The 280,050-nt window shown below is 36.7% G+C and overlaps 3 protein-coding genes across 4 annotated transcripts; 1 reads left to right on the forward strand and 2 right to left on the reverse strand.

Moving 5' to 3' along the window:
* Positions 1-11,690: 11,690 nt before the first annotated feature.
* Positions 11,691-22,110, reverse strand: LOC149801131 (transmembrane protein 135-like). Its single transcript, XM_089954274.1, has 4 exons — positions 21,819-22,110; positions 17,926-18,049; positions 13,640-14,118; positions 11,691-13,233 (listed from the first exon to the last, which is right to left on the reverse strand). Exons 1-4 carry the CDS (start codon positions 22,004-22,006, stop codon positions 12,774-12,776), a joined length of 1,251 nt encoding a protein of 416 aa, XP_089810400.1. The 5' UTR covers positions 22,007-22,110; the 3' UTR covers positions 11,691-12,773.
* Positions 22,111-36,302: 14,192 nt separating this feature from the next.
* LOC149801132 (nuclear pore complex protein Nup205-like) lies at positions 36,303-174,121 on the reverse strand. Of its 2 annotated transcripts, none has more exons than XM_089955156.1 (41): positions 174,085-174,121; positions 169,735-169,877; positions 161,737-161,908; positions 157,456-157,674; positions 152,961-153,046; positions 141,381-141,606; positions 139,671-139,835; positions 137,569-137,681; positions 135,849-135,911; positions 134,635-134,751; positions 133,792-133,914; positions 133,188-133,326; positions 123,873-124,069; positions 118,682-118,864; positions 115,825-115,872; positions 114,141-114,350; positions 112,906-113,088; positions 111,516-111,573; positions 110,897-111,086; positions 109,063-109,183; positions 104,341-104,440; positions 98,384-98,542; positions 97,495-97,740; positions 96,740-96,883; positions 92,563-92,664; positions 91,422-91,669; positions 80,528-80,719; positions 77,574-77,847; positions 72,109-72,207; positions 71,035-71,192; positions 70,143-70,334; positions 67,913-68,028; positions 59,001-59,151; positions 57,529-57,661; positions 54,739-54,993; positions 50,717-50,797; positions 49,897-50,063; positions 46,004-46,115; positions 43,416-43,550; positions 38,844-39,019; positions 36,303-38,460 (listed from the first exon to the last, which is right to left on the reverse strand). In XM_089955156.1, exons 1-41 carry the CDS (start codon positions 174,116-174,118, stop codon positions 38,371-38,373), a joined length of 6,120 nt encoding a protein of 2,039 aa, XP_089811282.1. In that variant the 5' UTR covers positions 174,119-174,121; the 3' UTR covers positions 36,303-38,370. The 2 variants fall into 2 exon arrangements, with proteins under 2 accessions (XP_089811282.1, XP_089811283.1); XM_089955157.1 differs by having other exon boundaries at positions 134,635-134,745; positions 135,843-135,911.
* A 35,575-nt stretch (positions 174,122-209,696) lies between these two features.
* Positions 209,697-232,328, forward strand: LOC149801133 (uncharacterized). Its single transcript, XM_089955159.1, has 4 exons — positions 209,697-210,015; positions 222,107-222,251; positions 222,743-222,852; positions 231,656-232,328. Exons 1-3 carry the CDS (start codon positions 209,952-209,954, stop codon positions 222,840-222,842), a joined length of 309 nt encoding a protein of 102 aa, XP_089811285.1. The 5' UTR covers positions 209,697-209,951; the 3' UTR covers positions 222,843-222,852; positions 231,656-232,328.
* The last annotated feature ends 47,722 nt before the right edge of the window (positions 232,329-280,050 follow it).

Raw genomic sequence — 280,050 nt, forward strand, 5'->3', positions numbered from 1 at the left:
AACGACGGTGATGCCTGCAAATGTCAGTAAAGTAATAAATAACGCCGTGGAAGAAAAACTAGAGTCGTTGGCGGCTCAGTCATCCACCAACGCGCCCATGAACACAATAGCGGGAGAGTGGTCTTAAACAGAATTCAAAGAAAATCGCAATTGAAAACATCAACATGATAAATAATAAAATGTTTGCGCGAACCGCTGATCCCGCGTTTGATATGGATGCCCCAGTGCGCAGGGATGATTCTGTCCGTGATTATCAATTTTATTCTTATTATGCAGCGCAACCTGACCTACGATCGCGAATTGAACTTCAAGTCCAAGATACCAGTAGATACTTTCTGCCATGTGAAGCGTTTATCGAAATTGAGGGAGAACTCGTGACAAATGCTGCCGATAATGCACCATACGCAGATGACGATCGTGTTCGAGTTGGTTTCGTCAACAACGGTATCATGGCGTTATTTGAGAGCGCCAGATATCTTATTGACGGGCGAGAAATTGAATCAATAGAACGCGAGGTTGATGTTGCAACGACGATAATTGGGTTAGCGAGATACTCGGACGATTACACGAGATCGGCGGGCCCATCTATGATGTTTGCGAAGGACACCACCGATAATGCTGACCATTTTCAGTACGTTAACGTGCTAATAAAAGAAAATACCACAGTTGACCAGGTTGAAGCAACCAATCCAGATCGCAGAGCAAAACCAGGCGCTGATTTCACTGTTATAAAAAGTCTTAACGATAATTACAATATGGGATTCGCAGCACGAATGTCGATGCTAAAAAGACCACACCGGCAGTTTTCATGCGTGATTCCACTCCATCACATATTTGGATTCTTCAGAAATGTCAGAAAAGTTATCTATGGGGCTAAGCATACAATCGCGCTCACGCGAAGGGGCGATGATAACAATGCAATATGGCATGCTGCTGGCGTCGCTGCCGGTAAAGTCGTTTTAACTAAAATGGTATTGTGGATGCCGGTGCTGACTCCATCAGTTACCACGGAAGCACGATTGTTATCATTTATGGAACAGGGAGGGAAATCGTTGTTGAGTTGGCTAGAGGTAACAACTGATGCTAAAGAGGATAACGTCGCCGATACGTTTACATGGCACTTGGCATCAAAACAAGGCGTTTCAGCCCCGCGTCATATATTTATAGCACTACAGAATAGGGGACGATTGGGTAATCAAGAACACAGCCATATGATATTTGATCAATTAGGAGTCAGGGATGTTTCGCTGAGAATAAACGGACAACAGGAACCATCCGAGGATATACAGCTTAATTACGGCGACAACCATATCGCACGTGTGTACCATCGATTGCTGTCATATATGGGTCGTGATCAAAACGTCGACACTGGTTTGCAAATATCACAACTTGATTTTAAAAAGCTGTATCCGATTTATTATTTTTCGTTGGAACATCTTGATTTAACGAGACAATCCGTCGTTGATATACACTTCCGAGCTCGTATAGCCCCGGGTGGTGTTAATTACAGAGCGGTTGCTGTCATTCTCAGCGATAAATCAATGCTGTTGGAAGGTGTTGGTGGACGAATGAGAATCATTGATGCACCAGTGGAAAACATGTAATTGAAAGCACAAACGCGTTTACAATAAATGTCGTATAGTGTCGTCAGTGTAGAGTTGACTGATGGTCAAGTCAAGAAATTACGATCAAAGTCGGCTAAACAATGCGGGACCACAATAACGCTGAAGCCGTCACAGATGGCAGGTGGTAATCATAAGATATCGTTGACGGCGCGTCAAATAAAACATTTCAATAATGCGATGAAGAATAAAAAGGGTGTTCAAATAGATTTCTCGGCCGCAGCGATCAAGGACATGGAAAAGACCGGTGGGATATTTCCGTTGTTAGCCGCGATTCCGGCATTGATTGCCGCGGCGGCCCCAGCAGTGGTTAAGGCGGCTGCGTTAGGAGCCGTTGGTACCGCGGCGGGGATGGCATTGAAGAAGGCAACCGGGAAAGGCTATAAAAAAAAAACGATCCGTGGCCGGAAAGGGTCTAAGACTACCGGGAACCCCGTATTCATGGTACTCGGGAAAGGGTCTAAGACTACCGGGAACCGTTTATTGACTCAGGAGTCTATGACTCCCATGTCTAATTTTGATTTAATAGACGCCGCAGACGCGCTAGCGATAAAAAACTTCAGAGGTGTTTTTATGAGGGATCAATTACCGGCGGCACCAAGGAATATTGAAACCGGCATAATTAACCTCGATGGGTCCTCCGGAGCGGGAACTCATTGGGTTGCATACGCGATTGATCCGCGTGCGATCGTCTATTTTGATTCATACGGGTTAGCCCCGCCGAACGAGTTTATGCGGTATATCCGGACGTGTTCAGCCCGGGTTTTTTATTCCACGCTGCCAACACAGCAGTTAAGCGACCCGCCGATATGCGGCCGTGAAGTATTGAACGTACTCGCGGCGATTTCATCATCGCGAAAACCACCTCATGTGGTTGTAAACGAATACACTAGTGGGGTCGTAGAGGCCCGGCGGGTTAATTAGAAACGCTGTTTTTTTTTACAATAACGATGATTGATATTTGGGGACGACCTATTTCGGCGCTGAAAGGATCCACGGAAACGCCCGCCACCGATGACATAAAAAAACTAATCGAGGATGAAATCGCTGATACGTTGAATTTAACAAGTGTTGACCCAGGTGAAATAGTTGTATTTCAAGACCGCCAGGGTAAATTGAAATCCAGTAATGTGTCGCTGGATGACGTTTTAACACGACGGCGTGATGCCGCCGAGGACACTATCGCGCTGTATACCAGCGACGGACGACTCAAGCCGGGTGAACATCTGTCGACGATAACATTAGTCAAAGACGGTTTTATAAGGTTGAATAGATCGGTGACCGAACTTGACGCGCAGGTGAAAAAATCTCTCACCGAGGTGAAAAAATCTGTCACCGATATACAACTCACTACCGCTAGTTTTTTCGGGACCCCGACGGTAACCGAACCGAATCTTGCAACAATAAAAAATACTATTTCGGAGTTTACAACGCTGTCGGGCCAATTTTACACGTTACGAAAAAATGTTAACAGGATCGATGACAACTTTGATAAATTCTTTGGTAAAAAAAATACCAAGCTGGATGAAATCACAACAACTATAAATGATATCACTGCGTATGGACAGGAAATAAAAACAATCAAAACTGATGTTGCAGCGAACAAAGGGAGTGTAGACGTGCATGAACGGGAAATAGAAATAATCGGCGCTAATGTTGCAACGATCATAAATAATGTAGACTCGCATACAGGGGAAATAGGAACGATCAAAACTGATATTGTAGCGAACAAAAGGAATATAGACGCGCATACACAGGACACAATGACAATCAGAGCTGATATTGAAGCGAACAAAAAGGGTGTAGACGTGTATAGAGGGGAAATAGGAACGATCAAAACTGATGTTGCAACGAGCAAAAGAAATATAGACGTGTATGGACAGGAAATAAAAACAATCAAAACTGATGTTGCATCGAACAAAAGGAATATAGACGCGCATACAGGGGAAATAGAAACAATCGAACTTGATGTTGCAGCGAACAAAAGAAATATAGACGCGCTTACAGGGGAAATAGAAACGATCAAAACTGATATTGTAGCGAATAAAAAAAGTATAGACGTGCATGAACAGAGAATAGGAACGATCAAAACTGATATTGTGACGAACAAGAATAATATAGACGCGCATGAATGGAGAACAGAAACAGTCAAAACTGATGTTGCAGCGAACAAAAAAGATGTGGACGCGCATACACGGGAAATAGATACACTCATTACTAAGGTTGCAGCGAACAAAAAAGATGTGGACGCGCATACACGGGAAATAGATACACTCATTACTAAGGTTGCAGCGAACAAAAAAGATGTGGACGCGCATACACGGGAAATAGATACACTCATTACTAAGGTTGCAGCGAACAAAAAAAATGTGGACGCGCATATACAGGAAATAGATATACTCATTACTAGGGTTGCAGCGAACAAGAATAATATAGACGCGAATTTGCGGAGAATAGAAATAATCGGAACTGATGTTGAAGCGATTAAAGACGGACTACCGAGAGTAGCAGAGCAATTCGAAAAAATAAAAATCCCTCATGAGAACATCATCAACACAGTATACACAATTCGGCATGGATCATTCGATTGGACTCCTACACAGAATACAGTAAATACTACCGCAACTGTTAAGGGCATTTATCGATTGACACTGGTTTCAATGATGCAGTTTAATATATTATCGTCGAGTTCATCCGGGTTTAACAATACAATATCAACAATTATAGACAAGAACGCAACTGAACAGTTTACAATTTATGCCGTTGATGGAAATTTAGCCCGGGAAAACATCACATGGTATGTGGAATTTGTAGCGAATCTAAGTAATTAAAAACACTAGCTCTTTTAGAATAAAATGACCACCAGGGTAATTGAATCAGAGGTATCACCGACGTCACATCAATATCGATTCGATACCGCAAAAGAATTCTCCGCGAATTTGAAAACGCTTTCCGAACAATACCGCGCAAAAATAAAAAAATACCGCAGAAAAATAACCACCATCGACGCGGTCGTGTACTCGGTGTCGGGTATAGTAGCTGGCGCCGGTGTTATTTTATCCATGGCGACCACGATAGCCCCGATCGCTGTTCCAATCGCTATCTCCGCGATGACAACAATTGCTGAAGTCGCCAACGCAATCACTAAAAAGATATCATCGTATTTTCAGAAAAAACTCGACGAGTATACAGTAAAACATCAAATAGTATCCGACGCGTACTCGAAATTATCCGGGTTGATCTCGTTATCGATTGATAATTTGTTCATATCCGATGTTGAATTCTCCACGATGGTCCAGTTGTATAGCTCCGCGATGTCAAAAATCGAGGATTTTCAACTGGAAGCCGGAACCACCTGGTTGTTGAAATTAGACACTAAAAACAACGAATAATAATAATGTCGCTGAACCCCGAAGGGTCTCAATTACTTCAGCGGATCGCGGAGAATACCACTCCGGTACAAACAAATATGATATCGATAACGTCAACGAAACCCGAATTCAGTGTGAACTTCCCATCGCCGGTTCCAGTAAAGGAAATAGCACTGGCAAAATTGCGAATATATCACAGTTGGCCTAATATTCGAGCGGACGCATTTAATGGACAACAACCTAATAACTCGCTGGTTTTTGCACGGACAAATAAACCCGATGGGACCCCAGACTGGGAGGAGGTTACAATACCAACTGGGTCATACCAAATAGAACAAATCAATAAGGAATTTCAACGCAGGATAAAATCGATCACAGGAAAAGAATCAAAAATCGCTATTACGGTTCATGAACCGACGTTATCGTCGACGATTGAAATAAGCACACCGGGGTATATGGTTGATATTTATAACAGTTCAATAAGAACCATACTAGGATGGCCTAAGAATCCACCCGCGGACGCCCCCCCATCAACTATCCTCAGATACGATAACGGAGATGGTGGTAGGCATATTGCTCCATACAACGTAAATATTGCATCGGTGATAGCAATCAATCTGGTGTGTGATGTTATCGAAGGGAGTTACCAGGTGGATACCAAGCAATCAAATCAAGCTCAACAGGGATATATCCTTTATTCATTTTCACCAACAGCCCCTCCGGGATTTTTGATCATTGAGAGTCCGATTAATCCGGTCTATATGCGATGCCATAATCGGCTTTTAACGAGAATTAATTTCAGACTTACCGATCAGTCAAATAACCTAATTGATCTGCAAGAGGAGGAGTTAGTGATCACTCTGTTTGTAAGATCATAGCAGCAGGGGGGGGCGATGACATCGACGCGGTCGTCGATGTGTTTACCGGACGCTGACGACGCTGGGGATCGGCGCGCAGAAGGTATTAATTAAACCAAATGACGTCCGGACAATTGTCGATTTGGCCTCTCGACGATGACAACGACGACGACGTCGTTTTTTTTTTACCAGGCGCTGACGACACCGGATCCGCTGAGTGCAGAAAGTATTAATTAAGCCAAATGACGTTTGGACAAAATGTCGGATTCGCCCCCCCCTGCTGCTGTTTTACCATCCACTGCATTAACGCTGATATTATTTAGGTAAATCATGAAAGCACTAACTGGACAGCTTTCACATCTGGATATTTTGAGACGAGTTCGCATTCGGCAAACTTGGTCTTTAGCCTTCATAAAACCAAGTAACATCTTTAATTCTAAGTCCTGACCATCTTATGTGATTAATCAATTTTCTTAAAATAGTGGACGATTTCTCTATTGAACACACTTATGCAAGATAATAATAATAATAATAATAATAATAATAATAATAATAATAATAATAATGAGGACTTTGTATAGCGCATAATCTTTAGAAGCTCTAAGCGCTTTACAACATTAGACAAAACCTGTAAGTTAAAGAAACATATATAATGATATGATTACAAAAATAAACACCATGCAATTTAAAAACATAAAAACATGCTGAGAATATTTAAGGTAGGAAACATTATTAGGTCTTTAAGTTTGTTCTTGCAGTCGAAATAAGTGAGTTTTGAGAGCACTCTTGAAAGGGATCACTGCCTTTGTGTCTAAGTTCAGTGGGCAATTCATTCCATGTTTCTGGGCCCTGGTATGCAAAAGAACGCTGTCCATGTGACTTTATTTTCATAGTGGGAATAATGAGTATACGATTGTCAGAAGAGGAGCGTAAGTATCTTGCTGGTGTGTACATATGGGTGAGGTCGGATAGGTATGTTGAACTAGAGTCTGTCAGTGAAACGTAGCACAGAGAACAAATTTTGTGTTTGATTCTGGATCGAATGGATAGCCAGGTTAGGGTACAGAGCAGCAGGGAGGTGTGCTCTGATCGTGGTACTCCAAAGTATGATCCGAGCAGCTGTGTTTTGAACTTTTTGAAATTTTTGGAGTATATATTGAGATGAACCAGACAGAACTGAGTTACAATAGTCCAGTCTTGAAAGTACTAATGAACACACAAGCGTTTTAGTGGCATCAGCTGAAAGATATTTACGAATGGAGCTGATGCGTCTCAGCTCAAGATATGCAGCCTTGCAAATGTTCGTGACATGTTGGTGCAATGTGAGAGTACTGTCAAGAGTAACATCTAGGTTTCATACTGACTGTGTGAATTTAATGCTGGTGTTGCTGATATTTATTGTTTGAGATAAAGGATGTGAATGAGAAAGTCTTTATGCTGTAATCAGAATGGCCTCAGTTTTATCATCATTCATCTGCAGCTTGTTACATGTCATCCATGATTTCACATCAGAAATGCACCTCTCTACACCTTGGATGGTAGCATCAACTTCAGTTGGGTGGCTAGATTTGTACATTTGGGTGTCATCAGCGTACAATTGGTGAGACACTGGATGATGATCCATGACACTTGAGAGCGGCTGAGTGTACAGAATGAAGAGAACAGGTCCAAGAACAGACCCCTGTGGAACACCACAACATAGATCAACTGGGATGGAGTGTATTCCATTTGCAGACACAATTTGTGTCCTGTTGACCAAGTAGGACTTTTACCACAGTAAGGCTGTATCATGAATGTCAAATACATGCTGGAGACGGTGAAGTACTATATCATGGTATATTGTGTCAAATGCTGCAGACAAATCAAGGAGGGTGAGGACTGTAATCTTTCCGCTATAGTCAGGTCCACGTTTTTATTATATTGTTGAATATCAGATATGCGCCATTTTGAATTAGGATCAAGTAAACATCATAAGAAGGCTTTTGGTGAAAACCACATGTCAATCTGATTTTCCGTTCAGAGGATATAGCGATAAAAATAATTTCATGCTGGCCGTTGCGGTGGCCATTTTGGTGTCCTAGCGCATTTCCGTTTACGACCACTCAACCATGGGATGAATGTGTGTGTCAAGTTTCATGGCAATCTGCTGAGTACTTTAGGAGGTGTAGCGATAACTTGTGCTAACGGACGGACAACGGACAACAGAACATCCCATAAGCTCTAATGCTCTATGGCTTCAAGAGCTAACAATGGCAGATATATTTATCAAGTCGTGTCACATGACCAAATCAACCGAAACTTTAAAAAGAGTGAATGAGCGAATAGTGCCTCTGACTGGCTGCTTGATCAAATAAAACTGCTGCATGCAGCCATGAAATCTGACATACTGACAGGAGGTAGGGTTGTGTTATTCCACGTGGATTTAAAAGTTGTCAAACATAAGATTTGATCCGGAAATAAGCCAATGTTATTACTAATATGTACACTGGTTAAACCAACATGGGATGTAAACAATGCCTTGGAAAAGATATATATATATATATATATATATATATATATATATATATATATATATATATATATATATATATATATATATATACACACACACACACACCAAAAAAAAAAATATCCACTGGAGATATAAGGTGGCGCTCTACAGTTTAGTATTTTCCATAAAGTTAGAATTTCGAAGAAGAAAAAAAAATAGAATTTCCCCGGGTTTCCTCAGTGGTTATACTGTCTATTTAAAAAGACCTTCTGTATCTTAGGTATTGTTCCAACAACCTTTAATTCCCTTTATTTTGGTATATGATTGATGGGTGTAATATGGGTTATAGAGAAAACAGAAGGCATTACTTCAGATATGCACCTTTAAGAAAAAAACGCTAGATCCACTTGGTCATTTTCACTTCCTGAACTTCAGATGTAATATGTATTTTAAAAAACAGAGCCGATAACTATTTTTTACGTTTTATATATTTGGTAATTCATCCATTGCACTTTCAGAAGCTGGCATTGTCTTGTTGGGCAAAATTCCTTTTCCCTGTTTTAATACCTGCTATGGATAGTGTATTTTAGACTAATTCAGGCTGATTTTGTTTTAGCACAAGGAGCAGTCATTTTAGTTAGTAGTGTGCTTAGATCATGTACAATGTCCATAAATACAATATCCAAGAAATGTCAGCCACATTACATCAAAGTAGCATAGAGGTATGCCGACATTCTCTCCGCTGTGCATGTATTAAAAGCAAAGAACTTCACCTTACATACGTCACTCTCTCAAAAGTACATAATAACTGGTAAGCGCCTCCTAAACCAATAGCTTAAGTAGGTACTGACGCCATTCAAACATTTCACCATGTGAGGAGTCAAATAGCAAAATTGGCGTATGGAAGAGTACAAACGGAAAAATGGAATACCTATGGCGTTCACAGCGGAAACTGAATATTATTTTCAACGCAACCAACACTTTCCACATACTCTGTGCAAATGATCGTGCGATCGAATAATAAACATCGCTAACGTGATCATTTTTTTTCTAAGTACAGAGGTCTTGCAAACAAAGAATGCAACTTGAATTTGAAATATCCAGAAATTACATTATAATACATTTGTACATCGGGGAGTTGGCCAAAATCCGGATAAAGAGATAATGACCAAACCGAACAATGACGAAAGATATATTTCATTCAACAATGATGTCATTGTCAATACATTCACAAAAGAAGGAGAAGAAATAACAGTTATAAGGACGATTACGTCTGTGGATATCTTTAGATCCACGAGGCAATTGTTGGAACAATTAGTCAAGAAACTGGCAGATGAACATGTAACACAGATGTTTTTGAACGCTATACGCTACGTATCTGTGAAAAAAAAAAAACATTTACCCACGTGTGTATATATATATATATATATATATATATATATATATATATATATATATATATATATATATATATAAATTGATCTCGCACATTATTCTAGTGTTCTTATTTTAGTTTATAATGCACGTTTTATTTAAAACTGTCAACAAATTACTATGTGTTCCTGTTAATAGTGGAATACAAGGAAGATTTAGCATGATACCGCATCGATATGTAGAGACTAATAATAAATAATTGGGGGGGGGGTGCGAGTGGCCGAGTGGTCTAAAGCGCTCACCGTTACGGATCACTGCCATCTCATCTCTGTCTACATGGGTTCGAGTCTCGGATTCGGCCAATGTGGGTATGTGAGAAAGCTTGCCAGTAGCTTCTTATGGGCCGGTAGTTCTTTCCAGGGTTTTCCCAGGTTCTTCCACCACCATGTATACTGGCCGACATGCATAGCCTATCTTGTTCTGAAAAATGGAGTTAAACCCTACAACAACAACAAAAACAAATACGTGCAGATATAGAAAAATTGTACATGATGGCGAATATAACAAGTCTAAACCAAAATCTTTTATCATATACCTAGATCCTAACAAGCTCGTTGAATAGGCAATGTGTTAATACATGCCCGTAAAAGATGCGCATCTAATGAACAAATTGGATAGGTAGAAGAAACGCTGTAACATTAGAAAAGACGATGAAACTGGATATATTTTAGAGGTTTATTAAGAAGTGCCAGCATGATTGTTTCGATGTGGTCACATGAAAAATTTCTAAATCACCACCATCATATATAAAGGTACAAGAACACCCAGAAAGTTTTAAATCAATTGGTCTCGGATGGTACTTTTTGCACTTATATATAGATTTTACTGTAAATTCATTCAATATATATATATATATATATATATATATATATATATATATATATATATATATATATATATATATATATATATATATATATATATATATATATATATGTTTGTCTTTGTATTCTAAGGGCTGTACCCTTTTTTGCCTCGATCTTTTTTGTATGCCTTTTAGGTGATAACTAAACTTAATCGGCATTGAAGCCTGGATTGCTCTCGCGTGTCGTTAAACCCTAACCATACATACATACATGCATGCATGCATGCATACATACATACATACATACATACATACATAAAGGCATACATACATACATACATAAAGGCATACATGCAGACATACTCTACGAACTGCGTAAACTATTTAAAGCATTACAACCGTGAATAACAAATAACTGAGAATTTCTAGCACACCTGATGGTAAATTTATTTTAATAAGAATTAAATAAAGTAAGTAGCAGCTGTGCTACGAAACAGTAAATGTTTTGTTTAAATTGAAATAAAAATTAAAAATATAATTGACGTGCCGGAGGCCTCTCCTGCTGTAAGACTCTATTATGTGGTAAAGGGTGACTAATGCATACAACCCTTTTTTGCCATTGGATGTGCCCTGTGATGATATTCCACCTTAGAAGGTCTTTGACATCTTCTTAAGATATAATTAACAAATATCTTTGTATAATAAGGATTTTAACCCTTTTATGTTTAACTTCGCCTTTTCTTCTATAAAACTAACTTAGTCGGGACTGTATTGCCATGATTGTGTTGATGTGCTGTTAACCTCTTAGAGTATATATATATATATATATATATATATATATATATATATATATATATATATATATATATATATATATATATATATATATATATATAAGCATTCTATATATTGGCTGAATGATTATTAGACAGATACTCAGCTTCACTTCTGGACACCAGGAAATTGATTTTCCCATTTAAAAAAAACATGCTCAGTTTTAGTATGTTCCTTTGCTCCTTGTCTGGTTCACAAAGTAACTTAACTATTGCTAGAGTGTAGGGGAAAAAACGTGACGATGGAAACAGAAACACGAACTGAAACACAAACAAGTTCTAAATGTTTCTAATGAATATGTATATTTTCAAAATCTAGGTTCTGACAAAAATTTAGAGATAAATGTCGGATCTTTGCTCCTTGTAAAGATGTGTTACTATATTTAGCCTGCCCTGGGTAAAGGCAAAACCATAACATAAAACAATCAAAATATTAAAGTAACGTTTCCATGACTGATATGACTGTGTTCTGTAAATATTACTGCGTCCTTTCCATTCTTTTTGAAATAATGCAATGCTATTTTCCATAACAATATTTCCGCGCCACATGTTGGCTACCACGTGGTAACACACTATAAATAATAGCTAGAACGTTAACTGTTTGCCGAATACTATTCATTTCTGTCCTCCCCCCACAACCACCACAAAAAGAAAAATTTTTCTCAGTTATCTTTTCCTATTCTTTAATATCTAAGTCTCGTTTTAAAGATCGCACCATGCAAACACAAGAACACAGAGTTGTACTTGGAGCTGTATCATAGTACCAATAACATCACGCTAATTCTGAAATTATGGCTATTCTATAACTATTCATAGTGAAATTATTAACAATCGAAATTTCGTGCAAGCGATGTTTCGTAAAGAATGCCGTGAGAAAGCCAAACTTGGCAAACCTACACGACTGATTTGAGAACTACAATACAACCTATTTATGAATCCCAATTTCCAAGAATCTCTCCGGTTTTAAAAATCGCACATCCAATGAACTTCGTCAAAATATTTATCATATCATCCCGAATTACATAATAAACACACCAATTTGATCCTGAATATCTTTATACAAGTCAAAAGACAGACGCAAATGCTTTGTACAGTTGAGCTCAGATATCCGACAGACAACTCTTGAAAGCGTAACATTAACAATACTGTTATGACATTTCGAAAACGTAACGCGCAACCCACTTTCTTCTGGTTGATTTCACACAAGCAGTAAAGGTCAAGAAATAAAAACAATTGAAACTTCACATATAAAGTGTTATCTTCTATGCTCTTCTCATATGCTCGTTTCACTGATTTCACATCGCCTGCGTTCAACAGTACTCTCGCGTTTTCCAACAAAGTGTTATCTTCTATGCACTTCTCACATGCTCGTTTCACTGATTTCACGTCGCCTGCGTTCAACTGTACTCTCGCGTTTTCCAACAAAGTACCGTAGAATACCATGCAATAACACACTGAGGGATTCCGGTTCTCTCTCGTAAGCATGCATAACAGAGACCATGGACAAAGCGTACAGTACAACCGAACTGTACGGTATGTGTCTCACCAGCCCAGCCTCCTTAGTCCAGAGGTACAGAGCGTATAGTGAATGAGGGATGAGGAATAGCGCCAATTCTTTACGTCTGCTGGCACGTTCAAATAAGACACCGAGGCCAGCAGTAAACCCAGCTATGGCAGGAATGTATCCAGGCAGTGGTGGCGGCCGATGTTGTACATTACGGAGAAGACAGATTATGTATTTCGCCAGCATCACCATAGTTGCAAGGAAAGTGGTGGACATAACGATGTTTTGTATCAAAGATTTCAAGACCTTCATTGGCCTGGAATAAAAAGTAAATTATGTAACCGCAGTTAGTGTAGATCAAGTTATTACACCACTGGATAAAGTTATCACATCATTAGCTAAACACTACGAGTTGCAATGGAAAGCTGGTGTTATATGTTTCTCATCCCATCTTTTTATATTACTTTAGTTAATGCAATATATATATATATATATATATATATATATATATATATATATATATATATATATATATATATATATATATATATATATATATGTATGTATGTATGCGTGCGTGTGTGTGTGTGTGTGTGTGTGTGTGTGTGAGACAATGTGTAAAACATGGACGTAATTTATCGAATGAAACGTCTAAAGAAGATTCTCTTATAATTTGGGTTGTGAACTTGCGAGAGAGAGAGAGAGAGAGAGAGAGAGATTACTTTTGCCAGACGAGTTTCTGTCGGAACACTAAGACTGGTGTGACATGAATTGGAAGGTAGAGCTTAGCAAATGCAGGAAAACTCCGTAAAAAGTCTTTCATGGCGTGCATAGTGCAAGTGTCCTTGTGTAAGCCGACCTCATTGCACGTGACGAAGTGATCGTTTGTTGCCCTGAATAAGTTATGTAGTTTCTTGTCCGTGTAGTCCCTGGACCACTTTAAAACTGATCTATAGTAGCCCTCAAATAGATACTGAGGTTTTAGAGCATTGCAGTAGACCAAGAGCGAACAACAAGTGCAGAAGAATAAAGTGTCCGTGTGTGGAATAAAGGGTATCATCTCCCTCTTGACCATAGTAGAAAGGAGTGCCCCAATTGCCCGTGCGATGGCAAAGAGACAGACGACTCTTCGTCGTGTGGGTTCCTCAACAACTATAGACAATCCCGCCAGACCACCTGCGATCCCGCTGTTCCAGTCATCCTGTCGGTAGAAACATTCTTAAGAGCAGGTTTTGCTTTAATTTATTTGCACAAATGCTATATATGATGTAATAAGTATATATTAGAAGGCATGTGTGTCAGTCCCACTGTAAAGTCGTATTTGGAACTGAAGACTAACAGGTGTGCAGGTAAGCTACCCAATACCAAATAAAAGGTCCTGCAATCGGGCTAATCAGATCTTTTTTTTTTTAAATCGACATCAACACGGCCGCTGACCACTCCTGAGCATTTTGCAAAGCTATTTCGATAAAACTTTGATGGAGGTTTTCAGGTTGTGCAGACAAGGGATCACTAATACAAAACTCGAGAGTGAGTTGTCCAAGTTCATGCTACACGAGAAAGAAGCACGCGAATTCAAAGTTATCATTTACTTCGTGGATATCCCAAGCAAAACATTAACAGATTAAACGTCCCTCTTCTATCTGTAAATCCTGGTACGTGAAAAGAAAGATTTGCGGTTTCGCCAGACAAATCTGCTTCGTCGACACTAGCGATCGCTCTTCTCCATAATCTTAAAAGTCCATCTCACTGTTTTATCGACATAGCATTGTACTGTGCATCAGAGGTTAGCGACATAGCATGGTACTGTGCAGGAGAGGTTAGTTTCATCAACATAACATTGTACTGTGCATCAGAGGTTGGCGACACAGAATTGTAATGTGCAGGAGAGGTTGGTTTTATAGATAAAGCATTGTACAGTGCATCAGAGGTTGGCGACATAGAATAGCACTGTGAAGGAGAGGTTGGTTTTATAGATAAAGCATTGTACTGTGCATCAGAGGTTGGCGACATAGCATTGTACTGTGCAGGAGAGGTTGGTTTTATCGATAAAGCATTGTACAGTGCATCAGAGAGAGAGAGAGACAGACAGACAGACAGACAGACAGACAGACAAACAGAGAGTGAGTGGTGGCCACTTTGCCGTGATTTGCAGACAGCACTACGTCTACAACACGTTCCATTTGTACATTCGGAACTGAAACTTCATAAATTTGGGTTGAATTAACTGGAGGATTGTAGCAGAATTAATTTAAATTGATTCTTTAATATTCTTTTATATGGTAGAAACAAATATACATCTAAATATGCTTTAAAAACTAATTTCCAAAAACCCAAACCCAAATGCATGTTAAGTTAAGTATATGAGTCATATTAACAATCACAAAATCGGCTTAAATTCTATAGTTTATCTTTCAATAACTCATTCAATGTTTTTTCGTTCTCCACTGTAGCAAACATTAAAGCCTTGTGATATTATTCAGGAAATGCAAGATAAATACCTATGTTGGTTGCATAGGAAATATTTTTGTTAAAATTATACATTCGTAACTCTGATCTTCACCATGGAATCCCAATAACACCGCCGTCATTGTATCGTCGATACTTCGTGTTATCTGATGGACAAAATTCCAGTTTAAGCTAGAGTCCTGGAAGGGACTGTTACTCTACTGGTTGTTGTAAGACCATTTCTTTTTTAAATGCTAAGTATTGAAACCATCTCTGATATTCTTTAGAAGATCCAACATACAAAATTTGCTAAGAAAACTATACGCGTTTACGTTACATTACTTTCGCGGAAATACAGTTAAATACATATAATTCATAACCTTTGACCTTAAAATCACCGTCAGATTGTTATGAAATTGTTTATTGGAATAAAACTAATAACAAATTCTCATCAAAATTCATTTGAACAAGTCAGCTATGCACCATTTTCATTAAGAACTAGTTAAATATTGCAAAAAGTGTTTCAATGAAAACCCGATATCAATGCCACCATCCGTGGAAGAGAAGTATTAACAACAAGATTTTCGAAATGACTATGGTGCCATGTTGGAGATCAAATGGGCACCATTTCCGTATACACTACTTACCTATTGCTGTAGTGTTTAGTAAGAATCCAATTTCGACACGACCGCCCTTTCGAGAAAGTAGCCATATAAATATTTTCATGTTGGCTATCAAGACAATCATTTTGGAGGTTGTTAGCATCATTTTAATATGAAACGAACGTTGTAAGAAGAAAGTATAATTAAATAAATGCAAGTTTCGGAAAGGCCATCTGTTCTGGAGAAGTAGCTTTTGGGAGGTCATATTGATATAATTTCCATTTAGGACCACCTAAATGTGTGACTACTATTGTAGTGAAAACCACGTCATTATTACCACTCTGTACAGACGACTAGTAATAACAATATTTTCAAGACCGTCCTCATGACCATCATGTTGAAGGTCGGACTGGCTAGCTACAAGAAGATTCTCAAGTTATCCACCATGCCCGCCATATTGTATGTCAGAGCTTCATCATTGTCATTATACTAATCAGTCTTTTGGTGTCTTATACAGCTATATCCATTCCTAATGGAGAAGTATCTATGAAAAGATATGACTGCAATGTTGGAGTCCTGATCAGCACAATTTTCATGTAGTGCCAAGTACACGTCGTAAGTCTTTTAGTGAAAATCCCATGCAAACAAGACCATCCATTGTGGAGGAGTTGGAAGATTTTCAAGGTGTTCGCTGATGGAACCATACTGGTTGTCTGAAAGGCATCATTTTAATTTGGAATCCATCTTGAAATAATGAGAAAACTTTCATTCAAAACGTCTATGCCAATGCAACAATCAGTTCAGAAAGAGTAGTGATAGCAATATTTTCAATATGGCCGCTATCAGAGCTACAGTGGATATCTCTGGGTATATTCGACGGGTACCGATTTCAAAACGACATTAAAAAAAGTTGTGGAGTAATGAAAACATGATTTTCGAAACGGCCATATTGGGTGTCAGATCGGCATTACTTCAATTTAGGACAAACAAGACATCAAAAATCTTTCAGTATGATTTTTTTTTTATATATAATTTGATATAATTGCCTCAAAATGTAATCACGGTGTTTGTATATGTACATAAACACGCATAATGAATTGCACTTATCGAGTAGTTTTAGCTTCATTGAGCAAACACGATTTTCGACCACAGTAAGTCAGGGTCCAAAATGTTTTAAAAAAGTGAAACAATGAATTTACAAATGATTGTAGTAGCCTGAAAATCTAATCAGGACATCTATATGAAAATAGGAATTTGCCTACCAAATTTTACTCTGCTGCCTCGAGTGATGTTTGCCTAATCATGCAAACAAGGTTTTTGTCCAATTAGTCTGTCCAAAAAGTTAGCAAATGTGCGAAACAATTAAAAAATATATATAATGGTCTAAAACTCTAGCCAGATTATCTACATATTTAAAATAGCCCACCGAATTTCACTTGTCTATTTCAATTGTTTTTGTTTTGTTTTGCTTTTTGTCTTAATCGTGATAACAAGGATTTCGTCAAAATATTCCAGGTGTGAAAAGAAAAACAAAAAGAATTAAAAAAATAAAAGAAAAATTGCTCTAATGTTCAAATCTAATCATGTCATCTACTTATGAATGGGTCTAATCTAATCAGGTCATCTACTTATGAATGGGTCAGATTTCATGGTTATGGACGGACAGCAGTAAAACAATATATCCCCTTCAGCTATTGCTGTGATGACATATAACTGCAGATTGTAATTTGACACCACATAAAAATGTATGTGTGAACAGGTCCGGCGCCAGACCCGGACAGACTATCAGGCGCCCTAGGCAAGGTTAGATTCTGGCGCCCCTCCCCCGAAAATATCAATTTCAAAATTTATAAACAATTAAAAAAAAAAAATGCGCCCCCCCACCCCAAATCAGCGCCCTAGGCGGTTCCTAGTTTGCCTGTATGGTAGCGCCGGCCCTGTGTGTGTAAAGGAAGTACCTTTCTGCCCCTGTAGCGCTGTACGAGGTCAAGAGCTAACTCGTACAGACTGGGATATAATCCTAAAAATGCGGCAAACCTGGCACAGTCTTTCGACATAATATCCCGCGGAATGTTCGGAAGTCTGAAATTATAACAACAAAAGGGGATGCATAACAACCGTAGTGAACTACATGTATATGTAAATCGTAGCTGAATTCATTTCACACACCTTCCCCACTTTAACACAGCACTTGTTCATCAATTAAAGGTAACTTGAGGCCTTATTTCAAATATAAATTGATGATATTTCCGTTTCCTACGTGAATATCGGATGTATTTCATTGTATGGTACAAAAACGCGATAATTACGAGTAGTGAATGCACGAGTTAAAATATATATTTTAAAAAATTTTTTTTGTGGGGGGTACCACAGGATGAATATATCCGATATTTATGAAAGAAAAGAAACTATTTTTCATTATGGTTATATACCAGACTTGCTCCAGAATTGAAAATTAGAAGATTAAAGAAGCTCTTCATCACAACATCTCATCCGATAAAGTGACTTAACAGAAACTTTTCCACATCGGCCATGTCACAAAATATGTTTAACATGGTGAAAATACAGGAAAGAAAAAAGCATGAAAAATATCTAACCAATAATTTTTAGATTTCACTATCGAGTATGAAATATATCATCTACTATTATGTTCTACAAAAATACTGAAGCCCTTTATCAGAATGAACGGGTCTCGGTCTCTCTCACACACACGATTACTTGCATACACAGAAAATACTGAAGCCCTTTACCAGAATGAACGGGTAATAAATTTGATCTCGGTCCCTCTCACATACACGATTACTTGCATACACAGAAAATACTGAAGCCCTTTACCAAAATGAACGGGTAATAAATTTGATCTCGGTCTCTCTCACACACACGATTACTTGCATACAAAGTCAATTATTTTAATTGAAATATTCACTACACTAATTCCGAAACACACTGCCCACCCCCCTCTTTCGAAGTATGTGTTGTTTGTAGCATTGAACCGTACGAGACATACATGCTTACACAATTAAAAAAGATTTTACATTACAAAGCTTTTGAGTCAATGGTGCGTTGTCTGACTTATTTGACCAAATAAACACCATTAATCTCCTGCAGCGCTGTATGGGAACTAGCTAACTGACATATCTTCGTTAAGGTGGGGTGGGGTGGCGGAGGCAGAAGTGGGAACAAAGCTACGTTATATTGATGGGATAGTTTTATTTTCTAATAACCTTTCAGTAAGCCAAAAATATGCTTGCAAATAGTGATTACTTTTCATATGTAGAAATTTTTTTAATTACAACGAATATATATATATATATATATATATATATATATATATATATATATATATATATGCCCCTTGCAAGAAGTGGATCATTAAATATATAAAGCTGTATAAATTATTCATCACTCATGATGATGATTAATTTTTGCAAGAATTAAAAATGGTTTTGTTAGGGAGATTTAAGAGGCAGGTCTTTCTCGTGGAATTTTTTTTTTTTTATTGGGCGCTTATGTTTTGTGGAATTGTAAGGTTTCTAAAATATTTGTGTAGGCAAAACAATACATTTGCATGTAAAACGATGGTCATAATAAGTAAATTCAAACACATCATATGGGTGCAGAAGACCAATGTTTAATTTAGAACTTGAACTGTGCTTAACAATGCATGTCGGGGAAACACACGAAATAAAATACACAGGCCCTACGTATCTTTAAAAAATATGCACACCATACCATTTAAATAGGATATGCAAATAAGAGAATCAACTTTTTTTAACCTATTTCAACGTGTACGAGGATAATTGGTTTTTCTTCTGTCTTTTATTTCTTCCTTTGATCCCAAAATCTTTATTTTCAGGAAAATAACCTTCAAGTAATTAGAGCCAAAGTTATTACTAAAATTTCTTGTCATTGACATCTGAGCTTTCTGAAGTAATATTTTCAACAATATTACAGTCATTCGGCAAAGAGAATATCTAAATACTTTGCTTGTTCTGTCATCAAACTAAGTAGATCAAGAATTAACATAATGTTAACTTTGAACACTCATTTTTTTCTCCAACGTCGTTAACGACCACTGGATACATTTGTTGGACCAAATAGTTTACTTATCTCTCCTTTCATGGAAAATCAGATTATTTATGGAGTCAGAGGCTTTGATACCAAGACAATTCGTTCGGTGACATGCACGCTTGGCTCGTTGACCTTGAATCAAGGTCACAGTCAAAGTATATAATCGTTAAAGTTTTTATTCAAGTTGTTTCATTCTTTATATTTCCTCCATCTCACGATGGATTTTTTGTGAATTCTTGGCATACATCATTATAACGCTAAGGCAATTAATTCTGTGAAACGCAGTCTCGCCCTTTTGATCCCGCGGTCATAGACAATTTGCATTTAGTTTTGGTTCGAGTTTTTTCGTATGCTCATATTCGCTAAATCCCTGACGGATCTTATTTGAACATTGGATGAATCATTACCAATCAAGCAAAAAGTAATTCTGCCAAAATGTTCGTTCAGCCTTTTTGACAGAGGGGTTAAGGTAACACCTTTTATAGTAACTATTTAATCGTGGGCATCACATGCAGGCTCTGGCCTTTTCGAAAACGACAAGTATGGCTTTACCCTATAGCTTTTTCTATATCGTACGTTAGCGAGTATGTATTCCTATAGTGCATCCTGTATCACTGTACGAGAATGACGGCTAATCGACGGACGCTTTTACTATTTGTGTGTGTATGTGTGTGTGCAGAGCTATGATTTTTCTTGATGGAGCAATTTCTGATGAAGATCTTGAAAGTGGCCGGACGAAGATTACGTTAGTAATGCGTACAAATATTAAAATACATGAATTATGATTATGAGGGAGAAAAACAAACTTCAAAGGATCGTCCTAAAGTTTCGATATTTACGTTTAATAATGAATGTGTAAACATAGTGGAAATATAACATGAACACTGTTGAACTTAAATGAAACGTGCAATGTTTGTACATTATAGTGATTATAGAAATGGTCAAGCAATGGTTGTACATTATGGTGATTATTCAAAGGGTCAAGCAATGGTTGTACATTATGGTGATTATATAAAGGGTCAAGCAATGGTTGTACATTATAGTGATTACACAAAGGGTCAAGCAATGGTTGTACATTATAGTGATTATACAAAGGATCAAGCAATGGTTTACATTATAGTAATTATTCAAAGGGTCAAGCAATGGTTGTACATTATAGTGATTATACAAAGGGTCAAGCAATGGTTTACATTATAGTGATTATACAAAAGGTCAGGCAATGTTTATTTCATATGATAGTCAATCTTTTTTGCTAAGTTGCTAGGGTTCTTCTGCGTGCAAGCTAATCAGTATATAAACAAGTGACGTAATTTCGAGTGTCTTCCTGATATGTTTGATAAACTTACTACATTGCCAAATCAAGTTTTACCTATCCTATATCAAACTTTATGAGAAATACTAAGCGTACCTTTTTAAATTACGCAGCAGCAAAATGTTTAGAAAATATAAGCAGATAAAAAACATTAGCAAAATCTTAACAAAACTGTTTACGCTGTCAGAATAGTGACGACCACGGGCTCAACCAAAGTACATTAGGGGCAAGCATTTATTTTTAATGGGTTCGGGATGGGGAGCTAATTTTCTTTATGACGAGAAATTTGTTGGTAATTTTCCTGCAAGCTACCTAATTTGTTTTTAGACTAATGGATAAATTAATTTTTCATCACATATGAGAAAGAAATATTTTTAAGCTATTTGTGGGCTGGAAATTCTTCAAAGAAAAGATCCCTTAGCCCACCAACCACCAATGAAAGTTAAACTATCGGTCACCTAAACTTACTTCTCTCGGAAAGGGTTTCGCATGAGCGCTGACACAAGCTTGAATCCGACGAACAGTCCAACTCCGCTGCCAAACCCTTTGAGAAACCGTCGGAGAAACATCTTGGCTGACTCAGAGAGCTTAAAATCCTCCTTGAATCCATAAGAATTCTCATGGTCCTTGTCATGCTTGTAGTGCTGGGTAGACATAGTTTACACCTACAACCTCACATGATCCTGCCGTTATCGACCGGATGTAACGGGTCACAAGTCTACATTGCCATATCTGTACACCTACTTGCGAGTTACCTGTCCATGGTGTTAATCCCCTCTAAAGATAATACATTTTCGTACAGTGATACAGGATGCACGGATCGAAAGATTGTACTGTGTACAATCTATATAAAATGTATAAGTGACAAGCTATTTTTGTACGCTATTTTGTATTAGGTACATATGGATGTGCTCAATGAGAGAGAGAGAGAGAGAGAGAGAGAGAGAGAGAGAGAGAGAGTTTTCATCTCTCGAATTAACTGTTTACTAGAAGGAAGCTAAATGAAAGCTGTAATTGATTGCTTATGCAATCGCGTCTAGACAACGTGGTCGCTCTGCATATTTCCGGCTCAGGGTTTTAACGCGCGCAGGGGTACGTGGTCGCCCACGTGAGGCGGTTTCCTCCGTTTTCCGATTTCCGGCCCTTGAACGCCATCTAATAATCACGTTGACAGCCAAGTTTGGTAACTGTGGATGACGGAAAAACTGAAGTTATTGTGCAGAAACTATTTTTCTTCTTCCAGTCACATTGATATTCACCTTTCACCCGTTCACCCAGACATCATCTGAGTTCTTCTCTACCCCAAGTGCAAGCCGCCTAAAACGTTTGAACAATTTGAGTTACTGTGCGGAATGAAATTACTAACAGAGACGGAAGGACGCACATCATAACACTAAACGTTCCGCCTTGTTGCGTGCGTGTAACAAACAACAGTCCCAACGGAACTGATGCTCTACTGGGCGAACGAATTTCCAGGAATTCAAGATAAGGCCATTTCTTCCTTTTAACTGACGAGTGTTAAAACTAACTCTTATAATCTTCAGCGATAACAGGATTTTCAAATTAGCTGATGTGTTCGACATATTGGATATCAGATTGGCATTATTTTCATTTAGGGCAAAGTAGACACCATTAGAAGTATTTTGGTCTATAATCCATGCCATACTGATCATGGGGGAATAGTGACAACAAGACTTTCACAATAGCTATCACTGCAGCCATACTAGGTGTATGATTGGCACCACTTTTATTTAAGACCAACTATTAATTGTTGTTGTGGGGTTTAACGCCATTTTTCAACACAAGATAGGCTATGTATGGCGGCCAGTGTTAATGGTGGAGGAAGAACCCGGGAAAACCCCGGAAAGAACCACCGACCCTCGAGAAGCTACTGGCAAGCTTTCTCACATATCCACATTGGCCGAATCCGAGACTTGAACCTACGCAGACAAAGGTGAGATGGCAGTGATCCGTAACGGAAAGCGCTTTAGACCACTCGGGCACTCGGGGCCCCTGACCAACTATTAAAATAGGAAGTCCACTCCTGAAAACCCCTATGTTGATATCGCCATCCTTTAGGGGGTCGAGATAACAATAGGTTTATGATAGCCACAATTGTCACGGAATTTTATAAATCCTTTTATTTATTAAATACAAGTACTCGGGTTTCGTTTTTTTATGTAAAACGATACCCGAGGGTGATTTATGTACATTGTACAATATTTCGAAATAGTGAGTTCGGTTCATCCTATGCCGCACGTGCGAAGTGCTTTCAATTGGAAAAACCGACTGCTTCCAGCGCACAATGAATGACGACTTCGTCTGTGTATATATGACTCACCGTAAGATTAAATCTTCACATTACGTAACGTCTTATCAGTGAGCGGTCTACTCATTGTTGATTATGGAATACAACACAAAAGGACTACACCACAAACAGGCAATTTGCCAGAAAAAATGAACCACCAAAAGGAACGAATACGAATTCTGATTTAAGACAAAGGACCTAATACTAATACCAATACCTTACTTAATCATGAAATGGAACGAATACTGACTTCCAATTCAAGACATTACTTGCACTAGAATTTATGAAAAATTTACAATAACGGACTACTAAATCATATGATTACGAAATGGATTACAAAATGGTTCGATTAATAAATCGCTACAATTTATGGACTACAAATGGACATGTTTGATTACGGAGTACAAAACAAATGGACTACACCACAAACAGGCAGTTTGCCAGAATTCTTACTATTTCTCTACTAATCACAAACATGCAAACACCAAAGAATCATACACACTATTAGTTACATTATTTATTTATTTGTACTAAAGAATTGCTCTTAAAACTGCCCGAATTACATTAGACTTGTCTCGAAATTACTCCTAAAATATATATGTTGCTTCACCAGATTTACTATTAATTGCCATAACTCGAATTTCCTGAACTAATACCTACATACGGTGTACAAAACCTATTCCAAATTACTCTGTCAAAATTATATTTGAATACACACGCACTGCATATACTATGGGGGCAGCAAAACACATAAAATCAAATTTCGGCACTAGGGGGTCCTCTATATGATGGAGTCTGAGAGGGACTACACCAATAAATGTAAAAGTTGCATTACCTGGAATGAATAAGGACATTGATTTAGACAATGGATAAAAGGGGAAATACATATATAAAACGGAATACAACAAGAGAAAATCCCCCGGTTTTCGCCGAGACGGATAGCCCCTATTTCAATCAAGTAGGAGGAAAGCTGTCGAGGTGGAATGAAGAAGGGTGGAATTTTATTATATATTACAATATTGAAACGGAAACGGAAAAAGGACAACGGCAAAAATTTAATATTCTTAATGAAATACATATAAAGGTGTTTGAGTGAATACATTTTACTATATGAGTAAAATACTACATTTGTTTTACTATTTGAGGAAAACACATCAACCTTTTCGTTGTGAAATCACTGTGAATCATTCATCCCATGTCCTTGAACTGTGTAATGTAATTTTTTTGTATTTTCATTATTAAAGTCCGTGCGTTATATTTTGATCATATACACGAACATATCAATCATAATTAATTGCTCATTCAAGTCGTTCGTTATTAAACATTGTATCTGTATCACCATCAAAAGTGTTCTATTGTAAATCCGAAATCCCACCCGGTTATCTTGTTACAACGATAGTGGCCCTGTTGAGGGTTAGTCATTTTCAGCGAGGGCCAAGTAGACACCATAAGAACTCTTCTGTGAAAATCCCATGTTAAAATGACTTTTATTTAAAAGAAGTATCGAAAACAAGATTTTCAAGGTGGCCACATACTGGAGTTCTGATCAGAAAAACTGTAATTTACGATCAAAAAAACATTATAACAAGTCTATTAATGAAAACCCGACGATAATATGACCATTTCTTCACAGAAGTAGTGATAATAAGGTTTTAAAACTGTCCATTGTGGAAGCCATATTAGACCCCAGAACAGCAGCACTTTCATTTAGAACCTAAGTAGACACGATAAGAAGTCTTTTGGTGAGAATCCCGTGTCAATATGACAATCCGTTAAGTAGAAGTAGCGATAACAAGATTTTCTAGACGGCGGCTGAGGCGGCTATACTGGACGTCAGATAGGAATCGTTTTCATTTTGGACCACGCAGACATCTTAAAAAGTGTTTCAGTGAAAACCTCATGTTGATACGACCATCCGTTCAGAAGCAGTAACGATAACAAGGTTTTCAAGATCGCTACTGTGCGGCGGCCATATTGTTCCTCAGATTGGCACCATGTTTTTTTAAAGACCAAATGGACATTATAAGAACTATTTTGGTGAAAACACGTCAATGTAAGTGTGATTTGGATTTTTAACGTAGCTTTAACAATTTTTCAGTCATATCGCTACGATGTATGCAGTGTGGCAGTTTATAGTTTTGTCTAGCACTGGAGCATCATGCCGCACACATGTAGTATCATTTACCACCCAGTCATATTATCCTCACATCAGGTCGACCAGTCCAAACACTAACCTCTTAATGCTGAGCGCCAAGCGAGGCAGCTGTTAGTACCATTTTCAAAAGTCTTTGGTATGACTGGGCCGGAGATCGAACCCGCGACCCCCTGCATCCGCTTTAACCACTAGGCCATAGGAGCGGTCAACGCCAATGTAGCTTTCTATTCAGGAGGAGTTTCAATACGATTTTAATGACGGCTACAGTAGCGGCCATATTGGATGTTAGATTGGCACCATTTATATTTAAGACCAACTAGACATCATAAGAAGTTTATTTCAGTGCAAATTCCTTCTTATGATTATTGCTATAGGAGTAGCTATAACAAGATTTTCAAGATGACAGCTGTGGATACCATATTGGAATCCAGATCAGAGCTATTATTATTCAGGACTAACTAGCCACAATAAGAAGTCTTTAAGGAAAACTCCAGGACGATATCACCATCCATTCAGGAGTAGCGATAACAAGATTTTCACCATGGTTTCTGTGGCTGCCATATTGGGTTTCAGAGCGGCACCATTTTCATTTAGGATCAATTATATTATATAAGAAGTCTTTTAGTGCCCCCACCCCCATGTATATATGGCCATCCTTTCTGGAAGAGTAGCAATAACAAAATTTTCAAGATGGTCTCTGTGACGGACATGTTGGATGTTCGAGCGGCACCATTTTTATCTAGGACAAACCAGAACATGGGATGAATGTGTGTTAAGTGTCACGGCAATCCTCCAATTAGCTAAGGAAAAGTAGCGATAACAAACCTGTGCTAACGGACGGACTAAAGTCAGACGATAGACAACAGATAATCCCATAAGCTCTTCTGGTTTACGAAGTGCAGAGCTAACAAAAACAACTTAACTACGGATTTTTCGTTAAGTGTTTAACATTCCCATAAAAGTATATACGCATGACAAGTGCTAAAACTAAACGGATACGGCACAAGATTTTATGTCGAGTCCGATTTTCCCTTTTTGACGCTGGTATAAGTGAGCGTATGACTGATAAAAATATTACCTTGGTAGTATTTACATTGCAAACTGTTGAACTTAGTTTAGCGTTGTCAGCTCTTCTGCATTATTGCAACCAAACTAGCCATGTAAATACATTTAAATACTGTAACAGGTACGATCAGGAAAGTTCTGTATTGTGTATGATCATTGCAATGACAAAAGCATGGCTGGCATCAGAAAAATATCTCAATTTATAGGGAGCAACGAAAATTTAGTTTTGTTTGTTTACCGTTTTAGAAAACGGCGACCGACAAAGTTTTTTTTAGTGCTGATGCAATTAGAGTAAGGTCTGATTTATTGTAGTGTTAGAACCTGCATCATTCTAGCTGCGTGTCCGGCAAGCTAACAACTGAGCCACCAAAGTTAGAGTTAGATAAAACTTTATTGAAACTGGAAAACAAACTCCCAAAGGAGTCGAAAATGTATACAAAACAAGTGTTGACCTTTTAGACACAATCATAATCCTTACAGTCGGTCTAGTCCTCCTGCAGGCATAAAGGAGAAAGATCAAACAATTTAAATGACTCTATTCTCCAAGCCTCGTTTTATCATTATCCACGTAACACGAATCGCCAGTCGGATCGGATCCTACGTTGCAGGATTACAAAGGCTCAATTTTGGACAGGGGTTATTACTGCATAAATGTGTCAGAAACCATTAAATGTTCCGCACATTTACTGGACTAAAATATTTCAATTCTAAAACATTCCTATTTAACAGCCTATGAAATGATGTGCGAACATTTGCTCAGTTTTTGATTTACTGAGCTTAATTCATCGTTGCCGTAACAGTGCCCTATTTGTTTTGCCATCCACTGCGTTAACTCTGATATTATTTAGGTCAATCATGAAAGCCCTAACTGGACAGCTTTCACATCTGGATATTTTGAGACGAGTTCGCATTCGGTAAACTTGGTCTTTAGCCTTCATAAAACCAAGTAACATCTTTAATTCTAAGTCCTGACCATCTTATGTGATTAAGCAATTTTCTTAAAATAGTGGACGATTTCTCTACTGAACACACTTATGCAATATAGTCAGGTCCACATTTTTTATTATATTGTTGGACATTAGATATGCGCCATTTTCAATTAGGATTAAGTAAACATCATAAGAAGGCTTTTGGTGAAAACCACTTGTCAATCTGACTTTCCGTTTAGAGGATATAACGATAAAAAAAAATTCATGCTGGCCGTTGCGGTGGCCATTTTGGTGTCCTAGCGCATTTCCGTTTACGACCACTCGACCATGGGATGAATGTGCGTGTCAAGTTTCATAGCAATCTTCGAGTACTTTAGGAGGTGTAGCGATAACTTGTGCTAACAGACGGACGACGGACAACAGAACATCCCATAAGCTATAATGCTCTATGGCTTCTAGAGATTACAATGGCAGATAATTTATCAAGTCGTGTCACAGGACCAAATCAACCGAAACTTTAAAAAGAGTGAATGAGCGAAAAGTGCATCTGACTGGCTGCTTGATCGAATAAAACTGCTGCATGCAGCCATGAAATCTGACATACTGACAGGAGGTAGGGTTGTGTTATTCCACGTGGATTTAAAAGTTGTCAAACATAAGATTTGATCCGGAAATAGGCTGTACATATTGTTACACAAAGGGGTCTCTCTACCGAGAGGATCAAAGAACCTGCGCGAGTCTGGTTTGAAGTCCGTTGTTTTCCCTTTTTTTCCAAGAACCTCAAGACATAGGTCCAATAATGCATTTGCATTGCTTCTCCTTCTTTCAAATTTGCATTATACACCAGTAAGCCTTTGATAGAAAAACATTAGCACTTCCGATTCCATCTCCGGTTCAATCTAAACAGTTTTGAACCGCATTTCACACTTAATCTACATGTGCACTTCCACCACACTACTTTCGCAATCACCATAATAGGCATCTATAAATAAAGAAACGAATCCTTCCCTATTATCCAATGACAAAAACCAATCCCTGTCATGAATATTTCACACCAAAAAGCACAACCAAACAACATCCTCTAAATTAAAATAGGATCTACTTGGCTCCATCACAACTGTTAACATTTGATCCTACTCTGATCCTATCTCAAGCTACTAAACACGTAAACCATTTTACGAAACCAATCCATTCTGTCGTAAAAGTCTTGTGAATACTGTACACTATGGCGTCTGTTTCTAGAAACTGGCTAATTACTCGGGCTGAAAAATATCTTCCCAACACCGACATCACGTATTCAAACAACCAATCACTAAATTCAAACAAAGCTATAAACGGCGATGTAAATACAAATGTCACAAACCCTAAATTTATTACAACATTGTCGCCAAAAGGCCCCTTCAGCCGACGGTAAATCACGAGCCGCGAGAAATACCGATGTCTATAATGTACACTGATGTTTCAGACAGTTATGTGTGCATGTATTTTATGATGACTTTTATGAGATCATACCACAAACCGTCCATCAGTACTAGAACAGGTTTTGGGGTCGATTTATTGGACTACGAGATACAAACCTGAAATTGAATGCAAAAATTAAATATCTTGGATAACTGCCAACCACAAATACAACGACAACCATGATAATGGTAACTGCCTAGCACGAATACAACGTCAACCATGACAATGATAACTACCTACCACAAATAAAACGACAACAATGACAATGATAAGTGCCTAGCACAAATACAACGACAACCATGACAATGATAACTGCCTAGCACAAATACAACGACAACCATGACAATGATAACTACCTGTCACAGACAACGACAACCATGACAATGATTACTTCCTGCCACAAATACAACGACAACCATGCCAATGATAACTGCCTACCACAAATACAACCATGCCAATGCTAACTGCCTACCACAAATACAACGAAAACAATGACAATGATAAGTGCCTACCACAAATACAACGACAACCATGACAATGATAACTGCCTACTACAAATACAACGACAACCCCGACAATGATAAGTGCCTACCATAAATATAACGACAACCATAACAGTGATAAGTGCCTACCACAAATACAACGACAACCATGACAATGATATGTGCCTACCACAAATATAACGACAACATGACAATGGTAACTGCCTACAACAAATATAACGACAACCATGACAATGATAACTGCCTACCACAAATATAACGAAAACAATGACAATGATAAGTGCCTACCACAAATACAACGACAACTATGAGAATGATAACTGCCTACTACAAATACAACGACAACCCTGACAATGATAAGTGCCTATCACAAATATAACGACAACCATGACAATGGTAACAGCCTACCACAAATATAACGACAACATGACAATGGTAACTGCCTACAACAAATATAACGACAACCATGACAATGATAACTGCCTACCACAAATATAACGACAACCATGACAATGATAAGTGCCTACAACAAATGTAACGACATCCATGACAATGTTAAGTGCCTACCACAAATGTAACGACAACCATGACAATGATAACTGCCTACCACAAATGTAACGACAACCATGACAATAAGTGCCTACCATAAATACAATGACAACCATGACAATGATAACTGCCTACCACAAATACGACAACCATGACAATGATAACTGCCTATCACAAATACAACAACCATGACAATGATAACTGCCTACGACAAATACGACAACCATGACAATGATAACTGCCTACGACAAATACAACGACAACCATGACAGTAACTGACTACCACAAATATAACGACAACCATGACAATGATAACTGCTTACCACAAATACAATGACAACCATGACAATAACTGCCTACCACAAATACGACAGCCATGACAATGATAAGTGCCTACCACAAATACAACGACAACCATGACAATGATAACTGCCTACTACAAATACGACAACCATGACAATGATAACTGCCTACTACAAATACGACAACCATGACAATGATAACTGCCTACTACAAATACGACAACCATGACAATGATAACTGCCTACTACAAATACGACAACCATGACAATGATAAGTGCGAAATCCTGAATACAAACTCTTCAGCATATTCAGATAAACAAACTGAAAGCTAAAAATGCCTATTTTCTCCTCGTCACCTATTTAATGTTCTTAATCTTATATGTTGTCTCATTCAATAATGCATAGTTACTACCCTTGTGACAGCCAACTGGTTTCACATTTATGCTTCTTAAAAATCTTGTATTTTAGATTCTTGTTTCATACAAGGAATCAGACTAGTATTTAAGTTTGAAGATCATTATATATTGTAGATGGATGTTTTTAATTGCATGACAGCCAAAGACATAACATACACATCTTGTCTCATACATTCAGGCTGAACAATTTCAGACTTCAAAACTTCCTAGTCAATGGGTTCCTATGGTTTCAAATGATGCCCAACTAAGATCCATCCATTTCTCCTGACCTCAATTTCACCAATAAATGCTTTGTAATGAATATTAATTATATTAGGAATCTAGCAGTGACTGGACAAAAATCTGAATCAGATTTCAGTTAAATCAATCTCATCATTTAAATTAATCAATAAAATACCTTACATGTAAGTTTTGACTTGAATATAAAACATGTTGGTGTGAAACTGAAACCTGAACCTTAAACTACTATGACATTTTTTCAAGATGTAACAAATATCCAAAATGTTGATCACTGTGACTTATTTATTTTCTACTGTTACCATATTTAGGTTGCAGCCAACTGAGCTACTTAATATTTGGTTTATGCAAGAGTATTTTACTAGTGAATTCAAATTACACGAGAAGGCATGGTGTCATTGTTCTTTCACTGAAGACAATGTTTGGTTGGGTTTAGATGTACATGTATTAATTCCTCTGTTGACCTCTGCAATTGTGAGACCCCCCCCCCAACAAAAAAAAAAAAAAAAACTGCACCATGCCTTTACTCCTCTTTAAATACTGAAAACAGGGATACATTCTCATAAACTCAATTCATCCAAAGCATACTGTACACATAATCCTCCAAATACTACTCCTTATCTTTGAAAATCTCAGTTGAAATGGATACAACACCAGTGCTCAAAACACTGCATAACCCAATGCCCCTGCAATTTCAGATAAGGTCCCTCCCACATTTGAAATTGCCTGTTGGCTTGCTACCCCCACCCCTCAAACACAAAACTATTGTAGATCTTCCTTGCTGAACTAATAAGCCTGACAAAACTTTCAGCAATGAAACACAAGTTGCTCTAAATTTACAGGAAGATACTGGTAACGTGATTAATATTTAGCCCTGCAGGGGCATCTGTTTGCAAGTCCCTCAATCATAAGAATATCACATACACTTATATATATATAAAGCCTTAACTCTACACACAAAGCAAAGCACATTACCTGTGAAGAGAACAATTCCTGCATGAAAGAAACCAACCTAGTTGCTTAGTAACTTATCAAGACACTCATGGCGCCTGTTTTACAACAACAGTGATCAATTTTTTAAAATCCATTGCTTGCTGGCCATCAATTCCAATGATATATGGCACTGGTAAGAGCTTATTTCTTGTAAATATTTTATATTATCCATTTTGAAGCATGAAGCTGCAATTAATCTTATTAATGGTCTCACAATCCAGTACTTTGTGAATGTTTTACCCATCCAGACTAGATGCTTGCCTGAAAACTTAGCTTTTATTAGTTGATTGCTTAATTTAGAACCAATTCTCTCTGCAAAAATAGGATGATCCTGGAATATCTTTGGAAGAGTTAAATTGACAACTGGCCTGAGAGATCAAATTGCATGTTGGAGAAAATAATTATCTATCGTATGTAAAAGATAGCTGGTATCACACTGCTAGTTTTGATTTCCTTTCGAAATGGTTTCAATAGTAATGTACGTTTTATCCGGCTTGCTTTGGAACAAGCTTCTGTTAACACTGCAGTTGGATAGCCTCATCTTTCACATAACTGGATGAGATTGGAGGCATGTTTCTCAAAATCCAACTGTTCAGTACAGATTTGTCTAATTCCTTAGTAGTTGAGCATATCGAGTTTCCCAATGATATGGATGGAATGATTCATAACATATATAACTATGCTTACCTGTAGGTTTACAGTATACATTGAATATTATTTTGTGAATAACTGTAGTATCAAGGAATATGATTTTATTTTATTTCCATTGTAAATGTAATAGTTTTATGGAAGCTGTTACAGTATTTGTTGAATTTAATTCCAACTCAGAACCAGTCCATATAAAAAAAAACATCTATAATCCTAAGAAAAATGAAAGGCTTTGGTATTGAATTTAGCATTTTCCTTTCTAAATCACCCATACAAATATTGGCACAAGATGAGGCTATTTTGGTTCCCATGGCAGTTCAGCCAGTTTTCAGATAATGGGAGTCATTGAAGGTAAAATTATTACAGTGAAATACGAGTTTTAGTAAAGCTAAAATACCCTTAGAGACACAATACTTTCGTTTTTTTATAGCTAGAGTTCTGGCTATTAAAGTTAAACCTTCATGGTTAAATAAGTTTGTGAAAGAGAAGAGATGTCCACTTTGGCTAAAAAGAAAACATCCAGTAAATTGTGGATAGCTTGAATTATTTATAAAATCTGTAATGTAATTTATGTCGGTATAATTCTGACAGGCAGTTTAATGTGTTCATCTATTAGACTACAGATTTTTTCAGTAGGTGAGTTATTTCCACTAATATTTCATCTTCCAGGAACTCTTCCCAGATTAAGGCTTTTATGTATTTTTGGAAGCAGACAGCATCTAGTAATGTGGATTTTTTCATTGATAAGGTTAAGAAAATCCTCATCATCTAATTCCCCATTGTCATGAATTTGTTGTACAGGTTTCTTTTTACCATATTGTGGTGTGTTTCAGTAAGGTCTTTCCTTACTTTTACTATAATTTTTATCATTTAATTGTCTTAAGGCTTTTTTGATGTAATCATCAGCTTCATGATTACAAAATGAAGTCATTATTGGCTTTTTGAATAACTATTTTTATTCTTGCATATTTCTCTGTGGGCCTGGTTTTCATTGCTGTGATATTCATGTGATATCTCCTTTTCTATTTAAAGTTTAGCATTGATAATTTTACCAATTTACAGAAAGCTTCCATATATTCATTGTTGTTAGGTGGTATCCATGTACTTTTTTATCTTAACTGATTAACAATTTCATCTTGCTTTGAACTGATAAACAATTTCATCTTGCTTTTTATCTGAACTGATAAACAAATTCATCTTGCTTTTTTGTATGAACTGATAAACAATTTCATCTTGCTTTTTTATCAGAACTGATTAACAATTTCATCTTGCTCATTTGTCTGAACTGATAAACAATTTCATCTTGCATTTTTATCTGAACTGATTAACAATTTCATCTTGCTTTCTTGTCTGAACTGATTAACAATTTCATCTTGCATTTTTATCTGAACTGATTAACAATTTCATCTTGCTCTTTTGTCAGAACTGAAAAACAATTTCATCTTGCTTTTTTGTCTGAACTGATAAACAATTTTATCTTGCTTTCTTGTCAGAACTGATAAACAATTTCATCTTGCTCTTTTGTCTGAACTGATAAACAATTTCATCTTGCTTTTTTGTCTGAAATGATAAACAATTTCTTCTTGCTTTATTGTCTGAACTGATAAACAATTTTATCTTGCTTTCTTGTCAGAACTGATAAACAATTTCATCTTGCTCTTTTGTCTGAACTGATAAACAATTTCAACTTGCTTTTTTGTCTGAAATGATAAACAATTTCTTCTTGCTTTATTGTCTGAACTGATAAAAAAAATTCACTTTGGAAGAGTTAGTCTCATCATCTGTTTTCGGTGTGTTTTGAAAAAAAGTGTTTCAACATAATTTGTCAAATTAGCTGATCAAATGAATCAACCAGATCTATTCCCCCTGATGAGTTATGAAGATAATGAAACTAGTCATGAACTGACTAGACCACCCCAGCAGATGGGAGGGAATGCCTCCACATCCTGACAGGCATTATCTTCCATATTAATATGTTTAAAGCTACTTGCCCTAGGCCTGTGTCTGAAAACAAAATGGTCTTTGAGAACAATATGAGTGTTGATGCTAAACACTTATAATCAATGCATAAAAACTGCCAGAGTACAGCCTTATTTACAAGTTAGCGCTACACATCTTTAGACAGTCACCTTGATCCATAGTCATTTACCACCAGATATATTTCAAATATGATATTTACAAAACTTTGGTGAAATACAACAAACAAGAGTCAGTGGCAGAGTGGTCATAAGCATTCTCTGTTACAGATCACTGCCATCTCACCTCTGTTTGTGCTTGTTCGAGTCTCGGATTCAGCCAATGTGGGTATGTGAGAAAGCTTGCCAGTAGCTTCTCGTGGGTCAGTGGTTGTTTCTGGGGTTTTCCCGGGTTCTTCCTCCACCATTAATACTGGCCGCCATGTATAGCTTATTGTGTGCTGAAAAATGGCATTAAACATGGCAACAGCAACAGTGAACAAGAGTCTCTCAAAGGGACTTGTGCTCTACTGCCATTTTTGTCCTGAAACTGTACACAAGACAATTTTTTTAAACTGCTGAGTGTTTAAGCCATCTCCAATATTCTTTAGCAATAAGATTTTAAAATCAGTCACTGTAGCAGTAAATTAAACACCATTTTCATTTAGGTAAAAAATGACACCATCAAAAGACTGCTGCTGAAAACCCCATGCAAATATGTCCATTCAAGCAGAAGAATTAGTGGCATGATTTTCATGATGATGGCCATATTAGCTGTAAGCAGGGTATCATTTAGGACCAACTAGATATCATAAGAAGTCAACCAACTAGATATCGTAAGAAGTCTACCAACTAGATATCGTAAGAAGTCTACCAACTAGATATCATAAGTCTACCGACTAGATATCATAAAAAGTCTTCAACTGGAAACCCTATGTCAAAATGACCATAAATTCTGCAAGAGTGGCAATAACAAGATGGTCATTATGTACGTCACATCATTTTCATTCCAATTCAGTACCAGTCAGACAGCGTATGAAGTGTTCTGGTGTTTTACAATGCTGATATGACTTTCCATTTAGGAGGAGTAGCAATAAGAAAATTTTCAAGATGGCTGCAATATTTGAGGTAAAACTGGCACCATTATTATTTGGGACCAACCAGACTTCATAATAAGCCATCTGGTCAAAACCCAATGTCAATATGACTTTCTATCTAAGAGTAGTAGCAATGCAATTTTCAAGATACCTGCATTAGTAGACATCATATATCACATCAGCACACTTTTCAGGGTTCGTACAGAATTCTGAATGATAAATTCAAAGACTTTTTCCAAACTTTCAAAGACTACAAACACAGATTTCCAAGATCTCTTTTCACTAACATTTTCTTTACAAGTTATGTTATATGAGAAAACAATCAATGCAAACTACTACAATATTGTTTAATGATGAAATTCAAACTATAATTAATCAAAGGAGTCTAACAACCTTGGACAATTTTATTTGTGATTATGGAAAGAAATTAAGATGTTTGGGTTTATTTCAAATTTCAAAGACCTCAGGGTAATCTGCTTGATTTTCCCAAAATTTCAAGGCCTTGAAAATTCTACCTGATTTCTACCAAACTGTCAAAGACCATAAGAACCCTGATTTTTATTTAAAACAACTAGATACAATAAAATGTTTTCTAGTGAAAACCTCATCATGATTGGACTTTCTGACCTGGATTAATAGCAACAGCACGATTTTCAATATGGTTTCTGTTATGGCCATACTGGATGTCAGATCATTACCATTTAAATTTAGGACCAACTAGACATCATAAGAAATCTTTCAGTGAAACTCCAATGTTGATATAGACATCCCCCATGTTGATATGTATGCCAAATCAACACCATTTTAATTTAGGACCAACCAGACATCATAAGATATCTTTCAGTGAAACTCCAATGTTGATATAACCATCCCCCATGTTGTTATGGATGTCAGATCAGTATCATTTTAATTTAAAACCAACTAGACATCGTAAGAAATCTTTCAGTGAAACCCCAATGTTGATATAACCATCCCCCATGTTGATTTGGTTGCTAGATCAGCACCATTTTAATTTAGGACCAACTAGACATCATAAGAAGTCTTTCAGTGAAACCCCCATACTGATATGGCCATCCATTCAGGTGAAGCAGTGGTGAAATGATTTTTAACATGGCCTCTATGATGGCCATACTGGATGTCTGGGTGGCACCATTTTTATTTAGAACCAACCAGACATTATAAGTCTTATGGGGTAAACCCTATGCTGATACGAAAATCTGTTCAGAAAGAATTGTGATAACAAGATCTTCAAAATGTTTGTCATAGCAGGACATTATAACAAGTCCTGCAGTGAAAACCTCATGTTGATATGATCATCCATTCAGGATGAGAGGCAGCATGAAGTTTGCCTTGCTGGTCATAATGGATATCAGACCAGCACCAATTTCATTTAGGATCATGTTGGATCTCTGAGCAGCACCTCCCATTTTCATTTAAGACCAAATATACCTTGTGTTTGAAGTTTCATGGCATTACTCCAAGTAGTTTAGGGGGAGTAGCGATAACAAACTTGTGCTAAAGGTCAGATGGACATCAGACAACAGATGGACATCAGACAACAGGTATGTTTGGGATGACAGGCAATCCCATAAACTCTTTTGGTTAAAGACATGTACAGCTAAAAATAGCCTAAATGTGGATGTACATGTGAAACTGACTGGAAAATCTGTTGACTTTCTACTTAACCAGAATTATTATTTGAATAAAAATATACTAAATTTCACAAAAAAATTCTTTTCATTTAAAATTTTAGGCAAGTAAAACAGCAGCTAAATTACCCACAACAATTACACAATAATGATTCAGTTAGAGTAATAGAATCTCATAAATTGGCATACAAATGAAATATACTGTGAATAATTATCTGGAAATAGTCGTCGATAGAGCACCAATTTAATATTAGCTCTTCAATATAGTATGAATTATTTTTCACTTTGAAGAGTCTGGTTTAATATTTGTGTTACATACAATTCAATCAATCATACATGGCCACAATCTAGCTGTTGAATGGAACTATGATGGTCTCTGAATTGTTTTATATCATTCACTATTAAACATGTACACGTGTTTAAATTCAAAATTAAAAAATGGCATAAAAAGGTCAAAGTAAACAATCACATAAATATCAGAAGCAACTGTAATGTATTTACTTCTCATCTTTAACAAGAATTTGAAATCTGACACTGAATCATGCAAATAGTCTTAATTTTGGGAAAACACCTTTTTTACTTTTCAGACTCCATTCCTGTGCAGCTCATATGTTGTTTGCAGTAAACAGATAAAGTCTGTAGCTAGATATTACATTTGTGGGGTTGCCAAAATATATCTCTCCCTTTTCATGTATGTAATGTTCCAAGAACACATGCAAATTAAGCCATCCTAACAGACTAATGCCGGAACATCAACTGCCAGTATGCAATCTCAAAAGGCCCCTGATCCTCCTGTTGACTGCTTCCACAAACCCATAGTGTGTTCGGCCCTTGCAGAAATTCTTAAAGAAAACAAAGTCAATGTTTTAGGATATAATCAAGAAGCTCCTCAAGTTGCTTGGACAAAACACTGCAATAATCTTTTTATAAACAGATAATTTTGACTAAATATATGCAGACACCTGTCCAGATACAAAAATGATGAACGTGGTCTTGTTATTTAGTAATGATAACCATCATACCAAATGAGAATTCTGACATTTTCTACATTTACATGTGATGGCAGACACAAAACATAATTTTTTGCATATAATCCAAATTTAATGTTGACACAGAATGCCAAAAATATAATTTGACTAACACTTAATTCCTAAATTTTATTGTCGAAAAAGTAACCCAAGTAAAGATACATCCTAGGTTAATAATTAAAACTGTGTCTCAATACCTGATTGATTTCCTGTATTTTCTTAAAGAGAGATTCATTAAGGACAGACACAGCAGTCTGTTTTAGTGTTTCTATCTCCTGCTGACTGACTCCCTTTCTCTGATCCTCCAGCTCAAATGTCTCATTGGCGGCTTCCTGGTCTGCCAGCCTGGAGGACTCATTCAGGCCCATCACATCTACAGAAAGGAAGATATGCAACCAATGAAATTATTTCTTGACCCACTTAATATGCAAAATATGGCATTAAGATTAACCAATCTATGGTTCAATGACATTCTAAACAGAAAAGGTGATATCGAAAGAACCTACACCCATGGTACAGTATGGTTTGATCCAATGAAATCCATGCCCTAAATCCAATTAAATTCATGCCCCTAAATCCAATGAAATCCATGCCCTAAATCCAATGAAATACATGTCCTAAATCCAAAGAAATTCATGCTGCCAAATCCAATGAAATACATGCCCTAAATCCAATGAAATACATATCCTAAATCCAATTAAATCCATGCCCTAAATTCAATGAAAACCATGCCCTAAATCCAATGAAATCCATGCCACTAAATCTAATGAAATCTATGCTCCTAAATCCAATGACATCCATGCCCCTAAATCCTATGAAATCTATGCCCCTAAATCAAATGAAATTGATGCCCTAAATCCAATGAAATACATGCCCTAAATCCAATGGAATACATCTCCTAAATCCAATGAAATCTATGCCCCTAAATCCAATGAAATCCAAGCCCTAAATTCATTGAAATTCGTGCCCTAAATCCAATGAAATCTACATAGTTCCCATGCTTTTCTAGATATAAATTTCCAGGTCTTTTCCAGGATGAAATTAATTTTTTTCAAGGTTAACATATGACCATTAGTGAATGGAAATAAAGCACATTTAGGATTAAAAAACATGTATTTTCCAAATCTGAAGATGTTTCTCTTTCAAGATTCTCCAAAACATATATGTCAGAAAAGATGATCACGTACAAAATCACAAAATGAGTCACATGAAACAAATTTGACTATATTCCCATAAAATGGCATTTCAATGTACAGAATACAAATTCTAACTTTGCTGACCTGCATTATGTTGCTACATGGAGACAACATAATGAGCATAAACTATTTTGTTTCCTTTCAAACCTTTAATTCCAAAGAATTCTAGAGCAATATGTGTGCATGTTATACAAACTAAACATTTCCTATCACAGTATGAAAAACCCCAATAAATGCAAAGTTTTTGAATCTTATCTTGTTTCAAAAAAAGTTTAACCCTGAGATATGTGTGCCAAAAAATCTCAAACAAGATTTTTCAACCAACTTAAACTCCTTAAGATGATTTTAGCTAAAATTCCATCATTTAAAGATATTTACAAAAAAGAACTGATTTAAATTTTGACAAAAAAGACCTTCAAAATTATATATTGTTGTATAAACAATGACTGAATTTTCTGTAAAATCAACTTGTCTTCTTGTAGCTCAATAAACCCGTTCCCAATCCTGTATTGATACATGGGCTTTTATCGTTTCTTAATATATAATAAAAGGGACAACAATTTCCCATTTCTCCTGCGTTCCATTTAAGATCTGAAACCAATGCTTCAAGCTACATGTCACTGTGTAATAGTTTTGCACCAAAGTTCAGCTCAAAGATTCGCAATTTTTCTAATCCGGGTTTCCGCCAAATATTCCAACCACATTTTTCACATTTGGACATTTAGGATGGAGTGTGATGGGTTCAGAGCAATTACATTAAAAAAATTTGGAATCTGCCGCCACTGTAAGATAGCTTACCAGCGGGCCTAGCAAATTTAAACTAGGTTATGTTGACTTATACCTGCATGAAATCGACTGAAAAATTATTTATTTTCTTAAAAATGGCAAGTATTATAATCATTATGTCTTTAATCCGCTGACACACTAGACAAAACTCAGCATAGATGAAATCTTACCTGGTACTCGCCATTTGTGTTAATAGTCACATGATTCACAAATCTCAAACAACGAGATGGGAAGTCCAATAGTCACGTGATATCAACAACAAACTCCTTTTTAATGTTGTTGTACAAAATTTCAATTATATTAAAAGAAAGTCTGATACCTTTTGTAAAAACCAGAAAGAACATATAATTCTCAAGATATTTATTTCGAGAACAACTACAAGAAACTTGGCCAGTCTGATTCATCAAGCAGAGTAGTCTGGTTCCCTGCTTCCTATGCTCCCTACGTGAGAGAGCACATGTCAACATGGTAGTCATGTGATACAACAAAACTCCTAAGCTGGTCTCGGAATAAATACAAGAGAATTTTGTGCTCTTTCGTTTTTGTATTTTTATTACAACCAATATAAGACTTTTATTTTAAAACAATTCTACAATATTTGAAAATGACGGTTGTGAGATTTTGTGTGCTCGTGCAACATGCTATCGAAATCTTTACAGTCTTAATATACCTCCCCATTTGTTTGTACCCACCAACTGATTTAAAAACCGGTAATCTTTAATGTGGTAAAAAGTGCACAGACCTTAGTCGATTCATTCATTGATTTATAGTTTCTAACCTGACTGTGAATAGAGTGCCCTAACACCGTCATCATCTGCACATTTCATGCTTAACGTAAGTTTTCAATATAATAGACAGACATGCTCGAGATCCATTTCCAGTTCCTGGACAAGTCCATTTTCAGCAAAGGGGTGCTTACATGACTACAGATGTACATGCATATGTCAGCTGCTTCCGATATTGACAATGTCTAAGCAAGCAAAGGAAAATAATGACAACAAATTTGCCTTTCACGTGGATTTAATAAGCGGTTTAATTTCTATGTTCATGTGTGCAAAGGGATATAATTCCAAACTCTCAATCCAATGAAATCCTTGCCCTAAATCCAATTAAATCTATGCCCTAAATCCAATGAAACCCATGCCCCTAAATCTAATGAAATCCATGCCCTAAATCCAATGAAATCCATGCCCTAAATCCAATGAAATCCATGCCCTAAATCCAATGAAATTCATGCCTTAAATCTAATGAAATTCATGCCCTAAATCCAATGAAATCCATGCTCTAAATCCAATGAAATCCATGCCCTAAATCCAATGAAATTCATGAACTAAATCCAATGAAATCCTTGCCCTAAATCCAATGAAATCCATGCCCTAAATCCAATGAAACCCATGCCCCTAAATCTAATGAAATCCATGCCCTAAATCCAATGAAATCCTTGCCCTAAATCCAATGAAATTCATGCCCTAAATCCAATGAAATACATGCCTTAAATCCAATGAAATTCATGCCCTAAATCCAATGAAATCCATGCTCTAAATCCAATGAAATCCATGCCCCTAAATCCAATGAAATCCATGCCTTAAATCCAATGAAATACATGTCTTAAATCCAATGAAATCCATGCCGTAAATCCAATAAAATCCATGCCCTAAATCCAATGAAATACATGTCCTAAATCCAATGAAATCCATGCCCTAAATCCAATGAAATCCATGCACCTAAATTCAATGAAATCCATACACCTAAATCCAATGAAATCCTTGCCCTAAATCCAATGAAATCCATGCCCTAAATCCAATGAAATCCATGCCTTAAATTCAATCAAATAAAGGAACTGTAGTGATTCTGTGGTTTGCATGCTAAACCTGTGACTAAAATGGTGCAAGATTGAATCCAACCATTAAATCAGCCTGGTTTTGATACCATGGTGTATCCATGGGCAAGACATTTTACTCCAATTGCCTCAGCACTAATATAACCTGTGTGTTGCTCTGCCATAAAACTGCATACCAACTCAAACCAAACGAAGGCCATTTAAATGTGAAATTCAAACAACTTTGATAGTTTCCAATTGCTTATTCCAACAGTTTTCACATAGTGTGTAATTTCAAACATTAATTTAGACTCTATTCCCACACCCAATAAGCTCCAACCATCAAGGACAATGGTTCTTGGATCTTCTATAACTCCTTATATTTTGTTTCTTCATAAAAATATTTGCAATGTAACTTTAACTGAAATTGTTAAACATGAGACATTTTGATCCCTTACAGAAAGTCCTGTGGATAGAGCCAAGAGTACTATTCCTACCACAATACGGTTTCCATATGGACAAGTGAACAATCAAATTAACAATTTTCAATTTAGTTATCAGAAGACACTTAAATTGTTTTTAGACAAGGTAAATGACATACAGATGGACAGATGGAGAACATTACAATATACCTGATGCTTTTTAAAGGGAACGGGTGATAAATAAACCATCTAGCACATCTATGAATTTAGCTTCATGCATCATCATTAAACAGTCCCATATAAGACTGTATAATATCATGAGTTTGTTTTTAGAAAAAGCGGTGTAACAAACACAATAAACACTAAGTGTTGCTCTATGTTACAAGATGTTGGTGGCAAAGCGACGTATAGTCTTGGTGTAATATCTGAAAATGAGTTGAATTATTGGGAGTTGGACCCACTGTGAATCTTATACACCTTCTAATTCTTACACAGTGATGGCACATTATGGATTTAGCTGAGACTGCCAACGATATAAAACCTAACCTTGAAGCCTGCGCATCTGCTGCTGTCGTTTTATGTACCCCTGGTACACCGAGGGCTGTTTCTCCAGTGGCACACAGTGGATCAGGTAGTACTCAAGGTGTCGCCACAGCAAAAACAAACAGTTTTCTAGAATATCTTGCCTGGGTCAAGGAGAATTACAACCAAAACTGTCACCATATTAACTATCAAGAAGAAATATCTAGTTTTCACCCATGATGTGGGGTAGGATAAAAATGACCCTTCATTTGTTAACAAGTGAATCCAAACAAGTCTGATTTTTGGATTGGCTACTTTATCAATTCAGAGGGGTGATAATTGCACTTTTAACTGATTCTGGGTTTAATATTTCTGCCTCCTGACTCCATTTTGGACAAGTATCAATCTCATCATAATTTCTACTAAGCTTAATCAATCTGTTTGATACTTTGTCCAAGCACATTATGACAGGAAGATGAACTGATTATCGGAAAACACATGGATATTTTGTCTACTCTAATACACTGAGTCACAAAATTTCCTCTTTTTGCTAAATCTTTTTTTTGCAAAATACATTAAAAATCTGCATTACCTGACATCAATGTAAAGTTTAGTCTAACAGGCGATATCATAGTTCCTGGAATAAGGGAATTAACCCAAGATGATTAAAGTCATCATGAGGATGGGTTCATGTGTATAGTTGCCGACATTACCAAAGGTGATTTTCTTTCTGATCTTCGCAACAAATTTTGTGACCACCTTTTAACTGAGTATTTCAGGCCAGACAGAAATTTAAGGAATTGTGGAATCCTGGATAAATGTAGACATGTTACTAAAATTCGTTACTTTTTCTACAACTGTGGTCATTGTATGATGCTGGGTAAGACTTTATTCCATTTCATATCGCTATGACAATCATCTCTCCCACCATGAGACATTTTTAAAATCAACACATGATGTACAATACTGTCCATATAGCACATTATGCGATGGCAGATCTGAGTCTCTGCAGTTGGACCCAATTTATAAGTACATACAGTACAAGGATACCTTTAAGTAAGTACATACAGTACAAGGATACCTTTAAGTGAGTACATATGGTACAAGGGCTGTGTAGTTTGCAGTTGGACTCAATTTATAAGTTAGTACATATGGTACAAGGATACCTTTAAGTGAGTACATATGGTACAAGGGCTGTGTAGTTTGCAGTTGGACTCAATTTATAAGTTAGTACATATGGTACAAGGATACCTTTAAGTGAGTACATATGGTACAAGGATGCCTTTAGGTGAGTACATATGGTACAAGGGCTGTGCAGTTTGCAGTTGGACTCAATTTATAAGTAAGTACTTATGGTACAAGGATACCTTTAAGAGTGTACATATGGTATAAGGTTACCTTTAAGAGAGTACATATGGTACAAGGATACCTTTAAGTAAGTACATATGGTACAAGGATGCCTTTAAACAAGTACATATGGTACAAGGATACCTTTAAGTGAGTACATATGGTACAAGGATACCTTTAAACAAGTCCTGCTGAATGTTGTATGCTATTTCATACTATTAATTCCAAGAAAACCTTCAGAATGGTCATATAGTAAATGAGTTCTGTTTTTCTTAATCTGTCCAATTTACCAACAAATAAGTAAAAACTATAAGAACGCTTTAAATTGGTAAAGTGAAATTCTTGTGTAATTTGGCCAAATGCATACTGTATGTGCTCTCTTACAAGTCAAATACAACTGCAAAGTGCACAGACACAGACCAGTTTGCTGGGAATAATAACAGTAACAAACAACATAGACCCTGATCTGCCAGACCATTATGTGATGTCAGATCAAGGTCTATGTTATTTGCAGCTGGAATGGACTTATGAGTACAAAGAGTGTATTAAGTGATTAGTATCAGATAAACATTATTGAATGGGATAATCCATCATTCATGGGATAATCCATCATTCATGTACATATCATATCGGGTCAGATCCAGAGATGTATGAGTACTCTGAAGCACTTGCCTCCGCAGATTACTGGCATCTCATCTCTGTCTGCATGAGTCTCGGCCTGGCCAAAGTGGGCATGTGAGAAAGCTTGCCAGTAATTTCCTGTGGGTTCTTCCTCTACCCAATATACTGGCTGCCATTTATATAGCCTATCATGTTGCTGTTGCTGTTGGGTTTAACGCCATATTTCAGCACACGATAGGCTATGCATGGCGGCCAGTATTAATGGTGGAGGAAGAACCCGGGAAAACCCCGGGAAGAACCACCGACCCACGAGAAGCTACTGGCAAGCTTTCTCACATATCCATATTGGCTGAATCCTAGACTCGAACCCATGCAGACAGAGGTGAGATGGCAGTGATCCGTAACGGAAAGAGCTTTAGACCACTCGGCCACTCGGGGCCCCTATAGACTATCATATACACTGTAGTATATATGTTTAATGAAATGTTATTCTGTATACATAGCATAACTTTATATATGTAAAAAATAGCCTTGTATATAATAATTAATTGCACCTGTATAACAATACAGCATGTCATATTTATTTTAATAAAGATTTGCTTTGGTTAGAGGAAAATTAAACAGAAACACTTTATCAAGGATACATGACAAAAATTGGAGCTGCCTGAAGTTGTAATGAATAATCTGTGTCAGCCGTTTCTTGGCCAGCAGCTGTCGATGTTGTGATGACATCTCTACTGTTGCCACACCAGAAAACTGAAAGGAAAGCAACGTCATCAATACTGATTCAAAGAAAGTTGGATATTGCTGTTTTGGTGTACACATCTTATATACCTATACAACTTTTAGGTATCCAAATAATTCAAAAGAAACATAATCCCATGCAAAACTGTCAGGGGAGAAGTCCCATTTATCAATATTCATTCCATAATTACACACACATTATAAGATACTGTGAATTTCATTAGTTTTTGTGGAATGCTTGTTTTCATAAAACTTGTGACTTCTACAAAATATAAACATGAAGACCCAACAAACAATGATCATCCTGAGAAAACATAATGATCTGTCCCAAAAATGAATCAATTTACCCCCCAAAATATTATTTTCCAACAACCATTAAAACTGATAAGTACATGATAAATGAATTCATATTACAACTCTCCCTTGAAAACTTGTGCACAACAGGGTCCAAAAACACAGACCAAGTCATAAGCAAGGGCATTAGTGACAAAGGCACAACAGGGTCCAAAAACAGAGACCAAGTCATAAGCAAGGGCACTGGTGACTGAGGCATATCTGACAAAGTAGGAAAGTGATGGTTACTGCTAACGTGGAAGTGGGGAGGGGGAGAACAGATTACTGTATATACTCATGTATAAGCCAAATAATTTAGGAAAAAAATAAAGCCCTGGAAGAATGTGGGTGGGTGTTTAAAACATCACTCCATGAGGTTTCAACATGCATTTTCTGTACAAGTGAAAACTGTGTTTATTACAACACTGCTTTTTTGCATGTGAATGTGGAGACGTTCTTGTGTTACTGTAGATTCAGAACAAAACAAGATTCTTTATTTAAAAAGAGAGTTAAAGTCATTTACAGAAAGCATCTTTTTTGGTTAAATTATGTTTCTCTGATAATACTCACATAATCATAATATATTAGGATAACTTATTGCTATTGCTATTCCAAATCCAGCCCGCTTAGACAGACGAAAAACATCTTTCTATGCATTATATATACAAAGGGTAGCAACTCTTACAGGTTAACTCCCCTTTCTACCTGCAAGGTGGTACTGTTATACCTGGATATGCCCGTTTTTACTTGAAACCTTAAATAGAAGCATTGTATCTGAGGGCTGTACATTTAAGCACACATGGTACCCAAGGAAGGCAGTTTTTAAAAAATATATGGCAGGGTACTTTGATTTCACAGAGTTCATAAGAAAATGATAAAGAAAATTCTGAATTGCACTGAAAGTGAGGACATATCATTGAAATTGTCTTCCCTGGGTCCCAGGTATGTTTTGCTGTTACAGCCCTGATGTGATCTGGCAAGTATGAAGATACATAATTTACAAACAAAAATTTGCTTTCTATGTCAAGTGTATAAGGAGAACAGGTAAGAGGAGGAAATGCTAAGCACCCTACTTCTACCTGTCTCACCAAGTAGAAGCATGATTGCTCTACTAAAAGGATGAACTTGTCCTAAAGTTAGTTTATCACAAAAAGACAGTTTGTTCTGACATGTGCATGGAAAATCCCTGTGGATTTCCATACCTGATTACTGTTTCACCTTTACAAGTTCCCAGGCAAATCCAGCACAAGTAGTGAATTCATGTCTGGGTCTGAGGATGAGCTTTCATGAATGGGGAGTGGTCAATGTCTCTACAGCTACCACTAACCAACAAGATTCAGTTCTCTCCTTAGCGAGGCCATTTCATGCACATTAAAACAAGAAAATGCAGACTGAGCTTTTACAGTTGATGTGGATATTGTCCATGTATTGATGGTAACATCTGAGGGTAAAGGGCCCTTGCAGCTTTGCTTCTCTTGATAGAACGATTAAGAAGAGGGAATTATTGTAGTTTGTCTAGTGACATTGTGCTGTTCTTAGCAAGGAGACAGTTCGTGTTATTAGACTAAACCATGATAAAGGAACTGCATACAGTGTGACTCTAAGTTTGTGTTATTAGACTGAACTGCATAGTTTAAATCTAAGAGCACCATATGTAGCTCACTCACTCGGCATGTTGAAGTTAGAATTATCATGAACTGTAATTCATTTATAATAGCTGCTTCAGTGATGGGGGAAGATGATGGCTCAGACTTGTAGAGATTCCACTGGGGAATAATGTAAGTGAAAGTGATCTGGATTTGTGGCCGAAATTCCAATGGGGAATAATGTGAGTGTAAGTGGTCAAAATTGTATCGCAAGTTGGAGATTACTTCATTGGAGCCTAATGCATCTCTTCCATGTCATCTGAATGTGTCTAAAATCACAGAACAGTATCCTTTGAGAAAGAAAAAGAAATTTGCCATCAGGGAATGGGTGCTGAGAGGGGTCTGACATCACTGATGTGACACCACTCATTGACAAAGTGGAGGATCTTCAGCAGTTTATTTTAATTAGTTTACTCTGGGCCTGTGATGGACAGTGGCATATGGATTCTTTAGAAGGCTGTTTATACCTAGCTTTTGGTGATGAAAGCCATTCTCAATGTCTATCACACATGGGTAGAAACTGTCCACAGAAACTGATCATGATAATGTCCGACAATTCAATAGGGGAATACTTTCATGGGTACTCACAAAATCAGGTAATATACAAGTCTGACACATTCCGAGCTGTAACAGTGTCCAGCCAGGACTCATCATCAATGGAGAACAGCTGCTTCATAAAGTGTTCTCCACTGAAAAAGCATGGGCCATACCTGCTTCTTTAATTATCTGGATGGTAATGTGGGCATACACTCTTCTTCTTTCAGTTTTGATTATGATGATACTTAATAAATCAGGGGCAAAAAACTGCAATCAGATTATTCTTACAGCTATATGTTCCTTTGATGTTAGGTTTTGTTACTAAGAGGTATCTGCTGAGAAGCACAGTACTGCTCTGCTCAAGTCAGCATGACATCCTGTCAGCAGACAGTAAAATGGTATGTCAGCCTTCATGGCTTCCCTCTCGTAGATTATAAAATGTATTTAAGAGGGTACCAGACTGGGAAGAAAATAAAACATGATGAGGTCACTTCCTTTGTAAACAATGAGCAGTTCATTTGATAAATACAAATTAGCATATGAATGAATAAGTTGTTAAAAAAGGCGTAAAGTGTCATAAGATATTCTCAGTTCAGGAAAAAGCAGTCAAAGCAATATGACTAAAAGAAAAAAGGGAGAGTTCTTTGATCACTAGTGAGAAATTTTAATGTCAGAAAGATTTAAATAAACATTGCCATTATACATTCAACTGCAGTGAGTGGAAAGATGGACTCTACAGATATGTAGGGACAGTTACAGCTAGATTTATGTGCCCAGACTTTTACTGACAAGTTCTTTTTGCACCACAAATGATGATTACTTGTTTGCTTATCAGTACTCAACAAGTGCTTCACGATATTTAATAAGTGTAAAATTTACCGGATTCTTCCATGTAAGCCATTTGCATAACAAGGGTATTAAATAATAGCCATTACTACTATGTACGGTTCGAGTCTAAGATTCAGCCAATGTGGGCATGTGAGAAAGCCTGCCAGTAGCTTCTCGTGGGTCGGTGGTTCTTTCCGGGGTTTTCCGGGTTCTTCCTCCACCATTAATACTGGCCGCCATGTATAGCCTATCGTGCTGAAAAATGGCGTTAAACCCCACAACAACAACAACAACAACAACAACTACTATGTACAGATTCAGATGAAAACAAAATCCCCAAATGCCGATTGCTTTCTGTTTGTGCCTTAACTTTCTGTTAAGTAAATGCCTAATGCATAATTTACATGTATTGTATATGACCATAATCTGGTAATGTTGATAATAACTACCTGTTTTAAATCTTCACTACTTAGCTCTGCTAAACCCTCCAGCTTCCTGAGGTGCTGCTTATGACTATCAAAGACCGAGATGAAAGAGTTGGAACACTGTTTTATTTGGTAGACAATAACACCCAGGTTTGGTGATTGGGCTGGGCTGAGTGAGGACAAGGAGAACTCTGAAGGAAAGAAAAAATGGACAAAATAACAACAGTTCTAAAGAACCCTAACAAAATATCTCACTCAACGTGGCTCTTTGCAGTAATTTAATCATTTTTTAAACACATGCAAGTATTCTGCAGAACATAAAATCTTGCCTGCATGTGATATGTACATCAAGCATATAACTTTCCAAATTTCAACAGCACATCCGGACACAATGTTCCAATAATGTTAATAACACTATCATCAATGCTGTGAGAAAAGTGCTAATTTTATTTTGCTATCTGCTGAGACAGGTCAAGACAAATTAAGCTAAAGATAATCAAACTTACTTGTTGAGTTGTATGTGTAGAACATGGTAAAGTCAGACACATAGAACATGGTAAAGTCAGACACACAGAACATGGTAAAGTCAGACACATAGAACATGGTAAAGTTTGACACATAGAACATGGTAAAGTCAGACACACAGAACATGGTAAAGTCAGACACATAGAACATGGTAAAGTTTGACACATAGAACATGGTAAAGTCAGTCACATAGAATATGAAAGGCAAACATGCCAAGTATGCATGTGAAATGATATGCTATTAAAATTGATTTTACTTTTCCATTGTTACTTTCAAATGAGATCAAAATGCTTTGAATACACAAAATCATTCTACTCACCATCACTTCCTCTGAGATCTCTGGACATGGCCTCCTCAAGGCTTGGCCCAAACAGAATCTGACAATACTGAGCACTTGGACCTGTGAAGAAGGAGAAACAACTTCACATCAATTGTAATGATAAGCCATCACTTTCTCACTTGCTGTAAATCACTATGATATTTATGTTGTCCACAGATGAATGTGTATTGTTTATTATCTTCTATCAAGATCAAGAAGGTATGCTTCTATAATGTAAATAGTTCTGGCCTTTCATAGCCTGCAGTAAATGTTCTGATGCATAGTCAATGAATATGATACATGCATTCTGTCCAGGTAAGAGTACTGCCCAAAAATGTGTTATAAATATCAAAAACAGTGAGCAGATATACTGGGTCACTATTATTCTGTACAACAGAGAAGATTTATGGTAAGGGTATTCTTGAAAGGGAGTACTCCTCATTATCAATTTATTTTTCTAGGTTGGCCAAGAATGGATGCTTCAATCTTCAACTATTGCTGTGTTTAACAAGTGTGTTAAATTGCTGCCCCCCCCCCCCAATCATAACAAATTTCAATGCTGACTAGTGCATAAATGAGAAACCAGTCTGTCTTGCCAGTTTGATTTTTAGCTATTCAGAGAAAATTTAATATATGTCAAACACAACATCATATTGCTTTATTTTGACTATATTATTTAATGTACTGGAAAAGCATAATCCATAGACATGCACACATAAGGACATAATTTGTTGAAAAAAGTGCAACGATTATGCCAAAAAAGCATGTATGGCATGTATATTGCAGTGATACATCAGAGAGTAAACTTACTAATTCTAACAAAATGCAAACAATTTGGCCTCTACTATTTCTTTTTGGTTGATTTTTATTTTTTTGATCCCAATGTAATGTTCCATGATGCTGTGACTACCATATCCTAGTTTTATTGGTACAATCAATACATGGTTGAGGAAATGATATTTAAAAATGCCATCTTGACGAATTAAGGCTGCAAACATACTGGGTTTTAATCTAGCTATGAAGCCAGACTTTGTTGGTATCTGCTCTCAACTGATACATATAATGTAACCTTAAACTGATACACATAGTGTAACTTTAAACCAATACACATAGTGTAACCTTAAACGGATACACATAGTGTAACTTTAAACCAATACACATAGTGTAACTTTAAACCAATACACATAGTGTAACCTTAAACGGATACACATATTTTAACCTTAAACTGATACACATAGTGTAACCTTAAATGGATACACATAGTGTAACTTTAAACCAATACACATAGTGTAACTTTAAACCAATACACATAGTGTAACTTTAAACCAATACACATAGTGTAACCTTAAACGGATACACATATTTTAACCTTAAACTGATACACATAGTGTAACCTTAAATGGATACACATAGTGTAACTTTAAACCAATACACATAGTGTAACTTTAAACTGATACACATAGTGTAACTTTAAACCAATACACATAGTGTAACTTTAAACCAATACACATAGTGTAACTTTAAACCAATACACATAGTGTAACCTTAAACGGATACACATAGTGTAACTTTAAACCAATACACATAGTGTAACTTTAAACCAATACACATAGTGTAACCTTAAACGGATACACATATTTTAACCTTAAACTGATACACATAGTGTAACCTTAAATAGATACACATAGTGTAACTTTAAACCAATACACATAGTGTAACTTTAAACCAATACACATAGTGTAACTTTAAACCAATACACATAGTGTAACCTTAAACGGATACACATATTTTAACCTTAAACTGATACACATAGTGTAACCTTAAATGGATACACATAGTGTAACTTTAAACCAATACACATAGTGTAACTTTAAACTGATACACATAGTGTAACTTTAAACCAATACACATAGTGTAACTTTAAACCAATACATATAGTGTAACTTTAAACCAATACACATAGTGTAACCTTAAACGGATACACATAGTGTAACTTTAAACCAATACACATAGTGTAACTTTAAACCAATACACATAGTGTAACTTTAAACTGATACACATAGTGTAACTTTAAACCAATACACATAGTGTAACTTTAAACCAATACATATAGTGTAACTTTAAACCAATACACATAGTGTAACCTTAAACGGATACACATAGTGTAACTTTAAACCAATACACAGTGTAACTTTAAACCAATACACATAGTGTAACCTTAAACGGATACACATATTTTAACCTTAAACTGATACACATAGTGTAACCTTAAATGGATACACATAGTGTAACTTTAAACCAATACACATAGTGTAACTTTAAACTGATACACATAGAGTAACCATAAACTGATACACATAGTGTAACCATAAACTGATAAAGTGCTACAAAGAGTAACTTTAAACTGATACACATAGTGTAACTTTAAACTGATACACATAGTGTAACCTTAAACTGATACACATAGTGTAACTTTAAACTGATACACATGGTGTAACCTTAAACTGATACACATAGTGTAACCATAAACTGATACACATAGTGTAACCATAAACTGATACACATAGTGTAACCATAAACTGATACACATAGTGTAACCTTAAACTGATACACATAGTGTAACCATAAACTGATACACAGTGTAACTTTAAACTGATACACATAGTGTAACCATAAACGGATACACATAGTGTAACCTTAAACTGATACACATAGTGTAACCATAAACTGATACACACAGTGTAACCTTAAACTGATACACATAGTGTAACCATAAACTGATACACATAGTGTAACTTTAAACTGATACACATGGTGTAACCATAAACTGATACACATAGTGTAACCATAAACTGATACACATAGTGTAACCATAAACTGATACACATAGTGTAACCTTAAACTGATACACATAGTGTAACCATAAACTGATACACATAGTTTAACTTTAAACTGATACACATAGTTTAACCATAAACTGATACATATAGTGTAACCATAAACTGATACACATAGTGTAACTTAAAACTGATACACATAGTGTAACTTTAAACTGATACACATGCGTAGTTTTAAACTGATACACACGGTGTAACCTTAAAAGGAAAGCAACTCCAACTCCAACTTTACCGATACACAAATGGTGGTACACACAGGATGTCAATTTACTTACCTACTTTAGTTTACTTCTTCAGATCCAATGTCCAAAAATACTTAAAAAACTGACCAGGCATAAAATAAAGGATGGTGAAGCTTACTGACCAGGCAAAAAGTAAAGGATGGTGAAGCTTACTGACCAGGCATAAAATAAAGGATGGTGAAGCTTACTGACCAGGCATAAAATAAAGGATGGTGAAGCTTACTGACCAGGCATAAAATAAAGGATGGTCAAGCTTACTGACCAGGCATAAAATAAAGGATGGTGAAGCTTACTGACCAGGCCTAAAATAAAGGATGGAGAAGCTTACTGACCAGGCCTAAAATAAAGGATGGTGAAGCTTACTGACCAGGTCTAAAATAAAGGATGGAGAAGCTTACTGACCAGGCCTAAAATAAAGGATGGTGAAGTGTACTGACCAGGCCTAAAATAAAGGATGATGAAGCTTACTGACCAGGCCTAAAATAAAGGATGGTGAAGTGTACTGACCAGGCATAAAATAAAGGATGGTGAAGCTTACTGTTCTGGCCTAAAATAAAGGATGGTGAAGCTTACTGACCAGGCATAAAATAAAGGATGGTAAAGCATACTGACCAGGCATAAAATAAAGGATGGTGAAGCTTACTGACCAGGCCTAAAATAAAGGTTGGAGAAGCTTACTGACCAGGCCTAAAATAAAGGTTGGAGAAGCTTACTGACCAGGCATAAAATAAAGGATGGCAAAGCTTACTGACCAGGCATTAAATAAAGGATGGTGAAGCATACTGACCAGGCATTAAATAAAGGATGGCGAAGCATACTGACCAGGCATAAAATAAAGTATGGCGAAGTTTACTGACCAGGCACAAAATTTGAAAATAGTTACCTGAATTGGAGACAATAGCTCTACAATATGTTGTAACATTGGTGGCCACCTCTAGGAAGGCTAGAGTTATCTCCTCCTTAAGGTTCTTCTTTTCTCTGGTTTCCTTGCCCTCAAGAGTCTTCAGTTGCTTGTTCAACCTCTCAGACAGGCAATACTTTGGAAGGAGTGCAATCATTTGCCGCTGAATTCGTGCCCTGTGACCTCGAAACTCAATAGCTGCAGTATCAACTTCACTGAATTCGGATGTCTCATCACCTATTTGTTCACAACATAAAATTTTTAGCTTTCCTTTGTTCCATTGCTAGGGGAATCTAATTTCTTTCTTATTTGAGGAATCCAGAATAAATGTTATACAGTGAGGCATGTATATAAAGGGCAGTTCAATGACCTAAATTGTTTTCCTGGATGGACATGTATTCTGTATAACAAGCTAAAAATGTAAAGGAAATGAAGAAAAGAAGTTTTTCATTATTGACTTGTAAGAGATGTTCTATACATACTGGTGTCTGCTATGGCAGGTTTCATGATAAACTATTTGCCATGTTAATGCATCTAACGCTGACTTTGTTATTAAATACCTGAAATATAATGTTATTAAATACCTGAAATATAATGATACAATTTAGAGCATCTACAGTTTTACACAAACACTAGCATTGATGAAAAATTTGAATATTCTTAAAATAAGAATAAAATGTACATATGCAGATTAAATTAAATTACCAAGAAATCGAATTGTAGATATTAAGCTATAAGTCTGCAAGTAACAAGAAGAGTTTGTGATGTACATTATACTTTTAAACCACATTACCGACTTAGCTATGATCAAACATTACATGAGCAGAGTTGGTATTCTGATGGTACACCTTGCAGATTACTAGTGTTAAAGGACCTTACAGTAACTATTAGCCATAAATGTGATGTGTGGAGCTCAATTTCAATGACACAATAAACAGACAGCTGCATGAGAATAGATCTGACGTACCTGTCCAGAAAAACTAGATCCTAATTTGGGAAATGAATGCTCATATTGATGACATAAGACTGATGACATAACTGATGATGCAACTGATGACATAACTGATGACATAACCGATGATGTAACTAATGACATAACTGATGATGTAACTAATGTCATAACTGATGATGTAACTAATGACATAACTGATGATGTAACTAATGACATAACTGATGATGTAACTAATGACATAACTGATGATGTAACTAATGACTAACTGATGATGTAACTAATGATGTAACTAAGGACATAACTGATGATGTAACTAATGACATAATTGATGATGTAACTGATGATGTAACTAATAACATAACTGATGATGTAACTGATGACATAACTGATGATGTAACCGATTGATGTAACTGATAATACAGAGGTGAAATTTTAAGCACTCCAATTTCATACAAGACAATATCACAATCATATTTGTGTCAAATTTGTACAGAAATGAAAGCCATTTATGGCAATATTTTGTGTCATATTTGTACAGACCTGAAAGCCCTTTATAGCTTTGTTTTGTGTCAAATTTGTACAGAACTCAAAGCACTTTTATGGCATCATATTTTGTATCAAATTTGAACAGTATTGAATGCTCTTTATGGCAATATATTTTTGCCAAATTTGTACTGACCAGAAAGTTCTTTATAGCATTATGTTTTGTGTCAAATTTGTACAGGAACTGAATGACTTCTATGGCATTATGTTTTTGTCAATTTCTGTATAGGCCTGAAATCCCTTCATGGCATTATGTTTTATGTCAAATTTGCACCAACCTGAAATCCCTTTATGGCATTATGTTGTGTCAAATTTGGTAAATTTCTTTTTAGTAGTTTTGGGGAAGAAGCCATTTAAAGGTTTTTCTAATTTTAGTAATGGCATTTGTACTTTAATGTGGATAACATCAGTTATAAAACTTCAGAACCCCATTCTTGAGAAAAAGTTGTTTGAAGGACTTTCTATATTTAGTAACAGCAGTCATATTTGATGGTGGGTTACCATCATTTGTATAAAACTGAAATGCTCTCATTACGCCAGGATGCTTTCTGTCAATTTTATAAACTGTAATGAACAGTTTTTGCAAAGATGTTTAAACATATATAGTTTTTTTAGTAACAGTGGCCATATTGGATAGTGGTTTGGCATAATTTGTAAAAAATCTTAAAGTCCTTCATGTCAGGATGTTGTGTACCAAGTTTGACTAAGTTGATCAAGTGGGTATTTTTAGAAGTTAAAAGAATCAATTGTTGATGGACAGACAACTGACAAGAGATGATGTATGATGGACAAAGGGCCACACCATTACAGCCAGCTGAACTAAAAACCCTAGCAAAACCTGAAGACAAAACCTTAGTGATGATGCTGCTACTGCCAATGTCTCACTATCTAATGGCAAAACAAACTTAAATAGGTCCAGTACAAGCTAATGCTACATTCTACAAACTAAACAACTTTTATAACCAAGGGAGCCTGTACAAATATAAATAAGAAAGACGAGTTATATATACAAAGGAGGGTCCAAACAAATAAACAAATATCATATATGCTCATTTATAAGTTGAGTCCAACTGCAAACAACAAAGATCCTCATCTGCCATAGCAAAATGCACTGGCCTGCAGATCAGGGTCTATGTTGTTTGCTCTACAGAGTAGGCCTAACTGCACAGACCTAGGACTGCCAGTGCATTATGCGATGGCAGAGCTGAGTCTGTGCAGTTTGCAGCTGAACTCATCTCATAAGCAATTATATGACTAGCAGTATATTGAATGGGAACCTTGACTGTTGGCCCTGGCAAGAACACCTGTGGTCAGGGCAAGTTCTTTCAATGTCTGTAAGTTCAGTGAGGGCTGTCTATCCCTTAGTATTGAATGAAAAACATCTCCATGGGCTACCACAAATTGCATCACCTGAAATATGGACAGATAAAACTCTTACCACAGAAAGTTGCTATGATTATAAATATACATTTAATACGTAATGCTAACATAAAATAATGTCAAACTGTGATATAGCAATATGGCAACATCATAGATCAATGCAAAGTTTTTACAACTATTTGATTCACTGACTGTCAAACTTGTGTTTATCAGTCATGAAATTCATGCATTATTATGGTACTGTTGCCGATTGTTATCATCTATCTCTTATCATTTCTTATCTAATGATTACTCAACATCTCAACACACTGGAATATAAGGCTATTGCCATAAGGTGCTTGTTGTTTCATGACAAAATTAAAATCGTTAAGCATATTTAAGCAGGCCAGGGCCTGCATGTCAAGCCCAAGTTCAAAGAATTAGCCCAAGGTCAAAGAACTGATGTAAAACATGAACTTGACCCAAAAATCAAAATGTTGAGCAAGCATCTCACAGATAAAATTGCCTTAGCTTCACAACTATTCATAAAAAACATTAAAATATGCAAATAAAGTAACTTTGAGTAAAACCTTAACAGAAGCTTCTATGACTGCAGCTTTTACCACAAAGATCAAAGGGGTGATTGAGTGTGTTGCAGAATGAATTGTCTTAGCTTTATAATGATTCATTCCAAATAGGATGAAAATTTATCATGGGATTAAAGAAATATAGGGCAAATGAAAATACTTTAAAATCTTACTGCCAAGTTTCTCTGACTGACCCTGATCCAAGGTCACAGGGGTGAGCATGCATATTTCAGAATGAATTCATTCAAGCTGGAAGAAAATCCATCAAAAGTTTTAGAAGTATAAACAAATGAAAACACTTCAACCAAAACCTTAACAAGAGACTCAGGCTATGTGACCTTGATTCAAAGGTCAAAGCAGCAAGTGCGCATGTCACAGAATGAAATATCCATCCTTCATGTTGACTCTTCCCAAATATAAAGCGATCCACCATGGGGTTTAGTACGCATAAATAAATGAAAAAACTGTAACCAAAACCTTAACATATTTTCTGACTGTGATGCTTACATCAAGGTAAAAACAGTGAGCAACCATATTGCAAAATGAATTCTAAGCTTCAAAATGGTTCATACCAAAAATGATAAGAATCTATCAAAGGGTTAAGAAAATACATGCAAATGAAAAACTTGAATCAAAACCTTAAATGCTGATGACGACGACAATGTTGTCAGGAAAGTGACTGCTATGTCTTGCTTCCATTAACAAAGGCTCAACAAAAGTTATGTTGTTAATGAATAAATGTACAGTACATACATGCAAAGACAGATTGTCCTATATGGTGGTAGTAGTAAATTGGTACAGACCTTCATCCCTGCTTCAATGTTTTCAATCCCCAGTGAGGTGAGTATGGCCAGACAGAGTTTGAGTGTAGCAAAGAGAAGGCGCCTGTAGCGGGACATGATGTCAGGAAGAAACTCCTCCCCCTCCTCCTCCTCCTCACCAGCTGATGGTAATCTGGGAAATACAAATCTAGCTATCTATAAAATCTGTGGCTGTCAGAATTTAAATTACATAACAATTAAATAATATCATAATGTCATAAAAACACACAGAGTGACAAATCACAGAGTAACATCATACTTCACAATACAGAGCAATGAAAATACTCATCAGTATTAGTGACCATTAAAACGTTTCCATTTTGATGGTGAACGTTTTCCTTATATCTACTAGAAAATGTAGACTTTCTTTTTCTTACATATTTGAAGGTGGAAAATGTAGATTTGCATGAATTTTTCACATTCTGTCTTTGCCAACTTTGTTAAAGGTGTGGAGTACACTGTGTTACTAGATCATTAATAAAATGTTCCAATTTTTTTAAACTTCTGGACTGTAATGTTTTCAACTCTTCAGTGTGCAAATGTTTTAAAGATTTGAACCTCTTTGAGTTTATCTGTTATGGTTTACATGCTTTGCTATTTCTATTCAAACAAATTCTGTGGCCTTGAGAAGCTGGTCTAGTTTGGTAACAAATGCTTCACCCAATTTTAGTGGTCACTTGATTTTAGTTTGTAATCATCTCACATCCATGCCTGATTTTTCCAATATTTCCAAAGATGGGTACAAGTTTAATATTTTTCTTTTGGAATTTTGATCAGTTTTAATGGTGCTTTTAAGAAATAGTTGTCAATATCATGCCAAGGAAATTAGCTACATGCCTTTCCCAGATATACACCTACGTAGCCAACTGGGGCTGTCCTGTAAAGTATCGAACCTGTGACTCTTGTATTAGGAGTCTATTGTTCTACTAACAAAACTACCACAAATCCCCTTTTCTATAGTTACATCTGATCGAGATTTGTGCCATTTGTTATTAAGCTTATAAGGTATTTTGAAAGTAAGTGGCTCTGAAAATTAAATAAAAATAGAAACTGGTAAGTTCAGACAATGTCAATCTGCATGAACAAAGATACATGTGGAAAGTTTGAAATCTACTTGTGATTTGGAGTTTTTTTTTCTTCTGGTACCTAATTATACTTTCAATGTACAGTCATACATTTTGCAGATCCTTGCTACTTATTAAAAGTTCATAATAAGAGTAAGACAAGAAGAAAATTAAATATGGAAGGCAGATATATCTAAGGGCAGATATATTTTCTAACAGGGAAAAAAAAGTAGTTCTTGAAGTGCTATAACAGTGGTGATACCACTTGATTGGAAGAAGCAGCTCATAGCAAATACCATTATTTATTTAATGAACAATAGTATTTGATTACATCTATGGCTCGCATATACTTAAGGTATCTTCTAACACACTGCCTTCACTCTCATCTGGAAAGACGATATAATGTTATTATCTCAGTGCATCGCTCCATCAGTCCATGACAAAAATTGACATTGCATGTCTTCCAATGCCATTTGGAGGATTTTAATGAAAATGATAATTAGATGTGTGTGTGAGATTTGGATTTTTAACATAGCTTATCAACATTTCAGTCCTTCATCTACATTGTCTGCAGTGTGATAGCTTAAGTGATGTTAGCACGGGGGTATCAAGCGGCCGACAAGCAGCATCACATCCCACCCAGTCATATCAGTCCTAACACTAACCTCTTAATGCTGAGCACCAGATGAGGCAGCTGTTAGTATTATTTTTATAAGTCTTTGGTATGACTTGGCTGGGGAACAAACCTGGATGCTCTAACCACTTAGGCCACCAGAGTGGTTGGTTGGTGCAGAAACACAATAATTTTTCCTGAAGCACAAATTTGCTGAGATGCCTTGAGGAAAAAAGGTTGTTATTTTGAGAACTTAGCTTGACATCGTGTATCCTACTCTGCTAGGATGATCTCTTTTAAAAACTCTGAAGACTAGGTTGTTGTTGGATGTGCAATACAGGTCTACTTTTTTCTTCGGGTCATTTTTGTAAATTTCCTTGAATTGTTAAAAATGAGTATTCTGGGAATCTAATTTGTCATTATTGTTGGATTTTATTGAAACTCTGGAAGCTAGATTGGTATAGCTATGAATTATGGCATTATTATCTTCCTCTGGTCCACTACTGCAGAAATTTCATAAATGTTTCAAAATGGTGTACACCGCAAATCACTTTTTTCCAAACATCACCTGGAGGATTTCAATGGACTTTGGAGGCTGATGTAGATGTGCCATAAGGTTATGCTTTACTTCCTCGATTCATTTTTTTGGGAAAATTTCATGAAAAATTGTCCAAAAAATGGGGGGGGGGGGCAGTTTATCATCTCTTCTCTTCCTACTCTGGTTGGAGAATTTTTCTGAAACTTGCAGAGTCTGTTAAGGCAAAAGCTTGAACTGGGTAAAGTTAACATCTAGGATATGGTAGCAAACTGGCATGGACAAGAAAGGTAATCTGTAAGAGTTACTTCTCTTCAGCAAAGTCATCCAAGATCATGATGACATGAGCTCATATGATAAATCAAATAAGATTGGATCAAAAGTATAGCCTCAAGAATGCTTACAGTTTCAGTCAACGAAATGCAAGATCACATCATTAATATGCATGTAATATTGCACATAATAAAACTCATTTCTGATCTTGACAATAAAAGCTAATCAGGTCAAATTGTGATAAAAAATATATATGGCCTCTAGAGTGTTTACAAGCTCATCCAATTATATCCAAGATCACCTCATTAATACGCTTGGATATCACTCATAAATGAACTCATCTGAGGTCATTAATATGCTTGGATATCACTCATAAATGAACTCATCTGAGGTCATTAATATGCTTGGATATCACTCATAAATGAACTCATCTGAGGTCATTAATATGCTTGGATATCACTCATAAATGAATTCATCTAAGGTCATTAATATGACTGGATATCACTCATAAATGAACTCATCTGAGGTCATTAATATGACTGGATATCACTCATAAATGAACTCATCTGAGGTCATTAATATGACTGGATATCACTCATAAATGAACTCATCTGAGGTCATTAATATGACTGGATATCACTCATAAATGAACTCATCTGAGGTCATTAATATGCTTGGATATCACTCATAAATGAATTCATCTGAGGTCATTAATATGACTGGATATCACTCATAAATGAATTCATCTGAGGTCATTAATATGACTGGATATCACTCATAAATGAATTCATCTGAGGTCATTAATATGCTTGGATATCACTCATAAATGAATTCATCTGAGGTCATTAATATGACTGGATATCACTCATAAATGAACTCATCTGAGGTCATTAATATGCTTGGATATCACTCATAAATGAACTCATCTGAGGTCATTAATATGCTTGGATATCACTCATAAATGAATTCATCTGAGGTCATTAATATGACTGGATATCACTCATAAATGAATTCATCTGAGGTCATTAATATGCTTGGATATCACTCATAAATGAATTCATCTGAGGTCATTAATATGACTGGATATCACTCATAAATGAACTCATCTGAGGTCATTAATATGCTTGGATATCACTCATAAATGAACTCATCTGAGGTCATTAATATGCTTGGATATCACTCATAAATGAATTCATCTGAGGTCATTAATATGACTGGATATCACTCATAAATGAATTCATCTGAGGTCATTAATATGACTGGATATCACTCATAAATGAACTCATCTGAGGTCATTAATATGACTGGATATCACTCATAAATGAATTCATCTGAGGTCATTAATATGCTTGGATATCACTCATAAATGAATTCATCTGAGGTCATTAATATGACTGGATATCACTCATAAATGAATTCATCTGAGGTCATTAATATGCTTGGATATCACTCATAAATGAACTCATCTGAGGTCATTAATATGCTTGGATATCACTCATAAATGAACTCATCTGAGGTCATTAATATGCTTGGATATCACTCATAAATGAACTCATCTGAGGTCATTAATATGCTTGGATATCACTCATAAATGAATTCATCTGAGGTCATTAATATGCTTGGATATCACTCATAAATGAATTCATCTGAGGTCATTAATATGACTGGATATCACTCATAAATGAATTCATCTGAGGTCATTAATATGACTGGATATCACTCATAAATGAATTCATCTGAGGTCATTAATATGACTGGATATCACTCATAAATGAATTCATCTGAGGTCTTGGTGATAAAAGTTGAAAAACTAAATCTTATCAAACTCTGATCAGGATCAAATTATTTAGATCTTCAAACAATGACCATAATATTTACCATGTTTCATGGCAACCGATAAACAAGATGCCAAAGTGGGCCTGATATCATTCACCTGGCTATTATGAATGCAAGCAAATTCATACACAAGTAAAATTGTGCAGTTCAAGAAAAGTTTGGAGTTCTTACCCTCCACTTTGTATGCTAGGCCAAACAAATATGTGTTTCTGGTGTTGTACTAAAAAAACTTAGAATGCTGGTTAGAAAAAAAGTTTTTAACTAATTCCCCTCTCCCCCATTTATTGCCAGAGAACCATCATTGTAAGGCTGCAATGATACATCATGATAAGCCTCTACCGTGATATTTTCATGTTAACAATTTTAGCATATCAAAATATTTTGCTTATATTTTATGGAGTATGAAACAGAATACCACAATTTTTAAAAGGTTTAAAATGGAAGCGATGGCAACAACTGTTGAAAATGTAAATTACAAAATTCAATTTACTGTTGTATAAAGTAAAATCAGCAAGTATTGGTTTGTTAAATTATTTTCTGGTCAAAAAATATGTTTCTTTTACAGTTTTTTTGGGCAGTAAGGTTACTGGTATGCATCAGGAATGAAAAACATAAAATATTTTGAGTACAAATAATGGTTTACATACTTGAGATGTTAATTTTTATTTTGTTATATTTTCATTTATATTCTTTTTCAGCTATAAATTACTGATTATTCAATTTAATTTAATCCTTAAGATTTATTATTTTGCAAAACTTATATACAACTTGTTTTGAAATTCATGATTCCTGTATTGTAAAATAACATTTTAAAAATGTTTTAAATGTTTTTGAAGGGCAAGAATTCCCTTCACAACTCAGAAGCGAAGAAGCTATGATTCTCAATAAGTATGATCATAAGTTACTTCCCATGCAAAATGCTATTTAGGTCCCAAGTAGAAACAATGTCAATCAGATGCAAGATTACCTTATTAACATTCATACATATTCTTCACTGGTGAAATCCATCCAAAATCTTGACAAGATAAGCTTATATTCCAAAATCAGATAAGAAATAAGGCTACTTAATGGTTATCAAGCTTAGCCAATCACATGTAAGATCAACTAATTAGTATGCACAGATTCCAAACTTGTCTGAGATCTTAAAGATACAGCATATATTACAAGTTTGAACGAAATCAAGCTGGATACATGGACACGTCATTAGTAGTGGATCTCACTCGGTACTAAACTCATCTGAGATTCTGAGACATAATCAATATTCTAGGTCTGATTGCAATCAGGACTGAAACATGGACTCTATAACAGCTACAAACAATAGCTGACAGATGGAGGCACAATGAACAATGCATGATGGACAGATGAGCCATACCAGAATGATGGGCTGATGGGCCATACCAGAATGATGGACTGAAGGAACATACCAGAATGATGGACAGGTGGGCCATACCAGAGGCCAGGTGAGCTTAAAACCGGGATTAGTTCTGCTCGTGAGAATGTATCTGCACAGATAGAACTGTGTATTCCTTGATATCCTTGATACCCCTACAGGTGGGAGGTATATATAGAGTCAGGATGGAGCCATACTGCAGTTGGAGTCAGCTGTATCAAAAGTAACAGACTTAGGTCAAATGTAGAAAGTGTCAAACCAATAACTGACAGAACACCTTTTTTCAAAGACTTGTAATGCCCTTTAAGTTGAAACACTGTTCCTATCACATATTTAATATCAAGTGTGACAAGTTTTCCTCCTCAGTCCTGTTTTCTTTCCAAAATTTGGCAAATCATTCCCATCAAATTTGGATCTAATAGAATATCTTGTATGTAGTAGAGACTGATGTTGTTGTTCTTGTTGTGGGGTTTAATGCCATTTTTCAGTACAAGATAGGCTGTACATGGCAGCCAGTATTAATGGTGGAGAAAGAACCGGGGAAAACCCTGGAAAAAACCACCATCCCAAGAGAAGCTACTGGCAAGCTTTCTCACATACCCACATTGGCCGAACCCGAGACTTGAACCCACACAGAGGTGAGATGGCAGTGATCCATAACGGAGAGCGCTTTAGACCACTCAGCCAATCGGGGCCCCAGTAGAGACTGTAGCATGAGTTAATTAGTAAGCAAATCAAATAGTACATTAATCAATTAGTACACTAATTAATTAAAAAGAGCAATGTAATTATTAAATGTCTGCTCACGTTTTTATCTCAAACATCGATGCATATCTAAAGTATATTAAGACTATCTGTTCATTTTTCTGTGATCACAATGCATATTTTGTATACTAATTTATTCCAACTTTTACTATTATGAAGCTTTTGCTTTTTTACTTTCTTCAGTTCCTTTTTTACTTATAATAATTACAATCAATCTATTGAATAAAGATGATCAATCTTTGAAAGGTGAATTGATTTTGTTACATAATAAACAGTACGTAGGAAGACAGTACTATTATCGTGATTCTGAAACTATTATTATGCTGTAAAAAAAGGAAGTGGCGTGAGCATTAGAAATAAAATTTTTACCTCAAGTATTTATCCTCACAACAAATTTCCATTCAAAATTGTGGCTTTAATCAAATTCTTAGAAAACAATGGATATATTAGCTAAATAATTGCAACACAGACTGATTCCAGTACAGTGACATAATTAAGATAACAGATGTTTAAATATCACTTTGCAAACAAAGCCTATCTTGGGGAATACAAATGCTGATTTTGGCACAGAAGTAATGCAAATATTTTCAATAAAAAAAATCATAAATCAATTCATTTTTTTGGCTTCCATCGCCACTGTGTACATGGTTCCCACTGTTTGGAAATGGTTTCTAATTTCAGCAATTGTTAGAAACATCCTTGATGTAGTAAGCAAGTTTAAATTTTTTATGTCAGTCTAAAACCAATTGTTCTTCATGTGGATGAGTGCACCAGAAAATGTGATAAAAATCTGGTATGAAACAATTGAACATAAATAAACTTGTATCAAAGTTAAGCTATCTAATTATGGAAGAAGAACTGCTTCATAACACTTCTTAGAAGGAAAGAAGAAAAAAAAAACAGGGAGCTTTGGGGATTCAAACTTGGTGCGACACTTAAGCACAATAATGCTGTACTATTTGAGCTACTGAAGCCTGCATTGTTCAATCTGTATATGATGCAGACGACACAGTTCTTCCATATAACTGCAGATGATCCTTTGTTGTTTGCCAAGTTAATGCTTTAGTTTTAAAGAATTAATATTGTTACTATATGATGAAAGACCCAGCTGACAAAATGTAATGAAAACATATGCTGGTTGTAACTGTTATTTCCATTTTGAAATTGACAGATTCATTTAAAGATTACATGTACAGAATTACAATGCAATAGTGAGTGAATTAAACGTAGCAAATGGTATCATGATGGAAAAGTGTGTGTGTGTGATTTTGATTTTTAATGTAGCTTTAACGATTTTTCAGTCATACTGTTACAATGTCTGCAGTGTGGCAGTTTACAGCGACGTCTAGCACTGGAGCATCATGCTGCAGACATGTAGTATGATGGCCCACCCAGTCACATTGTCCTGACACAAGGCCGACCAGTCCTAACACTAACCTCTTAATGCTGAGCGCCAAGCGAGGCAGCTGTTAGTACCATTTTTGTAAGTCTTTGGTATGACTTGGCCGGGGATTGAACCCAAGACCTCCCGCATCCGAGGCGGACGCTCTAACCACTAGGCCACCAGTGATGGAAATGAAGAAAATAACCTGTTATGTATGTATAAAACAAATAGTATATATGTACTTATCCTATTATTTACAGCATGCTTTTGCAAAAAATTGGCAAGTAAAAATACAATTCCATTTAATGTTTGCTCCATGTAGTCTTTGTTTACATATAGTTCCAAAAGCCCCTTCAGTGCCTCTTCGATAAATCTTGTTCCCAAGGCAATTTAGAAAGAATGAAGAAAGAGAGAAATGAAAGGATAACATTGTTTTTAAAATATCTGAATCATTATTGTTCCTGGAATTTTTTTAACATAATAATGAAGGAAATAATATAGCGCACTCAAGAAATGCAGGTCTAATTGCTCACGTGTAGTGATACGCAGGCAGCTACCATGCAACATGGAAAACAACGACAATGATACATAGACAGTAAAATTCAAGAATGATTTAATTTTTATTTACTAGCGCACACATGATCACATAAGTTAAAATGAGAACCCAAATGCTTTTATAAAAATTAATCAATCAGTGCAAATACCTTGTCTGAGCAAGCCTACACTTAGATCTTATTTCTAGTTGCTCAAATGTAGCATTTTCTCTTTAATTTCCCATACCACACCATGCTCAAAGGTCATGTTTAGGCATGAAAAATAATTTTATATGCGTATTTAATGCAGAATAGGGTGATTTATACATCAAAAAATACAATGAGACACAAAGTTGTGATATTTACAAGCATTTTTTGTCCCCATAAAAACGGGGGGGGGGGGGGGCAGAAAATGGCCCTTATTTAATATAGTCTTTTACAGGGACAATGGAAATGGCTGTTGAGACCTGGCGCCTGCTAGATGATGTGTATAAAAATTACCTTTCCACCTCTGGTCTCATATCAAAGAATGTACATGAGGCCAGTCTGTTCATGATGCCACAATGGAGCAGTGAGTAAGCTCCAACTGCTGATTCTGCAACTCGTGTAAGCAGGCTCTGCAAGGAGACAGCAGAAATAAATGCAAATAAAGTCTCTAAAACATGGCATAAACCAAACACAAACAATCAATAGACAAGTCACATTTATTGTAAGGTTTGAATTTGTGTCGTCGTAGCTACTGTGTATTGTATACTGTCCTCTAATAGGCTTGATTCTCTTATCCATCTTAGAACAAAAACCTGCTTCTGTTATATGTTCATTTACCAACAGGAAACTATAAGGCATTGCAAGACATATCTATGTATCTACATCAAAACCTCTGAACTTTAGGCTTTCATCCAGATTACCATTTCTGTGGACAAGGAAATTGTTTAAATAAACATCATTTTTAATACAATGGCCATTTTTAGGAGGGTGAGTCTATATGATGAATTCTAATGTTGTACAAACTAAGACGCTTTCTCATTAACTATGAAAATTGATACTTTAAATTCATTTATTTCATGGGCATCAATCTTTGTAGTTTTGTGAACAATAACATTAAGCCAGTATTTAAATTCTGAGGCAGGAACTCTCCACATGTGCTAAATATGAAAAACCCTGATTAATTCTGACTTGAAATAAATTTAAACCAAGAATCTTGAGAATATCTGCAAATCAAACTTTTATTGAAATGCTTTTTGTTTTAATATTAAGCATACCCAAGGCAACAAATCTTTACAATTTACTGACTGGAAATACAGAAGTTTAATTTAGCATACCAAGGACATTTACTCACTGCCAATAACAAGCTGCGTTGAATTTAGCATATCCAGGACACTGTCTCAGTGAAAAAATACAAACTGTTAAACCAGGGTTGTTCCAGTAAAACATACCTGGGGCTCTGGGAAGGCACTTTTAATGTGGGGTACTCACCAATAGAATTTTCTTATCATTTTAATGTGAACTCTTGTGAAATCAAAAGTACCCAGACATATATTGTTAAAAATCAGCTTTCCCTGGTTACCATATATGTTTAATATGGAACAGCCCTCAGCATATCCTGGAGTGTGACTCATTGGCAACACACAAGCTGTGTTAATTCAGCATATCCTGGTCACTGACTCATTGGCAACACACAAGTTGTGTTAATTCAGCATATAATGGACACTGACTCACTGGCAACACACAAGTTGTGCTAAATTCAACATAACAAGGACAAACAATATATCACAATTTACTCATGGACAAAATTCAAGTTGTTAAATTCAGCATATCCAGGACATACCGATTTACAATTTAGTTGTTGGCAGTACACAAATGTTACATTCTTATCTAGGTCATTTATTTACTGGCAATACACAAGTTGTGTTAAACTCAACTTATTCAGGAGAAAGACACACTGGCAAGACACAAACTGTGCTAAACTCAACATATCCAGGACAATGACTCACTGGCATCCTACAGCTGGGTTAAATTCAGCATATCCATCATGTAAAAGTTTTGCAATTTAGTCACTGATAATAAAAAAAAAGTTGTGTCAGCATAGTGAGATTTATTCACTGGCAATACACAAGTTATGTTCAATTCATCATATCCAGGACAATTACTCACTGGCAATTCATAAATTGTGTTGAATTCAGTAAATTACAATAATAACGCATTGGCAATACACAACTTGTTCAATTCAGCATATCCAGGACAATTACTCACTGGCAATGCACAAGTTGTGTTCAATTCATCATATCCAGGACAATTACTCACTGGCAATTCATAAATTGTGTTGAATTCAGCAAATTACAATAATAATGCATTGGCAATATACAACTTGTGTTCAATTCAGCATATCCAGGACAATTACTCACTGGCAATACACAAGTTGTGTTTAATTCAGCATAGCCAGGACAATTACTCACTGGCAATTCATAAATTGTGTTGAATTCAGCAAATTACAATAATAATGCATTGGCAATACACAACTTGTGTTCAATTCAGCATATCCAGGATATTTACTCACTGGCAACACACTAAATGTGTTAAATTTAACATATCCAGGTAGCTTTCTGGCATAAAGGGCTTTTCAGAGTTTTGTAGTAACAAAGTATTTTCTTCAAATTTAAGTACTCAATCAGTATGTTAAATGTGTATCCTTATAAAATGTTATGAATTTAATTAGATAACAAGATTTTACCATCTTGGATTCAAATAAATAGAGTGACTTCAGAATGCTGAGCTTGGATCCCAATAGGTCCACAAGGCTTGGGTCATCAGAAGTGATGCCGTCAATGAGGTGTTGGAGGTAGCCTTTTGATGAAAGGAATGACTGCCACTGCTGGAACTTATCCATGGTAAGGATGGTGTCCAATACTGATAGTGCAAGCATCTGACAAGACAAAAAAGATTAATGATGGAAATCTACTTTTGGCAGACTTGTTTATTACTACAGGTTTGGAGGGGCTGGTTTCATATCTTGTAGAAACAAAATTCTACTGCATCAATATTCAGTAATTTACAAGGCTGATTTGTGAAAGGACAAAACCAAATTTTTAAATAAGGTAAAGAAAACGAAAAAGAAAAACACGATAGTAGTAATGCATAATATCTGAACTTTGAGAAGAAAAATGAACATCGTTGAGAATGGAAGCTTAATTTTGTTGCACTATAATAAATCATTGCTCAAATACAGACTGGACAAAAAGAAGTTTTAAAAATATCTAAAGTTTCTCCTTATTAACATAGCTGTTGTACCCTCCAAATTTTATTTTATTATTACTATCATGAACGATACCCCAAGTGGCCGAGCGGTCTAAAGCACTCACCGTTACACATCACTGCCATCTCACCTCTGCGTGGGTTCGAGTCTCGGGTTTGGAAAATGTGGGTATGTGAGAAAGCTTGCCAGTACCTTCTTGTGGGTCGGTGGTTCTTTCGGGGTTTTCCCTGGTTCTTCCTCCACCACTAATACTGGCTGCCATGTATAGCCTAATTTGTGCTGAAAAATGGCGTTAAACCCTATAACAACAACATCAACTATCATGAACATTTTTAAAAGAGAATTTTTTTAATGAAAAAGTGTGACATACTCTTCCAACATCTAGACCATCACATGCATCACGACACACAAGGTCCATGATTTTGTCTCCATAAGAAAGTATCGTGGTAATATTCTCTCTCTTCAGCTGGTCATATTCCATGTCTGCTGCAGCCAGTAATCTACTCTCAATACTTTTTGATGCAGCATCTGGAAAAAAGACAAACGGAATGTTGAATCAATAGGGTGAAGAAGAGTTTTGGTGGAATTCTTACCAAGTATGCATCCACTTACATCGCTTCCTCATTTTAGTGTGCTCAGATAAAACAGTGATGAAATTATGTAAATGAAAGTGTCATATAGTAAGAATGGGAGTATGTGCATGAAAATTTGAAACTGACATCAAATTCATAAATTTTAATAAGTACCTATTTTGAAAGATATTCTTTAACATATTTTCTTTTTAAAAAAAGCAATATCCAACAAAATATTGATCAATTAAAATGTTCTGAAAAACCTATAGGTGGAAACAATTCAAGAAAAAAAAATGCCAATTCAATTCCCTTAATCATTACCCAACACCTGAGCCTCCTCCACTATCTGACACCATTACTTATGCTTTAATTAATGTTTATAGATCAGTCACTCATGAGTTATTGAGAAAGAGCTGCATTTGCAAAAAGTCTGCCATTTCTCCGCCCTCTTTCAATGAAATTTTTCTTCCAGACGAGAAGTACAATCTTCAACTCATGGGATATCAATGGAGCCCAAATATGGCACTACAGCCTTAACGCATATTATTCAACATGGATAGAGAATATCAGCCAGAAAATTTTATTTTCCACAAAATGGAGAAGGAGAAGAAAAAAACCTACTTATCAAAAACTGGTATAAAATGTTTAAAATTTTCTCTTCCTCAAGAAGGCATCGGTTAAGTGGGTCACAATACTTCTCCTTTAAAAATGTCAATGATACGTGCATTAATGAACAAAAGCAATTCAATTAAACATAAAGCACTGGATAAAGATGTATATATATTACCACTATTAATAATATGTTCATTTATTTGGAGGAACATTCAGTGGTAATAATGACACATTTTCCCATCATATATGCATATACTAACCTCCAGATAGCCCAGAAGGAGCTTTCGGCCTCTGTGCAATCTGTAGATAGTACAGCAAGGCTCCATACAACTTGACTCGTACTCGCTGCTGCCTGCCACCTGGTAAAAACAACATACAGAGGGACATTAGCTGTTACACTTGAAACAAATGTTCATTCCAATAGCCGTCACAAAACAAGCTGAGTGCTAAAATGTAACCATGCTAATCTGCTGCAACAGCTAGCAATAATTTACAATAATCATTCATCAAAAGTGACATCCATGGTGGTTCTGAATGGTGTAGTGGCTTCTAATGGCCCATTTCAGTTCACATTCAAAATCAACATGTGCAAATAGTTTTAATACAGCTTCTACCTGAGGTAGCAACAGTAATCAAACCAAAAACAATGAAAATAAATCAAAATTTATTTCTATTACGAAAAGATGGTCATATTTACTTTCCCTGAAGACAGGATTGATGGTGATTTGGTTTAAAATACCAATAACAAGGAAACATTAAATTTGTTTTATTGTAGTTTTTGTATCACAAAATTAGCAAATGGTCCACAAATTGATGTAGATCATTTATGAAGCTGACAATGACCTATTTATCAATATATAACACAATGTTCATGAAGATCAGGGTCAGCAATGACCATGTGAATTTGGTTTGGTGCTTTATGGCACAGTAATTGGAGTGTAGTGCCTTGCCCAAGGACACACCATGGTAGCTCGTCCAGAATGGTCTGTTGGTGGGATTTGAATCTGCACCCTTTAGATCTAGAGTCCATCTTGCTAACCTATAAGCCAACACAGCTCCAATGTCCATGTGAAATAATTAAGAAAATCAACAAAACAAATTCTGATCACTAGCAGATCTTGGTACTGGCTGTTCAGCTGAAATAATTGGGTTTGGTTTTGGTTTGGTGTTTTATGGCACAGCAATGCAAGTATCTATCAGAGGAAAGTATATAACACACAGTAGCTGTGATGATAAAATCTGAGACTTTATTATAAATGTAACTGTTGCCTATCAAATGTTTATTTTTCAGTTAAAGCCATATTGTGAAGACTTTATATGGAGTTATGTCTATTGTGCCCTTTTAGAGACTGCTTACACAAGTTGCAGAATCAGCTGATGGAGTTTAGACACTGCTCTACTGTGGTATCATGAAAGAGTGGCAACATGTAAGTTTTTTTTATATGAGACCAGAGGTTTTTATCAAAATCTACCTAAATGGTCACCTTTATCTGGCAGTCACCTAGTCTCAAAATCAAATCCATTGCCCCTGTAAAAACAATAAACCCTGGTCATCAGCAGACCTGGGTCTATGCAGTTCACAGCTGACACAATAAGAATATGCACCATAAACTCTTATCACTGCCAGATCTGGGTCTATGCAGTTCACAGCTGACACAATAAGAATATGCACCATAAACTCTTATCACTGCCAGATCTGGGTCTATGCAGTTCACAGCTGACACAATAAGAATATGCACCATAAACTCTTATCACTGCCAGATCTGGGTCTATGCAGTTCACAGCTGACACACTAAGAATATGTACCATAAATTCTTATCACTGCCAGATCTGGGTCTATGCAGTTCACAGCTGACACAATAAGAATATGCACCATAAACTCTTATCACTGCCAGATCTGGGTCTATGCAGTTCACAGCTGACACAATAAGAATATGCACCATAAACTCTTATCACTGCCAGATCTGGGTCTATGCAGTTCACAGCTGACACAATAAGAATATGCACCATAAACTCTTATCACTGCCAGATCTGGGTCTATGCAGTTCAACTGAAATAATTACTAGAACTCTTGAACACTATCAACCTGTTCACCAGCAGATCTAACTCAATGATGCTACACAGAAAAATTAGTTTTGGCCTTCATTTGGTGTTTTATGGTGCAGGTTATTTATTGCAACAACAATTTATGTAATGTGCCTGGACCATGGACATACCATGGTACCCTTTTTGTTCCAAGTGCTGTCTATTTATATCACCAAGCCCATAGAATGAAGCTGATAAAATTAGGAGAATAAATAGCATAAACACAGATCACTGGCTGATCCAAGTCTATGCTGTTCAAATCTGAAATAAGTAGAAGAATGAACAGAATATACCTGATAATTGGAACAACTGTGTCTATGCTGTCCACACCTGGTTATACACTGTACAGGAGTTAATAGCTAATAAACACCAAATTTTGCATGTAGTCACTACCATTCAAGCTGGTAGTATAGGATTCACTACTTCCAATTTTGAAGAACAAGCAAATAATTAATAAGGTGCAAGTAGTACTGTAGTATCATTTATTTTCGTTGGGCTCAATTTTTGTGGGTACTTAAATTCGTGGTTTTGCCTGTCAAAGTTTGCATATTAGTAAGTATTTAATTTCATGGTTTAACCTCTACAAATACCCAAAATAAAGAATACAAAAGTATAAAACTATGCAGATGCAAATGGCAGTCACTTTAATGTTTAAAACAATACTATCACCTGTATGAGCACAAATCAAAGACCTGGCAATTTACTTACCTCACATATCGATTTAAGGCAGTGAATAAAATTACTGCTATCAGATACCTTATTGAACGTGTGCATTGAAACAATATAAAATGATTTATAATCTTTGTTGCAAAAGGTTAAAATAAAAAAAGAAAACAGACACATGCAAAAGATAATATTTAATTACCAGATTACAGTATTGACTTTGATTTATCAAATACTAGTAGCTGTGTTAACCTCTAGGAATGAAACACTGTAAGAAAACGGGGGGGGGGGGGGGGGAATCATCATCCTACGTGGCTCATTTTTCATTGGGGATTTAACTGTGGTTTGGGGCAACAACGAAAACCATGAAAATTGATGATAGTACAGCATCTTGATTGCAATCTTAATATTCTGCCATGGAACAAATGACAAATATAACCTGCAAATCCAATAATCAACACTACATAATAAGGTACACAGGAACCAAAATTTGTTTAGACCAACAGTTGTCTGACAACTACTCTTACTTTGCTAATTATTAATGCAATTTGTATTTCTAGTATACACAATGACATATCTTTTACTTCTTTTGCAAATATAATTAAGAAGCAATTATTTGGAAATGGGTATTTCTTTCAACAGATACCTACCTGTTTTCAATTTTGCAATTTTTCATAATCTCTGCATCCTTGGAGATTATATAAATAAGTAAATATCTAAATATGTATTTTCAAGTGTTAATTTTGATTCTAAAAAGACAAACATCAGTATTTTCCATCAAAAGTACTCTTTTTACCCATTACAACAGCATGCAAGCATCCAGCAGTACAAATGCGTTGTCAGACTGCACTGCTGTAGTTTACACACTACATAAGGAGACAAGGGGGATTCATGTTAAAATAGTACCGAGTTGTAGTTACTGAAACTGACGTGCATGTGGACATACATCATGTACAGGTCTGAAGTGGCACATGCACAACTGTGCGCACGCCACTATAATTAAACTCAACAACAACAAAAATGTACAGTTCTTACATCCTTATCACTTGGATACCTATAGTGATACCGTATGTACTCGCTTATAAGAGGTAAACTGCAAACAAAGATCCTAATCTGCCATAGCAGAACGCACCTGCAGCTCAGTGTCTATATTGTTCGTTCTACTGATAACTCCTAACAAACTGTACAGACCTAGATCTGCCAGCATATTACACAATGGCAGATCTGGGTCTGTCCAGCATTCAGTTGGATTCATCTTTGAATCAAGTATATATGGTACAAAAGATACAATACAAGACATGACCCAAGTTATAAACATGTACACAAATGTGTCACAGAACTGTATATATCTATCGTTATTTTATTATCTGGATCAAATACATGTACTCAGGTTTCGTTTTTGTGTACAGAGTTAACCAAGGGTCGTTTATGTATATTATTTAGAAATGGTTTGTTTGGTTCATCCCATGCTGCACGAGCAAAGAGCTTACGATGGGAAAACTGATATACCATGAGCGCACAGGCAGTGTATGACTAAATGGCCTGTGTATAAATTATTTCATCATAGAGTAAAACATCACATTATGAGAAGTCTTGTCAGTGAGCAGTCCACTTTATGATGCACAATCTCGAGCTGTAGAGGTATGTGAGTTAAATATTTTCGTATTTGTATTATTGGATATAATTGTTTTACTGTCATATTCATCTTGTATTTTATGTAATTCAGACTTGTGTTGTATAACGCAATGTTATAATCCGTTTGCTAGTTTACCTGTATGTAACTTAACAGAATGATTGTTTTCGCAATAATGTTGTATTTATTAAGGAAGAGAAGGTGCTACGCTAAGTAATATACGATTCTTGTCAGATACAGGTTCACTTCTGAACCTGATTATCAACTTGCGCAGTAGTCCCGATAATATAATTTGTATAAAATAATCAACTCAAGTTTACAGTACATTAATCATTACGTGCTGTTATACATGCTACAGATGTCACATCTGTAGCACACAGATTCGGATATTATATTTACAGCTGACTGATTGGTGATTGATTGATGGCTGGTGAACTGGTGAATGCTGAGCGTAGTGCTGAAGGAGTGAAGGCAGAATGGATAGTTATGCTGTTATCTCAGTATGTGAACCGTACTGTAGGTGTTGTTTAGCCGTGGTGCTAATTCGGGTTGTGTTATACCCAGTGTGCTGCTGCCGGGGGTAATGTTGGCCCAAGAAGATAATGGTCATCATGGTGAAGAACCAAGGCTTCTGGACCAATGGGTCTGCAGAGAACAAGAGATTTTATGGATCTTCAGGTAAACCAGAAGGGGCAGATCATTTATGTTGGCTCCTCAACATTCGACAGAGTGCTGGGGCTGAGAAGACCTTTCAGATTTATTTCGCAAGATATATGTTCCGACGTTTCATATCATATTTCACTATTGGAGTGAAAACTCATCAAATTTCACTACTGGAGTGAAAACTCATCATATAGTGAAAGATATCATACATCACTATTTGAGTGAACTATACTATCTGTGTGGAAAATGTCAATGCTTATGCAAATCATTTTTTCCATTGTTTGTGTGGAATCACTTTGAATCATTAATCATTGCATCTCTTTACTATTTAAGGTTTTTTCTTGCATATCAGTTCCCATTTCATTTAAATCATAATATATTATCAGGTTCATGCATATTTTGTTAAATATCTAATATCTGGATTTTGTTGCCTCACAAATCAAACATAGTCTTTTCATTAAATCATTCATAAATAAACACTGTAATTTTGTCACCATCAAAAGTGTTCTTTGTTATAATCCAGCTCCAACCCAGTTATCTTGTTACATAATGAATTGAAAATATCTGAATGTTTACTGAAAGATAAGAAAAAGATTAAAAAATGAAGATATAAAAGCATGTTATGGAGACATATGAATCAATCCGACAAAATCAATTACAGAACATTATTAGAAAACTTACTCGACCGCAAAAGATGTTCTATTAGTCCTTTAAGAGTTATCTGGAGAGAGGTTGCAAACAGTGTCCTCGAATCTGAACCCTGACCCCAACTGACTCCACTTAGACCAGTTCCCTGACTCCTGTCCAGCTGACTGGTATACTGTGATGACCTGGCCTCACGCCCATTATTCTCAAGGTCCTCAGAGAAAAAACACTGCCGCAAGTTTGCAAGAAGTGTCAATAAGACACCTGATGCTGGTGCTGTTAGTTCAGACAAAGCATTTTCATCTGATATCTACATGAAAGAACAAAGAATTTTATATCAAACATTTTCTTCCTCATGTTATTCTTCTAACCATGTGAAGAGTTTTTTCTTGTCCTTGGAATTAAGGGCATGTCAATGAATAATAATTTGAGTTAATGTAAGATTCCATATGATTGCCCAATCCCATTAAATACATTAAAACATTTCATAAGGTCTATGTTGCATGACATTTGGAAGCAAAAGCAGCAAAAAGAGATTTCCAACTTTTATCTATCGTGAAAAAAAAGAAATTTGCTTCCATAGTAATACTGAAATATTGACAAAAATACTGCTTTAAAAATGATACATAACAAACTTTAAACTTGGAACCCATGCTCACTGTGTGTGTGTGTGTGTGTGTCTGTCTATCTATGTGTATGTGTGCGTGTTGCCCTAATGTAGAATACAGGTGTAGAACACTCCATTTTTGTGTGTGTGTGTGTGTGTGTGTGTGTGTGTGTGATTTAGATTTTTAATGTAGCTTTAACAATTTTTCAGCCATATCACTACGATGTCTGCAGAGTGACAGTTTATTGTGATGTCTAGCACTGGGGCATCATGCCGCAGACATGTAGCATGATGTCCCATCCAGTCACATTATCCTGACACCAGGCCGACCAGTCCTCTTATTGCTGAGCGCAAAGTGTGGCAGCTGTCAGTACCATTTTTGTAAGTCTTGGTATAACTCAGCTGGGGTTCGAACCCGTGACCATCCGCATCTGAGGTGGACACTAACCACCAGGCCACCAGAGCGGTAATTTTTGTTGTTGTTGTAACATTACATCAAAATATGACATTATGTTAAGAAATGTTACAGTAATTAAATTGATATTATACAATTAAATAAAAATTATTATTCCAGATTTCGTGGTTTTGATACGATTATATCATTTCATATTAATCCCGATTTGATGGTTTTGATACCATTATATCATTTCACTTTATTCCTTCTTGCCTTCTTCTATTAGGAGCACATTTTAAAAAAAAAATTAATAACCTTGTATGAGAAAAAAAATATTAAAAAAATGTTTCAGTTTCAAATCTGATGCAAAAAGGAATTTGGATGGATCCATAAAATGACAAAAACTACTAAACAAAATAAAAAAACTTCTCCACTCTTCATGGTAATGAATACTAAAGTCAGGCTTTCCATTACACTAAGTTTCAAATATAAAACAGTTAATATTCTGTGTTTGCTTTCGGACACCATTTTTTTCTTCCTAAAATAATTTTTAGACATTGAAAAGAATATTATTTAATATGTACTTTTATTTCCAGACGCAACTTTTGTTCTCCAATGATAAGACAACACAGAAAGACTACAATAGCTCTCCTCTAATTAGCAGATATAAACTATTTTGTTGAACACCTCCATTGCAGACACTGTTAAAAGCTGTTTCTAGTTGTATATCCATAAATTAGTTCCAGTCGATAATCATTTAAAAAAATAACCCAGCATAACACATATCCTTATTTTTGAGATTTTATATATCGTTATGTATTTGCAATTAGTACTCTATAAAACGTGGTACTGGAAACCACATGCTGGGATCAGATAACTGTTTTTATTAGTAACTAACTTTCTAATCTCCTACCCAATTCTAAATTACACCACTGCTTTAACTATTTCAAATATTACAAAAAGGATGGGTCCATTGATACATGATTTCTCTTTCTTTTAAATTTAATGAAAAACTCCAACATTAATAATGATATTTATGCAAATGTTTATGGATGGTACAATAATGGCAGAATAGAACATTAAAACATGGTGGATTTTTCTGCAACACATGTTAAGTTGTGTTTTCTATAATGTTTGCTTTTTGTAGTGAGCTGAAATAAATTAGACAAAACTAATGTAAAAGTCACACAGGTCACATTGACATTCAACATGACTATTTCAGTAATGGACTTCTTCTTCAGAATTTGAGTCTACATACCTTCAAATGGCAATCATTCACTTTATTTGAATCCTCATACATCAGGTTACTTTGAAAGGTCATTATTTTACTCATCTGATGGATTACATATGGCAAAATCAATGCTAAAGAATGTGGGCATATTTTTTTTAATCAACCGAAAGGTGTGATCCAGTATAATCTGAATTGAATAGTATGCGCTGTGATGTCACAATGAAAATTATGCCTGTTGATAAACAAATTAGTATTACCCATAGTGAGACAGTTAGACTCAAAACGTTCTTTTCTTGACCCAGGACAAGAATCTAAGGCTAATAGCAATCAATAATTTCCATCTAGAAGTTTCTTAAAGACATAAAGGAGCAGAGCATTCAGTAATCAGGACTGAATAGACTCTGGTTAAAAAAACTGTTATTGAATTTTAAAACAACTATTTATATTTAATTTAAATAAATGTGCATACATGAACTGTATGACTTTTACTATAGACTAAAACTAGGTAATATGTTGGGTTTTTTTTTCTCCATTTACTGATGTCCATGTAAAGTGTGCGACTTAAGGATTAACTTGATATTGTATGTCTGGATTTAGATGCCTGGGACTGGATTTTTTCATTCGTTTTCAGACAAGGAATAAAATATTTATACAACTAAATCATAACTAATTTTTGCCATCCAAAACCAAACAAAAAATTTATCATACAAATATATTATTCCAAAAAATAAGTGAAGTGACCATTTCACATTATTTACCTTCAACAACAAATCCTGCAGTAATTCAAACAGCAGACTCTGCCTTGCCTCTCCTGCTAGGAGATCTTCAGGGCAGGAGGTGAGAATTACCTCTGTGACATGGCGCCAGGCATCAAAGGCTTGTCGTTTGGAGTGAAGACTCTGGCTAACATTATTTCTGGCCACTACAATCCTCAAAATTGACTCAATTTCCTTAAAATGAATAAGAAAACAAAATCTGAGATTCTTTAAATTTATATAGAATCTGGGCACCATCAATTCCCTTTAATGTGATGATAAAAATCTGTAAGAAGACAAAACAAATTAATCAATATGTCTGTATCTGCTTCTACATCATCCATCTTGGGACCTAAACAACAAATCTTTTATCATGATTAGGCAACAAAAAAAAAAGTCAAGATGACCAGGTGGACCTGATATTGGTCACATGTATAAATAACAGTTGACTTAATCAAGCTTATGTAGTACTAGAACACAACCCTCTATGGAAACAATCTCCCAATTTAATGTCACAATTACCAATATTACTACAAAGAAAATTTCCAAACCAAAAGGTCATAACCTTTCGTTACTAACTGAACTCATCCAGAAACAGGATCAGCCAATCAAACGCCGGATCACCTCTTTAATATGTATGGATATCAGCCAATCAGATCATCTCTATAATATGTATGGCTATCAGCCAATCAGATTATCTCTTTAATATGTATGGATCTATCTCACTTATATTTGAGTCTGCCAAAGACAAAGATGTTGGCTTATTTATGAAGATAATATTAATATGACATAAAAAGTGAGGTCAAACTCTGATAAAAAATATAGATGCTAAGTGTTGACATGTTCAGAAAGTGAGATGCAGGATCAAGTCATTAATATTTATGGATCTCACTCACAATCATATTCAACTAAGATCTTCATAATATAAGCCTATCTACCAAATTTAATCAAAATCATACAACAAGAGACCTAAGTAGGCCTGATAATGCTCACATGGCTGACAGCCAAATGAAAGGGCAGTTAGACAAGAAATCAAGGCCAGGTGGATGCTTTGTTTAAATTTCTTCTAGTGCTTTTTGATTGCATCTTGGTATTGGATACAACTGTTTTAAGGTTTCTCTAGTGTTTGAATTCTCATCCATATCTTATGGCATCATTTGTCCAATACTACAAGGCGCCAATGCCAGGACACATTGTGACAAAGTATTTCAAATTCTGTTCAACAGTTTTCCTTCGGTATACTTGTGTAAATGTGTTTCTACTTTAAGGAACAGCAATTTTTATGGTGGAGCAGCATCGTTTGTGTGGTGTTCAGAAAATGCGACTTTCAAATTTGATCAAACGTTAATTTTTTAAAACGTTGTTAAAGGTATTACTACTTTTTGAAACAGCAGCATTATTTGGTTGCCATATTGACATCATTTGTTACAAGCCCTATGTTCATAATGCTTTTTGTAAAATTTGCCCAAATTCTGTTGAGTACACTAGGAGAAATTGTTTATAGGATTTTCCATGTTTTGTAATGGCAGCCATTTTTGATAATGAATTGGCATCAACTGTATAGATTTCAAAGCCATACCAGAATGCTCTGTCAAATTTGGTTTGTTTTCTGCACAGCAGCTTCTGCAAAGTAGTCATTTAATTTCTTTAGTAATAATGGCCATATTCGATAGTGGATTGGCATAACAAATTTGAAAGCCCCAATGCCAGGATGCTTCCTGTAAGTTTGGTCTAATACTATGGAGCAGTTCTTAAGAAGTCATTTGAACATTTTTCTATTTTTAGCAATGGGTGCAATATTAAATGGCAGATCAGTTTCAGTTTGTAGACAACTGAAAAAACTATGCCAGTATGATATCTGTCAAATCGTCAAATTCTCCTGAGCAGATTTTGAGAAGTCAATTAAATGTTTTGTATTTTTTATAATGGTGGTTCACAGTTGATGGATGAATCAGAATCAGTTGTAAAAGCTCTATGCCAAGATTTTTCATTCAAATTTGTTAACATTGGGTTGAACAGTTTTTGAGAAAAAGTCATTTCAAAGGTTACTATTTTAGTTGTTGTTGTTGCTTTGTTGTTGTTGTAGGGTTTAACGCCATTTTTCAGCACAAGATCGGCTATACATGGCAACCAGTATTAATGGTGGAGGAAGAACTCGTGAAAACCCCAGAAAAAACCACTGACCCACAAGAAGCTACTGGCAAGCTTTCTCACGTACCCATAATGGCTGAATCCGAGACTCAAACCCATGCAGACAGAGGTGAGATGGCAGTGATCCGTAATGGAGAGCACTTTAGACCACTCAGCCACTTAGGGCCTCAACTATTTTAGTAATGGCAGCCATAACTGCAGGCAGATAGGTACCATTTGCACAAACTAATAAAATCATGATAGGATGATAAACTATCAAATTTGCTCAAAATGTATTCTGAAATATTTTTAAAACAGATTATTTCAAGGTTTATCTATTTTTAGTAATGGTCAAATCTGATAGTGGATTGGCATCAGTTTTAAGACATGCAAGGTCTTCCATGTCAGGATATTTTCTTTTAAATTTGGTCAAATTCTATTTAGCAGTTCTGATGAATTCATTAAAAGTCATTTCTATTTTTAGTAGTGGTGATGGCAGATCAGCATTATTGGCATTCATTTTAAAAGACTTCATGCCAGGATGTTTTCTATGATCAAATTCTCTTCAGCCATTTTGGAGAAGAAATTTAAACATTTGTTTTCTTTAGCTGCAGTGGCATCGCTTGAACAAACCTGAAAGGCATTTAAGTCAGGATGCTCTGTGCCAAACCTAACTGAAGCTGGTCTGGTGGGTTCTGCTAAGCTGAAGATATCAATTGTTCACTGACAAATGATTGGTAATTATAGCCTTTATAGTAATGGTGGCATTTCTAACTCGGCATTATTTGGATAAATATAGCATAGCTTCATGACAGAATGCTTTTAATCAGAAGTTTTGGATAAGATGTCATTTAAAGGTTTTTCTGTTATTAGTGATGGCAGTCACATAAGATTGTAGATCAACATAATTTTGTCTATAAATTTAAAGTGTTTTACACCAGGATAAAAGTTTGCTTAAATTCTATAAATTTAAAATTTTTTACACCAGGGTGAAAGTTTGCTTAAATTCTATTCAGCAGTTTTGGTGAGGATACAATTCTACTTTTTTAGTAACAGTGGCAATATCTGAAGGCAGATCAGCACCATTTGTATAATCTTATCTTGTTGGTTTTCAAGCCAGGATGAAAATAAGATCAAATGTGATCAAATTCTGTTAGCCATTTTTCAGAAGGAATGTAATGGTTTTTCTATATTTAGTATCAGTGGCATTATTTGATATCATTCTGGCATTATTTGATATACTTGCATTATCTGTGCAAACTTTAAAAGCTTTTATGCCAGGATGCTCTGCACCAAGTTTGATTGAAATTTATCTGGTGGGTTTTGAAAGAAGTGAAAAATATAAATTGCTGACAGATGGATAAGAAATGGATTAACTTCTGCCATATTTGAAAGCATCATTTTTACAAGCTCCAATTTTAGTCACCAAGATCATCCACCAGGCAAGAAGCCTGAACAGTTTTGAAAACAAATTTACCATAGCCCAATTGAGGAAGTTCAAGTCTGCCACAGCATCATATCATGACAAATAGCATTAAGTTTGTGTATATCAGTAAATTTGGCTGCAAATAAATTTGTATATGTAATTCGTATAAATAATGTTTTTTATTTTTTATTTTGGGATTTTCATATAATGCAGTACCGACCATCAAAGTGGATGAAGCTAGTGTCATGGTATCATTTATCACTAATTATGTTCAAAATTCACTAATTGTTATCACTTTTCATTAATTGTTATTCTGGAAGGTTGGCAGCTCTGGTCAGGTCAGCAGTACTAAAGAAAAGACTGGCATTTGTGTGCATATTTATATATATAAAAAAAACATTTAGATCCAGTTGGAATCTTGACAAATCATAGCACAAGAACATGCGTCAGTTATATATGGGCTAAGTGTGTCATGGGGGTAGAGGCAAGGAAAGGTGGCAGGGACCCAAACGGGACAAAAAGCTGAGATCAATAATGATCAACATCTTAATGAAGTGATTATGCTAGTGAAGTTACCACACATGAAAGAATATTTCTCATCTGATTTTTACCTTTATATATCATCAAGGTATCTCAGAAAATTTCAAATACATCTACACTTATTACTGAGGTGATTTAGCATCTAATTATCTTTCTAGATACTATATGTCTTGTTCTCTTATGATCAGGAAAATGGGCTTTATTTCTGGTCCAGTTTGATAAAATTTGTAATGTCAGAGAGCACAATAATGATCCAGATCCATGCATATTAAAGATGTAATCTTATATTGGATTGACTGAGTTTGTTACCATTCTAGAAGCCACAAATTCGATCAAATTTGGTAAAACTTTTATAAACTTGTAAGATCAAGATCTCATATGATTGTCTTATGATGAATACAGTATAACCTTGAGCCTACTGTATAGAAAGTAATAAGATTGTCTTATGATGAATACAGTAGAACCTTGAGCCTACTGTATAGAAAGTAATAAGATTGTCTTATGATGAATACAGTAGAACCTTGAGCCTACTGTATAGAAAGTATTAAGATTGTCTTATGATGAATACAGTAGAACCTTGAGCCTACTGTATAGAAAGTATTAACACCGTCTTATGATGAATACGGTATAACCTTGAGCCTACTTTATAGAAAGTATTAAGACCGTCTTATGATGAATACAGTATAACCTTGAGCCTACTTTATAGAAAGTAATAAGATTGTCTTATGATGAATACAGTATAACCTTGAGCCTACTGTATAGAAAGTAATAAGATTGTCTTATGATGAATACCGTATAACCTTGAGCCTACTTTATAGAAAGTATTAAGACCGTTTTATGATGAATACAGTATAACCTTGAGCCTACTTTATAGAAAGTAATAAGACCGTCTTATGATGAATACAGTATAACCTTGAGCCTACTGTATAGAAAGTATTAACACCGTCTTATGATGAATACGGTATAACCTTGAGCCTACTTTATAGAAAGTATTAAGACCGTCTTATGATGAATACAGTATAACCTTGAGCCTACTTTATAGAAAGTAATAAGATTGTCTTATGATGAATACAGTATAACCTTGAGCCTACTGTATAGAAAGTATTAACACCGTCTTATGATGAATACGGTATAACCTTGAGCCTACTTTATAGAAAGTATTAAGACCGTCTTATGATGAATACAGTATAACCTTGAGCCTACTTTATAGAAAGTAATAAGATTGTCTTATGATGAATACAGTATAACCTTGAGCCTACTGTATAGAAAGTAATAAGATTGTCTTATGATGAATACCGTATAACCTTGAGCCTACTTTATAGAAAGCATTAAGACCGTTTTATGATGAATACAGTATAACCTTGAGCCTACTTTATAGAAAGTAATAAGACCGTCTTATGATGAATACAGTATAACCTTGAGCCTACTTTATAGAAAGTATTAAGACCGTTTTATGATGAATACGGTATAACCTTGAGCCTACTTTATAGAAAGTAATAAGATTGTCTTATGATGAATACAGTATAACCTTGAGCCTACTTTATAGAAAGTAATAAGATTGTCTTATGATGAATACCGTATAACCTTGAGCCTACTTTATAGAAAGTAATAAGACCGTCTTATGATGAATACAGTATAACCTTGAGCCTACTTTATAGAAAGTATTAAGACCGTTTTATGATGAATACGGTATAACCTTGAGTCTACTTTATAGAAAGTAATAAGATTGTCTTATGATGAATACAGTATAACCTTGAGCCTACTTTATAGAAAGTAATAAGACCGTCTTATGATGAATACAGTATAACCTTGAGCCTACTTTATAGAAAGTATTAAGACCGTTTTATGATGAATACGGTATAACCTTGAGCCTACTTTATAGAAAGTAATAAGATTGTCTTATGATGAATACAGTATAACCTTGAGCCTACTTTATAGAAAGTAATAAGATTGTCTTATGATAAATACAGTATAACCTTGAGCCTACTTTATAGAAAGTATTAAGACCGTTTTATGATGAATACGGTATAACCTTCAGCCTACTGTATAGAAAGTAATAAGACCGTCTTATGATGAATACAGTATAACCTTGAGCCTACTTTATAGAAAGTAATAAGACCGTCTTATGATAATACAGTATAACCTTGAGCCTACTTTATAGAAAGTATTAAGACCGTCTTATGATAAAACAGTATAACCATGAGCCTACTTTATAGAAAGTATTAAGACCGCTTTATGATGAATACAGTATAACCTTGAGCCTACTTTATAGAAAGTATTAAGACCGTTTTATGATGAATACAGTATAACCTTGAGCCTACTTTATAGAAAGTATTAAGACCATTTTATGATGAATACAGTATAACCTTGAGACTACTTTATTGAAAGTATTAAGACAGTTTTATGATGAATACAGTATAACCTTGAGCCTACTTTATAGAAAGTATTAAGACCGTCTTATGATGAATACGGTATAACCTTGAGCCTACTTTATAGAAAGTATTAAGACCGTTTTATGATGAATACAGTATAACCTTGAGCCTACTTTATAGAAAGTATTAAGACCGTCTTATGATGAATACGGTATAACCTTGAGCCTACTTTATAGAAAGTAATAAGATTGTCTTATGATAAATACAGTATAACCTTGAGTCTACTGTATAGAAAGTAATATGATTGTCTTATGATGAATACAGTATAACCTTGAGCCTACTTTATAGAAAGTATTCAGACCGTTTTATGATGAATACGGTATAACCTTGAGCCTACTTTATAGAAAGTAATAAGATTGTCTTATGATGAATACAGTATAACCTTGAGCCTACTTTATAGAAAGTATTAAGACCGCTTTATGATGAATACAGTATAACCTTGAGCCTACTTTATAGAAAGTATTAAGACCGTCTTATGATGAATACGGTATAACCTTGAGCCTACTTTATAGAAAGTATTAAGACCGTTTTATGATGAATACAGTATAACCTTGAGCCTACTTTATAGAAAGTATTAAGACCGTCTTATGATGAATACGGTATAACCTTGAGCCTACTTTATAGAAAGTAATAAGATTGTCTTATGATAAATACAGTATAACCTTGAGTCTACTGTATAGAAAGTAATATGATTGTCTTATGATGAATACAGTATAACCTTGAGCCTACTTTATAGAAAGTATTAAGACCGTTTTATGATGAATACGGTATAACCTTGAGCCTACTTTATAGAAAGTATTAAGACCGTCTTATGATGAATACGGTATAACCTTGAGCCTACTTTATAGAAAGTAATAAGACCGTCTTATGATGAATACAGTAGAACCTTGAGCCTACTGTATAGAAAGTAATAAGATTGTCTTATGATGAATATGGTATAACCTTGAGCCTACTTTATAGAAAGTATTAAGACCGTTTTATGATGAATACAGTATAACCTTGAGCCTACTTTATAGAAAGTATTAAGACCATTTTATGATGAATACGGTATAACCTTGAGCCTACTTTATAGAAAGTAATAAGATTGTCTTATGATGAATACAGTATAACCTTGAGCCTACTTTATAGAAAGTAATAAGATTGTCTTATGATGAATACAGTATAACCTTGAGCCTACTTTATAGAAAGTATTAAGACCGTCTTATGATGAATACGGTATAACCTTGAGCCTACTTTATAGAAAGTAATAAGACCGTCTTATGATGAATACAGTATAACCTTGAGCCTACTTTATAGAAAGTATTAAGACCATTTTATGATGAATACAGTATAACCTTGAGCCTACTTTATAGAAAGTATTAAGACCGTTTTATGATGAATACAGTATAACCTTGAGCCTACTTTATAGAAAGTATTAAGACCATTTTATGATGAATACAGTATAACCTTGAGTCTACTTTATAGAAAGTATTAAGACCGTCTTATGATGAATACGGTATAACCTTGAGCCTACTTTATAGAAAGTATTAAGACCGTTTTATGATGAATACAGTATAACCTTGAGCCTACTTTATAGAAAGTATTAAGACCATTTTATGATGAATACAGTATAACCTTGAGCCTACTTTATAGAAAGTATTAAGACCGTTTTATGATGAATGCAGTATAACCTCGATCCTACTTTATAGAAAGTATTAAGACTGTCTTATGATGAATACGGTATAACCTTGAGCCTACTTTATAGAAAGTAATAAGATTGTCTTATGATGAATACAGTATAACCTTGAGTCTACTGTATAGAAAGTAATAAGATTGACTTATGATGAATACAGTATAACCTTGAGCCTACTGTATAGAAAGTAATAAGATTGTCTTATGATGAATACCGTATAACCTAGAGCCTACTGTATAGAAAGTATTAAGACCGTTTTATGATGAATACAGTATAACCTTGAGCCTACTTTATAGAAAGTATTAAGACCGTCTTATGATAAATACAGTATAACCTTGAGTCTACTGTATAGAAAGTAATAAGATTGTCTTATGATGAATACAGTATAACCTTGAGTCTACTGTATAGAAAGTAATAAGATTGTCTTATGATGAATACCGTATAACCTTGAGCCTACTGTATAGAAAGTATTAAGACCGTTTTATGATGAATGCAGTATAACCTCGATCCTACTTTATAGAAAGTATTAAGACCGTCTTATGATGAATACGGTATAACCTTGAGCCTACTTTATAGAAAGTAATAAGATTGTCTTATGATGAATACAGTATAACCTTGAGTCTACTGTACAGAAAGTAATAAGATTGTCTTATGATGAATACAGTATAACCTTGAGCCTACTGTATAGAAAGTAATAAGATTGTCTTATGATGAATACCGTATAACCTTGAGCCTACTGTATAGAAAGTATTAAGACCGTTTTATGATGAATACAGTATAACCTTGAGCCTACTTTATAGAAAGTATTAAGACCGTCTTATGATAAATACAGTATAACCTTGAGTCTACTGTATAGAAAGTAATAAGATTGTCTTATGATGAATACAGTATAACCTTGAGTCTACTGTATAGAAAGTATTAAGACCGTCTTATGATGAATACAGTACAACCTTGAGCCTACTGTATAGAAAGTATTAAGACCGTCCTATGATGAAGACAGTATAACCTCGATCCTACTTTATAGAAAGTATTAAGACCGTCTTATGATGAATACAGTATAACCTTGAGCCTACTTTATAGAAAGTAATATGATTGTCTTATGATGAATACAGTATAACCTTGAGCCTACTTTATAGAAAGTATTAAGACCGTTTTATGATGAATACAGTATAACCTTGAGCCTACTTTATAGAAAGTATTAAGACCGTTTTATGATGAATACAGTATAACCTTGAGCCTACTTTAGAGAAAGTAATATGATTGTCTTATGATGAATACAGTATAACCTTGAGCCTACTTTATAGAAAGAATTAAGACCGTTTTATGATGAATACAGTATAACCTTGAGCCTACTTTATAGAAAGTATTAAGACCGTCTTATGATAAATACAGTATAACCTTGAGTCTACTGTATAGAAAGTAATAAGATTGTCTTATGATGAATACAGTATAACCTTGAGTCTACTGTATAGAAAGTATTAAGACCGTCTTATGATGAATACAGTACAACCTTGAGCCTACTGTATAGAAAGTATTAAGACCGTCCTATGATGAAGACAGTATAACCTCGATCCTACTTTATAGAAAGTATTAAGACCGTCTTATGATAAATACAGTATAACCTTGAGTCTACTGTATAGAAAGTAATAAGATTGTCTTATGATGAATACCGTATAACCTTGAGCCTACTGTATAGAAAGTATTAAGACCGTTTTATGATGAATACAGTATAACCTTGAGCCTACTTTATAGAAAGTATTAAGACCGTCTTATGATAAATACAGTATAACCTTGAGTCTACTGTATAGAAAGTAATAAGATTGTCTTATGATGAATACAGTATAACCTTGAGTCTACTGTATAGAAAGTATTAAGACCGTCTTATGATGAATACAGTACAACCTTGAGCCTACTGTATAGAAAGTATTAAGACCGTCTTATGATGAATACAGTATAACCTTGAGCCTACTTTAGAGAAAGTAATATGATTGTCTTATGATGAATACAGTATAACCTTGAGCCTACTTTATAGAAAGTATTAAGATCGTTTTATGATGAATACAGTATAACCTTGAGTCTACTGTATAGAAAGTATTAAGACCGTCTTATGATGAATACAGTACAACCTTGAGCCTACTGTATAGAAAGTATTAAGACCGTTTTATGATGAATACAGTATAACCTTGAGCCTACTTTATAGAAAGTATTAAGACCGTTTTATGATGAATACAGTATAACCTTGAGCCTACTTTATAGAAAGTATTAAGACCGTCTTATGATAAATACAGTATAACCTTGAGTCTACTGTATAGAAAGTAATAAGATTGTCTTATGATGAATACAGTATAACCTTGAGCCTACTGTATAGAAAGTATTAAGACCGTTTTATGATGAATACAGTATAACCTTGGGCCTACTTTATAGAAAGTAATAAGATTGTCTTATGATGAATACAGTATAACCTTGAGCCGACTGTATAGAAAGTAATAAGAATGTCTTACGATGAATACAGTATAACCTTGAGCCTACTGTATAGAAAGTATTAAGACCGTTTTATGATGAATACAGTATAACCTTGGGCCTACTTTATAGAAAGTATTAAGACCGTCTTATGATGAATACAGTATAACCTTGAGCCTACTTTATAGAAAGTATTAAGATTGTCTTATGATGAATACAGTAGAACCTCAAACTAACCTCCTGTATATGATTCCTCTGTCCAGCCATGGTGGTGCCTGGCAGGTTGTTCAGTTCATTCATCAGTATCCGATGTAAGGTCTTCACATTATAGTAGCAAATTCCTTGCTCTGTTTTTCCTTCTACACTTGCCAGTACCTGCTGAATCATGTGTGGCTCAAAATACTCCAGGTCCAGTTGATCTGGGTATTCTTGGGTGAATTCTAATGAGTCCAGAAGACGCATCAGCTTGCGACGGGACTGCTGACCTAATAATAACAGCAAATAGGAAATGAAAACGTGATGTCTAAATATCACCCATGAAGAATAACAGGTCATAGGTCATAAAGATGGAAATCTTATCGCAGTTGATATACATTACCACCATTTATGGTCATGTATAAACTAACCTATGGAGTAGTTAATAGTGTATCAAATTAACAGGCTTTGATTAAGTAAATACACTTATCCACATAGCAAATTCCTCCTTAGATCATCCTTAAATAAATTTGCTAAATTTCAACTAAAGTAAAAAGTTACTAAGAATATATAAATCAGAAAGTGACCTAGATTCCTATTAATAGACTCATAGATGAATAATGGGAAATTAATGCTAATAGAGGTAGGTATCAGAAACTGCCAGACAATGAAAAAATATGACTTTCATGTAGTTTGGAAACGGCAGATTGCAACTTTCATTATCAGAATCATATGTCCTTCTTATTCCTAATTCAAGCAGTATTTACCACACTTTATATAAAAAAATCCTTGTCTAGAAAATTTAGAAGGAACTGAGTTTATCTGGAAATGTGTCACACTAATAATCAAAGCCAATCATTACAGAAAACTGACATTTATGTAATTATCATCCTTCTGATACATAATCAGGACAATTATGTGTATTGTGTTGTAATTTTGCATCAGTGATCTATATTAATTACTGTTATTATTTTACTGCAACTAATTAGTACATTGTGACCTGATTTAACAACTCAGGAAGTAGGCTTGTGGATCCAACACATGCTCTCTTTTGAGCTTTTACAAAAATATAACCAGGTACATAGATACATCTATGGTTCAAAATAGGAAGATTGAATACTAGTAGAGCAAATACAGAGAAAGAAAGAAACAGACAGACAGACAGATTAACAGACAGACGTACCTATGACTCTCCTGCCATACTGTGAGGTGTGGAACAAGGACTGATCCCAATACCTAGAGGAGGATGGAAGTTCCGGATTCTCACTCCCCACAACTTGAAGTACTTCAGCAAAAAGAAAAGAAAGAGTTAAATCCCTGTTATCGCTATTAAGGCAGCAGAGTCTTGTGGTTGATATGGGATCAGAAAGATAATAGTTTGACTCCAGCTGTGTTATTTTCTTAGTGATTCTTCTAACAATTAACCTTCTCTGCTTTGGTTGAAGATATGCTGCTAATATAGTAGGGTACTAGCTACAAAGGGTTGATGTCCTTGTTTGAAGGTTATGCTATGCTGTGACATGTACAGTGAAGTGCTTTGCCCCATAACACACCACGCTAGCCAATGGTGGAAATTGAAACCACACCCTTCTGTCCACAACTCCAATGTCTTGAACATTAAGCCAATGTAGTTCTTGTCACAAGGGATAGGAGATTGTTGGAGTTAACCTTTGATGCACTGTGTCCCATCCTTGGGATTTTCAAAATGGCAGCCATATGGACATCTGAACGTCATTGTTTTCATTTTGAGCTTGAATGTGTGTGCAAAGTTACATGACAATCCTCCTAGTATTTTAGCGATAACAAACTTGTGCTAACAGATGGATGGACAGACAATGGGCAAAACACCAACCCATAAACTTTTCTAGTCTATGACTAGTACAGCTCAAATTTAAAGGGGTTCACTATTCCACATTATATCATCACTGGCAGAAAATGTATTTAGTCCATTATACATTTCATGTTACCAAAAGAATTGAGCTGAATGCTGTCTCACCTGCTTCAATATGACACAAGCCACAAACCTTGCAAGTATCAAGAAATGTTTGTCACTGTGAGCTACTTTTGTCCATAGTGAGAATAAATTATCCCTCAAGATATATGCACCCATCAACTCAGATGTGTACATGATGAAAAATCAAGAAAAATGTTACAAATATGTATCCTCAAAATCTGTGTATAGCAAATGGCACATCTCCACTGCTAGTCTAATCAATCTACCAAATATAACAGAGAAAATGTTTTGAAAATCTAGCATGAAAACGAAGTGCAGATAATTAAAAGCGAAGGTTCATACTGGGACCATTAGTTTAATACGTGTACCAAGTTTACTATAGTTATCTTTGATGGTTTTGATGTCATGCTCCAGATAAAGTGGATCGATCGATTCTTGAACAGACATCTTCAATGGTTTTTGAGTTCTGACTTGGAAATGAGAGTGTGATTAATTGACAGATGATGAATATAATAAATGGACACAAACAAAAAAAAAACTATACTGAAACTGAAAAATTCTGCAAAGCAAATGGCATATCTGAAATACTAGTCCAATATGTCTACCAAGCTTCAAAGATATATCTTCAATGATTTTGGAGGTCAACGCCATGATAAAATAAAAATGCTATCTTTTATGTAGCCACCTAACACTATTGGTCTAGGGATATAAACTACAGAACCAACCTATGTATAATGGTACAGGTACTCCCCGAGATATGTAAACTGCAACATATGTAAACTCACAGGTATGTAATGAACCATAAAGATGCAACACTGTGTTTTGATCTTCGTATTGAGAGCACCTGCAGCATATAGTTCCGCTACTCCTCTTGTTTACATGTATAAATCAATTTCTGTTACATTTTTCATAATCTTAACGATTTTTATTGCGTTTTGTTAATGTTACCCTTCACCATAATGTCAAAGCCTAGTAAAACTCAGCTTACGTAAAAACCCAGGAATGTAACATTTACATATCTCAGGAGTACTTGCATATTATACGCTGTATTTAAATGAATGAATGTCGCTGACTGGCTGCAAATTACTTGAAAAACTAACATGTTTCTAAAGAATTCTGTATGCAGATAAACCATATGCATTAGTTGTTGTTATTATGGTTTTAACACCATTCTTAAGCACATTATAGGCTATTTTTAGGGACCGCTCATGTGGCCTAAGTGGTTAGAGCATCTGCCTCAGATGCAGGAGGTCACAAGTTCAAACCTCAGCTGAGTCATACCAAAGACTTGTAAAAATAGTGCTCGTACCTGCCCTGAAGCATGATGCTCCAGTGTCAGACATCGTGCAATGCTATTACCAAAATGTCCCCAACAAACTGTCATAAATTCAGGACATACATGTTTTATTAACAATTCTCTGCTTTCAAAATTGGAACCACAATTATTCAAGACTATGGATGAAATGTATAGTTCTTATACAAAAGTTTGTGTCAAAATAATGCATATCTCCCTATTCTGTCAAACTGAGTACATCTACCCAAATAAACCCAGATCACTGACTCCCTACCTAGTGGTCTAAGGACAATGCTCCTATATGTTGTCTCCCTAACAAGTGGTCTTAGGACAACTCTTCTGTTGTCTCCCTAACTAGTGGTTTAAGGACAACACTTCTCAATGTTGTCTCCTTAACTAGTAGTGTAAAGATAACACTCCTCTATGTAGTCTCCCTAATTAGTGGTGTAAAGATAACACTCCTCTATGTAGTCTCCCTAATTAGTGGTCTAAGGACAACACTCCTCTATGTTGCCTCCCTAATTAGTGGTCTAAGGACAGCAATCCTCTTCATTGTCTCCCTAATTAGTGGTGTAAAGACATCACTCTTATGTAGTCTCCCTAATTAGTGGTCTAAGGACAACACTCCTCTATGTTGTCTATCTAACTAGTGGTGAAAAGACTACACTCCTGTTTTCTCCCTAATTAGTGGTCTAAGGACAACAATTCTCTATGTTGTCTCCCTAATTAGTGGTCTAAGAACAACACTCCTCTACATAGCCTCTGTAACTAGTGGTGTAAAGACAACACTGCTCTATGTTATCTCTCTAATTAGTGGTTTAAGGACAACAATCCTCTATGTTGTCTCCCTAATTAGTGGTCTAAGGACAACAATCCTCTATGTTGTCTCCCTAATTAGTGGTGTAAAGACAACACTCCTCTATGTAGTCTCCCTAATTAGTGGTCTAACAACAACAATCCTCTATGTTGTCTCACTAATTAATGATGTAAAGACAACAGTAGTCCATAGCTGCCAACCCTCCAGGCTCGCAACTAGTGAAAATAGGGATACAAATTAGTGAATTCTGATATGAATTCGTGAAGTGATGTTCAAGTCCAGGAATATTTGTTGGAACAAATGTTTAGCAAAGTCTCCAGATGATAAAGGTAGATTGTGTTCAACAAGAAAACTCACAAGCAATGCTTCAGCATTGGTAGCTTGCAAGTCTTCCATCGATGGCTTAAAATATTCCAGGGCTGAAATCTGTTGTGAGTTCTTAATTTTCCCAACCAATATGTGCTTTTTGCTACCAATAAGTCCTACAATAACAGCCTTGTATAGAGTGTTCCAATGTCGTTGACACTGGAACGAGTAATCAAGGTTTCAGGAATATCTCATACATTTGTCAGCATATATCGACACTGATTCACTAATTTATGTGTAATTCACATACTTACTGTGCTGTCTTTATCCTGGCAGAATGAAAATATGACACTAGCAAATGGGTGCATTTTCATGTTCTGCTGACATACATTTGAATTTCTTGCAATGTGACGGTAGTCGAGGTATGCTGAAGTATGCTTATGCAGGTTCATGTGGCGGATATATTTCTTGAATGAAACGAAACACTGCTTACGTTCTAATAGGCATAATATATTTTTATTTGTTTTGTTAAGAATAATATTTCAACTTAACCCGATTTCAGCATTCCCAGCTTTCATCACTTTCCAGCCAACAGAAATGTAGGGCAACGAAACTTGAAAACAGGTCCATTTCTTTTGTGAGAATTTGAATTTATTAAAGCAAAGACATCAGGGTAAGTAAAGTCTGAAAAAAACATTATAACTTTACTTTGTAGGAAAGTGTCGTTATTGGTTGCCAGTTGTGTGTGATATTTCTGAAAATTTGACTTTCGTTATAATGTTAGTTGACATCAAAACACGCTACACAGCACAACGTCGTTATTTAGGCAACAAGAGCCATCACCCTCCAGAATAAAAATATACGTGTTAATAAACAAATCTCACTGGTTCTGTGGATCTGCTATTAGCAGCTTTCACTGTGTATCAAAGTATACATATTCAATTAAGCAGCACTTTGGATAAATTTGGAGTCGGCAACCTTAGATTTACCTTCAGTTTCATCTGCATCCTTGTCATCTAGAAGCAGTTGCATGAGTCTCTGAGTATGAGATCTCTGTCTATTCAATGAGGTGAGACGGAGTTCTACAGCCAACGTTTTCAGCAGCCATGACTGATGGTTGGTGACATTATGACCTAAAAATACCCAATTAACAAGTTAAGAGCTATACATGTAGATTGAAAATTTATGACTAAAACATATTTTATATATATAGGAAATTTCTGGTATCATCCATCCTGCAAACATAGATATATATTTGCAGTACAAACTAATTTCTGCAACTTTCCCTATAAACATTTTTGTTGTACACCTTGTCAGCAAACTTAAATGCATCACTAAAGTTTCAGTGACCCTTGATAATCTTTCTACACTCAACTAATCTCAAAAACAACAAAAGAAAGGATTAAATATTTTGTTATACTTCATTTGAATGTCATTCTAATCATTGGTGTCATTCTGATGTTTCAAAACTCAGTTCAGCACATACCAAAAACATGTAAAAACAAAGAAAGAAAAAAACAAAACTGTGAATGAACCAAGCATACTCTGGAAATCAACTATTTACGTTGGCAAGAAAAGACATCAGAAGCAGAATGATCCAAATTCAGGTGTGAAGTTACAGAAGCTAGTAACGTCATTAAATGACACCCACCTACCCCCACAGAGGAGTGGCCAGTGTACAACAAAATTAATGACTTATCCTAATTGTGATATTTGTGAGGTTTACTATGTATCAAAAACTCACCGATTTCTGCTGAATCAAATGGGAGATGTTGTATCTGCCTGAACAGAAAGTCATGTGAAGTTCTAAGATAGCGAAGTGTGGGTGATGATGCTTCCTTGTTGGCGGCAAGGTGATAAATCAGCTGGTAACACAGTTCTGCCAAAACAGGGGTCTCTCGAAGACAATTTGGGCCAGAACCTGATCCTGCGCCCCGATTTAGCAAGGTTAGGATTGCATGAAGGCATGTTTTGGGTGAGTTCAAGACACCTGAATATAATGAGTAAATTGTAGCCGGAATATGCAATGTGTTAATTATCTGGACAGGAACAACCTAACATATTTTACAAGCCCAATATTTTGTGTAAATTGTCATTCTCCAATGCTGCAAGACAAAGGATATATATATATTTTCAGCCCTTAGTCATGTTGGAAGTATGGGTCTGATTTTACAGACTATCAAAAGAAATGATCAAATTAGGATTTGAAGCAAAGTATTGTTTGAATGTGACAAGTTTTCCTGTCTTTAATAATCAGTTTCACATATAAATGAACACTGTAAACATATCAAGACAAAATGTAATGTACATAAGGATATTTTCTGTCTTCCACAACACAAAATAATTATATTATACTAAATGATATCATTCCAAACAAAAGTGAAAGTGTTTTTTTTTTTTTAATACATGTCCATAAAATTGTGCTGATAAGTGATAACTGTGCACATTATTACAGATGTAAAACAAAAGCAAAATAAAGAACAATACAAGTATTTTCCTGAAACCGAGCAGTTCTGTAAAGTTGAATGTGAAATCAAACGGACCAATCTATGACCTGATAAGTCATATATAATCAATATTCAACGATACGTCTAACAAGAGCTAATTTGAAATACAGAACCCATTGGCCTTACCTGCATCTTGTAGTGTTGTCTTGCTGACTGGTTTCCGGATTTCAAAGCCAAGCAAAAAGTGAGCCAGATTTGGAGCTGATTGCTCCAAGGAGTAAAGGAGAAGTTTCAGCAAATGTTGTCTGGTCAAATTCCTTATCTGACTTGGCATCAGATCTTCATCTTAAAAAGTGAGAAAATAAATACTATACAAATGCTTATAAGTTGAGTCCAATTGCAAACAACATAGACCCTGATCTGCCAACATATAAAGAACTAGAAGATGAGGGTTTATATTAATTGTTCTACTGATTACTCCTAACAAACCGCGTAGACCCAGATATGCCAGTGCATTATGGACCTGGTAGATATGTGCAAGTATAGAGCAGATCAATTTTTGTCAAATACATATGTACATACTGTAGATATCAATTACAGAAAGTTTTAAAACTGGATAAAGCCATCAAAAATGATTTCTTATATATGGCACAGAAATCCAATTTGATCATTTACATATGCACATAAACATGCATACCAAGCCTCATTTTCTTATGTAAAGTAGTTTCTGCATAATTATGCTGACAAGGATTCACTCCAAAAACAAATACAAAAGTCAGAAAAACCTATAAAAATATAATTCAAATGGCAATAAAATCTAATAAGGCTGTCTTCATACTAATGGAAACATGGCAAATGAATATCTATTATTTTGTTCAAGTACTTTGCTAATAAGACTGGTGCTCAAAAAAGTCAAAAATATAAAGAAACAAAACTTTCTTGAAAATACAAGAGTTCTGTAATTGGCACATTATATGACTGCTCCATATTTAACAGTCCTCTATTTAGGCACTAGATGGGTGTGGTTGACCCTGGAGATTACTGACCAGTGGGTCTCAAAGACCTCTACCTTCAGTCAAAAGATGTGGCATTGAATAAAATTTAATCTGCAGAAACCATTTTTTTCTAATGAGACTTACCCTGACCCTGACCATGACCTATGACCTTTAGATCAACAATACAAAGCTATTGTTATCACTCCATGTGCAAGCCATCCAAAGTCTGAAGTCAGGTAGAGACGGGACATAAAATGACATAGTTGTGACTCCCATCTCTCATTAAATGGGAAATAAAATGACATGTTTGTGTGTGTGTGTGATTTGGATTTTTAACTTAGCTTTAACAATTTTTCAGTCATATCGCTACAATGTCTGCAGTGTGGCAGTTTATAGTGATGTCTAGGATTAAGGCATCAAGCCAGACATTTCGCATGATGTCCCACCCAGTCACGTGATCCTGACACCAGGCTGACCAGTCCTAACACTAACCTCTTAATGCTGAGCACCAAGCAAGCGTGGCAGCTGTTAGTACCATTTTTGTAAGTCTTTGGCATGACTCAGCTGGGAATCGAACCCACGACCTCCCGCATCCAAGGCAGATGCTCTAACCACTAGACCACCGGAGTGGTTGACATGGTTGTGACTTCCATCTCTCATTAAATGGGACATAAAACGATATGGTTGTGACTTCCGTCTCTCATTAAATGGGACATAAAATGACATGGTTGTGACTTCCATCTCTCATTAAATGGGACATAAAATGACATGGTTGTGGCTTCCGTCTTTCTTTAAATAATGAAAAAGAAAATTTCTTATACAATTTTATTAATCACAGTAAGAAATTCATCAAAAATTAAACAGTACCTTTGTAAATCTTTAGTGAATTAGTTGCGGTTGCAAAACACCCACATGATCTTAATAACTGTATCATACTAAAAAAGATTCACTCAACAGCATAAAGTTTCCTTTGTGTATTTCAAAAGGATTCTATAATCTTCAACCTATGCCAATTGTATGAACTTTTAAATCTCATTTTGCCCTCCTAATACAAACCAATAGTGAATTTACTTTTTCAAATACTTTTCTATGTAATGATCCTTACATGCCAATAGATATACAACTATAAGTAGCACAAGAAAAAATGAACACAAACCAACCTACCATTTTATGTCATTTTGCTTTTTTGCTTTTTTGGGGGTGGGGTGGGGGTGTTTTTTTTTAATTGCTTGACCAAGCTAAGTGTCATGTATATTTAATTATTTGTTTGTTAGCTTTAAAATTATTTTATTTCATTACATGCTATTGTAATGTAACATTGTATAATGGACTTGACCTTGTCCAAAACTGAGTTCATTTCTGCTTGACCCGATTGACTTTTTTTACTTTTTTTGTATTTCATTTTATGTCAACAACTAATATATAGCTGAATTGTTTTCTCTATGAGTGGGCTTAATGTCAGAATCATTATTAACAGAAGAGGTAAATATGTTGATCTGGGTCAAAGTTTTGGAGTTTCCAATGTGAATTTTACAGGTTATGGTTTTGATTTTCTAAACATCAGGCTCATTATAGAAGGTTATTTTCCAATTAGATAACGTTTTTTTTTTATAGAAAATGCTAATTGTGACCCGAGTTCAAGTAAAAACATTATATAATCTTGTAATTGTGAGGACTTGGTCAGTCATGCTTTAACATCTAGCACTTTCAAGTTGTATTATGTTGTGACCAGTTTGGGCTGAATATTATTTTCTTCAAATTACTGAATTCAAGTGATTATTTTCTCTCAAAATACAAAAGTGCTCTGATAAAATTCTTGGATAAAGACATTAACTGCAATTTATACTGATATCAAACCTGGAATTATATTGCTGTGATTCAAGAAAAGACTGTTGACACATCAGCACTCCATAAGCTATAACAGACATGTCATCACCTTCAGCTTTGGATCACTTCAAGACAAGTACTGTATTTTATTCAGGACTTTAAATTATTTAGACTTGTGTCTGTAATTATTGGATAATTTTGGGATTTAATTCGCTATACCGTAAGTTTCTTTTTCTTCTCATTTTTCACTTTGTTTTCTAGGGAAATAAATTATTATTTAAATTTTACAAAGCTTGTTGTCCTTTAATCTTTTCTGTTACTTATTTTAAGAGCATAGACTAGTAACACTATGCAAAAATCTCAGTTTTTTAAACACTAAATACTCCAGTATCTTTGTCTTGGTTGTAATGCTCTTCACTATTTGTAACTTTGAAAAACTAACTTTAACATAACATTGTAAAACTGATGCTAATGCCACTCTTTTGATGCTGGCCAAGTGATAACCGACCACTTTTAAGTCTAACTGAATACCATATATACACCAAGATCTGCCGTCACATAATGCTGTCTATGCAGTTTGTTAGAAGTAATCAGCAGACCAAACAACATAGACCCTGATCTGCAGGCACATTATTTAAGAGAAGATCAGGGTCTATGTTGTTTGTTGTAGGACTGGACTTACAATAAATTAGTATATATGGTTTGTCTATCGCTCTTTTGATTATGGAGAGATGATACCTGCTGTATATTCCCTAATTAATGGCCCCTCCCCATTTTTAAGAACAGAAATTTAAAAGATGCAGTACAAGGCCTGTGCTTTTCAATTTCAGATCCATGATTGTAACAAAATGATGCAGCAGTCTCAGTTGATCACAATGTTACAATGTATATATTGATGTAAAAATTACTAAAGTTACAGGCACACATATAGTGTTCAACATGAGAGCTAGCTGGCAAGTTAAAAGACTTACCAGTCCTACTTCAACCGGCTGCTGAGTGGGAAAATGTGTTGATCGTCTTATAATTTTAACTGTGCTGATATTTACAATGGCTGAATTCAGTGGCAGAAAGACCCCCAGATGTATATGTGGTCATTATAAGAGTACATCAAAAGAACTTAAGCTTTCATTATTGTACTCTAATAAATGCCCTAATTTGGAAACTACAACACCCCTGGGGATGTTAATTAGGGAATTTACATTATGTCTTACCCTGCTTAATCTGGCTTTGCCATACCTCCACTAGTAAGACAGCACAAATATGGAGTAAAATTAACTGAATACAGATTATATTTAACTTCCAGTGACTGAATGGGAATATGGTCCCAACTATTATAAATGGTCTTATCACAATCTCACCAGTCAACATTATGTGATAAAGATGCAAAGGCATATCCAAGGGTGATCTTTTGTACATAAATATCATTAGTTTGACCTCACATCTAGAAAAGAATCATCCTGCATGTACCCAAATGGCTCAACTATAGATTACTGTGTAAATGTTCTATCATAAAAAATTGCTCCAAACAAGGACATACTTAAATACCACATTTTCTGTGTTTGTTTGTTTACAGACACCAAAATTTATTTTGGCCAAAATAATATTTTCATGCCTATTAATTTTTGGGCATTGTTTTATATTTTTTTTTATTTGCACACTGATGTTTCCAGACACATTTGTGTGTGTGTGTTTGATTTGCAAGGTAGCTTTAAAAAAAATTCTGTCATATCGCTACAATGTATGCATTGTGACAGTTTATAGTGATGTCTAGCACTGAGGTATCATGCCACACTCATTTAGCATGATGTCCTACCCAGTCACATGATCTTGACACCAGGCTGACCACTCCTAACACTAACTTCTTAATGCTGAGCGCCAAGTGAAGCAGTTGCTAGTACTATTTTAAAAAAAAGTTTTTAGTATAACTCGGCCTGGGTTTGAACCGATGACCTCCCGAAACTGAGGCGAACGCTATAACCACTAGTTCAAGAATTATAAAACAAGATGTACTAATACCACTTTCTGACCTCACATCTAGAAAAGAATTATCCTGCATGTACCCAAATGGCTTAACTATAGATTACTGTGTAAATGTTCTATCACTATAGATTACTGTATGACTTGCTAATCAGAAATAGCCATGACAAGATCTAAATTGTCTAAAAGTGGGAAAACCCTGATCATTAACTCACCGACAATGACGTAAGTAACATTTGTTGAAAACTACATAACTCGCATGCAGATACAAAAATCTAAAACCATAACATCATTATAAAAATATACCACACTGTAATAAAAGAAAAAAACCCGTAAAGTATAAGCTGATATCACTAAATGTTTTGCTCCATTGTGGATAATACTAACATCTCCACCTGGTTAAATTTTAAGGAATATTAGTCTTGATGTATATTAACACCTAAAACAAAAACAAAAAAAACAAGCACAAAACATATTATTTTGTGTATTTGATATACTTCTATGATCTAAAAATATTGAAATGTAATTTAGTTTGCTATTAGTCTTGTACAAATTTCAGTACTGGATCGCACAAACTAGGATTGGTTCAATAGTTCATATGTAAGTGGATGCAGTGTTTGTATTATCCAAAATGGTGGTGTGCAACAACAAAAAAACTGAGACAAGACTTCCATTTTCAATAGAGGGGGACATATTCTACTGTTTATAAGATGGAGATTTTTTTTATCTACAGGTGAGTAATATCGTTTTAAACATGTATTATTTGTGATGTCAGTGTCGCCTATTAATGAATAGTAAATTGTGCTTTTCCCAAGTTATTGCATAACCTGAATGTTTTGGACAATTTACATGTAAACTTATCATAACTATTTCTGATGATAAAGTCATTCCTCCACTTTCCAAAAGTGGTTTTAGTCTGTCCCTCTTGTCCAATCATGGCAGAACTACAACTGTGTCTAAAGCAATCAGTGTATAAAATTACAATACATGAAAATTATTTTCTTTCATTTGCTTGCAAACACTTTAATAGAAAGGGAAATAATTGCCATTCCAAATCATGAAGAAAATATGGTACTGTGAATTTATTTATTTTTATGGGTGTCAATTTTCATTATTTTGTAATAAAAACATTTGTCACTACTTAAAAATTCATGGACTAACACAGTCCAATTGTTTCCACTGAAGGGCTGACAGTCTTTTTGTTTCCAATGAAGGACTGACAAAGTCAAATTGTTTTCACTGAAGGACTGACACAGGAATGACGAAGTTCTATTGTTTCAAATGAAGGATTGAAATTACCATGAAATCCATGAAAATGGTATCCTATGAAAAACAGATAATTACCCCTCTTCAATGATGTGATGTCCAAGTTCATTTCTACTGTTTCTACATCATCTTGTTCCAGACATTCCACAAACCCATGAAGCAAATCAACTTTTGTTGCCTGTCAATGTAAATGATGAAAAATGCGTTCATGTTCCACATGTAGATATGATTCATTCAATGACAATTTAAATGTAGTGCCTACTTATCACTGATGTGCTTGAATTTTGTGAATTTGATCCTATGATACTTTTGCTGCATTTTTATTGTGTGCTGCTCCCTCTTCCACATTATTATCATCATTATTATTACATAATAACTTTTTAAAATCAAATTATCAGGTGTTCTAGATCTGTGTGATGCAGAATGGTTTTCATGAAACTTTATGATATTCTGAATTCCTGGTTATACAGAATGGTTTACATGATATATTACTGTACTCTGCAATCCTGACTAAGCAGAATAGTTTTCATGATACTTTATGATATGCTGAATTCCTGGCTATATAGAATGGTTTACATGATAACAATAATAATAATAATAATGAGGACTTTGTATAGCGCCTAATCTTTAGAAGCTCTAAGCGCTTTACAACTTTAGACAACACCTATAAGGCAAGAAACATAATAATATTATTACAAAAACAAACAACATGAAATTAGAAAAACATTAAAAAAATGAAATTAAAAACATGCTGAGAATATTTCAGGCAGGAAACCTTATTAGGTTTTAAGTTTGTTCTTGCTGTCAAAATAAGTGAGTTTTGAGCCCTCTTGAATGTGATCACTGTGTCTTTGTGTCTAAGTTCAGTGGGCAATTCATTCCACATTGCTGGGCCCTGGTATGCAAAAGAACGCTGTCCATATGACTTTGTTTTCATACTTGGAATAAGGAGTATACAATTGTCAGAAGAGGAGCGTAAGTATCTTGCTGGTGTGTATACATGGGTGAGGTCAGATAAGTATGTTGGACTAGAGTCCGACAGTGAAACGTAGCACAGAGAACAAATTCTGTGTTTGATTCTGGATTGAATGGATAGCCAGTGTAGGGTACAGAGCAGTGGGGAGGTGTGCTCTGATTGTGGTACTCTAAGTATGATCCGAGCAGCTGTGTTTTGAACTTTTTGAAGTTTCTGGAGTAGATATTGAGATGAACCAGACAGAACTGAGTTACAATAGTCCAGTCTTTAAAGTACTAATGAACACACAAGTGTTTTAGTGGCATCAACTGAAAGATATTTGTGAATTGAGCTGATGCGTCTCAGCTCAAGATATGCAGCCTTGCATATGTTCATGACATGTTGGTGCAATGTGAGAGTACTGTCCAGAGTAACACCTAGGTTTCATACTGATTGTGTGAATTTAATGTTGGCATTGCTGATATTTATTGTTTTAGGTAAAGGATGTGAATGAGAAAGTCTTTGTGTTGTGATCAGAATGGCCTCAGTTTTATCATCATTCATCTGCAGCTTGTTACAAGTCATCCATGATTTCACATCAGAAATGCACCTCTCTACACCTTGGATGGTAGCATCAACTTCAGTTGGGTGGCTAGATTTGTATATTTGCGTGTCATCAGCGTACAATTGATGAGACACTGGATGATAATGTATGACACTTGAGAGCGACTGAGTGTACAGAATGAAGAGAACAGGTCCAAGAACGGACCCCTGTGGAACACCACAACATAGATCAACTGGATTGGAGTGTATTCCATTTGCAGATACAATTTGTGTCCTGTTGACCAAGTAGGACTTGAACCACAGTAAGGCTGTATCATGAATGCCAAATACATGCTGGAGACGGTGAAGTAATATATCATGGTCTATTGTGTCAAATGCTGAAGACAAATCAAGGAGGGTGAGGACTGTAATCTTTCCGCTATCCAATGCAGAGAGAATGTCATTAACTACTTTTAGAAGAATAGTTTCAGTACTGTGGCAAGGGCAACAGATTGTACATTGCTAAAAAGACTGTTTGAATTTAGATGAGATACAAGCTGAGATAGAACAACCTTTTCTAAGATTTTTGAAATGAATAGGAGATTAGAAACTGGGCGGTAGTTCTTTATATCATTATGGTCTAGTGTTGGTTTCTTCAGCAGAGGCTTTACAATGGCAGTTTTGAAAAATGATGGGAATTCCCCAGATGAGAGAGAGGTATTAATAACATCAGTTAGTGAAGGCAATACTGGATCTAAGCACTCAAGCAGCAGTGATGTTGGAATTGGATCAAGTTCACATGACTTTGGTGCACTCTTCATCACGATTGTATGCACGAAATCTATAGAGACAGGTTGAAATGCTGTTAATGGTTGTCGCTCAAATTCTGTATCCCAACTGTATGGTGACGACGAGTCAACTGAAATTGTGGTGTCAACATGAAACTTTACCATACCTTGCATTCCTGGCTATACAGAATGGTTTTCATGATACTTTACGATATGCTAAATTCCTGGTTATACAGAATGGTTTTCATGACACTTTACCATAAACTGAATTCCTGGCTATATAGTTTGGTTTTCATGATACTTTACGATATGCTAAATTCTTGGCTATACAAAATGGTTTTCATAATACTTTACGATATGCTGAATTCCTGGCTATACAAAATGGTTTTCATGATACTTTACGATATGCTGAATTCCTGGTTATACAGAATGGTTTTCATGACACTTTACCATAAACTGAATTCCTGGCTATATAGTTTGGTTTTCATGATACTTTACGATATGCTAAATTCTTGGCTATACAAAATGGTTTTCATGATACTTTACGATATGCTGAATTCCTGGCTATACAAAATGGTTTTCATGATACTTTACGACATGCTGAATTCCTGGCTATACAGAATGGTTTTCATGATACTTTACGATATGCTGAATTCCTGGCTATACAGAATGGTTTTCATGACACTTTACCATAAACTGAATTCCTGGTTATACAGAATGGTTTTCATGATACTTTACCATACACTGAATTCCTGGCTATACAGAATGGTTTTCATGATACTTTACGATATGCTAAATTCTTGGCTATACAAAATGGTTTTCATGATACTTTACGATATGCTGAATTCCTGGCTATACAAAATGGTTTTCATGACACTTTACCATAAACTAAACTCCTGGCTATATAGAATGGTTTTCATGCTACTTTACCATACACTGAATTCCTGGCTATACAGAATGGTTTTCATGCTACTTTACCATACACTGAATTCCTGGTTATACAGAATGGTTTTCATGACACTTTACCATAAACTGAATTCCTGGTTATACAGAATGGTTTTCATGACACTTTACCATAAACTGAATTCCTGGCTATATAGTTTGGTTTTCATGATACTTTACCATAAACTGAATTCCTGGCTATACAGAATGGTTTTCATGATACTTTACGATATGCTGAATTCCTGGCTATACAGAATGGTTTTCATGATACTTTACCATACACTGAATTCCTGGCTATACAGAATGGTTTTCATGATACTTTACCATAAACTGAATTCCTGGCTATACAGAATGGTTTTCATGATACTTTACGACATGCTGAATTCCTGGCTATACAAAATGGTTTTCATGATACTTTACCATACACTGAATTCCTGGTTATACAGAATGGTTTTCATGATACTTTACCATAAACTGAATTCCTGGCTATACAGAATGGTTTTCATGATACTTTACCATAAATTGAATTCTTGGCTATATATAATGGTTTTTGTGATACTTTACTGTACCCAGCAATCCTGGTTATACAGAATGGTTTACATGATATATTACTGTACCCTGCAGTCCTGACTATACAGAATGGTTTTCATGATACTTTACCATACCTTGCATTCCTGGCAATAGCGTTCTTTTTTCTCATTATTTTCCATATCTTATCCATAGGTTCACCTGATCATATTACAGCAAGTCTGTCTAAGCTTAGTCAAAACATCGTTCTCACTCATTTTTCTGAAGTAACTATCTTTACTTAACTGATAGAAAAAATGTCACCAGGTTTATTCATGTATTAAATAAGATGTACGGCCTTAATTTATGCACACAATTAAAATTTTCTATATTACTTTTTGCAGGTTAAATTTTTGCTATTGTTTAAAAGATGGTGACTTTTTAAAACAAACACTCATTACCTAAAACAATTTTTTAAAGTTCTGTTCCTGCTCCTAAACCTAGTCACCCCAGAGGTGAGATTGTCAAACAGTTTTACATATATCTTGGTAGAGAGTGTTTAAATATTAACACTGACTTGAAAACATTAAAATGAAAAAAGGAGTTAGGTTAAGAAAAAGGTGATTTAAGCTAAACCAACAGAATTAGACATGATTAAACACAGCTAAAAAACCAGATTCAAAGTCCAATACATATGTGAGATAGTGCATGGAAACAAAGACATAGTTTAAAAAACACACTTAAGTTGAATATATATCAGACAATATGTGGAAACAAAATCATCATTAACAAAAACAGATTTAAAGTCCAACCTGTTGAACACTGACACAGAATGCTGACAATCAAGGGACATAACTCTGTTGATGAATGGCAAAGAATGCTGACAATCAAGGGACATAAATCTGTTGAATTATAAAGAATACTGACAATCAAACCCATAAGGTCTCATCAATATCTAGCAGCATACCAAATTTGGTTGAAATTCAAAAATAAAGAAATAATTACTTAATTATTTACAAAAAGGGTCAGATAAAAAACAGGAAAATTAAATCAGAATATTCCTACCTGATTTTCAGTGAACAGGTTGACCATAACTCTTTGTACAGATGCCGACTTGCAGACCAGGTACAAGATTCTCACAGCTGATAAAGCTTGGTCTGGTAATGTACTGTTGAACATGACATATCTGAAATTTAAGGTATACACCTAAACACTGGTTTTTCACGGGTTATAAATTGATAAGGATAACATAATCTATCATACACATTAGCATGGGATAGGGAAACCACCCACCATAAGGGTCAGAATCAGTATGCAGAAATAAGACTTTGCTAAATTCCAGCCAATAAAAAATTCTAAGATTTCCCTATCCCAACACCAATGATGTTGTTCTAGGGTTTAACGCCATTTTTCAGCACAAGATAGGCTATACATGGCGGCCAGTATAACTGGTGGAGGAAGAACCCTGGAAAACCCAGGGAAGAACCACGGATCCACGAGAAGCTACTGGCAGGCTTTCCCACGTACCCATGCCAGCCGAGCCTTGGACTCGAACCCACGCAGACAGAGGTGAGATGGCAGTGATCCAGAACTGCAAGCACTTTAGACCACTTGACCACTCGGGGCCACCAACACCAATGCAAACAATGGATAATTTTTCTCTCACTTCTAACCAGGAAAGAATGCAGGAGAAATGATGGCAGATCACCTTTTTAGATGTCCGTTTATCGTGAAGAATTTATGTCCAAAGAAATAACACAGTAAGTTCCGATAAACAAGGATTACTTTTAAGCAATTTGACTTCAATAAGGATTACTGTTAACAAGCTGTCAATTTGACTTCAATAAAGATTACTGTTAACAAGCTGTTAATTTGACTTCAATAAGGATTAATGGACATGTGGACAACACCAGTGGCCTATTGTTTACAATGTCCACTTTGGATGTGGGTGGTCACGGGTTCGAACCCCAGCCTAGAGTCATACCAAAGACTTATAAAAATGGTACTAACAGCTGCTTCATTAGGCACTCAGCATTACAAGGTTAGTGTTAGGACTGGTCGGCCTGGTTACATTATCCTTTATAATATGCAATGAAAACAGAAAGTGGAGATTAACTGTTTTTCTGGAACATAATGCTCTGCCAAAGCAATCTAACTGAGTTGGGATGGAGCCAAATTTCTGCTGTATGTGTGCTGTGTTCATGAAATACACTGTATTCCTTGCATAATTGTAAACCACTCCAGCTGAAAGTTGCAGTTACCTACTTTTCTTATAATCTTACCCTCAATTGTGGTGGATGTTCAAACAAGTGTTCTGCTGAACCTAGTGTCTCACCTGCATAAAGGCACTGAAGTATCACCTATGTCTCTAACTTACAAAAATGTTAAAACAAAACTTTGACACTTTTGGTTGGATGGTTTGGTGCTTGACAGCACATCAACAAAAATGCGTTATGTAGTGCAGGGGCAATTGAAGTAAAGTGCCTTGCCCAAGGACACAGCATGGTAGCGGACCTAGGCTGGTCTAATGGCAGGATTCAAGCCTGTACCATTTCAGTCATGAGACTGGCACACTAACCACTGCGGCTGCCCCTTTGACACTGCTGATACTCAGCTGTTGCTATTGCCACTAGAAAAGAAGCTCTATCATGTAATATATGGACTCTGATTAATGTATAATATCTGCTACGGGCCGTTTTTAATGCAATATTACTTTAAATTACTTCAGTAGATAACTCTAATAATGCTAATGCCACCATTACTACTGTAACTGGTAAAGTGATACAACAATCTACCCGCTAATATTGGAGTCACAGTAGACTCGGAGCCTCCAATGACTTTCCACGCAAAAATGTTTCATCCAATGGTTTATCATATACAGATGCCAAAGTGTACTTACTTGGCAATATTGACAAGGTTGTCAGCCTTCATTGAGCGGGGGTTTATTCCCAGCAGCATCTTATCCATGGATGTGACCATGATGCTATATCCTGTGTTCCGTATCATATTAACAAACTGATCTTCCTTTTGCAGGGCACACTCTATCATCTGCAGACACAGTAGACAAGCTCTTTCCAGTGATGACTGACCTAAATAAAATTTAAGAATCATTTTAGAAACAAGCCACAAAAAAGAATTTTGCATCTTTGTCCCATGTCCTGAGACAGTTATGTCCAGTGGTGGTCAATGCTGATCTTCTCAGGATTACAAACTATAATTTACATATGTTATAAAATAAATTAATTAATTCATGAGAAGTTTAATTTGGGGTTTATAAAACATTATGGAATTAAAATTCAGTAATACATCAGATATAAATAATGTTGCTGTACAGATGAATATGAGAACAAATCAAATGTGATACTCTAAGTCAACTCAACATGCAAGTCATTGACTGAGACCATAATGTCATTACTATTTTTAGCTTGAGCATTAACCACTATATCAGTATATAATTTCATTAGTAGCAAATAATTATAAGTACGTTCATATACATGGCATGGTTAGAATTCACGTACCTGGCATGTGACTGTACAACTCCAACAACTTTATTCCATCATCCAGTATTTTCAAAATCTGCAAGTACAGCAAACAGTTTAAACTTTTTCCTTAGCATACATGCCAACTCCAAAAAAGATGTAAGCATAATCTGAGCATTACATATTACTAGTAACTAATACTAGTACACCTACTTCAATGAGGCTATGACATCATAGCTAATATATTAATATATTATATGCCATAATTACAGTACACTGCATGAAATATTTTTACTACTAATTATGCTTGACTAGATCTGCAGGTCAAAATACTTGGCAAAACAGGCAAACACCATGTGGATTTGAACCAGAATACAAACACAAAATGTACTGACAAATTATCTATAAGCACTGACTTTAACTAGTCTACAAGTCTAACTTTTGTCGAATGATCATGAAGTCCACAAATTCTGTATTGCATCACTCTCACATTCTTTACAAATAGGTTGTTGTTGTTGTTGTTGTGGGGTTTAACGCCATTTTTCAGCACACGATTGGCTATTCATAGGTAAAATGGTGTCGATTTGTCCTTTTTTTGAATGGATATGTTTTGAAGTTTAAAAAGAGCCATATGCTTTTCATCCACCAGTCAAACTGTAAAAGCCCATTTTGCTTAATATCTATCGCCATTTTTTCTAAAAGTACAGACTGGTCCGCTAACTAACTTGGTTATCAGTATAATGACTCCGCGAGGCAAAGTTTCAAATTAAAGAAACCCATCTGTTTTCTTGGAAATGGGTCATATACAGTAGCTATAAATAGAAAATTAGGAAAGTTCATGTAGATCAATGATGGACAAATTAGTCTTAGGCTATTCTTAATGAAGCATTTTCGTTTTCAAATATTCTCAAATTTTTATGGCAAATAAAATGAAAGAGATGATAATATAAATGAAACAAAACTTTTATTGCTGTAGTATTATTGTTTTTTTTTTAATGCACCAGAAAAGTGTAATCATAAACAGGTGAGCATAAGACTTAAATTGGTTAAAAGAAAGTAATAATTACAGCAAAAGCGTAATGGTTGGCATATATGCCTTAAGCTAATGACTCAGTTACCTCCCTTGATATGTGATGATAAAATAGGCCAATTGCCTGAACCTGTTTGTCTGACACTGAACTTTGTTATCCAAACATGCATCATATTCTAAAAACAAAACAAATATAAATTTTGCTGATATTACTCCCATAGGCAGAAGAAAAAAAATGGTTTACAATTTTTATATTTAATCTATAAAATTGCATTAACTATGGCAGCATAATATACACAGGACTTGTCCAATGATAATTGCAACACATTCAAATGATGAATAACCTCTGATTTTATAAGTAAAGAAAGTGCAAGAGTACAAGATGTACGTGCCACTTACTTGACTGAAAAGCTCTGTGTCTCGAAGCATGTATACCATAAGAATGTGACCTGGTGGTTTGTTTATGGGCATCGTCCCAACTCCCTGCAACTCTACAACCTGTTCAACAAAGTCTTCTGGCACAATCTCATGATTCTGAAGCAGTTTCTTCATGATCTGCAGTGCACTGACTGCCACTTCCCACTGAAAAAATGGCAGACATTGTTGAATGCATGAGGAAAATCAAGACTTTATGATTTGTTACATTTTGGTGCATTTTACTGCATTCCAATATTGTTCATTTATACACACCTATCACTCATCAAAATACGTCCAGAAAGTTTTGTAACAAATGTATAACAAAAAAGTTATTTTGTTAAACATAATTCAAAAATTTAACAATCTTGTCACTGAACATCTTGCATAAAATGGTTATTTCAGATTTGTCAACTAAAAGTTTTTACATGTCCATGGACAGAGTAGATATTATTTACTGTGTATACATACATACATACATACATACATACATACATACATACATACATACATACACACACACATATATATGCACTCAATTATAAGTTGAGTTAAAATGCAAACTGCAGACACAGATCTGTCACTGCATAATGTGCATTTTGCTTGGAGTAATCAGCTGAACAAACAAAACAGATCCTGATCTGTTGATATATTATGCATTAGCAGACCAGGGTCTTTGCTGCTTGCAGTTTGACTCAACTTAAATGCACATAGATATGGTACCTAATTCAGTTGTTGTTGTTGTAGGGTTTAATGCCATTTTTCAGCACAAGATAGGCTATACATGGCAGCCAGTATAAGTGGTGGAGGAAGAACCCTGGAAAACCCAGGGACTAACCACCAACCCACGAGAAGCTACTGGCAGGCTTTCTCATGTACCCATGTTAGATGAGCCTGAGACCAAACCCATGCAGACAGTGGTGAGATGGCAGTGATCTGGAGCGCTTTAGACCACTCGGCCCCCACTCGGGGCCCTTCCTAAATCAGTAAAGTCTTGTAAAGTCGTTTAACAATTTACCTGTATAATTGCTCACAGATCATCCAACCACAAACTATGTCAACCCAGATCTGCCATTACATAATGCACTGGCAGAACTGGGTCTAAGCATAGTATTCAGCAGAACAAACAACAAAAACCCTAATCTGACAGTGCACTATGTGATAGGAGATCAGGTCTATGTTGACTTGTGAGCATGTAGCTGAAGACTAGATGTGCTCACCTTTTCACCTGCATTTTTATATGCCCTTGAACCAAACTTAAGAAAAACATCATCTCTGATAAACTCCAGATATGGGTCAAATCCTGGGGCTCTGACCCCTGCCCCAAGAGCTGCTGGAATTGGAATGTCAGTCAGTGTGTCAATCAGTTCCAGGAAGGCTCGTGTTATCACATACTCCTCACTTCTGGATTCTATCTCATCTAGTTCCGCCTATCCAAAATAAAATAGAAAATGACACACTTTTCTTAATAGAAATGTGGTTACCTTTCTGATTAAATGCAAATAACGAGGAACACACAATGTATTTTGCATTTCTTTCTGGAATCAGGTGTGATGTATATTTTATTTGCATTGTTTTCTTTCATTATATGCAATGTATTATATAAACTTGTATTTTCTAACTGACCTTGTCCAAAACGAAATTGTCTACCTAACTGGAATCAATAATATTTCTTTATTTGGTAAGTAACTAATACATAGCTAATATTTTCTCCATGAGTGTGGGTCTAATATCTGGATCATTATCAACAGAATTAAACATATTTTCTTGGTCTGAGTCAACAACATTGCAGTTACCATGTTCTTCATTATAATTTTAGTAACAGAATCTTCTAGAATAGAAGTTTCCATTAGGTAACATTTTATTATAGAGAAATCTACTTGTGACCTTGGTCAAGCAGTGGGCTTTATAATCAAGATCAAGTAATGGGCTTTATAATCTAGGTCAAGTAGTGGGCTTTATAATCTTGTGTATCTAGAAATTATTAATTCATGCTGTAAGATCTAGAAACAGAATCAGTCTTATTGATGTGTTCATTATTTCGTTTGGGCTGGAATTTATTTATTCAAATTATTTATCCACTGGAAATACAAAGTGCTCATGTATAATAATAATATCCTTGGACAGAGCCATTAACTTGGAATTATAGCAAATTCAAACAAGAACTTCTTGGATTTTATTATTGTGATTTATCAAAAGACACACATTATTACAATTCAAACCAGTGGTACATAAGTACATTACAGACTGCAGGCCACTACAGGCACATCAACACTTTCAGCATCGGAAAATATTTGGAAAACAATTCAAGTTTATTCAGAACTTTTTCATTGGGACATTTATTAGAAATTCTAGGTTTATTTGTGATTTAATTTGCAATAGAGGAAGTTCTTTTTACATTTTCAATTTGCATTCTAGAAGAATAAATTATTTGTCAAATTTTACAAATTGTTTTGGTTTTTACTCTTTTCCATTTCTTATTACGAGACCAAATAGTCCTAATATAGTACATGTAATTTCTGTGTGATTTAAATGGACAGGCTGCAGATGCAAACACAAAAGAACTTGAGAATACTATATAACTAAATAACAAACATTCTGCAGAACATATGTTCTGACCTGAATCTATGCATTGATGTATCCCTCCACCCCATATCTGACATGCATGTATTGTATTTTAACATAACACCTATGCCTCACTATGCTTATGAAACTGAAACCAAAAAAACTATGCCCAGCCTACTGCAAAGAATCTAGCATAAGAAGAGAAAAGTAAGTTAATGTTAAAAAATTACAGGCATTCAAATTTTCAACGTACCTTTACAGAACTACTTTCAATTTACACCATATAACCAATAATGTACAATTAAATGCTAACATATCATTGCATACATGTGTATTTACCTTAATTCCTCCTTTCTGTTGACCTGATGTTGGAACTGTGACCAAAATCTGTAAATATAAAGCTACTATTGATTTTCTATGTATTTTTTCATTTGCATCAACATGTTGGTGAGAACGAGGTCTACTCAAAACTACAAAATGTTTATACACAAATATAATACAGACCTGAATTCTAACTTTTTTATGATACAATTTAATTCTGTAAAACTAATAACAGAGCCGTAAATACTTGTTTTACTCTCAGTAACAAATCTTTTCTTGGCAAGTTGTACATAGCTGCTACAACATTCTAAAGAAAATAAAGAGGGTCTCAAACTATTAAGATCTATGCAACTTAACACCAGAGGAAATGAAATCGCAAACCACTGAAAATTCCACACTACTAAATGCATGTTTAAATCCCTCTTCCATACTCCACTAACACCAGACAGCGAGAAAGGATCCAAAATCCATCATACACTTATGATATATCTTCATTACATGACTGCATATACAAAAATCAGTCAGAAAATATCTGTAATTGAAATTTTAGAAAATGTGACTTTTGACACCTCCAGGGACACCAGAGATGGGAGCCAAGGATGACTCCCCTTCTTGCAGATGTTTATCTCAAAGGCAACATAACTACTGTTATGTATATTTAATTTTTATTTTTGTTACTTATTTTCCTCCATTATTATGAATTACGTTTAATTGTATTTTGGACATGACCTTGTCCACAATCAAGTTCACTGTGTTCCTAATGAGAGACACTAATGCTGTTTTTATTATGTAAACAAAAAAAAACATAGTTAATATTCCTCTTGGAGTGTGGGTTAAATATTCAGATCATTATCAACATATTTATTTGGGTCTGGGTCTAGGAATTTGAATTCCCGCATAAAAGTACCTAGCCTACCTAATGTTTACCACATCCTTATAATAATTTTAGTAACAGATTTTATCTTGTAAACAACTTGGAATGTTCTATAATGTTAATTGTAGAAAATGTTAATTGTGACCTAGGTCAAGTAGAGGACTTTACAATCTTGTTTATCTAGAAATTACTCAGTCTTCCTTAACACCTTGTAGCAGAAACAATCTCACTGTTGTATTCAGTATTTGATTTGGGTGAATATATTTATTAAACTTATTTTTTCACTGGAAATAAAAACTTCTCTTAAATAATATTATTGGACATAAACATTAATTTGGAATTATAGTGAATTCAGAGAAGGACATCTTAGATTATATTGTTGTGATTAATTGAAAGACTTAGTACATCATCACACTTCAGGCTAATGGTATGTCAGTACTTTCCAAACTATGGGCAAACTGACACCTTCAGCAAGGATCGTATCTCAAACACCACTGGAATTTAATTAGAACTTTATTTATTAGGACTGGTGATAGAACTTTTTGGACTATTTTGGATTTAATTCATAATACCGTAAATTCTTTTTAAATATTTCACTTTGCATTCAAGGAAATAAATTATTTGTTGAATTCTATGAACTTGTTGGTTTTCACTCTTTCTACTACTTAGATTAAGACCATATAGTCATCATAAAGTTTTATGAATTTTCACCAACAATTTAGAAGATACAGTTACTGACAAACAGATGGACAGATAGAAAAAATACCCCCTACACCTTTTTGAAAAGCATAGCATTAACAACAGTCTTCAAGGCAAACCAAAATACAAACTTTGAAGAGTAATACAGTTTTGAGAAGAAAAAAAATCATTTGTACACCTTGCAAATCAAATCTTATTGAGTGCTACAGTATTAAATCAGCCATTCTATGCAATTTACAAACAAAAAAGTGCATTGGAAAAATGGGAGAATAAACCCTTGAATTACATTTAGACCTGTTCAACATTTTCTACATTCCTAAAGCTGTATGCTATTCATTATGAACCTCCTGTAGAAAAACAGGATGTACTGAATTTATGGTTCATGTGAAGTGAATTCACAAACCTGGTGATGTTATTTATAGATACACACAGAAAGAAATATTAAAACCTTGTGGTCTCAGATAGAGTTCCCAAATATAAATAGGGTCTAAATTTATTATATGATTCAATACATGGCCAGCATTTTAACAATTCATGAAACTTTAAAATATAAATACAACAGAACAATCCTCTATTTCTTTTAATGAGAATACTTCAGTAGTCTTTGTTCTAAACATTTATGGTATCAATACAAACAGTCTTGTGGGGCACAAAATATTCTGTCTTGCACCATAAAGCAATAAAATACAGTCAATTCTATGGATTGTAGTAACATATACACTGCTGAATCCAATATGAAGAACTGTTCATGCAACATGCTTTGAATGAAATTTTTATAGCATGACAAAACCAGCAAGCTCCAAAGAGAAAAGGCAGAGAATATTCTTCCTTTAAATCCCAGCCATTATCTCATATTAACTAGATAAAGTAGTTCTATTTTTTAATGGAACAGACTGACATATTAATTAAATGACATAATCCAATTACAATGCTGAATGTATATGTCATTTTGATATATCTGCAATAGGTATTGTGAAGTCAGAAGTAATTTAGCATACACTAAAATGATGAGGGTCTTGCATAGTTAAAAGCAATATAGCAACCATTAGAAAGATGAGTAATGCATTGGGCCTTGTGTAGTCAAAAGTAATTTAGCATATACTAGAAAGATTATAAATGCCAAGGTAAAAAAAATAAAACTGTCCTAATAAAATTAAAAACTTACACTATAATAAAATTTCAATATATCTGCAATCATTAAAATGAATAAGCAAAACTAAAACCACAGCTGGACAAAATCATGAAATTAACTTTCACAAAAATATCTGCATAAACAATTTATAAGAGAATAGCAATGTATACCTGTGAGGCTTCAAGTGTTTGCCACAGGTTGGAGGCAATTTCTGGGGTCTTTGCCAGAGCAGCTAACATCCTGAGCAGTTCAGCCTTCATGGGAGCAGGGACACTGCATGTCACCAGGCCAAACAATACCACTATTGCTGACCACTGTTGATTCTCACATAGGGCTATGCGACAACTCTCACTCTGTTTTAATTAGAACCAGCAGTAACAGTCCATTAATTACTTCTGTAACATGCATTATCCTACAGTTTGTTCCACACAACATCGCAAATGATATCTGCATCTGTTTCTCATTAAATTTTCAAGTCAGTGTCTCAAAATGTAGCTAAAATTCCAGAATTTGTTCATGCATAAATAATGTAAACCTAATTCATACTGAATTACAGTGCAACACCATTCATTTCATACATGCTGAAAACGACTGGTCTGTGTACACGTAATCTGCCATGTTCATTCCGAGTTCTGGATAAGTCTTATTTTGATACTGCAAACAAATCCAAGGGAGATGACTACAGTAAGGCCAAATCGGAAAGCCGATCAACCCTTTAATAAACAAATTGACTCTTCCAAAGGTTATGGCCACATAAAAAATGTGATGTAAACAGACCACCCCGTTTTAGTATGCACTCAATGAACTGTGTTATTTGTTTTATTTTAACCCTTAAAAGGATGAATTATAAAGCGTTTATATTGTTCCAATGCTCACATAGCAGTTAGGTATCATCCAATAGCTGTAATTTCCACTCAATACTCAATGTTAGATAGGTAGAAATGAGAAAAAGCAGAAGTATTTTCAGCAACAATTAATACTGAAAATGAAAGAAAAATATTTAAAAAAAACTATATATGAAAATTAAAGTTATTACTTATTCCAATTATTCAAGTATACATCTGAATCCTCCTGAAAGCACATTTCATTTTATTATTAGCCAAAAGAATAAGAAGCCAGTAATAGACTAGAACTATTTTTGATGAGGCACTATTATTATTGAAATGTTATGCATATACACTATTACAACAGAGTATTTAAGCTCAAACTTCACTGATTTTATGATAAAGCCACTGTACCAACATAGTGTCAATGAAATCTCATGGTACACAAATGTTTGTCAGGTAAATAATCCTGAAATTGCTGAATTAGACAAGTCCGTCTGATCTTTCACATGAGATGCAATTATCCATTCAGAGTGAATTAACAATGCTGCATGGTTCACTAATAGATTGCGCTGACTGTCACCAGTAACATCTTGATGGCCTGCATGACCTATTTAGCATACCAGTTGTGGTCTTAATTCTTCTTTGTACTCTTAGTCGATTCCACTGTCTTTGTACTCTTAGTCGATTCCACTGTCTTTCAATTTAGCTAGCATATTTGGTGACATTGGTTACCTTGAATGTTCAACACTTAGATGAAAGCACAGTGCAAGTGATTAATCCTGACATCTGTTTTATTGGTGCTCATTGAGGTGGTAGTATTGTTTTAATATTGTTGCATGTGTTAGTTTCCACTGTTGTTATTAACTCAGATGAAAACACAGTGCAAGTATTGTACCAGTCAGGTTTACTTTGTGCTTACACATGTAGTGATATTGTTTTAAACATTCCAGTGACCACCATTTGCACTGGCATAGTTTTATTCTGTTGTGTTCTTTATTTTGGGTATTCTGAGAGGTTAGACCATGAAATTAAATATCTATTAATATGCAAACTTTGACAGGCAAAAACAACAAATTTAGATACCTATGAAAATGTCTTTTTCTCACAAAACCTTGAAAATTGATCCCAACAATAATAAATGACACTACAATATTCACTCAAACAAATTCCATGAATACATTGGCAAAATTCAAAGAGTTTTTCAAAAATTTATGGATTTTTTTAATGGTTAAAATCCATATAGGGTCGGGGGCCCAGAGTGGCCAAGTGGTCTAAAGCGCTCTCTGTTACGGATCACTGCCATCTTACCTCTGTCTGCGCAGGTTCGAGTCTCAGATTCAGCCAATGTGGGTATGTGAGAAAGCTTGCCAGTAGCTTCTCGTGGGTCGGTGGTTCTTTCCAAGGTTTTCCCGAGTTCTTCCTCCACCATTAATACTGGTCGCCATGTATAGCCTATTGTGTGCTGAAAAATGGCATTAAACCCCACAAAAACAACAACAACAACAACAACCATATAGGGTCCTGTAAAAAAACCTTTTCAACAAAGGCTCCAAAATGGAAAGTGGCTTCACAATGAAAGACTGATCCTCCATAAGCAGGTGTCTGTTCTGAGCAATGAAAGCAGGAGCTACCATGAGTGAAATCCAACCATCATGGTGAAAGTGCAGATAGTTTAGCTCAGGTGACAAAGTATGTACCTCACTGATTCTGCTTTCTGTAGCTGGAACAACTAGGAAGTATCTTCTGTAAGCAAGATGTTACATGGAGGCTCCAGACATTGGTTTAAAAGGTGTTTTATACAGTCATGTCAAAAACCACAGCACATTCTATTTAGGACACAACACCACAGTCTTAGGTAAGGGCAAGTTACAGTTAAGATGTTCTTAGGTCCAAGAAGTTATAATTAAGACACAAGACCCTAGACTTAGGTCACGACAAGTTACAGTAAGCAGATGGGAAAAAACAAAAAAAATTCTGGGAAATGTTCACTGTTAATTAAGATGAATAGAATATTCATCCATTATTTTTCCTACTTCAGGAGAGAAATCAAGATCAAATGACACAATGAATCCCTTGCTTTCTGTAAGATATTGAAACAACAGGATCAGTGGAAAAGTGTATGCATAAAGACTGTTCCAGTTGATAGAAAGAATATCAATTACCCAAGTCAACCAGCCTAGTCTTCTGATTTAGTACTTTAGAGACAAAGGTTGGGAGTTTCACATTCAGCTAGTTGCAAATAGGTCCATCTATGCTGCTTAACCCTGTGGGTGGAGACCTGACGGAATAAACCAATGTATCTGAACCAACTGACAGTAAGTCCACTAGAACACTGGGCCTGCCTATGGATTTCTCAATGATTACATCGCCAAGAAAAATCTCAAACCAGAGTTCTGGGGACTTGGTTCCCTATGCTCTTTAATGTAACTTGTCACAGTAGAGTTGTTAGATAGGAAAAGAATAGCCTCCAGTTAGTATCTCCTACCATGACTGAAAGGCATTCACAATGGCCTTCATCTCCAGGATACTTGTGTGCAATTAGTACACCTGAAGGGGCCTTACCCTGCCGACTTCTAAAAATGAAGGCATGTCACACTGGCATTAATGCAGATCATTATTTTTGGTAGTTGAACTTGCGAGGTAAAAGCTTGCAAGTGTGACTCCTCAAACACTGAAGAGCAGGGTGAGTGTGTGTGTGTGTGTGTGTGCGTGTTAGATTTTTAATGTAGCTTTAAAACGATTTCAGTCATATTGCTATGATGTCTGCAGTGTGGCAGTTTATAGAGATGTCTAGCAGTGAGGAATCATACCGCAGACATGTAGCATCCTGTCCCACCCATTCACATTATCCTGATACCAGGCCAACCAGTCCTAACACTAACCTCTTAATGATGAGTGCCAAGCAAGTCAGCTGTTAGTACAGTTTTTAATGTGCCTTTGATATGATTCAGTTGGGGTACAAACCCACGACCTCCCACATCTGAGGTGGACGAAGAGCAGGGTGATAAAAATGTCTCCTGTGATACATGTGATAAATCCAATGTTCAGTTTGCAAACTGCCAAATGAGAATGATACCAAGCATCTGAGCTGGTACACTGAGATAACAGGGGATGATCAGTGCGGCCTTGATAAAAGCTGGTGCTGTCCAGGGCTGATCCACAGTACTTCAGGGAGAATGTTACTGGGTTATAAAAGGCAGTTTTCCAGTGCAAGGTACACCAGGTAACTGAGTCAGAGCCGGGGTTAAGAACAGCAAGTCTGGCTGTCAAGTACTGTGTCATAAAGCTGGGAATGGTTACACCATGAAAATACATCAGCGATCCCACAAGTTGAAGGCATAAGGCAAAGGTCAAGACCATGTGATCCATAGATGGTTAATATCTGATGCTCATGTCCAGCTCTCTTGGGGAAGATTTTTGTAGCCAGTATTGGATGGGCTGATATTTCCATTTTCTGATCTTGACAGGCTATGGCACCAAGTTGCTACTGACCCCAAAGATAAAGCCCTGTCCTGATAGGTGAGGCCATTGCAGCTCTGGTGTAGAGCACATGATGGCCAGGATTGGCACAGTTTTTTGATACAGCAAGCTTTCCACCTTCAAAATCACTGTTTGCATCCCATGTCCATTACAGTGACAAATGTAACCATAGGAAGCAAAAGAAAAGCATACACAAGTGAAATTAATCAAGCAGCACATTGAAGTAACTCTAAAGAGAATGATAATGCTAATAAATTTGCATCTGACAATTACATCAATGAATTTCCTATGACATGTAATAAGATATTTACCTGACTGAAATCACAAGACAGGTCAAGTGTCAAACTGAAATGCAGCACAACAGATCCTATAGAGAGTATCATATACTCACATACAAGTCAAATAATTTAGGAAAAAATAAAGGCCTGGAAGAAGGCTTATCCACAGTCCAATGTCTAAACTTGAAAGATTTTAAGATTATTTTTTTATGGCTAAGAGGTATACGCATGTATAAAAATAATGCATTCTCTGTGTCCCAACACTTACTAAACTGTTATAAACTACTATGACTGCCTCTGTTATTATTTAAATAATGGTAAATAAGGGCATACCTGAATGCTGGATCTGGTCTACCATATCCTGAATTTAAGATTTGGGCTACCATATCTTGAATTAAGGATCTGGGCTAATATATCTTGAATTCAGGACTTGGGCTACCATATCCTGAATTTAGGATTTGGGCTACCATATCATGAATAAAGGATTCGGGATAATATATCTTGAATTCAGGTAGCCTGAGAGCAACTTAGTGGCCCAACTTACTACAACTACTAATATTTCTATCATACCTTCTGCCATATCTTATGATTTGATCTACATGTTCTCTTTACTATACAAATATTTCACAAATGAGAAAAACTACTAACTCATTACTAGGAACAATGGAAATTTTATTGCTTAGGGTTTTAACCTGATGAAGTTATCTAACTACCTTCTAGTTTTAAAATCTGTCAACCTCAACATGGCAATGAATGATTCTATCTTTCATACTGACCTCACTGACAATAGTCCTGGTCAGGCTAATAATGGCTAGCAGTCCCTCCAGCTCTTGTGATGTGATGATGCGCGAGTACATAGCTCTGTATACATGTGATGCATCATGGGAAGAGGGTGTTTCCCGCCGTAGGCTTGTGTAATACTGACCAAGGGAGGAAAATATATGGTCCCATGACACTGTGCTGGCTGATCCACCTTTAAAAAATGTAGATTTTCTATTAAAATCCAGCCCAACATGGGTATTCAGTAATAAAGCATAACCTGTTTATAACACACCCATATGTTTAGTAAATTCCATATAATACAGATCTAAAAATAAAATATAATCCTGTTGTTCATGAAATTCTGTTTGGACATTCAAATGTTACTATTTCTGGAGCTTGGTCTTTCGCAGGTTTTACAGTATAATATCCACTTAACTTGGACAATCAAATGTTACTGGTTCTTGGATATTTTTCTTACATGGGTTTTACAGTATAATATCCACTAACTTGGACAATCAAATTCCCAGTATAATATCCACTAACTTGGACAATCAAATTCCCAGTATAATATCCACTAACTTGGACAATCAAATGTTACTGGTTCTTGGATATTTTTCTTACATGGGTTTTACAGTATAATATCCACTAACTTGGACAATCAAATTCCCAGTATAATATCCACTAACTTGGACAATCAAATTCCCAGTATAATATCCACTTAACTTGGACAATCAAATTCCCAGTATAATATCAACTAACTTGGACAATCAAATTCCCAGTATAATATTCACTAACTTGGACAATCAAATGTTACTGGTTCTTGGATATTTTTCTTACATGGGTTTTACAGTATAATATCCACTTAACTTGGACAATCAAATTCCCAGTATAATATCCACTTAACTTGGACAATCAAATTCCCAGTATAATATCCACTAACTTGGACAATCAAATTCCCAGTATAATATCCACTAACTTGGACAATCAAATTCCCAGTATAATATCCACTAACTTGGACAATCAAATTCCCAGTATAATATCCACTAACTTGGACAATCAAATTCCCAGTATAATATCAACTAACTTGGACAATCAAATTCCCAATATAATATCCACTTAACTTGGACAATCAAATTCCCAATATAATATCCACTAACTTGGACAATCAAATGTTACTGGTTCTTGGATAATTTTCTTACATGGGTTTTACAGTATAATATCCACTTAACTTTGACAATCAAATGTTACTGGTTCTTGGATATTTTTCTTACATGGGTTTTACAGTATAATATCCACTAACTTGGACAATCAAATTCCCAGTATAATATCCACTTAACTTGGACAATCAAATTCCCAGTATAATATCCACTAACTTGGACAATCAAATGTTACTGGTTCTTGGATATTTTTCTTACATGGGTTTTACAGTATAATATCCACTTAACTTGGACAATCAAATGTTACTGGTTCTTGGATATTTTTCTTACATGGGTTTTACAGTATAATATCAACTAACTTGGACAATCAAATTCCCAGTATAATATCCACTAACTTGGACAATCAAATTCCCAGTATAATATCCACTAACTTGGACAATCAAATTCCCAGTATAATATCCACTAACTTGGACAATCAAATTCCCAGTATAATATCCACTTAACTTGGACAATCAAATTCCCAGTATAATATCAACTAACTCGGACAATCAAATTCCCAGTATAATGTCCACTAACTTGGACAATCAAATGTTACTGATTATTGGATATTTTTCTTACATGGGTTTTACAGTATAATATCAACTAACTTGGACAATCAAATGTTACTAGTTCTTGGATATTTTTCTTACATGGGTTTTACAGTATAATATCCACTTAACTTGGACAATCAAATTCCCAGTATAATATCCACTAACTTGGACAATCAAATGTTACTGGTTCTTGGATATTTTTCTTACATGGGTTTTACAGTATAATATCCACTTAACTTGGACAATCAAATGTTACTGGTTCTTGGATATTTTTCTTACATGGGTTTTACAGTATAATATCCACTTAACTTGATGAGGAGAAAAACCATATTACTGCTGTGAAGTTAAAATTTTCTTTACATTAAAATTGTGAAATAAATTTCCTAAGACAATATATTTTCAACATAATTACTGTGAAACCAAGAATATGAAAATAAAACAAGGCTTTTTCATGACCAGGCTTGCTGCCTATGCAAGTGATTTGTGTTTGCATCAAACTGTATAATTCTGTAGTTTGTTCTATTAACAATCTGTGCAAATTGTAACTATCTGCCAAATTTGTTTTTTTTTAAAGGGTCCAAAAAGTGTGAAAATGAGTAATGTTAAAATTCATTTTTATTTTCTTAATTAGATTTCATTCCTAATGAAATCAGCTTTTGGAGGAACATAAGTTTCAATTAAAAAGTTAAATGCTCACACAAGTGGGATTCAAACATGAATTATCTCCATTTGTATAGAGGGACTGGCATCAAATCCTGTCCTTACTTCCACAACCACTGGAGTGGAATGCATACTCCCTCATTAGGATATAAATGCAGGGAGGCTGGGAGGTTGTATCCATATTGTAACCAGGTACATATTATCCAAGAAACATATTTTACTCTCCAAATTTGTTTCTTATTTTTCAAAATATGTTAATACCTTACGGGAATAGGTAAACCATGGAGTTACATCCCATACCCTGGAGAAGGTCCCATGTCTGGTGCCCTTATATATGAGAGACTGCTTCAATCCTTGAGATACATACAGGCTAGAGTAGTGATTCCAAATGTCCAGATGTGACTGACCAGGAAATATCCTCCTCCCAAACCCACAAATCTAGTGAAAGTTGAGAAGCATCATCATTTAAGTTGCCTAATGACCTGATATGGTAGCCCGTCATACTGCTGCTATAGGGCCCATCCATCCATTACCTTGCAAATCAAACCATGTCTTACGGCTTGTGTTGGCATGAAGTGCTAAAAGATCATCTTGTTGGCAAGAAGTCAAAGAAATGGTCTTCTCTTAGATAGAGAGACTGGTGCCAAAACCTGTCAATCATCATTTACTATTAGAGTGGTTGTGCATGATCTTCCCAGGATGGAACTATGGAGAAGGCAATGGAGGAAATATCCATATTATGATCAGGTACTTTTTACTTCAAATTTTACCAGATCATAATATATTAGGAGAATAGGTGAGAGGTGGAGGAGGTCACCTTCCCTTTCCCCAGTGTCGACAGTGTCCTGTCCTGATGTATGTGCAACAACAGCAAATTTCATTTGAGGCACAGCACTTGGTCAATGCATGGCTATGGTTAGGAACAAAATGTATGCTGCTATGTATCTATTCACAGTTGATCCTGTTTTTGTTAAGAGCTGCTAAAAAAAGATCTGGCAGACAGGTGAATGGTTAACACAATGGACCCAGTCACTGATTATAACACTTCCCAAAAAAGGCAATCTCCAGCTGTGCCAAAATTACAGAACTATCAGTTTGATCAGCCATGCTAGTAACGTGATGCTGAAGATCATTTTGAACAGACTGAAACCACAAGCAGAAGAAATAATCGCTGAAGAACAGGCTGGGTTCCAGAGTGGAAGAAGCACAACAGAACAAATATTCAATCTCAGGGTTCTGTGTGAAAAGTACTAGCAACATCAACATGACATCTATCATGTGTTCATAGATTTCAAAAAGGCCTTTGACAGAGTGTGGCATGAGGCATTGTGGGCCACAATGAAGAAGTACAACATGGGTCAAAAGTTAACCAATACCATCAAGCAGCTGTACACCAAGGCTACCAGTGCAGTAATTGCCCAAGGTGCTGTGGAGGACTGGTTCCAGACAACAGTGGGAGTGCGTCAAGGCTGTCTCCTGTCACCCACGCTTTTCAACATCTACTTAGAGCGCATTATGAGCGAAGCCCTGGAAAACCACTGTGGGACAGTCAGCACTGGAGGGCATAACATCACCAACCTCCGCTTTGCAGATGACACTGATGGGCTGGCAGGCAGTGAAGATGAGCTAGCCACCTTAGTGAAGAACCTGGATGAAACATCTTCCAGATTTGACATGGAGATAAGTGCTGAGAAGACAAAACTGATGACAAATAGTGGCAAACAAATCTCAGCCAAGATTAAAGTCAGAGGACATGAACTGGAAACAGTGAGCCAGTCCAAATATCTTGGTTCCATAATCACTGAAGAGGGATCAATCAAGAGCAGAAATTTTGTCATGAGCAGCACAAACAATGTCAAAGCTAAGACCGATCTGAAGAGACAAGAATATCTGTCTGAAAACTAAAATCAGACTATTGCGAGCTCTAGTCATCTCAGTCTTTTTGTACTCATGTGAGGCATGGACCCTGACAGCAGAATTACAATGAAGAATCCAGTCACTTGAAATGAGATGCTACAGAACCATCCTTGGCATCTCTTACATGGACCACATCACAAATGAAGAAGTGCGTAACACCATCAGGTGCGAAGTAGGCCAATATGAGGACCTCCTCACCACTGTCAAAAAGAGAAAGCTAAAATGGTATGGCCATGTCACTAGAGCCAACAGTCTATCCACAACAGTCCTGCAGGGCAGCGTCCAGGGTGGCAGAAGGAGAGGTAGACAGAGAAAAAGTAGACTGACAACATCACAGAACGGACCAGGAAAAGTTTTGCGGAGACACAGGCATTGGCACATGATCGAGACAAGTGGAGGGAACTGGTCAGATGTTCAGCAGCACAGTGCCTCAATGACCACACTAGGTCATAAGACTGATGATGATGATGATGAAAAAAACACAGATAAAGTCTGGTGCATTGCTGATATAAGTCCTGCCAGATCAAACTGACCCCCTGGGAATGAAAGGTCTTTGAGGTAAATAAAAGCACAAGAATGCCGTCTCTGACCTAAATCACAGCTTGGATACGGTCAGTTACAGAACTGTTGTATTTAAATACTATATTAATTGTGACTGCCCAAAAATCATGAATCGATATGCACAAGAAATTCACCTGGTGATGGGTTAATTTCTTTAAGGCTGATTAGATAACTGATCATATCCAAGTGGAAATATCATCCCTTCCCGTAGCAAGAACAAGCTTCCTCTTCTTACTGATTCAGTTCATTTCAGGTACAACTTCAGAGCCCTGATGAGGCCCTGCAAACACCCCTGTTCATGGAAATGAAAGCAAAGCCATCATGCAAGAAACATAACCTTCAGAGCTGAACTACCAAGTTCAAGAAAGAAAAAAAACATGTATCCTTCTTTAAGCCCCATGTCAAGAGGTGCAGTATTTCGTATGGCAAAGGTGACATTAAATCATCAGAAAAATTCTACCTCTCAGAAATGTTAGAAGAGCCAGTCAAGTTAAGTCCATTGTGAAGCATGATCCAGATGGGAAATATTGTTGGTTGGGCAGGGTCAGACAGTGATGCCAGTCCCACTGTATTTGCATATCACTATGGCCAATTTGAGCACTATGATGGGTGTAGGACAACATCAGTGTAACTGTCGAGCAACATGTTCTTTGCCAGTCTAAGATGACAGATCCATGACTGCCAAAACCATACATCGCTTGACTGAATGGCTGGACAAGCTAAGATGGCATACAGTGACTGGTTTATAACATGCAACCTAGTTTTGCCCAACTCATTTGTCAGCACTCTTGATGGCAGAACTTGCTCTCATCTGTAATTCCAATATCTCAAGCGGGATCGCTTGGCATGGCTTTGCCTTATCTTACATGATCCTTGCCATAGGTGCTATCTTAGTTATCTTCATGCAGTTTGATTAAAAGTCTCCCTCCCATGGTGAACATGCCCACCATCGGTGTGAGGAAGAGCATTTTGTACAGACCAGGTACATCTTATGCTTGTCCTCCATGCACATTTTGCACTTGATTTACATCTCTGTAATGAAAGAGAGAAGAAGAAACAAGTGCATACAACATACGCCTCTCTCTCTCGACAACTCGCGCACAATGGGGTCCACAAATTGCACTGTAAGCGAGGGAACGAGTTACCAAAGGACCTCCAAAAACTGGACAAATCCACTTGGACATCAAGAAAACTGTGCATGTGCATGCGTGTGTTTGTAGGGAACTGGACTATTTATTGACTGAATCCTCGTTTTACAATCACATTGATAATAATTGTTAATACCGCACTTTTTTCAATGAAGTTGTTCATTATTCTGCATAAATAACATTATTTTCAAAATGTCCAATACGTGAAAGATTGTTCCAACTGGTTTCAACAACCATCACGTGTATGTGAAAACATCTGTGTATTATGTCACTGCTTTTTGTTCTGTTGATTAGTTTGGTTCCCGGAGTGGTAGTAAATAGTGTACTGCTAAGTTGGAGTCAAAGTAGCAGAGAAGTAGACTACCGGTAACTGTTGATACACCACCAAACAAGATTCCTTTTCTCAAACACTAGAGACATTTATTTCGTGAGACAGTTGTCTACATCAAAACTCAAGTTTTGTATTGTTCAACCAGTATAATATTGATGTTGTCATTTCACTGAAAGTAATAGTGAAACTTCTTATCATCCCTGAGGATATCTCTAAGTGCCAGGTCAGGAATTCTCTGAACTCACTTGCCCACAATGGTCTGTGAAACCAAGCTCTTTATTCATTTCTCTTGGTCGACTTGCTATCTTTGATCACATTTATGACTGAGTCAGTTAATTTAAGGTAATTTATGTTACATACACAATAACATTTATAAGTGTTTGATTGATCAACTTAACCTGTAGTTGTAGTAGGGAGTAATGCCATTTTTCAGCACACAATAGGCTATACATGGCGGCCAGTATTAATGGTGGAGGAAGAACCCGGGAAAACCCCGAAAATAACCATCGACCCACGAGAAGCTACTGGCAAGCTTTTTCATATACCCACATTGGCTGAATGCGAGACTCGAACCCACGCAAACAGGTGAGATGGCAGTGATCCGTAATGGAGAGTGCTTTAGACCACTCGGCCACTCGGGGCCCCTGAACTGAAGTAAGTTCACCCATCATATGACCAGGGCTGCTAGATTTTATGTATGTAGTATTTGCATGTCTTTCAACTTTTCTTTTATTCCACATAACACAAAGGAGGCCAGCTATTAATAAAGTGCAACAATACAATAAATACTACCACAAATCAGTTATCAAAATACGGTCAGCACCTAATTAGGTTCTCAGAGAAACGCTTGCAGACATAGCTGTTATGGTAGATTGACATATTTTATGCTTAAATACACACTGCATTGATGATTGCACTTAAGAGGAACTACAGTTCCAAGACAGAAATAAAACACAAATTTCACTTAATAAAAATTACTTAATTGGCATTTAAATATTAATGTACTGCCTACACTAGACGTGACATTTTCATTGATGAAACTTTCCTTGAATATCTTTAATTATGGTGTACAAAGAATTTTGTTTGGAAAGCAAATGTAACTAATTATATGACTTTTTTTTAAAAGTTGATAATTTCAAAATGTTTCTTAAAATTTCTAGGTCCTATCTACTGTTCTAGACTATAAAACAAGCAATAAAACATTTCAGTTAAAAAATTTGATCGTGATTTTCTTCAAGTTCAAGAAATAGGGATCAATTTTTGGGGTATTTTCTGGTTTAAAAAATGGGATCCATGCCTGACCCCGCATTATAAGTGTGTTCTCGAGTTATCAGGATGCAAGTTATCGAGGGAGTGGTGTATATAAAAATTGTTCAAATAGGTAAACTCACATTACTGTGCCAACCTTAGAAGTGTGAAATAAACCAAAATTTAACAGACAAAACATTACATCAGTGAAAACTTGAATGCTACTAATCAATATCACATAACGATAAAAACTGTGTTAAAACTAATAATTCACTGGAAAATATGCAAACTTTGTAGAAACCAGGTTTATCAACATTTTGACTTACTACAACATTGCAAATAAACGTTGCATGGTAACAAATGCAAACTGCATAGGAGGCTACTTCACAGCTGCAAGTGAAAGCTTAAAGTGGTTATATCCAGCATATGGGTAGTAGTCACCTAGTGGGAACAAAGGGAGTTAATATATGAGTTACTTCCCTTCATCTCTTTATGGTTTATAGACAGAAAGACATTTTCAATTTTGAGAGGTGGATTTGGAAATAGTAGAGTAACTTCCTAATATTAGCATCATCAGGTAATATACTGGATGGAGAAATCAACAGAGTGTACATTCACAAGAGAGACCCTGGGAGGCCAATGGTGTAAAGCGCTGGCCTTTAAAGATCACTGCAATCGCACCTCTATACATGAGGAATCAAGTCCTGAGTTTGGCCAATGTGGGTATGTGAGAAGGCTTGCCAACATCTTCCTGTGGATTGGTGGTTCTTACCAGGATTTTCCTGGGCTCTTCCTCCCCAAAAGATACTGTCTGCCATATACAGCCTATCATGCACTGAGAAAGGGTACTAAACTCAAAACAAGAATAACAACATTCCCAACATTTGAAAATTTCAAAGAACTGTTCCACTGATGTAACAGCACAAAGTGAACCAGTATTTGCAGATTCTCAAAAAAAAAAAGACACACTCACCAGGGAGGGAATAAGTAACTGATGGCTGATGAGATTTTGGTCTTAACCCTTCGAAGGGAAGACCAATCTTGTCTGGAATTGTTCTCGGCAAGCTGATGCCGATTTTGTGCATTTGTTGCTGAAACAAGTCATAAAATGGTTAAGGTTTTGTTTACCTTGAAATGTCCAGGTTGATTCAAATGTGGGGTGTACTCTGAATTCATCAATATTTGGTAATATATTTGAGGAAGAACTTTTCCAAGTTTAAAGTATAGTGATGTCTCACACTGGGGCATCATGCCGCAGATATGTAGCATGTCCCACCCAGTCACATTTACCTGATATCAGGCCAACCAGTCCAAACACTAACTGTTTAAGGATGAGTGCCAAGCAAGACAGCTGCTAGAACCATTTTTCTAAGTCTTTGCTATGACTGGGAAGGGATTAAAACATGTGATCTCCCACATCCAAGACGGTCACTCTAACCACTGAGGAAAGTTGAAGGATATTTCTTTGCAAGACACATACTGATATCACTTAAGTCTTTCAGGTAGTAAAAACATGTCCATATGCTGAATTCATGTACTAAACAAAATTCATTCTTGCATAAAAAAATGACAACAAAACTAAAGCCAAAACAAAACACATGCTTTCTTGACACAATTTATGGTGTTTTAATGCTCAAAGTTATGCTCTAATTATCTTTTGATTGTGTATACTATTTTAAAGTGAGAGTAAAATAATCCTGTTAATGCAGCAATTTACCATTTATTTTCAGGAGGTTATAGCAATGTTGTGAACAATGTGGTCCAGTGGCAAGGCCCTCCAACATGGTAACATATGGCACATACAGTGATGCTGGCAGCAAATCACCAGCCATCCTAACAAACTTGTGCAGAGCTACCTGTTGTGAAATAATTAGAAATTTATACAAATGTAAATTATGCTGAATTTAGAAAATAAATGTAATACAGCAGGGTACTAGGTATTCAAAGGTGCTCATTTTAAAGTCTCATGTTCTGAAAATATTCCATACAAATTATGTTATAAAACTGAGCTTTGAATATTTTTATGTCAAAGATACTGATCCTTTTCCCAATAAGTGTTTCATATTTGATAAATAATTTTGTATAATACAGTCAAAACATCTCACAAGGTGATGTAACAATTTCTGCTGTTATTCAGTTATTGAACTCATCTGCCAAAATTATTCATGCCAAAATTAAAATAAATAAATATTAAAATTCAACAAATATTACTTTACCAATGATTGTGATCAAGCTTTGCTTTGTGTTGTCCATGTCTCTTTATAAGATGCTGTGTTAACATGTTTTGATGGTAATAAATACTCTGTGATAAAATGGGCTACCTGTCTCTGTGGTGGTCGGTGATGGTAGACATCCTGGAAAGAGGTGGAGGTAGGTTCAGGTGGACACCAATATTCTAAAGCCAGTTCTAAATGAAGTGGGTCCTTAGAGTACAAACCTCCCAGCTGGAACAGACAGAATGCAGGCAGTGACAATGATGATGATTATGACAATAATGAAGATGAGAGAGATGTAGTGGAAGTGTTGATGGTGATGGCAGTGAGGATAATTTGGAGATGCTGTAGATGAAAAGAGAAAATTACAGATTTCATACAGAATTCTGATGATAAATTCACAGACTTTTTCCAAACTTTCAAAGACTGTAAACATAGATTTCCAAGACCTATTTTTGCTAACATTTTCTATACAAGTTATGTTATATGAGAAAACAACAAATGTAAAATACTACAAAATTGTTTAATGATGAAATTAAAATGCTCGTTTCTTATTGTGGTGGCAATGAAACTGAACAGGTCATCAAAAGAAAGAAACCAGGAAAACTCGACTACATCTGAATCTAACAACCTAGGACAATTTTATTTGTGATTATGGAAAGAAATTAAAATATTTTGGGTGTATTTAAATTTTCAAAGACTTTTAAAGATCTCAGGGTAATCTGCTCAATTTTCCAAAACTTTCAAGGCCTTGAAAATGCTACCTCATTTTTCCCAAACTGTCAAAGATCTTCAAAGACCATAGGAACCATGTATTATGATGCCTGATGGTCATAGTATTTACAATGTCGAAATTAAGATTAATATGACAGTGGCGATAGTGATGGTGTTACCATTAATGGTGATTATAATAAATGATATTAAATGCAAGGGACTAACTTGCTAACTCACCAGGTTCAACAAGTGTTCAAAGTCTCTTCTTAACGTAGGTGGTGGTTCCTGACCTTCCTGCATGTGAGCCAACATGATCCTAGCTGCCTCGTCACCACGGTTACGAATGTCCTTTACCTAACAGGTACAAAACATACACAAAATTAACAGAGTTTTTCATGAAAAACAACCACAAATCTCTGCAGGACTGATCATCTACTATCTATAATTCTACCATTAGCTGGAATTTAATTTTTGGTCCTATAAATTATCATGATGAATAAAAGCCTTCATATGTGGCATAAATATCATATTTGTTTACTGGAAATATGTATCAGCAACAGCATGTTGTGTGGCTTATGAGAATAAATCATTGATAGGTTTTTATATTTTGGGCAAAGGTGACATATTTTCTGTTATGTTTGAGAAGTTCTTCATATTTTTTTCTTTCATTTATTGTAATGGAGGCCATATTTGATCACATATCGGTATTACTTTGTACGAACAATAAGAGTTTTCTTAACAGCACACTGTCAAATTTGGGTAAATTCTATTTAGTGATTTGTAAGAAATTGTTTATTGGTGCTAGTACTGTTGCCATCTTTGAAGGCAAGCTTGAATTACTTGTACAAAATTGAAATTCCTTTAAGTTCATGTAGGCCCTGGCCTCTGTATTAGTAGCAATAGCTATGCTGTTTGACATATCAGCATCATTTGTGTAATGTGAAAGGGCTTTTATGTTATGATTTCAAATTCTGTCAAGTGGTTTTTGAGAAGACATTCCTCAAGAGTTTTATACTTATATAATGGTAAGCACTTCTATGTTTGGTTCAAATTATTGCAACGCATTTTGAGAAGTTAAAAATAGCAACTGTGAATAAATACCGAACATAAGACCATGCCATAGGATTAATCTGCCTCATGGCCAGATGAGCTAAAAATTATGATGAAACGTTTTCAAAAAACCTGACATTCCATCAATATATTTACAAATAAAAAGCCACTCTGCAATTGGATTATCACAATATCAATTTCAATTCAACCTGCACTTGGCTTTATTAAATAACTTGTCTCATTGAAAATGAAAACATTAAAATACAATCAGTACAAATTATATTATTTCTGTAATTTAAGTATACCCAAAATATACTACTGAAATTAATTTTCATCAAATAATTTTAAGGAAATTTGCAAGTACAATAACAAAATGCATAAAATCAGGAAACAACTTGTACCTTCAGTGGCATATGGTATATGAAATCTGTAAGCAAACCATGTAATCTTCGCAAATGGAATTCCTGAAAAGAAATTAAAGTTTATTCAATGTGTTCTTCACACACAAAGCGCATTTAACTGTATAACATTCAACTTAAGAAATCTATCCAAACATAAAGTTACTCTTGTATTCATGTTTGATATAAAGAAATCAGTCCATTTAATACAGTTTACAATATACCAGAAAAAGGCAATATTTAAAACACTGACAATGCACTGGAGTATAAAGTCAGCCTTAAAAGTATACCCATATTCACGTTAGTATAAAAAAAAAAAAAACACAAAAAAGGTGGAAGTGTATTAAAGATATTATTGGTCAAACTTTTCAAGGTAACAATGCAAACAGATACAGATTAAATTAATACAAAAATGTCAGAAACAATATGATATGCTTGCTCACAACATTAAAATAGGCATTTCACCACCACTCTGTGACAAAAAGTCTTTGAAAATTATTCAAAAAAAGAACAATTTCTTCCACTCACAACACAATTGATACACAAGAGTGTAGCAGTGGACATTAACAGGGTGTGCATTCAGGTAATAATAAAACTTCAGGTGGCATGCACGAGTCGGGTACAAGTGGTACACTCTCACCTTAGCTCTGTGATATAACCTCTATGATAAATGCCACTTTCAATGATTTTTTTTAGATGTGCTTAAATTTGTTTTTTTTTTTAAATTTTGATTGGAATGAAAACCATGCTGATTTATTCAAATTTAAGTCAGTATAAGGAATCTTCAATTTGACAACAGATTAACTGCAGGACAGCTTTAAAGGCATTATAGAGGTCAAATGTGCAGCGTATCAATATGATTTACGATACATAGCCTACAACAGGATACATTATCAATACACAGATCAACTTGACGTGTCTTTCAATCCTTAGACATCAGTACAGTATTTAAATCATACATGAGGAATAAGTCTGAAGTGTCTCCTTTATGCTGAGATATGTTATCAGTGACATGCTGAGATGTCAACATTTTTTACGAGGTGGGGGTAACTGGCTGAGCTAAGTGCATATAACTGCAACAGCTGTCTCAATTGAATTATCAATCAAAAATAATTAAAGGGCAAACAAAGAACTAATAACTTTCATGGCTTCTGATGACTAAAGTACTAAGTATCATTCTGTTTCAATTCTTCACCTCTTGTATCAACATGGTTATCAACATTAAACAATTATCAATACATCAATATATCGATTAATCATTTAACTCCTTCTTTCATTACCCTTTGTACCAATGTGATTGGACAGCAAACAGCACCAACTACTTTTTCCAGACTCATTAAGCAAATCATGTTTCTGTAAGATCTGGGATTTTAACAGGTTCTCAAATATAAGGCTCTATGAAATTGTTTTGAAAGGGAATCCAAAAAGATGGCAAAAATGTGATTTCCAGAAGGTCTCAATGCCATTAAAAGGTCTGAGTATAGCTGTAATTTCAACAGTAAAATGAAGGCTTCCATAAAGAAGGCTCTGATATCACTGAGGTTTTTATAACCTGCTGTAAAGTGACAAGTGGACCATGCTATCTACTCTACAAAAATGTCAGTACTGATGGGTAACATAGCCACAATGAATGAGAAAAGTTGCACTGTAATGTTTCTAGTAAATTATATGGTCTGAAATCTGTACTTTAAAGAAATGGCAAGATAAATCAAGGACACGTTACCTCCTGATGGAAATCTTTGGCTGTTATTACAGATTTGTGCAGAAATAAGAACACCTGGTTATCAATGGCTGTATCTATCAACATTTCATCTTCCTCACACGAGTCACCAACATCTATATTAAAAAAAATTTGATCCAGTAAATACAGAAAGGAATCACATGTAAGTTTATCCCCCATGTGCAAATTTTGAGCCACCTCCAGAAGTTCATTTGGGAAAATTGGTCAAATGACCATATTGCTTGAAATGTGTGCATCAAAGAATAAGACTGAATGGAAATTCACCTTGATGTGAAATAAAACACTTACTTACAATGCCCATAACTATTTAATTTCAGTCACATAAGAATAATTATCTGAGTCAAATCAGAAATCATATTACACTTCACAAAGGACCTCAAGTTCTTCTCAACTTCATTTGGAAAACTGAGACATAGTACCAGAGTAAACTATCACAGTAAGCTGGCATAGCTTAGATATCAAATTTTTAAAGTAAATTACATTTCTTCAAAAATACATAACAAATCGCATTACATTAGGAATATTAGCCTGCTACCTGCGATGTCTGCCAGTTGAGGGATAGAGGCATTGCTACCTTCTGAATCCAGTCCTACTAAAAGACGAAAATCATCTTATTATCTATTATGGAAGAAAGGCCCACATAACGAGACGATCAAGCGGGGTCAAGTCCGCTGCTGTATAATAGCCAAAGAGTTGCAAGTACACTCCCAATGAAATCCAAGTCTTGATGGAAACGGGACTTGACGAGCGGACGCACCAGATTCCAGTTGGTTAAAAAGTCCATGCCCAAATGGATGAAATTCTAGGATGTACGGAGGTCTGCATTTCCCAGTTCGTTCGAAAGCCTGGATGATTAGCAGAGAAAGGTGATCATTCCGCCTTGGAGTAGGATAGAACTTACGTGTTTCTTTAAGATGCTGCCCGGGTATGCTGCTGTTGCATTTATTGTGTGAGTTAAAGCCCAGGGGTTGATGAGGGCCAAAGGGAAGAATGGTGAGCTGTTAATGGTGTTGCAGTAAACATGGAAACCAGCAACAGATGGGGTGCATAGAGAAGTGGAAGAATACATCTGTCATATCAAGACTAACAGCATACTCACCCCATCTGAAGGGGAAGCAGTATGACATTATATTATCATCATTATTTGGGTCCAGCTGATCTATCATAAATCCCAAGGACCTCGACTTACCGGCCCAAAGGTCATGCTCTTGACATATGTGGATGCTTACCCCATCTGGGTTGCCTAAAATAGGTAGTATTCCCCTAATGTTTTGCTCAGATTGAAGAGAGTGTGGCTTCGACCGCTTTACCGATTGACACATCTTATCCAGCAATGGATGGTCTCCTCTTTTATCCTGTCCATCCCCTGCCTTAACGATATCTGCAGTTCTGTGTGACGAACTTTAGCTTTGTGGGTGGGGGGGGGAGGAATTCCAGTGACCCATTCAAGGCTTGCCATTAAGGCTGATTTGGGGTGGAGACTAAGGATGTCAGAGGAATCCTGTCATGATCTTGAGAGTCTCGCTTTCCCCTTTGCCACATTCTGAAGAGTTACTGCCCTTTGTCTATCTAAACACAGACAATAAGAAGATTTTCATCTTTTAGTAGGGCTGGATTCACGAGGTAGTGGGCTAGTATTCCTAATGTAATGTGATTGAGGAGTGTATTTAAAGGAGAAATTACTCATTCCAGGTAAACACAGACTGTCAATGACTCCTTCTCAAATGTATGATGCAACACTTTTTCAACCCAGAATAACAGAAAACTCTAAATAAGGTATCTGTAAGTGAAAGAGTGTGATTGACAAAGTACATGCTCATTTCTAATAATGATGAATACGATAAGAAATGAATGAGTTAGAAAATACTTTACAAGCAAACTCAAACAAAAATTATAATACAGACTTGGCTTGCAACACAAAAACACACTAAACAGTCTTGACAACTCCCAATATTTATAAAATACTAAGTGCATTCTAACCACACCACTTTAAGTCTTGAAAAATTGTATGTGGGTCTTTATATAATGTGGGTGCACATCAAAAGCCATTATATACGAATTTATTTGCTTTAAATATAACCCACCTGCTGCTACTGGAAACTGTGAAATCTGACGAAGCATCAAGCCCCAGGCGAACTGAGCTACTGCCTTCAGCCCAGGCACGGTCCAGGGAGTGTCTGATGTCAGCTCCTTGTGAATCTCTGCTACAAAACCTGGATCCTTACATACAGCCAGTTCTTGCGCCATCTCTGGTGCAAACAAAATGTTTTATACATCATATTTGCCAATTATACAATTTAAACTTTCAGGCATAAATAGTTAAGATAGTTAAGAATGAATAGTTGATCTTTAGTCATTCAAATTCATACAGTCCTATCCATTCATCTGATAATTGGCTTTTGTCAAATGAATCTAAAATACATCCTTTGAATACAGATACCAAAGTACCTGAAACTGACATAAATGAAAAAATTCAACCAAACTGTGAAGGCTGGAAGGACTAACAAAGGTAACGCTATATGCCCTACACTGTTATTTTATGGTATACAATTTAGACCAATCTGACATTAATAATGGAAACAGTTGGATGAGTTAGATGCAGCATGTTTTTCCAATCTCTTTTGAAAGATGATCCAATGTTTGCGCTTCTAAAGAGCAAAAGAAAACATTTATGTTGTTCCGAAATCCCAAATATGCATTGACACCTATAGTCTTCAATGGCATCATTATAATCATTGTCAAACCCCACTTTCAAATTAGTGTAAAGGAGGTCTAACATTGCAATTATGAACATGTTCCACAACTACAGTCCTCCATGCCTATGTACTCGGACACAGACCATTTACAAAGACTACTCAAGCCAATGATGCGGAGTTAGATCCTGTATCATGAAAAAGTTAGAGTTTCTTTTTTATTTTAATACAACTGTTAAAGTGAGACTGTTCTAACATGTATTAGATTTTGAGTTTATTGCTAGAGTTTGTAATACTCAGTCTGCAAAACAAGAACTTTTTGTTTATGGACTTGTGTTGTTACTAAATACTATTTACAACTAGCTAGAAATGTGCACACTGTACACATATGCCCACTACAATGCCCCTCTCATGGACTTATTTTTCGTTCCTTTCAATAACAATTTAACACACTGTTGACTATATCATGCTAAGGGAAATAGGAATGGACTTATTTATTGTTTCTTTCAATAACAATTTAACACATTGTTGACTATATCATGCTAACGGAAATGAGAATGGACTTATTTTTTGTTTCTTTCAATAACAATTTAACAGATTGTTGGCTATAACATGCTAAGGGAAATGGGAAATTTCTGGTGAAATCTTGCTGTACTCACATATATGCATCAACACACAACTGCAGGACTGCATCAAACAATGCTGTAAAATTAATGATTGTTGGACCTTGATGAAATCATTCAGTCACGAAATCTAAGTCACAGTGATCCATATTTGTTCAGTTGGTACTGGACTCAACAAGATGCATCCATATACAAAGCAGCATTACTCTGCTGCCATGAAACCAGAATCTGACCTAAATGCATAAACTAAATTCAATCACTTAGTAGGGAAATATACGTCATACTGACCTACTTTTAATGGGATGCATTGTGTTCACCATGACATATCAACATACAAAATTGCACACAATCCCTGAGAAACTGATCTAACAACAAGATTTAACCACATGTGATAGATTAACAGATGAAGGAAAGCTACATGTGTATCACCACAACATTAACAGTAGGGCAAATAATATGTAGCTGGTTGCCGCTTTACCCTCAGCATCCTCCAGTTCCAAGATACTGACATCAAAAGCAAACAGCAGGGCCATCAGCAGATGTAGTGAAACTGGACTTAGAGAGCCATCTGCTTCCAGACAGTTGTCTTTCCTTAGATGTGCCAGGAGTCTCAAGGTGTCATCCTTGTTTAGTCCTCGTTGACATGATAGACAAAACAAGCATTCTGCCAAGGATGTCTTAACTTCCATGTATATGTCTTGCACCTTTAATTTGAAGATAATAGAATCAATCAGAAGAAAAAAACAATTATTTGAGAACAACATTTCTTTAATAATACTTACCCACCAATAATACATTCAAATAACATCCACTACTTTGTAAATCCAGAACCCCAATGTGAAACAAGACAAACGCTGGGCATTTTACTCACATTTACCCAGTCTCACCAACATCCCATTATTAACCCATTATGGAGATGAGTTAATAGTAACAAAAATGTTATCTCTTCTGGAAATAGTGGAAGCAGATGATAGGAGAACAATCAAAGAGTTAATAGTAGCAAAAATGTTATCTCTTCTGTAAATAGTGGAAGTAGATGATAGGAAAACAATCAAATCTTCTTCTGATGGCCATAATATGTTTCAGAGCAATACACAGAAAACTAAATGAACTTGCATTCAGGAACTGTGGTTATCTATTTAATCCAACTTGAATTCAAAATAGGTGTGTGTGTGATTTGGATTTTGTATGTAGCTTTAACAATGATGTCTGCAGTGTAGCAGTTTAGAGTGATGTCTAGCACTGGGGCATCATGCCACAGACATGTAGCAATATGTCCCACCCAGTCACAGTATCCTGACACAAGGTCGACCAGTCCAAGCACTAACTTCTTAATGCTGAGCACCGAGTGAGGCAGCTGTTAATACCATTTTTATGTTTTTGGTATGACATGACCAGGGTTCGAACCCACTAGGCCACCAGAGTGGTCTCAAAAATGGGAATATCACTCTTAAAAATCGTGAAAGGAGAAATATTTGTCATTATATAAACATCTTTAGATGACCATAATATGTACTAAATTTTACTTTGATCCGAAAAAGCAGCAAGACAAAATGCATTCAGAAGATTATCTCTCGCACTGTATTCTGCTGCTGGACATAAAAAAGGACAATAATTTTAAATAAAAAATGTGAAAAGTGATTTGTTGACATGCATAGTTTCAGATGAAAATCCAAAGATCTTAGTGTGAAAAACCCACTTGTTTTATAGAAGGCTGGATTGAAGTTAGATGGAAGATATCTTTGTGAGAATAAAGGACTGTTGATGCTGTTGTCTTCAAGTTGCCTTTCAAAGTAGTGCAGGGTCATGATGACAGAATGGTGGAAGCAGGCAGATGTAGATGATATAGGAACCTGAGACCCCCTCAATGTAAAGGAATAGCATTAGCTCTGAACATTATCAAACTTAAAAGAAAAATTGCCATAACTGGTACTGGTTCAAGGTGGACTCAGTCTATACTGCTTTTATATGACAGATACTGGTTATCGTGGAAGACCTGATCACTGTACTAGTTGTACTGTGCCTCTACAACAATTCTGGGCTGGAAGTGGCATGACCAAGTGTTATACACCAACTGCATCTTGTGGTTAGGACTGGGAATTTTGGAAGTGGCATGACCAAGTGTTATACACCAACTGTATCTTGTGGTTAGGGCTGGGAATTTTGGAAGTGGCATGACCAAGTGTTATACACCAACTGCATCTTGTGGTTAGGACTGGGAATTTTGGAAGTGGCATGACCAAGTGTTATACACCAACTGCATCTTGTGGTTAGGACTGGGAATTTTGGAAGTGGCATGACCAAGTGTTATACGCCAACTGCATCTTGTGGTTAGGACTGGGAATTTTGGAAGTGGCATGACCAAGTGTTATACACCAACTGGATCTTGTGGTTAGGACTGGGAACTTTGGAAGTGGCATGACCAAGTGTTATACGCCAACTGCATCTTGTGGTTAGGACTGGGAATTTTGGAAGTGGCATGACCAAGTGTTATACACCAACTGTATCTTGTGGTTAGGACTGGGAACTTTGGAAGTGGCATGAGCAAGTGTTATACACCAACTGCATCTTGTGGTTAGGACTGGGAATTTTGGAAGTGGCATGACCAAGTGTTATACGCCAACTGCATCTTGTGGTTAGGGCTGGGAATTTTGGAAGTGGCATGACCAAGTGTTATACACCAACTGTATCTTGTGGTTAGGACTGGGAATTTTGGAATGGCATAATCCATTATGGTCAACTACTGAGAAGTACTGTACCATCATTATTCTAAATATCCAAACCCTACAGTTTTCTGGATACCATATTTTTCACATTTGTAATGGCTTTCAAGAGGACAAAAGGTTTCCAAATCCTACAGTTTTCTGGATACCATATTTTTTTTTACATTTGTAATGATTTTCAATAGGACAATTTCTGGACATAAAGTACATTTTTCAAGCCAACCAAACCAGAAAACCCAGATTAAGTTGGAATGTAATGGAAGGAATGTTTTACCCATACTCAAAAACTGGTGGTTGAATTCAATCAGACCTTGAAACTTCTTTGATTACAATAATGAATCAAACTTTCTCTGATTACCATCATGCATCCAAACTTCTTTAATTACCATAATGAATCCAAATAATCAGACCTTGAAACTTCTTTGATTACTATAATGAATCCAAACTTCTTTGATTACCCTAATGAATCCAAACTTCTTTGATTACAATAATGAATCCAAATTTCTTTGATTACCATTATGAATCCAAACTTCTTGGATTACCATACTGAATCCAAATAATCAGACAACGAAACTTCTTTGATTACCATAATGAATCCAAACTTCTTTGATTACCCTAATGAATCCAAACTTCTTTGATTACCATTATGAATCCAAACTTCTTTGATTACCATAATGAATCCAAACTTCTTTGATTACCATTATGAATCCAAACTTCTTTGATTACCATAATGAATCCAAACTTCTTAAATTACCCTAATGAATCCAAACTTCTTTGATTACCCTAATGAATCCAAACTTCTTTGATTACCATAATGAATCCAAACTTCTTTGATTACCATAATGAATCCAAACTTCTTTGATTACCATAATGAATCCAAATTTCTCTGATTACCCTAATGAATCCAAACTTCTTTGATTACCCTAATGAATCCAAACTTCTTTGATTACCATAATGAATCCAAACTTCTTTGATTACCATTATGAATCCAAACTTCTTTCATTACCATAATGAATCCAAACTTCTTTGATTACCATAACTCTGATTACCATAATGAATCCAAACTTCTTTGATTACCATATTGAATCCAAACTTCTTTGATTACAATAATGAATCTAAATAATAAGACATTGAAACTTCTTTGATTACCATTATGAATCCAAACTTCTTTGATTACCATAATGAATCCAAACTTCTTTGATTACCATAATGAATCCAAACTTCTTTGATTACCATTGTGAATCAAAACATCTTTGATTACAATAATGAATCCAAATTATCAGACCTTGAAACTTCTTTGATTACCATTATGAATCCAAACTTCTTTGATTACCATAATGAATCCAAACTTCTTTGATTACCATAATGAATCCAAACTTCTTTGATTACCATTGTGAATCAAAACTTCTTTGATTACAATAATGAATCCAAATTATCAGACCTTGAAACTTCTTTGATTACCATAACGAATCCAAATTTCTCTGATTACTATAATGCATCCACACTTCTTAGATAACCATAATGAATCCAAATAATCAGACCTTGAAACTTCTTTGATTACCATAATGAATCCAAACTTCTTGGATTTCCCTAATGAATCTAAACTTCTTTGATTAACCTAATGAATCCAAACTTCTTTGATTACCATAATGAATCAAAATAATCAGACTCTCCAGTTCTACAGACACAATATATTCTAAATTTGTCATAACTTTAAAAACTGCAGTTCTATTTATTTTCATGAACCTCAATTTTCATGGTTTTGTAAAATAATATATTTTTCATGAGTACTTTAGTTTGTGGATTTGCCTGTCAAAGTTTGCATCTTTGTATGTACTGAATTTCAGGGCTTAATCACTACAAAGACCCACAAAATACAGAATACAAAAGAACAAAACTATGCTGACAACAACCATCAGTCATTTGAATGGCTAAAACAATATTATCACCTATATGTCAATTCAAACACTTGACAAGATCAATGAGGATCTTAATTTTTTGACAACAGTTTCACTGAATGAAGACTGTGTGTGTGTGTGTGTGTGCGTGATATTTGGATTTTTAATGTAGCTTTAACTTTCCAGTCATATTGCTATGATATCTGCAGTGTGGCAGTTTACGGTGATGTCTAGAACTAGGGCATCATGCTACAGACATGTAGCATCATGTCCCACCCAGTCACATTATCCTGACACCAGGCCGACCAGTCCTAACACTAATCTCTTTACACTGAGCGCCAGCTGCTAGTACCATATTTATAAGTCTTTGGTATGACTTGGCCAGGGTTCGAACATGTGAAATCCTGCATCTGATGTTGTTGTTGTGGGGTTTAATGCCTTTTTTCAGCACACGACAGGCTATGCATGGCGGCCAGTATTAATGGTGGAGGAAGAACCCAGGAAAACCCCGGGAAGAACCACCGACCCACGAGAAGCTACTGGCAAGCTTTCTCACATACCCACATTAGCCAAATCCTAGACTCAAACCCACGCAGACAGTGAGATGGCAGTGATCTGTAACGGAGACTGCTTTAGACCACCTGGCCACTCGGGGCCCCCTCCCGCATCTGAGGCCAATTCTCTAATCACTTAGGCCACTGAAGAAGTCAATTCAGTTTGAATAAGAATTAAATCAATTTTTCATTAACCAGTACCATTATTATTCTTTCTTTCATTTTCAATAAACTAGAGTTTGAATATCTTATGCTTTTTTCATTTCTCTCTATCCTGACAAATCTCATATCATAATAATTTAAGCAGAGTAAATTACAGCAACCAGATACCACATATAGAAGCGACGCTGATTTATTAAATAGCTTTGTTAATTTCATGGAATGTTTCAATAAGAAAAACATTAAATGTGGCTAAATTTCCTTAGGTCTTTAAATATGTGGCTCCCGGCAACAACGAAATCCACAAAAACTGATATAAAATGAAAATTAGTGAAACCACAGTACCACAAAAATTATCCGGACATTAAGAAATGTCTTTTCGTTTTAAAAGCTAATGAAAATAGAGTTGGAAGGTAAACTAATTAATTTTTTTACCCCTATTACAAAACTGATGAAAACAGTGAACCCTAAGGCCACAAAGTCAAACTGATTACACTAATTTCAATGTGCTTAAAATTAATGCATTGTCAATAGGCAGCAATAAAAACAGCTGACATTCCTCAAAACTCAAAAATCAAGCAGTTCCCTCAGCAAAGTGAGCAATGAGTTTGTTAAAGGTGATGATACAGGAAAAACAACCTTTCATCTTGTAACAGTTGGTGGAATTAATTAATGGCTTTAAAATGAATGGTCATTAATGCTACATCAAGCCAATATGTACATTTAGCACCTGAATGCATACAAAGGGAGAAAAGCAGTCATGCATATCAATTTCTCAATGAAGTATTTTAACTTGTGTGAAATAATGTGTTAAATATGTGTACAGGTTTTATCTTTGTTTTCTTTTCACCAGTAAATTAAAATTGGGTTAATAATCATTTCTGATAAAGCGGTCAACATAACAGACATTCGAATATCACCAGTTCTTAAAATCAAAGTTTTATTCAATGGCATATTTACCCTTGGTAACCTAATTTTGGATATTCATGTTTTAGTCGTCATACCCATAATCAAGTTCAAATAATGCCATCATACAAAAAGACCAGAACCAGTCTAAGTGATCTATCTCCATTACATATTTAATGTGTCGGGGCAATGATTGTTATATTTGGAGTTTTATTGTCAAGACGGCTTCAAAATTTTAAAGGAAAACATGGATTACTGGTATCCTTCATATAAGATAATATGGATTATCCTTCATATAACGTAATATGAACTTACAATGTTATTCTGGTGACACATTTGGTTGTCAAAAACAATCTTTATGTTTGTAAAAAATATCTATGCTAGAACTGGGTCAATTTATAGACAAAGTTTCCACCAGAATTATCACCACAAACACCAAGAAACTAGAAATTGATTTGCAAAAAAACACTTAAACTTTATTTGTGCTAGTGTTCTTTATTAGCATACAAGGATATAATGCAACCTGGCTTAGTTATCTATACAATATACTTGCTGGGCTCATCAATACACAATTATGAGAATAAAGATATTAATTTTCTGTACAATATTAAGGAAAATCGGTAATTTTCATTATAACACATTATCCAGACAGACCAAAAAGTAATTATTCTGCAGAGTTGTTGGGTCAGTGATGCTGCCCTTATTATAGCCCATATTCAAAGATACTGCAGTATGCTGTAATGCACACAATCATTGATACTGCAGTATGCTGTAATGCATACAATCATTGATACTGCAGTATGCTGTAATGCATATAATCATTGATATTGCAGTATGCTGTAATGCATACAATCATTGATACTGCAGTATGCTGTAATGCATATAATCATTGATACTGCAGTATGCTGTAATGCATACAATCATTGATACTGCAGTATGCTGTAATGCATACAATCACTGATACTGCAGTATGCTGTAATGCATACAATCATTGATACTGCAGTATGCTGTAATGCATATAACCATTGATACTGCAGTATGCTGTAATGCATATAATCATTGATATTGCAGTATGCTGTAATGCATATAATCATTGATATTGCAGTATGCTGTAATGCATACAATCATTGATATTGCAGTATGCTGTAATGATTACAATCATTGATACTGCAGTATGCTGTAATGATTACAATCATTGATACTGCAGTATGCTGTAATGATTACAATCATTGATACTGCAGTATGCTGTAATGATTACAATCATTGATACTGCAGTATGCTGTAATGCATATAATCATTGATATTGCAGTATGCTGTAATGCATACAATCATTGATACTGCAGTATGCTGTAATGCATACAATCATTGATACTGCAGTATGCTGTAATGCATACAATCATTGATACTGCAGTATGCTGTAATGCATACAATCATTGATACTGCAGTATGCTGTAATGCATACAATCATTGATACTGCAGTATGCTGTAATGCATACAATCATTGATACTGCAGTATGCTGTAATGCATACAATCATTGATACTGCAGTATGCTGTAATGCATACAATCATTGATACTGCAGTATGCTGTAATGCATACAATCATTGATATTGCAGTATGCTGTAATGCATACAATCATTGATACTGCAGTATGCTGTAATGCATACAATCATTGACACTGCAGTATGCTGTAATGCATACAATCATTGACACTGCAGTATGCTGTAATGCATACAATCATTGATATTGCAGTATGCTGTAATGCATACAATCATTGATACTGCAGTATGCTGTAATGCATATAATCATTGACCCTCCCAGCTGTGTTTATCTTTCTACTGGTTGAGAACCCCTAGTGATCAGCAGGTAACCAAATCTGAAATTTTTTATTTCTCTGATGGAAGATTGTATCCTTGCCATTCTGTTGCACTATGTAAATAATTCTGAACAATATCAATGATTATATGCATTACAGCATATTGCAATATCACTTGCAATATCAATGACTGCATGCAATATCTGTGATTATATGCATTACAGCATACTGCAGTATCAATGATTGTATACATTACAGCATACTGCAATATCAATAATTGTATGCTATATCAATGATTGTATACATTGCAACATACTGCAATATCAATGATTGTATGCTATATCAATGATTGTATACACTGCAACATGCTGCAATATCAATGAGTGTATGCTATATCAATGATTGTATACATTGCAAAATACTGCAATATCAATGACTATGCACTGCAGCATACTGCATTATCAATTATTGTATGCACTGCATCATACTGCAATATCAATGTATGCTTTGCAGCATATGCAATATCAATGATTGTATGCATTGCAGCATATTGCAATATCAATGATTGTATGCTTTGCAGCATACTGCAATATCAATGATTGTATGCACTGCAGCATATTGCAATATCAATGATTGCATGCAATGCAGCATATTCCATTATCAATGACTGTATGCATTGCAGCATATTGCAATATCAATGACTATGCACTGCAGCATACTGCATTATCAATTATTGTATGCACTGCATCATACTGCAATATCAATGTATGCTTAGCAGCATATGCATTATCAATGATTGTATGCATTGCAGCATATTCCAATATCAATGATTGTATGCATTGCATCATACTGCAATATCAATGATTGTATACATTGCAGCATACTGCAATATCAATGATTATGTAATATCAATGATTGTATGCATTGCAGCATATTGCAATATCAATGATTTTATGCACTGCAGCATATTGCAATATCAATGATTGTATGCTTTGCAGCATACTGCAATATCAATGACTGTATGCATTGCAGCATATTGCAATATCAATGATTGTATGCATTGCAGCATATTGCAATATCAATGATTGTATGCTTTGCAGCATACTGCAATATCAATGATTGTATGCATTGCAGCATATTGCAATATCAATGATTGTATGCATTGCAGCATTTTGCATTATCAATGATTGTATGCACTGCAGCATACTGCAGACCTGCCAACACTGACAGGTCTGTCTCAGTAAGGCAGCTGATTTTTTTCCGTAAGATTGACCAGTTTTCAGTAAGGTGTAACAAAATATCAATAACTGCTATTGTAAAGCAGGAGAATGTAATTAAAAGTTTGACACATCGACGATAAACATTATGTTCAACTGAAAAGTTTGTAAAGTATGCATAGACTTTATTTACCACAGGTAAAGTTCCAAACTCTAGTTCCAAACCCTACGCAGCTCAATGGCTTGTTGCTATCTCTCAACTTTACACAATTCTTTGGAAATTCTTTTCCAATTCACACTACAACAGCAATCATATCTCCCACCATGAGACATACTCAAATTGGCACATGATGTCCAATAAACGTAATTGTGTCCTTTCCAGCTTTTATTCACAAGAATCTGAATACTCCTTTTTATTCTTCTGTGTTGATTATTAACACTTTTCAAAAGCTTATTTTCCCTTTTGTCTGAGACAAATTACATGTATCGCTTTCTGGACACTATTTTTAAAAATTCTATGATCAACAGTTTGATCATGCAGACACCTCTCATGAACAAATAGGTGCAGTTTAAAGCGTCTGGGGAGCTGCTGTAAAGTTAGCCTGGTTCCCTGACTAATTTCACTAACTCTAAGATGAAACCCGGATCCAAATAAAACATGGATGAACCAATTATCCGGAGTTTTTGGCAACAATCATTTTTTCGTAGTTTTTGCTACTGTGCCGTACGTCCGTATTTTAAGAGCAATTTTCATAAGACTAAGGGCAAAATCGTAAGAGGTGGCAAGTGTGATACTGCAATATCAATGACTGTATGCTTTGCAGCATATTCCAATATTTAAGAGTTTACAGTTGTTTTTTCTGAGTTTAGAGTGGTATAAACTGTCAGTTGCCAACTCACACAGCAAATAATGCCAGAAGGGCATTATGTAAGCTGTGTGAGTTGGCAACTGACAGTTTATACCATGATAAACTCAGAAAAAAAACCCATTAAAATCTTAAAATTGAAATTTCAATCATTCGTTATGATATTTTGTTTGCATCATTAAAAAACAGAAATCTTAATTGAGCGTAGTAATACATGTTTAGGGTTTTCTGTTACACAGCTATTTATAGCACTTGGGATTGTCCTGCTTGATCGTAATAAGGTCATCATAATAACAGTCCTTCAACCAATGGAAGCTAAATTTATTCAACTTATTAAAAAAACTGTTAGAACGTTCTTTTCCTTTAATACTTACTTCGTGTCTGCCTTCAATGGCAGTGTTTATCTTATGCTATACACATGACTCTATTTATAGAAGTGGGTATTCTTAGAAAAGTAGTTCTCCTTACAGTTCATACAGAAATAAATGCAATTCATTTTGATCACATGGTTACATTCTGGCCAATGGAAATGTTACTTTCCTTTACCAGCTACTGGCATTGCAATTATCAGTGATTGTAATCATTGCAGCATATTCCAATATCAGTGATTGTAATCAATGCAGCATATTGCATTATCAATGATTGTATGTACTGCATCATATTCCAATATCAATGATTGTATGTACTGCATCATATTCCAATATCAATGACTGTATGCACTGCAGCATATTGTAAATAGCAATAATTAATACATATCAATAAATACTGATAACAAACCCACAACATGTTGGACACCCTTGTGGTACCAAATGTCAGCATTGTTTACTTAATCTGTATTATCATAATAAATAACATGCTCTACCAGATGTGTTTCTCCTTATTTTCGAAAAAATTGAAAAGGATTGTGTATATGCCCAGGTATAAATGAAAGTTTGCACGTAAAACATGTATAACTAGCTTATGCAAATGGATGGTTGTCAAATATGTGCATGGCAAGATTATTAGAAGTCTCTCCAAAATATCTCCTCCAATCAAAGCATTATTAGTATCAATATTAGTAGTCCCTCCAGAATATCTCCTCCAATCAAAGCATTACTAGTAATCACTCCAGAATATCTCATCCTATCAAAGCATTAGTAGTAGTCCCTCCAGAATATTTCATTCTATCGAAGCATTAATATTAGTACCCCCATAATATCTCATTCTATCAAACATTATAAGTTGTCCCTCCCTGTTATAAAAGTATTACTACTAATCCCTACAGAATATGATGCTACAAAACACTGTTAACCCGAACCCCCCAGAATATCACTTTCTATCCAAGCATTACTAGTAGTCCCCCCAGAATATCGCATGCTATCAAACATTACAAGTTGTCCCTAACTGCCATCAAAGTACTACTACTAATCCCTACAGAATATGCAAAGAGTCACCCCAGAATGTCTCATGCTATCAAAGCATTACTAATAGTACACCCAGAATATCTCATTCTATCACACATTACAAATTGTCCCTTCCTGCCATCAAATTATTACTAGTAATCCCTACATAATATGATGCTACCAAACACTACCAACCCATACCCCCCAGAATAACCCACTGTATCAAAGCATATATGGCTTACTTGCATTTAAAGATATATGTAATTCCACATTACTGTATGCAAGTATTCTGAGCTTACTTGACAGTGACTGACCATCAATCATTACAAAATAACACGTTTGATTGGTTAACAGTGTTATTTCATAATACTAAGTATTATTCTGAGTAAACAAAGATAGTTATACAACCAGTCCAACTAACAGACAGTCAGGGTTAAAATATTGAGACAGAAGATTTCTACCAATATAAATTGTGATATAATAAATGTAACAATTTGTATCAATATATCTTATTGTTGAATGTATTATTAATACAAACCTGTCGTTTGTACTTTACAGATCCAAGAGCTCTGTTGTTCTGCAGTTTGTCCATCTCTAGTGTTAGATCCATTTTTGATATTACCTCTACAATACAAAAGGTATGTCATTTTTATTTTTTATTTTTTGGTGTTAAAATTAAGGTATAAAACAAAAAAGAAGGTTCCTGTTGAACAAATTGTCTCACCTACTAAGCCCATTATGATGTATCTAATAATAATAATAATGTGCGTGATTTGGATTTTTAACATAGCTTTAACCATTTTTCAGTCATACTGCTATTATGTCTGCAGTGTGACAGTTTTATAGTGATGTCTAGCACTAGGGCATCATGCAGCAGACATGTAGCATGATGTCCCACCCAGACACATTATCCTGACACCAGGCCAATCAGTCCTAACACTAACCTCTTAATGCTGAGTGCCAAGCGAAGCAGCTTTTTGTACCATTTTTCGAAATCTTTGGTATGCCTCTGCCGGGGAGCAAACCCACAACCTCCCGCATTCGATGCAGATGCTCTCACCACCAGCCCACCAGAGCGGTCGAATAATAACTTAGTAAAGAACCTAATCTTTAGAATCTCTAAATATTATACAATATTAGATAACACAAAAACATATAATAACAAGATTACAAAAGCAAATACCATGAAATTACATGACATAATATTGGTGACAATAATTAAAGAAGTGAACATTACAAAACGTCCAAAAGTCTGTTCTTGTAGTCGAAATAGGTGAGTTTTAAAAGTACTCTTGAATGAGATCAATGTCCTTGTGTCTATGCTTTATGAGCAATTGGTTCAAGGTAGCTGGGCCCTGATACACAAAACAACATTATCCAGCCACATTTTTAACTTTTTCAAGTTTCTGTAGCAGATACTGAGACAAACCATATATAAGTGAATTACAGTAGTCCAGCCATGAAAGTACTAAGAAACAAGCAAGTGTTTTAATGGCATCAACCAAAAGAAAATTGCAAATGGAGCTGGGTAACTAGATTTGTACATATGAATGTCATTGGCATACAGCTGGTGAGACACCAAATGTCTATCTATGACACTTCAGAGTGGCTGAGAGTACAGAATGAAGAGAACAGAGCTTTGTACAACACCAAAAAAATAGATTCACTAGGCTCGAATGTTTTCCATTTATGGACACAATTTGCATCCTTTCAACTACGTAGGACAACAGTAAGGCTGTATCGTGAATACCAAATACATGCTGGAGATGGTGAATCCCATGGAATGAGAAGAGCAAAGGTTAAAAGTTGCTTACATCATGTATTACCAAATACATGCTGGAGATGGTGAATCCCATGGAATGAGAAGAGCTAAGGTTAAAAGTTGCTTACATCATGTATTACCAAATACATGCTGGAGATGGTGAATCCCATGGAATGAGAAGAGCTAAGGTTAAAAGTTGCTTATATCATGTATTACCAAATGTACCGCAACACAAGAGTTAAAATTCAGCTGAGGATTATTGAATTTCTTCATGCACTAAACATTTCCAACTGAACCATGTAATGTATTGTCAGAGAAAACATTTGTAATTTGTGAAAATAAAGTCAATAATAGCAAGCCCAATGTTAAAGAAATGCAAATTTCTGTAGACAGAACAGCCTAATGTAACTCATAAGGTGCATGGATCTAGTTTAAATTTTGTTATATTTTATCTGAACATATTAACATTGATTCTACATATATATATATGGTTCTTTCCATCTTCTATAACAATGTCTAAATTACTTGCTCTTTTAAATGTAATCAAAATGTTTACATTTTGTATGACTCTTAATTATGAAATTAATAAAAATGCAATAAAGCCACACTGCATTATTTTGCAAGGTATGGCATATAATTAATAAAGTCTATATTCTACAAACATTACATTTTTATAATTCAGGGATTGTTTTCACTGCAGTTTCATATCCTTTCTTTTAATTTTACAAGTTATAGTGGTTGGTATCTTGCACATTGAATACAGTATAGATGCACCAACTTTTATTCTCACCCGTGAAAGCATCCAAGTCACAACCACATAGCTGCCAACCCCTGAATACAAAAATACTGACTGCTTGTGACAAAATACTGATATTAAGGAACAAATACTGATTTTTAAAATTGTAATGCATATGTAACTATTTACAACATATACAACCATCAGTAAAGTAGGACAGTGCTTTACATAATTATTTAATGCCAAATGACACTCAGACACAGGCTGTTTAAAGGAGCCTTTTCTACACTTTATCTTTTTTCCAATCATTATCGATTCAAATGTACCAACTTTCATTGATGATCTCAATTCTGTGTGATTTTCTTACTGAACTGTTTTCGTTCTAGCATACAAGTAATCCTTTGCGATTTTACTGTCTGGAAAACGTGTGTGAAATAAATCACCAGCAACACTAGTAACTGAAAGAGGAAGGTTCATTTCTAAAAGAAATTTAACAAACCAAATTTTGATCGAATTACATCAAGGTTCTCTCTGGTTTTTATATTTGTCATAAGTTCAGGCTGAATTGTGTATGACGAAGCAGCAAACTGATGCTTATTAGATTTTTCATGCTCTTAGCGAAATCATGGTACAAAATTTGAAAAATGTAGAGTTTTCTCCTTTACTTGATGGTTTCACAAATCTAAACAAGATGGCACAACTGTCCTTCCAGTTCCGTTTTGCAAGAAATCTTTTAAAATTCAAAAAACGTATTTTTGCACAAAAAACATACACCTGTATTCAGGTCCAAAATACTGGACAAATAAGGAAAAAAACACTTCGCAGCTATGCAACCATGTACCTTACAATATACATTAGGCTGCTCCATGTACTAAAATAGCATTTCTTTAACACTGTGCTCACAACTAACAACTTGTATTTTTTTACCAAATTACAAAAGTTTTCACTGATTAAACAAGGTTTGGTTTGAATGAAAGGTGTAAGGTTTGACGGGATTAAATAATCCTCACCTGGACTGTTGTTGTGGGGCTTAACGCCATTTTTCAGCACACAATAGGCTATACATGGCGGCCGGTAACAATGGTGGAGGACGAACCTGGGAAAACCCCAGAAAGAACCCCTGACCCACGAGAAGCTACTGGCAAGCTTTCTCACATACCCACCTTGGCTGAATCCGAGACTCGAACCGCTGCAGACACAGGTGAGATGGCAGTGATCTGTAACGGAGAGTGCTTTAGACCACTCGGGGCCCCTCACCTGGACTGTAACTGTGCCAGGTAAAGTTCTGAAGATGGGGGTGGGGTATAATTCATAACAGACCAATATAATACTGAATTAAAACAGCGGCTAATTGCATAATATTATAATGTTCTTGTAGGTTTGTGATGTGTCATGTGATTTATATTTTTAACGCAGCTGTAAAAAAAAAATCAATCATATTGCTACAATGTCTGCAATGTGGCAGTTTATAGTGATATCTAGCAATGGGGTATCATGCCGCAGACATTTAGCATGATGTCCCATGCAGTCACATTATCCTGACACTAGGCCGACCAGTCCTAACACTAACCTTGTAATGCTGAGCACCATGCAAGGCAGCTGTTAGTACCATTTTTGTAGTTTTTGGTATGACTTGGCCAGGGATCGAACCCACGACCTTCCACATCCGAGATGGACACTCTAACCAGAGGGCCACCGTAGCAGTCTTCATGTGGGTTTAATGCCATTTTTCAGCGTATGATAGGCTATACATGGCAGCTAAAATAACTGGTGCATGAAGAACCTGTAAGAACCAATGACCCAAGGGAAGATAATAGCAAGCTTTCTCTCATACCCATATTGGCCAAATGCAAGACTCGAACCGACACAGATGTAGGTGAGATGGCAGTGACTTGTAGAGGTGAGTGCTTAAGACCACTCAGACACCCAGGGTCCCTCATAATATTGTATAAAAAAGTGAATGTGTGATTTGGATTTTTAATGTAGCTTAAACAATTTTTCAGTCATATCGCTATGATGTCTGCAGTGTGAAGTTTATAGTGATATCTAGCACTTGGGCATCATGTTGCATCATGTCCCACTCAGCCACATTATCCTGACACAAAGATAACCAGTCCTAACACTAACCTCTTAATGCCGAGTGCCTAGTAAGGCAGCTGTTAGTACCATTTTTGTAAGTTTTTGGTATGACTTGCTTGGGGTTCAAACCCATAACCTCCCATATTTGAGGAAGACATTCTTTCCACTTAGGCAACTGGAGTGATCGTATAAAGAAGAGACTAATGGCATAATATTGTACTATTAAAATGTCTACTTGTATACTATCGTATTGCAAAGTTCACTAATTGTATAATATTTTATTTATTTTTTAAAAATCAGTAAATAATCTATATTACAATCTATACGCAGAACCACTTTACTGAGAGACTTCAATTTCTCTCTATAATATGATTGATTTTTTTTCCAACTTTTTATGACTGTGTGCTGGATTTCCATTTAAAAAATGCTACAAAAAGCCATTTTTAAAAAGTTTACCTAAAATCCTGTCTGTAAGTTTCCCCTCAATGAGTTGCTGGATATAGGTGTTGGTGAGTTCAGACAGCTCGGGACTCAGCTCCAGTGTCCATGTCCGCCCCGTCAATGACTGCATCAAGGTCCGCAATGCAAGGACCAAGCTCTTTCTTCCATCATAAAACAATAGGACTGCTAGCAAACCACGAGTAAGGCCAGGATAGCTGGGCTTCTCATCTTCTCCTTTGGATAGGAAGAATAAGTGTTTATTTAACACAGACAATGATCCACTATATAAATTCAAGTAAAAAAATTATGACTAGATCAAAACTTTTACCTTCTAAGACTGAATTTCTCATAAGACTACCATAGAATGGGCATGACTAACAGATCGTTATCAAAGTACATTTCTTTATACATATTATAATTTTTTTTAAATGGCTACAATTTCTTTCTAAATAATTTCCTAAACAATGGAAAGAAATATTAGTGTGGAAATTAAGAGACAGAGTGTAGCTTCTATTCATGATAGGTATCTTGCAAGGTTTTAAATCAATTGCTAAATATCATTTTTTTTAAATAGTTGTCTCAAAATGCACTGTATATTAATTAAGTGTTGGATAAAAGGGTTAATTACAAATGTGCCAGAGAATATATTTGTATAAATATGTATTTAACAATATCCTCTTTTGTACTGGTTAATTTCTTCTGAAACAACAATCTAGCTAATCTGGCAAATTTATTTAATTCATAAATAATAATTAATAATCCTAGCTCCATATTTCTGAAAAGACCAGATGTAATGCAGTTACAGTAACATCTTTAAAGCTTATGCGGTAAATTCATTTCTTTTCTCAGGGGATTTATATATATATATTGGTTTTGCAGAAAATGACAATTCTTCCACACAATGAGAACTTAGATGTTCTGGAAGAACTAAAATCTAGGGACTTCTGGTCAAGATTTATGCCCTATGACTACAACCTTTTCTTCTGGTCTCGTCGAGAGATCATTCTTGAAGGTGAGAAAATTGTAAATACTTGAAATGGAAGTGAGATTTTCATAATGTTTATGTTAGTATGACAATAGACATTGTCAAGGATGTAGTTTCTGAACCTCATCAAAGTATCAAAGCTACTAAGTACACAAGAAAAATACTGTGTTTGAATTTAAACAGATCAACTTTGATGAAGTGTTTAAAATGATGAATTCTAAAAAGTTGGGGGTCGGAATTCCTATTAAACTATTAATGCTGATACATCACTCTTTGTTGGCTTGTCACAGATCGAATAAATAAAATATTACAGTATTAATTCTTAATCACTGATTCTCTTTAAACATGATAATACTGACATTTTATCTAAACTCTTGAAAATGAACTGCAACTCGGGTGGCATATTTTGAGAACATCTTGAACAAATATCTGGATGGATTTTAAACAGGTTTTGAATACCAGACCACCATTTTCTATTTATATGAAGACTAGTAGGCTTTTAAGAATACCCAATATGCATACATGAGAACCCCTGTCGACGAAAAAGTGTAATCCAAGTGGATAAAAAGAGTAACCCAAGCAGAAAAAGAGTAATCCACATATAACATGATAAAAATTCAATGCGCATATGTACAAAATGATTTATTTACCTATTCTGGACTTTTAACATCAATTACTGCTTCAAGTTTTCATATATGACAGTTTGAGCTTTAAAAAGCAACAGACTCTCATACTGCATTTCAAAACACTTTGCACCAGCTGAGACTATAAATGGTTTGCACACCAGTAGAGTACTAATTACTCTGCTATTACAGAACCTGGATCTAAATTCAGTTTTACTTTTGTTAACAATGCTGAACAATCTCTCACAGTCAGCATTAGAATGGTAAAAAACCAAGATTCCCTTTTATAACCTGACAAAGAAGAGGAAAATTATATCTTCCAGTTATTGAGTATTTTAGCTGGCAAATAAGATGAAAAAATCAACTCTGTCCCCATCAAGTACATTCTCTGGTAGAGTGCCAACTGGATACTTCAGGAGTTCTCCTTCTAATTTATCAGCAGCCTTTCCTGCAGCATGGTGCATAATATGACAGAGACAACCTGATATGAACAATGATCAGAGACAATTATCAAAATATAGAATGCAACTTCTTTATGAATTCCAGTCATCACTGCATCAGCTGAAAATCTCATACAGTTCTGACAACTTGTATTTATTCAAAGCATTATTAAGCAAATAAAAAATTGTTTTCTCCAGTGGAATCTACTGTTAATTCTGGTAATGAAAGAAGAGTACTCTGACTTTGCCCTTTTCGTTGTCAAAGTCTCTTACACAGACTGGGTACAACATTTTGTCATCACAATCACTACTCCTGTCTGTTGCAATACTAAACAGCCCAATTTTCATGGATTCTGCAATTGTAAGTGAAGTACCTTCTGCTAAACACATAACACTAATAGATAATTTTGTTCTTGCACATGCATATTTTCTGCAACTTTGGAATCTGGAAACATCCGTTTGAACAAAGACCAATGTAGTCTTCTACTGCTAGGGGTAGTCCGTGTTCTTTTAAGAACTCAGTACATAACGCCTTTGCATTTATAAAATTAGTGTCCACAATTTAGTTCTGCTGTAAGAAAGAAGTTACCTTAGTAATGGAGTTAGTAAAACGAGCTAATTCAAGGTTTCTTTGTTTTACCACTATAACCAATATTAAAATCCTTTCCACAAAGCCTGCAAGGGGCGTGAAGCTGCCCTAGAATGGAACGCTGTAATATGTAGTTCATGAATTCATCTCTGAACTGATTTTTCATCTTTTCTAATCCATCTGTGAAATTATTTGAAAACCATTTTTGCTCTAACACACGCATCGACTAGAATAAATTCGATTTGACTTTTAGCGCCAAACACCTACAGACTGGTTCTGTATTAGTTATCAATTTGAACAAAGAATCTGTGAGCAAAGATTACAAATTAGAAAACCAGTCTGTTCTTTCCTAACTAAGCCATACAGCTGCTATAAATAGAAACCAAGGACAAAAGATTGAAAGTAGAACCAGCCTACTTCTAGGAAATAGGAAAACTGCTATAAATAGAACATAATACTGCTAGGAAAGTACATGTAAGTCTACGGACAAGCATACTCTTATGTCATAGTTACATAGAAGCCGTTTTTTCGAGAGCATGGTCTGTGGGATTAATGGGATGTTAATAAAAATGAGAAAACAAATTATTAATTTTTTTTGGAGGGGGATATACCGAAAACACGTAATCCGAATACATTTATACACAAGGTGTAATTTAGTGGAAAAAAGCTTAATGATTACGCCAAAAGTGTAATGGTTGGCATGTATGCAGAAATAGTACACTGCAAATGAAACATCTCAAAATACATGGCAGCCAGAGATTATGCTGCCTTTAAGGTACTACAGCCTTATAATGAAATACAGTCCATATAACAGGACATGTATTATGATGAAGGGCCTAGGAATAAAATACATGCCATATAAATGGACTAATGTTAAAATGAAGGGCCTTAGAATCATCTACATACCATTTATCAGGACTCGTGTTATAATGAAGTACATGCCATATAACATGATTTGTGTCATAATGAAGATCCTATGAATGAAGTACATGCCATACAACAGGACTCGTGTTATAATGAAGATCCTATGAATGAAGTACATGCCATATAACATGATTTGTGTCATAATGAAGATCCTATGAATGAAGTACATGCCATATAACATGATTTGTGTCATAATGAAGATCCTATGAATGAAGTACATGCCATACAACACGATTTGTGTTATAATGAACAGCCTATGAATGAAGTACATGCCATAAAACACGATTTGTGTTATAATGATGGGCTTATGAATGAAGTACAAGCTGGTCGTACTGTGCTGCTTTTACTCATTTCCACAGCAATTTCCTTTAGAGGCAGATTTCATTATTTAATTACATATAAAAGTATTTTTTTTTTGCAAAATATGTGATCACCCAGCACAATTAAAAGTGCTTTTACAATAGTCTCCATAAAAAAATGTGAGATCAGATTCTACAGTTCTCCGTATAACAGTTTAGCACATAATATAAATGGTCAGCAATTTTTCAATGGTCAGCAATTTCGCAATGGTCTTTCACTCAGAAGGAATATTTGGAAAACAATTCAAGAGTAATTTGCCTTAAATCAGACTTTAAGATTTTTCTTTACAAGAGGGGCCTGTTTCAGCCCCTCAGACCCTAAAAGAATATCATGGTGATCTGCATGTTTTGTACTTGCACTATTCACATGACTCACCTGCTATGAGTAATTCCAGAGCTGCGAATTCATTTAACTCAAATAAATCACTGATAATTAGTGCTTCCTGAATAAAATCTTCTGAAAATATCTGAGTGCCCTGTTCCCCATGAATTGGAATCCCTTCTGTTTTGGACTTCCTGACCAGTTCTCGAAGGGCTGCATTCTTAGCCTAGAATTGTAAAGTACAAGTTGATTGCAGGTCTACATGATGAAAAAGAATTACCGGTATACTGAACTTGGTGTCTCACATGCTTGCTTATAACAAAGATATGGCATGTGAAGTTTATTCAAGTGCAAATGATAGGATAATGCTATAGACTAATTGAACAGCAATAACTACAAGTATGGAACTTACTATATTTATCCAACAACAAGCCCATTTTTGAAGATAAGCCCATACACCATTTTCATAAATATTTTGCAAATATTTACTAAGAATATCATTACCTGTAAATAAGCCCACTACCCTACTCTTTGATGTGCATTAGGCTGGCCATTCTGGTCTTATCATGGAGAAATACTGCAACAGACCTCCCCCATTATTATAGGAGAAATACTAAATGGTCCAAGTGTCTTATCATAAAAAAATGTGCAATAGGCCCCCTGGTCTTATTAGAGAAATACTGTTGAAGGCCACTTGGTTTGATCATGGGAGAAGTATAACATACACCCTAATCTTATGAGAGAAATACTTTAACAGGCCTCCTGGTCTTATCATAGGAGCAATACTGCAATAAGTACCCTTGTCGTGTCATGACAGACATACTGTAATAGGTACCCTGGTTATATAAGAGAGAAATACTGCAATAGGTATCCTGGTTGTATTAGAGAGAAATACTAAAATAGGCACCATGGTTGTATTAGAGAGAAATACTAAAATAGGCACCATGGTTGTATAAGAGAGAAATGCTGCATTTGACAGAAATAATGCAATAGGCATCAGACAGAAATGCTGCAACAGGCACGCTAAACATATGCGAGAAGATCCCCTGATATGATCATGAGAGAAACATTGCAAAACTGTGATATAATACTAACTGAAAACGTAAGCAAACTTTCAGATTATCATGACCTTGTCTCTGGGCAGATAAGGAGTGGGAAGGTCAAGAGTCTTTTTCTCCAATGCTCTACTACCTGCCGTGAATTTCCAGGAATTAAATGTACGTCAATTTCTTCCTTTTAAAAGCTGAGCATTGAAACCATCTCTGATAATCTTCAGCTATAACAAATCTGCTGCTGTGGTGAACATATTAGATGACAAATTGGCAACATTTTAATTCAGAACCAGTAAGATATCATATGAAATCTTGTGGTGAAAACCCCATGTTGATATGACTTTCAGTTTTGGAGGAGGAATATATGGGTGGCGATATTGGATACCAGATTGGCACCATTTCTGTTTAGGACCAACTAGACTCTAATGAAAGCATAATGTTGATATGACCAACCATCTAGGAGAGGTAGCAATAAAAAAATTTTCATAATGGCCATTTTAGTGGCTATACTGGAGGTCAGATTGGCACCATTCTCATTTAGGACCAACTTGACATCAAAAGAAGTCTTTTCGTAATAACCTCATGCTGATATGATCATCCATTCAGGTGTTGCAATCCATTCAGGTGTTGCAATCCATATTGGTCCTCAGATCAGCACCAATTTCATCTAGATCAACTAGACATAATAAGATGTCTTTTGGTCAAAACACAATGTTGATATGACTAGCAGACCTGTTTACATTTTCCTCACTCCACCAGTAGTCCAAAAGCAGTTTGTCAATAGTTTTCAACAGCTGTCAGTAGTATAGCTACTTTATAAAGCTAACAGATCAACAGCAAAAGAAATCATCTAGAAATATATTTATTGTCTTTGTTGACAAAACACATTTCCTTAAACCATTATCACTCCAACTGTTGTACCTATATTCCAAAATAGTTTACCTTCCTTGCTGCAACTTTGCTGTCCAGAAATATTTTCTTTAAATTCCAGCTTAATTTCAACAGCAACTTTAACTTATCCAAAAGCTCATTCACCATCACTTAAGAACAGATAATGTGCATTTCCTCTTTACAGAAATAGGACGGAGACTTATTTGTGGCCTTTATTTTGGCCAATTCCTTGTGGGAACTGTACTGAACACATCTTCTTACATCACTTCTACCAACACGTGCAACAGAAAAATCCAATTTGCACACACCACAGTGAACATAAAGAACTCATTTTTTAGATGCTTTCATAAATGGCCAATTATCTTTTATAAATCTTTAGAACCTTCTGACTAGCACTTGACTTTTCTATTTCTTCCAATTTTCTTTTCACACCAAGCTGGTCAGATATTTTAGAAAACAAATGATCTCTTCCCTTCGATGCCCGCATACATTTTATTGGTCTTCATGGGAACCAATGAATAAGCACTTCTTTGACAAAGATCATATTTGTAACTAAAAAGAAAATTTAGAAGTGGAATGAAATGTTAGGGCTTCTAATTATTTGCTTATTAAGCCATTTTCTGTAGTCTTGCCTAAACGATCCACTGTCAGTAGTTTGCAGGCTTCATCTATACAAACTATGGAGAATCCTTTCGGGTAATCAGGTCTGGACTAGCCATGTAGGAGAAGAAGTAAGATTTTCAAGAAGGCCATCATGACAGCCATATTTTGATGTCACATCATTTTCATTTAGGACCAACCTGACGTAATAATTCAATCAGTGAAAACCCCATGCTATTATGACCATTCATTCAGAAGTAGTGACAAAACTTGTAAGATGGTCACTGTGGCAGCCACACTGGATGACTAAGCAGCACTGTTTTCTTCTAGAACCAACTAGAGATCATAAAATCCCCATGTAAATCTGACTTTCTGTTTAGTATGAGTAGCAATAACAAGTGATGGCCACAACTGTGGCCATTTTAGCTGTCTGAGCAGCACAATGTTCATTTAAAACCAACTAGACCATAGCATTAACATGTGCAAAGTTTCATGACAATCCTCTGAGCAGTTTTGGAGGAGTACTTCAAAGTGGTCCTAACAGATAGACAGACAATGGAAAACAGACTATCACATAAGCTGTCTGGCTCACAAAAGACCAGTTGTCTGACAAAACTGGATCAAACAAAGGGGAAATTCAGGAAAAACAATCAACTGTGCAATATTGCTTCATCATGGTAGGAAAGCAAAAAGCAAAGTTCACTTTGCCATGCCCAACAATTAGTGCCTTGCCTCCTTTTCCCAATTAAAATCACTGATATTCTGCTCAAAACGGTAAAGTTTGTATAGTTTTTAGTTACAAATCTTAGGTTTATGTACTTCAAACAGTAGAACAAACTTAAAAATCAACTCTTATTCTAATTTTGAGGCTTCTGGTGTCCTCAAATATGCACTGAATACTGTTTTACAAACTGAGTGAAATCATGAGTTTGTTTTACTCCCAAACCATATAATGTGCTGTTAACATAACTATACAAATTTTTCATCCACTTTATTTTCTGACATGCATAAAAAGTACCATGAATTTCTCCAACTCTGTAACCACTCTAGGTCACAATCTCTAAGACCAGTCTAAGGCACACTCTGTAACCATTCTAGGTCATAATCTCTAAGACCACTCTATGGCACAATCTCTGAGAACACTCTAGTACACACTATGAGACCATTCTTGGTCACAATCTTCAAGACCAATCTAAGGTACTCTGGAGCCCACATCTGTGCACTCTGAGACCACTCTGTGGCACAATCTCTGCCTTATTATTGGAAATTTTATTTAATAAGATTGCAAAATAAACTCAGAGTAATACAAATTAATAAGAATGATAAGAACTAGTTCTGTTATTTATCGTTTTAATTTATATTCATTACTTACTACCCTACAGCTCATGCTGAGTTACAAGAGACTAGTTTACAAATCATACACATTAATGCATCTACTTCAAAGTGAACATGTTAAGATGTGCAGATGACTGATCTTCCTGCTGAAAGTGAATTTCATTATGTTATGTTCTTGGTGTCAGGTATGAAGTATGCCTGGTACATCAAACAAAAGTTTCAAACATTATGCATGGAAATGAGTTTTTGACTTACTATAGTTAAATTCCCAGATGGAATATTTCATGATGTACACAAAGGTTGATTGATTGATTTATTTTTAACGGCGCATCAGCACTTTTAGGCTATTTAGCGCCAAACAAAGTGTTATTTCTATAATCTTTTAAAACTTACAAAAGGTCCTATATCGACCAGCGATATAAAAGAACAAATGGTTGAAATTAAAAAACGGTAAGATGATAACGGTGCAAAATAAAGGTTCCCGCTCAACGGGAGATGTAAAAATGATCAATAGGTATTAAAATGGGACGGTATATATATTGCATAAAACTGCACAAGGTGATAGCATAAAAGTCAGAGTTTAGAGTAAATATTTACGGCTTTCAAGAACTCTATAATACGAGTGATGTTTATATTATCAAAAAGTTCTTTCATGTCATGCACAATGTAATAACGATCGCGCGTAGGTTGTAGGTCAAAGCACTCTATCATAAAGTGCTTGACAGTGAATGGTTCATTGCAAGAAACGCACTCTGGTGGGTCGTCACCTTTTAGTATGTGGGTGTGGGTGATAAAAGTATGACCAATTCGGATTCTTGCAATGACTACCTCCTCCCTACGAATGGTTCTGTAGGAAGGAGTCCATTCTCCTAGAGTCGGTTTGATTGCGTGAAGTTTGTTATTTACAGCATCATTCCATGATGCCTGCCACTTCTGACGTAAGAACTTTCTGATACAAGGTTTAAAATCAGTATATGGTATTTTAAAATCAGTTGGTTCTTGAGAAAGGGCCATTTTAGCAGCGCGATCTGCTTTTTCGTTACCTTTAATACCAATGTGGCTAGGTAACCAACAGTATATTATATTGTGGGAGACACTCAGCTCGGTATTTTTTACGAGTATGTTTTTCAATAATGGGTTCCCCAGTTTTCTATTGTGTAGTGACTGGAGTACTGATAGCGAGTCGGAGAAGATGATACAGTTTAAAATACGGTTCTTTTCTATATGTTGCAGAGCAAGGTCTATTGCTCTGATTTCGGCTGTAAAAATTGATGCTCCATTTGGTAAGCGAACTTGCGTTGTGTGATTTCCACAAACAAAGGCTGCAGCAGCCTTTTCCTCATCCTACAGGCGGGGATACTTGCCACTATACAAAGGTAAATGAGAAGATCAACAAATTTACAAATATAAACATCACCACTTAAGTAACAAATAAAAGCAAAATGTACTACCTTAAACTGATAGCATTAGAGAAAGACAGTGAAATGATGAGTGGATGAAGACATTATGGTTCAACTTATTTGATTTAAACTCTGTTATCAGTTTGCTGAAGGTTGTGCTGCAGTTCAGCCAGCAAGTAAATATTTATCTTTAATATGCCTTATATAGTGAACACTCTAACTTACCACAACAATGGCATACACTGCTAATAAAAAAAGCCACACAGAATTAAAACTGAAAATTATAATCAAATGTTACACTGATGGCATTAAAATCACCATGATGCTGAGCAAATGATCAAGTAATGAGGTCTTTCCTACCATGTTGAAGCAAAATAACCTCTTTCCCACCTTAATCTTGATGGCTGCAGGGATAAAATAGGTAACCAGGCTGCTGTTTTTTAAATTATATATCAGATACACTGTGTAGTTCTGATCCTGATGAAAGGAAAAAATTAGGAAATAATTCGATTAAATAACTGATTAACCAATCAATTAAGGAATTAGGTAAGTGTAATAGGAAAATACCAAGACCCATTTTGCACAGAAAGGATATCAGCACATTAAACATTAAATATCTGACCCAAGCAAAATGGTCCGGGGTAAAATCATAAAACCAGTTTCCAAAGAAGATTTTCACATAACCACAGAAAATGTCATGTAATACTAAAATAACTCACTTATTTTTCTTTTTACATTTGGATGGCATCACAACAATTTTTTAAAACTTTACTGGGACATGCCAAGACAGGTTTCTGGTAAAACAGGATCAAACATATTTAAGACATTAGAAAATATAACCCCATATCTGAATCCAGAAAGTTATCAATTTATCACGATAACCTTTTCTCACTTTTACGATCTTAAGGTTCAGCATCAGACTTCAACATTTAACACTTGGGTCTTTACAACTAAGGATATATCACCTCCCCATTTTGTAATCCCGTATATATACATGCATGCACACACCTGAACAACCCTTTCATGCAATGCTGTAATTTCTTTATTTGTTCATGACTTTCATGAATATATTGTTCCTTTATTGATTTATTAAGTTTTAAAATACAGAAATCTGCCAAGTTTTTTTTTGTTTGGTGTTGGGCTTTTTTTGGAGGGGGGTGCTGGCTTTAGCAGAACTTTGATCACAGTATTGGTTACATTATGCTGAGGAAGTGAGATGTAAATGACTTTCCCATGACCCAAGATTGCACATTCTACAGTAAATCAAATCTGCAAAACTGGCTACCTAAATAAGGCAAGAGATCAAACTGATTTTATTGAGAGTCCTGGGTCATCCGTTTCCAGAAATTGGGGGACCTGATTATGAAAATTGGCTATATCTGAAAAATAGGGAATCCTATAGTGAGCTTAAAATCATTATGTTCATGGATAAAAGTTTAATCTAACAAATTGATTGTAATTATTGCTATCATTTCTTTTCATTTAAATCTATCTTTTTCACTTTTGCAAATAAGTGAATTCTTAATTTTGATTTCTGTTCAGGCAATTATTCTTCTTACCCACTGAGACTTTTACTTGCTTCTTGCAACCTGTTAGGGAAAATGTAGTTTTCATCAAACTCATGGTTCATGACTAATTTTTGGGCATCCACAGAATGTTGAATCATTGAATACTGGGTATCTAAAACCAGCACATGACCAGCATGCAAAACTGACAGTCCAATGCATGCAAATTTCATAGCAAACCGGAAGAAAAAACATACAGCCAATTAGAATTTTAGTTACAGGTATATCAAGGAAACTAGAAATTGTTATATTGTATGATTTTATAAGAAATAACTGAAACCAAGTGGATGAGAAGGTCAATAACTCATATGCAGTCTGTGTTTATTTAATGCTTTTGCAATTCCAGTTGAAAAGTTTTGCATCTTTGCAATGTCTGATAACACACGCCACTTCCAATTCCCAACATATAGAGACATTTAAATGCCTCAAAGCCAACCGAGACCACTAAAAAAACACAGCCAAGGAAAACAGAACTAGACAAAAGGAATGTTACACTATCACACAAAAACAATGTTTAAAAAATATTTTGGTTACAGAATTCATATGGGATATAGAAAAAGGTTGCATTGTAAGGTCATGACAATGATGTTAACTGTTCTTTGGGGATGGGTCTAGTTCCGATATTGTCACTGATATCAAATTAATGGATACAAATCCTGATTTGTTTTCTCTGATTCTGACTTGTCATCAATGGCAGCAACAAATTCTGATGCCCAGCCTCAAGACGAGTTATGTTTGGATTGGGTCAGCTGGACAGTAACCATAACAGTCCTGGTCAGTAAACAGTGGCCATATTATGCAGAATGTAATAAATTTAATAATATATTTGACAAACGGACATAAATATGTTATTTTGTTTATGACTTTTTTTTTCATTTTCTAAATCATCATGCTAAAGGCTGATATTCATGTGTACCTGAATGTACCACTGAACCACGGACTATATTTTGTCTTCTTGTATGATGAAATGTAGGACCTGCCTGATTTCGGACTGGGTCAGTAGTAGTGATCCTGTGGGCTTGAAGGACTTTATGGGCGAGTTTCACACACTACATATGACAGTCTAAAATGTGCTGGAAGCTTGTATAGAAAGCTCTGATCATAGCCTATCTCTATCAAATGACATCTTATGATACAAATAAAAAAACTAAAAATTGGTATTTTTTAAACAAAGTATATTTGTTGCACAACATAAAGCATCAGACATACCGGAGTTTTGAGCAGGGATAGGAAGTCGGGTTTATGTTTCTGCAATGCCACCTCAAGGTCATGTACTGCATCTGGCTGCTTCTTGTGGATGGCTGCTTCTACTATCTCCTGAAGTTCTTTGTAGGGGGTCCATGTTCGAGGAGCTTTAAGCACAAAATACATAGGAATATGACAACAGGTTTCTGGTTAGCACAGAGTAAAATAACATTATGATATGAGATTGACATTCATGCTGCAGCTTCATCTTTCTCAAAATAAGAAGTAAAAAGCTAAGACAATGCAAGAACATAAAAAAAATTTCAGTTTTGTAAAAGTAGAAACCTCAACTGGATAAGTAGATGGTAATCTAGCCAGAGATAATAGGGATTAACTTTTTCAATGCACTTGGAAAATAGTCTACAGCAAAATATCTGTATTTAATATTTACCTTGTATGACCAGGGCAACCCCCCTGCAAGATCACTTTTTATCACAGTATAGAAATGTGGTAATCATGATCAATGAATGTAATCAGCTGTAACTGATGCCAATTTTATTTTACAAGTAATCTGAATTCAGACATTTTTGATTAACAGTAACTAGTATTGAATCAATTAGAGTTAAAAAACAATTAATCAAAATTAGTTTCTGATAACTATGTTATGAAAATTAATCATGATAAAAATGTATAGATAGAAATAGAATATTAATTTTAAATTTTCTATGCCTGAAAGTCATGGGATTTATACAGAAATATTTTTGAGTGTTTTTCACTTAAAATACAAAACTTTAGTTATAAAGATGCAGGTCTCAGAGATCTAAATAAGATGTGTATTCACAAAGTTTACACAAATAAACTGTCTATAAAAAGACATGAAATCTGAAAAAGCATTCAAAAGTAATTAACTTTTAACATTTAGAAAACACGTTTTAGGGATGCTAATCCTCTCATGTGCACAGCCAAGCTTCAACTATGGTGCATTCAGTCTATATAACCAATGCTACTGGGACAAGTTATTGATGTTTCATGCACATGACAAATGACAGAATCTGATGACTGCGCAAACACTGTCAAATTATGCCAATGAATTAAGCTTGGTCACTATGCCATTCTATGCAATCTAAAAGGCATAAACTTCTGGTTATTAAAAGTATTTTAATTTGACCTGTACTCCTGGATTTTGAGACTTCAATTTTATATTTGATCTGAAAATTGACACTTCTGCATCCTGCCCTATGAATTTACATCCAAACACTTCAATCATCAGTACCATGCAATAACCTCCAACATTCTTGTTCTTTAAATCATCGTATTCCAATGTCTGTATAAGCATGACCTGCTAATCAGTTATCATTTTTCTGATGAAAAAGTTGTAAGTCACATGGGAGTGTCAGATAACTAAAATCAATGTCAAGTCTGAAATTTTGTTTGAGAGGATAGATTGTTTGACCGACTCTGATTGAAATAAAATTAGAATATAACTCCTCTTTAAAATGATGGTGAATCAGCTGTAACAATTAGAAATTAAAACTGACTGGCAGAAATCAAAGATTGATTGGGGCAAGTACCACATTGTTTTGATGGTGTTATGCAATCCTTGGAATTTGTAATTAATGATTTTTTAAAAATTCTGTTAATTGGTCATGCTTATTTTATAAGTTAATTACTTTGTATCTGATCATTTCTAACATTACTGTCACACAGTGTATATCATTCTATTGTTGATAGCATGACACTGTTACATCAAATTTTAAGTATTACATATAAATACCAGAGGAGATTCATTGGGATTCATTTCTCAGGAAAACAACAGCATGATAATGATTCAGAGTTTGAAAATGAACAAGATAATAAATACAAAAAGACAGGCCTTCAACTGCACAAGAAAATTCTGTGATGTATGGAAGAAATTCAAAGAATGATCTTAGCTTATTGCCTTGTGATATATAATGTTTTATCAAACAAAACCAAAAAATTATCCACTATAATGCCAAATATATTTCTATGGTGGTTCTAAATACTGCATTTCAATTTAGTATGTGATATTCACATTTCCTTTCTGTCTCCTCTAGAATTTTAAAAATATGTTTTTTTTCTCCAGATCGTTTTCATGACTCTTGGGTTTAAAACATTGACTCTTAATCTTCAAATTATTTCAGCCCAGGATTCAATGACCCTTTAGTTTTGAATCCCAAAGGGATACATCCCGGGATTAACAGTCTATCTGGTATCATAAGTTTGTATTCTGTGATATTTAGAAATGTTCCACAGAATTTGTACAAGATGCAATTAGTTCAAGACCAAGGAGTAAATACCCATTTTATTTATTATGTTCTTATCTAAAACCAATTGTCATACATTCAAAATGTTTAATATACTGTTATTTGTTATGTTTTTTAAGATATATATATATATATATAACCCAGGGCCTACTAATCTAATTAAATTAACTTTATTCAACTTCAAAAAGGCACTCTTTTTCATTCGAGGTGTATGTAAGTATCTAAGTATCAGCTGAGAAAATCTCTGAACGACAAAGTTTAATGAACTTGCACTTTGGGACAAGACAGTTAAACCATACGTCAGTTCAGCCTATGTCTTTTTTCTCCCTCATGTAACATAGAAGTTAGATGAATTTTCAAGGAATTTTAGTGCTGTGGACTGGTTTTGTTTAATGAATGAAAGTCATTCACATATACATATTTAGTGCTTATTCTTAGATTATGTTGCTGGAGACAATAGGAAACACGCCAGAATGTAATAAAAAACCATAGATGTACATCTCTGATTAAACCACTCTGAGACTGGACAATAATACAAAATTTTGAGTTAGAATGTGGAACATTATTGGCATTGATTATTTACTTTTATAATTAATCAATCTGCTAGTGAGATATGATTGAAGGCTGCAGTGGGTGAGCCCATTTTGCTAATTTGCATAGGTAGGATCAGGAAGTGTAACAACCCAAGCAGAGATGCTAGATGCATATATAAGAACAAAAGTTATAACATAATGTTGCTTGAATGAGAATGTTTAAGCCATATGTATTATATTATGGACAAGTTTGTGAACAGCGGCAACATTTCTTTGAAGTCAAATTTTACTGCATATATATAATGCAAAGTTTAATCATTCTCTTAGTTGACAGAGTTTTATTGAGTGTAGCACGCCAGCGGGGAAAAAAATGGGGGGGGGGGGGCAGAGGTTTATTTCTTTGCACATATTGCAAATAACACACTGACATACATCAACATGGTTCTGACCATGATTCACTCTGTGAATCCAGCAGAGAAGTTTGAACACCAGGACAATCCAGTCCCTAGTGAGTGTAGTGATGAACACTACTGACACTTGCATTATCTACAAACCCTTTTAAGCCCAACTAAATTCATATTTGAATTGTAGCTATTGCAATAAAGTGTGACAATATTGAAAAAGGCGAAATTTTGGTCATATGGAAATTGGAGTCCGGGCTTGATGAATTTCAGTCAGGGCTTGTGAGTTTATTAAAGTCACCAGCCCGGGGCCAATGTAAACAAAATATTTTCTTTGATCACTGCCTTAGATCAACAATATTCAGCTTTCCTAGACTACCATTGGTCATCAACCATGTGAAACAGCAGTCAAGAGATCTTTAAAAACAAAACCACTTCACTGTGTGTAGCATACTTCTGTGAGGAAATGGGCATCTGAGCAAGTATAGTGCAACAAAAGCGATTTGTCTCTAATCTGTGCCCTTATGCAGACATTCTTGAAAATTTGGCTGCCAATTGCTGATGGACCACGCTACACAACAACGACTGTTCTGTGGACTAAGTTGTCGATCCCTCATCATACATATAAGTCGATGTCGTACATGGTAGAACTGGGGGTAATGCGAGTCTCCTCCGACCCTGCCCACGCCATTTTTTTAATATTTGGAGATTTATGTTAGAGTGTGGGGAAAGAGTCATTTGCCTATCAAATTTCCATAGGCATTAAGTCTGACCCTACAACCCAACATAAATGTCTAAATATCAAAATTCGGGTGTGAAGGGTCAGTCGAATTAAATGATTCCAAGTCAATCATTTTACGAAATGTGACATTTCTTGTACCAATATCTGGTTTGTTTGGCTAACATCTGCATCAGATTTATATGGTAAATGGCCTCTTTCTTATTTTCGCTCGCTTCAGCTACTCCTTTTTAAAATACAAGTAAATGGTAAAACCAGTAGGTCACCAAAGTGAAACCTCCTGCTCAATAGAATATAAAACCTTTTGACCAAGCAAAACGTTAATTTCACATAAATTCTTAATTTTTGTAAAGCTGACACCAAGTTTAAAACATATTTATGGTGATCTAATTGTCAAAAATTAATGAATTGTGTACCCGAATTTACCGCCATGCTATTGGCGGCAGCCATGCTTGCTATTTGGAAACTTCCGGTTGGGATATGTATAAGATAGTTGACCTAAGATCTGAACATGAACATGAATTCAGTCACACTTGAATATTGTTTTTTTCTTTTAAAGTGCGCAACATTTGGATACACGCGTCTTCGTTCGAGAAAACAGAGAACAAATAGAGAAGAGAACAATATGACCAGAGAACGGACAGAAACTATATTGAAATCAGTATATAGTATACGATAACCACAATTTTAGAATTTTATGGAATTATCGTCATAGGTGCGGACTGACTGATGTACACTGCACAAGTATGGAGAGTTTATAAAGGAAATTAACATCGTAAAATTGATAATTTCTTTCAGTATTTTGCAGCTTTATTTTTATTTCAAGACATCTTTGACATTAAATATATTGGAAGATGGAGAGAATAGTTACAAAATAAATACATTAGAAAATGATGGATGCTTTCATGTTTATGTTCTACTTCTGCAAATTTTTCTCCGTGCTATCTTTTATTTGCAGAACTTTTCTTTCTTAACTACGGAGTCAAGTAAGAATAGTATGTTGCAAAATTTGGGGGGTGTGGAGGCAGGGGTTACCCAATTTACGTTGAGAGTAACGTGAGTTTTCTTTATACTATAACGAAAAACGATATGGAAAGAAAGGAAAGAAAAACAAACGACTAAAGGCAACATACCATCAGCAGAGTCATTCAGACCAGAACAGCGAAACTGCACATGCCTGCTATTTTGTACATCGTACCCTCATTTGTGTGTATAGCATATGCCTCACAATGTATTAACAACAGCGGGTTCGGTTCCACCGACTTCTTTGATCTTCTTTACGAAATTGTTCATTCTCTGTCATTTTTTTCCCTCAACGATGAACAAACAATGTACTGAACATTTGGCACACAATATGCATTTGAAAACAATTTTTATATCGTGGCTATTTTGAAACTTGCCTATCATATCAGGAAATTTTGAGAATCTCCTCAAAGGTACAAAATAAAACAAAAAACAAAGAACAATATGTGTGTGTTTCACGGGAAGCAGCAGAGAGGGTGAATATAACTTTAGCTGAATCGTCATTTTAAAACTAAAATATCATACGAGAATGAAAAAAACATAAGGTCAAATAACGCTAAACCAGTTAGAGAAACTCTCGGTAGTTAGATGATTCGCGGTATGGAGGTTGAGCAGTCCTTTAGCAGAATAAAGCTTCCTACGAAAAAAAAAATATAAGCGTAATAACGCCAAACCGAAGCCTCTAACTTTACCAAGAGTTTCTCATAATTGGATTAGTTTATTTTGTTACTTCATTCTGTCGTTAGTGTTTTTCTAAATTTGTATGTGTGTTTTCGTTTACCGCGGTACGTTTTATTGAGGCTGCACCCTCGTTGCTGCTATAATTAGATCATTATTATATCAATAATGACACCAGCTATGGAGTCTTATACTGCTAGATTAGCTCGAGAAAGATTAGAAGCAATTAAGAAATTTCTTCCTGTTCGTGATTTTGTTGGACGAAAACTACAAGAACGTAAAAATTCTCAAGTTGAATTTGCAGAAGACTCAGAAAAATTATTTAAACCAATTGTCGAACCAACCAATTTTTTTTTCAGCAACTGAGGCAACACAAAAGGCTCTTGAAACATTGCCTGTTGATATCTCTGGCCGTCTTCAAGCAGCTCAATCAACACCCCAGCAACCTCCACAACCACAACCTCTGCCAAGAGTTAGAACTAGCATCATTGAAAAAATCACGCCTAAAGGTATAGATAAAAATATGTAAACTCGAATATATTAATACTTTAAAAAATGCTGATTGGATTAGGGATGTATATCGCGTCGTTACTAATATTCAGCAAATCAGATCTGAGGAAGATAATAATGTTACCATTTTTAACCATGCAGTAGATGAGCGTATTAGACGATCAATGCTGGAAAGGAGACAAAAAGAAGAAGAAATGAAGTTGCAACTTGAAAAAGCAAAAACAGAAAGGAAACAAAGAGATAAGGAAATGAGGTCGAACCTTAAGGAGGTTGAACGAAAAAGGAAACAAAGAGAAGAAGAAGATGTGGACTTTGAAGAAACTAGACGAAGGAAGTATATGTTCTTCACCAGGTAAAAAAGAACAATAATAATCTAAATCAGTCTTAGGAAAATGGGAGAAGGAAGCAGATATAAAAATAAGTGAGGAAGTAGGAGCAATTGCAGTTGGTTTTTCTACTCAAGGAAGTGGTCTTACTACTTGCCCTAATAGTATTCTTGCCGATGTTGACCAACTAGAAGTTCTAATTGGAGGACAACGCGCAGGAAATAATTCTCCAGAAATTATGAATGAAATATATGATATTTGTCGAAGATTATTTACAGGCGGTGTTATGGATCGCAATGTTTATCATTCTCTCATTAATGAAATTGCTGGCGATTATTACAGCGACTAAAAAAACAACTAATTAATCAGCATGTAATTTAAAAATGATTATGCATAATTCTCAGCGTGGGCCTGTAAATGTCAGAGTAGTAAACTCACGATTACCAACTTACAGAGCGATTTACGGAGATGGACTCTGGGATGTTGTTCAAGGTTTATTAAGAAGGATAGCCCCAAAAGCAATACCGATTGCAAAACAACTAGGAATTAAATCTTTTGATTTTGTTCGTGAAAAAAATTCCTAGTGCAGTTGGTAATGTTGCCGGTAAAGCATTCTCGACAATCAAGGACAAACTAGCGCGATTAATTTGACGAAAACCACAGCCAGTAAAATTACCCAGTATTAAAGTTATGCCTGCAAAAATTAGTAAAATAATAAATCGAGCTGCAAATGAAAAACTAACAAAATTGGCTGTTAATGAAGTTGTTCCTACAAAGTTGACTAATGAAATTATGCCGGCAAATGCAAGTTTTATTTCCGGAAGTGGTCTTCGTGTTAGACGAAGATAGTTATAATAAGATGTTTAAGCGTATATCCGATCCAGCGTTCGATATGGATGACCCAATTCTTAAAGATGAATCTATACGCGATTATCAGTATTATTCTTATGACGCACGTGTACCAGATCAGCGTAGTCGAATCGAATTACAAGTTCAAGATACAAGCAGATATTTCTTACCTGCTGAAGCATTTATTGAAATAGAGGGTGCTTATAAAAACAGATGATACTGTATACGATGCTGATTATGGTATCGGTTTTGTCAATAATGGTGTTATGGCGTTATCTGACAGCGCTACGTATATGATTGACGGAGGAAAAAAAACATTGAAACGATTCAGAAAGACGTTGATGTTGTAATGACGATAATAGGTTTAGCAAATTACTCCGATGATTATGCAAGATCAGCTGGTCCGTCAGTGATGTTTGCGAAAGATGATTCTAACGATCCTGATTATAATTAATTTATAATAGCACGACCAAGAAACTTCGCTAGAAACACACCTGTTGATGTAGAAACTATGATTATTTCCCCTAACCCTGATTTTAATGTATCATTTGCAAAACTTCGATTTGGGTTGAAGGGTGATCGTAGATGATTTTCATATGCGATTCCACTGTCACATATCTTTGGGTTTTGCAGAAATGTTAGAAAAGTTATCTTCGGGGCAAAACACACAGTTGTATTTGTTAGAAAAGGTGATGATAATGATGATATCTGGCGAGCTCCGGGCGATGATTGTAAGTAATACAGACAAAATTTTCATTGTGGATGTCAATAATGATTCCATCAATTGCTGAAGAACAAAAATTACTTTCTTTTATGGATTCAGGTGGTAAAGCATTACTATCATGGTTGACAGTAGCCACGGAGAGTGTTCAGAGTAATAGTAATGGTTTATTTACATGGCATATAGCATCACAGAAGAGTGTTTCTGCACCACGACATATTTGTATTACCTTTCAGAATTCTGATTGATTAAATTCACAGAATCATAGTCATATTGTATTAGACGATCTTCGAGTTAGTGAGGTTTCATTAACAATAAATGGACATCAAGAACCAACTGAAGATATATTATTAAATTTTGAAAATAATCACGTAGCACGTGCATATATCATTGTTTGATGACATTTATGGGTCTTGATCAAAATATACATACCGGTTTGCAAATATCACATATAGATTTTATAAATCGGTATCGGATCTATTACTTCTCTTTGGAACATCTTGATTTAAGTAGACAGTCTGCTGTTGGTGTCCATTTTCGAGCTCGCGTAAATCCATGTGCTGGTGTTAATTGCAGAGCAATCGCTGTTATACTCAGCGACAAATCAATGTTATTTAAAGGTGTTGGTGGACGAATGCGAGTTATTGACGCACCAGTAAAAACATGTAATTAAATCGCTCATGATATTATAATGTCATATAGTCACGTTAACGTCACTCTGACTCCCAGTCAGGTGAAAAAATTACAATCAAAACTTGCAAGTAAATGCGGAACAAAACAACACTAAAAAAAAGATCAAATTTCTAATGATGGTCCAAACAAATTATCATTAACCAAGACTCAACTCAAGCATTTTAATAAGGCTTTAGAATCAAAAACCGGAATTCAACTTCATCTTTCTCCGAGTTCCATTAAAGACTCAATTAAAAAGGCGGTATTTTTCCACTTATTGCGTCTATACCAGTGTTAATAGTCGCTGAAGCTCCAGCTGTAGCAAAAGAAGCTGCACTTGGTGCTGATGGAACCACCGCTGGGATGGCATTACATAAAGCAACAGGACAGGGATTTAAAAAAGAAGGGGGAAAGGACTATGACTATCTGGAACCCCATATCGGTACGGAAAAAGGCCTGAGACTTCCAGGAACACTTCGTTAATTCTTCCAATGTCAAATTTTGATTTACTTCATGCTGCTAAAATTTAAATATCAAATATTTAAGAGGAGGTTTTATGCGCGATCAATTACCATACGCATTTGATCCAGCGGTTCTATTTATTTTGATTCATACGGGCTTCCTCCACCAATATAATTTTTAAAATACGCCAAGAATATTCCATTTTGGTATTCATCATTACCAACACAAACACTAACTGATCCGCCAATACGTGGTCGTGAAGTAATTAATGTACTCAATGCTATATCTTCATCAACATTACCACCTCATGAAGACGTGCACGATTATACAAGTAGCCGTTAATCGTTTTAAACAGATCTTAAAGTATAATGGTTGATATTTACGAAAGATCTTCTTCTATGAAAGACAAGAAAAAAGATGATATTGATTTGTCAAATTACGCGACTAAAGATGAACTTGCCGATATTATGACTCTCTCTCTCTCTCTCTCTCTCTCTCTCTCTCTGGAGTTGACCGAGATGAAGTTGATGTTTTTCAGGATAAATACGGTGTTTTAAAAACAAGTAATATCAAATGGAATGACATATTTGGTAGAGTTCTCGGTGCTACCACGGATAATATTCCAGTATTTACTGACGGCGGTAGAATCGGAGACTCAAATATATCAGTCCTGACTATTATAAATAAAAATGCAAGAAGTGTTGCTGATCGTGTACGATCTACCGGTGATACAATGACAGGTAAACTCAGCATGAACGGAAATAAAATAGTTGTTTCAAGAGATCCAACATCTGATGAAGATGCTGCAACAAAAATATGTAGACAATAACTATACTACAGCAGATACTAAATTAACCATTCTACGAACTGAGTATGACGTTCACGTAAATATGTTTACAAATCTTCGTAGAAATTTTAGAAAAAATGAATGAAATCGCAAAGGAATTCTTTGGAAATCCGTTGCTTGCTGAAATAAAACTATCTGAAATTAATACAAAACTTGGTGATATTAACACAGTTATGTTAGATATTGAAACGATTAAAAATATAGATGTTGTAATTGGAATTCCTGATATCGTTAACAAATGTGTCTGACTAAAATTCCCCACAAACAGATTACCAACATAGCATACACTGTGTCATCAGGATTCTCAACATGGTCACGGCAAAATAACACTATAAAACATACCGCAGAAGTCATTGGCGTGTATAGGCTGTCTCTGATCAGCGATGCAACATTTTGTATATTTACCACGTATCCCTGGCGTCATTCAATCGATAATTTTTTTCTGGAACCGTGTCTATTGTCTATTGTGTTAAATGAAGGAGACGAAGAAACGTTTACTGTGGAATCATTTGATAAAAATCAACCGCAGCGTCTTACTGGTGGTATCTAGAATTTGTGGCTGAAACACATCAATTGATTCTAAATAAATTATAATGAGCCGTCTGATCAACGACCAACGTGATATTGCAGGACAACATTATATATGTAATCAAGCACGTGAATAGCACACAGAATTAAAAAATATCATTAACGAGCATATAGTAAAAGTAAAGAAATATCCCAGACGTGTAGTCATCGTTGACGTAATTGTTTATTCAGCGTCTGCTGTTATTGCTGCAACCGGAGTATTATTATCAACAATAACAATGACATCACCAGCAGTTGTAACAATTTGTGTTTCAGCTGCAACAACAATTGCCGGTATTCTTAATATCATCGCAAACAAATATGTACTTGCATAAATGCAAAATTGCATGATTATATAATAAAATTACACACAGCGACGTCAGCATACCCCAATTTATCCTCGTTATTATCAACAAGCCTTAAAGATGGAAAAATATCAGATTGTGAGTTTACAGAGTTGATTAAAATTTATGAAGAAGCAATGACTGTGATTGATTTAGAAAATAAGGATTTAAATAAGAATGTCAACTCCGAACTAGCTACTTCAGCAAATTGTCCATAAAAAAAATACGATGATGTCGGTAAGTTCAGCTAATCCAGAGTTTAGTGTTAACTTTCCAACTGCAATTCCAGCGAAAGAAATAGCGCTAGCACAATTACGAGTATATTACATTTAGCCAAATATCAGATCAAAATCATTTGGTGGATTGCAGGCGAATAATTCACTTGTATTTGCAAATAAATGTAATGATGACGGAACAACAGTCTGGAATGTTGTCGCTATTCCAACAGGTAGTTATCAGATTGAACAAATCAATGATGAATTCCAACGTAGAATAAAATATAGAACTGGAAAAGAATACAAAATAGCTATAATAGTTCACGAACTGACGTTATCAGCTTTGATAAAAATATAATCTCCAGATTACGTTGTAGATATTTATCTGTCATCAGTTAGATCTCTTTTAGGTTGGCCTGAAATAACACCAGCATATCATGGACCACCAGAGCCAAAACGAGATGAATTCACCATTAACGAAAAAAAATATGTCAAAAATATCCGGAATATCGAAATGAGTGGCCATGGGATCCTGATTTTGATTATATCCCTGATATGCATGATTTTAACATGGAAACCAGAATAGTTACTGTCTCTGAAGAAAGTTTTAAATCACCAGCTAGACAAATTAAAGATGAATATATATTTATATCTGCAAAATTAGAGCAGTTACTTAAAAATTATGTTCTGGAATATCCTAATGACAATCTATGATTGATGATCTCGGATGAATAGAAAAGGAATTAAAATCGGAGCAAAGAGAATACCTAAACAAAGGGAAATGTATTATTTAGGACCGAGTCTATATTCAACGTTCTGCTCCTTGTTGGCATCTGCCATGCCATGACAGTCATAGCAAACATCATATATACAAAGCGAAAACAAACATCAATGAAGTAAAACGACGGGCATACATCATTTATTAAATACGAAAAGCATAATTCGCCGCTAAAAACTGTGAATTCTGATCCCTTATTCATTATGTGCAAAGAAGTTTGTATTAATGTTGACTCCGAGGTTGTCGATCTCCGACAAAGCTAGTTCCTTTAGGACAGTGCCGACTTCGCCGTTGGGGGCACCGAGTGGTCGAGTGGTTTAAAGCGCTCTCCGTTACGGATCACTGCCATCTCACCTCTGCCTGCGTGGTTTCTAGTATAGGATTCAGCCAATGTGGGTATGTGAGAAAGCTTGCCAGTAGCTTTTCGTGGGTCGGTGGTTCTTTCCGGTGTTTTTCCGGGTTCTTCCTCTACCATTAGTACTGGCCGCCATGTATAGCCTATCGTGTGCTGAAAAATGGCGTTAAACCCTACAACAACAATAACAACAACAACAACAACACAGCCTTCGCCGTTCGCTTCGGACAATGGCATTACCTAAAAGCATGCATACAGAGCACGGTTGTTCAGCTAATTTATTCCGATCATGGATCATATTCCTTTCTGTATTTGGTACCTTTGTTTGTGGCGTTTGTTAAATCTTTTCTAGGTGTCTACGTGTTTGTCACATTTTATATGTATTTTTATTGAAAGATATTGCGGGAAATATCCGTATATAAAGGTTCTGACACATACAAGTAGTGTATGGGGACGATATGGCGAAAATGTAAAATACAGTACAGACACCCCTGAGACGATATAGCGAAAAGACTTATCAGATAACCCTGGGACGATATAGCGACAAAGGGAAACATGGGGAATATTGGCACTGTACAGCGGCAAGAGAAAGTGGGGATGATGTATAGGGGCAATAGGAATGGAATAAGTGAAGTGACGTCATGGTACTGAATACTGGTAACAATGTAACAAGAGGCTGACCTGAATACGCGCTACTATAGGGAGAGAGAAATACATGATATATATATATATATATATATATATATATATATATATATATATATATATATATATATATATATATATATATATATATATATATATATATATATAACATATCGACATAGACTGATACCGTAAGGCAAATGAGAACATAGAACGAAAAACACCTAGGAACGTATTGGGACAATGGGGAATTTAATATGGGTGGGACGATAGCTGGACAAGGGAAAGCTTAACATAGGTTGGGACTGTATAGGAACAATAGGAAAATTGTATAGGGCCTGTCTAGGGACAAGGATGGTAGAGGCCAAACACGACAGAGACCATTACAGGCATAATATATACTAATGCAAGCCCGAGATTTATATTTACAGAATTACCTAGACCTGAAATTATGTTGGCGATGTTCAACAATTTGCATAATTGTAATGATGCTATAAATAGCTATAATCAAAGAAAAGACCAACGCCATAATGGATGTGATTAAAAGTAACGCTAAAATGGTGAAATTGTCCCAGAATTAAAAAGGAGACTAAACATAACCCGAACATTAGATTACATTGGTTTAGACTAAAATGGTCAAACCTAGTAAATATTTATAGTCTCAACTTGTGTGACGATCGTGGTTAAACACCCATATATCTATTTATAGCTATAACCTGTTAAAATTCCTATGAAATCCCACTAGCTATTTATAGCTACAACTTGTGGAAAATTACTTTGGAAAGAAACACTATTTATTTCTAGCCTCAACTTGTGTGAAGTTCCTGTTTAAAACCCTTGTATCTTTTTATAGCTAAAACCTGTGGAAAAACCCAAGTCAACATTTATAGTCTCAAAATTTCCAGCTTCAATGACGTCACTGTACAGGACACTAGAGGAATAATGGCAACAGTGTTGCAAGTGGCTGACCTGAATACGCGCAACTGAAGGTAGGTGAAATGTGTGTGATAGGGATAAAGGGAGTTTTATAGAGACAAACAAAGACCAATACATACACACACAAACAAACATACACACACCACACAGAGGGAAGAAGAAAAAACAAACCCAAATATACTATCCACACAACGTACGCGAACGCATACAAAGTGCAAATATACTATCCGCACAAATGTACGCGCATGCATACAAACACACACACCACAGAGGGAAAAAGAAAAAACAAACACACACTCTACTATCCACAAAGAGCAGAAGGGGAAAAATCCCAATGTCTTCTATCAAAAATACCCCAATATTTACTATCAAAAGCCCCAATATCTACTATCCTCACAAACGTACGCGCACGCATACAAACCCCAAAATCTACTATCCACACAAACGTACGCGCACGCATACAAACCCCAAAATCTACTATTCACATAAACGTACGCGAACGCATACAAACACACACACACATACGCACAAACATATACACACAAACAAACACACACATATACAAACGAACAATCACACACCACAGACGGAAGAGGAAAAACCAAACCCAAAATAAACTATCCACACAGAGGGAAGATGAGAAGAAAAAATGAACACACAGTCTACTATCCACAAAGAGAGGAAGGGGAAAAAACACGAAATCTCCTATCAAAAATGCCCCAATATTTACTATCAAAAGCCCCAATATCTACTATCCACACAAACGTACGCGCACGAATACAAACACACTCTACTATCCACACAGAACAATAGGGTAAAAAAAATCCATTATCTACTATCAAAAATACCCCAATATTTACTATTTAAAAAAACAACTAATATTTACTATCCACACTAACGTACGCGCACGCATACAACCACACTATCTACTATTCACATAAACGTACGCGAACCCATACAAACACACACTCTACTATTCACACAAACGCACACTATTATCCATACATACTGGAAGGGTAAAAATCCAATATCTTCTATCGAAAATACACCAATATGTGCCATAAAAAAAACATTATCTACTATCCACACAAACGTACACGAACGCATACAAAAAATAATCTGCTATATATACAAACTCAAATATACTATTCACAAACGAGAAGAAAAACAAAACCAAATATACTATCCACACAAACCTACGCGCACGCATTCAAACACACACTCTACTATAAACACAAACCCTAATATATTATTCACACAACGTACGCGTACCCATACAAACCCCAAATATACTATCCACACACGGGAAGGAAAAACAAAAACCCAAATATAATATCCACACAAACGTACGCGTACGCATACAAACACACACTCTACAATCCACACAAACACACACTCTACTATCCACACAAACATACGCTCATGTATACAAACACACAAATACACACACACACACCACACACAGAGGGAAGAAGAAAAAAGCAAACCCAAAATATACTATACACACAGAGGGAACCGTCTAAGATTACGTCGCCGTCTGGCAGCAGGCTTTCCTACAGGATAGGGTCTGCTTATTCGGAAAGAGAATGAGAACTCTTTCGTGTCTACACAACAATCTGCAAATCCTGTCTGGTTCCTGCTGTTGTTGCTACTGCTCTCTCTCTTTCTCTCTCTCTCTCTCTCTCTCTCTCTCTCTCTCTCTCTCTCTCTCTCTCTCTCTGCTTCTAACGCCTGCACTTCTCGGTCCACTCTTCTTTCTCCTTCTTGATTTCCTCTCTGAAGTCCTCTTCTATAAGGTCTTCGGTCAGTTTCAGCATCCTGACATTCTCTATCTCTTTAGGTCTGGGTATCAGACTTTGCCTGAAACGATGCAAATGCACGTAGGCTTCCTTTAGTTTAGCTAAATTGCAAGGCATCTTCGTCTTCATTTTTTATTCAACAACTAATAAACAATAATTAGCCATAACACATTTTTTCAAACAAACATACAGACAAGTTTTCAAACAAATAAACCAGTTTTGGCAAGGTTGACAACGTTGTGAAGTCAAGCTAGACTTCCACTGATGGAAGACATTGGGTCATCGATGTACACTACGTTTCCTAGCTAAAAGCAAGACATAAACATAATGGTCACAAAACCATCTATCTACTTTATCATCGTTTCTAGAATAGAGACGATTAAAATAAGTGACTAAATGTTCTAAAGAATATCAAAGACTGCGTTGATTAAAAAAATACACACAATATTGTCCACACATCTCTGTGCATTGAAATTTCAAATTCTTGAAATGTGTCATCTGGGCATTTCTTCTCATAAAGTCAATGATGTCGTCTTCCAAAAGGTGGCAATCCATACGAATCAAAATACTACACACAACCCTCTTTAGGAAAATAGACGTGTGTTCCGGGGTGATGACTGTAGTCTGTGTTGATGACATAAGCTTGATGGTCCTGACGTTTGCGATGAGGCAGTTCATCTTTAGCACACATGACTGGATTCCAAGAAGCAGTGTACGAACTGTGCTTCAAAAGGTAATAAAGTTCCCTGGTATCCATTTTTGTGTTGTTTTGTTTTTCTGTTTTTTTTTCTCTCCACAGGTAATAAGTCATCAATCATGCTTGAAACTCTCTGACAAGGAACGGTTTCTTCGCTTTCTCGCCGCACTCTGAGCAATCAGAGCTTCGACTTGATGTCTCTCCAGAGACATCAATGCAGGAGAGGAATGATCGCGCAAGTCTTTATACCACTGATGCAATACGGCTTCTTCCGAGATGAGACTCCAAGCGTCCTCTAGATACTCGAAGCCAGAGGAATATCTAAAAGAGGGATGATGTTGTGGTTATACTTGGAGTGGTGACTGACGTTGGTTACATTACTCCCGTTCTTCCCCTTTGAGGAGTATTTCAGGGAAGGATTGGGTAAAAGGGGATCGATGCAAATGCTCAGCAAAATGGTCCACAATTGTTTGTCTCCTTGTTGCAAACTCAAAATGGCAATGACCGCACCGATGACACAATACACCACAAACATTGGGTGACACCTCAGACAGCAGCAGAACTCTAAAAATTATGAACAACAACAACAAATTCTACTTAACGTTACCCAGCGACAGTTCCATGGAGGTGTTTATCAACAATATTTTGTGTTGTTACATGGTCAAATTACCTCAGGCCATCCAATTAGATCACAAAACCCATTGGGAAGAGGCTTTGGTGGAAATGACTTACCCTACTCAAATCAAAAACATCACTGAAACTGAAAAAAAAAACAACACACTTTCCAGTGTCTAAATCCTGAACGTCCAATTGCAAGAAGAAATGAACAAAAATCAGGTTTTCAGGTGACACAAACTCAGCAAGCGATTCATGATTCAGCATCTACACGTTGAAAATTCCGCCAAACTATTATTTTAGCGCTGAACATTTAGTGGACACGGTTGCTTACAGGTTCGTGGCAGGATTTTGCAAAGCCCTGAGAGAGATTGAGTACCATAAAGTGGCTCGTCTCCTACCGATGAAATTTCAGAATACTGAAACATTGTCCATCAGGTTTAATGATAGTTATTTTGAAGTTTTGGGTGGACATCCACAGATGGTAGCATAGAATCTGATCAAGAAGATCAACAGTAATATGGATTTTTACAGGGCTTTTGGATCCGCTGTAGAACTGAACCAAGGATGAAGACGATTTTCGTATTATGCACACGTTCTCCACACCATATCCACAAGGGTTGCTTTTGTAGAACTTGCAGAGAAGAGTTCGGTGAAGGAGTGGGTACTGCGGTAGAATCAGGCTGAGGCTTTGTTGACGGGCATGATGGTCACTTCTTTTTATAGTCAATGACTTGCGAAGCTTCGATCCAAGAATTAAAACTGGGAGGAAGGGGTCAACAAGGACGCTGAAATCTTTCTACCTATGGGAGCTGATGATGATGTTTGAAAGATTTCTTGCACCTCTTCTTCCTCAGGAATTCGTAGTCTCTCCTGACCGCTGAGGGTGATGGTAGCGCTGGTGGTGATGATAGACTTTTCATCAGGGTCTTAAAATCTTTCAGAGTTGGCAGAGCTGTTTCGTCTAAATCTATGTGGTGAAAGAATCGCACTTGTAGCAACAGTTGACCGTACCTTTGCAATTTTTCTGTTTCGGACAAATCGTTGCGATCCATCAACGATTGCAATTACGTGTTGTAACTGGGACATCTCTGTCAAATGAGGATTGGTAGGCAATTGCGGGGTCAGTTGTTCTTGCCAACGATGTTATACCATCCATTTGTAAGGCACTAAGACAGTTTTCGTCCTTTCATCAGATTTCAATGATAACGTCTGAGATCTTTTGACTCCAGAGGTCCCTTTTATCTTCTTGGTCCTTTTTTATCTTCCTCCCATGAGACCTTTGAGCATTGTTTCCAATACTCCTTTCAGCATGGATCCTTTCAACAAGGGCGAAATTCCTCCTCGTTGTGACAACATCTCCTTCTTTTGACGGATCGGTATTTTCTTATGCACCACTTGGCAAAAAACGTGTCGATGCTTAGCTAAGCATTTTTTCTGAGACAAAGGTATCGTGCCGTTCAATACATTCAGGTAACATTCGCACACGGTATCGACGACGTCTTTGGAGGCTGTTTGAATGAGTTGTTTTCGCATGGGTGAAGGAACCATAGACAGAATAGACAACATGTCCCAATGTTTGGCTAAACGAGGAGATAGTCCTTTCCTTTCCTTTCCTTTTTTAGCCAGAAAGTGGTGTGCACTTCTTTTAGGTGACATCTTTGGGCGTTCAGGATCACAAAAACACTGATCTCAATCCTTTAACCCAGGTATTTTTTACACTGTAATGCGTCCTTACTGATTGTCTCTACGTCGCATCAACTTGATGACAGACATCACACGTCGTGGAGGGGTTCGCAATGGACTAAATCGGGACAGTTCTTGCTTGGACAAATCAAATAAACCTGTAAAATGCCGAATCTTTCTTGGACTATGATTTTGTGGGCAGGTACTTTGTGGGCAGCTGAAACTGCTGCTACAGAGGAGGAGGGTGTCACTGCTGGAGGTGACGTTGTTTCAACAAATAAGGAAGAACAGGTGTCAAATTGGGCTTGGCTGCCATCACTAGCAACGGAGAAGTGGAAGAACCTGAGGCTACTGGACACGCGGTCACCGTCGCTGTAGGGAATGGCCTCTTGCTAGAAAAAGCTGTTTTCCAGGGTCAGTTCTGATGGCTTTTTTCTGTAGGCTTTTCTTTTTCTGTTGCTCTGACCTTGTCTTGACACAACTGCTCTTTTTTCTTCTTCTGGGTCTGTTTGGCTTTCTTGTGAGTGGCTATTTTCTTAGGGAGAACGAGGGCACTGGGATCCCATTTTAAGAAGAAACGAATGATGACACCTCCTAGAGAACCGCTACCTCCGGGTTTCAAAATGATTTGCTTTTTGGTTTGAGTGTCGATGCGGGGATCTGCCAGTTGCGTCAAGACTACTTTGTTTCTCTCAAAAAAGCGTTAGGTTTGATGAGGAATGTGAATGATGCCAGTCAGTAATTGACGTGCTGTCTGTCCCCGTAGACCAGCGTAAGACTTCTTTGAGACTGTCTTGTAAGACACGAGCACATATTTATGGATGTTTTTTGCGACTGATGCCGTACAAGGCACGAAACAATTTGATGGGAGATGAGACTGAAGGGACGCTGTTTAAGACAGACCGAAACTTTCCGAGGTTTTAATATCATTTTTTTTGTTGTTATTCTTACGTCGATGACGGGGACGTGTACACGACGGGCCGTCCGTCTTGGCACCAGTGGTGAAACAGGTGGGTACGAAATCGCAAATAATCTGGGGTAATGGATTTTAAATCCACGGGTAAATAGGCGTATGGGGTTTGAGCGGCATCGTCGTACGCATGAGTCAGCCAAGGAGTTCCTAACTGTATGGCTCAGACTTGCACTTGCGATTTATCTCAAGGGCTTTTAAACAAGACTTCGTGATGAGCATTGAGACTGATGGTGCGATTGACTTTACTTTGTTGAAACAAATTTTGGGTGATGTAAATGACACTGGCATTACGACGATGTCCTTTCCGCGTAAACCAGTTTAATTTGTTTTTCATCTTCTCCTAACATGTCGTCGAAGATGACCAGATGGGTTTGACTGGGGTCAGACACTATCGCGTCGTCTTCGCCAGGAATGCCTTCCACAAACACGATGGAATCGCCTTGACTCTCTCGTAAGAGACTACGTCGATTGCCACTCTTTGTAAGACCAGACGATCAATTGAGGTGGACGATCAATCAAATGATTTTTATGTTCGATCAAACGTTTGACAAATTCGGTTTTCCCTCAACCACTAGGTCCGGCAAGTAACATGTTAAAGGGATGGCGAAGATACAAGCCGTCCCATCTAGTAAAGATCTAAGTGTTCATCGATGATTTTGAAAGTGGAGGAAGAGCGAGCAGAGGTAGCCATAGTGTAGGGAATGTCACTTTTGACACGAAGACAAACAAGAGATTGTATACTTTTTTAGTGTGTCTGTGTGTGTATTTGTGGGTTTGAATGCTTTCGCTTACGTTTGTGTGGATAGTAGATTTTGGGGTTTGTATACGTGCGCGTACGTTTGTGTGGATTATAGATATTTTTTTATTGTAAATATTATTTTTGATAGTAGATGTTGGTTTATTTCCCTTCCCTTCTGTATGGATAGTATATTTTAGCTTTGTTTTTTTTTTACATCTTCCCTCTGGTGTGTCTATGTGTGTTCGTGTGCGTGTTTGTGTGTTTGTATGCATGCGCGTACGTTTGTATAGATATTATATTTGGGATTTGTATGTGTGCGCGTACGTTTGTGTGGATAGTAGATATTGGGGGATTGGATAGTAAATATTGGGGTATTTTTGATAGTAGATATTGGGTTTTTTACCCTTCCCTTCTGTGTGGATAGTGTATTTTGATTTTGTTTTTCTTCTTCCCTCTGTGTGTGTATGTGTCTGCCTGTGTGTGTGTGCGTTTGTGTGTGTGCGCGTTTTTGTGCGTGTGTGTGTGCGTGTGTATGTGCAAAGGTCTGTATGAGTGGTCGTACGTTTGTGTGGATAATATATTTAGGGTTTGTATGCGTTCGCGTACATTTGTGTGGATAGTAGATATTGGGTTTTTTGATAGTCAACATTAGGGTATTGGGGTATTTCTGATAGTAGATATTGGGTTTATTACCCTTTCCTTCTGTGTGGATGGTATATTTTGGCTATGCTTATTCTTCTTCCTCTGTAGTGTGTGTATATTTGTGTGTGTGTGTGTGTGTGTTTACTTTTGTATGTTTGTATGCATGCGCGTACGTTTGTGTGGATAGTACTTTTGGGATTTGTATGCGTGTGCGTACGTTTGTGTGGATAGTAGAGTGCGTGTTTGTATGCGTCCGTGTACGTTTGTGTTGAGAGTAGATATTGGGGTTTTTGATAATAAATATTGGGGTCTTTTTATAGCAGATATTGGGTTTCTCACTCTCCATTTCTTTCTGTGTTGATAGTATATTTTCTTTATGTTTTTTTCTTCTTCCTTCTGGTGTGTGTGTGTGCGCGTGTGAGTGTACGTGTTTTGTATGCATGCGCGTACGTTTGTGTGGATAGTAGATTGTGTGTTTGTATGCGTGCGCATACGTTTGTGTGGATAGTAGATATTGGGGGTTTTGATAGAAAATATTGGGGTATTTTTGATAGTAGATATTGTTTTTTTACCCTTCCCTTCTGTGTGGATAGTATATTTTGGTTTTGTTTTCTCTTCTTCCCTCTGTGTGTGCATGTGTGTGTGTGTGCCTGTCTCTGTGTGTGTGTGTGTGTGTGTGTGTGTGTGTGTGTGTGTGTGTGTGTACTTGTGTGTGGGTATTATATTTGGGGTTTGTATGCGTGCGCGTACGTTTGTGTGGATAGTAGATATTGGGTTTTTTGATGGTCAATATTGGGGTATTTTTGATAGTAGATATTGGGTTTATTACCCTTCCCTTCTGTGTGGATGGTATATTTTGTTTATTCTACTTCCCTCTGTAGTGTGTGTGTGTGTGTGTGTGTGTGTGTGTGTGTGTGTGTATATATACATCTGTGTGTGTGTGTGCTTGTGTGTGTGTATTTTGGGGGTTTGTATGCGTGCGTGTACGTCTGTGTGGATAGTAAATATTGGGGTATTTTTTTATAGCAGATATTGGGTTTTTCTCCCTCCCTTTCCTTCTGTGTTGATAGTATATTTTGGATGTGTATGTGTGTGTGTGTGTGTGTGTGTGTGTGTGTCTGTGTGTGTGTGTGTGTATTTGGTGTAAACCGAGGATATTCATGAAATTACACACTAACGTACCGAGGACACACGTCCAACCGAGGACGGCTTCGGTTGAAAAAATGGTAAAATCTTGCTTCTCCCAACTACTTTAGCTTAGAATAAAGTACAATCGTAATTTGTAGGAAGGTCCGCGTTTATACCCTTGGTGCTTGTTCGCGATTTTGGAGTGTATCTTTCTTCCAAAGCTGGCGATGCACACGCCCGAAACCATGTCTTCGATTGCCCGGTGGAAAACTTGTAGAGAGATCTCCACTAGCAAATTGGGACCCCGAGTGGCCGATTGGTCTAAAGCGGTCCCCGTTACGGATCACTGCCATCTCACCTCTGTCTGCGTGGGTTCGAGTCCACGATTCGGCCAATGTGGGTATGTGAGAAAGCTTGCCAGTAGCTTCTCGTGGGTCGGTGGTTCTTCCCGGGGTTTTCCCGGGTTCTTCCTCCACCATTAATACTGGCCGCCATGCATAGCCTATCTTATGCTGAAAAATGGCGTTAAACCCCACAACAAGAACAATCACTATCAAATTAGATGTTGCAAAAATGTATTATCTCCCTTTAGATCGTAGCCAAAGATACCAACTACTTAGCTAAACTATAAGAAGATAATCATGTGCATATAACATTCCTTGGTATTTTTTATTAATATTTCATGCATGTGAGATAATAGTGTTGGAAACTCACGATACATTCATACCATGCACGTCCAATACAGGCAAATAAATCTACGACATGTACGAAAGAAGTACATCAAAATGCTATTGGAAATACGCATGAATTCGTTGTAGAATTCTACCGAAATTGTTCATTATCCGACCCATCTGTAAAGTTAAAGCGTCCTGTTTCCAGCGAGATTTTACACACGTAAAGATATTGAAAAGATATCCTTGATATGCAAAATTTATTTTATGATTATTAAATGAACTATATCCGCCCCTATTTTATCATTTGCCTACTTACTATTCAAACAGGAGGGAACAGATGTGAATCAAGTGAAAAATCCCGTTAAGGTGAGATCGAATTATCACTAACCGAATTTGGAAGTTACATGCACAGAACTTAAGTAAATATATAGAAAGAAAATATATTATAGAGAGGTCAAACATTTATCATCAAGATGAAACATTTAATTACAGCAATATGTTTTCATTATCGCGCTCTTAAGATCTGCGACTTCACGTGCAAGGAATCATAAACTGTTGAATGCATTCAGTGTTCTTTAAAATGTATACATTTTCTTCATTTGGTGATTTGATGACTTTCCTTAACATATCATGAATTATATTTGTATCGATAGTTCTGTTGTAAACGAAGTCTTTTTAAAACAACATACAACAAGTAAAAAAACACACAAGGCGTCAACATATATTTTCCCCCAGATTTAAAGAGGTTTTTAACAATAGCCAAACGCTCCGGATGTTCTACTGGACAAACTTGTATTTATAAATTAATAGAACATTTATTTAGAGCTGCATTAGACTGTAATATTCTTACTCATTTAGTCTTTATTCAGTATGTTTTATACAGAAGACGACGAGGAAAATAAAACTATTTAAAACTTCCAACCGGCAATACGAAACACCTTTACGTGGTACCTTGAATTAGCAAATACATAAAACTAAGTGACTTGGAAGGAGAACCAAGAGAGTGTTGTACCATTAAAGTATATTCTTACTCATTCATGGCTCAAAAACAATAAAACTGTTTATAAAAAGGTCTTAGAAAATTATCCCCATCCACTAACTCTATACATACATGTACTCTCATAGAACTCTGTTCTTCACTTCTGCAATTTCTGAACTTTAAAGCTATTTAGGACGTTTCAATTCAGTTAACATAGATATGTTGTTGTTGTTGTTGTTGTTGTTATTGATGTTTTACTCTGTCATTATTCTTTGTGTTGAGGTTGAGATAAAACACTATACAGATTACAACAGAAATAATGTATGCATCATCGATTTATTGAGCCAAACTGACTTGAAAAATACAAAGTCTCAGTGAAATACGCAATATGGGTAGCACACACATTCGTTCTTATTTTCAACATTACATCTGCACATGCCCGAGAGAGAGAGAGAGAGAGAGAGAATTCGTACGCGTATTATGCGACGAAGATATTACTTTATTTTGTCAAAAAGCGCATAGTCATTACCCATAAGGCGAGTTTCCTGCCATAAAAGCTCAAATCCAGCCAAATAGTATTGTTACAAGCCAGGGGTTTTTGCTTGACCGAGCGGCGTCAAACCCTGGCACGATTCCGCTAGAAGTCGTTCGTTTACCCCAAATTTCCAAAGACTTCTATACAACTTCAGTTGTAAATTAGAAAGCCCGACGGGTCCATTCTATACATAAATATTTCGCTAATCAATGCAAGACCAGAGATCTAAAAACTTGCCAAATATCAACCGCACATATGCATCATTTCTCTTCATCACCCGTACCGCCAGCAGTTCACCCCGTATAAACTATACAACTATCTCCTAACGCAGGGAAATAATTTGACCACGTCACTTTAAGCCAGTCAATTCATGGTTTTAAGGCGCATTTTGCCAGTACAACTGCGTCACATTTTCCACCATGGCGACATAAACAGTATCTGCCGAGGCCTTCTTGTTCATTCCTTTGTGTAATTTACAGGTCTCCTACTTTAAATACTGCCACTGCAGTCACACCACCAATGTACACCATTAGGTTTTAATAGGGACTATGTTACTACAGGGACACTCATGCGGTTTTGACCTGGATTCACTACAAGTCAACATGGCATCATGGAAACTCACTAAAACTTCACTCCGTGACGTTTGCTCCTACTAACTGGCTAATTTTTTCAGACTAAGGAATATTTTCATTGCACCGAGTTCTAATAATCAAACAAGTAATCACACAAATCTAAGAATTCCTTAAAACGGGACGCTATAACCAAATGCGCATACTCCAAATTTATCACAATATGATCTCCAAAGCGGCGGATTAGTCCAAGTGTGTTATGTCGTACTAAAGTCTAATTGCTTGACAATCAGATAATCAATAAATTCATAAGTCAGTCAATAACAACAAGATATATATTCAAATAATAATGTAATTGCCCTAAAGAACAGTTGTAGACGAAACCCTTATGGACGTTACAGTTACTTACTACTAGTATGTGACTTGGATTTGATTTTAACGTAGCTTTAACAATCTTTCAGTCATATCGCTACGATCTCTGCAGTGTGGCAGTTTATAGTGATGTCGAGCGTTGGGGCATTACAGCCCTCACACTAACCTCTTAATGCTGAGCGCCTAGTGAGGCAGCTGTTGGTACCATTTTCATGTCTTTGTTATAGCTCGGCCTTGGTCCGAACCCGCAACCTCCCGCATCCGAAGCGGACGCTCTAACCACTATGAGCGGTCATATTGATTGTTAAGACTGGACTCGATATGCAAACATGTCCTCGTTGGTCAAAATGTACCAATGTCCACGGTCTCTGTGATTTTGGTAAGTAGTGTGCGTCCTTAGTTTGCATGGATTATACAGACTATTTGTGTAACATGCGCGTCCTCGCTTGCATTGCTAAATTTCATATTCCTTAGAATTAATAATACAGTTCCCTCCTTGATACATCGCCATTTGCTATTGATTTACTGCTTCAAACTGTATTTCCTTTCGTTCTAACAACGCTAGAACAAATGCCCTCGGTACGCTGTTCCATACGCGAGTACTCGATATCCACCAAATACAAGAATGTGTGTGTGTGTTTGTGTGTTTGTATGCATGCGCGTACGTTTGTGTTGATAGTATATCTTGGGTTTCTATGCGTTCGCGTACGTTGTATGGATAGCATAGTTTGTTTTTTCTTATTCCGTCTGTGGTGCATGTGTATTTCTGTCTTAGCATGCATGCGTGTACGTTTGTGTGGATAGTTTATTTGGCTTTGTAAACGTTCGCGTACGTTGTGTGGATAGTATATTTGGGTTTGTTTTTTCTTCTTCCCTCCGTGTGGTGTGTGTGTTTGTGTGTATGTTTGCTAGCGTATGTTTCTTTGTGTGTGTGTGTATTTTCTTTGTTTGTCTCTATAAAACTCCCTTTATCCCTATCAAATACATTTCACATACCTTCCTACCTACAGTAGCTTGTATTCAGGTCAGCCACTTGCATAGTGTCCTGTACAGTGACGTCATTGAAGCTGGAAATTTTGAGACCATAACTATAGATTTGGGTTTTCTCACAGGTTGTAAATATAGATAGATACAAGGATTTTTAAACAGGAACGTCACACAAGTTGAGGATAGATATACATAGTGGGCTTTTCCAAAGGAATTTCCCACAAGTTGTAGCTATAAATGGATAGTGGGATTTCATAGGATTTTCAACAGGTTATATCTATAAATAGATACATGGGTGTTTATCCACGATCGTCACACAAGTTGACATTATAAATAGTTACTAGGTTTATCCATTTAGTCTAAACCAATGTAATCTAATGTATGGGTATATGTTTAGTCTTCTTCAAATTCTGGGACAATTTCATCATTTTAGCGTTACTTTTAGTCAAATTTATTTTGTCGTGATCTTTTCCTTGATTATAGATATTTATAACATCATTACAATTAAGCAAATTTATGAACACCGCGAACATAAGTTCGGGTCTAGGTAATGCTTTATATATAAATCTCGGGCTTGTATTAGTATGTCTCTGTAAAGGTCTCTGTTTTGTTTGGCCCTCTATCATCCTTGTCCCTATACAGTCCCAATCTATGTTAAAGTTTCCCTTGTCCCTCTATAGTCCCACCCATGTTAAGTTTCCCCATATTAAATTCCCCTTGTCCCTATACGTTCCCAGGGTGTTTTTCCTTCTACGTTCTCATTTGCCCTACGGTATCAGTCTATGTCGATGTGTTGTATGTGTTGTCTATGTCTATATCTCTCCTGTATTTGTCTCTCCTTATTGTAGCGCGTATTCAGTTCAGCACCTTGCTACATTGTTACCAATGTTCAGTACCGTGACGTCACCTCGCCTGTTTCATTCCTATTGTCCTTATACAACAACCCCACTTTCCCTTGTCGCTATACAGTTCGATTCCCCAGGGTGATCTGAGCAGTTTTGTCGCTATATCGTCCCGAGGGGGAGGGTCTGTAATGTATTTTCCTATTGTCGCTATATTGTCTCCATACACTTCTCATACATGAGTAATCATTAGATCCTCATAGAACGAACAAATTCGCTTAAAACCTTCTACAGTCGGACTGTTTTTATTCGTGCTACAATTATATCATTTTATCATCTCAATTTAATTTGTTGGAGTAGCTCAGATTGCGTGAAAGTAAGTTGTAGGTGTAGAGTAGGTAAATCGAGTAATGGAATTCGAGTTTAAGATGTGATCATTTATTTATTCATTGTAATATTCTAAATTTCACTATGGTCCAGTACTCACTACCATCTTCTTCGTTCATCTGTCCGTTCATCTGTGTCCCCTAGTCCAGGATATACGTCATATTTTACTTCATCTATTGACATAAAACTTACATTTAGCTGTATCCGGGATCTGCATGTTTCGCATACCGATAGTTGTTCCCTGTGGTCTAGTTTCCAGGACTGATTAAAACTGGTTCAAATCCTGTCCCTATTCTAATTCCAGTATTTATTTTTACCGATTTCCATCAAACTAACAGTTCCGGTGTATCTTATGACGCACGTGCGTTGCGCTCCAAAAACTGGGTTCCTGTGACCTACTTTATACAATGCATTCAAAAGTAAAAGTCAACACAAAATGGACATTTGAAAACAAACAATTCGCTTTCAAACTAACAAATGATATCCTGTAGTAAAATATTTTGATACACTTTTCATCTTCTTCTGGCTAAAATGTAAGATATGTAGTTAAATTTTGACATGGGAGAGGGGTCCTGACTATGACACAGTGATTAACGTATTGTACATGTGAGTACATTCGCAATTTTTGTTCGAAGAAGTTCGTATGAATACGCTTTCATTCGTGCAACCAATTACGGAGGCACTCACCTGGTGTCTATGTGTAAATGTTTATTATGAACAAATATAAAATGCAGTTTCAAATTTGTTGCGTTTTGATGGTCATCCACCTAACTAACAACTTCTAATGGTTAGTGGTTAAAGTGTTCAGACAGTGAGTCAGAGTTCTTAGGCTGGAAACCCAGACAAGTTATTTTCATCTTCTCTCTTTTTTTGACCGGTTATGTTGAATGATTCATAAATCACATAATGACAGGTAATTCCGAATTTATGTAAATAGAGCTATAAATATACGTTACACATCAATTCAACGCAATAAGTTACGTTTGGCTGAGATTGCAATTCTGCAGCAGATAACTGTCATCATCCATCTTTAGTAAAAATACAAAATCGTTGAAACTGTTTTCTCATAATGCAACACGCTGACGTTACGACAATCACTGCGGTTTAGGGAAAGTTTCCAAACTGTCTGATATGGGAATTACGTTACAGTTGTGCGAATGACGTAGCTGACTAACCAGTCCGAAGACACAGACTAACCAGCCGAGGGACACAGATTTACTAGTCACGGCCTATGATGCTGGCTTGCATCGGCAAAGACGTATATCTTCCTCAAATCTGGCCTTGTTCATTCTTAAATATTGTGTTCAACCTTTCTATATAAGTTCTAACTCCTACTTCGTTGCACCAGTTTACTTAGTGTGCATGTTGAAATGAACAGGTATCATAAATCAAAATTTTTAGTTGTTGTGACCTACTTTCAAATACGTATTGCAAATTGGTTCAAATTATATTAACGCTGTAATGCCACCACATTTTCACCTATTGCCACTCAGCTTCAAAGAGAGTATATCTTAAAATGGACGTGTAATGTGATACACAAAACCACATAATCAATGTGACCTGATTTCCAGGATTTTTTGAAAACTATTAAACATCATGTGCAGGCTCTCATTGCAATACATTTTCACATATTTTCACAAAACTTATACCTATGGTTCACCTTAAAATGGACATTTGTCACGCACCAACACTAAGACAATGTGTCCTACTTTCTAGGATTGTACAAAATGTATTTTATAAATTGTGTATGTCCTTTCATGGCTGTAACGCATATCCTATTACACATACCAACTATAAACTTGCAATTTGGGTGCATTTTGAAAGACTTTTGATAACAATATGTTGCGCACAAAAACTGAGTCATTTTTCAAGTGTTTTTTTTTTTCTTTTAAAATTTCGTAAAAAGTGTGTCCATCCAGCCCGGATCTGCTGCCTGGGTGTATCCTTAGGGAAGGCAACCATCTCCCATGTTCTGGGGAATTGTACATGTAATAATCATTGGGGAAGACAATCAGCTCCCATTTCCTCGGCACTGAATATGTAATAATAGGTTTAAAATGCAGTTAAAACCACACACACACACACACTCACACACACACACACACACACACACACACACACACACAATAATCTTCCTGTCTCGATTTTAACTTTAGTCTGTTACAGCAATTTACATCAATTTTTTGCATTTTGAGATGAAGATGTGTCATGTACCAAAACCCAGATGTTATAACCTACTTTTAAACAGTAATAAAAATACTGGTTAACAGTTATATCAATGCTATTATACAAACCCCTCTCACCTACTGCGATAAAACTTCGGCGTGTCTTAAAGTTGTGCGGTTTTGGCCTCTTTTCAGTGATTTACTCATAAACGTCTTAAATTTGTGTTCGTTTCCCGTTTGGGCATCAGCTTCTATGATACTACATCATTTGATATTAAATTTATACGTTGTGTGCATTTGGGGAAGGGCTTGTGCCGTGCACCAAATATCGGATCACTGTGACATGCTTTTCAGACTTTTGTGTACAAAAATCCCTTATTATTAGGAATGAACTGTAATTCCAATATAAGTTCAATTATTGTTCCCAAATTTACACTTAGAGCGCATTTTAGAATGAAAGTATTTCACACGTCAGGGCTGTCATTGTGGCCACGTTCTTCTGGATTTTAAACATGACGAAATGACGGTGTCTAATTTCAAAATATTTAAACCTATTGCCACGAAACATGCCATGATTTTAAGATGTCTCACACATAATGCTGGGTTGCTGTGATACACCTTTTACGGTTCAGTAAATACTCTTAAGATATCGACTAATGCCAGAAAAGTTGATTGCCACTCGCAGCTACAGTTTTTCAATATCATCCACAACAACTCGCCAAATGTTTGTGAATGTGGTGATTTTGCACCTTCTGCCATATACGAATCATGTACATATATAGTAAAGCATAAACTGCCACAAAATAAAACTGTGTTCGCTAGTGACGCGCTTTCACACTAGTTTGACTGTTATCAACTGTTAAGATAAATCAAGATCCCAACAGACAGTGAAAAAGATGTTATTATTTAGAATGAGGAACTAACTGGAAAAAATGTTTATTCAAACTAAACTGCTGTTTAGAAATGTTGTTTATTCAAAATAAACTGGAAATGTTGTTTATTCAAATAAATTGCTGGTTATAATTCTTGTTATGACGATTTCGCTATTTGTTCACTTGTGCCGGGACAAAGTACATAAACTAAAAGAGCAAATATTCCTCAAGGGGGCGAGTTACGGCTTTGCATTTGAAGGAGGTCGAACTTTAGCTCACTTTAAAAGTGTGAACACAAAACATATCAATCAAATACATAATAAATGACTTTTTAAGCGAGCAAACTCTAATCAAGGTAAATATTCCCATTACACTTTATTATAGTATTTTAGCACCTCGGCATGCAATCTCCATCAACTTAAAAGAAACAAGAAAAACTTTCCCACTGTTTAAATATCACCATTAGTCCCTTTCGGCTCCAGCATTGCAGAATATGACATATCACCCTCCTGGATGTCGTAAGAAACTACGAATGGCGGTTGGAGTCGCTCAGTGGCTTGCGTGCTGGGCTCACCGTGTAGTTGGTGAAGGTTCGAATCCTACTATTGGATCAACTCGGATCGGCTAATGTGTCGTGTCCTTGGGAAAGACACTTTTCTCCAATTGATTTGGCACTAAATGGTCTACTTGTGTTCTTGTACTATAAAAAGATACAGGTGAGTCAAACAGATAATTAAATACCACGAAACTGTTCATAAAAAACTCGGCAACATTTCTTATATATTACTGTTGGATCCTTGGATGACAATAAAAAGCTACCAAAAGATAGTATGTGATAAGCTTCAATCCAGCCCCCACCCCCAACAGAACTAATAGTTAGCTATCAATACTGTGATTTATATACCGTATGATGTCTGATTACTTTCGAAATCTTTAAATGAGGCAATCGTAACATTTTCTTATTCGTGTATATGTTTGTAGTCCACATGAATGAGGACAATATTACTATGGAAAATGACACTGTTTGTTTAGTGCATACAGGTTGCCATTTTGAAATCAGTCCCCGCATTCTCATCAGATCGTACCCATCAACTGTTATCAAAAACGAACAGTTTACGGAAAAAGGTTTAAGTTCCATTAATCTAGATTATGTTCAAGAGGTTCTTTGATTTAGGATTTCCAGTTCGTATTTCATGGTCGTGTTCAAAACAGTACGGTCTACTGACAGGTATGAAAACAAACACTACGGCTCTATGACATGTTTATTAAAAGTAACATGATATCTTTCTGATATCACTTTAATCAACAGTCAACAAAATGTATATAAATATACTTGTGTGTGTTCAAATTTATAGCTATCAAAAGTGTATTGATGGCTTGATGCGATAGTGCAAATATCTTGTTTAATATCCCGCGATATGATAACGGGAAGAACACACAGCTCTGATTGGACATGAGCGTTTTAATTTGTTACACGCAATGGGTGTCCCTATCGAGCGAATCAAACATCTGCACGAGCGTGACTTGAAGTCCACATGTCCCCTGTAACCAATGATGTATAGACAACAGTCGGTGTCAACAAAAAGGTCCTTAAATGCGAATACTACAAATAATTGTTCCATTCACTTAATGACCACACATCACGAAACTCTGATTTGACACTTGCATGATTTTTCTTGTTTCATAATTGTATGATTATACAATAAGCCTTTCCAAGCCGAATATTAGTATTTCACGTTAAGCAATACAAAACACGACCCAAACACCCAAATACAAGTAATTATTTCTATCTCAAATTACTAAACATGAATAACTAAACTATCTAGATAATTCCCTAAGTTTAGAAATTAGGGCGGGTCCATTTTACAATATTAATCCATGCTATCATAAAGTCGTATGACTGCCATACATTATGATGTCTTTTCCTAGAAACAGCGTATTTACTAGAATTGAGAAATGTCTGCTTCTAGAAACTGCCTATTTACTAGAGTTGAGAAATATCTTCCAAACACCGAGTCATCATAAGCAACAAAATAATCACTAAAATCGAACAAGCGTGAAAATATAAGTGTGTGTGTGTGTGTGTGTGTGTGTGAGAGAGAGAGAGAGAGAGAGAGAGAGAGAGATTTGGATCTTTAACGTAGCTTTAAAAAACATTCAGTCATATCGCTACGATGTCTGCAGTGTGGCAGTTTATAGCGATGTGTAGCACTGGGTCATCATGCCGCAGACATGTGACATCATTCCCCACCCAGTCTCATTATCCTGACACCGGATTTATGAACATGGAACTAGCAGCTGCCTCGCTTGGCGATCAGCATTAAGAGGTTAGTATTAGGATTGGTTGGTCTGGTGTCAGGATAATATATCTGGGTGAGACAATAGAATCTATGTTGGGGTTGGACCAAGACAAGGAAATCCTAGTCATGGGGTTACATTATTTGTCTGCCCACAAGGATCTGCCGAGACTACAACAACAACAAAAAATGAAACCCCGCGACTGGGATTTCGTTATTTTAGTACAAACACCGACATAGATTATTTGTCTCACCCAGTCTATTTCCATTTAAATTAAAATAGTCCTGTACTTTTGCAAAATAGTTAGCAGATTCAAAACACAGTATTCATCAGGTACTAGTATTGCCTCTCACTCTGTATAATCGTATTAGGTTTTGTACTCTTTTATGAAAATCTGAATAATTAACTGAGTAGAATATATATATATATATATATATATATATATATATATATATATATATATATATATATATATATATATATATATATATATATATATCTTAGAAAAAAGACATATAATTAAAAAAACTTATAATTGTTACGTGTTGCAAGTATTGCATCATCACCGTCTCGAGCAACGTGCGTTTATTATGATCATATTAATGAAGACGATGGGATGTCCAGTCATCTCTAAGTGCACAATTTCTACGAATGAGAAAATAGAAATATAACACGATTTGATATTATTACTGTATTATCGCGTTTAATCGGTGGATGTCATGTGAAAATAAGAAATTAGTATCTTTAATACGGATAACTTTAAACTTAAACAGTTCAAATTTGGAAAAAGTTATATGGCATGTAACGGTACGGTAATGTACACAGCTCAGTCTAATGAAGCGTGTAACGACTGTGAGGAGATATAAGGTGCATGATATTCTTGGATATTTTCTGTGCTGGAAATATTGCAAGTGTCGCTCTTACTGGTACAATGATACGCCTCATGGAAGTCTTCTCCTGGAATAGCGTATGGAATAATGAATGAACCACTCTGATTGGCAAGTGCAAGAATTTTCATTTGTTTACAATGTTTAATGCAACTGGGGCTGGTTGGTAGTGTTTTACAAAGTTTGAAGAATAAAATAATTTTAGCTACATTATTTAACCAGGAAATGAACTAAGTTACAGATATGATAAAATTCGCCATAAGTTGCTTTATAAATAAATTTCTTTTTGTTATACATATATGGTTGTCGTTGTTATTGTTGCTTGATTTTACAACAACTCTGTCAGGCACAGCAGACTATAACAGGTTTTCTTCTTCTTCCTAAATGTAGTTCCTAGAGCGTGGACACCATGACTGAGACGACCTGTCCGAGACAACCAGACATATATAAAAAACGTAAGGTCAGCAAAACAAATATATTTCGCTGTCGCACGGGTGAGAAATGACGTTACATGTCTGCGGCATGATGATTCAGTGCTATACATCACTATATGCAGCTACATTGCAGAAATCATAGCGATATGACTTAAAAATTGAAAAAGCAACGTTAAATCACACTCAAAGGTTGCATATTTTCCAGCCAATAAAATACATTACATCACGTTCTATGTTAACGTCCTAAGCGTCCATATTATCCCGTTTAAGATGAAATGTATTGTTGGCAATTAGAAGCTTGCAGGTTATCTTCGAATTCATAGAAAAAGTTTGATCGTGGTGTGCAACCAACCCTCGCGCAAGCCACGTGCATACAAAGTCAGGCTCAGTATTCCAAAGGTCAAACATTCATATAGTAAAGCAAGATAACAATTTTGACGGGATATTGAGCAAACCAGTCACAGGTAGGCGCTTTGTGTTAAGGTAAATTTAGTCGACTGCAGTAAAGTAGGTCACTGCTACTGAGGTACGATTCCCTTCAATGGGTACCCACGTTTCGGTTTTGGGTACCCACATTCCAGTCTTGGTGGCAACTAGCATGAAGTCCTGTAGCAATTTACAGGAGATATTTTCTGAAACATAATGGAAAGATCAACATAAACTTCGTGTAAAATGATTAAAAGCTAGCAAAATTTTCATCAATCATTTTGGAAAGTTTTCTTATAACGCCAAGGTTTCCATAGAATTCAGTAATCCTTTAAGTTTTGGCACATTTGGTCCGATTTAGAGGTGTTTATGAAGTAGTTGCTCTTGGAGACAGCTTTATTCAAGTACATGATGAAATTCATTATCTACGCAATTTTGCAACAAAGGTTTACAACCATTCGTGTCTAGGCAAATTTTCCCACAATCCCCTTCTCTAATTAATCATTGTGTGTTCAAAATGTGATTATATTTACCTTATATTTTTATGAGTAGTTTAATAAATAATGTTCTAAATTTAATTCCGTTTAAAAAATTCCATATGAATCAACTTTTGTCCAGTTAGCAATAGATCATTACCATTTTAACTGATTAAGAAGTCTTTATTTAAAGATTGTATCTAGCCAGGATTATGGGGATATTTTGATTAAGTTAAATAAAATGAATCCTATTTTCCACAGAAATGATATTAATGCTCTGTATCCATTTACGTCTTCCACTAATAATAATAATAATAATAATAATAATAAAATGAATGAATGAAAGAATGAAATGTCACTTGCGTACTCAAGCATCCTCTCACACATGCTCACACATGCTTTTCAATAGGCTTTCTGTGACCGGGTCTTTCGAGAGAATCAGCTCAGAGTGAAAGAAAGTAAATGGTTACTGACTCGACGCCAGCAAAAATGTGTTTTGGTTTGATATGTATGGTAGTTTAAATATGTCATCATATTGCGCCATGTCAAAGTCCCGTCTTGGAATACGGCCAGATAGAACGACCTTATCTACCTGGCCGAGGAACTGCTTGATAAGCGAACTGTATTTGTTATCGAACTGATGTAGTTCTAGACATCCATCAGCGTCATTTTCTCCTTCTTGGATAGTAACTGTGGTATTTACTGAGGTCAAGTTTGTTTACTTTTGTTTTGACACTTTTCAACGGTGGCACCAAGGTATTGCTTCACATGCACATCACATGAAAGTACTCTGGTGTCGATTCTTTCAGGAGAGATGATCCTGTAATCAGGGTCTTTGTTAGTGGGGAGGAACATGACTAAGTCGACTTTGATCTATCTGTGGATTTTCGTAACTTTCTTTAATGTGTGTTGGTTTGTCAGTTCCTAGTTTACCCCCGACTGTCTGACTATTGGCCTTTTCGTGTTCCGAGCTTGGGTACTTTCCCTTAGCTTTTATCAGCCATGCGTTTGATAGGCTGAATATTGCGTTATTTTTATTTGCAAACTTTGAGTCTATATTGTTTTACAGAGTTTGTCAGGCCCGGCCCTAGGTCAAGGCGAATTAGACAACCGCCTTGGGCCCCGCGCTTTCGGGAAATCAACGCGGCAATGTAATTTGTTTGCTTGGGGTCCCACGCTCATCTCATGCTGCCTTGGGCCCCGCATGCTGCTTTGGGCCCCACACATCCTAGGGCTGGGCCTGGAGTTTGTATTTTGTTTAAATGAAAGTTGTACAGGCATGTCATTCATTTATCGAAGCCCTGACAGTTTTCAGATCTCTTTACTAGATGGAGTGCAGAGCCAGAATCCTACCGTGTCTGTTCTGCTAATACCAATACAAGTACCCTGGTACCAAGATGTGCAAATGTTACACCTGGTCATGTGTTTAAATTCATTGTTGACCTGTTGCTTCACAGTCATAGCTACACATGTATCCATTCTTAGTTTCAGCTTCCCTGCGAATTATATCTGCTTTCGCGGAGACACTTCTTGATTTTCTATGTCTCTTTCACTTGTTTATAGCGTCGTCCACACTGCTTGATTTTCTACGTCTCTTTCACTTGTTTATAGTGTCGACCCCAATGCTTGATTTTCTATGTCTCTTTCACTTGTGTACAGTGTCGTCCACAATGCTCATTTTGGTCTTTTATTCATTCAGTTTATTACAGTATGCATCGATCATGTTTTCATCTGGTTGGTCGTCTTCCTGCTCTGAAAAAGTGGATGTGCAAGATGGAATTTTGGCAGGAATTGACATATATGTTTCATTAAGTGTTACCTCCGTTTTTGAGTTTTCCAACACGTTACTTCATTGTTTGGGTTGTAATCAAATTTATTCAGTAGCCAACCATTCTTTTTTATTTGCAAATGCTGAGAGGTCCAACCAATCTCACTGTAAAACATGCGAGGGGGTAGATTTGCTTACTTTTTGCACATATCTTGGAAAGTCTAAATGAAGCCATTCCTTCATATCTAACTTTTTGAAGCCTCAAATCTCAGCTGCTTATGCAAGAGTTGGAACTATTTAATATTATTGAAAAGTAATAGGTTTGTAAGTGGTGTGTGTGTGTGTGTTTGTTTTATCAGTCATGAATTCCAGTTCTGGAGCAATCCTGTACTTAAAATCAAGTTACAATAGTTAACAAAGACAGGAAGAAACATTTATAATATATTTTTCAAAATATTCATTCAAGATGGAATGGTCATCAAGTGATTTCTAAGATTCCCAGTATTCTGAGCATTTCCTCTAAAGAGATTGATTCATTTAATACCGTATACTGTTTTACATTTAATGTTATTTTCATTTGTCTCGTCATTATTCTCATGCGATGGGGTTTTAGTTTTAAAATAATCAATGACGATTTTCATTTCGATAGGTATGTCATCGTTGACTTTAGTCAGATTGTTCATTATTTATAAGGATTGTTTGGATTTATTGTGTGCAAGATTTTTAGTTAATTTTGAGCAACTACGTATGCATCTGACACACATTTGGTCGTCTGCATGGGCATAACGAATCATACTTTCGTTTGATAATGTTCTGTCCTGCATTGATACAAATAAATCTTTTATCTTGCATGGAAAGGAGACAGGACATGTATACATATACGAAACCAGATTCTACAATATCAAAATACCCACAGCAACGGAAACAAATGGACGATAACAATGGTGACAATGACTATCGTCCAAATATTCACAGCAGCACAATATGACTATTGTGGGGGCGGGTTGTGATGGTGGGGTTGATTGGCGGTTTGTACCTTCTTACAAGGTGTCCGCTTTATTTGGTTATCGTTATCTAGAGGGTGATCTACCTCGGTGTTGTTGTCCGGATCAAGTAAATACTAGTATAAAGTGTGAAACTTATAGATGAAAATTCATGGAATAAATAAAGATCTGAGCAGATATATATAACAGAATGACACGAGACCCCGTACATGAAATACGACAATTTAATCAGTTACATAAACAATTGTGATGATAAGTTACATTAGGAAGATACACTTCTCTTCTTGAAATAAATAATTCACCGAATTTCAAACACAAATATACTTATATAAATAGCCGATCTGTTTAAAAGATACAATTGGTTCATCACAGAATCGAGTGAACAATTGAAGTCATTGCATTGTACAACTTCATAACCTGCTTATTTCCGGTTCACTCCAACTTCACTGTGGTCTTTCTTCTTGGTCCTTTCGCTTTTTTCTTCTCTAAACTCTCTATTCGGCCTTTGTATGGGTAGGTGGATACGTACGTACGTAGATACATAGATACTTGGATAAGTAGGTACGTGGATACGTCAGTGGAGCTATTTCCTCTTTTATATCTACCACCTTTTATTCCTAGACGCCACAATTGCGGTCAGCCTGACTTCTAGATTTCCAAATGGCTGATCCTGGACAATTTCAACTTTGACATGTTCGATACAATGATCGAAGTTAACCTTTTCCCTTCCCGTCTGTCTGGCCGATAAATAAACGAAGGCTTAATTAAGAATCACTTCAACTCATGACACAGACATTAAAAATCATTGCAGTATAGCGATTTAACACGCACCTGTCCCGGGGCCTGAGTGGCCGAGTGGTCTAAAGCGCTCCCTGTTACGGATCACTGCCACCTCATCCCTGTCTTCGTGGGTTCGAGTCTCGGATTCGGCCAATGTGGGTATGTGAGAAAGCTTGCCAGGAGCTTCTCGAGGGTCGGTGGTTCTTTCCGGAGATTTCCCGGGTTCTTCCTCCACCATTAATACTGGCCACCATGTATAGCCTATCGTTTGCTGAAAAATGGCGTTAAACCCTACAACAACAACAACAACAACAACAACACGCACCTGTCCCCATAAATCTAATTAATTGTTCTCTTGCCCAGTTGAGGTACTCTTTATAGATAGACATAAATTTGCACCTGCAAGCGGTAAAAATGAATATCGTCCAAAATATTCACTGAAATAAGATACAATATGACTATAAAAGCGGTAATAATAACTATTGTCCAAATATTCACTGCAACAGAATATGACTATCACTACAGCGAAAATGACTATCGTACAAGTATTCACTGCGACACAGATAATATGACTATTGAAATGTCAAGAATGACAATTATACAAGTATTCACTGCGACACAGATACTATGACTATTGAAATGTCAAGAATGACAATCATACAAGTATTCACTGCGACACAGATACTATGACTATTGAAATGTCAAGAATGACAATCATACAAGTATTCACTGCTACACAGACACTATGACTATTGAAATGTCAAGAATGACAATCATACAAGTATTCACAGCATCAAATACAATATAGCTATAAATACGTCGAAAATTACTATAGTACAACATATTTACTGCGGCATACACAACATGACTAATGAAACGCCGACAAAGACTATCGTCCAAATATTCACAACAACAAACGCAATTTGACTATTAAAATGGTGACAATAACTATCGTCCGAATTTTCTCTGCAACAAGCAAAATTTGACGATAAAATGTTGACAAAGAGCATTCACTGCAGGCATTGTGACATATGGTTACTGGTAGCATGAGGCAGACAACTGGACAATATCGGTCTGGAGTAAATAGAATAGAAACCAAAATAATCTTATCTTTCGGCAGTTACATAACTTCACTTTTGAACGTTCAATAAATCAATCTTAAATCAAATAATGTTATTTATTTAGGACATACGTTAGTTTTTAAGGCCAAATCTGATAGTAGGAGTGACGATCTGCTATCTTTCACTATTGACGATCTACTTAATGCATTGTGGAATGGCGCGCCTGCATACTCAAACTTTAGATAACTGGGCTATCGGAAAACGTCATCAGTGAGATTATTTACATATAATTCATCCATATCGCGTGACCAGTGTCATCCAAATTCTGGGCCATTCGATGCTACAAAATCGTCAAGGTCTTAGTGGTACGATAAATCAAAAGATGAAAGAAAATTAAATATCTCTGATTTTAAACGTCCTCCACACTCAAGTGGCCAACACATGTAGAACACTTAGCACCAGGCAATTGATGTTTACAAATCATCAGTTTATCAGCCAACTTCTCAAAGAAGTTTGTCACTATACTCAGAGAGTCCGTAAGCGTCGGTTGAATTTCCACAATGGCAGTTCCAGTGCGGATCCTTGTTTTGGGGTTGCTCATGATCTACGTGTCCAGTGTACAAGGTACGTTTAAGATTTGTCTTATTTTTTATCTTTTCTTTTCTTTTTGTCCAGCTCTCGGATTAACTATATTTCCTAAAATGTTTCCCAAATTGCAGACGGACATTTTATTCGTGCAGATTTCGTACGAAATAAAAACAAAGAATACACAAATTGTGTTCTCTGTTACTTGAATTATAAAAATAATAATTGAAAGCTGCCTTTGAATTAACTAATATTAATCAGTCACAGGCTTTATTTAATTCTTGTTTCAAGAGCACTGAAACGAAAGTACTACAGAAATACACGTCATTCTTGTGGGGTTTGAAGTCATGTTCTAGGTTACACATGGCAGCCAGAATAGCTGGTAGAGGAAAAACCCGACAAAAGCGACCGACACCACTGCCAACACACGTGGAGCTACTGGTAAGCTTTCTCACATATCCACGTTGGTCGAGCCGAGATTCGAGATGTAAGTGATCTCTAAAGGAGAGCACCTTAGACCATTCGGCTGCTTCCGGCCCCTACTCTCAACAAGAAGAGCATGTTTTAATGTCGTACAGCTTTAACTAAATATCTCAAAATCATCTTTGATCCCAGTTAAAATATAATGTCTTCACAATCGCACGATTATAAGGCTGTCAGCTTTTAAACCTACTAATTAGCTTAAAATATTGATAAATCCATGTTTGGTCACCCTAATTTCCACATGCTTATATCATGAATATGCAGTTTAACTGCCTTTATCATATAAATATTTGCATTTCTCCAATCTTATAAAATTTGGAACTTTTAATGCAATTTCTTATATCTGTAATTGATAAGCGCATTCGTTCTTGTAAATTGAGATTGCCGTTTTCTTTGGATTTCTATTATTTCTTGTTTTAATTGAAAAAGAAAGGTTATATTTAAATTGCGATCTCATCGTAAAGTTGTTAAAATGCCCCATCAGGTTCAAAATTTTATACTGGGTTTCGTTTATCATGCACTAGTCGTCAATTTATAAAGATATTTACTGTACCAAAATGTAAATACTAATTTTGATAATATTTGAATGAAAACATTTTCCCCAAAAAATATCATAACAATCAAAAGTATTTAAGTATTATTTATATATACCAAAATATGCATTACCTTGCTGCATGCATTGCTTTTAGGTATCTTTTCAAAAGCAAGCGACACTGTAAACTGGATTGATCTTATCTGGATCATGGACCAAATGTACAGATCAACAGAACTGTAACATTGTATGTAATAATTCTTACATTTGTAGTTCTATAAATATATGCCTTGCGTAAGTGTAACTTATCATAAAAACATAATAATAATAATAATAATAATAATGAGGACTTTCTATAGTGCCTAATCTTTTGAATCTCTAAGCGCTTCACAACATTAAACACCTATAACATAAAAAAACATAATGATATTATTACACACAAAAAACACCATGAAATTAGAAAACAATAATAAAAACATGCTGAAAATATTTAAGGTAGGGAACATTATTAGGTCTTTAAGTTTGTTCTTGCAGTCGAAATAAGTGAGTTTTAATAACATCAAATGTTTTTTATTTTTATTTTGCGCTTAAATATTTGGCAGCAATTACCCTGTTATCATGTGAAGTATAAAGCGTTTTATAAAATTTTGGTTGATCAAAATGTATCACGTTTACTGAAACCACTCTACAGATATCTCGTTTACTAAAATCTCTCTACAGGTTTCACGTTTACTAAAACCACTCTACAGGTTTCACGTTTACTAAAATCACTCTACAGGTTTCACGTTTACTAAAACCACTCTACGGGTTTCACGTTTACTAAAATCATTCTACAGGTATCACGTTTATTTCCGGATACGTAATTTGTTGCTTGAATGTAACATGCCTTCCCCTAGTGAACAGACATTTAATGTAAACAACAGCAGAAGAGATTTGGATCAGTTTGACAGTCTGTACTAATTTTAGCATTCCACCTCATTATCACTGAGGAGATCTCAATGATACAATTTTTTTTTAAATTTGAAAAATAATAGTTTGAGATTTCACTAGATATAACATACCATGAAAACTTAATTAAACATGTAAGGAGATTTGTGGTTTTCTTCGATATCTCAGGATAACAAAATCAAACATATATTACGACAAGAGAAAAACAATAGTCGGGGAAGTAGATTGGACATACATTTTTTTACATGTAAGCAGCTGACTGACAGACGGAGTAGCAAGATTAAACCAAACAATCACAGATCATGTTATTTATATATTTGATCCTATATACACAACATAGTATCAACTGCACAGTCTGCTTCCACGGTATCTGATACAACCGAAAAGATATTTGAGAAATTATTATTCGGTGAACAAAATTACGAATCAGATGAAAACCGTGAGGTCAGATTTCAACAATATGTCATCAGATTTAAACGTAATACAATACCTTTTTCGGTGACTTTTTTTGACTTTGTTTAATGATAATTGGTGGTATTATTGGTTACAACTATAAGAACCAGTGACACTTCCAAACTTGGATTAGTCCTTAACATAAATACCGTAGTATTAAAGGGCATTATTTCAAAGACTAATAATCAGTATGTAATAATGAGACAAAATCTTGATATAACATGGACACAAATAAGGTACTTAAAACTTAACGTAGTGATAAGTACTACCACGATGATAGTCCTTCTTTCAGATCTGCTTATGCAATTCGATAATCTGATTTGTTAACGAGACCTGCCAATTAGAAATGTTAACAAACAATGAGTGATGAAATAAAGAAACATTTTAATCTTTATATTCATTGTTATATAATTCGATATTTTGTACTAATTTAATGTATTCATTGTTATATGATTCAATATTTTGTAGTAATTTAATGTACTCGTTGTTATCCCTCATTAAATCTTAATTTATTTCGGACATTTAACATCCTTCAATATATTCTATACTATCGTATATTTAGGGAAGATTTTATCGTTTGATAAAAGTGTAAAAAAATGAAAGATAACTAGTAATGGTTTATTACACATTTACTCATCCCAGTTCGTAAGTTGTGTATAAACTACGGTATTAGTACAAGCCATGGTTTCTGTCTAAACATTGCCGCAGGCTAGATTTAATCTCTTACGCAAGGTCATCGTGACTAGAGAGAGGATCCGGCATCTTGAATCGGTACAGGCGTTAGATAGAGCAACTTCTCACCTAGCTGTAACAGCTTTGTCTTAGGTCAGAGGAACCGCGAGGGAACGGGGCGTGTTCTTAACCCGTCCCCACGTGGACAGACAGCGAGGACACTGTCCGCTAAGTTTGACTGGATCGGGTTAAAGCGACATCCAATCGACACTGAGACGGAGGGTGTGATAACAGTTTCGATCCGAATTATAACTTCTAACTAGCAAGCGAAAATATAGTTTCGCCTAGGAAGATTGATGAGCAATATAGGGTTACTCCGAGAGAGCCACTCGTAATTTGGCGGTAAAGCTTAGAGAGGAGATTCTAAGAAAAGACAAAGCTTCGTAAAGGTCAGTACGTTATTTGCTCGATATTTGAAGAATATTACGGCACTATAATTGTAATTAAGTGTAGTATGCATGCTTAATTACTATGATAGCTTAGTACGCAGAATTAACTTTGTAGTGTTTAATTTACATGTGTATTTGAGAAATGAGTTTGGGTATTATGCTGAGAATTCTGAAGATTGTTATTTTATGATCAGAATTAATTTTGGAATTCGCTGTCAGGTTACTTCGTAGTAAACTGGTGAACTTATTCATGTGATATGTTAGATATTACACATGCTTGAATTGCGAATTTGGAAAGTGGTTATAGTGAGTAAGATTAGTTAATACGGAATATTTGTGTAATTTGTATGAGTTGTAATGTAAAGAAATGTGTCTGATTGCTGTGATATTGTTTAATAATTGGAGTAGGAATAAGTACTGATGTGACGCAATTTATTGATGTATGTATGAGAAGTAATTGATACCGTGCTTTTATTCTGACGTTGTTTTACCATACAACAACGTATGAGTATTTCGATGTGAATGAATGCGTGACCGAAGAAATGTAATAGCCGTTACCTGATGATAGGCTGGGTGTAGTATGAGATGAGAGGGCTAAGGAAAATATTGTACCGTCCTTGTGTTGTCACAGGAAGCTTTGGGGGGGGGGGACAGAACGTCCGGTTCAGTGAGTCCCGAGTCTCTAAGAGAGGAGACGGAAGGAAGACTAGCAGAGCAGTCGGAGTCGACAAGTCAATTCGGTATGGAGTCGAGGAGGAGGAGGACCAGGAATCAAGGAGGAGAACGTGGAAAAGGAGGATAAGTATGGAGAAGTCGAGGAGGAGAAGGAATTTGGAGAAAGTCGAGAGGAAGAGGAAAAGGATTTCGAGGAATAGGAGAGAAGAATACACAGATGAGTAGAATGCAAGGACAGGTGGAAAGCTATTTCACACTACAAATCAAATGATGCAATAGGCTATCACAGGGTCAAGCGGAAGGAGAGCACTTGGGAAATTTTAATCGTTTGATTATTGAATTGTCATTAAATTGTTATTAGTTGAATTTCACTTTTTTTATATTCAATCATTTAACCGTCGGCATTGCTAATTGGGGGCTCGGAGATTTACATCTGTCTTTCACTAATTTAACTTCCAACCAAAATCGAGCCTGGGTGGGAATTCAATAATAATTTAAATAAATATTGGAAGCACCCTACCCCACACCTACCACAGTGACGGCATAACAAACTCGTCACGCCACAGTTTAGCTACAAGGAGTTTGAAAATATACATGAAAAACAAAATCAAGAGGACATACGTAACCTTCACAGTGACATAATTGATTAGCAGAGGTGTTCCGATTTAGATAGTTAACAGAATGACTGAAACATGATTACATGACTTTAAACAGTATCGAAACGTTTTTAACAGGAATAAGTTCGCTGCATTTGGATTAATGCAAGCTGGATCACTTTTGATCGCATCGGTTTATCTGCGTCATGCGACGTGCACGTCAATTTCAAACAACAGAATGTAAGCAATCTGAAAATACAAATATTAATTCTAAATAAATGTGTACTGATTGCTTTGTTTTAAATGCATTTATGTGTGTATACACATTTGTTGAAGTAGCGTGCAATAATGAAAAGAGACTATATAATACTATTTAAAATCTCCTCATTGACGAAGTTCGCCATTTTGAAAGGTTCATTTCTTACATTACATTTTTATATCTCTTTCTATCATATGGCATGTTCACATTGTTTAGTCTATTTTCGTTTTCATTCATATATCTTTATGTTTTCGCTTGCAGTCATATATCTTTATTTGAACGCAAGAAAACCATTGTTTCTGTTGTTCAACGTTTAATAAATCAAACGAAGCATGATGAAGGAATGACCAATGCTTAATCGCAATCACAGACAGCTTCATGCTTTATGACGTTAAAACCCTCTTCGATCACAATTAAAGTCTGAATATGCTTTTCTAAAGAACAACAATCTACATATATTGCATCAGTTATCAGTCTTTCTCCTCGGCAATAATCTACTAATGTCTTTTTAACATTTTTCTCTTCTCTTTTCAATCCCTCGAAATACGTAAAAGCCGTTTGTCAATCACCTTTATTTTTTCGAGTAGAAAAATGCGATTTTAAAATACATAGTCATGTTAGTGTGTGGGCTGGTCATCACCAATTATCGAGTACTCCAATTAAACGTAATTATTACATTGCAAATCAATGCTCGACTTGCGTCATCCACTTACTTTTAAGATAGTGGTTCCTGATTCCACATAAAATGTTTTCAATGGTATATAAACATAAGTCATCAAACACTAAAATAAAAAAATTAGAAACACTCGGGGAAATGCAGGCCTAGTTTGTGCATGGTGTGCATGGTATTTATTTTGGGACTGAAACGCGTTTATTTTGTCAATATTGCCTCGCCTCTCCGGTAAGCAACACTTATACACGAACATGACATAGCAATTCAAACATGGTGACCAATTCAAGCGAGTCAGAGGACGTTTCATTTGTACCGTAAACTGTTGCCAGATACATGAATTTTAAATGCGTCTTGTTCATACTTGTGGGGTTTGTCCTTTTTTATATACCAATGATCGTTCTGATCCCTGACAAGCGAGCAAGCGAGCATCACACTAATCAAGGTTTATGTCGATGACGCATTTAATACTTCTAGGTCGCAAATTAATGACTGAGATATTTTGTTTAAATAATGTCTTAAAATATACCATGCAAAAAGTGTTATTTTGGGTGAATAGTAAAACAACCGCTTCCACTAAATTTAGAGTGGACTGATCAATATTTAAGGTCCAGATTGTGCCAAAATGTTTGTTTATTTTAAATGTGGACGTCAGAGAATATCAAGAAGCACGTGTACATTGCTATGGTAATCCCTAAAAAATTAGAAATATATATTTACGACTCTATGGTCAAAAATTAAGTAACGCAAAAAATCGAAACCATGAAGTTGTGTAACATTCAACCAACACTATATTTTCCTTAAATAAATAAAAAATCAAAATTTAAAAGGAAATTTCAGCATTGTGAATCAAATCTCAAATAATTACAACTGTTCTATCACAAACCCAAAGTACAGAGTATTTCGAATGAATTCCAATCTTGAATATGCTCGTTTACCAATAGTCCTGAATGAGTTGATGTACCAATAGTCCTGAATGAGTTGATGTACCAATAGTCCTGAATGAGTTGATGTACCAATAGTCCTGAATGAGTTGATGTATCAATAGTCCTGAATGAGTTGATGTACCAATAGTCTTTATGTACCATAGTGGTGTAAGCCAGAATGTCTTTGAATGAGTCCGCAATATCCCAAAAAAGTACTTTGTTCCAGAAATTTAATGAGCACTTAAAAAAATTGTAAATATGTTATTCCTTTCAAATTATACCTGAACACAAGTAAAATTGATTCCATGAATGAATACTTTTTTTTACCACATCCTTATATAAAAACCTAAGACACAATAAAATGAATAGGATGTGAGTCACAGGTTCGCTTACAGAACGTTCTATGTTTGTCAGTAAGGCAGTCCTTGAACTCAGATAACTCAGATATCATTAAACAGCTTAGGTATAACTTACAAACATAACAAAGAGTAAGTACACACAAAAAACTCTATCTTGAATCTTGGACAAAGGTCAAGCACACCATATAAATTAAATACACATCATAATATGTCGTGAATTAAAAGATGCAAGCATGTCGTTGTGTAAGACCAATTTTAAAATTAAAATTTTTTTATTCGAATATTATCAAATATCGACGAATATAGACACATCAGTTTGTACATGGAACGCTCAGTGGTTAGGGCCTTAAACTCGTGATCAGTCAGTCGTCAAACTATACCCACCATCTGACCAGCCTACATGGGTTACCGTGGGGCGTTCTTGGGCAAGTTGGGCACAATATAACATTCAAACTGTTAATGTGCCATCATTATTACTTCGTCCATAAGAACACATCTAGCATTATTGTATCCACATACGCGAGTTTTATCAGTGCATGCAAAACGTTCGGCTTTTTTTCAAACTTTTGACCTTCAGGTGTCACCATATAACCACTACTGTGTTGTGATGGTGCAATACGTAACTATATACATATATATCCCGAGTTCTCTAGATCCAGTTTTCTAATAGAACATAGGTCCCATTTTAGGACCTTGTTTTTATTTTTCCAGCCCAAGGTAACACCTTACGTTCGTCACGCGATTAAGCGAAGAAGATAATTTCTGTTTAGGTCAAGTTTGTTGACATTGGAATGTGAACGTGAACGAGACTTTATTATAAATCTTAGGTATTTGAATCATATGTACATTAAGTAATGTCTGCTGAACATGCCATTTAACCCAATTATATATGAAAAGCAGACAAGAAATGAGAGAGAGAAGGGGGGGGGGGGTAATCCTGAAGATACATTTATGAAATAATAAAAGTAAACACGTGCTTGGTCTCAAAATATTGCAGTGAATGAACAATGACATCATGCTTGTACAGACACGTTTGCATTCAGGTTTTCCTCCAAAATCTATCGATGACGCGGGAAATGCGTTTCAGCAGTTTTCATGTTTCATACATTCAACCTGTTTTTGCTTGGATGTTTTGTTACATGCATATTTTTTCCTAAGGCGTGAAGATTAAAATACCGGTCATAACTTTACTCAACTCCGCACAATCAACTTTAGCTTGACCTCAACATTACAGCTTTCACTCTAAATATGGAAACTTACCTTCTTGATTAATGGACAAAAACGGATCAACACCATTTTCATAAAACTATCCAGTGCTTTCATTCCCACATAAATTATACGGATCCGTTAGTAGAGTCATTGTAAACATTAAAAAAAAAATTAAGACCCGAGTTTAAATCCTGAGTTGAAATTATTTGGGGGAGAAGTTCTTTTAAAGTGTTATTTTTTTATGACCTGAAAGACAGAGACTGAAAAAGTATTGTCAGTTTTATTCGCACGACAATGTTTCCACAACGGTATGCACTTGTGTTTTATTGTTGACGTTTTATACTATAGAAACATGCCAATTTACAATGTTCATATGTGAAACCTGTGTACACAAGGATACCAAAAATGCACTGTTGTCATTGTGATCACGGAGAAGTTATTACAATAAAGACTTCAACGACTCTTATTAAAAACAAATACAAACTAATGACTTTAATTTTCCAATATTTGTAATAAGACAATGAGTCAATTTACCTTTCATTTCGACCGAGTTTTTTCAATGTCACCACCTTACTGATAAGATGAAATAGGCCAGAAGCCACGTGATTTGTTATTACAAAAGCCCGAAGTTCAGTAGGTCAATAACAGGCCATCTGGATATTCGTCACTGTTGGTGGGTCACGTTGTGGTGACCGTGTTCTCTCCACGTCCAAAGTTGGTTATTGTGTAATCCAAACTTATCTCGGTCGAATTGTCGCGATTTTCCACATTTCATAGGAGGGATAGAAACTAAACAAACCGCACACAATTTTTCTGTAGTATAGCAAACAAAATGTCTCTGCAAGAAACTAGGCAAAATTCTTTGACAAAACAATTAAAAGGCAAACAAAGGAAGAGAAACAAAAGATACCTTACCATGTGTTTTTTTCCTTTTTTAAATATTTTTTAATGTTTTGTAAAAGTGTTGACTCCAAAAATAACAGACAACTAATGGAATGATGAATTTTTAAAAAGCTGTCCTAATACAAAAATCGTGCCTACACGATATAGCTTATATCATATGGAAAACACAGAACGTAAGTGCGACCTTCCGGCAAAAGGTCACTAGAGAGACAGGGGAAGGAAACCAGCCTGATACATATTTATCTGGAAGATAGTACGAACTCCTTATTCTCAAAATAATCTGAGAACATTGGGAACTATACCGGATAGCCCGACTAGTATCAATATTAGGTAGATCAACACCCAAATTTAAAAATGGATTATAATTAAATTTTTATTCAAAATTCTTTTTGATTTTTTTCATCAGAAATACAACACTACAGACATTTGGGGGACACACAGATATATAAAATCCATTATTTTTCGGACACGTGGGAGACTGTATTGCAGGGGTGCATTACCCCCGGCCCGCGAACGTGTTCTGTCCGGCCCTCAGGGCAAATTGAAACAAAACAGAAATCTTGCCCGTGAACAGTAATTATATTAAAGAAATTAGTGTTTGCGGCCCTCGAGTGGTCTTAGAAATGCAATCTGGCCCTTGGCCGAAAAAGGTTTTGCACCCCTGCTTTATAGGTTACTAGATTATATAGCTGGGAAATTACGAGGGGCCCACATATAAGGATTTGCCATCTATGAAAGTCACATATACGCTATTATGGGGAAACCTCAGAGTGCCCAACAGACGGATATCCAATTAAACCATGTGAAAATGGTGAAAATATACTTGTTACATAGCAAACGGATACCCAGTCAAAGTACGCCATAATTGTGAAACATCTGTGCATATAACAAACGGATTTAAATTCAAAGTTAAGCCAGTTTAAAATTAGAAGTAATATGTGGCACATTCGGTTTTAGTTTCCAAACTGAAATTGTTTTTAACCTCCATAGGGTCTATTGAAAATTGAAACTGTAAATAACCTCCATAGGGTCTATTGAAAACTGAAATTGCATCTACAAATGACAAATTGTCAGTTTCATAGCGACTTGAAAAGCCGAAAAAGGAAATGCCAGTAAAAAGATACAATTGGAGATTGTAAGCCTTACATTTTTAACTACATCCTTCACCATATAATAATTTTGGATGCTTGGGAAAACCCGAATTACTTGTTTCTATTTGTAAATAGGAAAAAAGCACAGAAAAGTAATATATCTTTGCTCTTGTCGATTGTTCAATACATCTCAAATCGGGGTCGCCACAACGCTACAAGAAACGAATGTACACATAAAAATTAAATCAAATACTTTCTCATTTTACAGAAAATTTAAAAATATTATTTCGACTATTTCTGGACTAAACACAATTTTTTTCTTCTTTTCCTAATGTTTCTAATCAAACAGTATAACTGGATACAAAGTGAACCAATCAGACTTGAACTGAGGAAAACAAATTAGTTCACGAATACCTTTGACTGTGACAGCCTACACAACTGATCTTTTTAAATAATTCTTTAGGTCAAAGTAACTTCAAATAAACAGCCCGTCAATGCCTACAACATTTATGAGTGTGATATACCAGGGTTGTGGAATCGGCCCTTTAGGTAAATCTTTGGGTGTTAATTGGTACAAACGTGTTGAGAACAACATAACTGAAGTACTCCGTTAATCATTATGCAATGCAATTCAATTTACTTTCATGCCCAGAATAGTTTTATCATTGATGTTTGTTATGTCACGAGTTAGTCATGATATGTCGTTTGCGATGACGCAAATTAGAAACGGCTCGGGATGGTTTTGTTTAATTATAGCACTCCGGTTGCGAGTGCCAAACCCTGAATTTAGATTACCTGGATACGTACGTCTATCAGAATTTCTTAAATAGGTCAATAGCACGTTTTTTAAACAACGCTCCCAGTTGAGAACATAGGCAAAATCCGGTGAAAGAAAAAAAAATCTGAAATACATATTCCGCATACACTCTATCAAAATTAAATTCAAAATAGCTATATATAACAAATTATTTTTGAACTTTTTAGTCTCTGCTCTGTCTGTCTGTCGTTCACTCCAGAGATAATTATTTTCATAGCCAAGATATGTGAAAGCATACGGAAAAACCTATTTCTGAGAGCACTGACGCTGTACTGCCGCCGACTGACTATGAGTTGCTGTCAAAGCACCTGTCATTATTTAATATCACAGAGAAATCCGTTCCTTGACAGAATATTAGCATCTATTCAAATCGTCTCTTAGAGTTTATGCAAAAATGGTGAAATAATAACACTTGCTCTACAAGGTTTTACTCGATAGTTTTGTATTGTTCCATAATAAAGGCCATTCAGATTTATTTCCATTTATTATTTTATCAGTTAGAGCTTTTAAAATCTAACGTTGTTCTAGGAAAATGCATCGAGTCGAGCAGGAACCATTATAAAACACGAAGAAATTTGTATTTTGAAGTTTCCTTTAATCATGCTAAAGCAATAAAATACCCGCAGAACTGAATACTATTTAAGGAACACGAGGTTGAATCTTGAAAGTTTTTTTTAAATACCAGAGTACTTTAACTGATTCGTTAACACCTCAATGGAAAAATTTGATTGGCTGGAGTCATAATGCCGTCATTAATATGACATACAAGAGCCTCGAGATCGCTTTATATTTTGACCAGATATTTGTGTATGCATTCATATATTTATGACGTAAACTGCACAATATCTTTAAGGCAAATATTTCCATATACTTATACTAAATCACATGATTGGTTAGCCATGGCGTGGCTTTAATATGAATCCATGCGGAAAATACAGAAAGGTGATAATACAAAAAATTTATTGTTTTCAAAGAAAGGAAGTCTATAAAAAATATGTAACTCATATAATGTCGAAAAATATAAATCTCTACGTCTACTTTAAATTTTTAGTGTGTCTGTTTTAAAAGTGTCTCATTTACATAAACAGGTTTGTCATCTGATGGGACAGGAGCTTCCGGTGAACTAAAACAGTCGGTGTTTTTGAAGCGTCTGGTCAAGCGTTTTAACCCAGACATGTTCGCTTGTGGTACTTGCACAGCACAAATGGAATGCCGCACAGATGTCGATTGCGAGTAAGTTGACTTCGATTTAAGGGATATTCCATTGGTTTGAGCTTCTAAATCTTACAAATCTTACAAATGAGCGAGACTCCATTATAAGAAAGGGCAATTTTCACCTTAGCTCAGTCTAACCTCGGCTGCAGTATATGAAGTTTCCCCTTATTTTTATCTGATTGGTTAATTTGCCTTAATAACTACCTGATATTAGATGAGATTTATAAGAGGAAGGCTAATCTTCAGACCTGTGAACAACGATATCAACCAACATGCATTAATTAGATTTCTCACACTTAGTTACAGGTAGATATCTAAGTCCAACTTTTCGATTTATAATATCGAACTTTAATTAAACAATACCCAGCGGATTTTTTTCTTGATTTTCATACTTGATTACCTATCCTAGATCACCCTATAGTTCCAAAAGAGCATTAAATCAAGGTGCAGGGACGCAAAACATAATTTCAATTGCAGACTTCAAGGCATTTCATATATTACTCTTCCAGACACATTCATAGTCACGGCTACAAGTGCAGGCTTACATGTTGTGGGCTCCTATGCATGGGACACGATAATCAACACTTGATACAACACCTCCTGCATTAAGACTCCTAAGGTAAGCGCAATTATAGAGCAGGCAATAATTTCGGAACTTCTTTTTCTCCCATTGTGGAAATGAGTCAGCAAATCTTCATGAGAACACAGCTGTAAAGCTTTCGGACGCAATTATGAGTCCTGAATAAAAACGGTTTCACTAGGGTTGAAAAATTTTACTTCAGCATCATTGGTAAAAAATAATAGCGACATGTTCTAAACGATCAATTTGACACTCAAGCTCTACCAGTCGGGATTTATATTTTTATAAATTTGTTTCATTAATTATAAACACAGATGTAAAATCCCATTCTTTGAAATTTCGAGGAAAACCAAGGTTGGTCTGGATTTGTGGCTCGGCCACCTACATTCATTTTTCAAGAGATAAACTGGTAAATGACAAACATTACACTTTTTACTCAACTTTAGTGCCATCCAATGAGCCTGATTCTTGAAGAAAAAAATAGGTAAATTAGTAAATTTAATATTTTTGAACAACCATTTTGCTATCAACATTGTTCTGACAGACTTTATCTAACTTCGCTTGAGTGAAATATATATAAAAAAATTGTTCTTGTCAGAATTCCTGGGGTAGTATGATAATAATGATTGTTATGAATATTTGATTTAAATTATATTTGATTCAATTTAGTTATTTGTTTGTTAGTTTTAACATTTTTATTCTATCGCAGCTATTGTAATGTAATTTTATTCACTGGATTTGACATTGTCTAGAAATTCATTTCAGTTTTGTTTGACCTGACTGTTTTTTTTTTTTAAACAACTAATAATGGAAACTTTTTATATAAAGATGACCTAGTTCCTGACCTTGATTCAGAACCAGTAAGAGTTGTAGTAAACAACGTTCTTTTTATATAAATTTATTTTATTTCTCAGAGTAAAAACATAAAGTGAAATCAAGGCCATACTTAGAGTACGTGAGAAAGAATAGTCATTACTTGCCTTAACACTTGGTAAGTGAAAGTGTTTCATGTTGTTGCCAGTTTTGGGGCTTAATATTTTGTTTTCTTCAAATTATTTGGATTCCAGGAGATTATTTTTCCCTGGAATGCTTGTGCTTTAAATTAACTATTGGACAGCGACAGTTATCGAAATTTAAACAGAATTCAAACACTATTTTGCGTGATTCAACAAAAAGCTGTTGACACAGCAGTACGACACTGACCATAACATACGCCAACGTCTTCCATTTTGGATTTCATCGGGATTCGAACTCAGTTTCATTAGGACTTTTTATTGCTAGGACTTCTATTTTTTAATTCTTGGATTATTCTTGGATTATTATTGGATTTGATTCGTAAAACCCTAAGTTATTTTTCTCAATTTTACCTTGTTACTGTTTGAAAGAGCCTAAACACGTAACATAATTTGACGACTTTCAGTTTTCAGGCCCAAAACCCGTTTTAGATTCCCCCAAATATTTACACGAAGGATTTGTTTTATTCAAGGGTGCATCTGTGACCTTAATCAGTGTTAGCCAAATGGAGTTTCTTTTGGGTACCCCAGTATTAATTTAGTGCAGATTAATACAAGCGCTTTGAGTTTGTATACTGATTGTTGTATACACCAGCAAATGGATGCGCAGATAATGTAAGTTGTTTACTCGACTTTTACTACCTAAAACGAATTACTTGCTTTGGATAACTAGCGCCCCGGTTCTGTATCTACTCACGATTTTGTCGGTGGTTTTTCATTTTAACCAGCACCATTTCGAACTCAGATATTCTAATCGTTTTAACTTCGATAGTCACCGAGCACAGTTTTGTGTTTGTGTTGATGCTACTGTGTGCCTCCGTGAGAATTTCTGGATAGATGCGTATTGGCAAATGCAGCTGCAAGGAAATTATTTTTCTTTCGCTACCCACGACACCGGGTACTATCAATTTGGCCCTGACAGCAAATACGACTGGTGCACCGACGTTTAAACCATTGCATCCACGGATTGCATCATCTCAATATTAACAACATGGAAGTAGTCTTTCATTAAGGCAACCAACACACCAGCGTTTCTGATTCACTCGTTTGCAGTGATTTCCTCCTGGTTCTTCGCGACAGGGCCTCTATTCCAAATAACGAATCTATGTAAATAATCAACATCTTCACGTGGCGTTGCAAGCCCGTGCACTTCAAAGTACAAAAGATGTTGATGCAACATTGCATATGCAGCCCAGCGAGTTCCGGGTCCTGTTGTCGAATCCAGGTTAATAATGCCTATTTTATACATGCAGAATCATCCCACATAAGGAAACATCCGAAACCTTTGACTGACTTCATCGTGAGTTAAAATTAATCAATGGACGCGCTTTCGTGGCTGTCAAAGGCAAGGACAAAAGCGAATACCTTTAGGAATCGTCCCGGTTAGTCCAAGAACACTTCCTGGAGGTATTTTCGGAGTCGTCCGAGGTAGTCGAAGACATTTTCCTTTTTACATTAGTCGACGAAACGCTTTTCGACCTCATGAGAAATCGTAGATTTTTTCTCCGACCGCCTTTTTCACAGCCATCTCAGATGCGGTTCTGACGGCCACTAACGCACTTACTTTTTCAGCCGCTGCAGTTGCCAACAACACCGGAATTGCCGAGAGAAATGGAAATCTTCTACCGCACTTACTGGCATCGTAGGGCTTTTTTCTTTGGCTGCTTTAAACTGATCAAGCTGAGCTGAGAAGGTCACATGGGAAAATTGCTAGTTACCTGTGCCGAATAAGACTCAATTTAACCCGGATTGTTTCTTATTGTACTTTTTATTTTCGCAAGCTGCTTTTCACTAAGACCAAACCCCTTAATTTTGTTATATAACATTATTTTTAATCGTGCTGTTGAATTAAGAGAACGCTTCACTAGTTTTCCATAGATGCATCGATGACACTCATCCGGCCACCGATAAACTTCAAGAACAGCATTTTATTAGGGATGATCACAGCAATGTATCTTTAATTGGGAACTGATTGCTGCTGTTACACGTGCATGAATGTGTATGTACACCAGGGACTGTTTAACCAAGTCCAGGTGCTCCAAAAAAAAAGAAAACAAAGCGGGTGCAACGTGGTGAACACATGCTGCGAAATCAGCAGACCCTTGTCAACGTTTCGGTCAAGTACATGTACAACAATAGCTTGCGATATTTTACGTGCGACATGATTGTTTGTGAAATCATACAAAATTGGTTCGAGGAGTTCATGATGAGCGTTAAACCGCAAAGAAACTTCAGACACTCCTATCTGGTCAAATATCGTTTATTAATGGTCTGTCCGAATTTCGCCCAAACTCTAGATTGTAACGCCATAAAATGGCACGCTGACACTTTGTTGGGTAGTTATTTGCCATGATAACCGCACAACAACGCTTTCATACGAGTCCATAGTGAGCCTGGAAAATTACAGCGACGATATTGATCCAGACCCGAGAAACAACAACAAAGTTGTTTCTGTAGCCTTCGGCGTTCCATGTACTTTCGCGACCAACCTCTACAGAAAACGCAAAGGAGTTGTTAGCGCCAAACGGTCGCCAACTGTAATACACACTCAACGAAGCAAGGGCGATCTAGACTGTGTGGGATTACCCCGTGGTGATTGGCATAGGGAAGAGCACTTAAAAGTTTGGTTTTGTAGGTGAGATTGTAATCATTCATGTGACGCTACGAGTTGTATTTGCGACAACGTGCTGAATCACTTCATTCATTTTACGAAAGATGGGAACTGCATTAGAACTCATCATCGGTGTTGTACGAACGAAATTCGTCATATACATCACCAATGATTTGGTGTATTAACGAGCAAAAAATGTCGGGTGTATATGGTGTTGTGGTAGGCAAACACTGTCAGATCCACGTGGACTTGTTTATGACTTCTGGCTCATTGTTACCGACGCGAACTGACCCCATGAGTATTTTAAGTCCATCCACAAAATAGTGGGGGTCTCACAGTCCACGGAGGCCTTCCCTTTGTGTTTTTGACGCAGTTCTTTAAATTTTGGAATATTTGTTAGTCTTATTTTCTGCCTGGGGTTGATTTATTTTGGCCTTGCAACCATTTGCTAAGTTTCCTTGCAGTCTTTTCTTGCAAGGTGGATTGGTTTGTATTGACATCTCCTGAGCTTGTTCGTATCAGGATTCAGGTTGATTTTCGTATTCAGCTTCTGGCAAATCTTTTCCTGGATGACGTCTTCGAAGGTCTGCTCTTTCTTTTTAAGAGCTTGACGTCGTAGTGGCGTATATCCTCTTTGCGAACCAAATATTCTGGTCATTGTTCGGGTTTGGTTGGGTTCAGGTCGAGGTTGATGCTCTCGTTTTGCTCTGGTCTGATGTTCAGATGGACCTGCTTGCCGCAAGGGATCTCGATGTATGTACGTTGTTATATGTTCAGCCCAAAATTCTTTGCTTTCTTCATAGTTTCTATCAAGTTGGAGCGCCAATTAATAGCGACGTACGCTGGAATCTTAAAGATCTGGTTCAGTAAAGAACTGACCAGGTTTTTCCATCTCTTTAATGTGAAGAATCACATAGTCGTACACAAGATTTTTGCGCTCCGGATTGAGGCCATCAGTCGCAGAAGCTTCAATCGTGGAAAAGAACTCTGTAATATGATAGCATATTTGAGGTCGCAAGCGCGTCCGTGAAATCACTGAGTTTATCATAACACGGTTGATCGTACGCGGGTGAAGCAATCACGCACAAACGATCTCACGTTAACCATCACATAATCAAATTCAGAAACAATTGACTTTTCCCAGTAAACGTCATGTTTCTCAAGATACATACCGGAAACGTAGACATGGAAGCTTATTGTCCCCTGTTATTGTTGTTCCGGCAAACCATTCGAGGAAAACCTTTAATCCACACGGACTGGCGCTGCTTCTCTGGACTACCCTAATTGCTCAACAAAAGCAGGCCAACCTCGGTCCTATCGCGCATTGAAGCTGTGCTTGTTGAGGTTGATTGTCGTTTCGCATAAAATGATTTTATTCCTCCGAAGCGAACAGATTAACATTATTAATGGAGATGAGCTCTTCCAACATTTTGAGTAAGGTCTTAGAAACTGGGAATTCTGTGCTACAAAACTTGAGTACTGTCGGTGTTGTCAAGGCTGATTTGCAAGATCGTGCGCAGGATACAGGAACCATTATACAGCCCATTCAAAAACACCGGTTGTCATATTTTTTCACGTTTATCACTGTCCACGGTGGAACATACTTTGATGTTAGAATATAATTTGATCTGAGAACGGCTTGTGCGAGGATATATGAAGTTGACTTTGAAAAGCATTCATCCTGGGCCTCCTCCTGAGAATTGTTCGGACCTTTCAATGATCTTTCCTTAACCTTGTTAGTTTCATGATGATGTTCTTGGTGTCTTTATAGTTTAAGATTACAAAGACACCACTATGAAATGAAGTTATAGGTGAAGCGAGCCTCCTTTGGTTAAAACACCAGGCATGATAAATTCCGTACGGACAACAATATCCACCTTTAATCTGGACGTTGATTCAACTCCCGGACGAATACTCCATAGAAGCTCCACAGTGTTGCTGCATTGTTGGTATACGTTTAGCATAATTGCCTGTAATCTTCGAGATCACGAGAGTGGTTTTGGAAATGAATTTGGGAACTTTGATTACCATACACAACAGCCTCTTCTGCGACAGCGATTGCGATGCGATGACAGTTTTGTTCATCAACTACGCACGTGCTTGTCTTCAGTCAGCCTGACCCGTGAAGGAAATTTGACATGTAACTTTGCTACTGATTCATGAAGGTGCATCATGGCCAGACGCGATATGTCAGTATAGTTGCCTTTACAGCACCTATCGGCATCCTTATTCCACGTTCTCGCACGGTTTACGTTGATTTACAGTCGGCATAGCCATATATAATAGATAAAACATTCTGTAACTGTTTATTCCGTCAATGAATTGTTATGGCTTTTTTCTCGGAAACTGCAATTACTTCGATTCTGGATATTATTTAATTGACTTCATTGTATTTGTCTTTGACGACATCGTTGGGGTTTTCCTAGATAACAGGTTCCATGTTCGTGTGGGCATGTTTTCGCCGCCACTCAAAATAATACTCGGCGACAGAGCCGCATGGTCGGCAAAGCTAATTACGTGACTTGACTCCGATACCACATTTAAGGCATGATCGAACACTGGGGCAAATGTTGATTAAGGCGGTTTGAATTTTCAGCATCAAATAAGCCCATAGAGTGTCAAACAGCATCTTAGAAATATCATTCTGTCTAAAAAAATATGCTTGCTTCATTGCTATAATCAACATCGACAGTACTTCGTCAGATTTGACTCAACATTTTACGCACGACTCATCCTAAACTCGACTTTGCCTAAATTAATGATAATTTTAGCGAAAGTGATTCGAGTCTGAAATGTCTGGACGAAGAGTAACATGGTGACCAACTAGGCAACCGAGAACTCTTAACACATTAAAGAAAAGAACTCATACAAACTTAACAGCGTTGGCACAAACACGCGATGCACCCATACAAATTTATTGACTGATTATAGAATTATCATCCATCGCTTAATTTTCGAGTGCTGACAATTATAATGTACATGACTAGTACTATCGATATTAATTATGACATACATGGTTACACGCACTTATCAGAGCTAGCATCTTGGTATGGTAATTCTTTGTCGCAAAGAATTATATTCCATCAATAATAAGTCATTTTCACACTGGCTGCCGTCAGTTTGACTCTCTTGCATAAGAGACCTTAAGTCAAAAAATTTTCGATTCCCTTTGAGAATTATAGACAAGAAGAATACTCAATTTCCTGACGTAACCTATCTTATACAGGAGACAGTATACTGCAGGCAAATCAATAATAACAGTGATACAACTATCTGTATACAGACTCTCCTGTGTTGATCTGGTGTATAACACTATATTGGAACACCCAGTGGAAGATTTGCTTGGGAGCCCACGCTGGTTAAATACGTTTTATCAGTTCAAAACGTTATTTGGAATCTCAGAAAAGGTCGTGGGTTCGATCCCCGGCCGAGTCATACCAAAGACTTACAAAAATGTTACTAACATCTATCTCGCTTGGCGCTCAGCATTAAGAGGTTAGTGTTAGGACTGGTCGGCCTGGTGTCAGGATAATGTGACTGGGTGGGACATCATGCTACGTGTCTGCGGCATGATGCCCCAGTGCTAGACATCACTATAAACTGCCACACTGCAGACATCGTAGCGATATGACTGAAAAATTGTTAAAGCTACGTTAAAAATCCTAATCACACTCTCACACACACAAAGTAGCCTTTTGAAGGCAATTGCCTCCACCGTTTTCGGCCGACGTTCAATGCAGCGCCGTTAAGCGGTATTGGTTGGTTGGCATTACATACATACTAAGGGAGACAATTCATGAACTCTAAAGTATGGCGTTAAGACAAAGCAGTGAAAGATCTGTTCGAACCGCCAAGGTGTATATAGGGTTTACACATCGGAACCTTGCCTAGCGAAGATGAAGCTTTCACGTTTGTTCGCACTTTAACTCCCAAGTCATTCCTACGGACCATAACGCAAATTGTATGCCAATGAAAAAAAAAAAACGAAAATACCATCGTCAGCAATTCCGATAAGTAAAAGAAATTGGATAATATAATAACTATGTCGTGACGGAAGAGATTTCTAATTCATAATATTCTTGGAAATTAAAATATTCATTCGTGGAAATATTGCATGTGTTGCAATTACTAGTGCAATGATAATCTACATGGAAATCTTCTTGTCGATGAACGGACCACACTGGTAAGTGTAGGAATTTTCATTTGCTTACAATGTTTGATTCAGCTGGGACGCTTTGGTGTGTTTGACAAAGTTTGAAGAACGCAGGTCTAACATAAAACATTTATTGTTGTTGCCGTTCTTGCGGTAGCTCTTGAGAGAATTTGGATATCTGTAACCAGTTATGTGTATAATCTGTGTGCCTGGAACAGTGTTTTCTGTTATAGCTCGTTCCACACAGCTATCTGTAGCTCAGATTTTTTTTAGGTCAGCGTCATGAAATTTTGCTAACAGTACCTATTCAATTCACACGAATTATTCAAAACTAATTAGGTACTTTTAGCTACACTTAATGACGCTGACCTGAAAATTTACTTAGTTAAGTCTACATATAGGATAAAATTCATCAAGGTATGTATAACTAACTAACATAAGAAAATAGATCGACTTTGTGTGGTCATGTCTGTCTCTTTCAAAATGTTTTTATGTTGTGTTATCAAAGTTGGAGGGACCTTAAGTTGCTATATGGGTGTTGATGTTTTTGTTTTATATCTGTTATTTAATTTATAACAATGTGTCAGGACAAGCAGCAGACAACAAGGATTTCTTTTTTTAAAAAGTAGTTCCTAGCACATGGACACCATGACTGAGACGATATAACTGAGCCTAGCAGACTCAGATAAGGAAAGTAAGGTCTGCAAAACACCTGGGTTTCTCTGTCGCATGGGTGAGAAAAAATTATCTAATAGCAGCCAGTAGATTTGGTAGATGGAGAACCTTGGAAGACCTAGGGAAAATCACCAACAGACTGGAAGCTATATTACTCAGACTATAAGAATTAGGCATTAATTTGTCAATACGCTTACAATTTATTTAAAATTATCAGACCTCTTTACGAATATCATCGGCTGTAAATATCATACCACGCCAAAGACTTCATTATTCGTAAACACGTGCTAACAATAATATTTTTTTTGGGACAGGTTTTACACCGGCTTGTTTGTACTAATACACTTGTACGCTAGTTTGCTACAGTGAATTCTATTGTTTTCTTTGCAGATGAGAGCTGAAAGGTGCACTTCATAATGGATGTTTGAACAGCATGTGTATTACCTACAGTTTACTAATTGTATTATTCTGCACCGATATATGAATGAAATACACATCTGCATTTTTATTTATATGCATATGTATATAAGTTTGTTCTTAATAATACATGTTTTACCATTTTTCCCAGTTAAATTTTTCTAAACATTTATAATAGATTACATTTTTCTAAACATTTAATAACAGATGACAAAGACATTTTCGGACTATGACATTTAATTGCTGAATTTTACTTTCTATCGATCGTGTTATTTACCTGTGACTACGAGACAAAGCCATAACATGTAAATACACACACACACACACACACACACATATATATATATATATATATATATATATATATATATATATATATATATATATATATATAGAGAGAGAGAGAGAGAGAGAGAGAGAGAGAGAGAGAGAGAGAGATTTAATTTATTTGCCTGTTTATATGTTTTATATATTTTTATATTTAATTTTCATTACATGTCAATGTAATGTAATTTTGTTTACTAGGAATTTGATATTTTTACCGAAAATTCAGTTTGACCTGAATCTTTTCATAAATACGTAATAATAGAAACACTGTTTCTATTTCTGACGTAGTTACCGACCTTGATTCAGATATCACTGAGACAAGTAAACGACTTTAAAAAAAAAAAAAAAAAAATTGTTCTCGGAGTAAATTGATTAGCTTATATCAAGGTCATACTAGGAGTACATGCTTTCTTTATATGTAAACAGCTTCTAATTTCCGAAATTGCGAAGGAGTCAGGTTTTATACCGATGTCTATAAAGATATTTCTCAGTTGAGTTGGGCTTTTTTCTTTACACTGGAAAGTGTCTGTTGTTGCAGTTTGGAGTTATATGTTAATTTTTATTCAAATTATTTTTATTCTAAAATATTAATTTTTTTTTCCTGGAAATATTTTAGTGGTCATACAGAATTCTTGTACAAAGACATGATCTTTTTATTAAAAAAATTGGAATTCAAACACCGGAATATGACTGTAAAAATCAGCTCTATACTGACTACAGTATACGTTATCGCCTTCCATTTCGGATTATTCACCGGGACTCGAAACTAAATTCATTAGATATCTTTAATAAGTGTGCATTATACATAATACAAATATTGATAAAACTGTTTATCTCTATAAAAAAAAGAATTCATTAGAACATTTCATTATTAGGACTTCTACAATGTAATTCGTGGATTATTCTTGGAATATTTTTAGATTTGATTCTTAAAACTGTAAGTTCTTATTTTTTCATTTTACAGTGCTTTTCCAGGGAAATAAATTATGTGTTAAATTTTTCAAAGCTTGTTGATTTCACTCTTTCTTTTCTTACTGTTTTATTCGTGCGTGCATTTGCAGAAGTTTCAGTTTTATATCCTTTATCAACCAATGTCAGTTCTGCAGAGCGTATAAAAATAATATCAATATTATTGACGAGACTGTTTACATCGTCTGGCGTTATGTTATCTTTATCAATAAGTTCCTGCAATTCACAATCAATATTCAGATTTTGAATATTTATGTTCGTCAGGAATTCATTTTTGCTTCTCTCGTCCCACAATATATTAGGTCTATTTTCTATGATAGAATATTCTGTGATTTCATTACAAGCTTCAGTAGAGCTAGACTGCGAACTTTTCAGCGTATTATACATACATACATGCATACATACATAGATACATACATACATACATACATACATACGTACGTACGTACGTACATACATACAGAGAATACAAATCATATGGCGAATTGAAGTACACCGGATCGAGCAAGGAATCACATGTGTTAAGGATTGATGAACATAAATGTAATAAACTGACAAAGAACAGTGCAAAACTACTTTCTAACTAGTCTGACCGCTTTCGACTCTAAATGAGTCTTTTTCAAAGGCAAATACAAAACAGAGACAATACAAACAAACCGCCCCCCCCCCCCCCCCAATCGCTGAGGTTGCAAAAATTTACATGACTATTTCTACAGGAATAAAAGCTTGAAATTTGATTTGTTTTAGTCTATTTTACGTTAACTTCATGCTGATGCTGGAAGCTATATTATATTGACCTAGGAATCGATGAGCCCTATCGCCATGTTTTTTAAATGTAACTTTATGTATCCAGAAATTATATCCCGGATATTTAATTGTTAGTGTAGTAATTTATAGGTATGGGTGACTAATATGCAAATTTAGAGAACTATTTTGTTTTTTAAAAATATGCTTGCCGCAAAAAAGACGACTTAATTTGTGCGTGGCTGTCCTTTTCTAGTCTTCTTGGTTTAAACCACTTGGTTGAAATGTTCAAAGCCACGTATCCAGTAAGATTCCTTTTTTTTCCTGGTTTCGGAACTCCAGTTGGATTTGTGAGCAATTGCAGTAAGTGTCATATCACTGTAAATGTGGTCACGGGAGAAGAAGTGTTATGCAACTGGACTACTGTACAGCTTCTTTGTCATCCAATCAGATCTATGAAGGTTGATTCTGTTGTGTAGCTTTTCAGTTTCTCTGACATACTGAAGTCTACGGATCGTACATGTGATGAGATAAATTACATTCTCTGTTTTGCAGGTTTTGTTTGGACCATGTATGTTCATTTTTTCGCTAGTCGCTGTGCTTGAAAATGTTCTGGTCTCTATCAAATGTTGACAGGTTTTGCACATTTTATTGCCACAGGGGCTAGATTTACTAGGATGATCTTGGTTAGTGTTTGGCCTTAGCTTCGCCCTGGCGAGGATATCTTTGAGGATTTTTGGTCTCCGGTAGGTTACCGCAGGTTTGTTTTGGAAGATCAACTTTTGTGTGTCATACGAATCCACGATGGGCCGGTGTTTCCTGATGATTTTATCTACTTTGGGGTTGTTGGGATGGTAGGTAAAGATAAATGGTGTCCGATCAGCCTTTTCCTTCTCTCCATATTTTAGGTCTTTTTCGTAGCCCCGATTAATCAAATGTTCAGATAAATCTTCAGATCTTTTTGTGAACGTTTCATCGTCGGAGCAGGTTATGCGTATCCTCACTGCCTGGCTATATAGGATGTTCCGAAATCAGTGTTTTGGATGACAACTGGTTGGAAAAGATACTAGTGCTTATCAGTTGATTGTGAGTAGATGTCTATATATAGTCTGTTTTCTATCAGTATGGTTGTTGTGTCCAGGAAAACCTGGTTTGAGTTAGATATTTCTGCCGTGAATTTTATTGAAGGATGGATGTTGTTTGCCTTTGATATGAAATCATCCAGATGTTGTCTTCTACTTCAGTTCTGTGACATCGATGAAGCGTACCCACTGGTATGATGGTGTACGTTCAACCGATGCTAAAAGTTGACCATCCGGTTTTCCCATAAACATATTAATATACTGGGAGCGGGGGGGGGGAGCATTATTGTACCCATAGCGGTTCCACTGCTTTGAAGGTAGTTTTCTTCATTAAATTCAAAGTTAATGAGTTTTAAGACAAGATCCAGGAATTGGGTTAGGAAGTGAGTGGGCGGATTGTCTACGGTTCTTGTTTATACTCAACAATAATAGTTGACCTATCGCCACTTGTCAATCAAGCTGATTAATTAACCAATCAGGGAGCTAAATTAGAGACACCTCTAGGCACGTCCGCCATTTTCCTCCGCCAAGCTGCTTGTGGCAATACTGAATTGATTATGGCAATAATGAATTGATTATGAGAATTTATTACAATTTTCGCAATGATTTGTTGATTTGTCAATCAATAAGGATGAGAAAAAAAGCAGTGGGAGCCTTGTAATTCTGACTGTCGATACCCAGATTGAGGAATTAGATGCATTCCTTTCCCGAAACATAGACAAAACTTCAATGGATAAAGACGTTTTTGTTGTGGCGTGTACGATCAGCTGAATATGAAAACAATTGATGGCAATTATAACATGTTTGTTTGCATAAAAGTATGTAGAAAAGCATGCCCCGTCGATGGCTTGAAAGTAAAATTAAGAATTGAAAGTGAAAAATGTATATAAAAATAAATGTTTATAGAAAATAGGTGGTGACCCCGCCCTCCCCTCCTCCAACTTTCAGGCTTTGGTGCATATTATTTTTCTTGTATAGGAAGTTCTGATCCCCAGACTGCATCATTTTAAAGCATGAAAATGTACACTTAAATATTAGCTTGTTCCAAAAACAAAGATTTGTTGTCTCGGTCTTTCAAACACTTGAGTGACTCTTTACTTTCTCATTGGGCTGAAGGAGGGGAGGCGATACAAAAATGTAATAATAAAGAAATACCAAATCTATGATTTCAGATTATTGTCGTCCGATATATTAAGCATGCATTTACACGTTTATATTAACAGACATCATCGATCAAAATTCGATCTGACGAACATAAATTTGTATGTACAACAGTATACTTCTAACAGTAATTATTTACGATTTTGTTATTAATTTTTAATTCATTTACTTCCATGGCAGCATGAACATAAGCCAAATAAAATTAATAAGGATAAAATTATATACTAAATACATTTTAGAGTAAATTTCCTTGTACATGAATAAGTTCTTCAGCAGCTTAAAATTTATTTTAATTATTTACTGAACTAAAAGACTTAGATTAGTACTATGCGAATTTGAACTACAAATATAACTATTGTCTACTGCAGTGTAATTTATGCAATTTTGAAACTTTACATTTGTAAGAATAATCATTTTCAATAAAAATATCACTTAACTGAAACATATTTCTTTGCCAAATATTGCATGTTTGTCGGAGTAACGTTTGCAGGGCGTCATGTCACAGAACGCTGTTGTTGTTGTTGTTGTTTTAGGGTTTTAATGGTGGAGGAAGAACCCTGAAAACCCCAGAAAGAACCACTGATCCACGATAATCAACTGGCAAGCTTTCTCACATACCCACATTGGCCGAATCCGAGACTCGAACCCACGCAGACAGAGGTAAGATGGCAGTGATCCGTAACTATGAGCGCTTTAGACCACTAGGCCACTTGGGGCCCCTTAGTGATTTGGTAGGCGGAGCGATCTATCATCTCATGTAAGGCCAGTTTCAAGCTTTTATCCCTGGAAAAATAGTCATGTAAAATTTTGCACCCTTAACGATTATTTGTTTTGGGTGGGTGGGTGGTGGTGGTGTTTGTTTGTCTTGTCTCTGTTTTGTATTTGCCTTTGTAAGGCTAGTCAGAAACTAGCTTTGCACTCTTCGTTGTCAGTTTATATTTAAACAGACACTTTTAATTTTAATCCATGGGGAATGCTCTGATTCTGATCCTGTAAAATGCACACACCAAGAACAAGAATCCTTAATAAAAACTGCTATATCCCCGGAATATTGGAGACGTCTGCGTCAATTTTTTATTTTTTAATTATCTTACAAACGTCGACATTGGTTTCATCTATGTCCCTAATCTTAGTTTCAACAATGATAATACAATCATCAGAACAAATACATTCAGAAAAATCAGGTAATAAGAGCATTTGTCTTAAGCCACAAACATTTTTATAAGCAAATTTCAAACTGCCAGGGGCCCCGAGTGGCCGAGTGGTCTAAAGCGCTCTTCGTTACGGATCACTGCCATCTCACCTCTGTCTGCGGCGGTTCGAGTCTAAGATTCAGCCAATGTGGGCATGTGAGAAAGCTTGCCAGTAGCTTCTCGTGGGTCGGTGGTTCTTTCCGGGGTTTTCCGGGTTCTTCCTCCACCATTAATACTGGCCGCCATGTATAGCCTATCGTGCTGAAAAATGGCGTTAAACCCCACAACAACAACAACAATCAAACTGCCAGGTTGTACTTGATCACATCGTACATGTTCTTATTCCTGACATTTGTTGCCTTGACACCGTTAAGCATTTACTGGGTCACATGCTGGGTTACATTGGCTAATACATCATAGCGATTATCCATATTAAGGGTCATGCTAACCTTTTGTGGCCCTGCCGTATGGTCACAGCTTGTGCAGTGCTGATGATCGTGAGGGGGCCACAAGTGGGCCTCAAGTGGGATATTAGAGACTGTACTAGAAACAGTGTCCATTCACATATGCTGCTCCTTGCTGTTCATTGATTAGTCTGCCATTGATGTAAAGCCTGTCCGCGAAAAGTTTAACTCTCCAGTTTCTATCTATCTTTGTTTTCCTGAAAGCGGGCAAAAAAAGTTTGTCTTTCTTCAATATCGTTTGGAAATTGTTCATTTATGCCATTCGGCTTTCGTTTGAGATGTACAGGTGAACAGCAAAAGCGAGCGCATTTGAATACAAAATCCCGACCCCCCCCCCTCCCAATAGATGTTAAATTGCAGGAGCTGGGGGAGCTCCGATGCCTCCACATGTAGTTCTATTCCGCAGACCCCTTGCATACAGTTTAGTATTTAGGGTTATATTTTGAAAGAAAAATATTCCCCCAACATTCTCTCCACTGTGCATGTTGCAAATCTTAACAACTTCAACGTACACTCTCTCAGAAGTTCATAATATATGTAGGCCCACCCCCTTAGGGCCCCTCATCCCACTCACTCGTCATGAAAGATTTTGTATCGCGTGATACACTATTTGTAGGCTTATTATCAACCCATTCCACCTCCTGTCCTCAATTATAAATTGGGTAAGCAGAACGGTGTCAAACTTCACATGTCAGGTAGTAACCGATGACAAACAGCCAATCATTTCCACGATAACGTAAAACTGTTGACGGCTATGTTTCGGACCTACCCGTTTTGAAATTGTCACCCATCTATAGTGTGGCATCGGCTTTTGCGTGCCTTATCTACATTTTATACATGGCTTAGAATATCCTGCATTATTATTCATGTCATATAAGTCTGTGATGACCTATACCCTGTGTTGTGTGTTGCTTGTCATATGTCGTGTCCTGCGTAATACATCAGTGATATTCGGCATATCCACTTCTTATCAAACAAACTACAGAATTTGACTAAATTTAACAGAAGGCTTCTTGCATTAAAACCTGTTAAAATTTATGCATAAGATGCCGAGCCACCATCAAATTTTGCCCCCATCAATGGGTTCGTAGGAGAATCCAGTTATTTCCCAGTAGATTGGTTAGGTCATGTGGGTTCTTTTACGATGAAGCTACGTAGCTAGTACACACACACACACACACACACACACACACACACATATATATATATATATATATATATATATATATATATATATATATATATATATATATATATATATATATATATATATATATATATAATTAAGGAGAAAAGACAACAAACAATACAAGTTACATATACATAACAATGCCATTCAATATTTTGGCGAGACCAGTGATTTCAGAAAGCGAATGAATAATCCCAAAAGCCACATTCGCAACATATCGACGCGAAAGTCGCCGACACTACAACTCGAACGGACATTCAGTCTGCTTGCTCGAGACGTTACTGATTGCGTCTAATAGACACAGTACGCACACGTAAGGAATGATACTGGATTCTACAATTGAAAAGTCATGGGGAATTTGGCAACAACAACACAAAAATAATAACCTTCGCTTTTCACCTTTGTCAAATTTATAGCCAGTCGCTAATATCTTCGCAAGTAATTACATTGTTATTATTATTATTATTATTATTATTATTATTATTAGCAGTAGTAGTAGTAGTAGTATCGGAGAAGGCTCAAACAGATAACAGTGCCGCAACATTTGTCGCAGAAGGGACAAATAGTCCCGATCCTATGGCATCACACGCGTCATGCAGGCAGAGCCATTACCCAAATCATAATACTCTCAAACCAGACAAAGGCTTTGGTACGTGTATATCAAATGAAAGGAGCAACAACACTGGTGGGTTTTCCGCGAATACGGAAGAAGATCGAGAAAATCCGATGTGTGTAATAAAATGATTCGCATCAAACCAAAAGTTAGGCTGAAAATTCCATACAAGATAAGCCAGATGAATGAACTACTTTTTGTGGTGTAAACAAAGGATATCGTAACAGGTCCCCGGGGTGGGTAGGAAGCACCCCAAAGTAAAATGAAAACGACATGCTCAAAATTTTAGGACGCATGACGGCGCTGAGAGTTTGATTAAAATTAAATAAAATTCGTATTTAAAACAAATCATGCCAATTTATACCTTTAATTTAGCTTTTGACGTCATGTAAATCATGACTTGAAATATCAATGATGTCACCTTTTTCTCCACGGAAGAGATCCAAACGTATATTATCAAACCCTAATGTGGCGTATAATGTGCCGTCGCCCCTCCCAATTATCCTTGCAGATGAATGCTGGACATGCCGATACTAAGGTGCGTTTTGTTTTTCTTGTAACATTTTTACCTGACTAAGAAGGCGTAAATCGCAGGACTGAACCAAACTGTTTCATAGTGTTATGTACATTTGATTTAATTATATCTGATTGTGCATATATTTATTTCAATTTAATTGTTTGTCAGTTCTAATTGTTTTATTTTTCATTACATGATATTGTAATGTAAATTTGTTCACTAGAGATGATACTTTTTTTTGGTAGAAAATAGTTTGACCTTGACTGTTAGTTTATAAACACCAGGTGTTGATCTAAATCCTGACCTTGTTTCAGAATTTGTAGCAACCTTAGTAAACAAGTTATATTTTATTTTAAAATGATTGGTTGTTTCCAAGGTCATGATGGGACTTTGTCTTTAAGATAAACATTTTTAAGAAAAACAAAATTATTGAGCAAAAATGATTGGTTTTCGTCAGGGTCACACTGGGTAAACGTGATCTGTAACAAGTTTGCTTCTATAAACTGCCAGAAGATGATCACGTGACCCTTGTGTACGATTGAGAAAGTCCATATAACCCGTGTTTTGGAGAATTAATCTCAGGGGTAGTTGGGCTGTTAAACTGTTAGTTATATGTAGTGCTGTTTGGAGCTATTTCAAATTACTTGGTTTGGAGTTATTTCAAATTACATGGATTCAAAAGGGTTAATTCTGTTATTTTTCTGGAAAATACGTGTGCTCATGTAATACTGTGGAACAAGGACATTTTTTTTAATAAAAATTTATTCAGCTATAAGAAACCGGAGTGATAATTCTTATTTCTACAAGGAACTGTAGACTTCAACACTACATATTGTAGCATACGTCATCGTCTTCTATCTTGGATTCTTCGTCGGGATTCCAACGTGAAATCAGTAGAACATTTTGTTATTAGGACTACTAAAATTTTATTCTCGGATTATTTTTGGATTTGATTCTATAAAACCGTAAGTTCATATTTTTTTCATTCACTCTTTCTTGTGTTACTGTTTATTCGAGCCTAAACACGTGCACACAGCAGTTAGAACTTACTTCGTGTATTTTAAACCTAAATCTTCAAAACATCTTTCTGTAATTCAATTGCTAGATTATTTTTATCGACACAAAATATATGAAAGAGAATTATCGACACAAAAGATATAAAAGGTAATTTTTTAAATATAATTGATGACTAAAACTTAAAATATTACCCCTTAAAATTGTTTACTTTGAGAGACATCGTCATTCGTCAGCTTCACAGTCTGTCAAGTATCAGTGCCAAGTGGCATATTATTTTAAATGCTTGCCAGTACATGGGAAAATGGGAAAACATTTAGCATCTTTATAGGCTTATAGTTCGCTATAAAAACAGAAACAAAATTATATACCATTTTCTGTCAGCCGTATTTTAAGTGTCACGAGGAAACTGCATTGCATAGTCGAGTCAAACTAAAAGCGCATGTATGCATAGAAATATGCTTCTGTACTTAACAAGCTTTTCTACTCGAGAGGAAATATAATATTTGCAGCAATATTTCGCAATACATTGATTTTCTTACATAAATTCAATTAAGCTCAATGATGAAAACACACACAATACTACTAATTTTATTTTAGTCTATTTCTTCCCAAAAACAAATTAGTATAGTAAATGTTATATAGTAATTAACCTTTGACCTTCACGCCATACCTCTGACCTTCACCTAATGTCACTGGTTCGCAAAATTATACTAAAATAAACTTGCCTCACCAATCTCCAAAACTGCATTAGCGTGACTCATGGCTCTGTTGTTGTCAAAGTTATATAAGCACAACGTCTGGCTCTGTGGTCATCTGAATTGTATAAGCGTAACTTCAGGCTATTTGGTCGTAAATTCTTATGAGCATAACTGCTGGTTCAGTGGTCATCAAATTTTCATAAACATAAATTCTTGCTCAGTGGTCATCAATCTTTTACGAGAAAATCCTGGTCCAGGGTCGTAAAAGTTTTAATGAAAGACACCCGGCTCAGTAGTGATTGTCCAACAGAGAAACCTGGCTCAATGATCTTCAAAATAATTGTATAACAACAGAACCTTTCTCTCTCTCTCTCTCTCTCTCTCACACACACACACACACACACCAAAATAAAGGCCAGTGTCTATTCACCAATTTTAATAGCTTGATACTGAACAGTTTTAATTTATTTCCAAATTCACATTTTATCTTGCAAACGATGAAAAACATCCATTCATTTGAATAATTAAACTTTAGTTTTGGTAATTTTTCAACTAACAAATACGTCCGGTTTTTTCCGTCTGGGACGTTGCATTTTGATAAATATCTTGATGCTCAATTGACCTTTATTATGCATATTTGATTTAATTTATATCTGATTTAATTGTTTGTAAGCTTTAAAAAAAATTTTTAAAAAAATTTCATTATAATTTCAAATGATGTATTTTCGTTTACTAGGAAATCGTATTTTTTCCAGAAAATAGTTTGACCTTGACTGTTCATTTTAGCAAACATAAGGCTGACCTGATTCCCGACCTTATTTCAAAATTAGTAACAGCCACGTGAGCAAGTTATTTTTAATTTATTTTTATTGTGGGAATTATAAGGCTGAGATCGACTCTGTGTTGGATACGTGACCCTCGACTTGTAAATAGTTTTAGTGAAGTAAACAACTTTTATTCTAGGAGTATAATGATTAGTTCTTATCAAGGACATACAGGGGCTACGTGACTTTTATATGTAAAAATTAATCACGTGATCCTCTTTTTCACAATTACCATTTCAAAAATTGCGCATTACTTATTATTAATAGTGATGCTTACAGAGAGAGAGAGAGAGAGAGAGAGAGAGATCTCACAGTCTGGGCTTAAAACCGCTTGATGTCAAGTCAAGTCGTTTCCTTCTGTTGTTGCCAGTTCTCGAGTTATATGTTAATTTTTCTTCAAATTATTTGTTTTCATAAAGATTAATTCGTTTCTCTGGAAATATTTTTGTGCTCATACAGAGTTCTTGAACAAAGACATTTCTTAAAAAATGTATTCGTATTTAAAACATCGGATTACTTCTTATGTTTCTATAAGGAACTGTAGACCACAACACAACACAGGATACAGCATACGTCATCGCCTTCCATCTTGGATTCTTCGTCGGGACTCGAACTTGATTTCATTAGAACATTTTAATATTAGGACTTCTTAAATTTTATTCGTGGATTATTCTTGGATTTTTTTATATCTGATCCTTAAAACCGTAAGTTCTTAATTATTTTTTTAAAGTATTTTTCCAGGGAAATAAATAATTTGTTAAATTTTTCAAAGTTTGTTGTTTTCACTCTTTCTTGTGTTGCTGTCTATTCGAGCCTAAACACGTAACATAAGACCTTTCACAGCCCATACCATGCACAAGTAAAGATACAGACCACCAACAGTTAGTGCGGGCCATGAAAAAGTCTAAACTTCCTCTTTCCATTTAATAAAAAAGATGTATTGATTATGTTATACAAAACAACATAGGATAAAATGTCAGGACATATCACCAAATGTTATCAATTTCAAATCTAATATAAAAAGTTAAGCAAAAAGGCCACCCAGGCACCGAAAGTCTCTCCCAGTGAATTGTAGATAAGAAACCAGGTGCCACCCACAGTGAGAAACCATATCGATCTTGCAAATCTTTATTCCTACTCTCGTGTATCGGAACTGTGTACTCCATTTTAGTTTTACACTTTAGAATAAACCTAATACGATACGTAGATCAATTATATTAGATAAAGGAAGTGGTAAATTATATATGTACTTAATAAATCTTTAAGACAAAATTCATCCAATGATTCTGAAAAAATACTTTTCAAATAATTGAATAATGCAGTCTTTGAAAAGCAAAGAAAACCTTTAGAAAGAGAACTGATGTAAAAATACGTATTCATGAAAAGATTATTTTTAACATTAACAAAAGTATGTTTTATTTGCCAGACTAAAATTATGATATTACGTTACTTATGTATGATTTTTACTACAACATGCTCAAGAAATAATATGGTGACAAAACTAGCTATTAATTACTGATATAGTTCTCTGTGTTGAATCAGACAACTTTCGCAATTATATGCATCAGAATACACAAATTAAGGACACAAGCGATGGCAAAATAAAGGTACCATATATAGGATACAATAAGCACGAGTTCTGGAAAATGCCAGCCTGACCAAATTTTTGTTTATCCAAAATTAAAACAGTTCAGTTGTATACTGTAAAGTGATTTCGAAACACCAAGAATGGGTCACTGAAAGCCTGGCGTTGCAATTTTCGCATTTTCTTTCTATATAGCCTGGCATTGCAATTTTCGAATTTTCTTTCTATATAGGTGAATTATTACGCTGAACCATAATTATATTAGCTGTATGGAATAACTGTGAAACATTCAAAGACGTTTCTATTATTAGTTGTATTGGAGTTGCCATGAATTCATTTATAAACAATTGTGATTATATCAGTGGTTTCTTATGTACTGCTGACACGTCAGTGCAGTAGTGAGATCAGTCGGAATACTTTTGGTACTTATTTAGATTACTCAGAACTGTCGAAATTATATAAATTTTAGGAGCTTTTGGAATTCATAAACCATAATGTAAGCTATTTTTAGTTACCTCACTTTGTATTTTAGTGTAATAAGTTTATAATTTCAATTATTAAAAAAAATTGGTTGTTTTTGGTGCAAAGATTAGGGGCCTTGAGTCGTAAATATATCCATAACATCAGGGACAACATTAACACAATAGGTCGTTGCTGAAACAACTGTCGAAATAGCAACAGTGCCGATCAAAAGGATTTTGACGTATTGTCCGATCATAAACGTACGATATTATTTCTAAGGTTGTGTTAGCCTTGACAAATAGTTAAACTGATGTACCCACGCGTACCCTGAATCGACTGTTTCAAACCCAACAATCAGATGAATACCTGGGAGACTGATGACGTGGATAACTTATCAAGATATCATCGCGTGATAGATTTGTACAGTAAAGCATTTGGAAACCATTTATGACAAAATGATGTTAAATCAGTTTGTGAGGAAAAATATTACTTGCCATTGTTCATGTATTTGTTATTTTGTACTAACAACAATTGAAAAGAATATATAAAAAAATCTTGTAAAAACAAGGTCTTCATACTTAGTAATGAGATAATCATTCGGAATTAGGATATTGTTATTATTTTCAATGTAAATTTTGTTAAAGTTTATGTTTAGTGTAACATTTATTCTAAAGATAAATTTTAAAATAATTATTGATTTGCTAAAGAAGACTGCATGTGGCAGATTTAGTACCTCCCAAAATATTTCACATACGAAAACACTTAATATACTTTCTCCTAGGTTGAACCCTGGAATTTGTTAGACATAAATATTTCACACTGTGGGTGTTCCATAAAAGAACATTATATTGAACTAAGTATGAGAGAGATGGGGGTGGAGTAGGGATTAAGTAGTTTCAGTGTTGCAGATGGTTAACCAACTAATCAAAAATATCAGCTAATTCCAACCTCCAATCCCCCCCCCCCCTTCAAAATCACGATGTTTCTCTTATAATCGCCATTTATATTCGATGCCTTACACTATAAAAAGTAAAAATAATAAAACGAGAAATAAATTAGTGTCTGAGTCTGGATTTTTGCGGAGGCAGAAAATTTACAACAGTAAACATAAACATTTTTGATCCTGGGGATTAGAACAGAGGTCGTGCCCCGCCCCCCCCTCCAAAAAAAAAAGAACGCGAAACTGTTCCTAAAATAAACTTTCTATACAGTTAGAGCATATCAAGGTTAGCTAAATAAAATATCATCTCAAGATTCCATGGAGGGAAAGCAAACTACCTTTATACCCATATTCAAGGGACTGTAAGCGAATATATATACCGAGAAGTAGAGATGCGCGGTTTTACCGCGGTATCTTTAGCCGGTATATTTTCAGTGTACCGTTACGTCGGTGCTTTCCGTCAGTAAGAAATGTACGGAAATTCCAGAGGAAACTTGTTACGACAAAAATGATATTAACACGCTGTTTTCATTATGCATGATTAAATTTTCTTTTTTATAACTCTCCCCCACCAATCTTCACAACAGTTGAATCTATCACAAATTAGTAGTAAATATTACAAATATAATTATATTTATGATCCTTTATCCGCATGTTGGACACGTGTCACATATGCCCAAGCGGTAGACGGATAGAATGTTGTGAAACATATTCGGTCCAACGTAGAACTTTCGTGAACAATTTTGGATTAAAATGAAAACAAAATAAAAAGAAACACACATCATGGTTTAGTTATTTACTAGCGAAACGAAAATGTTAAGTTTATGTATTTCTTGGTACCACTGCGAATCATCCTTCGATTTTCAGGAACATTCTTATTTTCTTTCTGAGCTTTATGCAATTTCTCAAGTCCACTAAATATTTCTTTGTTCGAGAAACCATGAGCTGCACCCCACCATACCGCAATCTAGCAAAGCGGTCTTGAGGAAAGCCCGTAGAGCTATCTGAATTAGAGGGGTACAATACACCAACTGTCCAGTCATGGTTGCTCGCATGATTGCCCATCAACTCATATTCCATCATGACCTTCCAGACTCATTGTCTTGGTTCCTGACTGTCTACGTGAACTTCATGCATAGTAGTGTAGCAGATATGATCGACCCAGGTGCCGAGAGAATCCACGTTACGGCCAAAGTGGTATTCCCGACCCACTTAATGGAACGAATTATGATGGAATACGGGCACTCTTCGGTGCTACCAAGAGTGGAAACCAATTTGCCTTGAGGTTTTCTATTTGGTTTGAAAACCATTTTCGATAAATCTCTATATTTATACAAACTTGATCCAATGGATTGCTACATCAAAACTTAAAAACTTTTTATGACCTAATAGTGACCAAACGTTTTTAAATGTCGTTTAAACATAGTTAAATAGGACAATTAGGGCATTTTATTATGTACACTATGTACTAGAATTACATTTATTAAGAAGTAGGAATTTTTTTTAGACTTGCTGAATTTGATCTAATTGCACAGTTGGCTAACACGTTATTGGTATTTTTTTAATTGTCCATTAGAACAAATGGACTAGATTTTAAATAAGGACGAGCTGGCGTTTCTGGGAGTACATGACATCCAAGGCCGGCTTGCCGAGTTCCTTGCCTTCATTGCCTCTCTCGGACATCGTACATTGACGGAGAGGTGAAACCATTTCCACCCGTCAAATAACCAGGTGTCCTAATGTGACATCATCGCTTCCGACCAATCGTAGCGAACATTACATACTGCTTGGATTGACACATGGTGCGTTCAATTGCAACTTAATACTAACTTCCTTATCATGAGTGCGTGTTGGGTTCATTCCCACTCGTGACGGCCCTACATTCAGGTCGTTAGGGACTAACCAGACCCACGACCTGGTGACCAAATTAATCAGCAGCAGGGGGGGCGAATCGGACATTTTGTCCAATCGTTATTTTGCTTTATTAATACTTTCTGCACTCAGCGGATCCGGTGTCGTCAGCGCCCGGTAAAAAAAAAACGACGTCGTCGTCGGGGGGTCGTCCAATCGTCATTTGGTTTAATTAATACTTTCTGCGCGCCGATCCCAGTTTTGTCAGCGTCCGGTAAAAAAGCGCGACGACCGCGTCGATGTCATTTCCCCCCCCCCTGCTGCTAAGGGGCTATTTACAATGATCTTACAAACAGAGTGATCACTAACTCCTCCTCTTGTAGATCAATTAGGTTATTTGACTGATCGGTAAGTCTGAAATTAATTCTCGTTAAAAACCGATTATGGCATCGCATATAGACCGGATTAATCGGGCTCTCAACGATTAAGAATCCGGGAGGGGCTGTTGGTGAAAATGAATAAAGGATATACCCCTGTTGAGCTTGATTTGATTGCTTGGTATCTACCTGGTAACTCCCTTCGATAACATCACACACTAGATTGATTGCTATCACCGATGCGATATTTACGTTGTATGGAGCAATATGCCTACCACCATCTCCGTTATCGTGTCTGAGGATAGTTGATGGACCGAGAAAATCATTAAGAGACTTTCTTAGTTCTGGTGCGTTGTATCCTGGAAACTTGAAATCGGGTAAATCGGCTTCTGTGATATTATACTCGGTTAGGAATTTTTGTTTATTATCATCGCTGTTATCGGATAATATTTTAACGATTCGTTCATTGATATATTCCATGTCTGATATAAGTTGATTTAACACCTCAACGTGTTTTCGTGCTTTTGTTTTCCGTAGTTGTTCTAGTTGCAATCGGTAATTACGATTAATCTCGATAAAAACACTAGCGATATCATTTAAATTAACTATTAATATGAAGAGCGATTCAGGAGTTTCCCTATACGGAAAATGCCATTCAATGGTATTCCTGTCTTGAAATATAAACCCGCTGGGTAATAACGTGTTTTTCATAATAGACAAATTATTTCGATAACTGGGATTAATTTCATGATACGATTGCGCATTCGTGTGAAATTCCCGCGGACTTTCATGAGGTGGATTCTCGGGCCAACCTAGTATGGTTCTTATTGAACTGTTATAAATATCAACCATATACCCCGGTGTGCTTATTTCAATCGTCGACGATAACGTCGGTTCATGAACCGTAATAGCGATTTTTGATTCTTTTCCTGTGATCGATTTTATCCTGCGTTGAAATTCTTTATTGATTTGTTCTACTTGGTATGACCCAGTTGGTATTGTAACCTCCTTCCAGTCTGGGGTCCCATCGGGTTTATTTGTCCATGCAAAAACCAGCGAATTATTAGGTTGTTGTCCGTTAAATGCTTCCGCTCGGATATTAGGCCAACTGTGATATATTCGCAATTTTGCCAGCGCTATTTCCTTCACTGGAATCGGAGAAGGGAAGTTTACACTGAATTCTGGCTTCGTTGATGTTATCGATATCATACTTGTTTGTACCGGAGTGGTGTTCTCCGCGATCCGTTGAAGTAATTGAAACCCTTCGGGGTTCAGCGACATTATTATTATTCGCTGTTTCTAGTGTTTAATTTCAACACCGAATATTAACAACCTGCTTGTTTTCAGGAGAATGTTTTAAGCCCATTGAAGTGGTTTCAGCCACGTAGTTTCCAGCTTCCAGTTGAAAATCCTCGATTTTTGACATCGCGGAGTCATACAACTGGACCATCGTGGAGAATTCAACATCGGATATAAACGAATTATCTATCGCCAACGAGATCAACCCGGATAATTTCGAGTACGCGTCGGATACTATTTGATGTTTTACTGTATACTCGTTGAGTTTTTTCTGAGAACACGATGATATCTTTCTAGTGATTGCGTTGGCGACTCCAGCAATTGTTGTCGCCGCGGAGATAGCGATTGGAACAGCGATCGGGGCCATCATGGTCACCGTGGATAAAATAACACCGGTACCGGCTACTATACCTGACACCGAGTACACGACCGCGTCGATGGCGGTTATTTTTCGACGGTATTTTTTTATTTTTACACGGTATTGTTCGGAAAGCGTTTTCAAATTCGCGGAGAATTCTTTTACGGTATTGAATCGATATTGATGTGACGTCGGTGATACCTCTGATTCAATTACCTTGGTGGTCATTTTTATTTTAAAAGAGTTAGTGTTTTTAATTACTTAGATACAAATTCCACATACCATGTAATGTTTGCCCTGGTTAAATTTCTATCAACGGCATAAATTGTAAACGGTTCAGTTGCGTCCTTGTCTATAATTGTTGATATTGTATTGTTAAACCCGGATGAACTTGACGATAATATATTAAACTGCATCATTGAAACCAGTGTCAATCGATAAATACCCTTAACAGTTGCGGTAATATTTACTATATTCTGTGTAAGAGTCCAAGTGAATGATCCATGCCGAATCGTGTATACTGTGTTGATGGTGTTCTCATGAGGGATTTTTATTTTTGTCATTTCCTGTATTCTGTCTTTGATATCTGTAACATCAGCTCTGATTGTTTCTATTTCCTGTGTATGCGCGTCTATATCCCCCTTAATCGCTGCAACATTAGTTTTGATTGTTTCTATTTCCTGTGTATTCTCGGTCATACTTTTTTTGTTCGCTGCAACATCAAGTTTGATTGTTCCTATTTCATATGTATGCACGTCTATACCTTTTTTGTTCGCTGCAACATCAGTTTTGATTATTCCTATTCCCCGCCAATACGCGTCTACATTTTTTTTGTTCGCTTCAATATCAGTTTTGATTGTTCCTATTTCCTGTGTATGCGCGTCTACACTCTTTTTGTTCGCTTCAATATCAGTTTTGATTATTTTTATGTCCTGTGTATGCGCGTCTACATTATTTACGATCGTTGTAACATCAGTTTTGATTGTTTCTATTCTTCGTCCATGCGCGTCTGCATTATTTATGATCGTTGCAACATTAGCGCCGATTATTTCTATTTCCCGTTCATGCGCGTCTACACTCCTTTTGTTCCTTGCAACATCAGTTTTGATTGTTTCTATTTCCTGTCCATACGCAGTGATATCATTTATAGTTATTGCAATTTCATCCGGTTTGACATTTTTTTTACCGTTTTTATCAACGGCGTTATCAACCCTGTTAAAATTTTTTCGTAACGAGGTAAATTGGCCCGACAGCGTTGTAAACTCCGAAATTCTATTTTTTATCCCTACAAGATTTGGTTCGGTCACCGTCGGGGTCCCAAAAAAACTAGCAGTAGTGAGTTGTATATCGGTGACAGACTTTTGTATCCCCTCGAACTGATTTGCTTGCGCGTTAAATCTATCATAGAAATTTTTTAACGAATTCGACATGGATATATAATTGTCGCCCAGTGTATTTATTTTTCCATTTATCGTCAAGATGGATTCACCTGATTTAAGTCGTCCGTCGCCGGTATACAACGCGATAGTGTTCTCGGCGGCATTACGCTGTCGTATTAAAACGTCATCCAGCGACACATTACTGGATTTCAATTTACCCTGACGATCTTGAAATACAACTATTTCGCCCGGGTCAACACTGGTTAGATTTAACGTATCAGCGATTTCATCCACGATTAGTTTTTTTATGTCATCGGTGGCGAGCGTTTCCGTGGATTCTTTCAGCGCCGAAACCGGTCGTCCCCAGATATCAATCATTATTATTGTAAAAAAACACAGTGTTTTTAATTAACCCGCCGGGCCTCTACGACCCCACTAGTGTATTCGTTTACAACCACATGAGGTGGTTTCCGCGATGATGAAATCGCCGCGAGTACGTTCAATACCTCACGGCCGCATATCGGTGGGTCACTTAATTGCTGTGTTGGCAGCGTGGAATAAAAAACCGGGGGTGAACACGCCCGGATATACCGCATGAACTCGTTTGGCGGGGCTAACCCGTATGAATCAAAATAGACGATCGCACGCGGATCAATTGCGTATGCAACCCAATGAGTTCCCGCTCCGGAGGATTTATCGAGGTTAATTATACCGGTTTCAATATTCCTTGGTTTTGTCGGTAATTGATCCCTCATAAAAACACCTCTGAAGTTTTTTATCGCTAACGCGTTTGCGGCATCTATTAAATCAAAATTAGACATAGGAGTCATTAAACGGTTCCCGGTAGTCTTAGACCCTTCCCCGAGTACCATGAATACGGGGTTCCCGGTAATCTTAAACCCTTTCCGGCTATGGGTCGTCCTCGTTTCTTTTTTTTATAGCCTTTCCCGGTTGCCTTCTTCAATGCCATTCCCGCCGCGGTACCAACGGCCCCCAACGCAGCCGCCTTCGCCACTGCTGGGGCCGCCGCGGCAATCAACGCTGGAATCTCAGCTAACAACGGAAATATCCCGCCGGTCTTTTCCATGTCTTTGATCGCTGCGGCCGAAAAATCTATTTGAACACCCTTTTTATTCTTCATCGCATCATTGAAATGTTTTATTTGACGCGCCGTCAACGATATCTTATGATTACCACCTGCCATCTGTGACGGCTTTAACGTTATTGTGGTTCCACATTGTTTAGCCGACTTTGATCGTAATTTCTTGACTTGACCATCGGTCAACTCTACACCGACAACACTATGCGACATTTTTATTGTAAACGCGTTTGTGTTTTCAATTACATGTTTTCCACTGGTGCATCAACGATTCTCATTCGTCCACCAACACCTTCCAACAGCATTGATTTATCGCTGAGAATGACAGCAACCGCTCTATAATCAACACCACCCGGGGCTATACGAGCTCGGAAGTGTATATCAACGACGGACTGTCTCGTTAAATCAAGATGTTCCAGCGAAAAGTAATAAATCGGATACAGGTTTTTAAAATCAAGTTGTGATATTTGCAAACCGGTGTCAACGTTTTGATCACGACCCATATATGACAGCATCCGATGATACACGCGAGCAATATGGTTGTTGTCGTAATTAAGCTGTATATCCTCGGATGGTTCCTGTTGTCCGTTTATTCTCAGCGAAACCTCCATGACTCCTAATCGATCAAATATCATATGGCTGCGTTCTTGATTACCCAGTCGATCCCTATTCTGTAGCGCTATAAATATATGACGCGGGGCTGAAACGCCTTGTTTTGATGCCAGGTGCCATGTAAATGTATCAGCGACATTATCCTCTTTAGCATCAGTTGTTACCGCTAGCCAACTTAACAACGATTTTCCCCCCGTTCCATAAATGATAACAATCGTGCTTCCGTGGTAACTGATGGAGTCAACACCGGCATCCACAATGCTATTTTAGTTAAAACGACTTTACCGGCAGCGACACCAGCAGCACGCCATATTGCATTGTTATCATCGCCCCTTCGCGTTAGAGCAATTGTATGTTTAGCCCCATAGATAACTTTTCTAACATTTCTACAAAATCCGAATATGTGATGGAGTGGAATCGCGCATGAAAACTGTCGACGTTGTCCTTGTAATGTTGCTACTCGTGTTGCAAACCCTAGATTAAAATTATCGTTAGTACTTTTTATAATAGTAAAATTGTCACCTGGTCTTGCTCTGCGGTCTGGATTGGCTGCTTCAGCTTGATTAGCAACTGAAGTATCTTGTGGTGTCAGCACGTTAATGTACTGAATATGATCAGCGTTATTAGTGGTATCCTTTGCGAACATCATAGATGGACCCGCCGATCTTGTATAATCATCTGAGTATCTCGCTAGCCCAATTATCGTCGTTGCAACATCAACCTCGCGTTCTATTGATTCAATTTCTCGCCCGTCAATAAGATATCTGGCACTCTCAAATAACGCCATGATACCGTTGTTGACGAAGCCAACTCGAACACGAGGGTCATTTGCGTATGGTGCATTATCGGCAGCATTTGTTACAAGTTCTCCCTCAATTTCGATAAACGCTTCACACGGCAAAAAGTATTTACTGGTATCTTGGACTTGAAGTTCAATTCGCGATCGTAGGTCGGCTTGTGGTGGTTGATAGGAATAAAATTGATAATCACGGACAGAATCATCCCTGCGCACTGGGGCGTCCATATCAAACGCGGGATCAGCGGTTCACGCAAACATTTTATTACTTATCATGTTGATGTTTAATTCATCAACGTCGTTTTCGTCGTAAATTCTTTAAGCCACTTCCTGCTATCGCGTTCATGAGCGCGTTGGTTGTTGCATCGGTGGATGGCTTTGCCAGAGCCGCCAATGACTCTAGTTTTTCTTCCACGGCGTTATTTATTACTTTACTGACATTTGCAGGCATCACTGTCGTTGATGGCATCACCGGTGGTTTCTGTTTTCTTTTTCTCACCAACGATGCTAGTTTATCTCGTGCTGCAGAAAACGCCCTTCCGGCAACATCTCCAATAGCACTAATATCCCTATCACGAATAACATCAATAGCCTTCATTCCTAATTGTTTGGCTAACGGCGCCACTTTTGGAGCCATTCTTGTAAATAACCCCGCAATGGTGCTACCGAGACCGTCTCCGTACCACGCGCGGTATACAGGCAATCGTGAGTTTACCACGTAGACGCTGACTAGTTTATTATGGTTGTAGTGTATAATCATCTTTATTATAAAAACACCAGTGTTTTCCAATTAGTGATTGGTCAATCGCTGTAACGACCGTGGTCATCAAAACCGTCCACGAGTTCGTCTATGAGCGTTCGATATACATTAATGTCCATGATACCACCGGCAAATAACCGCCTGCAAATATCAGCGGCCTCATTGATTATTTCCGGAGAGTTATTTCCGGCTCGTTTCCCTCCGATTAATACCTCCAGCCGTGATATATCACTGAGAACATTACCAGGACAAGTAACGCTAGCGTTGAAACCAGAAGAGTATCCTTTTCCGTGCTTTGGTCTTTCACTTTTTACTTTATTGTGGAATATTATATAATTATTATCACGCGGTGGTAATACATTTTTATGTTTACTTGCCAAATACACTATTCTTGTCCAGTCCTTTAACGACTTTATATTTTTCTCGTAATCGCTATTGATATACATCTCTCGTGTGCCCTTAGCAAAATTTGTAACAGTAAAATTAACTAATTCTTCATCGTCAAGATTTCTGATTGTGTCTATTGTGCTCTTTTTAAGTACATTACGGGGTATATTCTCCTTTATCTCTATTTCTTCCGGTATTTCTTCCGGTATTTCTTCTTCTGGTTCTCTTGCGGTGGCGCCTAGTTCTTCTTCATCGGCCATTGTAACATAAGGTTCTTGTGGGTCCGTTATAGCGAGTGGTGGCGGCCGTGTTGTAGCAACCGCTATTTTCGCAGGAAGTGTTTCTAGAGACTCTTTTGTTTGCTCGGTCTGAGCCGCTATCTTTTCAAGTGCACCGATAACGGGCACAGTTGCACTCTTTATCGGAGCAAAGAGTTGTTCACTTCCAACAGCAAAATCAGTTTGTAGTTGTTGCCGCGTTTGAAGTTGTTTTCGGACCCTGTCTCGTAACGGTATGAACTTTTTAAGCGCTGCTAGCCGCTCTCTGGCCAGCCGAGTAGTAAGTGATTCGCCTACCATTTATTATAAATTGCTCCGTAATTTCTAATTTCCCTGTGGCAGCGTCAGACGCACGTTACCACGACCTATGGGGGGGGGGGGGGGAAATGTATACAACGTAAAAACTCACTTCCGTACGCTACATGCCAGGCTGCACGGAGTTTTCGTCTATAATCCTTCTAATGTTTTTAATTTTATTAGAGATTTCTCGACGTCGTTCAAAAGCCTGTCCGAGTTTTTTTCGTACTGTCTCAACGGCAGTAAATAGTCCAATAAATGCATTTACGTCATTGCCATACAGGTTTTCATTGATCGTATATTGTAATCGCTTTATAAAAGAATACTCACGTGGCAAGGTATATCGACCTTTCTTTGATTGCTCGTTAATAATTTCATAATCGGACAATATTTTTTGGTTATCAAGCTTATCAGATAATACAATTCCTTGATTTTTTAATTTTAAAATCTCGGTTAATATATTATTGATGTCTTCGATATTCATATTCTTATAAAACATCTTATTTCTAAATAAAAAAAAATTATTTTACAAAATGAACCCTGCGTATCAATCCCGAGGTGTGTTAAGTATTAAACAGACAATTCGTCATGAAAACTTCGTCATGGCGACTTCGTCACGGTGACCTTATAATCGGAGGATTTATTTATATACGAAAATCGAATTCTGTGTCCATTTTTACCTGATAAAGCTGTTTGATATATTCGTTCTGCAACAAATCGTACTGAGGCCCTACAAATGTCGAAATATTTTCCTGCCTCATTCATTGACCGAAATATTTTTTCTTCGTGCGTTGATGTATCAAACGATTTGACACCCCTTGCTTGCTTTGAGCATTTACCAGTTTGGCCTTTTTTACTATTTTCACTCTGAGAGATAGCTTGCAGGTTTATAAGAGAATTATTTAGACAATCAGAATCAATGTGATCAATAACGAGACCGTCCTCGATTGGCCCCTTAAACGTTTCATATACCACCCTGTGAACAAGATACTTCTTCTTTCCGGCACCAAACATCAAATACCCCTGATTATTTTTCCATCCAACCGGCTTCTTCAGTCTACGATGTCTAACAACGCCGTCGCGAGATTCCTCGTAATTAACGAGCACAGGATGCGGCTGAAATTCTTGGTTCATTTGTATAATAATACTACTTGTCTAATTCATTATTTGGTTTAATTATAAACCTTTCAATGTAGTCCTGAGGAGTTTTAATGATTTTGTCCTTGACTGAGTCAGCGGTGGGGTCAATGACGGCGTTTTTTATTCGCTTGTCGTAATAACGTTTTAACTCTCTGTATCGCTTTCCGCCACAATTGATACATAATTGTGATTTTCCTCTTACACCAACGTGGCAAACCAAGCACGGGAGGGGGCCAAGAGAACCATTACGAACGCTTTGTAAATGATACCCGCAGAATTCACCTCTACATGATTTATTGCACGGGGTTGTCGACCCAATCATCAACCATTTGCAGTGATTCATTATACTATATTCTTTCATTTAAATACTTGTTTTAATTATATGGAGGAGTTCGAAAGATTAGCAGCAATTAAGCCCTGGAAAAATATTAGGTTTAATCTCGATAGAGTCCTCAAGGACGCACCAAAAGCGTTAATAAACGATAGAACCCTGTTGAATAAAATACGCGATTGTATCAATGAATTCAAGCGTGATGGTGCATCTCATAGTTGGTCAACATTTCGAATTGATGGTGTTGTTGATGCTACCATGAACGACAACCGCGCAGCAACGATAATATCACAACTTGACGGTAAAAAGTATTTCTTCAGAGTAAAATTCATTGTCCGGGTGGAATCAGGTAATTGGATCATACGTGATAAATTTGAACCAGTTCTCAGCGACAAGAAAACAGTTATTGTTAGCCGCGACTCCAAGCCAGGGCTGTTAACCGGAATTGACAGACCATACTATGAACGAGCGTATCCTGAAACAGCAGTTGTCTATGGAATATACCCGTTAAATAAGAAACCTGATATCGGAAAACTAGCGCCGATGAAACAGTCAACGGGGATAAATTGTGTAGCAGAACCAGTAATAGAGCATTTTACAAATGCGTGTCGAGGAAATAAACTGACCGATTTACGACGTAGCAAAATAAACCAATGGGAGGAGACAGTGCGCGAGCGAGGAGCAACCATCAGCGACATAGCGAAATTAGAAACGTCGTTGAGATTTCCAATAACCGTTACAACGATAACCGGTGAAGTAATATACGAATCAAAGTATAGATCAAAGGGAGCCCCAATCAAAATTATTGATCATAACGAACACGCGTGGACGCCCGCGGTCACAATATTTCCACGGGATAGAACAGTAAAGTATATCCCGGGGGAATTCCTGGAAGAGGATGGTTTTCTCGCGGAGAGGAAACTATTTGATGCTATTGCTTGTTTGTGTAAAAACGACCCTGTATCAGTGTGGTTACTTCGCAGCGCTGAAAACGATGCGGATACCTTTGATCAGTTTGTAAGACCAAACGGTGAATTATATCGCACTGAAGCGTTTCACAACAAGATGAAAAAAACCGCCATGGAATTTGAAGAGCATGATGAACAACTGCTAACAAATTGTTTTACGATTCCATCGGTTGCGGCTCATGTTGCAGCAAGGAAAAATGCGTGGAGACCAACGCGCAAGGAATTTCTACCGGATGTACAATCCAGTTGTTTGGAATACTATCACGGTGGACTATGGAACACTGAATACAACCGCGACGCTATGATTTCCGTTGATATGGTTGCCTGTTATCCAGCGAGTTTTCTCGGGTATGGATCCGCCGCTGAGTACTTTAAACGATTTGGACACCCCAGACATGAAATGACTCGTGTTGCTATTAATGGACCACTGCCTGATTTTGATTTAACCGGATTCGCTCGCAAAGTATCATTTGAATTCGCGGCAGGACTTCATCGCTGTTGCTATATTTGGATTGGTAGACACATGACTGAAAAGAAGTGGCTGCCAATAGCGCTGCTACGGTATATGATTGATTGTAGCATGCTTGTATCGTTGATTGTCAGTGACGCGATTATATCATACCGGGCGCAGACTGAAGTCTGGTTACCAGAACCAGAGCGTCTAGATAGCATAATTGACGAGTCCAGAAAACACATTGATGCCGACGAGGAATATATCATCGAATGGTCCAAAAAGATATTCAACCAACGAAACCGCGAGGCAAAAGATCTCGGCAGAAGAATAATTGGTAAGTTCACACAAGGTGGAAAAAACTGCGACTACAAACGATATTGCTCACGGCTGATTATAGATGACGCAGAATATGATTTCGTAATCAAGGACGCAGTGGCAAAAAATAGATACGTGAACTGCAAAACAGCTTTCTTGTCCAATGGAACAAGGTTGGGTACAGTTGTTACCTACAGCGATGGAGACAGCCCGGCATATCTACATTTGAGGGCGTCTATGCTGGGTTACGCCGCTATCAATTTATTCTCGATGATAAATAGATTTCCCGACACCGCGGTTAGAGTTGCGATTGATTCATTTTATATAGACGTAAAGTATAAGGGAAACATAGCCGAGTTTACTAGTCCGGACGAGAGTTGGGGTATATGGAGAATTAAAAATGAAATACGACGCGATTATTCCCCGTCAGCAGATGTCACCGTTGAAAATAATTACTTACGCGGTGATAATCTATCAGAATGGTCTAATGCACCACCGTGTTCTGATCCAATTTGTAGATATAAAACAGTTTATTTAAGCGGCTGTGGCGGGTCGGGAAAGACGACTCGGGCAATTGAATTATTTCGAACGCGGGCAAGTATAATCGTGCTTACACCGACCCATAGACTAGCGCGAGAGATAAAACAACGAAATGTTGACGCCGTTACTTATCACAGCTTTTTTCGATACAGCGGCGGTGAGTGAACTCCTGATCGAATGGGGGAAAAATTTATTCCTGAGGTTATCATCTGGGATGAGATATGTACTGTTTCGTTAGATGTTTTACAAATGTTTCTTGAGTGGTTGCTGCGCGCGAATACAGCGGTGATAATGTGCGGAGATCATGGCCAACCACCACCATTTGTCGGCGAGGGTCCACATGATTGGTTAAAGGGTTTTGTGGACTATTATGAAGAAACCGATACTGATTACCGAGCACTTGATGAACAACTGCGCGAGGTTAAAAAATTAATCAGATTACAGCCGGATAGAGTTCAATGTGAAATAATCCGCGAGGTGATTCCGGAAACGCCGTTAAATGAATTCTGGGAAACATGGAGACCAAACGATTTGATTGTAGCGAGTAGAAAGATAGTCAGAGACACACTTCAGCGGAAGTTGTTTGCGTTGCATAAGGAAAAGTTTCCAACGCGTCCACTGCCATTATGTTATAGACCCGCGGACACACGGCGGCAGAACATTGAAGTTGAAATCCCGGGCCCGACAGCGTCAGGGACAAAAAAACAAATTCTTGTGCTGAATGATATTGTGCTCGTTGATATCAGCGTCGTCGAGGACGCGCTACGTGCTGATAAATCCCCGTGGACGCTAGGATACGCAACGACAATACATTCCTCGCAGGGATTAACCATCACGGACACAATTGTTTGGATGGTTGATAATCGCATCGAATGGTCAAATCTAGTCTATCTTTCAGTGTCCAGAGTACGGAGAATGAATCAGCTTCGAAGAATTGTTATTGACGAAGCCAGTGACAACGATGACATTATTGATGCTAGCGTCATTGATAGAAAACTCTCGGGTTACCGCCAACAGGATAAAAAAAAAAACAGCGGAGTTTTGATATTGATGCCGAATTAATAATTGCGTTACGACAACAACAGAATAATCACTGCGCGAGTTGCAATTGTGTAATGCGCTGACGTTATTCGGATAAAGACGCTCGCCAATTTACCGTGGACAGGATCGATAACAGTCTCGGTCATATCCGTGGTAATGTGAGGTTAACTTGTCTTGAGTGCAATAGACGCAACGGCGCTAGTTAAGGCCACGTGGGGGTAATTGAGTATCATCAGGTATCACTTGTAGTTGCTCGCGAGTAAATCCGCGCTGAGGAGCAGTTGAATCCAGTCTATAGATCGGTGGTCTACCAGTTAATCGTGTTATCGTTGATATGTTATGCGTGGTAACACTCCAAATAGGATCAGTAGCTCTTGCTCTGCCGCCTTCAAGTTCTCCTGGTTCATATAAATATCTAACAGTGACATCGCCGAGAATCGGCTTGGAAACGCTATCTATTTTTGATCTTCCGGGTATATACTTTTTTTTAATCGCGTTGCTGGGCTTCATGTTGATTGCTCGGGTAATCTCGTTATTTAACGCTGCAATTACGCCTGGTAATCTTTTAACCCATTCACGAGATCGTTTTTCCTGGATGAATTCTTTCGCGTATTGATATCCAAATAACCGTTCAGCAAGAGTCCGATTGAATCGTTCAACAATTGCCTGATCACGATGTAGCGCAGTATGACCTCGTCGTATCGCGACGCTATGATGTTTCAGCGTTGATAAAACAGCGCCGCGAAATTCATTGCCAGGATCAACTTGTAATAGATTTGGCCAGCGCAGAGGACCCCTTCGGTAAATCCGCTCAAACGCATCGGCTACTTCAGTTGCTGACTTTGTTTTTAACGGCTCCGCTTGTTTGTATCGACTCGCAACATCAACTACGGTTAGCGCGTATTTGTAACCGTTGTCATGCGGCAGAAATAGTATATCAGCCTGATGAACTTCATTAGGTACGCTGACATCAAAGCGCGAAAAGTTGATTTGTTTAGGCGGTGGTAGATAAATTTGCCATATAGCCTGTTTGGATAACCAATTAGCCGCAGTGGCCTTTGTTACCTTTGCAGCGCTTGCGAGTTTACCAATTGCGGCCTTCCCCTTCCAGTATCCTCTCGGAGAATAATAGATGGATTCCATGTTGTTATTATAAACGCTAGTTTTTTCAATTACCAGCGCGAGAAGCTCCGCTTCCAATCATTAATTTACCTTTCATAGCCGATTTTACCAACCATGAAGCCAATTTTTCTTTGAATGATTTATCAGGAATAGCATTTAACGCGTGAATTAATTTTACATCCGCGATATGACGCTGTTGCAGATCGCTACTTTTGTAGTAAGCAACATCATGAGCATGACACGCCTTATCGATAGCGTTTATTGGATACTCACCGGGTTTGGGCTGATTTTGATCATCGAGTCTGATATCTAATCGTGTTCCGGGGCCACAGTAGCTATATCCTGGGAGGTGCTTTTCTCCTGGATACTTTGCCCACGGTGTTCCGGGGAGTTTTGATAACTTGGCTGCAATATCACCTCCTCGCTTTTTTTTAAAGCATCCCCGGGTCTAGCAGAAATAAATCTAAATTTCTTTGTACCGCATTGTACACACTTACCAGTAAGTGCCGATCTGTTATTTCTTGTTGTAACGGTTGTCATATCATTTGTGCCAGTACGCACTCTACACTTCACACAATATAGATCCATAATTTATGTATAGAGATATGAATATAATTGATTTTTCGGCGACTAAAACAAGAGAACCAGTTAAGCATGTTGCAGCGTTACCAAACTCGATCCGGATGATTATCATCGGACCATCTGGATCCGGCAAGACGCAATTGTTACTCAATTTAATAATGAGATGGATGAAGTGGGATAAGTTGTATTTAATCGCCCCTAGCGTGGATGATCAACGATGCTACGAGGTGTTGAAAGATTTTAACGAGAATGCATCAGCGATCGCTGAAAAAAATGTTATTGAGTTTATTACAGATATCAATGATGCACCAGGTATTGATGATATTGATGGCGACGTTAACAATCTAGTCGTGTACGATGATGTTATGTTAGACAATCAAAAATACACAGCTAGGATATTTTCCAGAGGGAGGCATAAAAACACCGACGTGATATATGTCACTCAACGATACACTCAGATTCCAAAAGTAATCAGAGACAACTGTAACATTCTTGCCGTATTCAACGGCGTTGATACACACACGCTACGAAATATCTGGCAAACTTGGTGTGGCGGTGACATGGACTTTAATGGTTTTCGAAACTTTTTTAGTCATGCTCAGTCGACCCCACATGGATTTGTAACGATAAATTTACATGATCCTCGGACACGATATCGTATCGGACTTGACCAAATATTCGGTTAAATTGTAACTAATTTTCATTGTAAATAACTTCTTAGCAGCAGGGGGGGAGGGGGGGGCAATGACATCGACGCGGTCGTTGCTGTGTTTACCGGACGCTGACAAAACTGGGATCGGCGCGCAGAAAGTATTTATTAAACCAAATGACGATTGGACGACCCCCCCGACGACGACGTCGTTTTTTTTTACCGGGCGCTGACGACACCGGATCCGCTGAGTGCAGAAAGTATTAATAAAGCAAAATAACGATTGGACAAAATGTCCGATTCGCCCCCCCTGCTGCTTAATCAGTGCTCTTTGAACACATAAATGCATGGGGGATTATGTACTAATTCCTTCCCAAGGAGTAATTTAACATCCAGCTATGCTGGAATAAAGCGTCGTAGATGCCTAGTCGGGCGAAAACGACGTAAATTTAAATAATCAAATCAATCTTTGTTCGTTGAGTTTTATGTTTACTCACCGTCTGTGATTCATATCTTGCCCGAGTGTTGGCTTAACACTCGTAGTTTCTCTGCCTATTATATCAACAGTGTAACTAGAAAAGTGTAGTCTTCAGTATCAACGCTTCCTGTCTCAAATGTCAGTACGAAGTACATGCTGTAGGGTACATTTAATCATCATGTACAACAGTTAACATACACATATCAAATTTATCTACTATAAGATACTAGTCATTTTTCGGAGGTGGGGGTTACGAGCTGGACTATTTACTTTCCTTTAATCTCTTGATAACTTATTTTTTCTTTCAAATAATATCATTGATGTAACTTAGTGTCATTTTGCTATAAATCAGAGCAAGATATTTTGTTGATTAAGAGACAATAATTAAACAAAAAGGTGTGAGGCCCTTGCCCCAGAACATTTGAATTATCGGTCACTTATATATTTGCGGTATGCCGTGGTACGTCATCATCATCATTATTTAAATTATAGACGTTTTTGTCCATACGGGCATGTACGTCTGGTTAATGTCCATAAGCGGACTATTTAATTGATCCCGGGAGAAGGAATTAGAGCCTCATCCCCCAGGCATTACTGTGCATAAAAGGCACTATTTAATTGAGCCGTCAAGTCTTGGGTCAATATGACTGGCTTCATTGACCCTAACGACCCGAATGTAAGGCTATACTCGGGGATAGACCCAGCACACACTCGAGTTAAAGGTAGCAATTCAGTCTGCATTAGCTGCGCTAGGTGCTAACCAATCAGTATGTGACGCCAGTAGCGATTGGTCGCCACTATGACGTCACATCGGGACACCTAGGTCTTTTTTCCCATGTGGAGGGTTAATTAATTGTTCATGTATTTAATATATGCTATACACGTTTATTAATTTAACGTCCGGGGGTGGCGAGGAGGAAGGTTCAGTCAGGGAGGAGCATGAGTAGTATATAGGGACGATATAGGGTCTATGGGAATTAGCATTAAAAACACCCCTGGGACGATATAGGGTCTATGTAAATTTAACATGGACAAAACCCCTGGGACGATATAGGGTCTATGGGAATTAGCATGGACAAAAACCCTGGGACTGTATAGGGTCTATATAAATTTAACATTAACCACCCTGGGACTGTATAGGGTCTATGTAAATTTAACATGGACAAAAAACCTGGGACTGTATAGGGTCTATGTAAATTTAAGATTGGAATTTGGGACTGTTGAGCGTCAAATGGAACAGGGTCGGGACCCTATTTTAATATGGCCCCGACCTGATGGGTCTATGGAAATGGAACAGGCGAAAATTGAAACAGGGAGGGGTCTCTATTTTTTTAAAACAAAATAAATAAAAAGGGGTAGGCAATGAAAGTCAAGGTCTTTTCGAGATATTGGAGTGGCCCTGAAAAGGGCCTTTGGGTTTTATGTTAATATTAAGATATATTAACATAAAGGGCACCGCATTGGTCTTCTTCTTGTCCTTAGGCTGCGCCTGACTGCAGGACCGTAAATCAGAACTCTTTTGAGGCATCCTTGACGCTCCACATATACTCTTCGCATCCACAGACTGGTGTCTGTCCTGTGGACAACTGTCCACTTGGATCGGACATACATAGGTATGTCCGTCCGGAACATCATAGAAGATACAAGGTTTGAAGATTGGACGTCGGTCCACATGTTGAGGTGCCGAGAACAAGTGAAGGAATGCAGTGAACTGCACTTATTTATAGGGAGAGGAAGGATTGAAACGGATTGAGTCCATTGACAAATCCAAACACGCGTTACAAAATTCAGTCAGCCCGCATCCAATCCGAAGAGATCAGTCTGCGTCGTCACGTGGTCTATATAGATTCGCTAGCGCCTGTGCGCAGTCAATTCATGCGACAGTTTTTCAACATGACGGAAACTCAGAAAACGATAAATTGGGGTGCACCAACCGTGGAGACTACCCAAGGGAACCCGGACTTACTTTCAGAAGAGGTGAAATGGGATTTTGTGGATTTTCTTACCTCGCAAGAATTTGTTCTGGAACTTTCGCCACCTTCTGCTTCATTACCGCATGTGGAGAATTTTAGACAGAGACAGAAAGAAGAATTGGAGAAATTTATACAACGACAAAAGGAAGCGGAACAAGCTTTTCTCCTACAGCAACAGCAGCAAGAAGAAGAGGTAAGAAAAAAAACAACAACAAGAAGAAGTAGCAGTAGCAAAGAAACAAGGGTGTGAAAATCAAACGGTCACGGTACTGTTAGACATTTTAGCGGAGTTAAGAAGTCTGAAATAAATGTATCAGACTTCTTTATCACGACCAAAGAGAATACGACCTTCCCGAGCTAAACACTCCAACCCTGTGACTAAGCCTATCGTGCCACCCTCAGTGATTTCAACCAAATCATCATCAACAGTACGCAGTCCAGAAGTAGGCCTTGGCCGTGGCAAAGGCTTAAGACAGTTAAAGTTGATTGCTTAAACTCACCCCTACACCAAAAAAGGCCCTTTTCAGGGCCACCCATGTCTCTCGAAAAGAGATAAGCTTTCAATTGCCAATAACTAAAAAAAACATTTTACCCAATAGTACGTGTCTGTGTATGAGTGTGCGTGAGTGTAGGGGTTTATTTTAAAATCAAAACCCAAAGACACTTACTTTTTATCGACTTTCTATTCTGGTACAAGTTTTACAATTCAATTCACAATTCACAACATAACACTTTAAAAAGTTCATACACTTCTTCTGTCTCATTGTTTAGTCTCTCTGTTTTTTAAATTTCTTCACCGTTACAGTCTTTTCCTCCTCTTCCTCCTCACTTTCTTCCCTTCTTCTTTTCTTCTCCTGTTTCTTTTTCTTTACTCGGCTGTTTTCTTACTCCTCTTCTTCTTCCTCTGAAGAATCCCTCTCTTCTTCTGACTCCTCTTGTTTCTTTTTGGGGCAATCTGGAGACCAATGTCCTTTTTCTTGACAATGATAACAGGTATCTTGACTTTTGTCTCTTCTAACCCCTTTTTTTCTTTTTTGACGGTCTGGACACTCTGAAGACCAATGCCCTTTCTTCTGACAGATATTGCAAGTATTTTGACTTTTATCTCGAAAGGAAGGTGAGTAGCCCGACGACTGGTCTGAAGAAAATTTTCTAATGACCCCTCGCAACGCTCTGATGAAATGTTCGATTTGTGTAGTCTCTTCCATCGTTGTGCTCGGTTTGAGAGTGAAATGAATAGTGAAAGGACAAGACACATACCCTTTATATACGATGGTCTGCTATGACTATAAATTAGTCCGTGGTGTTTAAACTTTAGTCATTTGACTTTTTGCTACAAGATGAAACGATCCAATTCATTTGAGAAGAAAGAAGAAAGTAAGAGGCAGAAACGTGATCTATCGCCTCGTACCAGAGCTTAAGTCTTGGCACAAATTCATGCCAGTGATTTTGAAGAGGACATGAGTGAACCGGAATTCAAGCCCAGAGAGTCTTCCTCTAAACAAAGTTCACCACCCTTAGTCAACCCTGAAAAGTACTATTCCGTTCGAGAGACAGAAAAGCGCTCCTCTAGAAAATTTAGAACCACGGCTTGCACGTACAGTGTGAAGTTTAAAAATTTCAAGTCCGACGTACCGTTAGAGAAAGCAGAAAGGTTCATCACCAAGATGTGGGATTCTCTGCTTACCACACTCAAGCGACAATGTCAACCCAAAGAAGACGATCGTTCGAGACTTTCCATACAACACGATGGCTTGAGATCCCCTGTTTGGATCGAGTTTAGTAGCCCTGCAGAATTGACCCCTTCCAAAGTTATGGACAAAATTCAACACGTACAACAATCCAATGACCAGTTTGACATCACCGACGGAAAAGCCACACTGTTTATGATCCACGTCTCTCCTCCTCAAGGGACCGGACAACGGAAGAAGATGTTACTGGTGAACGACCTTCGCAGCATTAAGCGTAGCCTCGTCCAAATTCACAGTTCTCAAGACCAGATGTGTTTAGCCCGGGCTGTTGTGGTGGGACGAACCTATACCAACAAGAACGACACGGTAGAATGGAAAAGAGACTGGGAGAACATTCGACAATCGGACCGAGCCAAACAACGAAGTGAAGCAGAACTCCTGTTACAACAAGCCGACCTGTCCACAGACACACCCTGTGGCATTCCTGAGATGCAAACATTGCAAGATATCCTAGCTTCACGCTACACCTTGAAAGTGCACCCTCAAGAAGTGCGTGGGCCTCTGTTGTTTCGAGGCCAAGACTTTAAAGATGGAAAATACATTCACCTCTATCATCACGATGACCATTTCGATACCATTACCAGTATTACCGCATTCCTGGGATACGGTTATTACTGTGAGAAATGTGACTATGGATATAATAATCGAGAGCAACACAAACATTGTGGATCGAAATGCTCAGGATGTTTGGCCTCTCCACTCTGTCCGAACGAAGGGCAAGAACGAGTGCATTGTCCTGCTTGTCTGCGCACGTTTGTCAGCCCTGCCTGTTACCAACAACATCTGAAGACGCAAGGTTCACAGCAGAAATGTACTTGTCAACTCCTGAGATTGTGCCCTACGTGTGGACAAGGCATATGTACAAACAGTGCCAAGGCGCACGTATGTCGAGGAAAGAAAAAATGTCACATTTGTCACCGAATCGTGGACTTGGAACACGAATGCTACGTGCAAAAATACCAACTCCAACCAGACAAAGAGCATGGACACAAGAAGAAAGGCAATTTCATCTTTTACGATTTCGAATGCATGCAAGAGACCGGCATTCACATTCCTAATTTATGCGTGGCTCATCAAGCGTGCGAGAAGAGCATTCAAGAACTTATCTTGAGTCATTGCCCTCACTGCAGCAAGATTCCTGGAGGGCGTGAAAAAATCTTTCGAGGACCGAACACGCTAGTCGATTTCGCCCGATGGGTCTTAGACCCCATCGACAAGACGTGGAGCCAAGAGGACATCGAACGTTACGGAGATTGTCATCGTCATGCCACGGTGATGGCTCACAATTTCTCCGGATACGATGGACAGTTTCTTCTCAGATACTATACGAAACATGGCACCGAACGTCCTAAAGTCACTTTGAACGGAGCCAAAATCATTTTCATGCAAGTGGGACAAGTGCAGTTTAAAGATTCGATGAGCTATTTGGCCATGCCTTTGAGTCGAATGCCTAAAACGTTTGGAATGACAGAAATGGATAAAGGGTACTTTTCACACTTTTTCAATACGGAAGCCAATCAACACGCCGTTCTACCTCATTTGCCTGAAGCTCACTATTACGACCCCGACAACATGCGTACCGAACAACGAGAAGATTTCTATGCCTGGTACCAGGGTCATGCCTCCGACTCTTTTGACTTTCAGGAAGAAATGCTAAAGTATGGTCGTTCCGACGTGGACATTTTACGGCGATGCTGTGGAAAATTTCGAGAACTGTTCATGGAACACGGAGGGGTCGATCCTTTTAAAGAAGATTGCACCATTGCCAAAGCGTGTTCCTTAGTGTACCGGCAACGATTCATGCCTGAAAACACCGTGGCTGTCATCAGTCCTCAAACGACCAACTATGTCAAACGTCAATACTCGGTCAAAGCCCTACGCTGGTTACATTACTTGTGCGACAAGAAGACAAGTGGATTCAGCATGCCCGCTACGGAGGGGGCAAAAAGACCATCGGAACGCATTCGGTCGATGGTTGGGACTTAGAAAACCCCAAGATCGTGTACGAGTTTAACGGTTGCTTATTTCACGGATGTCCCGTAAGGTTACCCTGACCGTGGCACAAAAATCAGTTTTTACAACGAGCCATGGAAGACTTGTACCAGGCCACTTGTCAGCGATGCCTAAAGTTAGAACAGGAAGGACACCAAGTGGTGGAAATATGGGAACACGAATACGATCACCGTTTGAAAACCGATCCCGAGTTTAAACGCCTCGTGGAAAGTTACCAGTTCATGAACCCCCTGAACCCGAGGGATAGTTTGTACGGAGGAAGGACCAATGCCACCTGTTTGCTGTACCAAGCTGACGAAGAGAAAGGAGAAGAAATCAAATACTTGGACGTGTGTTCGCTGTATCCCTACGTGTGCAAATATTGTCGCTTTCCTGCAGGGCACCCACAATTGTTCACCGAACACATCGACCTGTTAAACATTCGACAATACGAAGGTTTGATCAAGTGCAAAGTTTTGCCTCCCACGAACCTATACCAGCCCGTCTTACCTCACTATTGCCAAGGCAAACTGATGTTTCCTTTGTGCCGTACTTGTGCCGAAGCGTGCAACCAAGATCAACCTTGTAAACACACCCAGGAAGAACGGGCCTTGACGGGGACGTGGCTCAGCGTAGAATTGTTCAAAGCTCTGGACATGGGATACCAACTGTTAGAAGTGTACGAAATTTGCCACTTTCCCAAGACACAACAATACCACAAGGGTGACCACAGGCAGAAAGGCATTTTCACCGACTACGTGGATGCCTTTTTGAAACTGAAGCAAGAAGCCAGTGGCTATCCTTCCTGGTGTCACACTCCCGAAGACCAAAAGACATTCAAAGAGAAATACTGGGCACAAGAAGGCATTACTTTAGATCACATCGAGAAAAACGAAGGCAGGCGATCGTTTGCCAAAGTGATGTTAAATTGCTTGTGGGGTAAAATGGCACAACGACCGTGTTTACCCAAGACGGAATATTTGACAGAACCTTCCCGCTATTTCCAGATGATTACGACAGAACCAAATTCATGAAACACGTGGACGTCGTTCGCGAGGATTTGATCTTGGTCAATTTCGAAGAAGATCTGGACTTTGTACAGGACGACCCCTTTGGAAATGTGATCATTGCGGCTTACATGACAGCTCATGCTTGCTTAAAATTGTACGAAACTTTAGAACTGTTAGGGGAACGTGTCCTGTACTTTGACACGGACAGTTGCATTTACATCGATCACCCGAGTCAACAGCACCCTGACATCGAAGGAGACCGTTTAGGAGCCTGGACAGACGAACACCCCGACGACAAGATTCTAAGTTTCGTCAGTGGCGGTCCCAAAAATTACGGCTACGAATACCGGGACAAACAAGGAGAAGTGCACACGAATTGTAAAGTGAAAGGATTGACTCTGAATTATCGTACCAGTCGAGTTGTGAACTTTGACGTATTGAAAGGAGCCTTGCAGTCTAGAGAAGATGAACACTTTAAAGTGACCACCTATCAGCCCAACAAAACTGTACGTTTACCCACCCACCACATCGTCAGTCGACCCTTAGAAAAAGTCTATCAAATCGTGTACCAGAAGGGAGTGCAGATTACCAACCACTTTACATTGCCGTATGAACATGTTGGTATAAAACATTGGTTGTAAGAGGATAGCCACCCACCAGAAGTATGACTTCGCCACAGCAAGAATCAAGTGAGAAATCCCGTGAGAACTCCAAGTTCAAACCCTACCATTTTCCAGTCTTCTTACCTGACTATTGTGATTGTGCCCGTCGATTGGACACGTTTCAAAAATGGCCTACGGATAGGAAAGGATTACCTTCTTCGCATGTTTTAGCTAGAACAGGATTTGTCTACTTGGGACCTGAGACTGGATTGGGATACGAAGTACAGTGTTTCAGTTGTGGCCTCAAGTTACGAATGGATCTATGTATCTATAATGATTCAGCTATTCTGGAACATACTCGATGGTCTCCGCACTGCCCTTACCTTTCTATGGCCTTTCCACCCATTACACTACGGTACAATTACGACGGCACCTTAGAGACGGTACCTTCCAAAACAAGACATAAAAAAGGAACGATGTACAAGCTTGAGACTTCATTGCGACCAGTATAAAAAGGGGACTATGGTCAAGATCGATAGTTCATTGTGACTACCAAGACCAAGCGAACAAGATGAATACTTTCAGAGAAACACAAAACAAGTTCAGATAGGCACAATTCAAGTTTGGGGCCTCTGAAGTGGAATGCGATTGTGAGCCTTGCGATGGGAACGATGCTGTACGCTGTGACCTTAGCGATGCCGTAAAGCATCATGGGAACTTTAGTGTCACTACCCCTATCATGGAAAGTGATGCTGTGCGTGTCAAAACTGAGGGATGCAAAGTCGATGTCCTTGGTCATCGTGGACACTTTATTGGGTTTCATGGTCAGTGTGGATGTCCACCTTCACGTCTACCCCCCTACGGATGTCATCCAGCCCTGAGCAAACTCCTGTCCATGTCACCCTTCTCTCATCGAAACGAACCTGTGAAAGACGAATATTCGTTCCCTGTGCGTTTGTTGGAATACTGCGACTTTGAAAATCGTCTTCAATCGTTCAAAGAAAAATCGCCTAAGTATCTGGGAGGACCGACCCCCGAAGAATTAGCCAGAGCCGTATTTTTCTACTTGGGCGAAGGGGATAAAGTCAAGTGCTTCAGTTGCGGTGTGTCACTTCACCACTGGGAACCGCAAGATTCGGCCTACCTAGAACATGCTCGTTGGTCACCGAATTGTCATTACTTACCCTTAGTGGGACCGAGACATTGAAGTAACTTGCCATGTCGTTGAAGAAGAAACCAGATTGGCTAGGAGTCAAATGTTGGACATCACCGAGACCAGTATTTAAACTCCATTTCAAAAACGATATTGAATCATTACCTAAAGAACTGCAAGAGAAGATTTAGAAGGAAGTTTGGCAGGGGCTTGCCAGAGTGAAATCCCAATGGGTAACTGTAGAACTTTTGTGCCGAGAAATTCACAAGAGGAAAGTGAAAAAAATTAATCAAAGTGTTAGATTTCTCTGGGTCAAGTGTGCATTCGTCCTATTATATTACTCTAGACCGTTTGCATCAAAAGAGTTCAGTGACATTCTTGGACGTTACCCTGAATGGCAGTGGTCAGAAATTACTTACTATGTGGATTACTTTTGCTCTAGGAGAAGATTGTGAATTGTACTGACTGACCTATTCATGGATGCTTTGCTAGAGAACATTTGTGCTTTGCCTGTGGAGTTGAGAGAACGCATTTACCGAGAGCTGGTCAAAATACAAGTCAAACGTAAAGAACAATTGCATCCGTTACGTCACCAGATGTTTAACCACTGGTACCTGAATGGTATAAGAGAACTGATCCGTCAGAAATTGTTTCAGTGGTCAGACCTTGTTCAATATTTCCAGGCCCCCAATGATCCACGTGTTCATCATTTTGGTTACTTCGAGATTCACCTAGTGCAACACATTGAGGAAGACAAGTTAAAGGATTACCAACATTTGTTACGTGGAATCTACTTAGCGGAAGAGGAAACTCCTAAACGAACTCTGAAGTTTAGGTTACAGTTTGGAGCATTTAGATTCCCCACTGGAGAACGAAGATCGGGGCTAGAAAGTAGGTGTATTGCTTCCGAAACAAAGAGACTATAAAAACAGGAATCCATGCCACGACTTTTATCACATGTGATTGAACAGATTCCGTGGAAGGAACTCAATGACCATATTCAAACCGTGGATCATTACCATCAATTATTACAAGAACTGTATCCAATCAATTTGGGACGACGCATAGTGTGTGTCTTAGTGACTTGTTTTCTGGGATTTCGTTTACCAGCCGATTCCTTGTGGACTCTTTACGAACAGTACTTACCACCCAAATGTCCTTAAATGGTCACGAAAGACTCCTTTTGCTCAAAGCCTTGCGTTTTCATCTGGATACTTCTCGACCTCTACGGGAAAAAAAGATTCGTCAACTTTTAGCTACCGAAGACGTGTATGACGATGTGTGTGTGTAGCTTGTCACTTACACCCCCATTGGACAGATGTCCGTGACTGGAAAAAAGGGGGTTTTGGGGCTTGGACACAAGAAGTGGCCCAGTATGCACGAGAGTTGTTCAAGGAAAAAAGTCACTTTTCAAACAGTGTTAGTGACAGTGCCAGAAGAAGAAGAACCCGTCACCCAGGACAGAACTGTCGTGGACAGGCCTGAAAGACCCTTTCGGGAGGACACTTGTGTGACCTTACCCCCTATAGAACTGGTCAGAACATTACAAAAAAAATTTTGTACAGAAACTTGTTTTTATTCCACGTTAATGGTTTTCATGTGCCTTTTATCGTTGTACTTAAGCCTTTGGCTTTTATGTATTTTTGTCTTTCGTATTCATGTTTAAAACATTCAGTAAACGTGTTCTGAAAAAAGTATATAAACTCTTGTCTTGTTTGTTTTCGTGTCACAAGTGACATTCCTGACACTATGGCTACCTCTGCTGTCTCTGCTCCCTCTTTCTCTACTGTCAAAGTCATCGACGAACACTTAGATCGTGCCAGTTGGGAGGCTTTGTATCTTCGCCATCCCTTTAACATGCTCATTGCTGGACCTAGCGGTTCAGGCAAAACCGAATTCGTCAAACGGTTGATCGAACATAAACATCATTTGATCGATCGACCACCTCAACGCATCGTGTGATGTTACAAAGAGTGGCAATCGGCGTACAGCCTCTTGCGAGAAAGTCAAGGCGATTCCATCGTGTTTGTGGAAGGCATTCATAAAGAAGACGACGGAATTGTCTCTGACTCCCGTCAAACTCATTTGGTCATTTTCGACGACATGTTAGGAGAAGACGAAGAAGAAATTAAACTGTGGTTCACGCGCAAAGGGCATCATCGTAATGCCAGTGTCGTTTACATCACTCAAGATTTGTTTCAACAAAGTAAAGCCCATCGCACCATCAGTCTCAATGCGCATTACGTGGTCTTGTTTAAAAGCCCTCGAGATAAATCGCAAGTGCAAGTCTTAGCCAAACAGTTAGGAACGCCTTGGCTGACTCAGGCGTACGACGATGCCACTCAAACTCCACACGCTTATTTACTCGTCAATTTGAAACCTACGACCCCCGATGATTTGCGATTTCGTACCCAATTGTTTCACCACTGGGGCCAAGACGGAGGGCCTGTCCTGTACATGTCTCCGTCCTCGACTTAACCGCACCAAAAAAAGATCTATAAAAACCTCAAACACTTTTCTTCTGTCTCACACAGCGTCAACATGACGTTCCTTCAATCACATCTCCCCGTCAAATTGATTCGTGCCTTGTATGGCATCAGTCGAGAAAAAAAATCCACAAATACGGGCTCGTGTTTTAGAAGCTAGTCTCAAAGAAGTCTTACTATGGTTCACGGTGACAGCACGTCAATTACTGCAAGGGATCATTCAGATTCCTCATCAAACCAAACGCTTTTTTGATCGAAACAAAGTCGCTTTGACCCAACTGGCCCATCCCCGCATCGACACTCTAGGAGGGGTCATCATTCGCTCTCTCTTAAGATGGGATCCTAATGCCCCGAAAGTTCTCCCCAAGAAAAAAGTCAAACGAAGCTCCAAGAAGAAGAAGAAGAAAATGAGTCACGGTGTCAAGACCAGGTCCCCAAGGAGACCTTTGTCTCCAAGAACTTCTCCAGTGGCGGGACCCTCCTCTTACCACCACCCCGGAAAAAGAAAAGTCCCCAGAAAAAGAAGCAGAGAAAAAGTCCCCAGAAAAAAAAGTCCGCAGAAAACTAGTCGCAAGAGAGGCACTTCGGCCAGGACGCAACCTTACACTCGCAAACCACGACCAGCAACGACGGTGACCGCGTCTCCGCTAGCCTCAGGTTTATTCACTTCCCCGTTGATGACACCAAGAAAAGTACTTGGAGACGTTGATGACCCCAAGAACTTCCCCAGTGGCAGGACCCTCCAATTTAGTGGCAGTGGCCGCTGCTCACAAAGTACCTTCTCCCAAAATCAAAGTCCAAGAAAGATCGGGCATGTTGCAAACTTTACTGGATTTGTCCAAGCAAGAACTGGCTCGATTTAGTCCGTTACGTACCCCTGCACGACGTGTCATGCCTGTCCTGAAGTTGATACGACGTAAAGACAATCAGTGGCGACGCGTTCCAGTATAAAAATGGCCTGCGACTAAGTAGGGGTATCAGTGAACTTGCAAAAGAGGTCACCTCCAAGAAGTCAAAAAAGAAAGAGACAAAGGCAGACTCGTCATCCGACAGAGCTCTTAGCCAAGCATCGACGTTACCCTAAGAAAAGATACAGTCGTTCAAAGAAAAGAGGCGTCAACAAAGGGGAGGATTCCTTGGCGATTTTGGGAAAAACATTGTTACCTTTATGACAAAGCGATAGTCCCCCCAAAAAAGATAAAAGGGTGTGTGTTAAGTCATCGACGTTAGTGTCTGTTTGGTGAATGTCCCGGAACCCACAAGCAAAGATGTCACCCTCCAGAAAACATTCCTCTTCTAGACCCCAAGGAAAGAAAAGGATAGGACTGTCTCCACGTTTAGTCAAACATGGGGACATGTTATCTGTCTTGTCCAAAGCCTCTCCACCCCTACGAAAAAAACTCATTCAAACGGCCTCCAAAGAGGTCATCGATACCGTGCGCGAATGTTGTTTGAACGTCTTGAAAGGCACGATCCCTTTGTCCAAACACCAGAAACAATGCTTAGGCAAACATCGTCACGTTCTTCGCCAAATGGTTCAAAAGAAAATCCCCCTTCGCCAAAAGAAGAAGATGTTGGTCCAACGTGGAGGAATTTTTACCCCTCTTGCTAGGGCCCTTACTGAAAGGAGTCTTGGGAACCGTGTTGGGAGGACTGATGGGAGCAAGATAAAAAGGCCCTCTGAAGTCCCGAGATCTCAGAATTGACCCTAGACATCACATGGAAGGACGAAATCTAGCTTTAGTGCCTTACAAACGATGGATGGAATACCATCGTTGGCAAGAACAACGCACCCCGCATTTACCTCCTAATCCCAATTTGTCTGAGATGTCTCAGTTACAACACGAATTGCAGATCTTAATGGATCGCCAAGACTTGTCCGAAACAGAAAAATCGCAAAAGTACGGTCAGCTGTTGCAACGACTGCAACTCTTTCACCAGAAAGCCTCAGACGAAACAGCTCTTCCCACTCTGAAAGATTTTAAGACCTTGATGAAAAGTACAGCACCATCACCACTACCACCACCACTACCAGTGACGATGACAGAAAAAATAGAAGAAGAAGAAGGGTTTCAAACTCCACCAGAAAAAGTACCTACCTCCAGAATTGGATGGATTAAAAAGATGATGACCACCCCTTCTTCATCACAAGAGAAAAAGAAGGTGAAGACACAAGTGAAAGAAGAACCGATATCCCCTGTTCAGACATCCTCCTCCTCGACACTTATTGCTGGTCGCACACGCAAAGCATTGCAATCCAAGAAAATACCCCAAGAGAAAAAGAGTAGTATCCTCCAAGAGTGGGTGACTTATTAACACACAAAAAAAATGGAGAAGGTGTTAGGCAGCATTTATTACGATCCCTCCCATCCTGCAGGTTACGCAGGAGTTCAAAAATTGTATCGTGCTGCCAAAACGCGACTGAAAAGTCTCCGTTTACCGCAAGTGCAACGATGGTTACAAGAACAAGCTACCTACACTTTACACAAGCCCATTCGCCGCAAGTTTTCCGGAAGTCGCACCCTAGTTGAAGGCATCGATCATCAATGGCAAGCCGATTTAGCCGATGTCTCTCATTTGGCCAGCTACAATCGTGGCTTCAAATATTTGTTTTGTGTCATCGACGTCTTTTCCAAATTTGCCTGGGTCGTACTCTTGACTTCCAGATCGAGCAGTGAGTTAGTGCGAGCCCTGCAACGAGTGTTGAAACAAAGCGGTCGTCACCCTCTTCGATGGCAAATGGACAAAGGCACCGAATTTCTGAACCAAGCTTTCCAAAAAGAATTAAAGAAACGTGACATTCATTTTTTTACCACCGAGAATCCTGAAACCAAAGCCAGCATCGTGGAACGTTTTCAACGCACTTTGAAAGAACGCATGTGGAAATATTTTACGCATCACCACACTCTGAAGTACATCGACATCTTACAGCACCTGGTGTAAGCGTACAACCAATCTTACCATCGAAGCATTGGACGTGCCCCGCAAGAAGTGACTCCCGAGAATGAAGTGTTGTTGTTTGAGCGCCTGTTTGGTAAGTCCCCGACGAGGGCTGTCCCCTAGAAAAGTGGAGTGTTGACCGTAGGAGATTGGGTGCGCATTGGCAAAACCAAACGCACTTTCGACAAAGGTTACTTACCTAACTGGACCACCGAATTGTTTCGTGTCACTGGACGAGTGCATGGCCGTCATCCTGCCGTCTATAAATTAGAAGACATGAACGGAGAAGTGCTCAAAGGAACGTTTTATTTGCCCGAGTTACAACGTGTCACCAAAAAAGAAGACGACGTGTACGACATCGAAAGCATTCTCGAACGCAGAACCCGTAAAGTGGGTAAACGACGTGTCAAAGAAGTCAAAGTTCGTTGGAAAGGATATCCACCCAGTTTTGATTCTTGGATCGACGCTTCGCAAGTCATCGACTATAAAAAGAAGTGACCATCATGCCCTTTCACACAGACGCAGCTACGTCGACCACTCCTTCACCTAGTTCTTCTCTGCAAGATTGAAAGAAACAACCCTTGTGGGTGTGGTGTGGAGAACGTGTGCCTAAAACACAAATCGTCTTTTTCTGCCAAATCTTCGTGGTGTATTGTGTCATCGGGGCAGCCATCGCCAATTTGAGTTTGCAACAAGGAGACAAACAATTGTGGACCATTTTATTGAGCAGTTGCATCGGTTACCTGCTTCCCAAATCCTCCCTGAAATTCTCTTCCAACGGGAACCAGGGGAACCTTGTGTCCAGTGCCAGTGTCAGTCACCACTCCAATAACAACAACAACAACCCTATTTTGGGCAGAGACACGCCTCTGACGTTCAGTAACCCCTCAGACAGCCACACAACTCTGGAATTATGAGTCACCAAAACCAATTTTACTTAACCTTACCCAGTGACAGTTCCATGGAGGTGTTTCCCAAGAACACGTTGTGCTGTTACACGGCCAAATTACCTCAGACCATCCCATTAGATCACGAAGCCCATTGGGAAGTGGCTTTAGTAGAAATCATTCACCCGACCCAAGTCCTCAATGCCCTTCCCAATCAAACTTTTTTTGATGTGGAAGTTCATGACGAACAATTGCAACAGTACTTCTATACCCATGGCAAATATGACAAGAAAACCCCTGGCACAAAAAATCAAAAGTACAACACCTATCACTTGTTCGTTCCCCCAGGCGATTATTTTAGTGGTCAACATTTGGTGAGCACCATAACCTCCAGGTTTAATGTCGTGTTTCTGAAAGCTTTGGAAAGTGAGAAAAAAGGTGTCACCATGGAAAACTACAAAGCAGCTCGTCGCTTCCTGATGAAATTTGACGGGAGTAAAATCCTGTCCATTTTATTTTGTCCTGAATTGTTTGACATGTTGGGCGGAGACATGGACATGAGAAAGGCCATGCTCAAGAAAAACGAATTACCAATCATTTACGACAACGAGTCTTTTAGCAAGTTATTTCGTGCCCCGGTAGAACTGAACCAAGGACTGAATTTGATGTTTGTGTACTCCGATGTGGTGGAGTACAATGTGGTGGGACACACCTCTGTGCCGTTACTGTGTCTCATTCCTTTCAAAGTGGATTCTGCCACGGTCACTGACGAGGAAGGTGGAAACACTTACCACGTTCATCGCGAATTTGTACATCCTCACTATTTGCCTGTCAGGAAGTCGTATTTGGACACGGTGAACATTGCTATGAAAGGAGATCTGGGACAAAATATTCCATTCACCAAAGGAAAAGTCACGGTGAAACTCCATTTTCGAAAACGGTTCTCTCATGAGTTGTAAGTCATGTATCCAGTGTACCGAGGGGTTGCTCGATGGCCCCGGTGTTGAAACCGATGGTGACACGCGGATTGCACGCCTTGAAAGATGCGGCACTGACACACGGCAAAGAATTTCTCCAAAATGTCATCATCGACAAACAAAACCCCAAAGAAGCTTTCTTAAGGGCAGGCAAAAATGTCTTGTTGCAAACAGGTAAAGACCTTTTAGGCCGACGAGAAACTCCTATAAATGCCCTGCACACTACCGAGTCAGGCATTCAGCAAGGACAAGGCAGAAAGAGACGACGAAGAAAACACCCTTTCACCAGACTTCACACGTCTAATGCTAGAAAGACAAATAAAAGAAGAATCGTTCGAGACTTAGACGTTTTCGATTATTAAAGTATTGAGACACAGAGAAAAATGATGCACCGAGAGTCTTGCGCCTGTTCCAAGTCGGAACTGGGTCTGTTTGCCATGCCACCCACCATGATGACGATGCAGGAATCCCAGTGGGTAGAATTTCATCCCGTCTCCTCTTTGACGGATTCCGCTACCATCGAGTTTGAAATGAAAGGTCAGCCCGAAGATTACATCGATCTGAATAGCAGTTACCTGTACTTGAAAGTGAAAGTGATCGAACCACCCAACACTAACCTAGACGATGATGAGGCAGTAGCTCCCGTCAATAATTTCCTGCATTCCTTGTTCAGCGAAGTGGACTTGTACTTGAATAACAAACTGGTCAGCAGCAGCATGGATACTTAACCTTATCGAGCCTACCTGGAAAATCTCTTGACGTACGGAAAAGAAGCCAAGAACACTCATCTGGATGCTTGCGTGGTATGGAAACCTGACACAGCGACTAAGTTCGACAGCATTACAATTGCTGGGGATGCTACAAATTCAACGGGATTTGTAGAACGACGAACGAAAATTGCACTAAGTCGCACTTTAGAACTGATGGATCGCTTGCATCTACACATGTGGTTACAAGAGAAGTATTTGCTGAACGGTGTGGATATCCGTTTGAGACTGAATTGTAGCACTGCTGCTTTCCATTTGATGGCTGCTGCTGGTGCCCCTTACAAAACTATCATTCAAGAAGCCCGACTTTACGTGCGTCGTGTAGAAGTGTTACCTAAAGTGGGAAACGACATCAGTCACACGTTGAGCAGAACGACCGCCAAGTATCCGATACGTCGCGTGGAAGTGAAAACGTTCACTATTCCTGTTGGACAGCGATCTATGATCGAAGATCATCTGTTCCAAGGACAGCTACCCAAACGTTTAATCCTTGGTATCGTCAAGAATTCATCCTTTACCGGAATGTACAATGAAAATCCTTTCCAGTTTCAACATTACAACGTGTCCAAAATCGAAGTCAGTCGCGATGGTAAGACCTTGTGTACCCGACCCTTTGAACCTAACTTTGGTGCCGCGAAGAATTACTTGAGATCGTACTTGTCCTTGTACGAAGCTACCGGACAGTTAGGGACCAACTCCAGTCACGGTATTACGTACGACGATTATGCAGAAGGCTATGATCTGTGGGCTTTTGATTTCACTCCAGACCAAGGCAGCGACGAGGGACATTTCCACCCTATAAAATCCGGCCAGATTCGTGTGGAACTTCAGTTTGCGAGTCCACTACCCCCCAGAAAACACAGTGAACGTCATCCTGTATGCAGAATTCGATAATACCATAGAAATCAACAGTTTGAGAGAAGTCATTCTAG

This window comes from Sinohyriopsis cumingii, chromosome 4, assembly GCF_028554795.1.
Source record: "Sinohyriopsis cumingii isolate HCF-2022 chromosome 4, ASM2855479v2, whole genome shotgun sequence".
NCBI lineage: Eukaryota > Metazoa > Mollusca > Bivalvia > Unionida > Unionidae > Sinohyriopsis > Sinohyriopsis cumingii.

Coding starts and splice junctions, on each gene's coding strand:
- LOC149801133 (XM_089955159.1), top strand. CDS start 209,952: ATGGCAGTTCCAGTGCGGATCCTTGTTTTGGGGTTGCTCATGATCTAC. Junction 210,016..222,106: donor CTACGTGTCCAGTGTACAAG/GTACGTTTAAGA, acceptor TTACATAAACAG/GTTTGTCATCTGATGGGACA. Junction 222,252..222,742: donor CGCACAGATGTCGATTGCGA/GTAAGTTGACTT, acceptor TTACTCTTCCAG/ACACATTCATAGTCACGGCT.
- LOC149801132 (XM_089955156.1), bottom strand. CDS start 174,118: ATGGCTGCCGCCAATAGCATGGCGGTAAATTCGG. Junction 80,720..91,421: donor AGAGGAATCATATACAGGAG/GTTAGTTTGAGG, acceptor ATTCATTTTAAG/GAAATTGAGTCAATTTTGAG. Junction 70,335..71,034: donor ATGGTCTAGATGTTGGAAGA/GTATGTCACACT, acceptor TTGTCTTGTCAG/ATGCTTGCACTATCAGTATT.
- LOC149801131 (XM_089954274.1), bottom strand. CDS start 22,006: ATGTCTACCCAGCACTACAAGCATGACAAGGACCATGAGAATTCTTAT. Junction 14,119..17,925: donor AGCGCTACAGGGGCAGAAAG/GTACTTCCTTTA, acceptor TTCTACCGACAG/GATGACTGGAACAGCGGGAT. Junction 13,234..13,639: donor CAGAAACTCGTCTGGCAAAA/GTAATCTCTCTC, acceptor TTTTTATTCCAG/GCCAATGAAGGTCTTGAAAT.